General features: G+C 38.8%; 5 protein-coding genes across 16 annotated transcripts in view; 2 read left to right on the forward strand and 3 right to left on the reverse strand.

Annotated features, from left to right (window-relative positions):
* The first annotated feature begins 2,655 nt into the window (after positions 1–2,655).
* Positions 2,656–133,103, forward strand: R3HDM1 (R3H domain containing 1). 9 transcript variants are annotated; one of them, XM_036079097.2, is made up of 26 exons: positions 2,656–2,795; positions 4,199–4,409; positions 19,337–19,378; positions 19,845–19,934; positions 24,102–24,216; positions 25,295–25,373; positions 34,098–34,157; positions 34,241–34,381; positions 38,060–38,168; positions 38,258–38,353; positions 40,497–40,534; positions 40,617–40,667; positions 40,777–41,003; positions 43,107–43,361; positions 46,275–46,426; positions 49,822–49,923; positions 52,190–52,486; positions 59,214–59,337; positions 79,944–80,098; positions 83,674–83,825; positions 114,908–115,011; positions 117,231–117,403; positions 124,956–125,100; positions 130,376–130,458; positions 130,930–131,014; positions 131,749–133,103. In XM_036079097.2, exons 2-26 carry the CDS (start codon positions 4,239–4,241, stop codon positions 132,108–132,110), a joined length of 3,408 nt encoding a protein of 1,135 aa, XP_035934990.1. In that variant the 5' UTR covers positions 2,656–2,795; positions 4,199–4,238; the 3' UTR covers positions 132,111–133,103. The 9 variants fall into 9 exon arrangements, with proteins under 9 accessions (XP_035934990.1, XP_035935012.1, XP_077926858.1 ...); XM_036079119.2 differs by having other exon boundaries at positions 52,193–52,486; XM_078070732.1 differs by lacking the exon at positions 49,822–49,923.
* Positions 133,104–145,447: 12,344 nt separating this feature from the next.
* On the forward strand, positions 145,448–203,436 carry UBXN4 (UBX domain protein 4). 3 transcript variants are annotated; one of them, XM_078070734.1, is made up of 13 exons: positions 145,448–145,678; positions 153,309–153,411; positions 156,598–156,626; positions 157,150–157,268; positions 157,901–158,075; positions 175,327–175,420; positions 181,614–181,668; positions 182,412–182,576; positions 185,180–185,307; positions 189,365–189,467; positions 192,112–192,243; positions 193,196–193,395; positions 202,772–203,436. In XM_078070734.1, the coding sequence occupies exons 1-13, from the start codon at positions 145,597–145,599 to the stop codon at positions 202,908–202,910; spliced, it is 1,524 nt and encodes a 507-aa protein (XP_077926860.1). In that variant the 5' UTR covers positions 145,448–145,596; the 3' UTR covers positions 202,911–203,436. The 3 variants fall into 3 exon arrangements, with proteins under 3 accessions (XP_077926860.1, XP_077926863.1, XP_077926862.1); XM_078070737.1 differs by having other exon boundaries at positions 145,448–145,665; XM_078070736.1 differs by lacking the exon at positions 145,448–145,678 and adding an exon at positions 145,704–146,267.
* LOC118527318 (transcription elongation factor A protein-like 1) lies at positions 160,828–172,020 on the reverse strand. Its single transcript, XM_036079089.2, has 2 exons — positions 171,946–172,020; positions 160,828–161,331 (listed from the first exon to the last, which is right to left on the reverse strand). Exons 1-2 carry the CDS (start codon positions 172,018–172,020, stop codon positions 160,828–160,830), a joined length of 579 nt encoding a protein of 192 aa, XP_035934982.2.
* Positions 203,437–207,934: 4,498 nt separating the features above from the next.
* Positions 207,935–256,424, reverse strand: LCT (lactase). The gene is made up of 17 exons (XM_036086144.2): positions 255,785–256,424; positions 247,172–247,251; positions 244,538–244,621; positions 240,801–240,903; positions 238,747–238,825; positions 233,758–234,451; positions 229,653–230,298; positions 224,987–226,537; positions 224,097–224,365; positions 220,096–220,386; positions 218,169–218,367; positions 216,646–216,848; positions 214,538–214,647; positions 212,047–212,181; positions 209,940–210,163; positions 208,918–209,145; positions 207,935–208,278 (listed from the first exon to the last, which is right to left on the reverse strand). Exons 1-17 carry the CDS (start codon positions 256,422–256,424, stop codon positions 208,064–208,066), a joined length of 5,751 nt encoding a protein of 1,916 aa, XP_035942037.1. The 3' UTR covers positions 207,935–208,063.
* Positions 256,425–262,443: 6,019 nt separating this feature from the next.
* Positions 262,444–288,358, reverse strand: part of MCM6 (minichromosome maintenance complex component 6) — a 32,327-nt gene continuing 6,412 nt past the window's right edge. The window contains exons 4-17 of one of the 2 annotated variants that reach the window (XM_036086143.2): positions 287,389–287,638; positions 286,807–286,972; positions 286,381–286,526; positions 285,274–285,424; positions 282,891–283,032; positions 277,454–277,595; positions 276,641–276,748; positions 275,459–275,614; positions 273,202–273,330; positions 271,503–271,664; positions 269,729–269,864; positions 268,609–268,764; positions 266,246–266,385; positions 262,444–262,912 (exon numbers count right to left, since the gene is read on the reverse strand). In XM_036086143.2, coding sequence (XP_035942036.1) covers positions 262,796–262,912; positions 266,246–266,385; positions 268,609–268,764; positions 269,729–269,864; positions 271,503–271,664; positions 273,202–273,330; positions 275,459–275,614; positions 276,641–276,748; positions 277,454–277,595; positions 282,891–283,032; positions 285,274–285,424; positions 286,381–286,526; positions 286,807–286,972; positions 287,389–287,638 — 2,101 coding nt within the window. In that variant the 3' untranslated portion in view covers positions 262,444–262,795. The remainder of the gene's footprint in view (positions 262,913–266,245; positions 266,386–268,608; positions 268,765–269,728; positions 269,865–271,502; positions 271,665–273,201; positions 273,331–275,458; positions 275,615–276,640; positions 276,749–277,453; positions 277,596–282,890; positions 283,033–285,273; positions 285,425–286,380; positions 286,527–286,806; positions 286,973–287,388; positions 287,639–288,358) is intronic. The other variant, XM_078070738.1, reaches the window with a different exon arrangement.

The following is a 288,358-nucleotide window of genomic DNA, read 5'->3' on the forward strand; positions in this document are numbered from 1 at the left end:
TTTGTTGGCTACCTGGTAGCACAGAAATTGCATATAATCAAATCTCTGACTTGTTCCTAATAAATAACATGTTAGCAGTTGCAAGAATGTTTATTCAAATTTGAATATGAATTTTGAGCACATATATCCATCTCTTTTAGGTTGAAACAGATTGAGACAATTTTTAAATACCAGTAACAGGTACTCACATGTATGCACTTAACAAATACCAACATTTTGCTAACTTTCTCTAAGTTGCCTTTCTGTTGTAGAAACTTACCAAATTTATATACGTTTTTAAATTGCTTTCACTTACTGTATAACAATTTATTACATTAGAGTGACTCCTAATTGTTATGGCAGAGACACCATATGCCATCCCGATCTTGTAGCTTCCTATACTTGACCCCCACATGCCCATACAGCCTTGAGTAACTCCAGAAGTGTAGGCATTATGCCAAGATAAAAAGGTTTTTGTTTTAGTGAGTACCAAAAAGCTGTATTATCTCTTTTATTTGAAGATGTGGAGAGGAAAAACATTTTTATTTAAAACATTCAGTCTTGGGGTGCTTGGGTGTCTCATTCGGTTAAGCGTCGGACTGTTGGTTTCGGCTCAGGTCATGATCTCATGGATCAGAGGATCGAGCCCTGCATAGGGCATCTTGCTCAGCAGAGTCTGCTTGAAGATTCTCTCCCTCTGCCCTACCGCCACTCACTCACTCTCCCTCTCAAATGAATAAATAAATCATAAAAAAAAACCAAACATTCAGTCTTCCCAATAAGTTTATGAGTGAAATGTTCCTTTTCCTACTTTACAGCTCAGAAAATTGTGGCTCAGAAAGATTAAGTGATTTCCAAAGTCATAACTGGCAGAGCTGGGTTTTAAACTCTGGTATAATGCTAATGCACTTGATCATTATCTCTTTCCCAGGAAATAATAACTGGTCATTTTGGTTCAAAATCATTTATTTATTTAGTTTGTCAAGTGTGGAATATTGACAAGTATTGGTTATCACATTGGTTGTGTGATTTGGGACAGGTCATTTGACTTCTGGGTGCTAATAGCTTGCATGGTAAATTATTAGATTCAACTAGGTGGTTCCTAAGGTTCATTGGGGTTCCTCAGAACTGAGTGTTTACCTCTTTATATTGTGCCTCGTCCTCCTTACCCCTTGCAGCTATTGCCTTTTTTAGTTCTTTTTTTTTTTAAGATTTATTTATTTTAGTGAGAGAGAGAGCACGTGCAGGGGGAGGGGCATAGGGAGAGGGAGAGAGAGAATCTCAAGCAGGCTCCATTCTCAGCGTGGAGCCTGACATGGGGCTCGATCTCACAAGCCGGAGGTCATGACCCCAGCCAAAACCAAGAGTCAGACACTTAACTGACTGAGCCATCTAGGAGCACCCCCCCCCCTTTTTTCTTATATGGATTATAGCCTTGCTTTGCAATTTCAAACTTAAAGGATTCATGATTGAATCACAAGTCCTTTACTAAAAAAAACCACACACATAATAATTTGGGTGCTTAGTGGGTGCTGCCATCTTGTGTCTACCATTCTATGAGACAAAAAGTTAAAAATCAGAAAAATTAAATCGAAGTATTTTTTGTTCTTGTTTTTTGTGAAAATTAAACAAAACAGTTATTTGATTTAGTGGCTTAGCAGCCTCGATGAAATAGAGAGGATGGTGTCAGAAAACAACTTGGACATTTGTTGATCCCTCCTGTTATCTCTTAGTGAAATTGAGATGTGAAAACTAATGTGAATCTATATCAGGTTTCTAAATTATTATATTTCAAATTAGTTTTTGAAGAGCTAGTATAAGATGTGAATGGTTCTGTGATGCATGGTTGGCAATATTATCTCTTGGTGCTTACACCATTCTATATTCAGTTGTTTCACCTTAAAACTGTACTGATCAGTTTATTGACAACAGCACTGTCAAAGGAAAATGGAAAAGCTATGTAGGATTTTTAGAGCTGTGTATTTACTATAATATATTCATTTGCACCAGAGAAACATAAAATGAAACTGACTTTAAAAACAGATGACACTGAAAGAATTTTGGCATTTCAGATGTCTTTGAAAATAGTCATTCTACCCTTCATAGACATTTGCTTTTAACAGACCAATGTGGGTTTCTTTGAAGATGTTAAATGACTTATTACAGCCTTTTGTTCTTTTGTACTCTTAAAAATCTAGAGTATGATCATTATTCACAACTTCAGTCTTCCCTTAAGTCCATAGAGTTGTAGCTCTGGAAGAAAACTCTTCTTGTAGTTAAGCATTCTCGGTCACAATCTTAGGCAAATCTTTTTTTCCTTTATCTATAAAATAAACAGTTATCTCCCTTACAACACTGACCACATACTGAATTCTTATTATATGTTAGTTCCCTTTTTTCTTCTCCCCTCTGCTTTTACTGATAAATTCTCGGTGTGCCCTGAGTGACTTCAGGCTCACAAAATACATGTCATAACTAAGCATTCTGACTTGTTTAGGACAAGAAAATAATAAATTCACCAACAGTAGCATTTTTAATTTCTGAATACTATATAGTGTTCCATTTCTCTTGGCTATTTTGTTAAAACATTTCCTTTTGTTTTAATTTTAGGCCACTGAAAGGTATGATATATTTGATCCACAACAGTCCTCAGCCCAGGAACTTACAGTGGTGACAAGGACATGGGACTCCTCCTGCCAGATTCCAGATGGTTCAATACACTTGACATCCTGGCTGACAACTGCGGAAAAGAACCTTGGATTACTTTATTTTATTTTTGTGGGACACCACGATCCCAGTTCCATAGGATACGTCAGGTAACCTGTCTGAACACTTGAGAAAAACACATCCCTTTTTCTTTCAAAATCTTACGAATAACAAGGAACCAGAGTATTTTAAGAAATGCCGTATCTCTTAATAACCTTATTGTTTTGAGAATGAGCCAATTAACTCTGGTATGGAATATAATTAAGGAAGACTTTTAAATTCAGTTTAGTCTACCTGTGACTTTAGAATCTATTTCTCCCTCTTTTTTTTTGTTTTTTAACCTTTTCAGATTGTTTATGGACTTCTGAAATTTGTGTTTAGATATTTTTTGTTCGTCTGTTTAGATATTGTTATTATGTTAAGCGATATATTGTGGCAGTCATTTCACAGTATATGCGAGTATCAAATCATTATGTCATGTACCTTGAACTTACACATTGTTATATGTCAGTTATATCTCAAGCTAGAAAAAAATATAAGTTGTTGACATCAAGTTCTCCTCTTCAACATCACATTTCTCACAGGATCTAAATTGATACCTGTCCCCCATACATTCCTATCTGATACCCAGTATAAAGTCCCCAGTGTTTTCTTAACCTCACTAAAGATATGAAATATATTAGCATCCTATGGATTTGATTTCCTCAGTGTCTGGTAATACATGTTGTTAGGCACTGAATCACATTAGTCAGGAGAGTTTTCAATGCTTGATTCCTAATGCAGACTGTTAATGCACATTCCCAACTGTATTTTGTATATAATGTTGCTGTTTTTTTTTTTTTAATTATTTCCTTTTGGAATTGAAAGAAAATTTAAGAATTTTAGAACTTTAGGAATAAGTGAAGATTATAATATGAATACATTTTTCTTACAGGATGATACTCCTGAAATCCTTTTAGAAAAAAAAGATTTCTCATGTCATCTAAATATGTATTTTTTATAACTCTGCAACCATTATCTTTTGCTTTGATATGGCTCACTCCTTAATGTTTCTTAAGACCCTTTAAAAGTGAAATGTACGGGTACCTGGGTGGCTCAGTCGGCTAAGTGTCTGCCTTTGGCTCAGGTCATAATGGGATCGAGCCCCGCATCGGGCTCCCTGCTCAGTGGGGGGTCTGCTGCTTCTTCTCCCTCTCCCTCTGCCTACTGCTACCCCTGCTTGTGCTCGCTGTCTGTCAAATAAATAAAAATCTTAAAAAAAAAAAAAAGTGATATGTAAATCAGAATTACCTGGTATCCTTATTATAGCTCGTATCTCGTTGTATTATGGTTTTTTTAATTTGTATATGTCTGCCACTAAGCTCTGTACTCTTTGAAAGCAGGAATTTTGCTTCTACCTGTGTAAACTCAACATTATTCCTGGACCATAGAAGGCACTTAGTCAATATTGTACAGTACCCGAATTTAAGAAATGTTTCAAACTGAACTTAATTTTTTTTCCTTTCTTGCTAAGGCTTCAAGTTCCCTGTAGAATTCTAAAATAACCTTTGCTGATGAGGATGTCTGATACTGTTACTGTAAAAAATGAAACTGAAACAATGAAGGATTTGGAGGCAGAAGTGAAAGATACAACCAGAGTTGAAAATCTTATCAAATCAGAAAACTATGGGAAGATTTTGGCAGAGAAGAATGAACGTTGTATTGACAACAATATTGATTTGCAGGTAAACAGGATTTTCTCTCTGGCTACAAATACTAAATACTCAAGATAGAGTTATACTCTTTATACCAAACTCACTTTCAGAATTCTAAAAGGTTAAGTTGACCCTTTGGGACATGCTGACCGGCTGGTTTTTTAGCGGTCTGGATTAGCTTGTTGAGTGTAGCTCTTTGAATTGCTTATATCTTTGATTTGCTTTGTATTTACTTGTAATTGCTTTTATTTGTATGTGGCCAATATGTTTTTTATTGGCATTCTACTTTTTCATACCATTCTGCACCTGTTAGTGTCGTGAGAGTTCAGAGTCTAACCTAAGAGCCCTTAAAAGAGAGCAGAATAAGCATTGAAAACTATAGTTCTCTTGGCAAAAACAACCCTCCAGGGAAGCAATCATCCATGACTAAGAAAAGTGGTTGGTGGGGAAAAAAGAAGTCACTTGAGGCTTTTGTCACTACACATATATGATGACAGAATTAACCGTGGAGAAGGCTTTTAATTCCAGGCATAGATGGAAATTGATGAGTTGGTCAACAGATTCAAGATAGGTAAAAAATTATTTCAGGTAGTACATACATTCACTTCTAAGTGTTCCAGTTATCTTCTTGCTATAAAAGACATTACTGCAAAACAAAGGGTTACTAATTTTTAAACACCATTTTATTTTTTAATATTACATGATTTATGAGTCCGAAAGAATAAGGGCTTGGCTTACTGAACTTTCTATTGCACAAGGCATCAAAAGTGGTTTTTGCTGGTATTTAACTGACAGATGGGCTGGCGTGGAAGGTCCAAACTGTTTCACCCACATATCTGGCACCTTGGTAGGAACGGCAGAAATGTAGTCTCAGCTGGAACTGGGAGCGCCTACCTATGGCCCCTCCAACATGGGAGGCCCAGGGTAGTTAGACTTACCGTGTGACAACTCAGGGCGTCACAGAAACAGTGTTCCAAAAGCCAAGCACAGCTGCAAGCGTTCTTTTGACCTAGGCTCAGAAGTCCCAGAATGTCTCTTCCACTGTTGTCTTTTTTTTTTTTTTTTAATTTTATTGTTATGTTAATCCCCATACATTACATCATTAGTTTTAGATATAGTGTTCCATGATTCATTGTTTGTGCATAACACCCAGTGCTCCATGCAGAACGTGCCCTCCTCAATACCCATCACCAGGCTAACCCATCCTCCCACCCCCCCCCCCAGAACCCTCAGTTTGTTTTTCAGAGTCCATCGTCTCTCATGGTTCTTCTAGTAGGAAAGACCTTTAATCTGCCACAAAAAACTTACCTTAAAATACTATTTTTAACTCATTTGTTTTAGTTTAGCCCTATGGATAAAGAATTCTGCTTTTGGAGAAAATATTTTATCATTACTCTATCATTCTTAATACATCCTGGAGATCTTGAGGGCTACATGAGGGCTACTTTGTTTTTATTTGTTTTGTAAGTAAAGAAGATTCTTTTGAAGGTTATTTCATACCTTCGTTCAGTCAAAAACTTTGTTTATTCCCCAGTATATGCCAGAAATGTGTTAGAAAATGAAAGCAACTCACACAGCTATAAAAAAGCATTTAGGCCCCACTTATTAAGTATAGTCAAGTGGTAATTACCTAAGAAATGGGGAGAAATCACGTACTTTTCCTAGGCATTTTTAGTAATAGCACTTTTTAAAACAAAAAATTGCCAAGCCTGCAATCACTATACTTGGTGATGGCAGTATGCCAGTATCCTGATTGAATCAGAGAAAATCTGCTAAAATTCTATTTTATTCATGATTGAAATAGTAGATTTCATTTTAGTCCCTTTTTTACACCTAATGTTCACTCTTCTAGGTCATGCTTATAAACAAGCGATTAATTTGGATTACTGCATTTCCAACTGTGTCTATTGTGTTGCCCTTGGCAATAAGCACAAGAGCATTCTGATGATGACTATCGAATCATGGCCCAATTGTTGATATTATAGGAGAATTTCATGCATTACCCAAACGCTTATTGAAGGCCTATTCTATGTCAAGGAAATACTATAGTAAGCAAAAATGGCATGGTCTCTGATATCATATTCCATATAGCATCATGACTGTAAAGGTTGGGAAGAGGAACAAAGAGAACATGAGAATTCATTTAATCCATTGAATGCTATATTCACAGTTTATTCAAACGTTTATTAAGAATTTACTATGTGTGAGAATATTAACTCTGCTTGGAACAACTGTGTTAAGAGAATAGAATCTTGTTAACAAGAATCTGGCTAATACAAAGTTACCTTTTAACTTAATACGGAATTACTCTTTATGAAATGCCTTTCTTCTAACATACGAGTAGACAGTTCATCTTTCTTTGGTACCTCTAAGATACTGCCTAAAGATTTAATTTTAGTAGCAACTATTATTAGGGGCACCTGGGTGGCTCATTCGGTTAAGTGTGCAACTCCTGATCTCAGCTCAGGTCTTGCGTTCGAGCCCCACGTTCATGGGCTCGAAAATAGCAACTGTTATTTTTACTCAAATTTAGATGTATGTGCGAACTAACATAGGTTTCCCATTAAGAATTTTGAATAAACCAATATATTCTCTACTTTCTTCTATATCATTTTGAAAGTGAACTACCATGAATAAACTTATGTCCAATTGTCTTGCTTCAGCACAGTAATACTTGAAGTGACCTAGGAAAATGAAAATGTTTTCCTCAACAATCATACATTTTATCCATTTCCAAGTCTTAATTTCCTGGCCATCCCCTTAGTATTTTATTTAGAAAAAGTCATTTTTTTAAAAGATATTATTTATTTATTTATTTGAGAGAGAGAGAGAAAGCAAGAGACAGCACAAGTGGAGAGGAAGGGGCGGAGGGAGAGGAAGAAGCAGACTCCTCGCTGAGCAGGGAGCCCAATGCAGGGCTCCATCCCAGGACCCTGGGATCATGACTTGAGTCGAAGGCAGACATTTATCCTACTGAGCCACCTAGGCGCCCCTAGAAAAAGTCATTTTTAAATGAAGGGATATATTAACTTCTTTAATACTATGAAGAAATCTTACGATTTTCTACTATCTGTTAAAGATAGCATTTACATGAAAAATTTCATCCAACTAGGGAGAAGCCAGCAAACGTTGGACATCGCGGTGGATCGTTACAAGTAGAGACTCTCTCATAGAGCTCCTTAACCTTTGCTTTTATAAATAATTCTACTTGCGTGACTCTCTACTTTTAAAAAATTTTAGTTGTGTTTTTTATTCCAAGTTTTGCTTCAGGTTATAATCTTTTACAGAATTTTAAGGATTACTTCCTTAAGAATACTTTAGTGCTAATTCAAGCAATCTGTGTGCATTAATATCAAGAAGTTAACTTACCCATGTAATTGCTGTGGAGTTGTTCTGAACTATTGATTATGGTCCCAAATAATTGTGCATAGTTTTTGCTTAGTAACTTTTCTACTGCCACACGCTAGTCCTATTGCAAATCTTAAGTTGCATATTGGACTTTCTATGATTATGAAGTATTTAGAAGATAGAGGTGATGAGGAGCCAAGTTTCTAAATTTTGTTTGATTACAACTAATATGTAATGTGGGGTGAATGGTGGGGGCAGGGGAGGAAGTGTTTGCTTTGGTTTTCTTTGTATAACTAATTTATGTGACGTCTGGTGTTTGGTTTTTCTCAGCCATAGAATTTTCAGATTAAATTTAGGGTAAATTAATTGTGTTGATTTTTTGCAATAATTTATTTGAAATGTAAAATTAGGAATCTTGTACTCTGCTTACTTACTAATGGGTCATACTCAACTTTCCCATTCTTATACAGTTGTATCTTTTTACTTGACAAATGTTTTGCCTAGGTGTGTTCATCCGTGTACATGTGTATGTAAACACGATCCAAAACATATTTTAGAGCAATTTAAACAATGGTCTCTCGACAAACTATTTATTGAACAATAGGATGGCCAATTCAGTCTGTGTTGGTTACCTTTGTTTTGGAGGAAATAACCGATTTTTGTTAACAACTAGGCCTTTATGTGCCAAAGTGCATGAACAGCTTCTGATATATATGAGTGAATTTTCCAGACACAGAATCAGTTGAAGTGGGTGTTTAGTATATTCTCAGTTTCTGTAGCAGGCCCTTTGATAATCAAGATGATACTCTTACATTTTGTATCACCTAGTTAGTTCCAGTGCATATCTTTAAAAAGGGGAAGATGGGGCATGTAAGAGACAAGAAAGCAATGGCAATCTAATAAGGTTATCAGAAAAATTCAAGGTATAGGTACACTTCAACAGATGAATGGGCATTAAATTCCTTAACTGATGAAACATGCAAAGAAGTTTTTATTTGATGGGTTGAATAAAAGTCTGTTTATACAAAATCATACATAGCTTCACCGTTTTCCTATTTGTCTAACAAAGATATAAAGGATGTATATAACATACCTGATACACAGTGAGAGCCTGGCAAATGGTAGATTCTCTTAACCGTATCATATTTATAATCATTAGCATGTTATTAATTATTTAATAGCAATAGTACAACTGTATGGCTCCTCACATTGGTCCCTTTATTGTCACACAACATCCTTTTTTTAGTGATAAAATAAAAAAACTTACTTTTTGATATAAGCTCCCCAAAATTTCAGTGCAGTTTTTTTTCCTTTGCATTAAGTTCTAGATCTTTATACTGTACTTTTATTGTCTTTTATTAATATTTAATGAGTTCAACTTTTAAAACTAAAATTCACTTCCCATAGTGCACTTTAATTTTTAAATTATTTCAAGGACTTGATACTCTTTCTATTGAACCTCTTATATGCACATAAGATAGCTAGCACTTATAAACACATTTGCTTTTCACAGTGCTTCATTATTACATGTATATAGAAGTTCACTTCTTACAGATGTAGAAATCTTTTTACATAATATTTTACTTCCTCCAATAAATTCCAATAGGATGCTGAGATCCTTAATCTTTAATATAAGGGGTAACTAAACCAGATAAGTCTGTGAGTTTCTCCATGGACTTTTCCTTAGAGTCTAAGATTTAGGGCTTTGGATATTTAACCCTGTGTTCTTTTGCCCAAAGTGTAAAATGATATAAACCCGTTAGTGATTGGTGTTGGTTTGTCGGTTTATTGATTTAAAAGTCCTGTCTTCCAACTCAGAAAACTTTGATGTTTTCTATAATTCCAGTGGAAATGATCAGCCCGACTCCATGGTTTTTATTGCTGCTGACCTTAAGCTAGACATTTAACACTTCAATTCATTATCTCCTCCTACATAATTACCATTAATCCTTACTATTAACTTAAAAAGTACTGAGAATTAGTAAACTCTTCAAGGTGTATTAGGAGTCTTAGTTGAAGCATTTCAACCATTATAATTTATTTTGTTCATAGTAATTACGTATGAAAAATGATCCCCTTTTTGAAATAGATTTCCTCTTAATTGAGGGTCTTTAATTGGTGGCTGTTTTTATGCTAACACATAGTATAACTCATAAAGATTATTCTTTCTTAGCAGTACCTAATTGTCATTGTTCATCATTCCACGTTTTGTTTTTTGTGTTTTTTTCACTTTTCTTTTATAATAAAGAGCCTTCAAACAGATCTAAACTATTCTTAGTAGTACAGGGAAAGGTAAGAAAACTACTGAAACTATTAGACCAAAAGAGACATTTATGGTAAGGAAAAAGGAAAAAAAAAAACACCTATGTACCATTTCTTTATATTAAGTTGACTACATAGATTTAAGTTTCTGTTTCTTTTGTTGTTAGTTGTAAAACTGTCTGGTTTGGCTTAGCAGTTAAGGTACAAGTAATGTTTTGAGAATCCTTCCACGTTCATATTCTGAAACAAATTCTAGATCTGTTTAAAGTTCCTTTATTGTAAACAAAAGACCAAAGTACTGAAATCATCAATGATGTTTGTTTTTATTTGCCCTCAAAATTGATCTACAGGGTAGTTAATTTAAGAATAGTTTACATTTATTGTGCTATTACACCTTAACCACTTATTCCTAAACCTCAGTTTTTCTCCAGGATAGTAGCTTGTAGTTCTGACCCGTTTCAAACTGAAGTTCTTTAAGCATATTTCATATTCTGCATGCATTTATTGGCCTAATACATGTTTTGTATCAAACAATGTTAATTATAAATTGGGGACCTTGTCCCTTAGCATCTTTCTAGAGATGTTAAGTTCTGTTAAACAACCTGCTAAATTTTTACTGTGACAATAAAATTCTGGTAAAAATGAAAAGCAAAACAATAGAGAAAATCAATGAAACCAGGAGTTGGTTCTTCAAAAAAATCAACCAAATTGGCAAAACTTTAGCTAGATGGACTAAGAAAAAACAAGACTCAAATTACTAAAATCAGAAATGAAAGTGGGGACATTACTACCAATTCTACAAAATAAAAAGATTATAAACGACTGTGGTAGTCTAAATGACTGTGCACCAACAAACTGGATAGTGTAGAGGAAATGAACAAATTGCTAGAAACATAAAACCTAAGAAGACAAAATCATGAAGACACGAAATCTGAAAAGACCTGTAGCTAGTAAGGAGATTGAATCAGTAATCAAAAATCTTCCAGCAGAGAAAGGCCCTGGACCTGATGACTTTACTGGTGAATTTTACCAAACATTTAAAAAAGTAATACCAGGGGCTCCTGGGTGGCTCAGTTGGTTAAGTGTCCGACTCTTGATTTTGGTTCAGGTTGTGATCTCAGGGTCATGGGATCAAGCCCCACATTGGGTTCTGTGCTCAATGGGAGTCTGCTTGAGATTCTGTCTCTCTCCCTCTCCTTCTGCCCCTCCCCCTGCTCTCTCTTTCTCTCTCTAAGATAAATAAATTAATATTTAAAAAGTAATACCAATCCTTCTCCAACTTTTCCAAAAAATTACAGAGAAGGAAACTCGTCCGAACTCATTCTGTGTTTCCAGCATTACTGTGATACCAAAGCCAGACAAAGATACTACAAAAAACTAAAGACCAATGTCCTTTATGAACATTGATGCAAAAATCTTTAGCAGAATACTAGTAAATTGAATTCAGCAGCATATGAAAAGATTATATGCCCTGACCAAGTGGGATTTAATCCTGAAATTCAAGGATGGTTCAACATATAAAAATCCATCAGTTAAACACAGTATGTTAACAGAATGAAAGGAATAAAACATTCGACCATCTCAATTGATGCAGAAAAGGCATTTCACAAATTCAACACCCTTTTTTGATAAAACATTCAAAAAAACTTGTAATGGAAGGAAACTGCATCAACATAATAAAAGCCATATATGAAGAACCAACATTGTTCATACTCAGTAGCAAAAGACTTAAAGCTTTTCCTCTAAAATCAGGAACAGGGCAAAGATGCCTGCTTTCACCACTTCTATTCAACATAGTACTAGTAAATTCTAGCCAGAGCAATTAGACAAGAAAAAGAAATAAAAGGCATCTAAATTGGAAAGGAAGAAATAAAATTTCTGCAGATGATATGATCTTATATATAGAAAACTGTAAAGATTCCCTAAAAAGCCGTTAAAACTAATAAATGAATTTAGTAAAGTAGCAGAACACAAAATCACACACACACACACACAATTGGGTTGCACTTCCATACAGTAACAACAAACAGTCTGAAAAGGAAATTGTAAAAGCAATTCAATTTACAATAGCATCAAAAGAATAAAATACTGGGGCATCTGGGTGGCTCAGTTGGTTAAGTGTCCAACTCTTGGTTTTTCCTGAGGTCATGATCTCAGGATGGTGAGATGGAGCCCCACATCAGGCTCTACACTGGACATGGAGCCTGCTTAAGATTCTTTCTCTTGCTCTCCCTCTGCTCCCCCTTAAAAAAAATCCAAAAGAATAAAGTACGTAGGAATTAACTTAAGGAAGTAAAAAACTTGTACAATGAAAACTGTATAATGTTGCTTAAAATGACATAACTAGATGGAAACACATCCCATGTTTATGAACAGATTTGATATTGTTAAAATGTCAGTACTACCCAAAATGATCTACAGATTTAATGCAATCCCTATCAAAATCCAAATGACATTTTTTGCTGAAATAGAAAAACCCATTCTAAAATTCATAGGGAATCTGATGGGACCCAGAATAGAATTAAGAAAATAATTTTTCTTGATTGAGGATTATTTGACATACAGTATATTAGCTTCAAGTATACAACAGTGATGCAGCCTTTGTATACACTGTGAAATGTATACCTCAATAAATCTAGTTACCATCTCAGCATACAAAATTAATATAATATATTATAATATAATATTATTGACTATATTCCCCATGCTGTGCATAACATCCCCTGTAACTTACTTTGTAACTGGACGTTTGTACTCCTTGATTCCCTTTACTCATTTTGCTCCACCCTACACCCACCAAAACGATCTTGAAAAAGAACAAAATTAGAGGACTCACACATCCCATTTTCAAAACTTATATCAAAGCTACGGTAATCAAAACTGTTGTACTGACAAAAAGACTTATAGACCAATGTAAGAAAATAGCCCAGAAATAGACTCTTGCATTGCATATATGGTCAAATGATTTTTGAGAAGGTGCCAACACCATGGAGAAAGGACAGTCTTTTTAACAAATGGTGACTGGGACAGCTGGATATCCACATGCAAAAGAAGGAGGTTGGAGCTTTACCTAATGCTGTATATAAAAATTAACACAAAATGAATGAAAGACCTAAACATAAGAGCTAAAATATGAAACTCTTAGAAGAAACAGGGGGAAAGCATCATGACATTGGATTTGGCAATGATTTCTTAAATATGACACCAAAGGGGCCAGCCAAGAGGGCTTTTTCAGTCCCTAACTGACCGTACCTCCAAGACACCCCAGTCCCCAGGGATACCTGCTACAATCTGCATATCTGAGAGAGAACAGGCCATGGAGCTGGGGCTGCCAGACCTGTTAAAAGTTGACAACTTTAAGGAGGTCAAAGGGTAAATACTACAAAACCACAAAACATACTGAAGAAGGTGTGGGTTGATATCCCCAAGATTCTGCATCCCAACAACCTCCCAGCTGATGCCAGCATTGGCTGTTGACAGGCTAATGGGCTGTACTTTGAACAGTGAGGATGTTAGATGCCTAAGAGAAAAGCAACAACACTAATAAAGGAAAACAACCATTAAGCTATGGAAGCTATGCCAACCAAATGATTAGTCACAGCAGACTCCTTGACCCTTGGGTGTTTCCAGCAAAAACCCACACAGCCCAGAGCAGTGATACGCTGGTCATGGCCCCACAGACAACAGGAGGAAAGCCACTAGGCTGGTTCAGTATTACTAAAGAGGGAATGTGGCATTCTCAAGAAAAGAGTCGATGCTGAGATCTGAGACAAGACTATATTAATCTTCTGGTGCCAGACCCAATGCCTGGGAACTTGAGAGTATGTGTTTGGGTTCAGAGTGGATGGGTTTCCTTTTGAAAACCATGGACCTCCTGAAAACCTTAAGAACTTGGGGAAGAAATCCTTGGAGGAGAGGTGCCCTCTGTTAATCCCATTGACATTTCTTCCCAAAAAAGATCCTGAGTTGGAAAGAGAAGCTCAAAGTAATGACCCACCATTTTGGAGTTAAATTCATTAAACTCAAAGATTCAGAGCTGAAGTTTCCAAAGTTCAACTGAGCACTCCTTCCATTTTCCAGATACCTACGCTGATGGAAATGAATTACACAGGGTCACCTGGGGAGCCAGTGGCATAATTGAGACTCGCCTCTAGCCTTCTACCTCCATTTGTTTTTTCCAGAGCAGTGATACCTCATTTTTGCCCAACTACCCTAAAAGCAGCATCTGTGTTTCAGTGCATTTTCCAGCGAACTCAAGCTCTTTTTGCCGAGTCTTGTAGATGTTACAACATTGCAAAAATGAGGACACTCCAGGGGGCATCCCTGTCCGAGGCTTTGACTTGCTTCCTAATTTGTGAGACTTGTCTGATGAGAGTCAGATAAGATAGGGTGTTCTCAAGATGGATGGGTTTTAGAAAGGGAAAATAAAATGCTAAACTCACATGCATACATGCCACAGATTGGCTCAGGAAAGGTATTCAGCATCTCTATCAGGCTGATGAGGGGAGACTAGGGACAGATGAATCTTGCTTTAACATGATTCTTGCCATAAGTAGGTTTTCTCAGCTGAAAACTACCATGGAGGCTTATTCCAGGATGGCTAATCAAGATTTGTTAGGCAGTGTTGGCCTTGAGTTAGAAGTGGTTTGAAGACCATCTTGCTGTGTGCCCTGAACCACCTTGCTTTCTTTACTGAGAGGCTCTACTAGTCCATGAAAGTTGCCAACACAGATGACTCCACCCTAATCAGGATCATGGTCACTGAAGATTGATCTTGTACAAATAAAACAGATGTTCAGTCAGGTGTATCAGAAGACTGTAGGCACAGTGATTGCAAGTGACACTAGTGGAGATTACTAAAGGTTCCCTCTGGCCTTTGTGGGCCAGTAGGAGGTATTTTTTAAATGAATGAAGCCATTCAAAGATTATTCTTCAAAGCAGTGACTGACCCCATGCAGCAAGATCAATTATCACGTAACCAAAAGAGCTTGTTACTAAGGGCTGTGTCAGAGTAATGTGCTTGGTTTGCACCTTTAGTTATTGCCTTAATTCCAATGTTAATTTTTCTCCATATACAATCAATGTAAAGTCATATCTCATGGTATTTATAAAGCATAATTCTCACTGGTCTTACTCTAATCAGAGTATCAAAGGGAATATAAATCAAATCTCTAAAAGGGGGAGGGGAATTAACTTGGGACAAAACATTGGATTTAGCAATGACTTCTTGGATATGACACCAAAGGCCCAGGTAACAAAAGAAAAAAAGACAAATTGGACTTCATGAAGATTCTTTTAAATTGTGCATTAAAAGCCATTGTCAACAGAGTAAAAAGGCAGTGGCAACCCGTAGGAGGAAACATCTGTAAGTCGTGTATCTGACAAGTGATTAATAACCAGAATATATAAAGAATTCCTAAAAACACAACTATGAAACAACTGTATTCAAAAATGGGCAAAGGACTTGAATAGACATTTCTCTAAAGAAGATCTGTGAATAGCCAATAAGTACATGAAAAGAGACAAATCATCATTAATCATTAGGGAAAAGCAAATCAAAACTACAGTGAGATACTACCTCACACACCCATTAGGATGGATATCAAAAACCAAAAACAAGTGTTGGCAGAGATGTGGAGGAATTGAAACCTTGTACACTCTTGGTGGGAATTTAAAATGGGACAGCCACTATGGAAAACAGTATAGCAGTTCTTCAAAAAATTAAAAATAGCATTACCATATAGTCCAGCAATTCTACTTTTAAGTATATAACCCCAAAAAAACTGAAAGCAGAATTTTGAATATATATTTGTATGCCCTTGTTCTTAGCAACATTACTCACGATAGTTGAAACATTGAATCAACCCAAATGCGTCCATCAACATAGGAACGGATGAGCACACTTTGGTGTATACATACAATATAATATTACTCAGCCTTAGAAAGGAAGGAAATTCTGCAGTATGCTATAACATGGATAAATCTTGAGGTCATTATGCTAAATGAAATAACCCAATCACAAAAGGCAAATACTGTATGATTCTACTTACATGAAGTACTTCAAATAGAACATTAAGACGAAGAATGGTGGTTGCCAGGGACTGTGGGGAGAGGAGAATGGGAATTATATTTAATTAGGTATAGAGTTTCAGTTTTACAAGATGAAAAAAATTATGGATGTGGATGGTAGTGATGGTTGTACAACATTATAAATGTATTTAATACTACTGAACTGTATACTTAATTGTTAAGATGGTAAATTTTGTGTGTATTTTTCTGGTTAAAAAAATGGGAAAAAGTTAAAGCATGCTTTAAGTAATAAGATACATTTTTTAAGAAATTGTATTCCTATTACAGCCAAATCTGGCAGCCAAATTGATACCAAAATATAAAACAAAGGCTATTTACTTTAATAAACAGAACTTGTTTTCTCTGCTTTGTTCTTGTGTATATATTATGTAATTTCAGTTCTTTGCTATTTGAAGTGAAATTATAACTGATTTTTATTGAGTAATGCCACTTTGGCAGGTTATAATCTACTTATGTAGTAGTGTATTAGTTTTCTGTTGCAGCATAGCATATACTATAAACTTAGATGCTTAAAAGAACATCCCCTTGTCAACTCACAGTTCCGTAGATTGGAAGCTAAGTTGGGCTCAGCCAAGTTCTTTGTCTAGGGTTTCACAACGCCAAAATCCAAGGTGTTGGCCAGGCTGGGCCCTCATCTGAAAACTTGGGAGAAGAATTTGCTTCCAAGCTCATTCCAGTTGCTGGCATAACTTAGTTCCTCACAGCTAGCTGTAAGCCTGAGATCCATGTTTCCTGACTGACTTCTCAGCCAAGGGCCACTCTGCTCCTAGAGCCTGCCTACAGTCCTCCCACGGCCTCTCCATCTTGGCAGCCAGCAATGGTGTGTCATTTCCTTCTCACCCTTTATTTCTGACTTGCCTTTCTGCTCCCAACTAAAGTAAACTTTCAACTTTTAAAGGGCTCTCCTGATTGGATCAGACCCAGCTGAGTTATCTCTGTATCTTAACATGAATTTATTTGGGATTTTAATTGTATCTATAAAACCCCCTTCCACAGCCTTACTTATACTTAGATTGGAGTTTGATTAAATAATCAGAGGATGGGAGTTTGGGGAAGCCATCTTTAGTGTTCTGTCTGCCACAGAGAGTATTTGATCCACAAGAAGGTTTTTTATAGGTCTGATGTAAAGTGTACTAGACTGAGGTTCTGAAGGTCTTGAGTTCTGTTTGACTGTTTAGTAATTCTGAACTTGGACTATGAGATTCTTGAGACCAGAACTGTCTTACTTATCTCTGTAGCCCCAGTGCCTGGCAGTGTCTTGTATATAAGAGGAACTCAGAACATGTTAATTAAATGAAGTCACACTGAGATAATTTTACCTCTCTATTTTCTTTTCATCTTCATCATCATCAGAGGTTCCTACAGAATTAAAACTGAGCTGGTGAATGCATGTATAAGTCTATGAAAACTATAAATCATTACTATAGGAGTAACATACAGTATCCTCACTTAATTTTTTTTTTTTAAGTTAAATCTTACGGCTAGTGAGCAGAAGTAGGACATTGGTCTTCTGACAGGCTAGATTCCTAACCTTTAATAACCTATTACATATATATAGTGCTTTAGGTTTTACAAAACCCCTTTTTTAAATCTGCCTTTTAATGAACCTATTCAAGAGCCTTGAAAACTAGTACAAATAGTATGAGCTTTTATACAGATGAGAATAAACTGAAAAATTTGACCAGGATCACCTACTTATAAGCAAAGCTAGAGATTTAAATTCAGTCCTCCTGCATAGGAAATACAGCTTGTATTTGCCAATTCCTCATCTCTTTTATTTTAAAATTTTTTAATAGAAAGTTTTATACCCCTGATATTTAGAATTATAAGGGATGACCGAGGATGGGAGTAAGTTACAAATTCTTTTTTCTTCTAATGCCTTGGAACTCATTTACTTTTGTGCATTTTCTAGTATTCATCTCTTGATTTTCTCCCACTTTTTTGCCTGTAAGCCCTCACTCCATGATGTAGCATAACTTTTTAAGTTGTGTGTTTTAGACTGTTAGAAATCCTCTTGACCAAATTAAAGAAAGTAAATGGGAACAGAGGACAGTCCTGACATGTAGAAGCTCTCGTAGGGAGCACTGATGTGTGCATCTGCATGCACTTACGTGCTGCTTCCTTCTCTGTAAGACATGGAAAGTCATTTTTCTTTATTTTTTCTATTTTCCTTTTGTTGTCACTGCTAAATTTGTAGTATGCATAGTCCAGGGACAAAATCCCCAAAATACAGTGCTGCTTATCTTTCAAGAACTTTGGGCACAAAATGGGGGACAGGACACACTGTTACTGCAGATTCTCATTTCTGTTGGTTTTACAGAAGGCTTTCTTGGATGTTAGAATGAAATGGTGGCTTTTTTTCATAGGTCAAGCATGCTAATCTAGATATTAAGGACTTTTTTTTTAATGTTTCATGTTTGGTACCAAACTAGCTTCTTGCTTTTAATATGTATGAATGATAGATACCTGTCTGGTATTGGGGTTAGAGAGGTAGATTGGAGGTGGTAAAGTGTGTTTAAAACCTATCTGGCTCTATTTCACAGACACTTCAGCTGCTTTCCCAAACCAAAGCCTGGTATCACAAACTACAGCTGGTTGCCCCAGCAGGTGTCCCAGTCATGTGATTGACAATCTTACAGTCATGCTGAATGAACATGCACATTGTAACTCTGCCCTCTTTTCTTCATTTCTGCTTCATTGTCTTACCCTAGACCAGGCAAATAGGATTCCATCACTAACAAACTGGTGGTGAACTTCTTACAGTGTTGAAAAGACGCCGTAGATAGATGGTTGTACTCTGACTTGATGTGCATTTGAAACATTCTTCTTAATAAGTTTGGAATTTTTCTAAGTGTAGCTACTTAAAATGCCTCAGGGTTTTGTGTGTGTGTGTGTGTGTGTATGTGTGTGTGTGTGTTCCTAATCTTAAAGTATCATGTGTTATAAAATAACTTAAGTGTATTTTATTTTGGTACTACCTAAGAAGTTACCTTACAAGTTCCATTTAGCTCAGTTAACATGAGAATTGTGGCCATTTGCTGACTTAAAGAAAATACCAACCCACAGAATGGTTTTAGAGAATCTTCCACAAGTGTACTTCTGGGAGGAATCAATACTTTTTTACTTAAAACCAACTTTGATTTCCTCATTTCCAATACTTTGTGCAGGTAGTTTCTCTGTGGTTTAGGATTATGAATTAAGCAACAAACTCTCTGTTTCGGTATGATATTTAATACAAATCTTTCTTGTGTGTTCAGCGGCCATTGCAGTCATTTGGACAGACAGGAAAAAGGTCTAAGGTATAGTAAATATTTTGTGCTGGCATGCCAAGGGCCTTCCTTCATGCTTGATGAATCCTTGTTTTCATACAGCGCTGCATTCAGTTTAGTTTTGTCATATTTTGTTTGGGGCAGAAAGCTTATTTTGTTTTATTTGGGGTTTTTGTCTTGCCTAGTCGCTTTTGTGCATTGCTTTTATATCTTTAATGGTTCTCTATAGAGAAAATGGCTTTCTTACCATTCTTTGGGTTTTGAAATTAGAATTAGTCCCATTCTTGCTATTGCTACAGTTTTCGAAACTGCAGTTATTTGTTTTCACTCTTAACAAAGGGTTTTGTGATATTTAATGATATATTTAACTTGTACATTTCACCTACTTTTATACATGGCAGAAACTATAAAGAAACTTTCTAAGAAACTCTAGGGGGCTTTTGGATATGCCCTAGATTTGTGAAATGTAGTGTTAATTTTAAATACTTTTCTTTAGTCAAGCTCAAAGTTAAAGCTAGTTCGGAGCCTTGCAGTGTGTGAAGAATCTCCACCACCCCCTACAGCAGAGATATCACAGGAGAACCAGGTAAAAAAAAAACAAACAAAAACAAAAACAAAACAAAACAAAATTGTTATTTAAAGACATGGTGCAGTAACCTGCTTCCTGGAGAATACTTTTTCATAAGGTTAAATAAAAGTTGTATATGCATGTGTGTGCATTATGTATGTGTTTTCATTCGTTTGTTTTATTTTTAATGAGTGAAACTGATTTCATAATACTTGCTACTGAAGATACACATGAAAAGGTGGAAAAACCTTATTACTTCAATCTAAGGCTTAGTGCAGTAGCTTCTCTCTGGAAAAATGTAGGGATTATATACTTAACTGGGAATATGACTTTAAGGGATTATAAATTATTATTGAAAAGTTATAAAATACTAAAGTAGTACTTAGACTGAATGTAATTGTGGTGAAATTTGCCCTTTTGATTTTGGCTTTTATAAATTTGTTAAACACTTACTGCTTGTGTGTGAAGAGGAGAGACTACCCAAGACTTTGGCTTGATGTATTATTTTACTTATTAACCTGAATGCATGGTGAAGCCAGTTTTCTAGTTAGGTTGGCTGTAATAGTTTAATACTTCTAATTTCTCTTCTGTCTGTGCTTATAAAATATTGAACAACTGAGGTTCAAGCAAATGGTTCAGTTTGCCTTTTGTATTCTTTCTAATGCTATGGCTTTACTTTTCTAATAATCTCAGCTATGCATTGATCTTTGTCTCATGTTACCTTTGGACATTTATACATAAATATTTTAGGACCCTCTACCAATGTTTTTATCAAGTGTGATAATTTTGCCTGTTTGTGCTTTGTTCTACTTCTTAAGGATATATCATGTCTGATATCCCCTTACATCCCATTAATCCATTTTCAAAGAACTAAAGCAACTTCATGGTTATTTAAGAAACTATGACTAAAAAGAGGAAGGAAAAAAATGACCATGCAGGTTGTACATCTTTTTTTTTTTTAAATAAATGCCAATTGTACATTTATTAATTCAAAAAAAGACTGTTGTGCTTTACCTTGATTTAGAAGCTTATACCCTCAAAACCCTCCTGTAGATACTGAAGATAGTTGTCACATATTTAGAACGTGTTGGGTTCTTTAAAAATACTTCACTTCTTTGTTTCCAAAATACAAGAAAAGGAAGGTTTTGAAAATAAATTATTTATTGTCAATGAATATATACAAATTCGTTTCCTTTGAAATTTGTTCAAGTGTCAGGAACATGGGGTTCAAAATTTGTGATTTTTATTTAAAATTTAACTACATGGTTAGAAGATAACTGTATATTCTATAAAGTTGATACACTTTAGTAATAAAATAATGGACTTTCTAGCAAGAAGCTGAAATATAATCAAAATATTTTATTAAGAATTTTTGCCTGGAGAACATTTTTAAATGTTAACCTTTGGCTTTTACATGGTTGTTGACAAGGCTGAAGAGTTATGGCACACTTTGGAAGAAATGAATGAAATTTTTTTTAAATAGCAATTTTAAAAGTTATATTGTACAAGTCAGAGTAAACAGTACACCTGTACAAGGTGGAGCAGTGGATATTGTAACGTTTTTTGAAAATTCATTTCTTCATTCCGCTATCCAAAATGTTGCATCATCTTAGCCTCATGCAATTAATCCAAGGATATTGAGAAAATGAGAAGGGTCAGGCATTCATAAGACTGTTAATACGGAAAAAGTACATACTTTTTTGAGAAAAAGTGTAATGTGATCTTAGGTCTTATTCAGTACATTTTAACCTGATCTGAAAAATATTAGAGGGAAAATTCTTACAGTGCTACATAAATATGCCTAGTGAAAATTCATATGAGAAAAAATATCAAGATTGTATGTTGTATATTAATACATATATTATTGATCAGAGATAATAATTTTTGTGTTTATATAAAGTTCAAAAAGCTGAGTTTATAGCATGTGAAAAATGAATAAGGTATTTATGCCAGAGTTCAGTATTCCACTTACTAGGTTCTTTCTCAGTTTCTCTTGGATACAATAAATTTTTTCTTTTCAGATAGTAACCCATTATTATTCTCTCTGAGCAAAAGATATTCCTTTTAGTAAAAAGTTGTCTTCTTCCAAGCCTTGAGTTAACTAAATTGCACCTGAACGGGAATTAGAAAATGAACTATTTCTCATGAAATGTGGTAGTATCTAATTCTTGGCAGTAGAGACACTTTCCAACTAATAATGCCTGCTTCAGAATGTGATTTTTGAGGAATTAATTTGGAATAAAACTCATTATTCAAAAGATTGAGAGGCAATTAAAAGAGAAATGTCACTTGTGTCTGATGAGAGCTTATGAGAGGGAAGTGACCTCAATAACAGATTTCAATGACAGAGTGAAGAGTAAAGGAGTTACAGCTTCCTATGGAGATGTTGCTATCCTTCCAGTTATTTATAGTTAGAAGAGTTCATTTAAAAGGACTACTGAGTTTAAAATATGTCTCATTTATTTGCTACTAAAAACAAGGCCTCAGTACCAACTGAAAGCAAGGCCTCAATGTATGAAGCCTACTGGATTTTTAAATACATTTCATCTTGATAAAATAATTTAGTATCTGTAATTAAAATGTAGGGCTTTGGGAAGGGAATTTAGCAATGAAATTTGATAATGGAAGTTCCTTTTAGTGAAGGTCTGAATGTGAAATCTTTCCTTCCAACCTGGATTCCATAGATTATTCTTGAGTAGGAGTAGAATTTATAAGTCAGGAAAACTTCTGTAATATTCTACTTCTGAAACATAGTTCTGGGATTCATTTTTAAATATCTGTTTTACATTTAGGAATAGAATAAGGAAAATAGATTAGAAAACGAGTCATAATGAGAAAAACGACTTACCAGTTGATGAATATATGAAGTTGTTTAATATATGAAGTTTAGTAAGCAAGATAAAGGAAGGGCATAAAGCAAGTATTCATCATTCTAATAAAAATTGCCATGCAGAGCTTTTGCCCTGTATTCTAAGCACAAATTTGAACTGAAGTAGAATGGGAAGCAGAAGTAAAAGGAGATAAAAATAGCAGTCACCAACCCTATAGGAAAAAATACATATATATATATATATATATATATATGATTTGAAATTCTGCCAAATATTATTTCAAAAAAATTATGTGGGGGGAAAAAAAGGTTAATAAAATTCTTGTGGTTGCAAGTTCAACTCCTGAAATTTATATCCCCTTTGATGTTGACTTATTAGACCTATTTCCACCACAGCTATCGCCCAGAAAAGTGAAGTAATTATCTGATCAGAGTTTTTCATCACTAAAGAATAGTATCATTTAGTGTACAAATAGATCATACCTCTAGCATTAGTAGAACTGGTCTGGAAGTGATTCTACCTTTATAACTTTGCCTGAATAAACAGAGCAATGTGATTTGATTTTTTTTTTTTTTTTTTTTTTTTTTTTTTGCCTTTTTAGGCTATGTGAATTCATTTCCAACAATTTCTTTGGGTTCTGAAATTATATGTAATGACACTATTTTTGAAATGGAATGTAGAATTCCTTCTCCTTTTCAGTTTTATAGAATGTGATCACTTCACAGTTAAATATTACATATCCAGAAGGAAAACAATCTTGTTTGAAACCTTTCTAAAACTTTGTGGTGATTGAAGGAGGAACAGTAATGTGTAAATCATAAATTAAAAATAATCAGTTGTGTGGATTTGGTTTTGGAAAGTTTTACTTACATTTTTATATGTTAAGAGAATGGAGGAGTATGAGATTATAATGGATACTCAAAAAATTATTTTTTAAGTGTTGACTTGTCACTCGTTCGTATTGTCATAATTGATGATAATTATTTCTTTTGTTTGGCTGTGGCTTCTCCAGTACAAAAATAGGTTAAGAAGACCTTGCTCCTGACTCTCTAGGGGTTTCACAAGTAGATATCTTCAGAGTAATGTGGAAAATACTTACATTCTCTGAAGTAATTTTGAGGATATGTTTCAATTGATATATTCAACTCAAAACATTAATTTTAACATTTTCTGTCTGGACTTAGATAAAAATAAAAATATTAAGTTGTATTCCAGTTTGAAGAATCTAATTGGATAACATAAAAACTGTGTCCCTTTCCTCCTATACAGTTTTGTGTTACTCAAGAAATAAAATGTATGGTATTAACTAAATTGCTTTATATTTTCATTTATAACTGATTTTGCCTTCCAACAGGAGAAAATTCAGATCCAGTTAACGCAATCATTTGAAAAAGAGGAGAAGCCCTCAAAAGATGAAGCAGAAAAAGAAAAAGCCAGTGATAAGTTGCCCAGAAAAATGTTATCAAGAGGTTTGCGATTTATTTCTGTGTTTTCAAACAAAATTTTCATTTTAATATCAATAATTCCATCCTTTACCCCCAGAAAAATTAAAAATAGTATATCTGTAGTAAAAATGCTAACAGAACAGACTGAAGGGATGATAAAATATTTGTTCATCTGGGCAAAATGGCAACACAAATCTGAACATCAGTAAGATGCTTCAGCCAAAAAACTGCAACATACGCCAGAATCACTGAGGCAGGTAACTGTCTTGACCTCTTATTGGTCTCTCATAATGGAATACTGGAATCACTATAATTTGAATACTTGATTCCGCTAAAAATACTACTACTCTTTAATTCTTTGTGATACAACGATCTGATGCCAAAATATTCAGTATCCAGTAAGAATATTCTTGGAAACCCAGAATGTTTATCTTTCATAATCAGTTTCAAGGAACTCCACCATCATCTAGCATTGCAAGTCAATAAAAATGCTTCTTTGATTTATAAACCCAGTTACATTGGCCAGTATTATAAACAGCGAAAGTATATTACATTTAGGGGGAAGAACTTAAATATGCAAAACTATGCATGAGTAGTCTGAAAAACTATTTTGAAAGCAAGCCTTTGGTGATAGACTTGATCAAATCTAATTAAATACTCTTTCAGAACTAGAATTCCTACCTAACTCCAAATTATTGCCTCTACATATATTCATAACTGAACTAAGCTGTCTTAATTTGCACTAATTGTAGATGATTTAACTCATTCTAATTTTTCACTCAAGGAGGCATTTTTAATCATGAGAATTGTCGTGTGTATATAAAAGGGTCTTTAAAGAATTTAGAGTAAATTAAACTGGCACATGTGAGAAAAAATTTTAAGAACATGAATGTACATGCAGTTATATAAATCAATGTCATGTTTATTATATGGGAATAGAAAGCTTGTGGTCATCTGAGTTCATCATAAATTCCCTTTTCCTAATTTGTCAGTTTTTTTCCCATGTGGGGCATCTCATTTAAGATTATGCATCATGTGTGAAAGGGAAAGGGATTTGTTTTCAAACAGCTTTATACTGGGTTTTTGTGTTGTTGTTTTTTAGATTCCAGTCAAGAATACACTGATTCAACTGGCATAGATCTACATGAATTTTTAGTAAATACATTAAAAAACAATCCCAGGTAAAAATTAAATTTATAAGGTTTACATTGCTTAGAGTACCATAATTTTGCTATGTTTGTTTTCATTACTGAGTTAGAATATTAGAATAAGATTGCAGTGTTTGAAGAACACCAGAAACATTTTAGTTTCTTAGGGCTAAGATGTTGTTGGTCTACTATATGAACATGTATAAATAGTTCTTTGCATTATTCATGTCCCATGATATAAAAATAACTGATCCTTTTTGTAGGAATTTTTGGAAATACAGAATCACCAAGATATTTTGGCTCTTAATTGAGGTAGAGAGGTAATCATGAATCATGGAAAAGAAAAAGAAAAAACTTCCCTCGTAATAATACTCTCAACCACATAAGAACTTGGTGTATTCATTTATATGAGTTTTTGAACTTAGCTAAATGCAGAATTTTTGTTCCTTCTCAGGTATTAACCTTCAACCCATAGATTTTTAAGGTCCTTATGTGGGTCACTGTGAAACCCTTTGTATTGCCAGGGTACTAATGAATAGACTCTAACTTTCTGGTAGGTCATTGACCCCTTTGTGGCATTCTCCCCACAAAAAGGCTTATCTACAAAATACACGTCCATGGGGTAGAAGACTCCAAGGTTGAGAATCCCTCTTCTAGATGTTAGCTTCCCAGAGTGATAGTTTTTTAACATACACTAAAATGAAAGTAAAACAGTTTCTTTGGGTATATGCACATGGAAGAAAACAGGAATAATTCTCTTTAGTCTCACTGAGGCTTATGTCATGCTTCAAGATAATCTTTTTTTCATTCAGGATTTATTGTAGTCAGTATCATCTGGGTTTTCTATTTTACATTTAACATAAACGCCAAAAAGAGAACCACCAAAATGAAAAGTGGTCTCCTTGTAAAAAGGGCTGAAGGAGTATACAGTATGGAGTGAGGAAGAAGATAAGACAAGTCTACATAACTTTTTCAGTTCAAGTTTATTCCTCAGTGGTCCCAAAAGAACAATTAATTCATTAGTTCATTGAACAAGCATTTACTGAGCACCTGTCATGTTCCAAGCATTGTGCTAAAAAATAGTAGATATAAAGATAAAGAAGATATAATCTCTACCCTAAAGTATTCACCATTTCTGAGCTAGAAAAAAAGACATGATATATAATTGAAATAGAATTGAGGTGTGGGGAGCCTGGTTCTGCCGCTCTGACTGCTTGTGTACTCTCTCTCTGTCAAATAAATACAGAAAATTTTTTTAAAAAACAAAATAGAATTGATGTTGTTCAAGAAGTTTTTGGAGTTCTATAAAAATCCAGGGAGGAGGCCTCAACCTCGTTTTGAAAGGATATGGGAAGACTTCACTGAAAATATATGCCTGAGCTGAGCCTTGAATTCACAGTGCTTTAAGTAGAAGCTCTCCGTATAGAGAAGCATGAGAAAAGCATTCTAGATAGATACACACGCATTGACAAGATACAGTAGTGTGTGAGTAGTATACTTCCTTTCTTACACACTACTGTGCGGGACTGTACATTCTGGCTCCAGCAGGGAGGCGTATGGCAGGTGATTCTAGAAAGTGATGGGGAAGGTGTTGGTGAGGTATGAAGACAGCCCATTTCCATTTGTCCTTGACCTAAGATTGTACCAACATTATGGGGTGGTGAGTCCAGAAGTGTACCATTTAAGTACTGAGTTTGACATGCTAAGTTGAAGAATAATTAATGGATTTTGTATAGGGTAATGCCGTATAATCAGATGTGCATTTTAGAAAGATTACTTTGGCAGTGAGGGACCAATACCACAAACAAGGAGTGTGGCTAGGAGACCATAGGGAAGAATAGAGAAAGATACTTAGGAAGTACCATGGTAGTGGTGTGATATGGTAGAACAGAATAGCTACTAGGTTTCTGGCTAGGCTGACAGCCCCATTAACTGCGAAAGTGGGTAAGGAGCAGGCCTGAATGGAATAGGGCATGTTCTGTTATAAATAAGTATAGTTTGAGGTGCCTGATGAAAAATCAGGAGATGAGATCTGTCCAAAATTAAAAAGCTCTGGTTTTCAAGTAAATGGGCCTGACTCAAGTAATAGATTCGGGAGTCACTAGTAGAGATGGAGCTTGAGGAGGATGTGTTTGCCCTGAGAGATGGATTAAATGAGAAGGATAAAATTCTGTGGAAAGACAGCATAAACAAGGTAGATGAGAAAGGAAGAGACTTAAGTCTTAAAAGCAGAACAATCATGAGAACATTTGTCTTAGTTAGCTGGGGCAGGGAGTGGCGGCCTGGGTGACTCAGTCAGTTAAGCATCTGACTCTTGATTTCTGTTCAGGTCATGATCTCAAGGTCATGAGGTCGAGCCCCTCGTCAGACTCCACCCTGGTTTTGAAGCCTGCTTGAGATTCTATCTCTTTCTCCCTCTCCTGCTGTCGTTCCCCGCTCCCCCCACCCACCCCACCCTCTTTTTCTGTCTCAAGAAAAATGAAGTCAGCCAGGGGGTCAGAAGCCAGGAGCTGTTTCATGAAAGATAAAATAACACAGGGACTTGAAAATAGAAGTACCAAAATCAGCCTACTAGGTTGAGAAATTAGGAAATTGCTGGCTATTTTAATAAATTGTTCCATTTGGGGTGGGATGGTGGAAACCAGAACTCAGTGGGTTGAGGAATAAGGGGGAAGGTAGAAAACGCGTAGCTAATTTCCATGAAACAAAATAGGATGCTAGAAAGGCAGAATTTTTCTTTGCTCTGAACCTGTAGGAGAGACCTTGGTAAGGACAACAATTAGAAGTCTATTTTTATACATCCCAAAATATCTTTCTATTGTAAGTTCTCTGTTTTCTTCTACAAATGCAAAATTTATAAAGTTATCTGCATATATATTTTTAAGTGTACAATTTAATGGTTTTATTATACCCACAGATATATGTAGCCATCACTACAGTCAATTTTAGAATTTTTTCATCATTCCAAAAACAAACCCTGTATTCTTTAGCTATCATCTTCCTATGCTCTGAGCTCTAATCTACTTTATATCTCTATAGATTTTCCTGTTTGGGATATCTCATAGGAATGAAATCATGTGTATGTGGTCTTTTGTGGACTGGCTTCATTCACGTAGCATAATATTTTCAGGTTTCCTCCATGTTGTAGCATGTATCAGTACTTTATTTTTTTTCTGTGTATGCATTTATATTTGGATAAACATAAGTGAATAATTCATGTAATGGCTAGTGTATAAGTTATTACTAATGTCAGTGTGGTTTAGAAAGTTGTAGCAAATGTTAAATTTTTGTGAGAAATAAAATTTGCTTAATTAATGACTCAGTGTTCCCTCAATGAAACACACAATTAATTGCCAGATATACATGGTACAAAAGTAGTAGTAAGTATGACAGGTTTCCAGTAAAACTTTCAAGATTCAGTATTGCTCAGAGAGTTCTGCTAGATTTTAAGCAGATTTATTTTTAGTAATATAAAAATTCAATGTTTCATTTCAAAATTTTTCTTCTGATCATAAAATTTTTATCTTATTCTTAGCCAAATAAATAAACTTAGCTCCAAATGTAAAATAATTTATCAGTAATTCTTACTGCAAAAAGTATTTGCAGAGGCTATGTTAACTAGTCATTGCTGAATTAGAACCTAAGAACCTAAAATTGACTTTGATAGAAATTATACTCAGTGACATGATCTTCTACCTATTTTTGTATTGATTTTATACCATTTTGTGTAAATTCCATGTGTAGTAAAGAAATATGGATAATACAGGCAACTGTGTTACATAACTAATGGAGGGGAGAAACTTTTGGATTAATCCTGAGAATGGGTATTTTAAAAGTAATTTGGTTTGCTCTGGGGAATGTCATATAATAGTTCTGTTTTAATTTCTAAAATTGCTTTTATTGGAAGTAATGTTTATTTTATTTATTTGCTGTAAATGTTTGGCCAGGCTCATATGGAATATTGGGAAAGGGGGTGGTCAGATAGAGGCATTATTGTTTTCTGGGTTTTTTTTATTTGCCACTGATATTACCAGCTGTGTACAGTTTCTCTAAAGTTATTTCTGGTATAATGGCTAGAACACTGATAACTAAAAGATTTTTGCCCCTTCATTTTAACTTTAGGTAATAGCTTATTGATTGGTTTGATTGAGATCCCTGTTCTTCTTATTTTTAAAATAATAGCATACAGGGGCGCCTGGGTGGCTGTCATTAAGCGTCTGCCTTCGGCTCAGGTCATGATCCCAGGGTCCTGGGATCGAGCCCTGCATCGGGCTCCCTGCTCCGCGGGAAGTCTCTTTCTCTCTCTCCCTCTCCCCCTGCTTGTGATCCTGCTCTCACTGTGTCTCTCTCTGTCAAATAAATAAAATCTTTAAAAAAATAAAATAAAATAAAATAATAGACAGCATACATTGGTTCCCTTTAAAAGAGTGTACAATAATTTCAATAAGTATGCCCACTTTTAGGTTCATGTGCTAAAAACCTTATGCCTTGGGAAAAGTAATTTGTGCACCTGTTAGTTTGAGTCCTGTATGCAGTGCTTCTCTAAAGGGTTATTAATTTTTTAACTTACAGTCATTACCAAAATATCTAACCTTTATTACATATTACAGGAAGCATATACTAAGCTGTAGTGGATAAAAGGCAGGAAGTGTAAATCTTAAGAATTTAGGAAGATTACCGGCCTTATTTTTCTAATAAGTTATACTTCTTAGTAACTAAGAGTTTAGTAAACTAAGCAGGGAGGCTTAGTTTAAATAGTATGTGGTCCAGATAATGATAAAAAATCCTCTGCAAGACATCCAAACGGCCAACAGACATTTGAAAAAGTGCTCAACATCACTCAGCATCAGGGAAATACAACTCAAAACCTCAGTGAGATACCACCTCACACCAGTCAGAATGGCTAAAATGAACAAGTCAGGAAACAGCAGTTGTTGGCGAGGATGTGGAGAAAGGGGGACCCTCCTGCAGTGTTGGTGGGAATGCAAGCTGGTGCAGCCACTCTGGAAAACAGTATGGAGGTTCCTCAAAAAGTTGAAAATAGAGCTACCCTATGACCCAGCAATTGCACTACTGGGTATTTACCCCAAAGATACAAATGTAGTGATCCGAAGGGGCACATGCACCCCAATGTTTGTAGAAGCAATGTCCACAATAGCCAAACTATGGAAAGAGCCTAGATGTCCATCAACAGATGAATGGATAAATAAGATGTGGTATATATAGACACACACACACACACACACACACACACAATGGAATATTATGCAGCCATCAAAAAAATGAAATCTTGCCATTTGCAACGACATGGTTGGAACTAGAGGGTATTATGCTAAGCGAAATAAGTCAATCAGAGAGAGAAGTTTCATATGATCTCACTAATAGGAGGAATTTGAGAAACAAGACAGAGGATGATAGGGGAAGGGAGGGAAAAATGAAACAAGACGAAACCAGAGAGGGAGACAAACCATAAGAGACTCTTAATCTCAGGAAAAACTGAGGGTTGCTGGAGTGGAGGGGGGTGGGAGAGATGGGGTGGCTGGGTGATGGACACTGGGGAGGGTATGTACTATGGTGTGCGCTATGAATTATGTAAGACTGATGAATCACAGACCTGTACCCCTGAAACAAATAATACGTTACATGTTAATAAAAAAAAAAATCCTCTGCAATCCATAGATCTACATGTGAAAGAAAAAAAGAAGCCTGAATTTTTATCAGTAGCTAGTAGAATTGTTAGAATTTTTTCTTTCATGGAGACAACAGAAATTTCTTTTCAGTAGCAATATATTCACTGAAGAACATTTCACAGATCTTTTGCCCGCTGTTCAAAAACAGAAAACAATTTTTTTTCTATCTTGTATGATACAAGTATTCCTAACCTGGCTTCCCTCCACCACTCCCATTTGCATGGTAAATGTTTTTCCATCCCTTCACTTTCAATCTGCATGTGTCTCTAGGTCTGAAATTTGTAGATAGCATATAGATGGATCATCTTTTTTTAATCCATTCATTCACCCTATATCTTTTGATTGAAGCATTTAGTCCATTTAAAGTAATTATTGGTAAGTGTGTACTTATAGCCATTTTGTTACTTGTTTTCTGGTTGTTTTATAGTTCTCTGTTCTTTTCTTACTTCTCTTGGCTCTCTTCCCTTGTGGTCTGATGAGTTTCTTCAGTGTTATGCTTGGATTCCTTTCTCTTTTTATGTGTGCATCTATTGCAGGTTTTTGATTTGTGGTTACTGTTATGTTCGTATATAACATACATATAGCAGTCTATATGAAGTTGATGGTTGCTTAAGTTTTAACTACGTTAAAAGCACAAAATTTTTACTTCCCTCCCCCATGTTTTATATATATATGATATCACATTTTACATCCTTTTATTTTGTGTACCCCTTGCCTGATTTTTATAGATATAATTTATTTTACCACTTGTGTGTTTTAACCTCCATATTGGCTTTATTAGTGATTAATCTATTACCTTTATTATAGGTTTGCACTTACCTGTGAAACAGAAGACCAACTTGAAAGTACTATTTCATGAATGCTTAATGAATTGCCTGCCTCAGATTCCTTTTTTTTTTTTTTAACAATAAGTATATAAAATACATCAGGAAAGTTAGAATTATTTCATCTCAATACACATTGTATTCAAAAGGTTAAATGAAAAGAGGGTCTTATAGTTACATAAATTAGTCCTTTTGTTGGGGGGAGCCATCTGAAGTAAACCTTCCCAACCGCCCCAAAAAACTTCGGGGAAAAAATATTAAAAGACTTTATGAGTGAAATAATTTGATTAATAGATTCCGTGCGGATACATTTGTTGAGCTCCTCTATATAGTCCAAATAAGTATACAATGACAATTGTGATAAATGCTTTTAAAGAAAAGTGTGAAAGAGATTCTAAGAAAGAATATAGAAAGTTGTTCTAGGCAAAGGAAACAGCATGTTCAAGTAACCAGAGACAGGAAGAAGCTTGGCAAGTACAGAGATAAGCCAAAATGGTAAGAGTTTTGTGATTAAGGGGCAGAAGATGAGGCTGAAGAGGTAGATAAATGTAGGCCCCATTACAGCTACTTATTTTTAACCTAAGAGCAGTGGGAAGCCTATGATAAATATTTAACCAAGGCAATAACATGTGGTCACATGTGTGTTTTTAGAAGATCGTTATGGATGTTCCAGGTAGAATAGATAAGGAGGGAACAAGGGAAGACACAGAGAAACAATAGACGACGGTTTTAGTAGTCAAGCCAGAGATCCTGCTTGCTTGGATCCAGGGTAGCAGCAGTGAGAAAAAGAAGAAAAATAGAAGGCAGATAAAATTTGCAGTAGTAATTAACTGCATAGGAGGATTAGAAAAAGGATTATAGCAGGCCACAGATGCTTCTAGTACAGTATGCTGGGTGAAAGAAAGTGCCACTTACTGAGACGAGGAATACTAAAGGTGAACCAGGCTTGGGGCAGAATTGAATGTTGCTAGAATTTGTGTTAAAGTGTAATCTGGTTTTCAGCTTTGGGTTTAAAGTCACCAGGTAGGCATGTTTTTCTCTTGAGTTTTCAACTAATGTATGAATATATATATGTGTATATATATATATCAAATATTACTCGGTTTTTATGAGACTTCTTTGCAACTAGAGGGAGGGTCAAACTCAGGGCTGATGTATAGTATAGACTTTCAGGTAGCTTAAGCAGGAGCACCACATCCTCTGTCCTATTAGAGTTAGAGGATTCTACTCTGTATTGTTTATTTGAGAGGGAAACATTAAACTTCGGCCTAGTTTTCTTGATCTCTAAAAATTCAGGGACAGAACTGAATGATCTCTAAAGCTACTTCTAGTTTGAAGATTCTCAGAGCGTTTGTTTGTTTCACATGCACATGAAATTCCCAGTGAGCACAAAAACACTCATTTGAGCCATGTCCTTGGTATGTGAGCAAGGTGGTCCTTTGGGGAGTAGTGATACCGTTAATATTCGTTAGAGCATATGTGCGTTAAATAGGACCCTAGTGGTCTAAAGGAGCACATGCAGGTTCTCCCTAGAGTCCTTATTTATTTTTCATATTGGAAGCCTTGAGTTCATTTTTATTTTTATGGCAAAAATTTCCAAAGTCTTAAAAATGTATGATGCAAGTTTACAGAATGATTTGAAAAGGCTTCTCCTTCTGAGTTAGAATTAGTAATGTAATTCATACTTCTCTGCTATAATTCCATCTGTATACTAGAATTAGATTCCCACAGGAGTATTCCTGTTATTACTGGCCTTGCATGTTCTTTAGAGTACTGTTTCTATAGAGTTCAGGATAACAAAGTCATGAGCCTAACTAAAGATGTCTGTTCCTGCTATTTCTCAGCTTTATTAAGGAAGTAAAGACTAATATGCTCTTATTATCCATGTATCTACAGAACAGACTCCAACATAGTGATACTTAGCAGATCAAAATATATCTGTTTTAAGAATGGCCACATGTTGGTAATTGTTGAAGTTGGGTAAAGGCTACATTAAAATTCATTACACGGTTCTCCGTACATTTGTGTATGTGTGAAATTTTCCATAATAAAAAATTTAAAAAAGTAATCTCTTATTTTTTTCTAAACATTACTTTTTTAGAAATCATGTATATATTCTGGCATCAAGTTTGTGATATTCCTCAAAAATGCAGTTTTTAGGGAAAAATTTAGCCATAATAATTCAGTATTTATGATTATTTCAGTGTTAAGTTTTATATATGAGTCTTCATATTTTGTTTCAGGGACAGAATGATGCTGTTGAAATTGGAACAAGAAATTTTAGATTTCATTGGTAATAATGAGTAAGTCCTGACATTTAACAAGAAAACAAATTGTCATCATAGTTCTCCTTGACTTACTAAATTAGTTTTTCTTCTACTTCTAGGTCTCCACGTAAAAAATTTCCCCCAATGACATCTTACCATAGGATGCTATTACACAGAGTAGCTGCTTACTTTGGATTAGACCACAATGTTGATCAGAGTGGGAAGTCTGTCATAGTAAACAAAACTAGTAATACAAGAATGTAAGTATCAACAAATGTAGGCATTTGTTAAGTACGTATGTGACCATACTTTATCTTTCTACAGCACCTTTCATCCGAGGTTTTCCACGTTTTAGCAGCCTAATTAAGCGTTATGACAACCTTATGTAATAGGGCCAAAAAATACATAAAATGTATTTTAGCACACTAGATACAAAATGAACCAGTCTAGACTAAAATAAGGCAAATCGATAAGGACTGGTTTAAAAGCGCAAAAACAAAAAAACTTGAGAAGTCCTATCAGTTATGTTTGAAAACCATTCACTTGGATTTTTTAGTTAATGTAATTTAGATAGCTGTGGCCAACTTTAAGCAAATTTGGGGTTTTTTGCTTGGTTTTTTAATTCAAGTTAATACAGTGTAAAAAAATTTTTTTTAAGGCAGATTTTGACACCCTCACATTGAATTAATCTCCCATCATTTTACCATCCTTTCAACCTCTAGTTTTGCTTCTTTATCCCACAAATCTCAAGAAGGTGGGAATGTTGATTAATACAGTATTATCCATAATGTTGTATCCCCCTTCTGAGCTATATATAATTGACTGACGTAAAGTTTTTAAGGAGTTAAGAGGAGCCATTTGCTTTAAAAAGTGATAGCCTTATAGTGTTGCTGAATTATATCATCAGTGTTGGTATTTGGAAGCAAAAGGCCCAATGCAGAGGTACCTAAAATTTTAACATGTACACAGCACCTCTTCTGCCTATTTGTAAAACTAATCCTAAAACACCTAGTTGATTTCAGCTAATATTTATACTTTGGTGGTAATCTGCTTATCGGGAGCATTTTCTATATCAATTTCATATGTGGCAGCAGTGGGTCTGTGGTAATGAGCAGCAGTCAGCTTCAGACGACATAGATAATGCTAAAATTAATTATTTTTCTGCTTTTCTTGAAGCTACGTTTCTCTTAGGGTCTTATCTATGAACTATTCAATTTGCATGGTTGTATTTAATTCACTTACATCCCTTCTGTTATAATGGCCTTTACTCTTACAGCTGCCATATTGTTTACTGCAACAAAGTTGGTTTTCTTCCATTTCATATGGTGTTTTGTCAACTAAATATATAACAGTGGTGGAACCTAGTATTTTTAAATTTTTGTTCCTACAATTAAAATTAGTGAAGATAGATGTCTTTGAAAAGTATCTTGTCTTTCTTTAGAGATTATATTTTACCTACTGCAAATGTGAATCTGATTTAATATTCCTCTACTTGTCCCTTACTCTTAAAAATATCCTCATCAATTAGTCTTTGCCCAATTCGTTATATCATAGCTCAAGTAACCATAAGATTTGAGCTGAACTGAAGGTGAATAGAACTCTAATTCATTTAGCCAATACCTTTCAACATTACTCAGAGCTGCTGGATACCCAACCACATGTACATTAGCAGGCATTTTGTCTAACATTTCGACTGATGACTCTAAGGTTTTCGATACAGTGTAACCTCAGTTATTTGAATGCTATGAATGGTGTCAGAAAGCTTTAGGATTCTCTTTATCAAAGTCATCAAAAGTTGAGCTAAACACAGATGTTCATGATGTACTTAAAGAAGAATGGATCAGTAGTGTAATTATAACTAGACATTCAGATCATTGAAGTTACACTGTATTCTTATTTTATATCTTCTGAAATATGAAGAAGGTTGTAAATCAGAAAACCTTAGAGATCTGCTCCACATTGAATAAATGCAAACTTACCTTTTCCTCATAGGCAAATTACCCGCTCCAGCCTTGAACCAGTGGTGTTGTGGATGTCAACAACCCGGTGTCCACTGGGGTGTCTCAATGGAGCGGGAAGTTGGCGATTGCAGGGCAGTAATATCAGGCATCTATAAAAGAAAGAGGTAAGACAGTCTTAAGGTTAGCTGAAATGCCTGCCAATGCTATTTGGTGTGGGAATCCAGCTGCTTTAGAAAAGTTACCAGGCCTTAGGTCAAACATTATAGTTGACTTTGGAATAAGAATCTCTCACCCAAGTATAGACTCCTTCAAGAAGAAAATATGACTTTGAACAGCTACAAAAATAGTTGATAAAAGTAAGCTGGGTAATCATGTGACAGAAATAACATACTGCCATCTTCAGAACTAAATAGATAATCTTTCAAACTCCTACTAAAGAAAGCAGTCTTTTCTTCCTCATTTTGGTCATGAAATTGTTTTTACTCTTTTTATTGTTCTTCCTAGTTATGTACATAGCTCTGTGTGGAGATCTGCTCTTGTTTCGCTTATCTGAGTATATTTTAAAGTAGAGATTTCTTCAGCTTACTTAGATTATTCTTATTTTTAAATCTCCTTTTGCATAATTTGACAGGATGTAGAAACAGTACTTTAAAAATTCACTAGGTTAAAACAAATATTCAGAAGAGTTACTTGAATATTATATATACTATATATATATATATATATGGTCATGTTTGCTGAAGATATCATTACTTAGGTTTATTTGGTTTAGGAATTTACTTGGAATATTCACAATACATTATGTCCCTATATAATACATATTTAAACTATATGTAAAAATCTACTCGGGTTCGGTTAGACTTCCTTTGTGCCTCTAAATATATTTTTATGTATCATGTATTTCAAAAGAATAATTCCAATTTTATAATAAGATGTTATTAAGTCACAAGAGTATTAAATAAATTAATTTGTTGAAGCTAACAATATATTTTAGAAAGTGAAGTTTTACATAATTTTAGTTTTCCACAGAACATAACCTTATGTCTGTCTTCTGGATCTCATTAGAACTTGAAACATTTCTGTAGAGGAAAGACCATTCAGCCATTGTTACGATTTCATAATTATTCCTTAAGGTCCAAAACTTTAATGAAGTTTTAACCTCCAAAAAAAGAACTATTTTTTAACCTGTTCCAAGTAATATAAAACAAAGATGTACCCTGCTGTAATTAAGAATTCTTGGTAACTTGGTAGCATTTTGAATGAGCCTCCTAGGTTTTAGGTAATTCAAACACAAAATATTTTATTACTTTAAATTACGTCACACCAAACCAGGTACTGTAAGAATGTAACATAAGATGAAGTATTATATACTTTTTTCTTTCTCCTGGAATTTTTTCTTAGATTTAGAGGAGGAAATGCAAAAAGGATAAATAGACTTTGAATCTGACGTACCAGCAGTCCAACTTAGCCATGCGCTTGCCCTTGACCCTGAACAGTTGCTTAAGCCATTTGACCCTTAGGTTTTTTTAGTATTATTTATAATAATAACAAACTTCTGTTGAGTATTTCCTGTTTTAAGTGCTGTTCATCTATTAATTCATTTCCTTTTCAGAGCAAGCCTATGAAGTGAGTATACTATAATTCAGTTTATAAATGAGGAAACTAGGGAACAGAAAGGTTAAGTAGCTTGTGCACATCCTGAAGCAACTAAAGTGGTAAAGCTGAATATTTGAACCCAAGCAGTCTGATTCCAGAGCCCACAGTGTATTTTTCATAATGGCCTTTCAATCGTAACATAAGGTGGTTAATATTTTCTCATAAGATTATTATCAAGAGTGAATGAGATAACACAAGTATTAATTATTAGTGGCACTAGCGAGTGGGAATTTTTTATTGCTTTGATTACATAAAATATTATATTTAACTTTACTGTAAATAATGTGTACTATCTCTTCTTTTCCCGTGGGGTTTTTTTAGACCTGATCAGAAATTCAATGAACATATTAAGGATGATAAAGGTGAAGATTTTCAGAAACGATATATCCTCAAGAGAGATAACTCCAGCTTTGACAAAGATGATAATCAGGTAATCTGTGACAGTTGCAGCTTTTTTCTAGGTCAGGACTTATACCAGTAGATCATTTTCCCAAGAATTAATTGTCCTTGTTTCTTTAGATGAGAATACGTTTGAAAGACGACAGAAGAAGCAAATCTATAGAAGAAAGGGAAGAAGAGTACCAGAGAGCTAGAGACCGAATATTTTCCCAAGATGTATGTACTGACTTAGATTTAGATCTCACTGTTAGGATATATACTAATTGCATTATAGGAATTCATTCCTTCTATCATCTATTGATCATTTATTTGTAACCATATTTGTTATGTATAAAGTCACTTATTAGAAATATTGAGATCTCTCTTGTTCATATTAATAATTTAATAGCTTATAAAATGCTACATTGCAGCAGTTAGATAAATATTTCAAATGTTGCGTGCAGATAGACTACAGGAGCAGTATATCAGACTGAGTATATAGTTTGTGTAATTTTTTTTTCTTCCAGACCTCTCACAGACTTGAGATCTTAAGAGCATTGGTCATAGTCTACAAAATCATGTACTCTAAATTCTTCTCGGTAGTAGACTTTTCTCGATAAGTAACTTGTTTCTTCTTTTAAAATAAAACTAATTAGGGGCAACTGGGTAGCTTCGTCAGTTAAGAGTCAGTCTCTTGATCTAGGCTCAGGTCTTGATCTCAGGGTTGTGAGTTCAAGCCCCGCGTTGGCTCTACACTGGGTGTGGCACCTACTTTTAAAAAAACAATTAAATAAATAAAACTAATTAATTTTTAGATTATATTTGTTTTCTACTTTTAAGTGATTATATGAAAAATCTTTCAAGTGGCTAATTATTTTATACATGTATTTGAGAAGAGATTCAGTTTGGTTTTACCTGTGTCTATTAAGTACCCATTCTGTACAGTACTAGGTATTATTCAAGGACATAGGAATGCATGTAATTTGCGTTAACACTGCCAGAGATAAAAATTTCCTCAATATTAAAAAAAAAAAGAGTAACATTAAAATCTATCAGTTAATATTCATACAAACCTTATTGAGCACCAATAGTATGTGGTGTGCGTACTCAACAAATCTCAACGACAAAGTTGAGATTTTAGCCCAGGTCTGCTGCACTCAGAGCCTAAACTAGATGTATTTCTCTCTCTAGTTTATAAAGTCTCTACGCCAGTAAATAGCCAGGTAATGACAATATGGTGTATGATTTGTGCAGAGACATGACGGTAAAATAAAGGACACAGCTGAGAAGCACCACAAACCAGAACTGAGGCGTGAGGGGGAGAGTTAGCTTCCAAGAGGAGACCTAAAGGAACCCTCTAAGTAGAGGGTCAGTATTTGCAGAGGCCCAGAGATAAAGGAGAACTTGACAGATAAGGAATTAAAAGATTCAGAGAAGCTGGACTATAGCCTAGGTGACAGAGGAAGTGAGGAAAGTTTAGATTAGAGAAATAAGCAGGAAGCAGATGACTTGACCATGAAAGCTGGTTAAGGTGGTTGGGCTTTTAGTTAGAGCAGGAGTCAGCAAACTTTTTCTGTAAAGGGCCAGATAATTAGTATTTTAGGCTTTTAGAGCCATGCAGTCTTTATTGCAATAACTCACATCTGCATTTTTAATGTGAAAGCAGACCTAGAAAATACATAAATGAATGGGCATGGCTGTGTGCCAGTAAAACTTTTATTTGCAAAAACAGGTGGCTGACCAGTTTGCTGACCCCTGTGCTAGAACATGAGGGAGCTATTAAGGAGGGAAGAGGCGTGATCAGATTAACATTTTAGAGAGACTGCTGTGCCTTCTGTTGTTTAAACTGGATGAAAGGGGCAAAAACTGGTAGCGGAAAACTAGTTAGAAGACTGTCGTAATAATAGAAGGAAAAATGGTGGTTGCCTGAGCTAGGTTACTAGCATTAGAAGAGTGGCTCTGATCTGCATTGAGGTAGAGCTGCTTGTTCATTGGTACAGCCGCGGCCGAAGCACAGGTGATCAAACTACTTGTTGAGTGAATGAGGTAGAATCTACAGATTGGTGTATACCTTCCATATATAATCATGAAAATGAGTTCACTTGTTTGGAAGAGAATATTTGAATTTCAAATTAATCTGTACCACAAAAATGAATGGCTTCAAGATGTGTATCTGTTAAAAGAATGCATGTGTCTCTAAGCCAGAAATAATTTCATTATTATTTATTTTGCATCCTAATCACCATTTTGGATTTTGTGGGCAGGGTGGGTGATACTTTTTAAATATTATTACATATGATTTTGATTGTCATCATTGGTTTACAGATGCATGATGTATTTGACAAAAGCTCAACTTTTTATATCTATTCTTTCTTTCTAGTCCCTGTGTTCCCAAGAGAATTATATTATTGACAAAAGGTGAGGGAATTTATAACGTTCGTTTGTTAACTATCTGACTGATGCTAATAAAAATTAAAATGTCTTATTAAAATGCCAACAGAATCCAAGACGAGGATGCTAATAGTACCCAGCAGAGGCGTCAGATATTTAGGTATTGGAAGCATGTTTTCATGCTATATTGAAAAATCAAAGCATTTTCTTCTCTATTCTTTCCCCTTTTGTTCCTATTAGCTTCTTAAAGTTGTATTTCTAAATTACAGAGTTAATAAAGATGCTTCAGGGAGGTCAACAAATAGCCATCAAAGCAGCACCGAGAATGAGCTGAAGTATTCTGAACCACGACCCTGGAGCAGCACGGATTCTGACAGTTCTCTCCGAAACTTCAAGCCTGCTGTAACTAAAGCCAGCAGCTTCAGTGGAATCTCAGTCCTGACAAGAGGTGATAGTTCTGGGAGCAGCAAAAGCATAGGCAGGCTTTCAAAAACAGGTATAAATATTTGTCTACAGCTGTGCAATCAACTGTTGTCTTACCCATTAATCATGTGGCTTTTGCAGTTATCCTAACATATAAAATTCTTACCAGCAGTGCATTGAGCACCTCCACAGTACTTAAGAGGTAATATATGTATCAACATTAAGATTCATTCTCTGTTGGAGAGAGATTTACAAACATCAATTAAAGTAAAAATTCTCTATTGTGACATAAACTTAATCAAGTTAGTTCAGTAAAATGTTGTCTCTTATTTGAGTCCCCAGAGGTGGTTGGAAATTTTTCATTGCTTATTTATAATTGGAAGGCCTCATTTCTCACCCGGGATTATTTAACATTGATTGCATTTTCAGCTAATACTATCAATTATTGATTGCATTTTTCATGATAAAGTCCTTCATTTGCTATTCAAAACATCAATAAAATTGTCGAGAAGTTTCTCAGGAATTTTAAAACTAAGGAAAAATAATGTGCTGTAATTATTGTGAGTGAGTAAAAATTTTAGTAACATCCTCATTTTCCTAGTTTCTTTGCTTTTACAGTGCCTGACATTTAGGCTCATACATTTTCTCTTCACCTTCACCAACTGGGTTCAGTACTAGAGAAGCTCACGTCTTTCTTAGAATCCTTATAGATCTTTATTTTTATCCCAAAATAAGCATTGAAAGTTAGCAGAAATGGCTATCTTTAGCTTATTTGGGTTAGCCTAGACATATGGTATTATACAGGTAACAATCAAAGGGAGAGATTTGAAGGTAGCCGAGTATTTTTTTTTTAAACCTTATCTATTAGTCAGTGCTTTAAATTGTTAAGGCTTATGAATTGCACTTGTCACCTTTTCAGCTTATAATATGGATATTAAAAATGTCTTAGTGTATATGATAGAATATTGCTAGAGATAGGTAAATTTTATTAATATAAAAAATATGCATGTGTACAAAATATGCATTTATTTGGAAAATGGCCACTCAGTCATCACAACAGAAAAAAATTATTTATGAGAATGTTACTTAGGCGCATACTGCTGAATAAAAACATTTAAGATCATCTACTGTTTTTAATTTGTATTATCTTCAGAGATGAAAAGAAACATTGCCTCTTTTAATAGGGAAAAATTATTTTTGATGGAGTTTTTATCAGTAGTCATTTGGCACAATTTAAAATAGAAGTTATCCTTCAGAAGGCAAATCTGTATAGTGTATCATATTTGTTGATTTCATTCATTAAAGATTAATTCTCCATCCCAGAGTCAACTCTTATTCAAAACCTAATTAGCTATATACATTTTCCAAATCTTTTCCTTTCTTTGATTGTCTTATTATCCACTTTCAGCTATTATCCTGAAAGTCAGTGACATTTTCAGTCTCTGGGTAATAGAAAAGGAAATAAGATTGCAGGAATGAAAACAGCTAAAAATAAATTATCAAATTTACTAAGTTTAGTGAAAATAAATTTTAAACTGATGCTAATCTAATATAAGTACTTAGATTATTTTTCATGCTGTCTTTGTCCCTTGATATGATAAAAAAATGCAAAGTTGACTTTATAGGAAGATGCTATGATTATGAGCTTAAAATGGAATTCTGCGGTGAAACTTCACAGTTGTTTCTCTTGATAGAGAATTTATCATTTTTGTTATCTCCTACACTATTCTTAATCTTTCTGTGTTCTTATAGATAAGGGGTTTCTGATATAAGAGGTTTTGGGCATTTGGCTGTGCTATGTTCTTTTTCCTGGGGGAAAATTATAATCTGTATATTCCTAAGTATTAATCTAAAAAGGTAAAATGTACATAACCTTGTGCTTTGGGGAATGTGGGTAATGTGCTTTTTGTGGCTGTCTGTGGCTGGTGGTATTATAAACTTGCTTAAGTTGCATGCTTTGGCTATGAGATCTCTGATAACTTATGTGATCCGTTTGCTGTATTAAACTTGTTCATGATGGGGAGGGGAAGCAAAATTACACAGTAAATCAAAAATACCCAATGCTTTTATGTGGTAACCGCATGTTATGCAATGTGAATTTTATTGTTACGTATTTAAAACCTGCGTTTTTATATGAGGTTTAAAAAATCCATATTTTTCATTACTCCTCCCCTAGGTTCTGAGTCTTCTGGTAGTGTAGGGTCATCTACGGGCTCTCTTTCTCACATCCAGCAGCCTCTTCCAGGTACAGCTCTCAGCCAGTCTTCTCATGGCGCACCTGTCGTCTATCCAACTGTCAGCACTCATAGCTCTCTTTCCTTTGATGGTGGCCTAAATGGGCAAGTCGCATCTCCTAGCACTAGCTTCTTTTTGCTTCCCTTGGAAGCGGCAGGCATACCACCTGGCAGTATTCTGATCAACCCACAAACAGGTTGGTATCCAGAAAAAGGTGTTTATTTCAGTTGAGATAGCAGGAGTTATTGAAAATTAAAGAATGTACTAAATGTATTATTTGTATATGTGTTGTCAGCTTTTTATTTTTCATGAGTAATTAGCATTTTCCCTAGAACTTTAATAAAACATTTCTGCTAGAAAATGTTCCAAGACATATATTTATATCAGAAAGTATTTTTCTCTTTGTAACATCCAGATGTCATCTTTTAGGCCAAATAATGGCCTAACCATAATTGAAAAAAACAGTTCATTTCCTAGAAATAAGACAAACACCACTGAAAGAACTTTATTTGATTTAAAAAAATAAAAATTATCCTGGGGAAAATAGTATGTGTTTCATGAAGAGGGAGAGAGTAAGCAGCTCTTATTCATTATAGAATGAAGTAGAAAGAACCTATAAGTAATTGTTCTCCTGAATATGGTAATTGTTTTCTCCTGAGGAAAAGGTAAGGGACTTATTCTTATTCTTATTATTAGAAAAAGGAACTAGGTAGTCTTTATGAATTAATATTGAAGACACATATTCTTTCAGTTAGGTAATAATTCTCATTTATTCAGCATTTACTATGTGTCATATAATGTGCTAGGTGCTTTAAATACATTATTTATAATCATTGTAACAACCCTATTAGGTAGGTGAAATCCTCATTTACAGATAAGGAAACTGAACCTCAGAGACTCAGAAACTGTAGTCATAATATGTTTCATTATGCATGCAGTATGAGCAAATATGGAAAACAGGATCTTTTGAAAGATCACTTGAAGTCTTTGGTCTCTATTCACAGTATTATAGTCCAATAATTTTGTGAGATAATGAGAACAATCTTATAAATCATTTGATAACCTTCCTTAGAAATTCTCACACTTAGCTGATGTGGTCACATCAGTATGGTAGTAGCTGGGCAAGGTAGGTACAGGTGAGAGTATCAGGGTCTCTGTGTGCTCCTGAACCTTTCCTTTTGTTCGTTGTAGAGAAGACCATGGCTTGGAACTCGTTACCTTCAGATTTCTTTGCATCTCTTTTTTAAGATAAAGTGTTCAGACTATTGTTTCTATTATAAGAATTGAATAACTGACTATTCAGAAATTCAGTTTTTGCTTAATAACCATTGTCTTCCTATCCTTCAGATTTATTATATTACTAAACTTCTTGTTTTCCTGAAGCAGGATATAAGATGACTTAATTTACTGTTTACTATTATTTTTCATTCAAAACATCTTAGTTAATGAGTTTTTGATAATATGAAAGGTTTAACTGAATAGGAAATGATAGAGTGAGCAACTGATCAACCTGAAATTGAATTGTAGTCTTAATGTGTCCAAAAGTGATCTCTTTGCTTTTTGAGAACAGCATGACAACACATCCAACTTTTTTCAGACAATCCTTAAGTTACTTTTAAAACATGCTTCCACCCAAATCTTCTCCACCATTTTTTTTCATAATTATTTAACCATCAATAAATACCCAGTATGACTTGAATTTGAAGGAATTTTTCCTCTTGGTATCATTGGAGCAGTATATTCTTCTCTCCCCACAATTATTTTATTTTATTCTATGTCATAAGTTCCAAAAAAAAATGGCACGGGGATTTATCATGGAAGAAAGGATATTATGAAAACAATTTTAAGAACTATTATTCAGTCAGATTTCTCTTTCTTCTGTATTCCTTCCATTCTAAATGGATATATCATAGTGTATTTCACATAGTCCTTTTTGTTTGTTTGTTTGTTTGTTTTGTTTTGTTTTTAAGATTTTATTTATTTATTTGACAGAGACAGACAGCGAGAGAGGGAACACAAGCAGGGGGATTAAGAGAGGGAGAAGTAGGCTTTCCACTGAGCAGGGAGCCCAATGCAGGACTCGATCCCAGGACCCTGGGATCATGACCTAAGCCAAAGGCAGATGCTTAATGACTGAGCCACCCAGGCACCCTGTTTTCTTTTTTTTTTTTTAAATAATATACTATATAGGATAAGGAAAAATACTAATTTTTGTGAATTTATTTACATATGCATTGAAAAAAAAGTCTGGAAGAAGGTATCTAAATTGTTAACTATAAGATTATTTTCTTTTGATCTCTATTTTTTGGTTATTTTCCCACAATAAAAATATTACTTTCTATAATAAAAAAAAAGTTGTTTAGAATGTATGTATAGAAAAGAGAATAGAATTTATTTACTTGAGCACTTAAGATAACCCCCGTAATTAGTAAGCAATAACAACAAGCCACAGAATCAATACAAAAGTTTTCTCTCTTACCTATGAATCAAGCTCACTGGAATTAAAAAGAAATTATTTTAGAAGAAGTTATAAAATAAGGACTCTGCCATCGAGTCCATGATTTGAAATTTGAAGCTATCAACCATTTTTAATTTTCATCCAGTGTTAATTTCACTACTCAAGTATACACAGTGTGGTCTATAAATTAGCTCTTTCTCACCACCTAATACAGGCTAATTAATTAGTAATATTCCAGTTATCCCAAAGTCAAGAATTTTTTCTTAAAACTGAATTGTGTTACAACACTACAGGACCACAATCCTATACCTGAGTCCCTGGAGCAAGATATGTTTCAGGATTCAGAGGTTTTCGAAAAACACTACATATTATTAAATAACTTCAGTAGGTTTTGGAGCAGCACCCCCATAGTAAAATGCTGCAGCACAGTTTTCAAATATTTACACTAAGTGAGAAAAAGAGTATTAAAATAACCTCTTGCAAGGTCAGACTTTGTTTCCCCTGCTGAGTAAATCTTTTGGTTTTCAGAAACTTGGGTCTTTAGGATTGTGAATAAGGATTATAGACATGTGTTGTAAATTATTCATAAAATGAACTATGTTCGATCTCTATTGTTAAAGTATTTTTTTCCCTCCTCTTTTAATTTTTCAGGTCAGCCCTTCATAAACCCAGATGGAAGTCCAGTTGTGTATAATCCTCCTATGACTCAACAACCAGTTAGAACCCAAGTGCCTGGACCTCCACAGCCACCTTTGCCACCTCCACCACCTCAACAACAAGCAGCTAATCACATTTTCTCACAGGTGCACATATCCATGATTACATAATGCTAAGTTCATCTGCTTTTGCATATTTGGGGCTAAACTCACTAATTATATTTGGGTAGCCCAAGTATTTCTTAGAACTTTAATATTCTGTACCAGTGATGTCCCATTCCCTGCTTGTAGGAAGAAAGGTTAATTTCACAGGATTTTCAGCTAATAAATATAGAATGTATATTGGAAAGAAGGAAATTTTGTGTCTTATGAGCCTATGTGGTGAGTATGTTCTCCCTATTCTACAACAGCAAGAAATGGAGAAAAGGAGTAAAAAAAAAAAAAAACAACTAAGACTATCCCACTGAGCAAAGTAAGTTCCTCTAAGGTTCAACAGATCAAGAAGATAGAAGAAACTGAGTTGAGTTGCTCAAGTTCTGCAGGTTACCCTCCATCCCACCTACCCTATGAAAGAGAGAGGCAAAAACATTCTGAATTAGAATTCACAGAAGCACTCTTAGCAGTGTCTTGAATTTGTATAAATGTTTAGAGTTTACACATACACTTTCACCTTTTTCCCCTATAGATGTGTTACTCATCTTTGGGGAACCTGATTATACCAGTGTAAATTCTTTTATTTTATTCTATCTTTTAAAGGTTGTGTAACATCTCAAAGACAGTTTGTACAGTTAGTTACACCTCTTTTTCCCCATAAGACTATCTAAATATTCTACTGGTGAGAACTTGCAGAATACTTTCTGATGATGTATGAAAGAAGTATGATGAGAAACTTGAACTGGAGAAATTTCATTAGTTTTGCTCACAAGTTATATCGTTTGTATTGCAAGGGTGAAGAACATATGAGCAGTTTGATAAGATTATCAAATATTTTGAAAGTTTTGTAGGTAATTGTACCTCTGGCAATTAAAACTCCTAATAGGCAAGGCAGCTTATATAAAGTAGAAGGGTTTCTAGGTTTCTGCTGTGCTTCTAAGACAGTACAAATACATGTAGAGGAAGTTGCCTAAACCTGTTTCCAAAGACTGCCGTATCTGCTTCGCAGCCCCATTTAATTACAAACTCTCAGGTACACGTTAGACTACGTAAAACTCCCTCCCTGGCCTTCTGTGCCTTGCCTTCATTCGGTTTGGTCCTGAAGTGTTTTTCCTTCATCGTGCTGTCACGTAATTGTCTTTGTAGTGCTATGTATTTCACCAGGAGCTTTATAGGCCTGATTTTCATTTCATTCAATGGAAATAATGTTTGTCTGGCAGCTTCAAAAAAGTCTAAAGGGTTTATCTGTGGTTATATATTTCAGATTATTATCTCTTAGAAATAATTTTGTCTGATTCACAGATGAGACAATCCTAAATGAAGGTGTAGACAGCTTACTTTAGAAATAGAGCCTTAATGGACTGTAATTTGAAATCTTGCAATATGCATCAAACTTCATGGCTGATTTTCCTGGTATTGCCTCAGGTGTTTCAGGTAATTCACCATCAGATACCAGGAGAAAGAATTGACAAACAAATGATACTCAGTAACCATTTTTTGCACTGAGATAATCCATCCATGAAGTTTCAAATAACCAAACAAAATAATACTGTGATTTCCAAAGCCTTCAGATGGGCTACATGTCTTAAAATCAATCACTTCAAGTGGTTGTTGTTTTGCAGCCAGTTGCAATTTAAGTAGGGAAAGGAAGTGCTAAGGCTTTTTCTTTTCTAAGTGGTATCAGAATTTCACTTTGATCAACCAGTGTTCTCACCCACATTTGACTCATTACAACTTGACACTCTGGGAGACGTTAATTCATACCATTGGTGCTTGTAGGACTCCCCTTTCTTTTATCCCCCAGCAGTCTAAAGCTTTTGTTTCATCTGACACTTACATAGTAGGTCAAGATGTCTGGAAGAAAGTTATGTCTTAATGGTTGTCTGACTTAATAACAGATCGAATAGCCTGTACTTTGGAAATTCTAGAGCTACTGTACCTCATTTAAAGGTATGTGGTATGTGCTGCCATCCATTAGGAAGCTTGCTAACTGCTGACCAAGAGGTTAGTGAGGGACCAGTGGCTCTATAGATCTTTCAGCTTTTACCTTTTGTAGTACTTTTACTTTAATTTTAGATTTTTTGTGGGATTCTGATCTAAGACTTTCACTTTTTAGAAACTCTTGCATTGATTTTGTGGTAGAAGTGCAACTCATCATTACTCATCTTAGTTGTCAGAACAATTTCTCTGTATTTAGATTATTTCCTGGGCAGTCTTATTCAGTTCATTTATTTTGCATTTGTAAAGTATTCTTCTAGAAAATACTGCCCAGAGGGAGATTCATGTATGTACATTTTAACCAAAAGTAAGAGTTTTCACTGGATAAAATTACCTGGGTTCCTCCGGTGTTTGCTTTACATGACTGTCTACATACAGGTCACTTAACTTATCTTAGCCTGATTGCCACCTGTAATGTGGATGACCAGAGTCTTTAAGCTGTATGCCTATTACCCCTTAGGAATAAACTAGATAATATAAATGCAAGACTGGGAAACTAAATCAGATGCCAGTGTTAGCCTGCGGATGACCAGCTGTACTCCTTAAGGTTTAGAAATGATTAAATCTTTTTTCATTTTTTTATAACACCTGTTTTTGATTGTCCCTGGGAAACATAAAACTTATTTTATTTTCCTGAAATGCAGGAGTATTTCATTACCAAAAAAAATTTCAAGTAACTAATTTTTTAGCTCCTGGCATCTACTCTCTCGATAAAAATTTTTAGTTGCAAGAAAAATGTGTTTATCTTCCTTGTGTAAAAGAGATATGTTTGTGCGTGTTCCTTGTGTGTGTGTGTGTGTGTGTGTGTGTGTGTGTGTGGTTCTTTAGGTTGTTATTCTTAATGGTACCCACAGTATATTTTTCTTTAAAAATTGCAAAAACTTCAGGCCCTTTGGTCCCCAAAGAGTATTTAATCATGCCTTATCAAATAGAGAGGGTAATTGGCATACATATTGTATAAGTTTTCATTGTCTGATAATGAGTGAAGTTCTCTTTTATTATCTAGTGTCATAATGCTAAACAGAGCAACTCCTCCATCAAACGAGGAAGTAAGAATGAGTGGTTTTGCTTTTACTGACTTAACCTGGGGACTTTGGTTAGATAATAGGATTTGAAATGTCTAAATTACCTGTTTCTGTGAATCTAATAGAGAAATATTTTTATGAAAAAATTATCTAATTGTATATTAAAGCATAGGTATTCTTAAAAAATTTTTACTATGCAGTTTCTTCATTTAGCATCATTTTTGTTGTTTCCTATATCATTGTATAAGATGACTTTATAAATGTAGTTATAAGCTATTGCCAAAAAAGTGTAACTTTCCATTTTATGCAACTCTTGTAACATTTTATTCTGACATTAACATTGTTTGCCAACCTGTTATTCCTTAGCCTGTTCGTCCTCTGCAGTCCTCTTCACAGCCTGTTCAGTACTCTACAGCCCCTTACCCATCCCCGCTCCTGCCAGTCTCACCCACCCAGCAATATTCCGTGGTACTATATCTCTATTCACCTCCTGCATTGTTTCTGTGGGCTGATGTGTGATGGATGCTCATGAACGTGATTAATGTGATACGAACTTCTGTGATTATTTAAAGTCTTGGACACATATATACTGAAAAAGTGTTTCTGACCTGTATTAGAAATAATTTAATCTCTACTGTATAATATTTGTTATATTTGCATATTACCGTGGTTATATAAGTCCAAATCTTTTCCTGCCTTTTCATAATGAAATGATTTTCAGGTTGAGTATTCTAGTCCTAAGATAGTTTAGCTACTTTTCTCACTTGAGGTCAGTGCTATCTTTGCAATCCTGGAGTGGCAGCTTTCATCTGGGTTTAAGGCTTTCTGTTCTTTCCCCAATAACCTAATAATAGGTCCATTAAACTACATACCAGTTATTAGGGTGAATTGGACCTTACAGCTACATAAGACATTATGTATATTTCCAAAGAAGATCCCTAGATATTTAATCTGTGACTGTAAAGAAGTGATAACCACCTTCAATCCAAAGTATGCCCCAAATTATACTTCTCAGTAAGAGCTTAGAAGCACCAGTGCTGTGTATTCTCTGTGTAACCTTCTCTAGTTACTAGTGACTTCTCTAATAACCATGTAAAGTACTTCCTGCCTAGTGCCTAACATGAAATTAGTATTCGATAAGTTGTTACTTTCCTTCCCTTGAAATGAGTCTCAGCCTAACACACTTTTCCCAGTGATGCTGTTATTTTGCCAGACTATATGGCATCACGTTTTGACATTACTTTTCAAGTTAAAATGTAAACTATATCTTAAAGTCACTTGACACTTTTTAGAAGCGTTTTCTTTTATTGGGAGTGTTTTTGTTTTGAGCTGGCGGCAACCTTATTTAACAGCATCGGCTCTGAATGATTTTCAAAAATGACTTCCAGTCTGAAAAAATAAAATTTTGCCGGCATTGAGAAGATTGAAAGCATCATTAAGAATAGCATAATAGCCTCAAAAATGTTTTGAAAAATGGTGGATAATTGGAATAAGAAAATGACTTTTTTTTTTTTTTGAGATGACTCTGATGGTGGTGTATAGTTAAAATATTTGGCCAGATTACTATGTAATTACAGCTAATAAGTATATTTTGGTACATTTTTCCCTTTTGAAAGTATTCATTGAATTAGGCTAATAGTGCTAGAGTATGTCAGAGCAGCATTGGAAGAGTAAAACCACATATTTTCAGTCATTGAATCAGGTTCCCCTTTGCGATCCCTTGTCTTCTCTGTAGCCATAATGTACTTTGCAAAAAACCAGCAGACTGTAGAAATTGCAGACATGTCAACTTTGACAACTCAATTGCCACAATTTTTTAAGTAACTTTTTCCAAAATTCTCCTCTTAACAAATTGTGATATATATTGTTGCCAATCTATGTCTCTTTGGGAGAAAGGGGATGCCATTTTAACCCCATTTTTATCATTTCAGTGATATTGTCTAGACCAGTCAGAACTGGTCCTTACGCTGTTGAGTCAGAGAAAACATTTGTCAGATGGCATGTAAATCATCACCCTCTCGTGGCCGGACATCATTGCCTGCTCACCAAGTAGCAAAAGCAGTAGGAAACTGTCATTTGGATTAAATTTGTGTTAACATCTGACTTTAAGAAGAGACTGAAAAACACTAGGGAAGAATAGAATTTATGGCCAAATGATTTTTGAGAGATTAGAAGACTGGGGTGGATAGATTTTATATATTTTATTTCATTTCTACTAGTATATTCAACAGGTATGCTAAGATATACAGAGGTCATAGAAGCAGAATCTTGCCTTTTAGGAAGAGAGGTAAAGAGTGTAAATTAGTGCCATGCCTTGCTAGTTACCTGGTCCTTGAGGTCTCTTCAGAAAATGTTAACTGTATAATATAAATATGTCCAGTTTCACTTCCACATCCTAATGTGCCTTTAATCGTCATTTAGTGTCTTTTCATTTTTATTGTGAAATGTTGTTACACCCTACTCTTCTGCATGCTATGCACTCTACTAGATACACTTTATAAGTAATTTGTAATGACAGCATTGTAATATTCCTACTTTCCTGCCTTAGAGTTCTAATTTTATTGACACTGTTCTATTAAGTCATATCTGTTGTAGATGTATGATATCCATAATGCATACTACTGCAAATCATCTTAAAATATATGAAGTGGGGGTTTTTCGATAAGCTTGGTTGATAAGATTTTGGTAAGTATGTATGGAAGGCTTACTGATTTCTGACTTTTCCCTTTTTTAGCAGGACAACCTTGGGTCTCAGTTTAGCCACATGAGTCTTGCCCGCCAGCCATCTGCAGATGGTTCTGACCCTCATGCCACCATGTTCCAGTCCACTGTTGTTCTTCAGTCCCCACAGCAGTCTGGTTATATCATGACGGCAGCCCCTCCACCACCACCGCCGCCGCCGCCACCACCTCCCCCGCCTCCCCTGCCACCCGGGCAGCCAGTCCCTACTGCTGGCTATTCTGCCTCTGGCCATCCTGTCAGCCAGCCTGTGCTGCAGCAGCAGGGATACATTCAGCAGCCCTCACCACAGGTACGGCGCTTTTTCATCTTTTCTCTCCCATGGAAACCTCTTCATTTAAGATCAGTTTAACCCTAACTAGAGAGCTTACTTTTAATTTCATGTGGAGAGAATTTGTGACAATGTATAAACAAAGCTGGTCATCATCTTCCCTTCTCTGGAGATTCTCAAATATATGCTAGACAACCACATGACTGGTAGACCCTTCAGTTGGCTGGATGGTTAAAAATAGGCGACCTTTGGGTTTCCTCTTGACTGATTTGTTTTAATTGGCTTAAGAGAAACACAATAAGGTAAATACACTGTAAAAATAAAATGATGCATTTCAGGAAGAAGTAGGTTAATTTAGGGAGAATTAATAACATCGTAATACTAATAAAGCTTTATTGTTATTTCTCTACATTTACTTAGATATTCCTTAATTTTTCTCAACAATATTTTGTAGTTTTCATTATATAAATATTGCATATATTTTATTAAATATATCTCTAAGTATGTAATGTTTTTAAATGCTTCGTGGGGCGCCTGAGTACTCAGTCGGTTAAGCGTCTGCCTTTAGCTCAGGTCATGATCTCAGGGTCCTGGGATTGAGCCCTGTATCAGGATCCCTGCTCAGCAAAGAATCTGCTTCTCCCTCTCTCTCTCTGACCCTTCTCCCCTCCCCCGCACTTGCACATGCGCTCGCTTTCTCTCAAATAAATAAAATCCTTAAAAAAAAAAAATGCTTAATATTCTAAAGGAGATTATTTTAAAATTTCATTTTCTATTCATTTGCTCATATGTAGAAATAAGGTTGATTTTTGTGTATTGATCTTGTATCCTGTAGACTTTCTAAATTTAATTATTCTAGTACTTTTTTCATAGACTGCTTAGGATTTTCCAATACATATGCCTTTTATTCCTTTTTCTTGCCTTATTGAATTACCTATGAGTGCTAATGTTGAATATACACACAACACAACAGGGAGAAGTAAAATCCCTAGAATTCATTTATTAACTTAAAGCCAAATTTTGAAAGTACATATTCTTCCTTGTTTCCAGTCTTAGGAAAAGCATTTGGTCTTTCATCATTAACTATGATACTATCTGTGAGTTTTTTGCCCTCTATCATGCCCTCTATCAGGTTGAGAAAATTCTCTTAGTTTGGTGAGAGTCTTTACCATGACTTGAGTATTAAATCTTATGAAATCTCCTTTTCTGCATCTATTGAGATGATCATGTGATTTTTCCCTTTTATTCTATTTATACAGTGAATTACTGTGACTTTTGAATGTTAAGTTAATCCTTTCATTTTGAGAGCACACTCCCACTTAGTCATGATAGAATATCTTTTTATATATTGCTGGATTCATCTTGCTTATATTTTCTTATGGATTTTTGCATGCATGTTCATAATGGTTATTGGTCTGTAGTTTGTGTATAATGTCTTTTTCAGGTTGTAGTATCAAGATGGCAGTGATACTGGCTTCAAATGAATGGGATATTGTTGCCTCCTTCATTTCCTAAAACAGTTGGTGTAGGATTCTTCTTAACATCCTTCTTAAATATTTGCTAGAATTCACTAATGCATCTGGACTTGGAGTTTTCTGTGGTGAAGACTTTAAAATTACAGAGTCAATTTTTTAGTGGATATAGAGCTAATCCAATTTCCTATTCCTTTTTGGATTGAATTTTGTAGTTTGTATCAATTTAATTGTCAAATTTATTGGCAAAAGGTCAGTCATGATATCCCCTTATTATAATTTTAGTATCTTAAGGATCTATAGTGGTGTGGCGCCTGGGTGGCTCAGTCGTTAAGCGTCTGCCTTCGGCTCAGGTCATGATCCCAGGGTTCTGGGATCGAGCCCGGCGTCGGGCTCCCTGCTCGGCGGGAAGCCTGCTTCTCCCTCTCCCACTCCCCCTGCTTGTGTTCCCTCTCTCGCTGTGTCTCTCTCTGTCAAATAAATAAACAAAACCTTTAAAAAAAAAAAAAGATCTATAGTGGTATCACCTCTGTAATTCTTAATGTTGGTAGTTTCACTCCTCTCTTCTTTTTGCTTTATTTACTCAAGAGATTTATCAATTCCATTGATGTTTTTTAAAAACCAACTTAGGATTTCATTAATTTTATTATTCATTTTCTATTTGAACGATTTCTACTTTTACCATTGTTTTCTTCTTTTCTGCTTATTTTGGGTTTCATTTGCTCCTTTGTGTCTGGCTTCTTAAGGTGGAAGCATAGATCATTGATTTTTAGATTGTTCTTCCTTTCTAACATAAATTTTTTAATGCTATAAATTTCCCTCTAATTACCATTTTAGCTGCAACACACAAAACTGGATGTGTTGTTTTTGTTATCATTTTGTTCAGAATGTTTTGTCTCTTTTTTGTATGTGTATGACTTTTTTGACAGATGATTTATTTAGAAGTGTGTTATTTAATTTCCACATACTTGGGGCTTTCTAAATACCTTATTATTACTGATTTCTATTTTAATTTCATGTGGTCAGAGAATCTAAGATTTCATTGTTTTGGAATCTCTTGTTATTTTATGTACCAGTATGTAGTCTTTTGGGGGAAGATCATGTGCACTTGAAAAGAATTTGTATTCTAGGGGCGCCTGGGTGGCTCAGTCGTTAAGCGTCTGCCTTCGGCTCAGGTCGTGATCCCAGGGTCCTGGGATCAAGCCCTGCATCGGGCTCCCTGCTCAGCGGGAAGCCTGCTTCTCCCTCTCCTGCTCCCCCTGCTTGTGTTCCCTCTCTCGCTGTCTCTCTCTGTCATATAAATAAATAACACCTTTAAAAAAAAAAAAAAAGAATTTGTATTCTAGGGACGCCTGGGTGGCTGAGTCGGTTAAGCGTCTGCCATCGGCTCAGGTCATGATCCCAGGGTCCGGGGATTGAACCCCGCATCGGGCTCCCTGCTCAGCGAGAGCCTGCTTCTCCCTCTCCCTCTGCCTGCCGCTCTGCCTGCTTGTGCTCTTTCTGTCTCTCTGTCAAATAAATAAATTAAATCTTAAAAAAAAAGAAAAGAACTTGTATTCTATCATTTTAGTGTTTTGTGATTTCTTTTGGTTTTGTTTTGAGATAAAGTTCACATAACATAAAATTAACCATTTCAAAGTGAGCAATTCAGTGACATTTAGTACATACACAGTGTTTTCCAACAATCACCTCTCTCTAGTTCCAAAACATTTTATTTTTATCACCCCAAAAGAAAACTCTACTCATTAAGCATTTACTACCTAATTGCCCCAGCCCCCAGCTCCTGGCAACCACCAGTCTGCATTCTGTCTCCAAGGATTTGCCTATTTTGGATACTTCCTATTAATGGACTCATGCAATATTGTTACCCTCTGTGTTTGGCTTCTTTAGCTTAACATGTTTGATGGTTAATCCACGTTGTAGCATGTATCAGTACCTCATTCCTTCTCCTTCTTTTGTCTGAATAATATACCATTGTATGAATATACCACCATTTGTTCATTCCACCTTTTGCCCATTGTAAACAGTGCTGTTATGAACATGTAGGTACATGTTTTTATTCAGATATCCACTTTCATTTATTTGGGTATATACATAGGAATAAAATTGCTGAATTATATGGTATATCTATGTTTAACTTTTTGAGAAATCGCCAGCCTGTTTTCCACAGTGTCATTTTATATTCCCGTCTGCAATGTATAGAGGTTCCAGTTTCTCCACATTTTGACAAAGTAACACTTACTATTTACCTTTTTTAAAAGTTGTTATTATTATCTCAGCTATCCTGGTGATGTGAAGTGGGTATTTCATTGTGGTTTTGACTTGTATTTCCCTAATGATTGGTGGTGTTGATCATCTGTTCATGTACTTGTTGGCTGTTGTCTGTCTTTGGAGAAATGTCTCTTTTAAGTCCTTTGCCAATTTTTTCAGGAGATTGTCTTTTTGTTGTTCAGTTGTAAGAGTTCTTTATATATACTATATACTAGACCCTCATCAGGTGTGTGATTTGCAAATATGTTCACCTGTTCTATTGATTGTCTTTTGACTTTTTGATAATGTCCCTAATGTATAAAAATTTAACTTTGATGAAATCCATTTTATCTCTTTTCATTTTACTGCTCATTGCTTTTCTAGTCATATCTAAGAATCCATTGCCAAATCCAAAGTCATGAAGATTTTATCCTTATGTTCTCTTTTAAGAGTTTTGTGGTCTTTAGCTCCAATAATTAGATCTTTTATCCATTTTGAGTTGATTTTTGCATATGATAATGAGGCATAAGCGTCCAACGTCATTCTTTTGCATGTATGTATCTATCTGTTCTGGCATCATTTGTTGAAGCATTCTTTTCCCACTGAATGATTTTGGTACCTTTGTCAAATATCAGTTAACCATAAATGTAAGAGTTTATTTCTGGGCTCTCAGTTTATGCTATTCTCTATGTTTCCACTTTTATGCCAGTACTACACTATTATATTACTATATCTTTGTGGTAAGTTTCAAAATCAGGGATTGTGAGTCTTCCAACTGTTCTTTTTCAAGATTGCTTTGACTATTTGCTGATATAGCTTGCGATTCCATGTAAATTTGATGGTTGGCTTTTCCATTTCTGCAAAAGAGGCCATTAAAATTTTGATAGAGATTGCATTGAATCTGTGGATTGCTTTGGATATTACTGCATCTTAATATTAAATCTTCCAGTCTTAATGAACATGCGATGTCTTTCCATTTACTTAGGTCGTCTTTAATTTCTTTCATATTTTACTGTTCCTTGCATTTAGTATTCTCTAAGTATTAGTTGAGCCAATGTGGTTGATTTGTGTCTTTCAGATCTTTTATCCAGTTCTACCAATAAGTGATAGTGGATTTGTCTATTTCTCCCTTAAATTCTGCCAGTTTTTTTAATAATATTGAAACCTATATTAAGCGATTTATATTTATCATTTCTACCTAATATATTGACTCCTACCATTATGAAATGTTTTTCTCTCTCTAGTACTGTTTCTTGTCTTAAAACCTATTTTATCTGACTTTAATATAGTGACTTCAGCATTCTTTTGATGAGCATTTAAGTGGTATGCCTTTTCCATCCTCTAATTTGTGACCTTAATATTTAAAGTCTGTCTTTTGCATATAGTTATATAGTTCATCTTTGCTGTTCTATCTAGTCTCATTGGAATGTCTAGTCCTCTTAGCTTTAATAGGTCTATTGACATGGTTAGAGGTAGGTATGCCACATTGCTATTTGTTTTCCATTTGTTCTATCTCTGTTTTATTCCTATATGCCTCCTATCCTACCTTTTGTATTATTTGAACTCCTTTAGTGTTCTAATTTATTTTTTCTTTGGCCTTTTTACTACAGTCCTTTAAATCTCATGTTTGTATAGTTTCTTTAGGGATATGATCTGTATCTTTAGGTTATTACTATCTATTTCAAGTTCATATGAAACTGCAAGTAAAATATAGTAGTCATATTGACAGTATAATTTTATTTACCTTCCATTGTTTGTGCTGTTGTCATATACATTGCATGTGTATACATTATAAATAAAATATATCATGGTTACGATTTTTGCCTTAAACAATGATGTCTTTTTTTTAATTAAGTGGGAGAACAGTGTATACTCTTATTTATACACATACTGAAGAGTATAATAATAGATTAAGATCTGAAATTAGGACATACCTATTGCTTGCTGATACCTCCAGGAACAATTAAGGGATCACAAATGTATTGCATCTAATGGTTCAAAAACAGAAGAATGTTAACAGTAAATTTAGGAAATTCTTGGCTTATAACTGATCTAGAAATTCTGTATTCAACTGGTTTCCAGATGAAATAGGCACTCTTTAAGATGTCTACAGATGTCTCTTCTTTTAGAAGTAACCCGATTGGAAGACAGAACCTGAAAGAGCTTATGAAGCTAATAAAGTTAATTTACCACAAACTTCTACATCACTGAATTGATTGTTTATTCCTTATTCCAAACTAGGTCAGATTACTTTAAGAGAAATGCACAACTGATATAAATAGCTCCGGAAGGAAATAGAATTAAGCTAGTCTTACTGGGTTTTTCCCCAGCTTTATTAAGATATAATTGACAAATAAGATTTGTATTGGCATTTTAATTTACATTAGAAGTATGAGAAAAAGAATGGAACCAGCGCAACTGTGTATTAGCGTGAGAATAGATAAATAGGCTGATTTATACAATGACTGCAGTTCAGCATTCAGATTGAATGAGCATGAGTGTACATGTTTCAACCAAGATAAGTGTCGAAAAAGAATGTTAATTGCAAAATAAGTTGCATAGAGTTTTATGTAGTAGAGCACCATAAATGTAAATTTTTTAAATCCTCAACAATTTTCTTTACGGATAACATATATATAGTAACAGTTTAAAAACATTTATAGGAATCATATATACCAACTATAGGATAATGGTTTTTCTGTTGAACATAGAGCAAAAGAATGTTGGAGTGAGCCCTTAGCTATTTTAATAGTGTTTGGTTTTATAAAAGAGGGAGAAAAATCTGAAACAATTATGCCCCAAAACTTTAAACCTATTAAATCTAATTGATGGGCATATTTGTAGGTGTCTTTTGTTACGTATACTGCATGCTTGAAATTTTTAAAAAATTTTTCAGTTAAAGCTAAGAAAATATTTTTTTAGATGGCATTAAAAAGAAGTATTACTCATTACACTCTGTTGTTCCTCAGAGAAGACATTTCTATTGCAAGTGAAATGGACTTTTTTTCTTTCAATACTTACCCTAGATGCCAGCCTGTTACTGTGCTCCAGGCCACTATCACTCCAGTCAACCTCAGTACCGCCCAGTCCCTTCTGTCCATTACAATTCACATCTAAACCAACCACTGCCACAGCCTGCACAGCAGACAGGTGAGTAATATTTCTGAGGCTATGATCTCTTAGCTACGGATATTGCTTTTTTCATTCTGCTTTATTTCAGTCTTCATTAAGATATTGCCACACTCTGCCTGTCAGGGGTCTCAGATATGATCCATATGAATATACAAACCACTGAGATTGAAAGAGTGGGCAAATCTTAGCACCTGCCAGAAAATAACTCTTGCCAGGTTTATATGGTAAAGTGTTTAGAGCCATAATGAGAAGACTGTACCAGGCCAAGCAGAGTGGTGAGCAGCTGCATGTTGCTCCCTGCCATTGTAGTAAAGCCTCCTTTGGGGACCAATAATCCACCTCTGTTAACAACAAAAGAGAGATGAGGCAAGCTACAATGTCTCCTGAACAGCTAACTAGAAGCAAGGACCCAAGTGACCCAACTTTGAGAATTTAGCCTGGTGAAGATGTTTTGATATTGGTGAAGATATTTGATATTTAAAAGGAATGATGTCCTTAAATATCTTTTTTGTGTTTTGTTTTTCGGTTTGCTGGTTGTATAGTGAAAGGTATTTTTAAACCAAATGCAATCTAATACTAGGCATATCTCATATGTTAAAACTCAAAAGATTCTTTTCCTTTTGCCCCTCTTAAATTTTCTTTAAGCTTTCAGTGAAAACTGCTGTGACCTCAGTGGAAAAAACGATCTTGACTGAATTCCTTTCTGTGCTTCCCACCTAGATTTGTATTTCTGCCCTAGATGTGTAATAAGGTACTTTTCAGCCTTCCATACCTCTAGCGGTTGAAGCGGAATGTTTATTGGTATCTTTGAGGCCTTTTTAGCTGGTTGTCACTGTTGGAGGCTCTCACACTATATCAGCATGACTCACTGAGGCCACAAAACCCTCCACTTAGGTAGTTTCTTGCTCTTGATATTATGTGCAAGTCTTAAGGGGAGCCGCAGTTTTAGGAGAAAGATGCCTGCACCAGGCAATCTGAAGAGAAGTATTCTTGCTTCTCCCCACTTGAGCAGTCTTCGGTGATCATTGTGACTCACCAACTTCTTAAACCAGAGAGGATTCTTACTTATCACCCGTGTAGGGGAACTTTCAGGTTCTTAATCCATTGTTCCTAGGAGTCATCTTACACTTAGTATAAGGTCTTCCCATTTTTGTGGCAAATGTTCTTCCAAAGGATATTGAGTACAAACATTGTTCATTTTAGCCAACTTAGAATTTGTCTTCTTTCTTAATTGTGACTCCCTTTAGTTCAAGTTTTCGTGAAGTTTGATAATACAGTCCGCTTCAAATTAGTACAGGCTCTAATTTTGAAAGTCATCAAAAGTTGTTCTTTATATGAGAATATTCATTGTGACACTGTTCATTCATTAACTTTAAACACATTGTTGTTTTATTCTAATAAAAATTATTTTCTGAGTTTTCCTGGGCCACAGTGACTGATGTTTCATATTGTTTTGTCTTGATTTTTTTTCTTTCAAAATTATAATACAGACTATAGTTAATGTCATGATAACAAAAAAGAAATTTACCTTTACTCTCCCAATTCAAATATCTTCTGTGTGACTAATTAACTTAGTTTATTAGTACAGCCAATTGAGGCAAGCAGAGATCCTTTGCTCTATATTTGTTTGAGCTTATTAGTTTCATTCTTTTCCATCGCTAAACTTTTATTCCTCTGCATTGTCAAACTGCCTACAGAATGAAAACTTTCAGTCACAGGCCGGACCAGTGTGCTTTTACAAATGCATCTCAGCAAAAATATTCCCACGTAATGGAAAACAACTGAATATGCCACTCCTCCCAGTTGAAGGCCAAAATATCTATGTTATAGGTAGTAGGTGTTTTTATCATCAGTGATACTTTAATTGTGGATTTTTTTCTAATGCTAATTATGGTGAGAAGGAAGGAAACGAAAGTAAGTTAGATTGCATCCATATAGAACAGGCACAGAAAAAAGTACATCTGAATAGTTTTTGACATTATGTTTGACTCTTAAAGTCATCATAATATAACTTGTTATATAAAATTTGTCCTTCCAGTTATTTTATGTACTGTCCTCTCAGTTTACAGGCGTAAGTTAGTTGAATATCATTCAGTGTGAAGAAAAAAAAGAGAAATTAATCCTCAAAGCATTCCTTACCTGAAAGGGAAAGGAATGTTATGTTAATAAGTACAATAGCAAATTCCTCTTTAAAGAAAAGTTCATAGTGCCAGTGGCAAGTATTGTGTTGGTAATTTTAACCTTTTAATGGAATTAGTAGTATTTTAACTACTAAAAAAGTTATAATCTAAAAATTTGTAGTTAGCTGATGGTTATTTTTTATCTTAAAGCATATAGAAAAGTGTGCATTTATGTTTGTGTATATCCTAATAGAAAAGTAAAATGCAGTGGGAAATGGACAAGGCAATTTTTTCTAATTTTTTTTTTTTAACAGATTTATAGCAATTTCTCCTTCCATAATTTACATTTTGATATGTACACATCATACTTTCTGGATTTCATTTTTTTATTCTTTTCCTTATATTTCCCTATATACATTCCACCATCCCGGTCTGATTAAAATTAGAAATAATTTGTTAATGTCTCTTACATTTTTGTTTCTTGTCAAACAACATTAAGTGAAGAAACATATTTTCTTTTATTACATAAAAGGGTAAGACTAATTGTTCAACCAAATAATGAAAACAATAAATTTGGAACAGTTCTTCACTGGGGCACAAATAAATAATTTTTAAATGTTTGTATGTGAATTTAAAGAAATTGTCCCCTAACTTAACAAATCCAATCGAATTAAGTGGTTTTTGGGGTTTTGGGGGTTTTGTTTTTTGGGGTTTTTTGTTTGTTTTTACCTATTGAATTAAGTATTCTTAAACCAGGGGATATGGCAAGAGAAATAAAAGATTTTCTGTTATTTTCCCTTTTGGCGGCAGGAAGAAGGTTGGGGAGATATCTCAAGGATAAAATGCTTTGGTCTTCTATCCCACATGCGTGTCAGAGGTCCACAATAGTTATTGATCCCCTTAACAACAAACCTCTCATCTCTTACGGGACTTGAATTGAAAACAGTGCTAACCCTGTTGCTGAGGAATGAATATATATATCTTGTGTTATGAATATGAAACTGTCGTGGTCATTCAAAACAAGGTTAAGTCAACCCCAGTCAACAGAAGCAGAAGAAATTCTGGCTACGTGAGGATTTTCAGACAATGGAATGTATAGTGTGAAAGAAAACAAAATAGGAGTAAAATCCTGACAGCCCTTCTTCATTTTTAACTGGTATTAGATCTATCACTTAAAGCTTCTGGGTTTCAATTTACTTGCTTGCAAAGGGAGGTTTACTGTATTGGCTATTGAAGCCTCTGTGTACTCTAAAATTCCATGATTCTGGTTTCTATCTTATGTGAGACCTTTTTAGTTCAGAAAGGTAGAATATTGGAAGACTGGTTTGCAATAGCTTAGTGACTTACTGTCAATAACTGGAGTCACACAGACAACTATTTCAAAAGATACGGTTATTTGCCATTTACAATAGTAAGGATTTATTATCTTAACCCTTTATCATAAACTTTACAGCTTGAATACTATAAGGTATACTACATGTAAGGAGCTTGATATAAAGAAACCGTTCCTGCACATAGTACTTAGAGCAAAGATTTTGGGTTTATGCGGCCCTGGCTGTTTTCTGTGTAGCTGCTTTCATTCTTATGACTCTTTTTTGAAAGGTTTGCAGCTTTACCATATATGTTTAATATTTTGCAATAATTGGCCTTGTTCCTGAGCTGTTGGATTCGGGGCCGTAGCACTGTCTGAGAGGTTTACATTTCTCACAGTGAACCGGTCTCTTTTTCAGCTGCTTCCTGGCTTCCTTTTACTCAGGTTTCCACTGCTTTTTTTCTTTCTTTTTTTTTTTTTAATGCTGTATTAAGGTATTAATATTTGCTTATATTTTCCATATAATGCCTTTTATTCATGCATCATACTCAGAAATAGGGATTTGAATTTAAATGACAACCTTGTCTTAATATAATTTACCTTTTAAAAATTTGTGAAAGCTATTGCTTTAATTTCTTTTCCAAAGCAGATTTGAATGACAGATTCAGTTTGGTTTATAGCTTTTCTTAAAAATCTAATGGCTTAAGCATGCCAAACTCATTAGCAAAAGTCTATTGCTACATAACTTTTAAGGAATATTAGTGTGCATTAATGCATGCCATCTAATGGACCTAAGACACCTAAAAGCATCTGAAACTACTTTGGCTCTGACTAAGGATATAATTCAATTTTTTTCCCCCAAACTGTGATATTTTATGCATGTGGGAAGCAAAATGACTTTGTAAAATGAAATGTCATTTTAGTTTTGCCGCCAGTTGATAAATGCAAAGAATATCAATGCATTATATCATCAGTATTAGCTTTTCAGGTAACTCAAACTATGTGGTTCCAATTAAGCTTCGTTACCAGCAGACTATAGTAGGTTCCCGATGAACCACACCATAGAAGGAACATTTTAGGATAAACAATCTGTGACATGTGGAGAATATTGGCAGCATTGCAGAACACAAATTTAAAGCTGACTTGGTATAAAAGCAAGGAAGAAATTGATATATTGGATAAGCATCAGAGGGATGATATTAACAGGGGACTTAGCTGTGTTAAATAGGGACTTTGGTACAAAGTTAGTTTCTTTACTGGCATCTTTTGACTCAAGTAAGAGGAATTTTGTAATGATGTTACTTCGTGATGGCCCTGGTTATCCTTGTTTTTTTCATTGATTCTATGAGCTTTTCTGAGTATTGTGTAACCAGCACAGATTCAGACATTGTGTAATACCTACAAATCCACCTATTTCCCTTTTCCCTCTCCATTAACCTGCCGCCACTGAAACTTGGAGCCAAAAGTATCTGGTAAGTACCCACCGATTTCCTTGAGCTGTGCAGACTCTTCCATGGGGTCATCATTTAAATAGCCCTGAGTTATAACCTCTACGTGGCTGTTTTTATTAGATTCGTTTTTTTGTGTTTGTGTTTATGTTTATTTCAGGCACAGAAGTAGTGGAGCAGAAGGTGATACAGGAGAAAGAGTAGTGAAGGTGTGCTGGTGTTTGTGTCTTCTTCTAAGTGCACCAGACACTATCCTTAGTTGGACTTGCCTGCTCACTAAAAATGTGCTGCAGGTGTGTAAGACAGACCAGGATTACAAACTTGAGGTTTTGAGGATTTGGAAACAGTTCATCTAAATTGCACTGTAGATACCTAGTTACATATAAACTTAGAGTTGGCAAAAATGGCTTATCAAAACAAAAACAAATCTCCCCTCACACTGCTTCTGCTATACAAGTTTAGTCTTGAAAAACTTAAATGAAATCACCTTAGATTTAGGGCTGTTCTGACAAAGCAGTTCTTCGGTTCTTTTTATTATCTTTCTTATTATATCTAATTCGTATTACTAAGAATGCTTTCCTTTAACACAGACGCTGTTCAGGTCACCTGCATAAAGTAAAACTAGCCTGTTAAAGCCTGTGCAATACTTTTCTGCTGAGCACTGTGTTTCCTTCTTGCTCTCTTCTCTGTTGAAGTGAAAGAGAGTTAAAAATAGAATATTCTTTGGAGCCCTCCAGGGAAGTGCCTAAGCCATCAATTTATATTGTCCTAGTTCTCTTTGCTTGCAGAATTGATTGTACTCTTCTCTGAAAGTGCTGGAAGAAATGGGGTAATATTGCAGCAGTGCAGTCCTTTAACAAAGGAGAATGACATTGTTAAGTAACACCTATGTTGAGGTCTGGAGGTTTTTACTCTGTTGTTTGGTATCACTTTTATCAGCATTGCTTACTTTACAAAATACAAGTTTTCCCACAATATTGACACAAATTTCTACAGATGATATAGATCCTATTTTCCTCTGACTTCCAGGTTAAACCTAGATAGATCAAAGGAATGATTTGTGGTTTTTTTAATTTCTGATATACTGAAACACTTATTATTAAAGGAAGAATAATTTAGGTGTAGCCAAGTTGGTGATATATTGCGTGTTAGAATACTGGAAATACTCTTAGAATTTTTTTTTTCTTCTTCCAAGTTTTTATTTAAATTCCAGCTAGTTAACATAGAGTGCAATATTAGCTTCAGGAATAGAATTTAGTGATTCATCACTTACATACAACACCTGGTGCTCACCACCACAAGTGCCCTCCTTAATACCCGCCACCTATTTTTTTTTTAAAGTTTATTTATCTAAGTCATCTCTACACCCAACATGGAGCTGGAACTTACAACCTCGAGACCAAGGGTCACATGCTCTTCTGACTGAGGCAGCCAGGTGCCTCTACCCAATCACCTATTTAACCCATCCCCCTGTCCACCTCCCCTCCAGCAACCTAATGGTACTTTTCATTCTCTAGGAATCTACTTCCTCTTTCCAGGTCTTCAGCTTTCTCCCTCTTTTCGAGATCACTATTTTTTTTTTTACTCATACTTGGCAGTCTTCAAACTATACCATCTAAACTATCAGAACTATGTCCCTTCCCTTCCTTTTAGACTGAATAATTAGATAATGAACTTGAACCACAGTGCCACTTCTCTACTGCCACTCTGTAACAGTTGACACTTAGCAGCCTGAGATTCCTTTGCTTAAACACAGGTTCAGAGGAATTTGTGAGTAACTTGAACAGTTCTTTTAAATGTAAATTTTATTTACCAAGTGTGCATAAAGTGAGGCATACTTGTGATTAGATGATCCTTTATATTATGTTGCTAATAAATTATTGATGACTTTGTCTTGCATAGACAGTGGTAAGGTTCTTTAATTTGATTAGTAGAATGATGTGGTGGATTTTTCTGTTTTTAGTGCTTTCGAACTGAATATTTCTAGTTTTCCCTGTGGTTATAGTAACTTTAACCAACATAATTCCCATGGTCTTACGTCACCCAAAAAAGTCGATTAATCTTTTTTCCAACTTTTTTTTATTTTTATTTAAGTAATCTCTACACCCAACATGGGGCTCGAACTCACGACCCCAAGAACAAGAGTCACACATTCTTCTGACTGAGCTAGCCGGGCGCCCCAGTCTTTTTGCAACTTTTAATATCCTGCTCTTTAGAGAATATACTCCAAAATTAGATACTTTTGGGGTGCCTGGGTGGTTTAGTAGGTTAAGCGTCTGCCTTCGGCTCAGGTCATGATCCCAGAGTCCTGGGATCGAGTCCCACATCAGGCTTCCAGCTCAGCAGGGAGTCTCCTTCTCCCTCTCTGCCTGACACTCTCCCTGCTTGTGCGCACTCTCACTCTCTCTCTCTCTGACCAATAAATCAAATCTTTAAAAAAAATTACATACTTTTCAACTAGTTACTAGGTTGTGGGTTTTTTGTTGTCATTATTGGAATGAGTGGTCTGGCATCTCATTGTGACTTCTAGAAAAACGTTTAGGCACCTGTCCAAATTACCCTAGAATTCACCTCCTGAGGTGCTAGTCATACAGAGTATCAAATGTTAAATGATACTTTTTTTCAGCCATAACAGGCTTAGAGTTAAGAGTCCTTAAGCCCTGGCAGCTTCCTGCCCAGTGGGGTTCATACCTGGTGAGTTTTCCTGCCTCAAATATAAACGTGAATGTAAAGCTACTCTGTATAGAAAAAAAAATCATTGCTTCACAAGCACTTAAGACTTAACCCATGATACAGAACATTGCCCTTTGTACACAGGCATCCAGGTTAAAGCTAGCTTTGCCCCACCAGGTAGAGGCTGATTTCTTGGCAAAACAAGTCAACTTTGCAGAGAAGAGATCCAGATAATGAAAATTCTGTTAAATCTTGTGTGGATTCATCTGAGATATAGAAACAGAGTATACATTTTGAGCAAAGTCAGCCTTTGAAGCAAAAAAGCAAAGCTAAACCCCAACAAGAAACATTGAAGATTGGCATGAAAATACTTAGGTTGAGAGACACAGATCAAGGGACATGAACCTGAAACATGTCACCATTTGAGCCTCCTTTTCCTCTTCCAACTGTTTCATGTACATGTGAGATCTAATTATAATAAGGCAAGGAAGTGTAATCTTGAAATACAGGAGGTCACAAACCACGCACCTTGAGAGTAATGGGCAAAACAAGTAAAGAAGAGTCCCTCCCAAGGAGAGGACATTATGGGCTGATCGTTTAAACTCTTTGATGTATGGTCTTTTTTTTTTAGCTCCAAGTTCATATAACTACCATCTGCACCAACTGTTCAGCAACTTTTCACTCTGATTCCTATTTTGGATAACCATATTTATACATACAATCTTAAATTCAAATGAAAAAGGTTCCCTTGTTGTTTGACTATTTGCAATAATTTTTTTCCTATAATTAAATTTATCTTGAGACAAGTATCTTAAACTACAGTAAAAGTCTTCATTAACCAAAATACTAAAAAAATGGAAGGAGACCAAGTATATAGTGTTCCACTTATTTGAGCAGTATTACTCTAATACTCTTTCTACTTCAACATTTGTCCCTGAGAAAAGTAAATTTTAGAATCAGACTACTATGTGAAAATCCCAGCTACAACACTTACCAGGAGGTAACCTTGGGCAATGTGGTGTGAACCTCTCTGTGCTTTTGTTTCTTCATCTCACTTCATATATAAAGTGCTTAGAACAGTGCCCAAAACCTAGTAAATGTCATGTAATGTTAGCTACTAATGTTACTTTGTGTTACCATTAAAAAAAAAAAAGAACATTATGTAGTATCCTAAATGAAAAGGCATAGGAATTTTGGGCTAAATTTGTGTTTGGTCTGAATTCCAGAGTGGCCAGAGGAAACCGACATAGTTTGTTCTAAAATATTTAGTCTTTTTGTCTTGTTAGCTTCTTAACATATGCCCTTTCCTTAAAGTACAACAGAGTCACATCAATTGACTTCTTTTCTCATCCTTGAATTGTTAACTTGAGGTCTAAATATGTTCTAAGAAAATTTACTTAAATAGTTCCTTCCCATTTTTTTTGTTTTGTTTTTGTTTTTATTTAAATTCAATTAACATATAGTGTATTATTAGTTTCAGAGGTAGAGGTCAGTGATGCATCAGGCTTATATAACACCCAGTGCTCATTACATCACATGTCCTCCTTAATGCCCATCACCCAGTTACCCCATCCCCCCAGCCCCCTTCCCTCCAGCAACCCTCAGTTTGTTTCCTATGAATAAGAGTCTCTTATGGTTTGTCTTCCTCTCTGATTTCGTCTTGTTTTATTTTCCCCTCCCTTCCCGTATGATCCTCTGTTTTGTTTCTTAAATTCCACATTTGAGTGAGATCATATGGTAATTGTCTTCCTCTGATTGACTTCCCATCATTTCTAAAAATTTCTGTTAATCTTATCTATCCATAGCTATGGAAACATTACATGGAAAAGGTTTTAAAACAGTATGTGTGCCATTTCTATAAACAGTGTAAGTGGATATTTATATTATATCTGAGCATAGAAATAAGGCTGTCTATATATACATGTAAATTGTGATTATCTATGAGTAATTGTTCTACAAAAATGGATTTTTCTATAGTGGCTTTTTCCTTTTTTGTATTTTCCAAATGTTCTACTATGAAAACCTATAGTATAATCAAGTAAGGCTTTTTTAAGAGATGTTTTAAATGTCCAGACTTATTCAGAAATATTGAAATAAAACCTTTGTTTCAAGCTTTCTGTATTAAATGTAAACTAAAACAGTTTGGTGTTACTCCTTATCAAGTAAACACTTCGAGATTAATGACATGAAATCTGCATTTCAGCTGCAGTGCAGATTCTAAGGAGAGGATTTATGAGTGACCAAGAATTCATTAATTCACTGAGGTGCTTTGTAATCATGCGGTCAAGTTTCATTTTAATGAAAGGGCAATTTAATGTGTTTAACCGTATTTTAAACATGTTACCTTAAAACTTAAGTTCAGCTTTTGCTTACAGAGCCATTTGCTGAACATGAAGAGTGAAAAATGCCATTCTCGGTCTGCCTGTCAGCATGCATAGTAAGCTTCTGGTTTCATGTAGAAGCATATATTATTTTGATTCTCTATTAAGAATATGTTTTTCTCTATTATCTATTCAGTGAGTATAATATTGAATGCCTGCTTACTGGCTTAGCCCTGCAATAGCTGATACGGGTTTCTTTGTTTTTAATGGGGGTGGAGAAGGGGGATGTTAAAGTTTCTAACCTTACTCTTAAAAAGCACACCATTTAATTTTTGGTTTTTTAAGGCATACATCATGAGAGAACAATTAAAGAGATCAATTTTATATTACCTGTAGAGTTTCTTTAAGTATAATTAACATACAATGTCGTTAGTTTCAAGTGTACAATATAATCATTCAACAGTTCTGTACATTACTCAGTGTTCATCAGGATACCTGTACTCCTAATCCCTTCACCTGTTTCACCCATCCTGCCAACCACCTCCCCTTTCATAACAACCTGTTTATTCTTTTTATTTAAGAGTCTGGTTTTTGTTTCAATCTTTCTGTTCCTTCCTTTGTTTTGTTTTCCAAATTCCAAATATGAGTGAAATTATATGGTATCTGTCTTTCTCTAGGTGTATCCATGTTGTAGCAAATAGCAGATTTCATTATTTTTTATGGCTGAGTAATAGTCCATGGTGTACATATATTATACCACATCTTCTTTATCCACTCATCTATCAGTGGACCCTTGGATTGCCTCCATATCTTGGGTATTGTAAGTAATCCTGCAGTAAACATAGGGGTGCATATATCTTTTTGAATTACTGTTTTCATTTTCTTCGGGTAAATACCCACTAGTGGAATTACTGGATCATATGGTAATTCTACTTTTAATTTTTTGAAGAACCTCCATGCTGTTTTCCACCATGGCTGCACTGGTTAATATTCCTCCCAACAGTGCACAAGGGTTCCTTTTTCTCTACATTCTCACCGCTTGTTATTTCCTGTGTTTTTTGATTTTAGCCATTCTGACAGGTATAAGGTGATATCTCATTGGGGTTTTGATTTGCATTTCCCTGATGATGAGTGATGTTGAGCATCTTTTCATGTGTCTGTTGGCCATCTGTATGTCTTCTTTAAAGAAATGTCTGTTCATGTCCTCTGCCATTTTTTAATTGGATTATTTGAAGGTTCTTGTTGTTGACTTGTGTAAGTTCTTTATATATTTTGGATATTAACCGCTTACCGGATATATCATTTGCAAATATCTTTTCCCATTCAGTAGGTTACTTTTTTTGTTTTGTTGATGGTTTATTTTGCTGTGCAGAAGCTTTTTAGTTTGGTATAGTCCCAATTGTTTAATTTTGCTATTTCTCTTACCCAAGGAGACCTATCTAGAGAAATGTTTCTAAGGCAATGTCAAAGAAGAAATTACTGCCTAGGGGGCGCCTGACTCAGTCAGTAGCGCATGTGACTTTTGATCCCAGGGTCGTGAATTCAGGCCCCCTGTTGGCTGTAGAAATTACTTTTAAAAAATGAGTAAGCTGGGGTGCCTGGGTGGCTCAGTTGGTTAAGCAACTGCCCTCAGCACAGGTCATGATTCCAGAGTCCTAGGATTGAGTCCCACATTGGGCTCCCAGCTTAGCGGGGAGCCTGCTTCTCCCTCTGACCCTCTCCCCTCTCATGCTGTTTCTCTCTCTCTCTCTCTCTCTCAAATAAATAAATAAAATCTTAAAAGAAAATAAAAAATGAATAAGTAAACTCTTAAAAAATAAATTACAGCATATGTTTTTTTCCAGGATTTTTATGATTTCAGGTCTCATACTTAACGACTCTAATTCATTTTGAGTTTATTTGTATATGGTGTAAGAAAATGGTCCTGTTTCATTCTTCTGCATGTAGTTGCCCAGTTTTCCCAGGACCATTTGTTGAAGAAACTTTTTCCCATTGTATGTTCTTGTCTCCTTTGTCATAAATTAATTGACCATATAAATATGATTTATTTATGGGCTTTCTATTCTGTTCTGTTGATCCGTGTGTCTCTCTGTGTGCCAGTACCATACTATTTTGATTACTACAGATTTATACTGTAGTTTGAAATCTAGGAATGTGATACCTCCAGCTTTGTTCTTTTTCAAGATTGTTTTGTCTATTCAGGGTCTTCTCTGGTTCCATACAAATTTTCGGATTGTTTGTTCTAGTTCAGTAAAAAATGTTTTAGGTAGTATGGACATTTTAACAATATTGATTCTTCTAATCCATGAGCATGGAATATCTTTCCATTTGTTTGTGTCATCTTTGATTTCTCTTATTAATGTTTGGTAGTTTCAAAGTACCTTCTTGATTAAGTTTACTCCTAGGTATTTTATTCTTGATGCAATTACAAGTGAGATTGTTTTCTTAATTTCTCTTTCTGCTACTTTATTATTAGTGTATAGTAATGCAACAGATTTCTGTATGTTAATTTTGTATCCTGTGTCCTACTAAACTCATTTATCAGTTCTAGTAGTTTTTTGGTGGAATTTTCAGGGTTTTCTATATATAATATTATGTCATCTCCAATAGTGAAATTTTTACTTCATCCTTTCCAATTTGGATGACTTTTATTTCTTGTCTGATTACTGGGGCTAGGGCTTCCAGTACTTTGTTGAATAAGAGTAGTGAGAGTAAACATCCTTGTCTTGTTCCTGCTCTTAGAGGAAAAGCTTTTTCACCACTGAGTATGATATTAGCTGTGGGTTTTTTGTATGTGGGCTTTATTATGTATGTTTGTTCCCTCTAAACCTACTTTGTTGAGGGTTTTTTTTTTTTTTAAGATTTTTATTTATTTATTTGACAGAGCAAAAGAGCACAAGCAGGGGGAGCAGCAGAGGGAGAGGGAGAAGGATGCCCCCCACTGAGCAAGGAGCCTGATGCGGGGCTCCATACCAGGACCCCAGGATCGTGACTGGAGCTGAAGGCAGATGCTTAACCATCTGAGCCCCCAGGCACCCCTGTTGAGGGTTTTTATCATGAATGGATGTTGTCCTTTATCAAATGCTTTTTCTGCATCTACTGAGATGATGATGTGGTTTTATCCTTTCTCTTGTTAATGTGATGTATCACATTGATTGATTCGCAAATATTGAACCACGCTTGCATCCCTGGAATAAATTTCACTCTACACTGGTGAATGATTTTTTTTAATGTATTGTTGGATTTGGTTTACTAATATTTTGTTGAGAATTTTTGCATCTGTGTTCATCAGAGATATTGGCCAGTAGTTTTCCTTTTTTGTAGTGTATCTGGTTTTGGTATCAGAGTAGTTCTGGCCTCATACAATGAACTTAGAAGCTTTCCTTCCTCTTCTCTTTTTTTTGGAATAGTTTGAGAATAGGTATTAACTTTTCTTTAAATGTTTGATAGAGGGCACCTGGGTGGCTCAGTTGGTTAAGCGACTGCCTTCGGCTCAGGTCATGATTCCAGGGTCCTGGGATCGAGCCCTGCATTGTGCTCCCTGCTCAGCCGGAAGCCTGCTTCTCCCTCTTCCACTCACCCCTGTTTGTGTTCCCTCTCTCGCTGTCTCTCTCTCTCTCTCTCTCTGTCAATTAAATAAATAAATAAAATCTTTAAAAAAATAAAAAAAAAAAAAATAAATGTTTGATAGAGGTCGCCCAGGTGGCTCAGTCAGTTAGACTTCTGCCTTCAGCTCAGGTCATGATCCCAGGGGTTCTGGGATTGAGTCCTGCATCGGGCTCCCTCCTCAGCAGGGAGTCTTCTCCCTTTACCCCTCCCCCCTGCTTGTGATCTCTCATACTCTCTTTCTCTCTCTCTCTCAAATAAATAAATAAAAACTTTTAAAATAAATAAAGTTTGATAGAATTCCCCTGTGAAGCCATCTGGTCCTGGACTTCTGTTTTGGGGCAGCTTTTGGATTGCTGATTCAATTTCATTGCTAGTAATTGAGAGATTCAGATTTTCTATTTCTTCCTAATTTCATTTTGGAAGATTATATGTTTCTAGGAATGTATCCATTCTTTCCAGATTGTCCCAATTTGTGGCATATAATTTTTTATAATACTCTTTTATAATCCTTTGTATTTCTGTGGCTGTCAGCTATTTCTCCTCCTTTATTTCTGATTTTATTTAAGTCCTTTCTCTTTGTATCTGTCTCTCTCTTGGTCTTTATGAATCTGGGTAATGGTTTATCTGTTCAGAGAATCAGTTCCTGGTTTCATTGATCTGTTCTGTTGTGTTTTTAGTCTCTATTTCATTTATTTCTGCTCTAAAATTTATTATTTCCTTCCTTCTACTGGCTTTGGGGTTTGTTCTTTTCCTAGCTCCTTTAGGTCTAAGATTAGGTTGTTTATTTGAAAATTTTCTTGCTTCTTGAGGTAGGCTTGTATTGCTGTAAACTTCTCTGTTAGAACAGTTTTTGCTGCATCCCAAGGATTTTGGACCATTGTGTTTTCATTTTCATTTGTCTCCATGTATTTTTTGATTTCCTCTTTGATTTCTTGGTTGAGCCATCCATTGTTTAGTAGCATGTTATTTAGCTTCCATGTATTCGTATTCTTTTCAGATTTTTTCTTGTGATTGATTTCTAGTTTCATACCATGTAGTCAGAAAAGATGCATGATATGTTTTCAGTTTTTTTCAGTTTACTGAAATTTGTTTTGTGGCATAACAAGTGATCTGTTCTGGAGACTGTTTCATGTGCATTTGAATGTATGTTACAGTGTTTTTTGAAAGAATATTCTGAATATATCTGATAGGTCCACCTGATCCCAATGTGTCATTCACAGCCACTGCTTCCTTGTTTTCTGTCTGGATGATCTATCCATTGATTGATGATCTATCCATCATGATCTATCCACTGATTATCCATGTAACATTGGAGTGTTACAGTCCCATACTATTAATTGTATTACTATCAATTTCTTCTTTGATGTCTCTTAATAGTTACTTTATGTTAATTTAAGTATTCCCGTGTTGGGTGCATAAATATTTACAATTGTTATATCCTGTTGTTAGATTGTTCCCTTTATCATTATGTAGTATCCTTCTTTGTCTCTTGTTACAGTCTTTGTTTTAAAGACTATTTTGTCTTATGTAAGTATTGCTTCCCCAGCTTTCTTTTCACTTCCATTTGCATGATAAATGTTTTTGTATCCCTTAACTTTCAACCTGCATGATTATTTAGGTCTGAAGTAAGACTTTTAGACATCACATACATGGGTCTTGCCTTTTTTTTTTTTTTTTTTTTAAGATTTTACTTACTCGTTTGTCAGAGAGAGAGCAAAAGCAGGTAGAGCGGCAGGTTGAGGGAGAAGCAGGCTCCCTGCTAAGCAAGGAGCCTGATGCGGGACTTGATGCCAGGACCCTGGGATCATGACCTGAGCCAAAGGAAGATGCTTAACCAACTGAGCCACCCAGGCATCCCAGGGTCTTGCTTTTTTTATCCATTCGTTCACCGTATGTCTTTTAGTTGGTACATTTAGTCTATTTACATTCAAAGTAGTTATTGTTGGGTATATATTTACTGCTCTTTTGTTAACTTGTTTTATGGTTGTTTTTGTAGTTCTCTTTTCCTTTCTTTTGCTCTCTTCCCTTGTGGTTTGCTGGCTTTCTCCAGTGAAATGCTTAGATTCCTTTCTCTTTATTTTGTGTATCTATTGCAGATTTTTGATTTGTGGTTACCATTAGGTTCATATGTAACATCTTATGCATTAGCCGTTTATATTACATTGATGTCAATTTAACTTTGAACCTGTTGTAAGAGAACTAATTTATAATCTCCTCCAACCCACATTCTATGTATATGATGTCATATTTTACATCCTTTTATTTTGTGGATCCCTTAAACGCTTTTTATAGATATAATTTAATGTACTGCTTTTGTGCTTTAACCTCTGTAATGATTTTATAAATGGTTAATCCACCACTTTTATTGTGTTTGTATTTACATATGAAATTTTATTCTTTCATAATGTTGTTACTCCTGATTATGGCCTTCTTTCCACTCAAAGAGTTCCCTTTAATTTCTCTTGTAAGTCTGGTTTAATTGTGGTGAAGTCTTTTAACTTTTGTTTGCCTAGAAAACTCTCTCTCTTTCTATTCTGAATGATAATCTTGCCAGTCATAGTGTTCTTGTTGGTGGTTTCTTTCCTTTCAGTACTTTGAGGTATATCATATTACTCTGGCTTGCAAAGTTTCTGCTGAAAAATCAGCTTATTGTCTTCTGCGATTTTCCTCCTAAGTAACTGTTTTCTTTTCTGTTGCTGCTTTTTAAATTCTCTCATTATCACTGCTTATAATTACTAAGTATCTTGGTGTGGACCTCCTTGGGTTGATTTTGTTGGAGGCCCTCTGTGCCTTCTGGATTTGGATGTCTGTTTCTTTCGTCAGATTCGGGAATTTTTCAGCTTTTATTTCTTCAAATAAATTTTCTGCCTCTTTTTCTCTCTCATTTCTTTCTGGGATCCCAATAATGGAAATGTTATTACACTTGATGATGTTGCTGAGCTCCCTTAACCCATTCTCATTTTTTATTATTATTTTTTCTTTTTGGTTTTCATTACCCTGCCTTCTAGGTTAGTGGTCTGTTTTTCTGCATCCTCTAATCTGCTGATTCCTTCTAGTATATTTTTCATTTCAGTTACTGAATTCTTCATTCTGACTGGTTTTTTGTTTGTTTGTTTTTTTCTCTTTGTTGAAGTTCTTGTTGAGTTTGTCCATTTTTTTCCCCAAGTCCAGTTAGTATCTTTGTATCATTACAAAGTATCATTACTTTGAATTATTTATCCAGGCATATTGCTGATCTCGGTTTCATTTAGCTCTTTTTTTTGCAATTTTTGTCCTGTTCTTTCATTTGGGACATATTCTTGTCTCCTCATTTTGTCTAACTCTCTGTGTTTGTTTCTGTGTATTAGGAAAGTCAGCTATGTCTACTGATCTTGAAAGTAGTGGCCTTAGGAAGAAGGGTGGTGCCCTGTAGCACAATGTTTCCTGTTGATCTGAACCCGGTTCTTCAGGGTGTCTCCTCCATGGGTTGCGTGTGCGCTGCTGCCGTATCTGAGCCACATTTGCCTTCAGTCCTCTTAGCTGCAGTGGCCCACCTTGCATGCTGTGGGCAGGATTTAGTCCCTGTGCTGTTTAGGGCCACTGTGGGCTTGTAGTTGGGCAGTGTCAGCAGTCAGACCAGATGCCTGCCCTCATCCAATTCACTGGGTCTACAATAGCACTGCCCTGCAGGGTCCCCTGAGAGGCTTTTGTAGGTAGGTGGGGCCAGCAGTCAGACCAGATGCCTACCCCCAATTTGTCTGGCATGGCTGCAGTGATCCCAAACTGCAGGGCTCTCTTCCTGTGCTGCCACTTGAGAGCTTTTTGTTGGTGGATGTGATTGGCAGTCAGATCAGCTGTCTGCCCCCAGTCCATCTGCTGGGGCTGCAGTGGAACTGGTTTGTGTGGTTATCTTGCCCTCTCCCCAGGACAGGAGTCACTTTGGAGTGCCTCCCATCCCTGTCCACGCTGCTTGCAGGATGTGATGCAGCAGGAGCCACATAGGAGGGTTACTTACAGCTTTTAAAACATCTGGAAATAAGGCAGTGAACAAAATTATGTTAATATGAGCTTCTTAGGAAATATATTTTCTTTTAAAGTGCTTGACATTCTTGTTTTTAATAGCTCCACTATTGTTTTAAGAATATGCTACCAGGGGCGCCTGGGTGGCTCAGTCCTTAAGCGTCTGCCTTCGGCTCAAGTCATGATCCCAGGGTCCTGGGATCGAGCCCCGCATCGGGCTTCCTGCTCCGTGGGGAGTCTGCTTCTCCCTCTCCCACTCCCCCTGCTTGTGTTCCCTCTCTCGCTGTCTCTGTCAAATAAATAAAATCTTTAAAAAAAAGAATATGCTACCAGTGTATTTATGCTACTTCTGAATGAAGTACTAACATTTAGTCATTGTTCTATTTTCCAAGTCTTTCAAATCTAGAACTTCGTGTTCTCACAACTCTTCTACTTCTACTTTTCCCCACGGGTATTATTCATTTTATACTTTTTTCTGACTTTTTTTTTTTTCCGTAAATTCAAGCTCAGATGTCTACCGCTGTCAGGATTAATTTCTGCCTCCTGCTTTCATAAGTCCTATTTATACTACTATTCTAATATGGTGTCAGGGCTAAGCATACCTAATTCAAAGACAGGGACCTTATTCATCTTTATATCACCCTCCAGTCATATCCTGGGTTTACAGCCTACTACACTCTGTTACAAATGATGAGGTGCTGGAGTCACATGTTTTAGATTTCGTGTTATGTTGTCACATTTTGAAAATGTGCATGTTTGTGTGGAGATACACTGTGACATGGATATTGATTGGGATTAGGTTGCATTAGGGAATCTAAAATACCATTGGAAACTTACTGATGCAAATTCCATAACGCAGTATTCTGTGACATGGAATCTATAACTATTTATTGAGTTTTCGCTGTCAGATGTTTTTTCCTAAGAGAGAATTTTTAGGCTGGGAGGCTCCAATGTGAATCTCCAAAAATTAGTGAATTTAAATAAAGGAAATCGGAGCCACATCTGTCCATAAATTGGCATTTTTTTTCAAAGTTGTATTTCAAGATAACATAACTTTGAAAGTATTTTGAATAAACTACAAAAGTAGTATGAGAAATAGTTGAAGTTCCTTGGGGGGATGTGACTATATAAGTCAAGGTATTTGAAGTCAGGTTATGTTGCAGCGAATTCTGCCAGGTTTCTACATTTTTCTTGTCAATTGTAGTGGACTATATTCTTACAAGACCATTGTAAGTTACTTTTCCAGTCTATAAAGAGCTGAGCCCAAATTCTGACACTGTGGTCTATGCTTCTGTATGTGTATGTTCTGAGGTAATGTTTCCAACACAAGAAAAGGTTGTATCTTCACTTCCCATTTCCATTCCTGCCCTTTATGTTCCTAGGAGTGGAAATGTGTCAATGTATGCTTTGATGGTGTTTGGAATTTAGAGCATGAATTTGAAGTACATGTGATTTGATAAACTGAAAAGAGGATTGACTGTTAATTGTTAGACTAAAGGGCAAGAAATAAGCTTCCCCTTGTCCTTTATCTGCCTACAAGTTTAAGTATTACAGAAAATTCATTCACAGAAAAGTTGAGAAAATAGCATATTATCAATCACTTCATTACTGACTAGGATTAGAATATAAATTTTTTGTACAAAGTTAGATTACTCAGAAGTCATTTGTAACATGGCCATAAAGCACTATTGCCGTAGAAATAGCATAATTTTACAAAACCTTTCACTTCTAACTAGTTCACTATAACTGGATTTTTACTTTGTTGGTGTTAATATGTTGATTAGTTAACAAATATGCTTTGTATTTCTATATTTAGAGAAGGTTAATGCTAGATTTTATTCAATTACTTAGTCATTGAGCAGAATCATTGAGGCTGAAAGGCAACTGCAGTGATGCTGTTGTCTATAGTCAAATACCTGAGATGCGATCTTTGCCATTTCTGTTGCTTTAGGGATTAATAAGGATAGAAATGAAAACTGCTATTTATAGGATAGTGAAATATATTTATGGTATTACCAGAGAAATCATTTCACTGACATTTAGTTGTGGGAGTTTGTATAGGCAATACTATAGTTTGGTTCATCTTTGTAGAAACTTTTTAAATACCCTGAAGCTGGATGGTTAGTTATTTTTATCTGATTTCTTTTAAAAAAGAAAAAAATGATTTCTGGTAACTTCTAGTAATTTACGTAAGTTTTGAGCTGGTTGGTTTACCTAAAGGAATCCTCTTGGGGTCAAGAAGCAAAATCAATTCCTATTTTCTTTTTTTTTTTTTAATACAATTCTTATTCACTACTCAAAGCTTATCATTGTGGTTATTTAAATAACTGATGAATTCACTTGGTAAAAGTAAATGTATACTCTTAATTTACTACTTAAGTTACTAATAGTGCCTTTAGTTTAGAGAAGAGTTGTCCCTTAGGTGTCTGATTTGTGACTGCAGTCAAATTATTTAATCTCTTTCATGATCTGTTTCTCTGTCAAGTGACCTTAATAATATAATAAGGAAATAATCTAAAAATTTGCTAAGTGACTCCATTTTCCTTGTGCCCTTGACACATTCCTAGTATAAGGATTCCTATTTTAGTATGACAACCATTCTATAAAAGCGATTCTCCTCTCTCCTACTTTTGGTCTTCAGAAGGGCCAGCTTCCTTGGCATGCACCCTCTGATGTAACACAGGGCCCTGTGTTTGGTTTAATGTTCTGCTATTACCAACTCAAAATTCTCAATAATTTTTAACAAGCACCCCTGCATTTTCCTCTTGCCCAGGGACCAGGAATTACGTAACCAGTACTGATCCTCAGACACTAGTTGTCGTAATAGATTGTAATATACACTGAAAAGTAATTGTCTGTAAACCAAGTCTGTGACCATATAAATTGCCTCAACTATAAAGGAAATCTTTGTACACAAATTTTATTTGAATGCATTTTAAGCGGAGAAAAATATAGCTGGGAGTTACCTGTACAGTAAACCCTTTAAATGTCAGCTCTCATAATAGAGGGTTTTTAAGATTTGCTATTTTAACAGAATTTTGTCATTTCAAAACACAAAAGTATTTGCTTAAAACACAGAAACATTCTATTAGATGAAAAAGAATAAATTCAAAGCAGGGTTTAACTCACTGTGCCATTACAGGTTATCAAGTTATACCCAACCACCAGCAAAACTACCAAGGACTAGTTGGAGTTCAGCAACCCCAGAGTCAGAGCCTAGTTGGTGGCCAACCCAACAGCATTGGAAATCAGATCCAAGGAGTAGTCATCCCATATCCTTCAGTGCCATCATACCAGGTATGTGGTCACTATTGCCATCTTTGGATGGAGGAGATTTTGAGTAAATAAAATGTATAGCCACAGTTCATCTCCTCTCTTTTTTTTATATAGGGAAAATGCTTTTGTGATATATAACTTTATAGTCTTAAGAGTTTTATTAGTTATAGCAGCTTTGTTTTATCCTCATTGTATTGCTTTATTCATTCACTTTTTTAATTTTTATAAATAATTAAATGTGAACTACAATGTTAACCACATTGGTAGTAGCAAGTAAATTTTGTTTGGCATTGTCTGTGTTTCCAACGATATAAGTATATAATAAGCAAGTATCTTATTCAATTCTTCAGCTTCTTAGAAAGTCTCTTTTGAGGAAAGAGTGGAATGAGAGGGAAAATAATGGTAGAGGTAGGTACCTAAAAGAGTGAGGTAGAGTACAAACTATAAATCAGTGTTTACGGAATAGAGAAGAATGTTAAGTTCTCCATGCTGGAACTGATCTTTTTCCCCACCTCACTCCCAGAAAAGAATGGCATATCATGTATTTAAAATGTTGTGGATTTTAATTTATAGTTCTAAAGTAGAAGTATCTATTATTTCATAAATAAGTCAAATATATCTAGTATAATACGGCACATTTTCAGAAATTTGTTTTACCCTTCCTTCATCTTTCTGAATAACTTGCAAGTGACTTTATTAGCCTCATGGTTTTCCGTAGCTGAGCCTAATGTTAAAAAATCAAAGACCATTTTCATTCATCTCAACAAGGTAAAGACAATCTAGTTAGGAAGATAAATGTACATATAAACAAGTTGATGATAGTGCACAGACCCATAACTAAAAGGATTATGAAGTAGAGCCATGAACAGATTAGGAACTTAAATGTACAAGTTCTCTGGAAAGATAAAAACCTTTAACTAGCTCTTAAGAGAAAATTATGGGCATAAATTGGTTAAGAAGAAATCCTGGGGATGGGGAAGGATATGAGTAAAGGTGCTAGCATATTTCATATAATTCCAGAAATTTTAAATTGAAATTAAATGTAAACTATGGAATTGTCAAGGACTAGTGAGCACTACGATATATCTAGGAAATATATATATATATATATATATATATATGTCTAGTTTTCTAGCTTCTTGATAATAGAAAGCAACTAAGGAAAAAAGAAAAGATTAATCACAGATCTGTACCTCTGAAACAAATAATGCAATATATGTTAAGAAAAAAAAAAAGAAGAAGAAGAAGATAGCAGGAAGGGAAGAATGAAGGGGGGAAAATCGGAGGGGGAGACGAACCATGAGAGACGATGGACTCTGGAAAACAACCTGAGGGTTCTAGAGGGGAGGGGGGTGGGAAGATGGGTTAGCCTGGTGATGGGTATTAAAGAGGGCACGTTCTGCATGGAGCACTGGGTGTTATGCACAATGAATCATGGAACACTACATCAAAAACTAATGATGTAATGTATGGTGATTAACATAACAATAAAAAATTTTTTAAAAAAAGATTAATCATAGAACTAGGTTTTACATCTTTATTTTCTCTCCCATCCCCGTGCTTCTTCCTTATCCTCTGTGCTTGAGCCCAGCACGTGGGACTGCCCATTCCCTTCTTCTCCATAGATAGACATTAGAGAGAATCAGTACCAGGCCAGGAACTCTCTCCTGTCAAGGACCTTGGTTGTGCTACCTAACCCAGTCCATTGAGCGCCTGTTAGATGTCTAGGCACTGTGCAAATAAGATCTGCCCTTTACCTCTAGGGGCTCACAGTCTAGTGCAAGTAATACAATTTTTAAATAAATTACAGACTTGTTAGTGTAGTTTTGGGGTTTTTTTAAGCTAGATACTGGAAATGTGTCAGAGCTAAGACAGGAATTACAATTTCTATAGCATACTTTTTTATAAGTTATAAATCATTTCTCAAGGTATTTTATATAATCCTCATACTGGGTAAAAGACTATGAGAAGGATAGCCCTGTAGAGCAATTAGAGCCTGCTTTATAATTCCTGCTACCTCTGGTAGAGAGGCTGAGTGGGAATAAAATGCTGTCCAAAAAATAAGTCAGAAAAATCATCTGTCCTCAGTAGACTGTATTTGGTGGCCACATGTCTCAAATACTGTTCCCTCTCTTTTGCTACTTTAATTTTTCTTTACCACTAGTTGTAGGTCTGTTCTATAGTTTAAATCATCTAGATTGAACTGTGTTGTTTTCCCTGGATCTGCTTTGAGTATATATTAACTTAGATACAATCAGAAATAATAATCTTAGAATGTTATACTCCCTTAGTAGGCAAAAACACTGATATATATTATGTTATACAGAGTTGGATAAATCATACCAGTAGCTTTCTCTTTGCAATAATTGAGCCAAATTGAAAGTAATTAAGGGATTACTGTGTATTTTGAAAAGACTAGTTTGCATTTCAGAAGTTAATCACCTTCTAAATCATGGAAGCCAGGTATAGAGAATAATGAAATGGTTAAAGAGCTGAAGCTCTGGAGCCAGAGGGTATAGTATCAAATCTTAACTTCCCTACTTACTGGCTATACACCCTTGGGCAAGATACTTAACCTCAATTTCCCCATCTATAAAACGGGGGTGATAAAAGTACCTTCTTAAGGTTATTAGGAAGACTTAATATTATAACACACATAAAGTCATTAGAACAGAACCTGATGCATGGTGGTAAATAAATACTTAGTAATGTTAATTTGCATTATCATCACTATTACTACTATTATTGCTACTGCTGTTGCTAACATCATCATCATCATAACCGTCTGAAGCTTTTATATTGGCCTTATTTACCAAAATCAGTATATTCCACCTGTAATGTTGTGGCACAAGAACCCATTACAACAGAACAACAACAGAAGAGTCCATTGTGTCTGTGGTTTCTATTTTAGAAACCAGAGACCTGAAAAATCCATTGTGTTCATGTGGGTTCTATGTAGATAGTATAGAAAACAGAACTAAAAGATACACTGTTCACCAGACGTCTACTCTGCTAGATCCTGCAAGTAGAGATTACAGTGGAGATAATGCCTCCCATGAGATGGAGGTAGCATCTCATTTTTTCACATAAGGAGCTGTTGGGCCTCACAATAGTTAAGTCATTTGCCTAATGTCACATAGATAGCTAAAGGATGAAACCAATACCACATCTAGATATCTTAAGCTCCAAAACTCACACTTTCTGATCCAGTTTATCTCACTGGTGCCCTACCTGCGTTTTATTTAGCTCTGTCTGAGATGTACTGTATTATTTACTCTTTCCACGTCAAATGATCATCCTTATTTGGAAACCATTTCTTTTTTAAAACAACTTTTACTTAAGGATGTAAGTCACATTTTATTTTTATAATCTAATGCATCTAGCCTATTGTTTAGTTGATAAATGCTAGCCAAAAACAAAAGCTGGCTGAAAGGGCAGAAATAAAGTGGTAGTACTGTGGCTAACTTATCATGACTATTGGCAGTTTAGCTTATTCCTAAATGTTGATATTGGAAAAGTTTATGGAGGCTGGAGACATTATCATTTGCAAGGTTTTGAAGAACATTTTTCCCTTTAAATTGTCTTTCAAATTCTAGGTTTCACTGCCTCAAAGTTCTCAAGGAATTGCCCATCAGACTTATCAACAGCCTATTATGTTCCCTAATCAGTCTAATCAAGGATCTATGCCCACAACAGGAATGCCAGTTTACTATAGTGTCATTCCGCCTGGCCAACAAAATAATTTAAGGTGAGTACAACCAAGAAACCTAATCCTATAGCTGCTCATTGTTTATCAGGATTATGATCTGTTACTAATTTTAAAGTTGATTAAGGAGCGTGACCTGAAATCATTATCTAATATAGAATAGAAAAAGTAGGATACAGTCTCCTTTTCTCATAGTTTTTCTAACAAAATCAGGATAAGCCAGGCATTTCATATGTAACCTAAAGAAGAGTCAGATCTTCTCTCATTTGCCTAAAAGTAGGCCATTCTCATCTTAGCCAGATGGAATAGTAGTTGGCCATGGACCCTGGAGTTGGAGCATTTACTATTGTAAGATTTTTGTAGGAGTTGGGGGAGAATATAACCTCAGCAACAGAATTTCTTGCTAAAATTTTTCAGGCTCTAGGGAGCTCAATTTTCATCAGTAAGAAGAAGGAGGCATATAGGAGAAGCAAATGATAGTAGCTCTATATAAAAGCAAGTCATGAAGCTACTTCTTTAGCTACTTCAACTTGGAAGAGCAGAAGCTCTTCTGATAAGCCGAATGTGATACAGAGTAATCTTCCTTTGAATTGGGTAACTTTAGTCCATTATTCAGAAAGTATTACAGGGGCTCAGTCCAGTTAAGCATCTGCCTTCAGCTTAGGTCATCATCTCAGGGTCCTGGGATCAAACCCCATGTTGGGCTCTCTGCTCAGCAGGGAGTCTGCTTTTCCCTCTCACTTTCCCTCTGTTCTCTCTCTCTCAAATAAATAAAATCTTTAAAAAAAAGAAAAAGAAAGAAAGAAAACAAAATATTACAGTCTTTCATTATTTCATGACATCCCTGTAAGGTGGCCAGAGGGACTACAGTGCTCTTTTTAAGAAAGAGGACCTATGTTCTAATTGCTGATAAGAGGTTGACACTGGTTATGGTTACAGATAATGGTATTTAGGGGTGAGAAAGTGATTGACAGACTTGCTTCATTGAATCTACTTGGGAGAATGGAAACTTGGCTCTCATTTTATTTGTTATCAAACACACACACACACACACACATAGGAACTCACATATTTCCTCAGCCTTGATTCTCATTTTATTTGTTGTCACACACACACACAGGACTCAACATACTTCCTTGCCCTTTCCGGCTCTGTGGTTTCACAGATTGAAGAGGCCCAGGCTTTTTAAACAGTGAGTTGGTTGTGAATCATAGGCAACTTTGGAGTTTTAAATTCTAATGAGCCCAGCTCTTTAAAGGTAGAGGGACTACACAATGAAAATAGAAATGTGTACTGTGTTAAATTTCCCATTTGTTGTTTAAGTTTAAAATCTCTAAATAAGGGGAAGATACTCCCAGTCTGAACCCCTTTTTCCAATTTAGGTAAATTTGGGGTCTGTAATGCCAGTTCAGGTTCAGAAGTGTCAGAAGCAGAATTCTGTGCTAAAGCAGGTGAAATAGATGGTGTGAAAATGGCTGGGTTATCTGCTTCTTGAACCAAAGTATAACCTTTTATCTGAGAGAAATTTACCAAAGAAATCATTCCAGTGTAGAACAGAGGCTAAGAGAAGTTGGTATTAATTCAGTGACTTGTTCAAGATCAAAAACACCTGTTTTTATAAGTTAACTTATGTAGACCTACATGCTGGGTAGAGGAGCTTTCTTGAAGGAAGATCAAGCCTAAAAGGACCTATATAAAATGACTTAGACTTTAAACTTTCCCGTGTTTGTTATATTTATCAATACCTTAAACAGAAACAATCTTGTCCCCTTGATTTGCAAGAGAACTGACCCCAGGAGTGTGTGTAGAGGTGAGAGCACAGCTTTGTACTGTCCCCCCACATTCAACTTTAAGTATGACAGCAGGATCTAAAAGCTGTCATAACTACACTTTGGAAAGAACCATACCAACTTTTAGTTCCTGGGCCTGCTTCTGCAAGAAAATAAAAATTTGGTGAGCTAGCCTTGGCTGGAGGAATAGCTTGGAAGCCCAGCAATTAAATGGGAAGTGAGATTCCTCTCCAACTTGAATCTTGAGAAAAAGTTTTGGGAATTACTCGCAGGTTAGGGCTATGACCTAAGTGAGTCAAAGAAATTTGAAATAAGCTAGCTGTTACTTGACAGTAGAGATTGTTACTATGTAACAAACTAGCACTGATCTCTTCCAACTACCAATTGCCAGTGTGAGAAATGGAATGAATGAGTTGCACATAAAGCAAGAATGTATATCCTGGGGCGCCTGGGTGGCTCAGTTGGTTAAGTCTGCCTTCGGCTCAGGTCATGGTCCCAGGGTCCTGGGATTGAGTCCCATGTTGGGTTCCTTGCTCAGCGGGGAGCCTGCTTCTCCCTCTCCCTCTGCCCCTCCCCCTGCTCGTGCTCTGTCTGTCTCTGTCTCTCTGACAAACAGATAAAATCTTTGGGGGGAAAAAAAAAGAATGTGTATCCTGTCAGAATTGTATTCTGGTACCTTTTATGCTAGTTATTAGGTAGGAATACAAGTCATACAGAATTAATTAAGGATACCTTTGGGTGAAAACCATTTCTAACTAATGTTATTTTCCAAAATATAACAGCATTTCTTACAGAAAATTTTGTTTCTGATTCTGGGCAATATTTAATAAGCAAATTGCTTAATATTTCAGATTTCCAACTTAAAAATCAACTGTTAGCATTTATTAACCAGATCATTACTATCCAAGGGCCAATACTAGAGAGACCATTCCTTCATAAATCTAGATTTACTAGCTTGTATAAATTATATTTTATCTTACATATTCCACTGTGTTTACATGCAGAGCAGAGGTTTGTCTGAATATTCCAGCATCTAGAACAGGGCCCAGTCCAGGATAGAAGCTTGGTAAATGCATACTGAATGAACACAGTTCCTTAGTGGTAAAGGCCAACTTACACATATGTATTGGTACATATATGTTATTCCTTATTGTTTATGTAGAATTATTGGCCTTAATATTATTATTTTGTTTCTGTAACCTCTATATACTTTTTAAATTTTTCATTTTTTTACTACAAAATAAATTATGCTTGTTGACACAAGTTAAACAATCAATACAAAAATGTGTAAAAACAAAGCTAATCATCATGCCCCACTCTGCCCTCACCTCCAGGTAACCAGTGTTCATATGATAGTATGTGCATTCTGTCACATTAGCCTCCTGACCAAACAAACATATACACATATAAAATACACATATATTGAAATTAGGTGGTAAATTCTAATGAAATAGACATTATCTTGCATTTTTTCTTTAATAGTGTATTGTGAATATCAGATTAGTAAAATTCCGTCTAAGACATTCTCGTTTTATGTGTGGTTTTTTTCCTCATTTCTTCACAAACATAATTTTACATAAATGAAATCATGTCATACAAGCTATCTATCTATCTATCTATCTATCTATCTATTGTTCTAACCTCCTTCTCTCCCCCGACCCTTTCAATGAATCATTCCCCATATACACACATGCTGGGTAACCCATGTTTCTATCCTGGTTTATATCCTTCCTCACTTTCCTCCTTGTACCTAATCACATGCTAACATAAATAGGTATGGAGACATAATTAAGATTAACACAGACCCAAAATGGAATTTATAAATAATTTTAAATATGAAATGTCTACAGCTTGGGTTTTTTTTAATACACAACCATATGATGTTTGAAATATGATGAGAGAATTTAATCTTTCAAATTTAGTATTACAAATGATACAGTAGTTTTTTTCCTGTAGCTTCATTTGTTTATTTTATGACACTGGGCTTGTAACCTCTGCCATTTTCTCAGGAGTCCAAATGTATGCATTATTCCTTGAGGCTCTTCATCTTGGAATCTAATTGATTTGATATCAGGTTATGAAATGGTCTAACTTAGGTACTTTTTTAAATAACTGAATCTTGTGCCTTTAGTCATTAATTGATGGGGGGGCATGATATGGTTAGAAAGAAGATGAGCTTTGGAATCAAACAAAACCTGACTTCAAGCCTTTGTGACTTTAGGCAAGTTACTTAGTCTTTTTGCACTTTGGTTTTCTCATTTGTAAAATAAGAACACCTTTCAGGATTGGTGTGAGGAATTCCATGTGTAGGACTTTGTGTATGAAAATTATTCTAAAATATAGGGTGCCTGGGTGTCTCGGTTGGGCAACTGCCTTCAGCTCGAGTCATGATCCTGGAGTCCTGGGATTGAGTCCCACATCGGACTCCCCGCTCGGCGGGGAGTCTGCTTCTCCCTGTGACCCTCCCCCCTCTCATGCTCTCTCTGTCTCATTCTTTCTCTCTCAAATAAATAGACTCTTTAAATAAATAAATAAATAAAATATATACTTGCCTGTGTTCTTAAGTAGAGGACACTAAAAATAGTTAAACTTTTTATTGCTGATTCAGAGCCATAATCCTGAGCATGTTGGAGATATTTTCATTTACTTTCTAAACTTAGGGTCTTTCTTTGTCAGTTATTGTCAGTGTAAGTGCTCTAAATCTGCAGTGGAGTTACCAGAACTAAGTTTTTAAAAAGAAAGGCTGTGAGTCAGATGCTGGAGGGCTCTACTTTGAAAAAAGGTTGTGATATCTTTGAGGAATTTGTGACTTCTGTTTTAATAGTTCCATGCCTTTACTGCTTACCTGGTTCCGAGCTCTCTTCCCCTTTATTGTGGTGGCTGCACACTTCCCTGAAAAGCAGTAAGAAAGCTGGAAGAAACCATAGAATATCATTAGTCTTTCCTTGAAGCAGAAAGTATTTTTGAGTGTTGTTCCCATGTAGACTAAATATAGTAAAATGTTCATTTGTTTTCCGAATTATTTGTGTTTTCTGTGTGAACAGAATTTACATATTTGTTCTTTTCTGGTAATGCCAAGTCAAGACTTCTTAAAAGACACTCCATTTTGTAGATTTAAAAAAATTTATCTCTACTTCACTGAATTTCAAACCTGTATTTTTGCCAAAACGTTAAACTGAGGAAAGAAAAAATATATTACATTATCTCTTCAGAGTCACTTACATAAAGAGAGATCTGTAAAGTTGATCACATTGTGGATTTGTATTTGCAAATTTGTGTATTCCCTATAATTTATTTGTAATCCCAAAATAGATATTTGCAGGCTTTTTCAGTCATTTGCGGATATGCAGAGAACAGTGAAAAATTTGAGTCACCCGACGAACACATTCTCAGCTGAGGTCAAACAAGTTGACACTCTTCCTCCTTACTTCGGTTCTCATACTGTAAATATTCTTTTCAGCCTGTTTGGTGCCACAGTTTTGGCATTTTTGTGCTATTATTTGGTGATGTTGCTGCTTAAAATGGCCCCCAAGCATAGTACTGAAGTTCTAGTGTTCCTAATCACAAGAAGGCTGTGTGATGTGTCTTATGGAGTAAATATGTATGTTCTGGCATTAATTATATTGTTGCTGGCCATCAGATTAATGTTAAGGAATCAACAATGTGGCATATCCAGAAAAAGGAAAAAGAAATTCACCAGTCTGTAGGTTGAGATCGCTCCAGAAAATGCTAAAGTAACATCTAAAGTGCGTGATCAAGCTATGGAAAGGATGGAAAAGCAGATAAATTTGTGGATTTCTGGGCCAACAAGCAATACAAAAAAAACATAGAGACAACATTGTTCTAAGGCCAAAACCAAAGAGATTTATGGTCAGATTACTCTGGGTCAGGAAAATGTTAAAGCCTTCTCAAGTAACGTTTCATTATAAAGAAATACTGCATATAATTAATTATTGTAAGGAATCTATATTAAATAAAATATCTTTAAACAGAAACACATAAAAACAGGTTATGTATTGAACAGTCGATGAAGATGTTGTGAGCAGAGGCTCTCAGTAACCTAACCCTGTATTTCCTGTGGGGACAATGGCTCGGTATTTGCTAATTCAGTGTTCGTATGACTTTTAGAACATAATTGTCAGGAATAACAAGAACCAACTAAATCTTACGCCTCATACTGTGTTAGGTACCATAAACGCATGCAGAATGCAGTAGTAATATAGAGTTCATATTGTTACTGAGTTTTAATTATTACTACTGCTAAAGCCTACTTAATCTTAGTAAAACATGATGATCAAGTAAAGACTATAAAATTTGACAAATCTGTAGCCTTTATTTTTCAGAACACTAAAGAGTTTGCTTTCCTCTCTAATGCCAAAGACTCAATCCAGCAAGAATTCATATATTTAAATATATTTAGATAAGGAAGAAAGATAGGACATAATCCTTGTCCTTAGAGAGCTATAATTTTTTATGGAAAGCTAAATTTATACATAAGGAACAAGAAGAAAATCATACAAAATGCATATAAGGAAGGGATAATTAGGGGCACTTGGGTGGCTCAGTCAGTTAAGCTTCAGCCTTGGGCTCATGTCAGGATCCCAGAGTCCTGGGATGGAGCCCCACATCAGGCTCCTTGCTCAGCGGGGAGTCTGCTTCTCCCTTTCCCTCTACCCTTCCCTGCTGCTCATGTTCTCTCTCTCTCAAATATATAAATAAAATCTTAAAAAAAGGGGGGGGGAAGGGATAATTTGAGAGTATTAAAATATGTATAGATACTAAGCAAATGGTATATGACCATATTATCATTTGAGCCCTACCTATCTGGTCAACATTTCTTCACCTTCAGTTTCATTCCATCTAAAATGGTGTTTTTATTCCAGAAAGCTTACAAATGCAGATAAAACCTTTCTTCCAAAATTTTTTCTTGTCTAAACATTTTACTTTTCTAGAAGCTTGTCCTCAGAGTGTCCTCTGAAAAGAATAAGAATGTGTGTTTGTTTTTATTTTACATATAGACTATGAAACCCGAAAAGGTTAACCATAGAATTTAACCTAAAGGCCTTAACTCTTCGGCCCTGATTTGTAGCACCCTACCTTGTTAACTATCTACTAGTGATTCCTAATCTTATCAGCATGTTAGAATCACTTATAGGGCTCTGTTAAAAGTACTGGTCATAATCCCTAGTTTTCCACATTCTCCTTTCACTGGCTTGGGCCTGCTCTTAAGCCTGAACATAATTTTTTTTGAAGCCCTCTGGCAACAAGCCTTGAAGCCTTCAGGCAACAAGAGTTAAGACCCATTCACCTGCACCTAACCAGCCCTTCTTATCTTTATCCATAGACGTGAGCTGTGTGTAGCCATAACCCAGTAATATTTTACACATTTGCAAGAAAATTATGTCTGTCACTATTTATTTGCAAACTTTCATCCAAGACCCAATGTTTGAAGATAAAACTGTGTAAATTACCCCATATCAACAAGTATACTCAGTTTTAGATGGGAAGTATATGTTAAACTCTGAGCTTACAAGGTCCTCATCCAAACATTCTTTATGTTTTTACTAAATGGACTGTAATGAGCTTCATTCCGTTACCAGATTATAAGAAGAGAAGATTTCTGTAAGAACAATAAGTGAGACTTTGTTTTAAAAATGTCTTCCTTAGCTTGAGTTGCTTAGCAACTTCTTTTTTTTTTTTCTTTTTTTTTGGGAGAGATTCCTTATGCAGAAAAATAGAATTTGAATTATTATTTTTACTTTCCGCTCAGCCTTCCAGTTATCACTGAGGCTACTTTGTGTTTAGATTAGATTGTGGTGTTGTTATGTGTACTGTGAAGATTTGGCATAGCCTGATATACGTTACATGTCTTGTCACTTTCAGCAAGCCATATAGTGGTCAGAGAAACTAGTTTTACAACTAATCGTAGGATTTCTGTCCGTTTTTGGTATAGAGAGAAAATTAATTCCATTCCTACAGTGTCTTCAAAAGTGGCAAGCTAGTTGGATAAATCTTCAAAATGCCCTCATTTTTGGTGGGTTTTTTCCTCATGTTTTACCTTTCATTTTTTCATTTTTATCTTGAAACTCAAAAGGAGAATATATACCTTTGTTTTTGATCTGTCATCTCAAAGGGTTAGAATACACAGAGAAACTTGAAGAGATTGTAACCTCTATTTTTCAGAACTTGCTATAAAAATGCTTCACAGTATCTTTATGAAATGATGAAAAAGAAAACCTACTTTTAAGTCTTTTCCCTTTTTCCTCCCCACAGTATATTTTTCCCCATTTTTATATTCTGCTATTCCTGTGGTATCCCCTTTGTCCTACTTCTGGAACCTGTCTTGGATTAATTTTATTTCTCCTAAACTTCTGGTTTTGCATTTTAATTTTTTCATTTGCCTCAGCCATCCTTTGAAATAATTGTCAATAACAAAGTGGCAATCTGAGCCATACCTTTTAGTGAAGTTTTGCTTTTGTTGTTATTAACAAGGAAGTTAACACCTAACCGAGAGAAATAAAATGGAGTAAGAAAATGACTTTTGGAGCTAAAACATTGTCTTTCCGTAACATTCATTTTCTCTTCACTGAATATAAAATCTTCTTACTATTTTTGTAAGCATGAATTTATTGCAAATTCATTAGAAAACTAAATTTTACTGCGTAAATGATGTTAAATGGGAAGGAAAGAGGGTGCTATAGCTATTTGATTTTTTTGTGAATTCACCAAAATGACTGATAGTACTAATATTTTAGATTAAAATAATAGTACTTCATAGGTTCTTAAAGAATTGGGAGGAGTGGTAACCTTTCATGCAAAAATCTCTTCATTTTATACATATGTAAACTGACCATACTTGTGGCCCTCCCTCCTTCTCTCAGTGGGTATCTGTCAACAACAGAAAATATTTCTCCTACATCTGTATTTTGTCTTTAAAACAGTCTTTTCTCCATTTCTCATTATATATGATACATAGTCATTGTAGAAAATTTGAAAATATAGAAGAATTACAAAGTGTGAAAAAGGAAATCAACTACAGTCTCATTACCCAGAAATAATTACTGTTAAATTTTGGTGCAGGAGCAGCTGGGTGGCTCATTCGGTTGAGTGTCTGCCTTCGGCTCAGGTCATGATCTCCGGGTCCTGGGATCGAGCCCCACGTCAGGCTCCCTGCTCGGTGGGGAGTCTGCTTCTCCCTCTACCCACCCACCCCCACTTTGTGTGCTCTCTCTCTCTTTCACTCTCTCAAATAAATAAATAAAATCTTAAAAAAATTTTTTTTGGTGCACTTCTCAAGTCATTTCTCAGTGCACACATAATATGTAAACTTTATTAGGAATTAAATGTTTTAAACATTGTATTTTCTGTATTTTTAACTGTATTATTCATCAGCTCTGGTTTAAAAATTAAACCATATAAAAATACAAAGTAAAATTTTAAAATTCTGCCTTACCCATTGCCCTTTGTGCAAAGCAATTACTATTCACCAAAATAATCACCATTTAGACTTTGGTATGTACTTTCTAACACTTTTACTACTTTTAAGTAGACATGTAAAATAGTTGTGGTTTGAAAAGAGAGCATCACCATTTTGTTTTTGAGGTAAAGAGATTAGGAGTGTTTTTGTTTTTACTGTGAATTTTTTTTGCATATGTGGGATTATTTAAATGTTTTATTCTGCAGCTTGTTTTTTTTCATTAAATGTTACTTTTGAACATCTTTCCAGAGAGTATTTGAATTTTTCCTTTTAGGTTAGAATGGAGAGAAACCAGCTTGTAAGAGGTCAGGCTAAGGAATTTGTGTTTTAGACTTTTAATAATAGCAAAAAATGTGGTTTCTGAAGTATGAAATTGATGTGATAATGTGTTTGTTTTTGTTTGTTTGTTTTTTAATTAGTTCATAGCAATTGTTGAGATACATTTGAATTCAGCAGAGACCACAAGCATCAAGTAGCAGGATCCCTGGTTGTGGTGGTCCCAGTAGGAAAGGGATACATTTAGGTGGCCCTTTGAAAGAAGATACAAATATTTGGTGATATTGTAAGTGAGGATTAAAGAAAAAAATTCAGATATCTTGATGGAAAATGTTTCACTAGCAACAATAGAATGCTAGGGTTGGAGATTAGTGTAATTATTATTTGAATATCATTTACTTAAAAATACCTACTAGAGGGGGACCTGGGTGGCTCAGTCGGTTAAGCATCTGCCTTCGGCTCAGGTCATGATCCCAGGGTCCTGGGATCGAGCCCCACATCGGGCTCCCTGTTTGAGGGGAAGCCTGCTTTTCCCTCTCCCATTCCCCCTGCTTGTGTTCCTGCTCTCGCTATCTCTCTCTCTGTCAAATGAATAAATAAAATATTTAAAAAAAAAAAAATACCTACTAGATCTAGGGTCAACAGACTTTTCTGTAACAGGCCAGAAAGGAAATACTTTAGGTTTTAAAGGCAAGAATATAAGAAAATAAATTTCCAGGGGCGCCTGGGTGGCTCAGTCGTTAAGCATCTGCCTTCGGCTCAGGTCATGATCCCAGTGTCCTGTGATCGAGCCCCACATTGGGCTCCCTGCTCAGCGGGAAGCCTGCTTTTCCCTCTCCCACTCCCCCTGCTTGTGTTCCTGCTCTCGCTTTCTCTCTCTCTGTCAAATAAATAAATAAAATCTTTAAAAAAAAGAAAAGAAATTTCCAGGGGCGCCTTGGTGGCTCAGTAGGTTAAGCATCCAACTCTTGATTTTGGCTCAGGTCATGATCTCAAGGTCCTGAGATCGAGCCCCACATCAGGCTCCCCACTTAATAGGGAGTCTGCTTGTCTCCCTCCCCTTGTTCGTGTGCTCGCATGCTCTTTCTCTCAAATAAATAAATATTTTAAATCAATAAATTTCCAAAGAAATTTTATTGACAATTCAAAATATAGCAATAATTGAGCATAGTGTTTTCTTTTTTAATACAGGCCTATTAATGAGAATAGAATTACTTTAGGTAGGGAGATAGCATTTCATTTAATTGGGGCTCAAAGTGAGTGTTCTCTATCATCAAATTGATTGCAAATATTTATCAGTAAACACCATTCTTGGCATGTGGGCTGTTCAGAAGCAGACACTGGGTCATAATTGGCCCAGTGGCCATAGTTCGCCAGTACCTATACTAGATGATTAATAGCCAGTAAAAAAGACCAACAGGAAATGGTCTGAAATGAAGACTGATCATATAGGAAAAGAGGGAAAGAGAAGCCAACATACAAGGAGATTTCAAAGATTAACAGTCAGGTGTTGCTGGGGAGCATGAAAACCATTAAGAGGGAAAGACATTGGATGTAAGAACCTGGAAGGTCTGCAACCTTCCAGAAGGTATGTAGTAGATTAGAGAACTCTGAAAAGGAAATGACAAGTTTAGACAGTTCATGAAGTCTTGTGTATGAAGGGTCCAGAGTATTTATTCAAAAATAGATACTACTTTTTTGAAAGATAGAAAGGAAAGAACTTTTATATAAAGGAAAAATTCAGATTAAAAAGTATATTTTTTAAACATTAGGGGAAAAGAAAATCTGTTAATCTCCCCTGTCTACTTTTTGAATCATTAGATTTTCACTACTTAATTCGCCATGTACATTTTAAGTTTTTCCAAACTGTTTCTAAGTATCCACAGTGACATTCTGCACAGCCCAAGATTTTGAATGGCTTTCCATTTTATTTGGTATTTTTCCAGGCCATAGGTAACCTAGATAACATGCAGTCCCCTGAAATAGGCCAAGTTTAGGAGGCAGAAGAGGTTTGTCTTGGAATGCCCATCTGGCCCCATGTATTTTATATTGCAAATAATTCCGGTGGCTTGGGAGCGTGCTGACTTTGTATTTTACTTACTGCTGTTGGGAACAATATGTGGCAAGTTGATGAAACGATCTTAAAAATCTACATCCTTTGGTCTTCCATTTCTAGCCAAGATGGGGTGTTAGGGACTGAATTTATCCTCCTACCTTAACTTAAAAACCAGAGAAATATATGAAACAAGTTTTCTTTAAACAGGGAAGGACTTATAAACCCTGAGAGAAGAACATAAAATGAGTCATCAGTGCCCCAGCTTGCTACCTTGAGAGAGTTTCCCGGCTACCACACAGGGAGGGGTCCCCAAGAGAGCCTCTCTCTAAATTAAGGAGATGAGGTTAGGAGTGCAAGGAAGCCAAGGTGGCTGGAGTTTACAGGGCAGAGTGCTGAAGAGAAGAGGCTACCAAGAAAAAGCTGTGGAGATCTACAGAGGGACACTTTTGAGTCTAGTTGATTTCTGCCTGGTGCTTGTATGTGCAAAAACCATACAGGGCCAGGAACAGGACAGTCCCTGGAACTCACACAAGGACAGGAATAGTTTATAGTCCTAGCAGCCAGAATGTCAAAACCTCATAGTATATGAGGCATTGAGTAGAGGACCTAAAAGGATGTTATCTCAGTAGTGGGGGAACATTAGCCCTGGATTATAGGCTGCTCTGGTCATGCCTAAAGAAAAGAAGGACTCAAAAGGATTAATTTGTTTCTAGATAACTGTGACCCAGAACAAAGCTCAAAAGTACTGTTAAAAAATACAAGAATACCCAACACTCAACAAGGTTAAATTTGCAATGCCTGCCATCCAACCAGAAATTACCAAGTATGGAAAGAAATAGGAAACTAAGGCCAATCATGAGGAGAAAAAACAGTTAATTAAAACTGATTGTGAAACAATGTAAATATAAAATTCAGAGAGAGAAAAAAGACAGGAGAAAAAATGAATAGAGCAGCAGTGCTTTTCAAGGGGCCTAATACTTGTGTAATTGGCATTCTCAAAAGAGAGAAAAGGAGAGAACAAAAAAAATTTGAATAAGTCATGGATGAAGTTTTTTTAAATTTGATGAAAATTATAAACCACAGTTTCAAAAAGTTCAACCATCTCCAAGCAAAAGAAGCCTGAAGGAAAAAACTTCTAGAAAAATGGTAAAGAGAATATTGTAAAAGCAGCCAGAGAAAAAAAGACATTAGATATAAAGGAACAAAGGTAAGAATGGCAGCACACTTCTTGCTCGAAACAATACAAGCTGGAACACAGTGTCACAACATCTTTATTTGAAGTAGTGAAAGAAAAAATCTGGAATTTTGTACCAGTAAATATGTTTTTCAGAAACAAAGGTGAAATGAAGACTATTTCAAATGTACAAAAACGGAATTAATAATCACCAGCTACTTCCACTGCAAGAAATGTTAAAGGAAGTCTTTCAGATAGAAAGAAAACTGTATCTAGTGGAAACTGGCCCTGTACAAAAGAATAAAAATTAAAAGTCAAGCAGTATACTGCTCAAAAAATCAAATATCTTAGAAAGGACTTGTGGAGAATATATCAAGAGTTCTCAAACCTCGGTCAAAACAAAAACACACCTTGGGAAGCAGTTTGTTTAAAAAGTTAAACTTAAAACTTGCTGTGTGACCCAACTATTCCACTTCTAGGTATTTAACCAAGAGAAATGAAAACTGGGACCAACCCAAATGTCCAGCAACATCTGAATGGATAAACAATTTGTGTTATATTCATCAATGGCATATTATTTAGCAAATAAAAGAATGAACTGTTGATACATACAACAACATGGATGAATCTCATAATTATCCTGAGTGAAGAAAAGCCAGACAAAGGTATATACCATATGATTCCATTTATATAAAACTCTAGAAAATGCACCCTAATATCTTTGGTGACAGAAAGCGGATCAGTGTTTGGCCAGGGAGTGGTTAAGGGGGAGTTGAGGGGGAAGAAAGGAGGGAGGTACTACAATGAGGCATAATGCAATTTTGGGGGTTAGTGAAGGTTTCATGGTATATACATATGTCAGAACTCAAATAATACACATTGTGTGCAGTTTATTTTCTGTTCAGTTAATACCTCCATAAAGCTATAAAAATATGATCTTGGTCTCCTTTTCTAAAAGTTTGAGCAAAGACTAGTTTTATTTAAAACCTACAGTCAGTTCAGTGTCTGTCTAACTCTTGATTTCATCAGCTCAGGTCATGATCTCAGCATTGTGAGATTAAGCCCTGCATTGGGCCCTGGATGGTCTGCTGGAGATTCTCTTTCTCCCCCTCCCTCTGCATCCCCCCCACCCTGTTCACACACTTTCTCTCTCACTCAAATAAATAAATCTTTAACAAAAAATATAAAAAAATAAAATGAAGAGAAAAGCTGCAAAACCAAGAAATCTTTAAAATCGAGTTTTTAAGGAAACGTAAATACTGCAGAGCAGTTAACAGAGGCATAAAAGTAGACTCACAATAATTAATTTTAAAACCTTTTACAGAATCATTTTGAAGATGAATTTTTTTAAAGATATTTATTAGAGAGAGCATGGGGGGTGGGGCAAAGGGAGAGGGTGAAGCAGACTCCCCACTGAGCAGGGAGCCCAATGTGGGCATTTATGCAGAAAACAAACAGAAACTAAACATCTTGTGATGTTGAAGATGTGCATACCTAATTCTGTGGTTTAGCAGTTTTGCTACTAGGTTTATACCTTAAAATAGAAGTCATCAGTATCCCACAAATCAAATATGATGCACAAGCTAAGAATGGTTTTTAAATTTTTTTTATAATTTTTTAATTTAAATTCAGTTAATTAACATATAATGTATTATTGGTTTCAGAGGTAGAGGTCAGTGATTCATCAGTCTTACATAATCCCCAGTGCTCATTACATCATGTGCCCTCATTATCCAGCACCCAGCCACCCCATCCTCCTTGGTTTTTAAATTTTAAAGGATAATTTTAAAAATGAAAGAAGACTAGGCAATGGAGACCATACATATCCCATAGAGCCTAAATATGTATACTAGCTGGTCCTTTACAAAAAAATTTTCCAGCTTCTGCCTTAAAACCTTAACAGATATGTACCAGAGACCTGTACATGAGTGTTTGTAGCAGCAACCCAAATAGAATGGATAAATGTCTTATGGTGTATTCATTCAGAGAACAGCCATACAACAGTTAGAGGTGCATGTTGGGGGAGGTTTGGGGACTACTAAGATATTAGTGATGTTTTGTTTATTTATTTGAATGGCGGTTCAATTTATAATTCTTTGAACTGTATAACGTATTTCTGGCCATTCTTGTCATATATATATATTTCAAACCCCAAAAAAGGTAATAAAAGCACTTGAAGAGAGACTTAACTATGGGGAAAGACTCTAGGAGATAAAAACCAAGTGAATGAGAGGAGAGGAAATAGAGACAACTTTTGAGGAGGATTGTTTTCATAAAAAGGAACATTGAATTTCGATCTTACATGGGAAGGGAAAAGGAGGTCAGGAAAGAATGTCCTTTTCTTAATTGGAAAAAGAAGTGTTACTATGTTGAAGGGAAAGAGAGTAGAAAGATTTGTCACTATAGGAGGAGGGGGGAGTTGTAAGGTCCCCAAAGAGGGGGTGAGCCAACATTCAAATGTAAGTATGTAAGCCTTAGCTAAGAATGCAGAGGATTTACATATGGTAATTGAGGAAAAGCCAAGTACACAAGATATTAGTAGGGGGTAGGTGCAGTAAGGAGTTTATGAAAATTCTTTTCTCATGGCTTTGTTTTTTTCACTGATTTAGGATATGAAGTATATTGTCAAAGAGTAGACGAATACTGTAAAGTGTTTTAATGTAAAGATCCAGTATGGTAACATTAAGACATTTCAAAAGGAAAGCAGCAAGATGTGAGGAAATGTGACAATTATGTCTGATAAAAGTTTATTATATAGGGCGCCTGGGTGGCTCAGTTGGTTAAGCAACTGCCTTCGGCTCAGGTCATGATCCTGGAGTCCCGGGATCGAGTCCCGCATCGGGCTCCCTGCTCAGCGGGGAGTCTGCTTCTCCCTCTGATCCTCCCCCTCTCATGCTCTCTGTCTCCCATTCTCTCTCTCAGATAAATAAATAAAATCTTTAAAAAAAAAAAAAAAAAAAAAAGTTTATTATATAAAATACTTTTGTCACTTCTGTATGTTCTAGAATAAGAACAGTGAGACTCGACAAACAAAAACTAATAGTAAATTATCACATGAGAAAATGTTTACTCTCACCAGCAATCTAAGAAATGAGAATTTAAGGCAACTTTAAACAGTGTTATACATAAAGACAAATATTGCTGGTTGCTAGGCATATGAAAAGCCCACTTTTCTATAAATCAGTCTGATGACATTTAACAGAACACAAAATTGCTATACTTGTTTATTCTGTAATTCTATCTCTAAAAGTTTACCACATATATAATCCACTCATAAAATTAAAATTGCTGCAAGACAAGTTACAACAGTGCTGTTATTAATAAAATCTAACAAAAAAGATGCAAAAGAAATATATGGAGTGGTATTGTCATAACATTGTACGGTGACAGATCTACACTTGTGGTGACGTAGCATAACATACACAGAAGGGGAATCACTGTGTTGTGTATCTGAAACTAACAGAACAGTCTGTCAACTATACTTCAATTTGAAAGGGTTTTTTTTTTAAGTCTAAAAGAAATACGGAATAATTTTTAGTAGTTTATTTTTTTTAAACCTTTTATTTTATTTATTTATTTGAGAGACAGCAAGAGAGCTCAAGTGGGGAGAGGGGCAGAGGGAGAAGCAGACTCCCTGCTGAGCAGGGAGCCTGACCTGGGGCCTCAACCCGGGACTCCTGGACTCTGGGATCATGACCTGAGCCACCCGGGCCCCCTGAATAGTTTATTTTTTTTTAAGATTTATTTATTTATTTTGAGAGAGAGAGAACATGAGTGGGAGGAGCAGAGAGAGAATCTCAAGCAGACTCCACAATGAGCATGGAGCCTGGCACAGGCTCTATCCCAGGACCCTGAGATCATGACTTAAGCCAAAACCAAGAGCCAGACACTCAACCAACTGCACCACACAGGCACCCTGGCTTTTGAATAAACTATCAATTTCCTATTTTTCTGCTAGGCCGATTAAGTTTGGTTTAAATTTATAGGGGCGCACCTGGCTGGTTCAGTCGCTAGAGTGCGCAACTCTTAATCTCAGGGTTATGAGTTTAAGCCCCACGTTGGGCATGAAGCCTACTTTAAAAAAAAAAAAAAAAACTATAATGAAATTTGCTTCGTTGACACACATGGTATGTCAGACATTGGTACCAGTGGGTTTCAAAGTGTTTGTTCTTTGTTAACTGCTTTAAACTTTTTTTTTTTTTCAAGATTTTATTTATTTGTCAGAGGGATAGAGCACAAGCAGGGGGAGCGGCAGGCAAAGGGAGAAGCAGGCTCCCCACTGAGCAAGGAGCCCGATGCAGGACTTGATCCCAGGACCCCGGGATCATGACCTGAGCTGAAAGCAGATGCTTAACAACTGAGCCACCCAGGCATCCCAATGTGATAGAACTTCTTTGTGAATAATTTTATATATATATATATATGTACACACACACACACCATTTTTGTCCGTTCTACCATTTCCTTATTTATCTTTATTTGCAACAGTATTATTGAGATAAAATCACATACTGTATAATTCAGCTACTCAAAATGTAGTTTTTAGTATATTCACAGATATGTACCCATCACCACAGTCAATTTTAGAATCTTTTCGTCTCTTCAAAAAGAAACCCTGAGGTGGGAAAAAAGCAAGTGTCCATCAGCAGATTAGTGAATAAACAAAATGTGGGGTATTCCATACTATGGAATATTTTTCAGCCTTAAAAGGAAGGAAATTCAGACATGCTGCATCATGGATGAATCTTAAAGACATTATGCTATATGAAATAAGCCAGTTACAAAAAGACAAGTATTGTATGATTCCACTTATATGAGGTAACTAGAGTAGTCATATTCACAGAATGGTGGTTCCATGGGCTGGGGAAAGGAGTGGGGAGCTGGTATTTACTGGGTACAGTTTCAGTTTGGCAAGATGAAAAGAGTTCTGGAGATGGATGGTGGTAATGATTGTACAATAATGTGAATATACTTAATGACACTGACCTACACACTTAAAAATGGTAAATTGTAAGTTATGTGTATTTCACCACAATTAAACGTTTTAATGTGAATATACTGATGAAAATAAAAAGGAAATAAACTCTACTCTTTAGCTATCACCGTTTAATACCACCACCACCATCATTTCCCAGCCACTAATCTACTTTCTGCCTCTATAGATTTCCCTGTTATGGACATTTCATATGAATGGAATCATAGGTAGTCTTTTGTGATGAGCTACTTATATTCGGCATAATGTTTTTAAGGTTCTTCTGTGTTAGCATATATCAGTAGTTCGCTACTTTTATAGATGAATAATATTCCATTGTATGGATCTACCACATTGTGCTTATCCATTTGTCAGTTGAAGGACATTAGGGTTGGTTCCACACAGTACTGCCATAAACATTAGTTTGTAAGTTTTTGTGTGGGCATATGTTTTCATGTCTCTCGGGTATATACCTAGGAGTGGAATCACTGGATCATGGTGACTCTGTTTAATCATTTGAGGAACTGCCAGACTTTTCCAAAGCAGCCACACCATTTTAAATTCCCTTAAGCAATGCATGAGTGATTTAATTTCTCCACATCCTTGCCAATACTTGTTAATTATTTGACTTGTTTATTATAGCCCTTCTAGTAATGTCTCATTGTGATTTTGATATTGATTTCCTTGATGACTAAGATATTGAATATCTCTTCATGTGCTCATTAGCCATTTGTATATCTTCCTTGGAATATGTCTGTTCAGATACTTTGCCCAATATAATTGGGTTATATGTCTCTTTATTATTGAATTGTAAGAGTTCTTCCTGTATTCTGATAAAAGTCCCTTAGCAGATGTATGACTTACAAATATTTTCTCCCATTTTGTCGGTTGTCTTTTCACTTTATTCATGTAGTCCTTTCAAATACAAAAGTATTTAACTTTGATGTTCAGTTTATCTATTTTTCTATTGTTGCTCATTCTTTTGGTGTCATATCAAATAATTACTAACTCCCAAGATCACAAAGATTCCTGTCTATATTTTCTTCTAAAAATTTTATAGTCTTAGCTCTGACATTTAAATCTTTGATCCATTTTTAGTTAATTTTTTTATATGGTAAGAGACTAGACCTAACTACAGTCTTTTGCACATGGCTGTCTAGTTGCCCCAGCACCATTTGTTGAAAAGACTATTCTTCTCCCATTGAATGGTCTTGGAACACTTCACAAAAGTCAGATGATTGGGGCGCCTATGTAGCTCAGTCCCTTAAGTGTCTGCCTTCGGCTCAGGTCATGATCTTAGGGTCCTGGGATCAAGCCCAACGTTGGGCTCCCTGCTCAGCAGGGAATCTGCTCGTCCCTCTCCCTCCGCACTTCCCCCATTCTTGTGCTCTCTTGCACAGATGCGCTCTCTCAAATAAGTAAAATCTTTTTTAAAAGATCAGATAATCGTAGATGTCTGGGTTTATTTCTGAATACTCTTCTATTAATCAATATGTCTATCCTGTGCCAGTGCCACACTGTATTGATGAAATTTGAAATTAGGGTATGTGAGTCCTCCCAACTTTGATCTTTATCGAGATTGTTTTGGCTATTCTGGGTCTTTTGCAATTTTATATGAATTTTACAATCAGCTTGTCAGTTTCCACAAAGAAGTCAGCTGGGATTCTGGTGAGAATTGCATTGAATCTGTAGATTAATTTGAAGTATTGACGTCTTAACTATGTTAAGTCTTCCATTCCATGAATATGGGATGTTTTCCAGTTATTTAGATCTTTTATTTGTTTTAACAATGTTCCTGAGTTTTCAGAGTCAATTTTGTTTTTCTTTTCTTAAGCGTATACCTAAGTATTTCATTTTTTTAATGATACTATAATGGAATTGCTTTAATTTTATTTTGCTCATTCATTGGAAATGTATAGAAATACAATTTATTTTTGTATATATTGTATTTTGTATGTATTTTTATTTTGTATTGATCTTGTATCATACAACCTTGTTGAACTGATTGACTAGTTATAATACTCCTTCAGTGGATTTTTTAGGATTTTCCATATATAAGATCATATCATCTGTGAAGATAATAATTTTGCTTCTTCATTTTCAATCTGGATGCCTTTTCTTTTCTTGCCTAATTTCTCTGTCTAGAACCTCAGCACAATGTTCAGTACAATAATGAGAGCAAACATCCTTGTTTATGAATTTAGCAGGAGAGCACCCATTCTTTCACCTTAAGTATGATGTTAGCTGTGGATTTTTTATTGATACTCTATGTCAAGTTGAGATAATTCTCTTCTATTCCTAGTTTGTTGAATATTTTTATTATGGAAGAGTATTAGATTTTGTCAAATACATTTTCTGCACCTACTGAGATCATGTGATTTTTGTTTTTTATTCTGTTGATATGATATATTACATTAATAGATTTTTCAGATACAAAATGGCCCTGGCATTCCTAGGGTAAATCCTATTCAGTCTTAGTATATAATTATTTTCATGTGTTGCTGGGTTCACTTGCTAGTATAGTATATTAAGGATTTTTGCATCTGTATTCACAAGAAATATCAGTCTGTTGTTTTCTTGTGATACTTTTGTCTGATTTTAGTATGGGGTAATACTAGCCCTATAGAAGGAGTTGGAAAGTGTTCTATTTTTTGGAAGATTGTATGAGGAAGTGTTAATTTAAATGTTTGATGGAATTCACTGTTGAAGGCTTCTATGCTGGAACTTTTGTGTTTATAAGTTGCTTTTTGATTACTACTTCAGTTTCTTGATTTGTTTTAGGTCTATTCAGATTATGTCTCCTTGAGTTCATTTTGGTAGTTACATATTTCTAGGAATTTGATCTAATCTGTTGGTATACAGTTTTTCATAGTGTTCCTTTATTATGCTTTTTATTTCTATAGAGTCAGTAGTATCCCCTCTTTGTTTCTGATTCTAATAATTTGGGTTTTCTCTTTTTTTTCTTTGTCAGTCTAACAAAAAGTTTGTCAGTTTTGTTGATATTTTCAATGAACCATATTTGGGATTTGATTTTTTTCCTGTTTTTCTTTTCTGTATTTTATTTCCATTGTAATCTTTATTATTTACTTTCTTCCACTTGCTTTAGGTTTGGTTTGCTCTTTCCCCTTCCCCTCATGTCTTAAGATGGAAATGTAGGTTACTGCTTTGAAATCATTCTTTCTTCAAATAGGCATTTGCATTTCCCTCTAAGCACTGCTTTAGTTCTCTCCTTTAGTATGTTGTATCTTCATTGTCATTCATCTCAAAGTATTTTCTGGTTACCTTTTGATTTCTTCTTTGATCCATTGGTTATTTAGGGTTGCATTGTTTAATTATCACTCATTTGTGTTCCCAGTTTTTTCCTGTTGATTTCTAATCTCATTCCATTGTGGTTGGAGAACATACTTTGTATTGTTTCTATCCTTTAAAATTTTTGAGGTTTGTTTCATTGCCTAGTATATGGTCTGTCCTGCAGAATGTTCTGTGTGCACTTGAAAATTATTGTGTATTCTGTTGTCATTGGATTGAGGGTTCTGTAGATGTCTTCTAGGTCTGGTTGGTTTATAGTTTTATCCAAGTCTTCTATTTCTTTATTAATCTTCTGTGTTATTATTTTATCCATTATTGAAAGTGGACCATTGCATTCTTCACATGTTATTATGGATTGTCTATTTCTCCCTTCATTCCATCAGTGTTTGTTTCATGTATTTTGGTGCTCCTTTATTAGGGGCTGATATGTTTATAACTGTTACATTGTCCAACTTACACTTTTTCATTATGAAATCTTTATTTCTCAAAACGTTTTTTGTTTTAAATTAAGTCCATCTTATATTAATATATAATCACTCCAACTTTCTCACGGTCACTGTTTGCATGATATATCTTTTTCCATCCTTTTATTCCTGTGTGTCTCCTATAGACAGTGTATGATCATTTTTTTAATTCTTATGACAATCTCTGTCTTTTGATTGAATTCTTTAATCCATTCACATTTAATGTTATTGATATAATTGACTTATGTCTACCATTTTGCTTTGGTTTTCTCTTTCTCATGTGTTTTATTTCTCCATTTCTACTTTTCCTGTTTTATTTGCATTAAGTGAATATTTCCTAATGTCATTTCTTCTTTAATGATTTTTTTTTTACTTTTTTAGCATTTTTTAGTGATTTTTCTAGGATTTACCATATACATCTTAACGTATCCAAATCAACTTCTTATTTATACTAGCTTAATTGTAGTGTCACATAGAAAAAAGTACCCGTTCTAATTATCACGTTCCCTCCCATCTGTAGGCATTTCCTTATCCCACTGTAGATTTGCTCCTACCTATTTCCTTTGTGCTTTTATTGACAGATATATTACATTTCTATATGCTATGGGCCCAACATTACATTATATATATACATTCTTTTATACAGTTTTTTTTTTTAAATCAACTAGAAGAAAGGAAGTAAAATATGCATTTCTCCTGTCTTGTACAATCACATAATTTCCTGTACTGGTTGTATCCATCCACTTAGGCTGCCATAACAAAATACCATAGACTACTTGGCCTAAAAACAGAAACATATTTTCTCACTGTTCTGGAGACTGGAAGTCCAAGATTGATTAAAGTACCAACAGGGTTGATGTCTGTCAAGGATTCTCCCCTTGGGCTGTCAGCAGCTGCCTTCTTGCTGTGTGCTCACATAGCCTTTCCTAAGTATGTGCAAGCAGAGAGAGTGAAAAGAAACTCTCTAATGTCTCTTCTTAAAAGAGTACTAACCCCGTTGGACCAGGACCCCACCCACATGACCTCATCTAACTCTAATTACTTCTCAAAGGCCTCACCTCCCAATACCATCACATTGGAGTTAGGGCTTCAACATGTGAATGTGAGGAGGGGCAAACATTCAGTCCATGATCCTGGTACTCTTTATCATTTTATGTATATTCTAATTAGTATTTACTGTAAGGTGTGTCTGGCAGCAACAAATTCTCTCAGTTTTTATTTACTAGGGAAAGTTTTTATTTTGCCTTCATGTTTGAAAGAATAGCTTTGCTGGATATAGGAGTCTTGGTTGACAGTTTTTTCTCTTTGACCACTCTGAATGTTTTATCCTACTGCCTTCTGGCCTCCCTCCCATCTGCTGAAAAGTCAGCTATTAATCTTAATGGGGTTTCATTATAAGTAGCTAGTCATTTTTTTTCCTTGTTATTTGTCTTTGATTTTCAGCATTTTTATTATGATGTCTCTTTGGATCTTTTTGCCTTTATCCTGTTTAGAGTTCATTGAGGTTCCTGATGAGTAAGTCATTGTTTTTCAATAAATTTGGGATATTTCCAGCCATTATTTCTTGGATTTTTTTTTTTTTCTCTTTCTCTCCTCTGATAATCCCATTATACATGTGTTGGTGTACTTGATGATGTCTCACATTTGTTTGAGGCTCTTTTTTCTCTTTGATCTTTCTTCTCTTGGTTCTTCAGCTTGCATGATCTATCTGTTCACTTATTCTTTCTCTTGCCAGTTCACATCTACTGTTGAGCCCTTCTGGTGAATATTTTATTTTAACTGTTTTTCAATGCCATAATTTCCATTTGGTTCTTTTTTATAATTTCTTTGTCTTTATTAATATTCTCTGTTTGTTAATGTGATATTGTCACCATTTTTTCTTCCTTAAACATGGTTTCCTTTGGTTCTATGAACTTGCTTCTAATGATTACTTTATGGTCTTTTTCTGATGAATGTGTGAAAAATCTGTTCTTTTTTGTAGAAACTGTCTGTTTCCTGCTTTTATCTAATGTATAAGTCATACTTTCCTGTTTCTTTGCATGCCCTGTATTTTTTTTCAATAGACATTTTAGATGATATATTTTAGCAACTTTGGGTACTTGATGTTGTTTAATTTTTTTCATCTTTTTTTTTTTCTTTTTTTTTTTTTTAGTCTAAAGTAGGCTCCATGCCCAGCAGAGTCCAGCGCAGGGCTTGAGCTCACAACCCTGAGATGAGATCAAGAGTCGGACATTTAACCAACTGAGCCATCTAGGCACCCCTGTTGTTTACTTTATTTGTTTAGTGACTTACTGGATCATTTTAGTGAAGTCTCTTTTACTTTCTCCCACCCCCGATGTTCAGCCTCTGATCTTCCTCAAGAAGGGAAAGCTTTGGGTATTCTCACTGTCATTCTAGGATGACAATGTTTTTAGGACTGTCTTCCTCTCTCCCTTAGAACACCCAACTGTTAAACTCTACTAACTGCCAGCTCATTGCTCTATTGTTTTTAACAATGCCCTGGTGCATAAATTGCTCTACAAAGTAATCCTATCAAAATCTGGCTCCTTTGAAGGTAAAGTTTCTGGGGTCAGTGTTTGATTTTTATTCTGGTCTCAAGAGGACTCCTTCCAGCTCTTTTTTCACCTGATGCTCTCCTGCAAACTAGCAGACCTACAGTTTAGCCTGAATCTCCCAGTTGTCTTTACCACAACCTGTGCCGTTCTTGACTGCACATGTAGGCTTGAACTTCTTCCCCTTCTGTTGCAATTAAGATAGTTCTTTTGGGAGGAAATTAGGTGCTGTTTTATGGTGTTTACTCCTCAGAATAATCTCTGAGTGAGAGCTCTGGAGCTGGAGATGTGGACAATCATAAGCTTCTTTCAGAATCACACCCTAACTCCCCATGAGCTGAATATTTGGTGGAGAGTGAGGGAACCACAACCTAGGGTCCTCAGCTTACCTCTCCTGGCATGGAATCACCACTTAAGGAGCTGGGGCAAGAGTGATCATGCCAGGGCCCAGTACTTGCTCAACATGTCATACCCACAGTAGACCCTCAGTTCTACAAATGGAGGTTGGGGGAATAGGAGTTTCCACCTCCCTACCTCACTCACACTGGACTTAGCTTCAGCACAGGTATTTGAGGGCAAGATGAGAAAGCTGACATACGACTCCTCCTTGGAAGAAAGCCCTCCATCTGGGTGCTGCAAGGAGAAGGAGCTCTGTGTTCTTGGCTGCAGCTGTCTGGAGTAGTCTCTCACTAAACTGGGGGGACAAGGGGGAGCAGTCTTGGTTCAAATACCAGACTAACCTTTCTTGCCAAATTTTTGTAGATGTTCTTAAGATGTTTCTTATTTACTAGTCATCCTTAGAACCATTTCCAGAGGCCTTAAGTGGTTGCTTTTTTTATAGTTTCACCAGTTCCACTAGGGAGCAGTTTAACAGAATTGCTGTCATGCCAGAAATCAGTTTCTAATAGGTGAAATACTAATTTAAAAAATATGAAATTACACTATTCTGGCATCCCATCTTTTGAAATTATATTTAAAAGATTTGATGAAGCTGTTTGAGGAACAGGATCCATGTTCCTTAGCTTATCCCTATAGGTGTATAACCATCATCCTCAGTGTCAATGGCAGTATTATGGTGTCACTCTAAGAGCAGATTTAATAAGTAGCTAAATTATTTCCAGAAAGAGCAACTTAAGATCAACTATAATAAAGCTAAAATTACTGCTTGGCCTGTGTTTTCTGCCACTTCACTGAGCTACTAAAGTGATGTATCCAACAGGTCCAGTAACACAGCTGCTTAATGATAGCAAGTTCATCCTAGTGAGTTGGTCAGAATATGGTTCTTCTCAAAATCAGTCATTCTCCCAAGAGCACCAGAGATATATTTATGGTTGATTGTGTTTGATAATAGCTGCCCTTACAGTGCTCAAGCCAAAGACATTTTTATGTGAAATATTATAGTGGACTTTTGGCTCTCATGCCAGTAATTGAAAAATTCAAAGTTCATTTGTAAGGAAAATGTTAGCCCTTACTACAGGTACTTTTGCAGCCTACCTGTTTATTTAATGGGAAATAATCCTGTCATAAGGCCAGTTTTCCACCCCAGTCCCTCAGTTTCATAGTAAAATATGAACTGTGTCTCATATCGAAAGACTGGATTCTTCTATAATTAACCACATGCTTTAAATTCATCATAGAATATAGTTATGATATGTCTGTAATCCAGCACCCGCCAGAGGCTTAAATGCTTGCTGCTTTTATCATCCCGGCAGAGTTTTATCCTCTGGGTTCACCGTTTTGTCTTAGCTGCCAAGAAACACAAAGCTAGATTCAGTGCTCAATGAAAGCAACAATTTTATCTCAGGTGGCCTTATCCCATCTTTGTTTTATTTGTCTTTTAAATATTTTCTTTTCTATTGAGTTTTTAGAAATAGTTTACATTTGGGAATAGGTAAGCTGTAAATGAGTATTTGTATAAATATGAACATTTAACCAGAAAGCTAAGGAAAATTGGCCATTCTCATTTAAGGGAAAACCTAAAATATTGTACCGTAAAAATTTTATTTGATATTTATTTTTAATTGAGCATGTAGTTTGGTGAGATTCTAATTAGTTGAGAGTTTTATTTATATTGTCCTAAGTAAGTACCATCATCACAAAAATATATAAGCAAAAAGGTTATAAGGCCAAAAACTAATATTTTCTTCTAGACACAGCAAGCTCAGCTGAGCAGCTGATCCTCAAATGAATTGAAGGTTTATGTTGCAGAGGATCAGTGTTAACTGTCTCCATCCAGATGGCCTCACTCTGACATTTGCTGAGGAGTTCTGAGGAGATTCAGATCAGTCACTGAAATTAAATCCCTAAACAACATTTAAACGTCAAACTTTCTAGGCAGTTTTCATTGGATATTTTTAGTGTTTATTTTTTATACTTATATAATGTATGCATGCCTTTTTGGAAAATACCAAATAGTATAAATTGTCAAGAATCAGCTATATTCCCACAACCCTAAGTTGACTTTTATTGTCACATTCATATTTTTCCTTTGTCTTTTTTCTGTTCATATAGTTTGAAAAGAACATATAGTTTGGGCACCTGGGTGGCTCAGTCCGTTGAGTGTCCGACAATTGATTTTGGCTCAGGTCATGATCTTGGGGTCATGGGATCAAGCCCCTCGTTGGGCTCCGAGCTCACAACAGAGTCTGCTTGTCCTTCTCCCTCCCCATTTGTACCTCCCCCTGCTCACACCCTCCCTCTCTCTCTCTCAAATAAATAAATAAATCTTTAAAAAAAAAAAAAGAACATACAGGTTGTATTCATCTTTTTCACTTTATTGAACCACTTAGTGAGCAATCTGAATTTCTTTCTTGGCATAGAGTCCTTAGAGGGAAATTAGTAAGTTAAAAAGTATGTCTGTTTTTAAGGTCCTTAAGTGCATTTTGACAAAATCTTCCTTTGATTTACAATCCTTGTAGGTACTGACTTGTTTTTGTTGTTTTCATGTTTCGTAAAGACGTATCTCATTTTAATTCGGTTCTTTGATCATTAATGAAGATGTACATTTTTGCATTTGACTATTTGTATTTTGAATTTTTTGGACAAGTCTTTCCTCATATTTGGTAAGGTAAAGATTAATCACACATTTACTGAAGAGAGAGCTGAAGTTCAAAGACATACTACAAATAAATGGAATTTGAACTCAAACCCATGCTGCCCTCTGACACCCAAATCCGTGGTGCTTTCCACTGTATCAAGTATTAAATGTCAAAAGCCATTAAAATAGAGAGCAATGTAATATCACTTGAATTTGCAAGAATATCCAATGAGTATATCTTAATAAGAATTAATTTCCACTCATCGTGTATCAAATAGATTACCATGATCTAATCAAAGAGGCATCAGGAGTACTCCTTAAAAGGACTGTTTAAGCATTCATAAATGGTTATAGGACACTTTTTAAAATTCTTCATACTTTGGTAGACTACAGTAGGTTTCTGATTTTAAAAATACATAATGTGTTTATCATTTTTCCCATTATGGCTTTGATTCCAAAATACAGTAAGAATGCAAAAACAAATGACTAGAGGAAAGAGGAATTTTTACCTATGAATTATCGTGGAACATTGTAGGAATAAGTGCACATTATAGAAAACCCAGAAGAAGAAACTTTTCAGATATTTACATCATTTATCAATCTCTGCTGATCCCATAGACGCAATTTTGCAGCAATTTGACCTGGCTGTACCAAAGAATGGGAAGGGACAGCTCCTAAAAAATAATAGCAAAACAATTGGTATAAGTGGCAAGGCCAATTTTTGTTGCAATGAACTCTAATACCTTTGAAAGTTGATATTATTAGTTTTAATTTACATTCATGGTTTTCAGGAAGCTTGGGACCAAATGGATTCATGGGATTGATGTTTTATTTTCCTGTTCAGTGGTAGTGTCTGAATTTCAAGAACTAGGCGTGGTGTTTTGCTTTAAAGTCCCCTTTCTGGGGCACCTGGCTTGGCTCAGTCGGTTGAGCATTTGCCTTCGGCTCAGGTCATGATCCCAGCATCCTGGATCGAGTCCCATGTCGGGCTCCGTGCTCGACAGAGAATCTGCTACTCCCTCTCCCTCTTCTTGTGCTCTCTCTCTCTCTGTCAAATAAATAAATAAAAATCTTTAAAATAAAATAAAAAATTAAAAGTACCCTTTCTGTTTATACCCTGTCTTCTAAAGGAGAAATTTTTGAAATTACTACAAAACGGTTTTTCCTTTTTGATATATTATTTAAATATTTGTAGTTTTAAAGTGAGAGTGTTATTTAAAAAGCTGACTCTTTTGCTTTTCTTTTTCTTTCTAACCTATTCTAGTTCTGCCTTTGTAAAAGACAAAATAGATGGTAATTGAAAATAGACCATTTAAGAAATTTAAGAGAGAGATTCATTGCCCAGTCTATATCCCTTGAAGTGTCTTCATGTCTTTTGGAGGAGATCAGTTAGTCTTGGAACTCAGTTTTATAATTCATTTACCTAAGGGATAATCTAGGACTACAAAACCAATTTATACTAACTATATAAAACTAAAACCCACTAAACTGGTAAAGTGAATGGCGATTTGTAGTTTAGTAGGTTGGGATATATCACTCATCTCAGTGACCTGAATATTCTTATTCCTATTCTGGGTGGCTTCCTGTCACTCATATGCTTCAGAACTTGGATAAGCCATTAGAAGGTGCTTAGTGAACAAGATCAGGGTGAGGGGTCCTGTATGGCCCAAGGGGGCATGTATCCCAATTAGAACAGAACCTAAAAATCCTTCCATCCTATGGTGAAACTTTCTGTTCTCCTGGTAGCAGCATGTTTACAAACCATGTCTTGGGCTGTGTTATTTCCACAGCTTAGCTAAGACTCATAATGCATCCCAATCATAATTAATATCAATTTCAGGAAGTACTGTTTTTACATTTTGTCATACGGTCCCAAATCACCTTTTGTGAAATCCTCCCTTTACAGCCCTTTCTTTTTCCTTTTTATTGAACCACAATGAGTTACTGCCACTAAAAAATAAAACTTTATGAATTTTTAGTAATTGGAGAATTGTCAGCCTAATTTAGAGAAACATTTTTAACTTTTTATTATAGAAATTCTTCAATGCACATAAATGTAAAGTGCACTGAACCCCCATGTACCCGTAACTTCTACAGTTATTAACTAATGACCCATCTGTTTTCCTCTAAAGCTCTATTTCACCCTCTTCCCATATGATTTTAAATAAATTCAGATATCATGGCATTTCAATCATGAGTATTTCAGTTTAGGAATACCTGAAAGTTGTTTTTTTTTTTTTAACCCACAGAACTACACTTCTGCATGTTAAAAATTGTAATCGTTAACTTCTTAGTTATATCAAATATCTAGTTAGCATTTTTATTTCCAACTACCCTACAAATATTGCTTATGTTTTTACACATTTGTCTTTTTGAGTGTCCCATAGTGTGAATTTTACTGATTGTGTCATGGTGTTGAACACATCTTCCTATAGTCTTTATAATAATTCAGTAGTTGGATCTAACATATTTTTAATGCAAAAAGTTGTTAAAGCTAGATTAAGAAATTACACTATGTAAGGAAAGTTTTTTTAAATGATGAAAAAAGACTGGTAACTAATGGGGTTTTATATATAAATTAAGACTGATTACTTGAGGGGTGCCTGGCTGGCTCAGTCAGTGGAGCATGCAATTCTTGATGTTGGAGTTGTGAGTTCAAGCCCCACATTGGGTGTAGAGATTACTTTAAAAAAAAAAAATATTCTGATTACTTGAGAATTCTCAGAAAGAACTAATAGTATCACTCTCTAATTTGAAACTATTTTCCTCAGGACGCCTGGGTGGCTCAGTAGTTAAGTGTCTGCCTTCGGCTCAGGTCATGATCCCAGGGTCCTGGGATCAAGCCCTGCATCGGGCTCCCTGCTCCGCGGGAAGCCTGCTTCTGCCTCTCCCACTCCCCCTACTTGTGTTCCCTCTCTCGCTGTCAAATAAATAAATATAATCTTAAAAAAAAAAAAAAGGAAAGAAACTATTTTCCTCAAAGAATTTGCTAAACAGAGAAAACTTTAAAGACACATTGTGACAGATTCCATGTTAGTTTGAGTCTCAAAGATTAACTTGAAAAATAAAGAAAAGGGGTGCCTGGGTGACTCAGTCTGTTAAGCATCTGCCTTCAGCTCAGGACATGATCCTGGGGTCCTGGGATCGAGTCCCATGTGGGGCTCCCTGCTCGGCAGGGAGTCTACTTCTCCCTCTGCCTCTCCCCTCTACTCCTGCTCTCTCTCTTTCTCAAATAAAATCTTTTTAAAAAGAAAAATACAGGAAAAACTGAATAGTTTTATACTAGCAGCCTTTAATTTTGTCAGTATTTATGTTAGAATATGTCAGAATTATGTTTTACTATTTCCTTTATTCTTAGTACATATTTTAAGCAATAAAACAGGGGCACCTGGGTGGCTCAGTTGGCTAAGCATCTGCCTTCAGCTCAGGTCATGATCTCAGGATCCTGGGATCAAGGCCCAAGTTGGGCTCCCTGCTGAGCAGAGAGTCTCCTTCTCCATCTCCCTCTGCTGCTCTCCCTGCTTGTGTGCTCTCTCTCTCTCTGTCAAATAAATAAATCTTTTTTTAAAAAAGGCAGTAAAACATTTTTCTCTTGAGTCTCATTGTTGTCAAACTGTGTATCTTTTCTAAAATATAGCTTAGTGAGATCCAAGTAAGTTAATTTTTCATTTTGTAAAGTTAGTGAGTTATTTTTCTTCTTTTTAAAATAATTATTTGAATAATAAAAAAAAGTCTTATTTAGAATTAAGTTGTAAAGGAGTAAGAGCAATGAAATTAGGAGTGGTGTTTCCTGATTTTAAAAAAAATCAGTATTACTGTCATAACATAGATTTTTGTCCAAAAAGTAATTGTTCATAACTCTTAGAGAATAAAGGTAGATTTTATTTTTACTCCTAATCAATTTGAAAAATAATTTCATTTAAATAAATTTGTAGGTTTGTTCTTTCAAAGAATCTTTACAGTCCTCTCCATCTCACTGTGCTGTGTTTTTGTGTTTGTCTGATTTTTCCCCCATAGCTCATCAGTAGGTTACTTGCCACATCCAGGATCAGAACAAGTACAGTTTCCTCGAACTACTTCACCATGCAATTCCCAGCAGCTTCAAAGCCACCAGTGTGCAGGTATGAATATAATTGGAAAATAGGTAATGGTTTGTCCACTTGAGAAATTAAGTTCCTTAGGCATTTCTCAAATGCGGTTTTCAACTTGTTATGTGCTGAGATATAGCCAAGATATTTAGGGTGCTTTGCAAATTCAGAGCTAACAGTTCCCGTCCGCTCCTTCCTTTTCTGCTGTTATTACTCCCACACTGCTATTCTGTTTCTCTTCCTCAGACTCTCCTTCCTTCCCTGCCTCATAAACATTGATGTTCTCTGGGATCATCTCCTTACTCTTCATGCTCTTCCTAGCGGATGCATCTATCTCCAAGGCTTCAACAACTGTTTTTTGCCAGCGCCTCTCAAATCTTCTTTTGGCTGAGAAGAGGCAGATAGCCAACTGCCTACTGGGCATCCCTACCTGGTTGTGCCAGAGGCACTTTAGATTTAATACTCCTCCCTCTTCCTGCATCCCTTACGTCATCTTCTCTCTAGGGACCAAAAAGTTTTCAAAGTCGTAATCACCTCTCTTCTTTCTCTCCTTTCACATTCGTGATGCCACCATTCCTTCAAATATCATGCCTTCTTTCCTTCCCCACTGCCACCGTTCTTGGTCAGTCTTTTCACATCTTATTTGCAGCAATCTCCTGAGTATTTTGCTGGTTTCATGTTTCCCCCACACCCAGCTTCCCACCTCCCCAACACACACACACACACACACACACACACACACACACACACACACACACACTGTTCAAGAAATACTTTCCTGAAACAAAAGTCTCTTTATGTCATTCCTCTGAATCAGGAATGTGCATGGATTCTCTGTCTAAACTCCCTAGCAAGTAAGCCTCCTATTTATATTTACATGTTCAAGTCAAACAGAACTGTGTTTCGAGAAAGTACCATGCTTTTTTATGCCAAAGACACTTTTGTACCTGTTCCTCCCTCTGCCTGAAATGCCCATCCACCATTATTTGCCAAAATCCTGCTCGTGCTTAAGGTTTGACTCAAAAATCACCTCTTCTACAAAGGCTTCCCTAGCACTTAAAATAGAGTTTGTTTCTTCTTTTTTTGGCTTCTGTAGTGTCTTAATCCTTTATCATGATGCCATATTTTATTATAATGATTTATTGACATATGTAAATCTCTGAGAAACAGAGAAACAGTAAATGATTATCAAATAAATGGCTAATAGTGTGCATCCAGCATGGCTGCTGTTGTTGAGGAGAACTTTGAGGTGTCCCTAAGCAGTCAGCCCTCTGTGGTTTGCCTCGCTGGTCAGCCTGGCTCTACTTCTAGGGAACTGGAAACTACCATTTTGGTTACTGCAGTGAGAACTAAGGCCCTCGAGTCATAAGAATCCTACCTTACCTTACGCTGAAGGGGTGGGTGGCAGGAAACATACATGCCTAATACTAGTAGTGCTGCAGTCTAATACACAAGAGAAATAAATCAGATAAGGAGACAGATAAAATAGACTGTTTATCTCTGCTATACACTTAACAAGTGTTTGTGCATGCATGTGATCAGTACAACTTTTTAAAGTTAGCCAAAGAGGGGCGCCTGGGTGGCTCAGTCGTTAAGCGTCTGCCTTCGGCTCAGGTCATGATCCCAGGGTCCTGGGATCGAGCCACGCATCAGGCTCCCCGCTCAGCGGGAAGCCTGCTTCTCCCTCTCACACTCCCGCTGCTCTCTTGCTCTGTCTCTCTCTGTCAAATAAATAAAATCTTTAAAATAAATAAAGTTAGCCAAGGAAGTCTTTGCTGCTGGTCCAGATGAGAACTTGTAATAAAAGAGGTTAAATGATTTTCCCAGAGTCCTAGAACATTTCAGAGTACTAAAATTGTGCTTTCTGATTCCCACATCCCAAACTTTTTCTTCTCTGTGTATTTAATGCCAGTGTTAAAATTAGTTTATTTTTTAAATTAATCACTTTTATAGATAATGTCTCAATTATGCTACTCTCTACTAGGTCCGGTAGTAGGTAATTGGACTTCCCTGAGTAACTGTGGAACTGTGTTATTTTTAGAATAAGATGTTTAGGCCTACAGAGTCCCATTTTAATGCCTTTTTAAACACAAATGCTTGTAGCATGAAGCTCTAGGGCTTAAATCTGGCTCGCATATATGATAGTAAAGTTTTGGTCAGAAGTGTAAAATTATTGCCATTTTCTTAGTGTTTAAAGATACCAGCTAGTTGGTAAAGTATACTGATTGCAGTGTCCCAACTCTAATTTCCAGCTGTGCCACCTCCGCCCCCTGGTGGAGGAATGGTGATGATGCAGCTCAATGTACCAAACAATCCACAATCTCGTGCCCACTCACCCCCACAATGGAAACAAAACAAATATTACTGTGATCACCAGAGAGGGCAGAAGTGTGTGGAATTTAGCAATGTAGACAATATTGTTCAGGTAAGATGCTTCTTTTGTTTATTATAATTTATAACTTTCTACATTTTAGACACATGTGATAGACCTTATAAGGCTTGACTTTGAATTTGAAATCCTCTCAGATTAGTAAAGAAGTTTGAACATTCTCTATATCCACACTATTTCTTTCAATATGTAAATATTATTTTTCAACTTTTGCATATTCAAAATATTTTTAATTTAAAAAAATCAGAAGATATACTAGATCTAAAATTTGATTTAAAAAAATTAAGTCATTTTCCTACCTTTTCCATATGAACTATTAGTGTAACCAGAAGGTTGATGCGAGAACATTCTTTATTGTAGAAGAAATACAGTTAATAAATGTAAAAGCAATGGTGGACTTTTTGGAATTTCACTAAAATAATGGATCAAAGAAAATCATCAGCACACGTCAGGAACATTAGAAAAAGGTTTATGGGGGAATTTAAAATGGATAGATTAGGCAGACAACACATGAAGCAACTGATCAATTATAAGATCACTAAAAAGTGGGTCAACCAAATATTACTTGCCTCCTAATGTAGTGTGGAAGGAAGTACACAGCATCAGTTATAATGTACTCTTATCAAAAACACGGAGCCTGAATCGAACCAAGCCTCTAAATCTAGCTATTAATTTACAGAAAATATAGGAAGGGGGAAAAAAACAACTTATACCATGGAATATTTTACTGGACAAATTGGCCTCATTTCTTTAAAAAAAAAAAATAGCATTTTGAAATGAAGGGTGAGTCTTTCATAGATTAAAAGATACTCAGTTGTTATAATCAGATAAAACATGCACATCTTCCTTGGATTTTGAACACTCAGAAGACATTTTTCAGCATAGAGAGGATATTTAAATATGTTAATTTTGTTAGTATGAGAATCATGTTTTGATTTTTTTTTTAGAAAATAATAGTTCCTGGGGCGCCTGGGTGGCTCATTTGGTTGGGCATCTGACTCTTGATGTCAGCTGAGGTCTTGTTCTCAGAGTCATGAGTTCAAGCCCCACATTGGGCTCCACACTGGATGTGGAGCCTACTTAAAAAAAAGTAGTTCCATTAGATAAAAATATTTATATATTAAAATATTTGCAAGTGAAATGCTGTGATATCTGAGATTTGCTTAAAACTCTTTAGGGGGAACAAAGCAGGGGAAAACACAGTCAAAGTTGGGTGATGGGTCCATGGAAGTTCATTATGTTCATATACATTGGGTGTAGAGATTACTTAAAAAAAACTAAAATAACATCCCGAGAGAAAATATTAATAAATAAATATTTTTTAAAGATGAACTGAATAAGGGGCGCCTGGGTAGCTCAGTCATTAAGCGTCTGCCTTCGGCTCAGGTCATGATCCCAGGGTCCTGGGATCGAGCCCCACATCGGGCTCCCTGCTCTGCGGGGAGCCTGCTTCTCCCTCTCCCCTCCCCCTGCTGGTGTTCCCTCTCTCGCTGGTTTCTCTCTGTCAAATAAATAAATAAAATCTTTTAAAAAAAAGATGAACTGAATAAATATTTCAATGCACATGACAAAATCAGAATAAAAAGGGCAAAGATCAATTTATAGGCTAGCTCACAAAATAAAATGAAAATATAAAAATATTTTTATCTATATTGGGGAAATTTAGGAAGACTAAAATTTGCAGTGTTGGCAGAGATGTCCAGTTACAAACTCTCTTGTACATTCTTGATGATACTACAAATTGATAGAACTCTTCTTGGAGGCAGTTTGATGACATTTTTGAAAATGTAGAAGGCACATAGCAATTCAACACCAAAACCACAAACAATCCAATTAAAAATTGGGCAGAGGACTTCAATAGACATTTTTCCAAAGAAGACATACAGATGGCCAACAGATACATGAAAAGATGTTCAATATCACTCATCAGGGAAATGCAAATCGAAACCACAATGAGATATCACTTTACACCTATCAGAATGGCTAAAATCAAGAAGACAAGAAATAGCAAGTGTTGACAAGGATGTAGAGGAAAAGGAACCCTCATGCACTGTTGGTGGGAATGCAAACTGGTATAGCCACTGTGGAAAACAGTTTGGACTTCCCTCAAAAAATTAAAAATAGAAATACCATGTGATGTAATAATTCTACTGGGTATTTATCCAAAGAAAATGGGAACACTAATTCAAGAAAATTTAAGCAGCCCTGCATTTATTTCAGAATTGTTTACAATAGCCAAGATATGGAAGCAACCTAACTGTACAATGATAGATGAATGGATAAGGAAGGTGTGGTATATATAAACAATGGAGTATTACTCAACCATTAAAAAGGATAAGATCTTGCCATTTGCATCAGCATGGATGGACCTAGAGAGTATTATGCTAAATTAAATAAGTCAGACTGAGAAAGACAAATACCATATGATTTCACTCATATGTGGTATCTAAAAAACAAAACAAATGAATAAACAAAAAGCAGAGTCAGACCTATAAATACATAGAACAAACTGATGGTTGCCAGAGGGATGGGAGGATGGGGAAGTGGACATAATAGATGAAGGGGAGTGGGAGATACAGGCGATACATTCATATGGAATGCATAAGTCATGGGGATGAAACATTCATCATAAGGAATATAGTCAGTGATAATTGTAATAGCATTGTGTGGTGTCAGATGGTAGCTATACTTGTGGTGAGTATAGCATAATATATAGAGAAGTTGAGTCACTGTGTTGTACACTGGAAACTAATGTAACTGTCAACTGTACTCAAATTAAAAAAAAAAATTAATGTAGAAGGTACATAGCCTTTGATCCACAAATTTACTTCTAGAACTTTGTCCAATAAAAACTGTGGAACAAGCATATAAGAATACGTGTACACGGATATTTCTTTCTTACCTGTTGTAACCTTGAAAAGCTAAAAATATCTTGATATTCAACAGTGGATAACCGATTAAATAAATTACTATGCCATTTAGGAAAATATCTTAAGTGTAGGTACTAAGAAGAATGGGATATACCTACTACCCAAATGGTAGTTTCTAAATACCATTCTCCAAACTAAAAGCAACCAGGGCTCCTTAGTGGAATGACTGTTGCCAGGGTTCATTCAGGGAAAAGTACAAGATGATTCTGGAACATGTTGCTGTGCCAGCAGGTAATGAAGTACTTAAAGGATGATGGAGATGTGTCAAGGGACACAGGACCAGGCTTGAATACTTTAGGAATAAAATAAGAAATGAATGATCACCCATAAAATAAAATAGAACCCATGAGTCCTTACTGATATAAATGAATGAATGGGGAAAAAGTGAAGCTCTTCTTTACAGTAAAATGTGAACTGTAAAAAATAGAAAGAATGATAGAATTAGAAAATCACCACCTGCAAACCACCAGGCAAGAATCATCACTGGAGGAGAGAGGATTCTAGGAAAATGGCAGAGTAGAAGCATCAGGAGTCTCTCCCTCCACCTAGAAATAATTGCACTGGTAGAATCTGTCTGATATAACAATTTTGGAGCTCTAGAATCTATTGAAGGCTTGCAACTGCCAGGAAAAGCTTGGGTGATAAATTGTAATTAAATTCAGTCAAATTCGGCTTTTAGCCCAGTAGCAGCTACCTTTCCTTAGCTCCGCCCCCAGACAGGCAACTGTGCACGTTGTTACTAGAGCAGCTTACAGGAGTCAGGGTGGGCAAAAAGGACCGTGTCCTCCAAATACAAAGGATTTGTGTTCTCATCATGGGTCTCTGCTTCTGATCACAGAGGTGTAGACAAAGGGGCAGTAATCACTGTTGGTGCACCTCCCCACATTGTTGCAAATCTCTTCCCCTGACACTTCTAGGGGACTTAAAGGGACAAAACCCTGTTTTTCCTCCCTTCATTGTTCTCTTGGAATCCATTTTGGGAGCCACACAGTAAGCCTAGGACATTCAAAAGCAACTGAATATATAGGGCACATGCCAGGGAAAGGCACAGGCCAAACCCTGAGAAGACCTCAAGGTTATACCTCAGGCCGATCTTTGGCACAGAGACAGGCTGCAACAGTCAATAAACAAAAACCATAACAGCAACAACAAAACACAACAAACCCTGGGAAGGGGGGGAGAATCTGATTTCCAGTTACCACATTGTTAGATCCAAATGTCCAATTTTCAACAAAGAGTCACAAGGCATGCAAAGAAACAGGACAGTATGGCCCATGCAAGGGAAGAAAAAAGAAGTCAACATAAAATTGTCCCTGAAAAAGACCTGATGACACATCTCCTGGACAAAGACCTTAAAACAGCTGTCTTCAGGTTGCTCAAAGAACTACAGAAAGATACGGAAAAAGACAAGAAAACAATATATGAACAAAATTGAAATATCATTAAAGAGATAGAAAACCTAAAAAGAAGCCAAAAAGAAATTCTGGAGCTGAAAATACAATAACTGAAATGAAAAGTTCAGTGAAGGAAGTCAGTGGCAGATATGAGCAGGCTGAAGAGAGAATCAGAGAACTTGAAGACAAGACAGTGGAAATGATCAAGTCCGAGGAACAGACAGAAAAAATAATGAATAAATGTGAACAGAGCCTAAGGGACCTGTGGAACACCATCAAGTTGACCAACATACATGTAGTGGTTGTCCCAAAAGGAGAAGAGAAATATTTGCAGAAATAATGGTTGGAAACATACCAAATTTGATAAAAGACGTGAATATAAACATCAAGCAGCTTGACAAATTCCAGGTAAGAACTGCCAAAATACCCACAGTGAAATACAATATAATCAGTCTCAAAAAATAAAGACAGAATATTAAAAGCAGCAGGAAAGAAACAACTTGACACATTTAAAAGATCCTCAGAAAGATTATCAGCAGATTTCTCATCAGAAACTGGAGGCCAGAGGCAGCAGACCAGTATATTCAAAGTGTTAAAAGAAAAAAAAAAATGTTAACCAAGAATCCCATACCTGGCAAAACTGCCCTTCAAAAGTGAGGTAGAAATTAAAATCCCCAGATAAACAAAAGCTGAGACCTACACTGCAAGAAATTCTCAAAGGAGTCCTGCGGAGTGAAATAGAACACTAGACAGTAAGACAAAGCTATACGAAGAAATACAGTTCTCAATTAAGTTAAACACATGAGCAGTTATAAAAGCTGGTTGTACCAATGGTCCATAACTCTACTTTTTGCTTTCTACATAATTTAAGAGACTAATGCACTTAAAGGAATTACTGGTTTATGTTTTGGGGCACACAATGTATAAAGATGTGGTTTTATGACATCAGCAACCAAAGGGGTGGGAACAGAGCCGTAAAGGAGCAGAGTTTTTGTATATTATTGAAGTTAGACTGGTATAAATTCAAATTAGAGTGTTGTGACTTTAGGATGTTAGGTGTAATACCCAAGGTAAACCACACCCCCCCCCAAAAAAAAAACCTAGGGAATATATACAGAAGGAAATGAGTAAGGAATTTAAACATTTTACTACAAAAAATGGAGTAAACACAGAAGAAGACAGTAATGCAAGAAACGAAGGGTGGGGAGGAAGCTGGAAGGCATATAGAAAACAAAGCAAAATGACAAAGGTAAGTCCTTCTTTATCAGTAGTTCTTTTAACTGTAAAGACAGAGATTGGCAGAGTGGTTAAAAACACCCGATCTAACTATATGCTGTCTACGAGATTCACTTTAGGTCCAAAAACACAAATCAATTGAAAATGAAAGGATGCAAAAAGATATTTCATGAAAATAGTAACCAAAAGAGAATAGGGGTTATTATTGCTAATATTAAACAAAGTAAGTCTCTAGATCCAAAAAATTTTCAAGATACAGAAGTTCAATACAGCAAGAAGATAAAATAGTTATAAACCTGATTATATTAACCTAATAATTACTTACCTGATAACAGACTGTCACATAATAGTTGGAAACTTTAATGCCCTACTCTCAATAAGGGATACCACAACCAGGCAAGAGGTAAGTAAGGAAATGGAAAGCTTAAACACAACAAACCAACTAGATCCAACAGAGGTGTAGAGAACACTCTCCCTGACAACAGCAACATTTATACTCTTCCTGTGTACATGGGACATATTCTTGGATAGACTGTCTATATGTTAGGCCGCAAGTTAAATCTCAGTAGATTTTAAAGGGTACATATCAGCCAACATTGTACTGGCAGTCCTACCTAGAGCAATTAGTCAAGAAAAAGAAATAAAAGGCATCCAAATTGGAAAGGAAGAAGTAAAATTCTCTGTTTACAGAAAATATGATCTCCCCCTAAGACACTTAAAACGAGAAAAGAAAAAATAATAACTTCACAACAAAGAAACCTGGCAGACACCACCTTAACCAAGTGATGGAAGTAAATATCACCAGGACTGTGTTGACACGTGGACCTCAAGTTCCCTCTCCTGATGCATTGAGAAGGACACATCGTCCCTTCTCTAGTAGTCCTTACCCAAATGTGCACTGTGAATTTGGGCATGAGGAAGCAGCAGGCAAACCCAAATTGAGGGACATTCTACAAAATAACTGATCTTCAAAATGACCTTCAAAAATGTCAAAGTCATGAGAGAGAAAAAAGACTAAGTCTGTGTTCCCAATTTAAAAGAAAAAGGAAAAAGGAGGACCTGGGTGGTTCAGTCAATTAAGCATCCAACTCTTGATTTCAGCTCAGGTCTTGATCTCAGGGTTGTGAGTTCAAGCCCCAAGCTACTTAAAAAAAAAAAAAAAGTTGAAAGAGACATAACAACTAAATGCACCATTTGATTCTGGACTAAAAAGGGAGATTTTTTTTTTCTTTTTTTTTTTTGTTATAAAGTATGTTAGTGGGACAATTGGTGAAATTTGAATAAATTCTATAGATTACATAATATTGCTGTGTTGTTAATTGCCTGATTTTGATAATTCTTTGATAATTCTAAGGACTTTTCTTAGAAGCATCTTTATTTCAAGTGTTCTTAAACACTCCACTACATACAGAGTAGAATCACTTTTATTTAGATTTTGATGATCCTACTCTGGTTAATTATATAGGAGAATGTCCTTGTTTTTAGGGAAAAGACACTAAGTTATTTTGGGATGGGGGTATTGTAAGCAACTCATTCTCAAACGAAAAAAGTAACAGTATATACAGAGAGAGATAAAGATTCAAAAGTATGCAGAGAGAGATAAAAAATATAAGAAAATAACATTTGGGAAATCTGAGAATTCTTTGTACCATTTTTGGTAATTGTTCTTTAGGGATGAATTGTTTAAAAACAAAATGTTAAACAGTTACCATGACAAAAAGAATGAGATAAATGGATATTTTTTGTCATGGAAAAGTATCTACAATATTACTGTCCAGGTACAAAAGCAAGATTCAAAAATAGGGTGTATAGTCTACTTCCGTTTTTGTAAAACATAGACATATGGATACATATGCATAGAAACAATCTTCCAGTGTGTATCTTCAGAAGTTGAAAATTATAAATTTCTGTTTTAATTTTTTTAATAAATACATATTTGTAATCAGAAAAAAATAAGAAATTTGTCCAAAAGTTAATTTGCAAAGAGCATGACTAAAATGCTAACCTGCTTTTTTGATGTGATTACAGCACAGCCCTCAACTCAGTAGTCCCATTATTTCACCAGCTCAGTCGCCAGCACCAGCTCAGCTGACCACCCTCAAAACTGTCCGTCCCTCTGGACCACCCCTTTCCATCATACCTCAGTTTTCTAGACCTTTCGTTCCAGGGCAAGGTAAGTGCACGAAACTAGTCACAGCTTCAGAGGATTGTAGGGCATCCCCGCCCCTGGTGTTGAGTGGAATCACTGTATTGTACACCTGAAACTCTTACAACCCTGTATGTTAACTACACTGAAATTAAATTTTTTTAAAAAATTAAAAATTGAAGATAAAAGACATCCCTTCCCAATCACTTTGTGATTCCCCTTGGTACTGTTTTCAGTTCTCCACAGGACTGCATTTCTACCTCCACCCAGGCATATGTGTTTATTACCATATACTGTCCTAACCTTGATGTTTCATCACTAGTTAATAATTACTAGCTTAGTAACTACTTCCATTTAATAATTACTTATGTGATAGAGTTAAAATGACCATAATTTACTATCTTTAGACTCCATTTCTCTATAGTAGTAATAGGCAATGCTATAAATTTGTTTTTTATTTCTAATTTTTATATCAGAGTAGTATATGTCAAGAGGTTATTCAAAAGCGTATTCAGCAGTTACTGAGTCCTCACTGTGCCCTTGACATACAAAGATGAATAAGGTGAAGTCCTCACCCTCACTGACCCTCAGTCTAGTTGGAGGAACAGCAAATGGATGATTCTAAAATAATACGGAAAACATTAATTATATTTTCTGGAATTTATCCTAAGGATAATGCACACAACGATTTATCCACAGAAGAGTTTGGGTCTATAGCAGAAAAATGCAAAACAACCTAAATGTCCATCAGTAAGGATTAGATTTGGTTTATCTGTATAAGGAATACTATGCAGTTATCCACAAATCATTTTTAAAGAATCGTTAGAAGAAATATTCACAGTACAGTGAGTGATTTCAAAAAAACAGGTTACATAAAGAGGAGTGGGAGATACAAACTTCCAGTTATGGAATGAGTAAGTCCCAGGGATGGGGAGCGCAGCATAGGGGAATATACTCAGTTGTATTATAATGGTGACAGATGGTAGCCGCACTTGCGGTGAGCATAGCATAACGCATGAGTTGTGCAGTCACTGTGTTGTACACCTGAAACTAATGTGATATTGTGTGTCAACTATACTGCAATTTAAAAAGGCAGCACTTGGCTGGCTCAGTCTGTAGAGCATGTGACTCTTGATCTTGGGGTCATGAGTTTGAGCCCACATCGGGCATAGAGATTACTTAATTAAAAAAATGTTTTTAATTAAAAATAAAAGTTACGTGGGCATTTCAAAAAAGAAGATATACAAATGTCCAGCAAGCCTTTGAACAGGTGCGCAACATCATTCATTATTCATTAGGGAAAGGAATATTAAAATCCGAATGAGATATCACTTCGCCCCCACTAGAATGGCTATAATCAAAAAGATTAACACAACTGAATGTAGGTGAAGTTACAGAGCAACTAAAATTCTTGCACATTGGTGTAGAGGTGTAAAATTTTAAAACCACTTTAGAAAAAGATTTGAGTTTCTTACAAAGTTAATCACTTACCTTGCAATGCAGCAGTTCCACTCCTAGGTATTTACCCAAGAAATATGAAAACATGTCTATGCAGGCTTGTACCACAGCATATATAACAACCTATTTTATTATAATAGCCCAAACTGGACACGACCTAATGTCCACCAAACGGAGACTATTAGATAAACAAATTGTAATGTATCCTTAAAGTGGAATACTGCTCAACAATTTGAACAAAGCAAACTGACTGCAGTGACATCAATGAATCTCAGAGTCAGGTTAAGCAAAAAACAAGTCAGACACAAAAAAGAAGACCTACTATATGATTCTAATTAATTGAAATCCAGTTATAGGCAAACTAAGCTATGATGTTAGAAATCAGGTAGTAATGTGGATGGGATATTGAATTGACTGTGAAGGCGCTTGAGGGAACTTTTCAGGGGATGGAAACGTTCATTGTCTTTTTTGGGTTGTGATTACATGGACTTTTACAATTGTTAGAATTCATCAGACCCAACACCAAAGATACGCATTTTATTTTACGTAAATTATATCTCAATTTTTTAAAGACTTATAGGGGTGACTGGGTGGCTCAGTTGGTTAAGCATCTGCCTTCGGCTCAGGTTCCTCTGTCCCTCCCCCATCCCACTCATGCTCTCTCTCTCAAATAAATAAATAAAATCTTTAAAAAAAAAAGACTTATAAAATACACACATGTACATATGTGCAAGCACACATATGTAGAACAAAGACTGAAAAGATACATACCAAAATGTTAGAAGTGATAGAATTACCAGACAGGTTTTTATTTCCTCCTTTGTAATTCTGTTTCCAAATTTTCTACAAAGCCACATACCTTAAATTTAAACAGTATATGGCAATATAGTAATATTGGGATGCATGGTCTAGTATGAATGCCCCAAGAGGAGCACATAGCATGGCTTATAAGGAGGGGTCTTTGATTACTGCTGTCTACAGCTCATCTCCATATTTCAAAAGAATACTGCTCCATGATGTAAACTTAACTGACTTTCTTGAAACTGTTTTTTATGCATCTTCATGCTTCTCTGATCTCAACGTTAAGCCACCATGGCATATCTGCCCTTCAGATAGTGCTTGGGAAAGAGCAAGTGTGTCACAGGTGTGTCCTGCCAGGGAGCTGCCCTAGCACCTTCACACTGTTCATCTGAAAAGAGCTCCATGGAGTGGAGAGAAGTCTACACCTTGCTTTTTGTCTGTTAGGAAGCTTTCAGGAGAAGGGACGTATGGTTCCCTGAAGTGCTTTTCTAGCACCTATGCATAATCCCCCTCCAAATACAGAATGTACTGAATTGGGGAACTTATGGTTAAAAATAAAATGAGAAATTTTTTTTTTTAAGATTTTATTTGTTTATTTGACAGAGATAGAGAGCACAAGTAGACAGAGTGGCAGGCAGAGGGAGAGGGAGAAACAGGCTTCCCGCTGAGCAGGGAGCCGGACGTGGGGCTCGATCCCAGGACCCCAGGATTATGACCTGAGCCAAAGGCAGCCGCTTAACCGACTGAGCCATCCAGGCTCCCTGAGAAATTTTTTTTTTAAGATTTATTTATTTTAGAGAGAGAGTGCACATGTGTGAGCAGGGGCGGGAGGAAGAGGGAGACAGAATCCTCAAGCAGACTCCCTGCTGAGCATGGAGCCCGATGTAGGGCTCAATCCCTGGACCCTGAGATCAAGACCTGAGCCCAAATCAAGAGTCAGAAACAAGCAATCGAGCCACCCAGGCGTCCCTAAAATGAGAATATTAACAAATGAAAACATTATTCTCCAGGACAAGGTTTTTACCATCAGCATTTATTAATCCCTTTAAAGAGTGTTCAAGAGCAGACCCAAGACCTAAAGTATAAATATACCCATTGGTTAAGACTATAAAAATCTTTGTAATGGGCATTTGGCTGGCTTAGTTGAAAGAGCTTAACTCTTGACCTCAGGGTCATGAGTCCAAGCCCCACAATGGGTGTAGAGATTATTAAAAAAATAAATAAATAAATGAACTTTTTTTTTCCTTTTTTTTCTTTCTTTTTTTTTGAGAGGGAGACAGAGGTGGTGGGGAGTGACAGAGGGAGAGGGAGAGAGAATTTTTTTCCCCCAATGTCATTATCTTTTTTTTTAACTTTTTTAATTTAAATTTAATTAATTAACATATAATGTATTATTGGTTTCAGAGGTACAGGCCTGTGATTCATCAGTCTTATATAATATGCAGTGCTCATTACATCACGTCCCCTCCTTAATGTTCATCACCCAGTTACCCCATCCCACCACTCCCCTCCCCTCCAGCAACCCTCAGTTTGTTTCCTATGATTAAGATTCTCTTATGGTTTGTCTCCCTCTCTGGTTTTGTCTTGTTTTATTTTTTCCTCTCTTGAGAGAGAGAGAATCTTAAGCATGCGTGTGGAGCCCAATGCCGGGCTTGACCCTGAGATCATGATGTGAGCTGAAATCAAGAGTCGGATGTTTAGGGGCGCCTGGGTGGCTCAGTCGTTAACCGTCTGCCTTCAGCTCAGGTCATGATCCCAGGGTCCTGGGATCGAGCCCCGCTTCGGGCTCCCTGCTCAGAGGGAAGCCTGCTTCCCCCTCTCCCACTCCCCCTGCTTGTGTTCCCTCTCTCGCTGTCTCTCTCTCTGTCAAGTAAATAAATAATCTTAAAAAAAAAAAAAAGAGTCGGATGTTTAACCAACTGAGCCACCCAGGCTCCCCAAAATAAATGAACTTTTAAAAAAATGTTTGTGGGCACCTGGGTGGCTCAGTCGTTAAGCATCTGCCTTTGGCTCAGGTCATGATCCCAGGGTCCTGGGATCGAGTCCTGCATCGGGCTCCCTGCTCAGCGGGAAGCCTGCTTCTCCCTCTCCCACTCCCCCTGCTTGTGTTCCTGCTCTCACTGTCTCTCTCTCTGTCAAATAAATAAAATCTTTAATAAATAAATAAAAATAAATAAAAAATGTAATGAGTGTATATAAACGTATTCATGCATATATTTTTAGTAATTAATAGTGACTTTGGGGAGGGGAACCTGGCTGGCTCAATCAGAACATGCAACTCTTGATGTCGGGGTTGTGGGTTTGAGCCCCACATTGGGTGTAGAGATTACTGAAAAAAAAATTAAGAATACTTTTTTTAAAAAAGCAGTAACTTTGGGGAGATAGAGAGCTTAATGTTTTTCCAGGGTTTTTTCCTTCTCCTGAAATGTAAGTTATATCAATTTTTAATCATCATAGAAAATGTGGATTTTAGCATCTCAAGTGGGTGGAATGGGTATTACAGTTATTTTGAAGGATTTCATATCGAATGTTAAGGTAAATTAGGGAACTTTCTCTCCATCCTATCCCCTTTCCACCCAGTTCCCACCGCTTACCTTCCTTCATAGCCACTGTTAGTCATTATTCCTCTCATAAATTTACCCCAGCTCTTTAAAGGAAAAATGGAAAATTTTAATCCTTTTTTTTTTTTTAAAGATTTTATTTATTTATTTGACAGAGAGAGAAACACAGCAAGAGAGGGAACAAGCAGGGGCAGAGGGAGAGGGAGAAGCAGGCTTCCTGCAGAGCAGGGAGCCCGATGCGGGGCTCGATCCCAGGACACCGGGATCATGACCTGAGCCGAAGGCAGACGCCCAACAACTGAGCCACCCAGGCGCCACTTTTAATCCTTTTTAAAAATACGTCAGTACCTACATTTTTTTTATTCTACGAAATGTGTTTCCCCTAGTCATCTTAACTATTTTGGACAATTTAGAAAACTTTGGAAAGTACTTTGATAAATGAGCAGAGAACAATGTAAAAATGTTTTCTTCCTGACTTTCAGGAGATGCCAGATATCCGTTACTTGGCCAGCCTCTGCAGTACAACCCTCCTGCTGTTCTGCATGGACACATTCCAGCCCAACAGGTGTGAAAGCTAGCTGTCTGACGACCTAGGCTTTGTTGGCAGAACATCATACTTGGGTTGCAGAGAGTGTAGGGGGCCCTGGGCCCGCTCGTTGGCACTGCAAAGGGAGACCTGTGTGCCTCAGCCAGCTGATGTATCAGTGTCATCTGGCTGCATTGAGTGCGGGTCTGGCCCCACTGAGAACAGACAAAGGAGAAGGTGGTGTGCTGTTTGCCTGAGCAGTCATGCACTAGCACTCTCCAAAAGGGGGCAGAGGGTGGCTGGGGCGTCAGGGCACCCTTGCTTAAGAAAGACAAGTGACTGGTCATAGTGAGGGACAGAAATGCCATTGCCACAGGAGCCTCGGATTGGATTTTTTCTGCTGAAGTACAAAACCCAGACTGAGTATGTTTAGGTGTTAAGTGTCTAAATATTACAGTCACATTTTTCAGCACTATGAACCTTATTTCTCATCTGTTTGTGGGGTTTCAGGGTCAATCTGGCAACAGACATGGAAACCGAGGAAGGAAACAAGCTAAAAAAGCTGCATCCACTGACCTTGGTGCAGGAGAAGCAGGTATGTCCCTGAGAGGCAATTGGATGTGGTTCTGCAAACTGTTGGCCAGTTCAACAGTCTTTAAACATAAATGGGCTTTCCGCTTCATGAAGTCTTGCACAACCTTACAAGAAATTATGCCATCTGTAATGTAGGGCTCTTAAAATAGATTCTTTTAATTGTCTCATTTTCAGATTTCAGAGTACAGTAAGGTCAGGTGGATTTAGGAAGGATGAAGGGACCAAAGGAAAAAGTTACGTGTGAAAGGAACAGGTAGAATGACACTCTTTGCCTCCCTATTTTTGGAGAAAGGAAATAGTCCTTACACCCACGCAGAAATAGTCTGATGAACAAATAACTGCCTTTATTTGGCAGTTGGGCGTTCAGGTATGCACTCAACAGCCTTGGGTGGTTACAGCAAGTGCTCTTACGTTTATTTTACAATGGGAACAGGAAATTCAGGAAACAGCCCAAGATAACACACCTAACTTAGAGAATCCACTATACAATGCTGTGTTTTCTATGTACAACTGTCAGTCAAGACTGAGACGGGTAATTTAGTACCATTAGCTCTACACCCCCTGCCTTAGGGGTAAGTAGAAATGATTTAAAAGATGGCCATAATTATAGTTTTGTGGGTTTGAATGGTTTCACAAAAATCCCATTCATTTCTTATGTCGTATTTGGGTCTTCAGTACTTTTTGCCCACCATCTTGGTAACAGGGATTATTAATTCTACACCTTTTCCATTCTAGTTGTTGGGAAAGTCTTGGAAATTACTGAACTACCAGATGGAATAACTCGCATGGAAGCCGAGAAGCTTTTTGGGGAACTCTTTAAAATTGGCGCCAAGATCCGGTGGCTCCGGGACCCTCAATCCCAGCCCCAGCTGCGTCGTCACCCCCTCTGCTGTGGCAGCGGGGACAACACCGTCAACCCTGAACGCTCTAAACCCAGTGACTTGGCCTCCACATATACAGTCTTAGCCACATTCCCCTCCATTTCAGCTGCACAGAATGCATTGAAGAAACAAATTAACTCGGTTAACAAGTTTAAGCTGAGAACGAGCAAGAAGCACTATGACTTTCACATTCTGGAAAGGGCAAGTTCTCAGTAACAGAGCCACCTTGGACCCTTGGCCTTTATGATTCCCCTGTCCTCACCCATCTTTAATTGGCTTGGTATTTGGAGCTTCTGTTAACATGATAGAGACTCCTAGGACGTGTGGTCATGGCGTTATAGCTTTTGAAGACAGGCCAGTGATCCAGCAAAGGGTGAAAATTACACATTTCACCCCAAATGACTGTAGGAATCCACATCGGAATGATACAGAGTTAGCAGCTTTTTCTGAGGAAATGCTGTTCAAATGCCTCCTAACTTTTATAGTTATTTTGTTTTATATTTCTGAATTCTTGTATCAGATCCAAAGCTCTATTGTACAGCAAAGTCTTCTTCAAAATGATTACAACCAGTTGCAGCCTGTGTTTCTTTTTTGCAGCCAGCACAATGTGAGCCAACATAGAATCTGGAGGGAAAAGAATGCAGGAGTGGAATAACCAAGTCAAAGCCATGTACTATCTTTTGGGGGGGCTGGAGGGTACCTAAGGAGAGCCCACAAATGGAAGATTACTCTTCCCCTATATCTCTAAACATAGAAACAATTTTCAGAAAACGCAGAGCTCTCTCATAAGGTGTTTTCCTTATTCATTTAGGTAGTATGAACATTAGGTGTAAAGTAAATTATGTTCTTAACACTTCTTAATCAAACCACTTAGATTCAAAGGGGAATAGGAATCATTTTAGGCAAGAAAATACTTCCACTTTTTTTTTTTTTAAGTGTCCCTCTGATAACTAAATGCCACTTACTTTGCATTCCCCTCCTTGTGGATTTTTTTGTCACCTAAGGAAATGCATTTGATGAGTGCTGGAAACTTCTTAAGTGGTTTATAATTTGTTTTCATTGTTTGCAGCGGATCACTGGACATCAAAGATTCATTGCACTTATGAACAAGGAACTTTTTTTCAATTTCTGTGTAATTTGCAAGGCTGTACAATGTGTGCTGATGCAAGCCTTTTTCAGTTCAAGAGAATAAATGTTTACAAATATAGACCCATTTTGTCTTTTGTAAATTAAAAACACCTTTTTAAATGAGTATCAGTATTGGAGACTTAACCCGTCTTGAAGATTTCAATTTTAAATTTACAAAAGATGATAGACAGTAAAACCACTAGTTTTACGAAAGTCCTACAAAACATCGCTTTCTCGGTGGGAGTGATTGCTGTGGGTATGATTCATGTCATTTTGTTCTATCATAAAGTTAATACCAATTAATTAAAGACGGTTTTGAGTATGAATATACTTAAAGTCAGACAACTGAAAATAGAACATTATGTTTGTTTGGACAAAGAATCCGTGGTTTTAGCTAATATATTGAGCACCCCATTGTCCAGTTTAGCTCAAGTGCTTTATAGAAAGCTTTTTCCATTTGTTAGCCAAGCACAAACTGCTTGTGAAACCCAAAAGGTGGGAGTGTCTGCCATCTGCAACTTGCCTGGAGCCTGGTTTGCTTCCAGCCCAGACTACGGGTTTACTTTGCAACTCAAGATCAACAGGTGTTACCAGACTCTGGCGCAGATGCTCACTCACTCTAAAGCTTTTGCAAAGTCCCACTTGGTCTCAGGGAATCCCAGGCCTCCCCGCAAGCTGGTACATCCTGATGTTGAAGATTTTACTCCTGGGAGAAGTTGGAGCATGCCTCAGATTAAGGAGCCATGCACAGAGGAAGAAGTAAGAAAGTGCCTCACTTCCAAGGCCAGCTGAATTTTTATTAGTTTTGACTGGAGAGAGTCAAAGGAGAGGATACACAGTTAGGGACAGCACTGCAGCAAGAATTATTACTCAGTCATATATGGGGGATGGAGACCAAAAACCACAACCTTTTGGTTTATTTCAATTCTCTGAACATTTAACTCCTGTAATAGGATTCCTGGTAAACCTAAGTGGTTTGTTTTTTTTTTTTCATTGAGATATAATTGACATACAACATTATATGTTTCAGGTATACAACATAATGATTTGATAGTTGTATGTGTTGCAAAATGATCACCACAATGTCTAACTAACATCCATCACTTCATATAGTTACCAATTTTTTTATGTGATGAGAACTTTTTTTGAGAGAGCCCACGCATCTGGTTGGGGGGGGGGTTGCGGCGCAGAGGGAGAAAGAGAATCTTAAGCAGGCTCCACACCCAGAGCAGAGCCCATCACAGGACTAAGTCTCACAACCCTGAGATCATGACCTGAGCCCAAATCAAGAGCTGCTTGACTGACCGAGGCACCCAGATGCCCCTTATGTATGATGAGAACTTTTAAAACATGCTCTCTTTAGCAACTTTCAAATATACAATACAGTATTATTAACTATAGTCACCATGCTATACATTAAAACCTGTTTTTTCTTTCAACACTTGGTATACCCTGCCCAGAGAAAATAGGTCAGAAACCAGAGCAAAGCTATTGTGAAGTCAGGTCTTAGCCACCCCACCACCACCACTGCAGTTCCCTGACAATCACATGGTAATATTGCCAATCCCCCACATACAAAAATATGCATACATTCCCTAGACTATATTCCCCTGTTCTTTTTGATCTTCTAGAATCTGATTTCACCTACAGAAAAAAGGTGGGAGGAAGAAGCACACACAGGAAGCTTTTAAGATGTGATTTGGCCCAGACTTCAAACCTTCTAAAGACAACTTCAGATGTCCCACAGCGTTGGCTGTGGATTCTCCGAGAGCACTGGCTGTATTTAGGGACAGATACTACTTTTGCCAATAAAACAGGCCATTCTTACCTATGCCAATAATAGCAGCTCCATCAGCCCCTTCTTTGGGAACGATAGAGGTCACTTTATAAATTTTGGTCCACTTCTGCTACTTTATGTATTAGAAAGCTGAGGATACAGCTTAATATTTTTGAGCCCTTGGTCCATGAAGAACACGAATATATTGGGGATGTGTTTGTGAATCTAGAGCACAAAGTATTTGCCATGGTGCCAGCAGTAATCAGTAATTAGCTTGTCATCCGAACTGACAGAATAGGTGTCTGAACCCTCAACCAAGCTAGCCATTGTTGTTCTGATCCCACCGGGAGGGACCTGCAGCTTGGGAATAGTATGGAAACACAGGTCTCAGTAGAACCCACACTGCCTGAGTGGCTTGAGAAGAGTCAAAGCCAGCCTCAGGCAGCAGCAAAAGTTGGGTTCTCCACATGTCATCAGCAACAGAAAAAATGCAAGTTTAAGACTTCAGCAGAGGCCAGCCACAGGGCCTTTGTGAAGGCGGCCAGATCCCCTCTCCCAGTATACTACCTGCCCACATAATGAAATACAGTATGTCTAGTCCTCAAAAGCAGAGAGCACAGACTCCCATCTCCTGCTAGGGTCCAGTATGGCAGTAGCATCAAGGGGCTCTATGCATGCTGGTATGATTCAAATCTAGCCCCACGTTGCTTGGAATTCTAGAAGCCTTATGAGTTGATGCTAAAAACCAGAGCTCACATGAACACATGCAGCCTATATGTAGCCCTTCACCAGTCTAGTAACAGGCAGGTATGGTTGCCCTTTAATCTAGCCCATGCCTACATATGCTCAGGCTGCATATTGCATATCAATTCTTTTCCCCTTTAGTGTCTATGCTTGGAATCATTTTGGTTTGATTTCACCAGCATAAGAATATTGGAAATGTATAATGAAAAGACGGTAGGAATTTCTGAATCAGAAAACAGAAGTTGGTTCTTTGCAAAGGGAGGGGGAAGCACTGAAATAGATAAATCATTAGCTACATAATCTTCCCAATACACCTCAAAAAATCCCAGACTGTTTCAGTTATCTCTTGCTGTTTAACAAACCACCCAGAATTGAGTGCTTTAAAGCAACAATCCTATGGGTCAGGAATTGGGGGAGCCTCAAAAAGGGTGGCTTTGCTCCTCTCTACCTGAAATTAGCTGCCCTCAGCTCAGAATGGCCTGGGCTGGAAGTTCCAAAATGGTCTCGTTCACATCTGAGGTCCAGGGGCTGACTCCCCACTATGATGCCTCAGTTTTCTACGTGGACACTCTCTTCTTGAGGTCTTGGAGCCAGCCCACAACAGAGGAAATAAAATCCACCTCTTGATGAGAGAGGGGGCCAAAAGGCGTGTAGGATGAAAGATGTGGCAGCAACCAATTTTGGAAACAATTTACCACAAACACAAATAGACAAAATAGACAAAAAAAGTCCCATTGACTCTGCCTCCCAACCAATTCCTGAAGCTGACCACTTCATTTCCATTACCCCCACCCAATCCAAGCTATCAACATCTGGTGTTTGAACTACTGAAACGACCTTCCTAACCAGTCTCCCAGCTTGCACTCTTGCTCCCATGTCCTCACATCCCCAGAATGACCTAAAATATAATTCCCCTGCCAAAATCCTTCAATGGCTTTCTAGTATTAAATAGCAAATGTTTATCTTGGCTTACAGAACTCTACTACATGATCTAGCCCTGTCTAGTCTCTGATCTTACCTCATACCAGGGTATCTGTACTTGCTGTTCCCTCTACCTGGAATGCTCTTCCCGTGAACTCTGCCGAGCCAACTCCTTTATCTCTCATATAGGTGTTCCCAGCAGAGAGATCTTTATTAGCCAACCATTCACAACCTTCTATATCATTTTATCTCAATTTTCTGCATATTATTTACCACTATTAGGTATTTTCTTTGTTTTCTGTCTACCACTAGAATATAAATTCCATGAGATCAGAGATCTTGCCTGTCTTGCTTGTGGCTTTATTCCCAAGCACCTGTTAGTTGTTCAACAAATATTTGTTGACTGCTTCATGACAAAGAGAGGACCAGAAGAACCCGAGCTTCCAGCCATGGTCATTTTGCTGGTCTTGAGCTCTCCTACTAAGTGATGTCAGGAGATGGCAGGGAGCTGGAGTAGAAGGATGATTCACATACCGTGCTCTGGCTGTCTTGGCACTTAGTTCAGTTCCTTAATGACTGGAGCTACAGCAGTGCTGCTTGGTCACAAGAGAAAGTGGAACAAAATATGCATACAAATCCCCTGGGTAATTTTTCCCCTGGGTAATCTTTTAAATTGCAAATCCTCATTCAGTAGGTCCGGGATAGGGCTTAAGAGTCCCACATTTCTACCAAACTTCAAGTCGATGATGCTGCTGGTACTCAGACCACACCTGGAGTAAGCACTAAGGCATCCCTATTTTCAGAGAAATAACTCCAAGCACATAGCTAGAACTGGGACTTGCCTGGACGTCCTGAGAGGAAGAGGCTATTATTATTCCAGGTGAGGAGAAAATTCCTATGAGTAGTTGAAAATCATGCAGCTCTGACACATCATTAGCGTCATTTACCCCACATGTAAACAGAAGAAACAAGCATCTTCAACTAACATGGATGAGAGCCAATAAAGTATTCATTTTATACTTTGGCCCCCACAGTATCACATCAGTACAAATATCTATGAGTTATTCCTCTTTAATTGTGGTCTACATTATCCTATATTCCACTGTCACCAAAACATCACTCTTGGTGGAGGACATCTGTCAAATTTGGACACCTTTTGAATATCCTTTATATTTCTATATTTGGGGAAATTCCCATATTACAAGTCCTTCTTCCCCAGAAGAGTGGCCAGGATGACTCAATTCCTAGCTTCCCTTTGCTCAGAAGACCAAGGCTGTGATAGGGCTTGTGATCTGAGTCTCCACCAGCCACATTTACATCCAGGAGAATGGGATTAGGAAGAGAACAAAGAGAGGAAGCAGGCATTGCACAGAATTCCTTGTAGTTGTATTGTTTCTGTGTATCTATACTACATACCTGATCTCATTTCATTCTTAAAATAATCCATGGAGGTCAGTATGACTAGCTACATTTTATCGAAGCTTGGAGAGATTAAACAAGCTAATAAGTCTTTTCATCAGTTTTAAGATTTTATTTATTTGAGAGAGAGAGAATGAGAGACAGAGAGCTCCAGAGACTGTGCCCTAAACTCTGTATCCCTTTCTTAATTGTATGTAACACAGTTTATTCTTTTTTTAAAAGATTTTATTTATTTATTAGCAAGAGAGCATGAACAGGGGGATGGGCAGAAGGAGATGGAGAAGCAGACTCCCCTGCTGAGCAGGGAGCCTGATACAGGGCTCGATCCCAGGACCCTGGGATCATGACCTGAGCCGAAGGCAGACACTTAACCGACTGAGCCACCCAGGCACCCCTAACACAGTTTATTCTGTATTATGTGACTTATTTGGTTTTAAATATGTACTGCCGGGCGCCTGGGTGGCTCAGTTGGTTAAGCCACTGCCTTCGGCTCACGTCATGATCCTGGAGTCCAAGGATCGAGTCCCACGTCGGGCTCCCTGCTCAGCGGGGAGTCTGCTTCTCCCTCTGACCCTCCCCCTTCTCATGCTCTATCTCATTCTCTCTCTCAAATAAATAAATAAAATCTTTAAAAATAAATAAATAAATAAATAAGTACTGCCAAGAATTGCTAGTTATCCTCCCATTTTATTCCAATTCCTGAAGCTCTATTATCCAAAATGGTAGCTACTAGATACATGTAGCTAGTAAATGAATTACATTTAAATTAAATTAAATATAAATCCAGTTTCGCAGTTGCACTAGCCAAATTTCAAATGCTCAATAGCCACATGTGGTTAGTGGCTACCGTACTGAATAGAGGAGATATAAAACATTCCCTCCATTGCAGAAAATTCTATCAGACAACACTGTCCTAAAAACTGATAACATCTCATACATCCTTGATGTCTACCTAACATATACAGTAGACATGTTGACTAGACAAAGACTGCAAATACAGTATGGATTATACAGGGGTGCCCGGCTGGCTGAGCCAGTAGAGCATGTGACTCTTGATCTTGGGGTCATGAGTTTGAACCCCATGTTGGGTGTAGAGTTGACTTTAAAAAAAAGTATGGATGGGGCGCCTGGGTGGCTCAGTCGTTAAGCATCTGCCTTCAGCTCTGGTCATGATCCCAGGGTCCTGGGATCAAGCCCCTGCATCCGGCTCCCTGCTCAGCGGGAAGCCTGCTTCTCCCTCTCCCACTCCCCCTGCTTGTGTTCCCTCTCTTGCTGCCTCTGTCAAATAAATAAAATCTTTAAAAAAAGAAGTATGGATTGTATGATTTGAGAGTATAAGCTCAAAAATATGCAGACATGCGGGGTAGAACAGTCAACGTGTCTTCTATCTTTGGTAGCATAGGAGAGCAGTGTAGTGTCTGAAGACCCCTGCCATTTCATACCTGCACAACTGCAATAGGTTCTGAGTGCTCTCTCCTCATTTCCCTCACCATCTACTCTCCACTCTGCAATCGGGGTGAACTTTTCATTTTTTTTTTTATTATTTTTAAAAAAGATTTATTTGTTTATTTATTTGAGAGAGAGCATGAGCAGGAGAAAGGGAGAGGGAGAGAGAATCTCAAGCAGACTCCCTGCTCAGCGCAGAGCCTGACATGGGGCTGAATCCCACAACTCTGAGATCATGATCTGAGCTGAAGCCAAGAGTTGGATGCTTAACTAAATGAGCTACCCAGGTGCCCTGGGGTGAACTTTTTAAAACACAAATCATATCATGTCACTTTCCTGTTTAATACCTTTCAGTGACTTTCCACTGTCCAAAATCCTTAACATTACCTCCTAGGTCTTGCATGCTATGACCCTTGCCTACCAACCTCTCTAGGCTTACCTGGCACTTGCCCTCTCCCTTCCTAGGTTCTGGTCACACTGGACCTCCCTAAGCTTCACAAACATGCCAAATTGTTTTGTCTCCAGAGTTCTGTACAGTGGTAATCTTCTGCCAGAAACGGGTTCTTCCCCATCTATGGCAGAGATCAGTTAGTTTTTCAGCAAATTATGAGGAGGTGGATATGTCTCTCTCTTCTCCAGCACATTGCCAGATTAGGATTTCCTGCCCTCTGCACCTAGATGGCCATGTGACTGAGTTTTAGCCTACAATGTGAGCAGAAGTACATGCCTGGCCCCTAAACCTTCTGAGACATTTCTTTTGTCTTTGTTAATCAGAGTGGGGGCTAGAAGCTAGCTGTTATCAGTATCATCAGAAGGCTTGATAGAAGTGCAAAATCTCTGGTCCAACCTCACACCTACTTGAATCAGAATCTGCATTTTTAACAAAGATTTCCAGGTGATCTGTAGACATTGAAATTTGCTTGTTGGCTGCATGTGGAGGATCTAACGGAGATCTCCAGGGTGTCAAGAAAAGGAGCAGCCACTGGATGGGAAGATTCAAGAGTTCTTGACTATACAGAGCAGAGCCCCATGCACCAACTCCCCTTTATACCTCTGGTTGGCATAGTCTATGAAGTGAATGAGAAATAAGCCTTTCTTGTGTGAAGCCACTGAAATTTGAGGATTTTTTCCCCATGTAACTTACCCTCTGCCCGGAACATTTGTTCTTGCCACCTTACACCAACTTCTGGTTAATCTGTGCTCACACTTCAGATCTTACCTCAAATATCACTTCCTTCAGGTAGCCTGCTCTTCTTTTAGAGCTCCCTATTTCAGTCCTCCAGACTAAGTCATTTCTGCCAGTATTAACCCTAATAATATCCTGTCCTTTCTCTTTGAAGCATTAATCACAATGGTAATTATATGAGTAATTGGTCAATTGGTTGCTTAATGTTTTTCTATCCATCAGCATGTAATTTTCAGAGCAGGAAAAATGACTACTGCTTTTGTTTACTAATACATTCTCAGATCCTACCAGGGCCTTTCTCAACAAATATTTGTCCAGTAATTAAATGAAGAAATGATCTAGCTGAGTCAAATGCTTTGAATCCTGAAAGGCACACATTTATTTTTCTTAAGTATGGTTTTGGCAGGCAGGCAGAAATAATAGCTAGCATGTATAAAGCAGTTAATTACTATGTGCCTAGCACTTGCTCAACACTTACAAAGGTCCCTATTTTATGACAATAGCCCTAAAAGGAGAGTTTCTATTTTTATCCCAGTTTACTAGTGAGGGAACTGAAGTGAGAGAGAGGTGAAGAAATTTCCGAAGGTCACACAGTAACTGTTGGCTGTATAATTGAGCCAGGAAAGCCTGACTCCAGAGTCCATGGGCTTAATTACTTACATTACTGCCTTAAGCCTTGTTAATAGAGTGACTGCCACTTTTATTGGTCTTATTCACCTGGATCTCTATGAGAAGCGGGAAAAGAATGCCATCCCATCTTCACTCATGAAAATTTGATTGTTGTGAGTGAAGTTTGGAATATATTCAAATGTTCCTTCTCTCCTTTTAAATTCATATGCATCTATAAGCCTTATATCGTAACTATTCTCTCACTGGTCTATAGGCAAGTGATTATCCTTTGTATAATCATTTTAATTTCTTTACACTTTTCCCTCTTTCACTCAAGAAAAAACAAAAACAGAGAATATTATTTTCCCTTTACATGTTTTTTATATAAATGGCTTTGCAATATGTAAGTCATATAGCCTCCTCTGGTGGTAAAGAGGTGCAAGCTTCTATGGAATAAAAAAAGGCGGGTGGGGGGAGGTTAAAAAAGCAGGTGTAGGACTTTATATTTCAAGGTGATATTACCAAGCCAGCTTTGACTTCTTTTTCAAGCAATGGTAAAGGGCTGGCACTGAATCATCCACCTTCTTGTGAATATTGGGTATCTTGAAACTTACGAATGGATTTATGTCTAAAGTTATATTTTTCCCCCTCTTCCTGTTAAAATGGAAGGGGTATCTCCTCTGCTTGTGCTCTGGGTCCCATTGCAGCTTGTTTAGAACCGTGGTGTGTACAATAAGCAACATTTGACTTACAGTAACTGTCCTAGTTATTATCTCACAAGACTTGTGTCATCATAGATACCAGTGCTTTCCATATTCCATTTTGTCATTCTCAGAGTGTTGGCAATGTCGTTCCTCATGGCCACAAGATAGCTGCAGCAGTACCAGGCATCATATGCACACAACCACATACAGCAAAGAAGGGTTGTGCTTTCTTCCATGTGTCTCTTTTTATTAGGAAAATTCCTCCTAGAAGTGCCACCCTCCCTTCCCATGAGGCCCTGCAAGGAAGGGGAGGTTGAAAAAATAAGTGTCTGGCAGTTTCCCCTCTCAATGGGGAAACTCTGGCAGCAAGGGATAATGGGGGCGTGGAAAAAGAATGATTGTCAGGTGGGCTCTTAGCAGAATTTGCCATATACCTCATATTCCTTCCGATCTTCACAGAGCCCTCCCTCTTTCCTGTGTTTCCATAGCTCTTTTCTATCAGTACTGAATTGTGTACATATTTCTTCAATCATTTAAAAAGGCTGTTCTTTACCATTCCAAATCCCTGTACCCCTTTCTTCCTTCCGTTCACACTTACTGACATCCCTTCCTTACTTCCCCCTTCTCTCTTCAACCCATTGCCATCTAACTTACACAGAGAATCCAAAGCCCCCCTTGCTAAGTTGATAATCACTTCTATGTTGCTAAAAACTATGGACATTTAAAGATCTTATCTAAATTGACCCAACAGTAGGATTCAACATAGCTGCTTCTCACTCCCTTCTCAAAACTCTCTCTACCCTTGGTTTCTTTGGTATCACATTCTCCCATTTTCCTCCACACAGTCCCTCCCTCCAACCCCACCATTTTTCCTGGGTTTCCTTTATTGGTTTATACTTTTCTATACAACCCTGTAGATGTTAGAGGTTGAGACTTCAGTCATATACCCTTGTCTTCCCTGACTTTGCATACTCCATAAGTGATATCATCCTCCAGAGCCTCAATTGTCCCCTGTATGTAGAAAATCCCTACCTCAAGGTTTAAGAACTGTTTTCTGAGCTCCAAACCTAGTATCTGCCTACTTAATATCTCCACTTTGTGTCTCCAGCACTCCAAAAACATGTCTAATTTTGAACTCACGTCTTCATACACTCCTCCCCCTCAACCTGCTCTTCCTTCAATGTTCTCCCTCTCAGTAGACCTTCTATACAATTTCTCAAGACAGGAACCCAAGATTTTTTCTTGACTGCTCCTTCCTCAAATTCTGTATCTAATAAATCAACAACACTGTTGGGTCTGCTTCCAAAACATCCAAAGTATCCACCTCTCCATTTCCCTTACACATGGACAGTAGCCTCTTAAACCAGTCTCTTCACATTCACCCATCCCACTTCCAGTCCAGTCCATTTAAACTGTAGCATAGTTAAATGTTAAAAACACAAGTCTTATATGTAACTCCTCTGTTTAAAATTCTTCAATGGCTTTCTGCAACTTTTAGAAAAATGTCTGCAATCTTTAACAGGATTTCCAAGGCCTTGTATGATCTAATTCTTGCCTTTCTTTCCAGCCTCATCTGCACCGCACTCCCCTTTCTATGTTTTAGCCACACTGGACATTTTAGTTCAAGTGTACTGTTCTCACTGGCTTCAGAGCATTCACATTACTGCTTCCTCTACTTTGATTAGTCTTTTCCTTCACCTGGTTAGATTTTCCCTGACATGTCATTTCCTCAGGAAGGGCTTTCCTTACCCCTGCTATCCATGTTTGGTCATCACACATTTTTGGTCATCATCACACATTTCTGAAGCACTTAGAATTTCCCCTTTGTGACATTCATCCTCACTTACAATCACTTGTTCAGTGTCTGCCTTCCTCTTTAGATTGTGCAGTCACAAAGGCAGGGCCCTGTCTGATTGCCTCACTGTATCCATGCCTAGTATGTATGTCTGGCTCATAGTAGATGAGCAATAAACATTTGATAAATGAATTAAAGGCTATGAATGATTCTTACATTAGAAATAAAGACATCACTCTACTGAAAGAATTTACAGGTCAATTGAATTTTTTTTAAGACTTTATTTATATATTTGACAGAGACACAGCGAGAGAGGGAACACAAGCAGGGGGAGTGGGAGAGGGGGAAGCAGGCTTCCCGCGGAGCAGGGTGCCCCATGTGTGGCTCGATCTGAGGACCCTGGGATCATGACCTGAGTCGAAGGCAGCGCTTAACGACTGAGCCACCCAGGCGCCCCTAGGTTAACTGAATTTTAAGAAATCCATTTAAAGTTGATATTGAAGAACAACTCTTAATTCTTCTTGAGAAATGATGTCCTATAGAAGCAGCATTATGTTTCCATGTATAAGAACACTATATAAGAGGCCTGATTGGAAAAAAGTAAATACAAATCAGAGTGGAATCTGTTAACTATTTTTAGGTAAAATATTTATAGGAAAGAGGTGTTTTCAGATGTAGTATCTTAATCCTGCAAAGACTGTCAAATGGTTGTACTGCTGAGGGGGCAATTCAATTGATGTAGAATGTATAATATAATAACATATGCAACTTTAAAAAAGCCATATAAGCCTTAGCTAATAGTTATTAGAGACTGTGTAATTCCAGAAAGTATTAAGTATAGACCAGTTTTCATGTTATTAAAATTATTTTTAAAGATTTCATTTTTAAGTAATCTCTACACACAAGGTGGGGCTGGAACTCAGGACCCTAAGATCAAGAGTCACATGCTCCACCCACTGAGCCGGCCAGGAGCCACGGGATGGCAACCGAGCACAAAAGGCCATATCTTGATTATAGAACATTCACATATAAAATTGTAAACGAAAGCATTATCTGTCCTCCTCCTTTGGATTACCATGGAGAGTGAATGATTATTCTCTGCTTTTAAGTCACTTTAGAAAGCAGCTGTGGCACTAGCAGAGCCAGTGTTCTGAGGTTTTGGAAACGCCTAGGAGACTGCTGGAAGCTTGCATTCTACCAACACCTCCCCTCAGGTACACGGGCTGTATGGTATTACACAGGTTGACGTTGCGGTTTTTACCCTTTCTCTTCAGGGTTGGGCTGCTAAGTTCAGCAGAAGTCGAAGCGCACTTAGTTCCATACAGAGAAACACCTACCCTCTCACACAATGGCCACTACTCATAATAAAGAATTACATCGTCCACAATTAGGGTTTCACCCGGGGCGGGGACGACTTCCTCCATACTTAATGTCTCAGGGAGGCGGCGCAGAGCACCTCCTCGACAGTGAGCCCTGCGTCCTCTCCTCCCCTTTACAGATTGGAAAAAGGCTTTCTCATTGCTGCCCCCTTCAGCTGTGCCCCGGAAACCACAGTTACGTTTTCCACATAGGAGAAAAGAAGCCTAAGAAGACTACAATTCCCGTCATGCCTCATGAAGGCGTCGCCGACGCGCCGGAGCGGTTAGTCAGCTTTCCCACTGGCTCTTTCCACTTCCGGAACTGCAGGGTCTGAGGCCTAGAGGCCGCGCGCACACACCAACTTGCCAACGAGACAAGGCACTGGGGCGCGGTGTCAACGGCGACGTGTGGCGTCACGGGACGCAGGGCGCGCCTGGTTCGCGCGCTTGCGCGCGTCCTAGGGGACTGCTGACGGGATTGCGTGCTTGCGCCGAGGCGGGGGGCAGACCAGCTGGGGCTGCGGGGGCCGCGGGGCCAGACGAAGGAGAGGGCGGGGCCAGCTTCGGGACAGCGGCGACAACACTCCGAGCGAGCGCCTGGGCCCGAGGAGAGCGATGTTGTGGTTCCAGGGCGCCATTCCGGCCGCCATCGCGTCGGCCAAGAGGAGCGGCGCGGTCTTCGTGGTATTCGTGGCAGGTGAAGGGGGCGGGGGCCCGAGTTGTGGCCGAACACCCCTCCGGCCTACCTCCAATCCTAGGATCCACCAGCCTTTCCTCCGTGCTCCGACAGGCCCAGGCTGCCGTCCCTGGCTTCTCAGCGCTTCCCCCTTCCGTTTGGGGCATGCCGAGCCTGCCTAGGCCCCCAGCTCCCGCTTCTCCCAGCACCCCGGCGGGAGGCACGGTCCCCGCCTCGCCGCCAAAGCTTGCTGAGCCCCGCTTACAGCTCTGGCGGGGCACGGGGCAGCGTCCGGCAGGCCCTCGCCGCCCACCCCCGCTGAGCCCCCTAAGGAGTTGGCGCACTTAGACCCCAACAGCCCCCTCTCGGGGACCTCAGTAGATCTCTCTGTCCCCTAGGACCCACCTCGGGATGCTTAACGTTCGTGTAGCGTAAGTGTTTAGGTGGGGATAGAGACAGGCCATTCGACAGGGAGTTGGGTTCGTAATTAGTTGTGGACTGTCAGGAAGAAAGCTGTGTCATCGGTAAGCAACAAAGAGAAGCCACCTGATGTTCACGGCTACTGGCGGTCGTTACGTTCCTGAAACGCAAACTTTTGAGCTTTATATAGGTTGGATTTTTTTTTTTTCAATTGTAATAGGGGGAGAGAGTCTAATGTGGAATATTTGCTTTGTTGCAAGTTGTTTTTTGTACCGTTTGTTTAGAAGAAGACGTTCAGTCTTTGGTTCGTTTTGCTGTCTACCTAGTCTAATATCTACAGTTTCGAGAACGTGAGCTAACTCATTTATCCGTGTTACTCTGGTTTATTTTGCTCCGTCTTTTATTACCACCCTATTTTATCACAGAAATCATCTAGATTTATAGTAGATCTAAGCCTCTATGGTTTTGCTGTTCTCATTACATGAGCCAAATTAGTGTTTGTGACTTCTATTAATTTGAGGTGTATTATTTCAGCAATTTGTGCTTAATAACGGTGTACTCATTCACTTATGACTCTTGGGAGAGTAGATAACAGCTCTATAACTTTATGCACTGCAGTGAAGAAATGCTAAAATATGAGTTTCACTTAACATAAAATTTGAAATTTATAATTGTTTTAAGTTATGCCAAATTTTTAGTTCAGTGTTGTTAATTAGAAAAGCAGTTTGATCCTCTTATGCTGCTTTAGAGTTGTATTTTACATACATAACTGCTATAATCCTGTAAGGAAAAAAAAGTGGGATAAAAAAGGGATTACAAAGGAAAGGAGAATTAAATGATACTTAACTATGCTCATTAAGAGTATATTAATAGTTTTATGACATTTTAAGTTGTTTTTCACATAAAATCTTGGTTGATTCTTTGATAAGTAGAACAGGTATTATTATACCCATTTGTAGATGAGGAAATTTATGTCCACAGTGGTTAAGTGACCTGCACCAGCATCACAAAAAGTATTTCCATCTTGTCTTGACAAATTTTTTTTTTAGCAGCTTCAGGTGTGTTTTTTTGTTTTGGTTTTGTTTTGTTTGTTTGTTTCTTAAGAAAAACCAAGAACTGTAGACTTCATGTATTAATGAAATTGGTGTAGCAGTCAGGAAATCTAGGATTATGGTAGTCATTTAAAAAAAAATTATTTATTTTAGGGGGGAAGGGCAGAGGGAGAGGGAGGGAATCCTCAGGTAGACTCCCAGCTGAGTGGGGAGCCCAGTGCTGGGCTTGATCCCAGGACCCTGAGATCCTGATCTGAGCCGAAATCAAGAGTCGGACACTTAACTGATTGAACCATCCAGGCTCCCTGATGGTAGTCATTTTTTAAACAAAAAACACAACTGATGGTGTCTAAATGATCCTAGAAGATCTTTTTGGGCTAAATAGTTAATTTGAAATAAGAAATTCTAGAATGAACATAGGAAACAGTAGTGGTAGTTATTACTATAGCAAAATAAAGTTAGAGGTCTTTGGGACTGTGTGTGTGTGTGTATACATTCTTCAGTTAACTTTTTACTGATGAGCACATATTATGTTTGTAGAATATCAATGAATGTTTGTTGAATGTTTGTAGGAACACCGTTAGCAATCTGTCAAAGGAGTTTGTCCCTTGACCTGTTCAAAATACTGTTGGCTTTCCTAGAGTTTTTAGGAATCTCCAACACTAGGTAGGATTAGTTTCACTCCAGGAATATGTAGATATTGGGGTCTTGAAACTGCAACACTTACATATTGCTTAGACCTTTGTTCATAGCCAGAACTTACGATTTTCTTAGATGGGATACCTTTACAATAATAAACCAACTCAGTAGAAAATTAAAAAGATATCTTAAAGGCTGGAAGAAGTGGTCTTAAGGGTATACTTTGTTTCATATAACCCCTCATTTGGGAAGCACTTCACGCAAGTTGATTTCATGGATGAATTAAAGAAAATTGTAGAATTAAAACTGGAGAGATTACTACTAGTTCAGAGAAGAACTTAGCAAGTATTTTCAAGGTATTATGTCTTTGTAAATTGAAAGAAATAAAACTGAAGATTTTGATTCTGTTCTTGGGAAGGTAGAATATTCTGACAAGGATCCGGAAGCAAAGGTGTCAGTTCACAGACTAGTGTTGCTAGTGGGCTAAACTTCTCATGACAGACACTATTTACTGCCCTTTTAGGTTCAAAAAGACCACAAAAGCTTTTAGATTTTGACTAGTTGACGTTTTCTGGATTGGAATTCCTGGCTGTACTAAGATCTGCAACTCTTTGTTTCTGAGTTTGTATTGTTCTTTTGTTTGTTTGTTTTTAAGATTTTATTTTTTTAAAAATCTCTACACCCCATGTGAGGCTCGAACTCACAACCCTGAGATCAAGAGTCACATGCTCTACCTACTGAGCTAGCCAGGTGTCCTTGTATTGTTCTTTTTAAGTGTCTTTACTTTGGGTACTGCTGATACTACCAAAGATACAACATTTTCTACTAAAATTTTAGGCTGACCTAACTCCATAGCATAGTTCATATACCGATTAATAAGAAACTAAAGATACTGAAGTCGGCAGTTAATAATCTTACTCCGTAGAGTTAATGTAGGTCACAGTGAGTTAAGTAATTCCATTCAACCTTACGTCTCTGTTAGTCAAGCAGGTGTTGCTGCCACTAGGCTGAGCTATGGACAGACACTGCTAACGGGGATGTGATATTTGGGACCCTCCCCAGATGGTACAACATAGTAAGAAGTACTAACCTCAGAAATAGGAGATCCATACTTCTAGCTACCCACTCGTCATCCCCACTTAGATGCCTCATAGGATTCTCAAGTATAAAAGTATGTTTACTGCCTGAACTTGTGTTTCTCCCCATCAGTGTTGTACATTTAGTAAATGGCACGACTTTTACATTCAGGTGGATAAACCATAGTGTGGGAGTCATCTTTGAATCTCAACTCTTTAGTCTCCTCTTGTCTCGTGTTCCGTGTTGTTTATGACATTCCCAGTCACACAGGCCTTTTCCTACACGTAAAATCCTGCTTAGTGAACTGTTCAGACTCTTGGCCCAGCTCAGCCTTTTCATCCTTTATGTCTTCCCTTAAATGCCACCCCAGAGAAGGCTTCCCTGACTGATCTAAAAAGGTCTTGTTATTTTCTTAGATCTGTTCTTTTTTTCACCGTATTTATTACTATAATTATTTGTAATTGTTTACTAAACAAGTACATTTCTTGTACCTTTAGATTTTTAAACTCCACGGAGGGCAGGCAGTGTCTCATTTGTTTCACATTTAGCTTATAGTTTTCCTCATTTGCTTCCTCAACATCTGGGAGTCTGCTAATGGGCATTCTTTTTGGTCCTGGTCTGTGGATGCGTTCTACTCCCTATTTACTTTTCCATGGCCAGATTTGTCAAGCTCCTATTCCTGGATCATCTCACATAGAATATACTCAAATATGCAGCATTAGGGGTGCCTGGGTGCCTCAGTCGTTAAGCGTCTGCCTTCGGCTCAGGTCATGATCCCAGGGTCCTGGGATCGAGCCCTGCATCGGGCTCCCTGCTCCGCGGGAAGCCTGCTTCTCCCTCTCCCACTCCCCCTGCTTGTGTTCCCTCTCTCGTTGTGTCTCTGTCAAATAAATAAATAAAATCTTTAAAAAATATGTATATATATGCAGCATTAGTCAATTATTGTAGGTATGCCAAGATACTTACTATACCAGAAATTTAGCTGTTCATTCCACAAAATACTTATTGAGGGCTTGCTATATGCCAGGTACTTACCATATGCCAGCTTGTATTGTAGGCATTTGAGTTATATTAGTAAATAAAGAAAACAGTCCTTGCTTTCATGGAGCCTGCTTTCTAGTTGAGGGAGACAGTAAATATAGTAATAAAACACATGGTTTATTAGAAGATCCTAAGTATTACAGGGGGAAAAAAAGACCAGGAGATTAGGGAACTTTGGGGATGTCTGAAGGCTGTCATTTTGTTTTTTATTTGTATATATTTGTATATATGGGACTTGTGGGACTTGAGCTCATGACCCTGAGATCAAGAGTCGCATGCTCTACTGACTGAGCCAGCTAGCTGCCCCTAAAGGCTGTCATTTTAAAGTAGTGTGTAGTAGGGAAGGCTTTATTGAGAAGGTAATATTTGACCAAGAACTTAAAGGAGTTGAGTGTTAACCATCTAAATATCTGAGGAAAGAACATTCCAGGCAGAGGAAACAACTAGTACAAAGACCTTAAAGTAAGAGTGTTTTTGTATTAGCTGAATAGGAATAAGGTAAAGAGAAATGAGGTCAGAGGTAACTGGAGGTATGAGACCATTTGTAGGGAGTTTGACTTTTAATGTGAGGGAAATTGGGAGCCATTGTAGGATTTTGAGCAGAGGACTGATGTGGTAAGACTCTAATGAAAGTTGCCATGTTAAGAACAGACTGAGAAGCTTTGCCACATCTACTGCAGCCAGCAGTCAGACTGTTGGCGTTCCAGAAAATGTCGACATCACTGTGAAGGGATGCATAGTTATTGTGAAAGGCCCCAGAGGAACCCTGTGAAGGGACTTCAGTCACATCAGTGTAGAACTCCATCTCCTTGGAAGGAGAAAGAAGAGCCTCTGAGTTGACAAATGGTGGGGAAATAGAAAAGAACTGGCTACTATTCCCATTACCTGTAGTCCTGTACAGTATATGATCTGGGGGAGGGGGTGCTCCTGACTGGCTCAGTCGGTAGAGCATGTGATTCTTAACGTGGGGTCGTGAGTTTGAGCCCCATGATGGATGTAGAGATTACTTTTTTTTTTAAGATTTTATTTATTTATTTGACAGAGAGAGACACAGTGAGAAGGAACACAAGCAGGGGGAGTGGGAGAGGGAGAAGCAGGCTTCCTGCGGAGCAGGGAGCCCGATGTGGGGCTCAATCCCAGGACCCTGGGATCATGACCTGAGCCGAAGGCAGACGCTTAACAACTGAGCCAACCAGGCTCCCCTGGTATATAGATTACTTTAAAAAAAAAAGAAAAAAGAACGTGATCAAGGGGGCTACACTGGGCTTCCCTTACAAGATGAGGTCTTTGTATGGTCACTTCCCCATAAATATTGTTATTCAGTAGAATGGTTCTCTTGTTGAAATCTGGAATTTCTTGGTTGAAAAACACATCTGTGGGGTTTGGATGAGGCCAAGTATTGTTTGTTCAGTGTCTCAAGTCCAGAAAGATGAGTTAATTTTGAAGGAAATGACATTGGACTTGTATCAAACTCAGCTGCTTTGATTTAGCAAGCCACAACAGTTAAAAACAAGGATATCAGTAAATTTTTGGACGGTATCTATGTTTCTGAAAAAGGCAGAGTTCAGCAGGCTAATGAATAAGATCTAAGTTGTCCAGCTACAGCAACAGCAAGATGCTAGATGACTTTTCAGACTTATTTGTGGTATTTTAAAAGATGCAGTAAAAGCTATATTGATTGGCGTGGGGTGGGGGAGCTAGATTGGGAAGGGAGACCAGTTAGGAGGCTATTGTAATCATCTAGGTGACATGTGGTAGATTAAATCAGGGTGGTAGCAGTGAAAGTGGTAAGAAATAGTTACATTCTGGATATATTTTGGAGATAGAGTCAGCTGAAGTCAAGGATAATTAGTTTTTAGCCTAAAAACTGAAAGGATGGAGTTACCTTAAACAGGTAACTGAGATGAGGAAGGCTGAGGGTGGATTAAATAGGGGAAAGGGGCTACACATGAGAAGAAAACAGCTTATGGAAGAATAGATACAGAATTATCTCATTTTTGGTAAACAAAAATGTGACCTGAGAACTTTTTTAATCTTTAAATTGGCAGAGGTTGTTCACTTTTGAGAAAGCACTTAGCTCTGCTAAACATCAGAAGTATTTTTCATTGACTTACTTGGGTAAGTTTCCTTCTGCCCACCAGTAAGTGGTTATGTCAAAGTCTAGACATTACAAGTCTAAAAAGGAAGTAATATCTGATAGATAGAACTTTTAAAACATTTTGTTATTGAAGTATGACATACAGTATATTAAGTGAAATATATTAAGTGAGCAGCTCAGTGAATTTTTATATATTAACACACTCGTGTAACTCTCATCCAGATAAGATATAAATATTTCCAGCACCCCCAGAAGGCTCCTTCATGCTCTTTCCCAGTCAGTAGCACCTCCACCCAGGTAACTGCTATGCTGAACTCTATCACCATAGATAACTTCTGGATCAGCATAACTTTTTTGTTTTTAATAAAGATTTTATTTATTTATTTGACAGAGAGAGCGCACAAGCAGGCAGAGAGGCAGGCAGAGGGAGAGGGAGAAGCAGGCTCTCCGCTGAGCAGGGAGCCTGATGCGGGGCTCGAACCCAGGACCCTGGGATCACAACCTGAGTCGAAGGCAGCTGCTTAACCGACTGAGCCACCCAGGCGCTCCAGCATAACTTTTGTTTTTTTTTAGATTTATTTATTTTAGAGAGAGAGCATGTGTGCATGCATGTGAGCAGGGGGAGGGACAGAGGGAAAGGAAGAGAGAAGCAGACTCCTGCTGAGTGTGGAGCCCATCTCAGGTCTCGATCTCAAGACCCTGAGATCATGACCCGAGCCGAAATCAAGAGTGGACATTTAACCACCTGAGCCACCCAGGTGCCCCTGGATCAGCATATCTTTTAAAATTAGCATACCTATAATAAAAGGCAAGTCCAAAACTGCAATCAGAATTGCACCTGCTTCTGTCTACCTTGGAGGAATTCTGGGGAGTGATGCTGTGGTGTGGGAACATTGAGCTCGACAGAAAAGTGCTACATAAAGGAAGAGTATTGTGCATTTATTTTCTAAAATTACATGCACAAAAGCCAAAATAGCTGCTGTACATTTCTACTATGCCTTCCAATTATTGTGATACCATTTGCTTCATAATTTGGATGTCTTTTTTTAGAAAATACTTTGTAAAGTCGAGATACCTTCATTCTTTTTCATTACATCGTCATTTATTTTTTTTTAGCTGTCTAAGCTGTTTTTCATTACTTTTTATAATGTTAACAGTGTATATAATCATGCTTTTCATTTTATGCGAAAATTTTAGTTTTCAAACTTGGTAGAAAATACCAATTGTAGTATTTGTGGAATTATATTTTATTTGAAATTCCATATTCTAAGGGAAAAGAATCTGCAGATATTGGGCTTATAAGTATCCTTGAAATGTTTTACAGGTGATGATGAGCAGTCTACACAGATGGCTGCAAGTTGGGAAGATGAGAAAGTGACAGAAGCATCTTCAGACAGTTTTGTTGCTATTAAAATCGATACCAAAAGGTTTGCTTATATATGTTAATTTTTTAAAGATTATAACCATTGTCTTTTGTTGAGATTTATGGTGATACTCTTACATTATAAGAATGTTGATTTTTCTCTAGGGCATGTTGGGGACTTAAATTCTGATTGCCATTTTCCAAATACATCATGATATCTTGCTGAAAAACTTTTAAGTTCTGCTGGTCCACCAAGCAGCAATGTGACATGTACCAGGAATTCAAAAGAATGTGATCCTTAGCTTCTAAGAACTTGGAAGTAACTGTAAATTATAAATTATATATTGATTATCTCTGGAAGGTTGACCACTCTTTTGGATCCTATTTTTGGAATGAAGCTGTTTAATTCAGTAGGAGTAAGGACTTTTTTAGGTCCTCACAGTACTTGATATCCACAAGTCTCTTTTATTTGTTAATCCATTCCTTCTCCTCCCCCCTTAAAAATGTTTTTTTATTGTAGAAAATTTCAAACATATACACAAGTAAGTGAAAGTGTAATGAACTCCCATGTACTTGTCAACTACTTTGGTAATTATCAACTTATAGTCAGTCTTGTTTGAGCTATACCCCGACCCATTTCCACTCATCCCATATACTTTTGTGGCAAATCTCAGTCATCATGTCACTTCATCAATGAATGTTTTAGTATGTCTCTAAAAAATATATTTTTTAACATTAATTAACCTAAATTTAATATGTGAAAAACTAAATTTTTAACATAACTGTAATACTTCAAAAACAAATTAATAAAAGTTTCTTAATAGCAAATACCCAGCTACTGTTCATATTTTCAGTTGTCTTATTTATGTCATAGTTGTATTCTTAATTTATTATAATTTGTTTGGTTGAGGATCCATCATGGTCCACACACTGTGATGTGTTGATCTCTCTCAAGTCTCCTTTAGTCTGTAGACCCCCCCCCCTTTTTTTTCTTTGCAGTTAATATTTTGGAGAAACTAGGTCATTCGTTCTTTAGTTTCCTACGGTATGGATTTTGTTGACTGCATCCCTGTTAGTGTTATCTAATATGTTCCTCTGTCCTCTATTTCCTGTAAATTGACAGTTGGATTCAGGTTAGATTTTTTTTTCCATCAAGACTACCTCATAAGTAGTGGTAATGTCTTCCATTCTTCCATTAGAAGGCACATAATGACCTGTTGTCTTATCTTTATGATGTTAGCAGCAGGCATCAATGATCAGTCCTAGAAGCATTAATTCATTAGCAACTATAAAATGGCATTTTTGTCCTTTTGATACTGATAATATCAGAATGAGTGGTGGTTGAAAATTACTGTCAAGATTAAAATATTTAGCAATTTACCTGGTAAGTTTGTACGTTTGTTTTTTTTTTTAATTTTATTTATTTAAGTAATGTCTACACCCAACGTGGGGCTCAAACTCATGACCCTGAGATCAAGAGTCACATGCTCTTCTGACTGAGCCATCCAGGTGCCCCAGTTTGAAAATTTTTTACTAAAAATTTTTCAATATTAAAAATGTCATAAAACACATCATAGTGGTTTGCCTCACAGCAGGAGTTATTGAACTATATATTTATTGAGCTATAATCCTTAAAAAAAAAAGAATCTTACCATTTTAATGTATATCCTATCATTTATATTGTCCATTATTTCCAGAAGTACCAGTAATGGCAGGAGGAGTGTAGGAGTATATTGGAAATGGGGAAGAGATGAGAATATCAGAATTCTTGAGGTTATACACAGACTGATGTATCTAGCAGTTTTTTTTTTATTGAGAAAGAGAGAGGGGGGAGAGGGGGAGGGGCAGAGGGAGCGGGAGAGAGAGAATCTTAAGTAGGCTTCATGCCCAGTGAGGAGCCCACTGCAGGGCTTGATTTCACATCCCTGAGATCATGACCTGAGCCAAAATCAAGAGTTGGACGCTTAACCAACTGAGTCACCCAGGAGCCCTGTATCTAGCATTTTTCAAAACAAATTTTATTTTATTTTTTTAAAAACAAATTTCTAAAAGCAGTTGCAGGGATACCTGTGTATAGGATGGTTGCTATTTGTTTCATTATGGACTGCCTGCTAATAGAATCTAATGTGTCTTAACTGATGAAAGTAAATTTTATATATTATATAATAATTATGAAATTATCTAATGTTTTAGTAACATTCTAGTGTGCATTTATTTATAGAGATAGCCTGTGTTGAAAATAGACTGGTAGGAAATACATCAGAAATTTACATTGGTGGGGCGCCTGCCTCCTGGCTCAGTGGGTTAAGGGTCCCACTCTTGATTTCCGCTCAGATCATAATCTCAGGGTCCTGGGATAGAGCCCTGTGTTGGGCTCTGTGCTCAGCAGGGAGTCTACTTGAAGATTCTCTCTCTCCTCTCCTGTTGCCCCTCCCCCCCCAAATAAATAAATCTTTAAAAAAAGTTTACTTTGGTTAGTTTTGGGAAGGTAGGACTCTTCGTAATTTTTTTCTTTATACTTTCCCATTCTATTTTCAGATGTTTTTATGATCATGGTTTATATTCAGAAAATGAAACAAATTTCTAATTCTTGGAAATATTAATTTGATTCTTGGTATTATTGACCCACAGTGATTAGTATCTCTTACTTGTATCATAATGTAAAGTCCCACCTATCCCTGTCCCTAACCACCCAGTTCCCTTCTCTGCAGTAACCAAATCTATTTTCCTCCCCTTTCTTACATTCTCGTTTATTTTCCTCCCCTTTTTTTACAAAAGTGGTAGCATTTTGATACACTTTTTTGTATCTTTTTAATGATTGCTTAGTTTTTACTGGTGGATATTTAGGTTGTTTTGAATCATTACTTATTACAAAGTACTGTATTATCATTTGCACAAGTAAGTTATAAGCATTAATAGCCTCTTGTTACAAGTTAAGATATTGTATTGAGGTATACTTGCTGCTGAGGAAGCAACATGGCAGATACCTGCTTGATTTTTAGTCCCCAGATCCAGCCACCAGTTTGTGGGTTGCAAGAGCAAGTAGCTCTTTAATCCGAAAATTATAAAACAAACCAGAAAAGGTCTGTAAAATAAGAATTGCACTTTTCTCCTCCCACCTGATGACTGTGAAAGGAACTAGTACTTTCAGAAAAATCATTTTAATTGGTTCAGTAAATTTTTATAAAAACAACTGAGTATTTGGAAAACGCATGCATCTAGTGATTTTCTGTTTGATTTTGTTTTACAGTGAAGCCTGCCTACAATTTTCACAAATCTGTATCCTTTCAATAAAGAATTGGTTTGATATATATTTTGCTTGAGGATTTGCCTTTCTTTTAGTTAATTCATGACATTTTGAAATTATTCATTTTTATTTAGGAACTCTTGCATTCTTGTTTATTGAAAATTTATGTTGCTAAGTGTCCTTTGAGATAATACATTGTAACAAAGGGGATCATAGAGAGTTTTTTTATTGTCAATATCTGGAAAGCAGTATGGAGCAGTTTGGTTGGAATGTTAGAAGAAGCTGTTAAGGGGCAAGATAGATGTAAAAGTGACAATAGAGGGGAATGTAGTGGATGTTCTCCACTCAGTTATACAATACAAATAAAACATATATCAGTTTATCTATCACATGCATGATAAGCATAATGATAAGGTAGTTGAAATTATTTGGTAAACATGTTAGCGGATAACATTGTGAAATTCACAAAGATTTGTTTTGCTTTTTTATCAGTAATATTTCATAAAATTATCCCCTTGTTTTTCATGAATTGTTAGACTTAATTAAATTGTACAGATCCCGTAGTGTGTGTTCCATCCAGTTTCTTTATTGGAGACAGTGGAATTCCCTTGGAAGTAATAGCAGGAAGTGTTTCTGCAGATGAACTTGTTACCAGAATTCACAAAGTCCGGCAGGTGAGAAGGAACAGAATTTCTTTATTATAAACATGGGAAAATGGTATGTCAGAAACTTGACATTGGAATATTTTTGGAGCTGCTCTGTATAATCAGGAACCTGCCATGCCATTAAACTTTTAAAAGGTAGTAAATATTATTTTCCTGGATTGGTTTTGAAAATAGCATTGTGAAGTTGTAAGTACCTGAACCTAATGAGTGACTTCTTACTCTCCCTTCTTTCCTCCCTCACCTAACTACTAATACACATCACTATTCCTTTGTTGCAAGAGAGAGGTTGCACATTAAGTTCCCAAACTGTATTGCTTGACACATTTTAAGGAATTTAGTCAATTTCTCATTAGTGTCCTCTTTGGGCAAATGGCTAAGATAGCTTCAAACTTTTTTCCTAGAATTCTAATTTGAAGGAAAATCATTGTGCTTTGAAAATCTTTTTATGTTCTTGTCACATTATAGTTGAATTCCATAGTGTGATTATACCATGTGTAGGATTACACAGTTTAGATTCATGTACTTAGAAGGTTTAGTACTTTTCCCTCCTGTAGAGACAATTGACTTATATTTTGGCCTCATCTGCCAGGTAGATTTAGATACTTACCTGTTCATTAAATTCCAATGTGTTTTCTCCCTAGATGCACTCATTAAAAGGTGAAACATCGGTGGCAAATGGCAGCCAGTCAGAAAGTTCAGTCTCTACTCCACCCACCTCATGTGAACCTAACAACACTTCTGAAAACTCTCAGTCCAGAAATGTGGAGCTTTGTGAGACACCACCCACTTCTGATAGAAAGTCAGATTCTGCAACAGGTAATTTTTAGTGTACCCTTTTGGGTATAGGTAGAAGTACTCCATCACTTTGTTTTAAAGGCCAGGGATTAATATCCTTAAAAATAGCATGTTTCTCAAACTCTGTCATACTCATTTAACTTAAAATTTAAAGGTTGTCTTAAATACAGGTGTTGGTCATACAGTGGCAGAAGAGAATAAAGTCAGTGAATATGCTTTTCAAATCCAAATAGGCAACAGTCCAGAATAGTTGATTTGTAATTTCTTTTACTGTGCTGTAGTTCAGGGACTGTCATTATGACACTTAACAATTTTATAAATATCTTTCCAGCCAGAGGATCTTGAAAGGTCCAAATGAACTAATGTATTTGGAATTGTTTTTATAACCTATAAGATACCATACACATTTAAAAAATAGTATTTGCATTTTTAGAAATTAGAATTAAAAGATAAAATTGTGGAAATAAAAGATGTGACTGCAGAGGGGTTGATAGAAAAGGCAAAAGAGAAAATTTATACTATATATTAGGGATTGTGTTCAGAGTTGCTTGGTGTAATATATCTTTGTATTGGGCAACATAGAGTTAGATAAATCAAGAAGTTAGTAGATTAGTATCCTAAAAGATAATCCTACTCTAGCATCCCAGATAGATAATTATCAAACCTCTATTTACTGACAGGAAGCTCATTACCTTGCAAGAAAGCCTACTGTCAAAGTCCTAGTTTTTAGAAAAATTCTTCTTTATATTGAGATGAAATTTGATGCCCTGTAATTTCTCATTAACTTTAGTGCAACTTAAGAAGTTACACATAACAGGTTTTGAATATTTGAAGAATAGCTGCCATGTCCCCTCTCAGTAGTCTCATTTTGAGGTTTACATCTGCAGATCATTCAAATTCTGGATGCATACAGAACGAGGGGATGCTATAGTGAATGTAGCCCATTTAACTGTACAGCAGGATACTTAATCTTTTACGTTTATCTGGATATTTATCATTGCCAAATTCTTCATTCCCTTTCGAGTATGTTTTCCTCTGGTATCATTTTCTTTCAGCCTGAAAATTTTCCCTTAGCATTTCTTTTCTTTCTTTCTTTTTTTTTAAGATTTATTTATGTATTTGAGAGAGAGAGGGCATGCGCAAGGGGAGGGGGGGGGAGAATTTTCAAGCAGACTCCCTGCTGAGCAAGGAGCCCAGTGCAGGGCTGTATCTCATGACCCATGAGAATATGACCTGAGGTGAAACCAAGAGTTGGACATGTAACTGACTTAGCCACCCAGGTGCCCCTTGCTTAGCATTTCTGACTATACAGGTCTTTTGGTAAAATACTTCTCTTTGTCTCTGAAAAATGATTTTATCTTCATTCTAGAGGGGTATTTTTACTGGATACAAAATTTGGGGTTTACAGTTATTTTTTTCAACCCTTTAAGGATCTTCTGGTCTCCATAGTTTTCTGATGAGAACTTTCTGTTGGTAGCAGTGTTTCCCCATATATGGAATATATTGCTTTGGTTTTCAGCAGTTTGACCATATTATGCCTAGATGGGCTTTTCTTTGTGTTTATTCCGCTTGGGGTTTGCTGAGCTTCTTAAATCTGAAAATGTATGACTTTTACTAAATTTGGGGAATTTGGAGCCATTATTTATTTAACTATTTTTCTCTTAGCTTGCTAGAAATAATTACATGTATGCTAGGCTTCTTTGATATTATCCCACAGGTTCACTTTTTTCTTTTTTTCCTCTTTAGATTGGATAATCTTGTTGATCTATAAGTTCACTGATTTTTCTTTATCATCTCTTTCTGCTCTGCTCTTAAGCCCATCTAGTGAATTGTTATTTTATTTTTATTCTAAGATTTTTTTTTTTTTAAGATTTTATTTATTTATTTGACAGAGAGAGACACAGCAAAAGAAGGAACACAAGCGGGGAGCGGGAGAGGGAGAAGCAGGCTTTCCGCTGAGCAGGGAGCCTGATGCGGGGCTCGATCCCAGGACCCTGGGATCATGACCTAAAGCTGAAGGCAGACGCTTAATGACTGAGCCACCCAGGCACCCCTGAGATTTTTATTTTTAAGTAATCTCTTTGTCCAGTGTGGGACTCAGACTTAAAACCCTGAGATCAAGAGTCATATTCTCTACTAACTGAGTTAGCCAGGTGCCCCTAGTGGATTTTTATTTTAGATAAAATTTGGTAACATATTTATACTTTTTTTAAGTTGACCTTTTCTTAATAGGCTTTTTTTTTTTTACTTTTAAGTTCTGAGAAGTATTTATTAAGTGCCACATTGTCTTTATAAGCTGATTGACAGCTTTTAAAGTTTTTCCATTATATATTTTTGCAACAAAAGTAAAATGTTTGTCTTGACAAATGAGAAGTTCCGATGAAGCAAAAATGAAAAACCAGAATACCTGTTACCTCAGATAGCCACTGTTAAGCCATTTAAGTATATACTTTAAGTTTTTTCTTTGCATATTAATATAAAATATACATTTTTTACAAAAATGGGATACAACATATACTTTTTGAAAATTTTCTTTCACTTAACGATATATAATGTACATCTTTTCATGGAAATGGGTGAGACCCATGATTGAAAAAGGGAAACTTCCAGCTTGTTGGTGGGGAAAACCCAATTTTATGCCAGTTACAAGTGAAGCACCTAGAATAAAGCCATGCGAAAAGTTATGATTGAGATGGGGAAAGGTAATTGAGAAGATACAACCTTCAGGTGGCAATACTTACATCAGGCAAAGCAGAATTGAAGGCCGAACACATTAAATAGGATGAGGACGATTCCATCTCGCCTTCCAGTGCATAACCATCAATTTGTTGTGTACTCTTTTCATTTCTTCCATCTCCTCTGCTACCTTTATCATCTCCTCATTGCTTAAATTTCTGCTGTGTGTGTCCCCTCTAAATTGCAGGCGAGAGCGAGCCAGCCTCTCTTTAAAGCTTCCTTCTTCTAGCTTATGTTTTCCCACTCCACAAGGAGGCTGCTCCATGGGAGGGGGATCTTCAAAAAGGTCCCTTCCAGAAAGGTGCTCCTGAGGAGGGTGCTCCTCGGATACCAGCATCTCGGGAAGGAGCTCCTGGGGAAAGAACTCCTCCTCCGAGGACTGCTCCTTGGAAGATGGTTCCTCTGGAGACTGCTTTTCGGGAGAGTGCTCCACAGGAGGCTGCTCCTCATCCATCTTGGGTGCGCTCTGTGGCTGTTCTTCATTTTCTTTGCAGGATTTTTCCGTGTTCAGGACGGTCTGGACCTCTCCTGGCGGTTTGCTCTAGGAGTCCTCTCCTCGAGGCGCACTGCTGTGACCTGCAGATCTGCAGACTTCCTTCTCCTCTTCCCCTCGACCAAAGGGCAGGAGGCAGACGGTGTCTGGACAGGCAAAAAGGACCAGGAGAGAGGGACTCGGGCAGACATAGGCTCCTGGTCACGTGAGGGCTGCCCGTCACCGCCGAGCTCAGATCCCGTTACCTTCTTAATAGAGTTTTAAAATATTTTTTATTTTTATTTTTATTAGAGAGAGAACTCGTACAAGTGGGGGAGGAGAAGAAGGAGAGAGAGAATATTAAGCAGGCTCCATGCTCAGTGCAGAGCCCAATGTGGGGCTCGATCTCATGACCCTGAGATCATGACCTGAGCTGAAATCAAGAATCGGTCACTGAACCGACTGAGCCACCCTATAGACTTTTTTTTAGAGCAGTTCTAGGTTTACAACAAAATTAAGAGGAAGGTACAGATTTCCTATATACCTTCTGCCCCACAATCTACATCCTTCACGGAAGTGGTACATTTGTTACAACTAATGAATCCACATTTGACACCATTGTAATCAGGCAAAGTCCATAGTTTACATTAGAGTTTTCTCTTGGTGTTCTACATTCTATGAGTTTGGACAAATGTATAATATAGAACAAAGTATTTTTACTGCCCTAAAGGTCCTCTGTGCTCTGCCTGTTCATCCTTACTGATCTTTAGTTTTGCCTTTTCCAAAATGTCATATAGTAGTGTTTTCAAATTGGCTTCTTTCACTTAGTAATATGCATTTAAGCTTCCCTCATGTCTTTTCATCACTTGATAGCTCATTTCTTTTTAGAGCTGAATAATATTCCATTGTCTAGATGTAGCACAGTTTATTAATCCATTCACCTACTGAAGGGACATCTTGGTTTCTTCCAAGTTTTAGCAATTATGAATAAAGCCGCTGTAAGCATCTGTGTGCAGGTTTCTGTGTGAATATAAGTTTTTTTACTTTCCTTGGGTAAATACCAAGGTCATGATTGCTGGATTGTGTGCTAAGAATATGTTTAGTTTTGTAAGAAGCCATCAAGCTGTCTTCCAAAGTGGCTGTACCATTTTGCAGGTAAAATGATTCTAGATTTTCTTATTCTTCCTTCCATCTCCTCCTCCTCTTTTAACTTTTTATTTTGAAATAGTTTGACTCACAGAAAGTTACAGTAGTTATACTTGGTCCCTGAGTACCATTTACCAACATTTTATTCAATTTATCTTTTAATTCATTTCATTTTTCTTTACCTCATTGAGTTATAATGGCTCTAGCTCATCTCAGGATTGCCGTTTTTTTTGTCTTTTCCCCTAATAATGAGTCACATTTTCCTTTTGGATCTTGTGTCAAGAAATTTTGGATTGTATCTTGTACATTGTTATAGACACTCTGGATTCTGTTATATTCCTACAAACCGTGTTGATGCTTTTGTTTCAGTAGGCACTTAACTTTAACTCAAACTCTGCCTTACCTGAAGTGTGAGTAGAAGCTCTAATCTCAGTTCTTTATAGCTTTTTTTTTCTTACTTCGTTATGGAAAATTTCAGACTTCTAGAAAAGTAGAGAAAACAGTGTAAGAAATCCCATGAACTCACTGCCTGTCTTCAACTCCTGCCTACTCATGGCTGGTATTGTTTCATTGGAGCTCCCTACTCCTCTTCTCCTTCTCACTTATTATTTAGAACAAATCTCAGGCATTATATCATTTCATTTTTAAAATATTAGTATGTAAAAGATGAGAACTTTGTCTGTCTGTCTGTCTATCTATCTATCTGTCTATCTATCTATCATCTATAGTAGGCTCCATGCCCAGTGTGAAGCCCAGCTTGGGGCTTGAACTCATGACCCTGAGATCAAGACCTGAGCTGAGATCAAGAGTCAGTTACTTAACTGACTGAGCCACGCAGGCGCCCCTAAAAGATGAGAACTTTAAAAAAATAACCACAGGGCACCTGGGTGGCTCAGTCGTTAAGCGTCTGCCTTTGGCTCAGGTCATGATCCCAGGGTTCTGAGATCGAGCCCCACATCGGGCTCCCTGCTCTGCGGGAGGCCTGCTTCTCCCTCTCCCTCTCCACCTGCTTGTGTTCCCTCTCTTGCTGTGGCTCTTTCTGTCAAATAAATAAAATATTAAAAATAAATAAATAAATAACCACAAATTGGTATCCCTTATGAAACATAGAAAATTGAACAGTAATTCCTTTTTATCATTAATTATCTAGGCAGTATTTATATTACACTAAATTTTTGTTTGTTTGGAGTCAGTCCAGTATATTGTTATTGCTTGATGAGTCTTCCTTTTTCTTTTTTTTTTTTTGTCTTATTTTTCATTTCATAAACAGTTTCCCATTCTCACTGTTTTTTTTCTGTAACTGCCCGCAGTCTGGATTTTGCTGCATTCTTTTTTTTTTTTTTTTAAGTTTTTATTTTAATCACCCGGTGCTCATCACAAGTGCACTCCTTAATCCCTGTCACCTATTTCATCCATCCCCCCACCTGTCCACCTCCCCTATGGTAACCATCAGTTCTCTGTAGTTAAGAGTCTGTTTCTTGGTTTGTGTCTCTTTTTTCTCACTTTGCTCATTTGTTTTGTTTCTTAAATTCCCCATATGAGTGAAATCATTGGTATTTGTCTTTCTCTGACTGACTTATTGCTCTTAGCATTATACTCTGTAGCTCTATCCATGCAGTTGCAAATAGCAAGATTCCATTCTTTTTTATGGCTGAATAATATTCCTCTGTGTGTGTGTGTCTGTGTGTGTGTGTGTGTGTGTGTGTGTGTACCACATCTTCTTTATCTGTTCATCAGTCAGTGGACTTTGGGCTACTTCCATAATTTGGCTATTGTAAATAATGCTGCTATAAATACAGGGTTGCATGTATGACTTTGAATTAGTGTTTTTATGTTCTTTGAGTAAATACGTAGTGGTGCAATTGCTGGGTCATAGGGTAGTTCTATTTTTAACTATTTGAAAAACCTCTACACTGTTTTCCAGAGTGGCTGCACCAGTTTGCATTCCCATCAATAGTACAAGAGGGTTTCCTTTCTCCACATTCTCTTCAACACTTCTTTTTGATTTTAACCATTCTGATAGGTGTGAGGTGATATCACACTGTAGTTTTGATTTACATTTCCCTGATAGGTGATGATGAGCATCTTTTCATGTATGTGTTGACCATTTGGATGTCTTCTTTGGAGAAATGTCTGTTCATATCTTTGCCCATTTTTAAGTTGGATTATTTATTTTCGGGGTGTTGAGGTTTAGTTTTAGATTTTTTTTTTTTTTTAAGATTTCTATATATTTTAGAGAGTGCACATGTGAGTGGGGTGAGGGGCGGAGGGGGGAGGGAGAGGGACAAGCAGACTCCCTGCTGAGCACAGAGCCTGATGCAGGGCTGAACCCCATGACCCTGAGACCATGACCCAAGCTGAAATCAAGAGTTGGATGCCCAACCAACTGAGCCACCCAGGCACCCCTAAGGTTTTATTTTTAAGTAATCTCCGTAACCAGTGTAGGGCACAAACTCACAACCCCAGGATTAAGAGTAGCGTGCTCCATTGAATGAGCCAGCCAGTTGCCCCATGGGTGTTGAATTTTTGTTAAGTTCTTTATATATTTTGGTTACTAACCCTTTATCAGATACGTCATTTGCAAGTATCTTCTTCCATTCCAGAGATTGCCTTTTAGTTTTGTTGATTGTTTACTTTGCTATACAGAGTAGTCCCAATAGTTTTTGCTTTTGTTTCCCTTGCCTCAGGACATATATCTAGAAAGATGTTGTTACAGTTGATATCAGAGAAACTACTGCCTGTGTTCTCTTCTAGGATTTTTATGGTTTCAGGTCTCACATTTGGGTCTTTAATCCATTTTGAGTTTATTTTTGTGTGTATGGTGTAAGAAAGTGGGCCAGTTTCATTCTTTTGCATGTAGCTGTCCAGTTTTCCCAGCACCTTTTGTTGAAGATTCTTTTTCCCATTGCATATTCTTTCCTGCTTTGTCGAAGATTAATTGACCATATAAGTTGTGGCTTTATTTTCGGTTTTCTGTTTTGTGCCAGTACTATACTGTTTTGATTACTACTGCTTTGTGATATAACTTGAAGTTCATAATTGTGATGCCTCCAGCTTTGCTTTTCAAGATTGCTTTGGCTATTTTGGGCTTTTTTGTGGTTCCATACAAATTTTAGGATTGTCTGTTCTAGTTCTTTGAAAAATGCTGTTGGTATTTTGATAGAGACTGTATTAAATGTGTAGATTACTTCAGGTAGTATAGACATTTTAACAATATTTGTTCTTCCAGTCCATGGGCATAGCATCTTTCCATTTCTTTGTGTCCTCTTCACTTTCTTTCATCAGTGTTTTATAGTTTTTAGAGTACTGGTCTTTCACCTCTTTGGGTAGGTTTATTCCTAGATATCTCATTATTTTTGGTCTAGTTGTAAATGGGATTATGTTCCTAATTTCTCTTTCTGCTGCTTCATTGGTGCATAGAAATGTAACATTTCTGTGCAATGATTTTGTTATCTGCAACTTTACTGAACTCATTTATCAGTTCTAGCTGTTTTTTGGTGGCGTCTTTTTGGGTTTTCTCTGTATGATATCATGTCATCTGTAAATAGTGAAAGTTTTACTTCTTCCTTGCCAATTTGGATGCCTTTTATTTCTTTTTGTTGTCTCATTGCTGTGGCTAGGACTTCCAATACTGTGTTGAATAAAAGTGGTGAGAGTGGCCATCCTTGTTTTGTTCCTGACCTTAGGGGAAAAGCTTTTTCCCCATTGAGGAGGATGTTAGCTGTGGATTTTGTGTATGTGTGGCCTTTATTATGTTGAGATCTGTTCTCTCTAGACCTACTTTGTTGAGGGTTTTTGTCATGAATGGATGTTGTACTTTGTCATATCCATTTTTTCTGTCTATTGAAATGATCATGTGATTCTTATCCTTTCTCTGTATTGATGTGGCGTATCACGTTGATCGATACATAAATATTGAGCCACCCTTGGAACCTGTGAATAAATCCCATTTGATTGTGGCAAATGATTGCTTTTTATTTTTAATTTTTTTTAACTAAACTCTACCCCCATGTGGAGTTTGAACTCGACCCTGAGATCAAGAGTCACATGCTCTGCTAGCTGAGCCAGCCAGGCACCCCATGGTGATTTTTTTTTTTAATGTATTGTTGGATTTAGTTTGCTGGTATTTTGTTGAGGATATTTGCATATGTATTCATCAGAGATACTGACCTGTAGTTTTCTTTTTGTGTGTTGTCTGTTTGGTTTTGGTATCAGGGTAATGCTAGCCTCATGGAATATATTTGGAAGTTTTCCTTCCTTTTCTAGTTTTTTGAATCTTTGAGAAGAATAGGTATTAACTCTTCCTTATTTGATAGAATTTGCCTGTTAAGCCATCTGGTCCTGGACTTTTGGTTCTTGGGAGTGTTTTGATTACTGATTCAGTTTCTTTGCTAGTAATTGGTCTGTTCAAATTTTCTGTTTTCTTCCAGTTTCTCTTTCAGTAGTTTATATGTTTCTAGGTATTTATCCATTTCTCCTGGGTTGTTCAGTTTGTTGGCATATATTTTATTACAATATTCTCTTACAGTTGTTTGTATTTCTGTGGTGTTGGTTGTTATTTCTCTTCTCTTACTTTGTTGATTCTATGTATTTGAGTCTTGTCTCTTTTTTTCTTGCTAAGTTTCGCTAGAGGTTAATCAATTTTATTGATGTTTTTTCAAAGAACCAGCTCCTGATTTCATTGATCTGTTCGAATGTTTTTTAGTTTCTATTTCACTTCTTTCTTTCTTTTTTTTTTTTTTTTAAAGATTTTATTTATTTGACAGAGAGACAGCGAGAGAGGGAACACGAGCAGGGGTAGTGGGAGAGGGAGAAGCAGGCCTCCCGCGGAGCAGGGAGCCTGATGCGGGGCTCGATCCCAGGACCCTGGGATCATGACCTGAGCCGAAGGCAAACGCTTAATGACTGAGCCACCCAGGCGCCCCTCTATTTCACTTATTTCTGCTCTATATTATTTCCTTCCTTCTGCTGGTTTTAGGTTTGTTGGTTGTTCTTTTTCTAGCTCTTTGATGTATAAGGTTAGGTTGTTTGAGATTTTTCTTGCTTCTCCGGTTAGGCTTGTATTGCTATAAATTTCTCTCTTAATACTGCTTTTGCTGCATCCTAAATGTTTTGAACTATTGTGTTTTCATTTTCATTTGTTTCTCTGTGCTTTTTATTTCTTCTTTTATTTCCTGGTTTGACCCATTCATTGTTCAGTAGCATATTATTTAACTTCCATGTATTTGTGGTCTCTCCAGATTTTCCTTGTGGTTGACTTCTGGTTTCATAGTGTTGTGGTCAGACAAGATGCACGGTATGACTTAAGTGTTTTTGAATTTGTTGAGGCTTGTTTTGTGGCCTAATATGTGATCTCTTCTGGAGAATGTTTTAAAAGAATGTGTATCCTGTTGCTTTAGGATGGAATGTTCTTGATATATCTGTTAAATCCATTTGGTTCATTAGGTGTGTGTGCCCCTTTGAGTCACTGTTTTTGTATTCTTTGGATAAATACCTGGTAGTGCAATTGCTGGGTCGTAGGGTAGTTCTATTTTTGATTTTCTGAGGAACCTCCACATAGCAGCTATATCCACAATAGCCAAAATATGGGAAGAGCCCAAATGTCCATTGATGGATGAATGGATAAAGAAGATGTGGCATGTGCGTGTGCATGCGCGCACACACACATACAGGAGTATTATTCAGGCATCAGAAAGAACGTAATCTTGCCATTTGCAATGACAGGGATGGAACTAGAGCATACTATGCTAAGTGAAGTAAGTCAGTCAGAGAAAGACAAATACCATACGATTTCACTCAGTGGAATTTAAGAAACAAAACAGATGAACTTAGGGGAAGGGAAGGAAAAATAAAATAAAAAGAGAGAGGGAGGTAAACCATAAGAGACTCTTAACTATAGAGAACAAACTGAGGGGTGCTGGAGGGGAGGTGGGGGGGGATGGGTTAAATGGGCGATGGGCACTTGTTGTAATGAGCACTGGATATTATATGCAGGTGATGAATCACTAAATTCTACCCCTGAAACTAATACTACACCATATGTTAACTAACTTGAATTTAAATAAAAATCTTGAAAGGAAAAAAAAAATCCATCTGGTTCAGTGTGTCATTCAAAGCCATTGTTTCCTTGTTGATGTTCTGTTTAGGTGATCTGTCCATTGATATAAGTGGGGTGTTCAAGTCCCCTACTATTATTGTATTATTATTGATTAGTTCCTTTATGTTTATTATTAACTGTTTTATGTATTTGGGTGCTTCTGTGTTGGGTACATGAATATTTACAATTATTATATTTTCTTGTTGGATTGTCCCCTTTATTATTATATAGTATCCTTCTTTGTGTCATTATAGTCTTTGTTTTAAAGTCTATTTTGTCCGATATAAGTATTGCTCCTCTAGCTTTCTTTTGACATCCATTTGCATGATAAATGTTTCTTCATCCCCTCACTTTTTTTTTCTTTTTTAAGATTTTATTTATTTATTTGAAACAGAGAGAGAACATGAGTGGGGGGGGGGCAGAGGAGAGTGAGAAGCAGACTCCTTGTTGAGCAGAGAGCCCCACTCAGGGCTTGATCCCAGGACTCTGGGATCATGACCTGAGCTGAAGGCAGATGCTTAACTGACTGAGCCACTCAGGCACCCCATCCCCTCACTTTCAGTGCAGATGTATTTAGGTCTAAATTGAGTCTCTTGTAGGCAGCATATAGATGGGTCTTGTTTTCTTATCCATTCTGTCACCCTGTCTTTCGATTGGGGTTTTAGTCCATTTACATTCAAAGTAATTATTGATAGATACGTATTTATTGCCATTTTATTATTCGTTTTGTGTTTGTTTCTGAAGATTCTCTCTGATCCTTTCTTATCTTTCTCTCTTTCATGGTTTGCTGATTTTCTTCAGTGATATATTTGGATTTCTTTTTTTTTATTCTTTGCATATTTATTAGTGGTTTTGATTGGTGGTTTCCATTAGATTTGTATATAACATCTTCTGTATGTAGCAGTCTGTTTTAAATTGATGGTTGTTTAAGTTTGAACCAATTTTCCTCCCCATGTTTTAGGTATATGGTGTCATATTTTACATCATTTTATTTTGAGAGCTCCTTGACTGATTTTTTATATAAATATTCATTTTTACTGTTTTTATGTTTCCTACCTTCATACTGTCATTTTTGGTCTTTCCTTTCCTTTCCATTCCCCTTTAATGTTACTTGCAGGACTGGTGTGGTAGTCGTGAGCTCCTTTAGGTTTTGTTTGTCTGAGAAACTCTTTACCTCTCCTTCTATTCTGAATGATAGCCTTGCTGGATAGAGTATTCCTGGCTGCAGGTTTTTCCCTTTCAGCACTTGGTATATATCATGCAACTCCTTTCTGGCTTGGAAAGTTTCTGGTGAAAAATCCTCTGATTGCCATATGGTGTTTCCTTTTTATGTAACTGTCGTCTTTTATTTCACTGCTTAGTATTTTTTCTTTTTTCTTTTTCCTTTTTTTTTTAAAGATTTTATTTTTGAGTAGTCTCTACACCCAATGTGGGGCTCAAACCTACAACCCTGAGATTGAGTCACACACTCCACTGATTGAGCCAGACAGGCACCCCTTAAAATTTTTTCTCTCTTACTATATTTTGGCATTTTAATTGCAATATGTCTTGGTGTGGATCTGCTTTTATTGATTTTGTTGGGGGTTCTCTGTGCATCCTGGATCTGGATATCTGTTTCCTTCCCCAGATTTGGGAAGTTTTCAGCTATTATTTCTTCACATAAATTCTCTGTCCCCTTTTCTCTCTCCCCTTCTTCTTCTGGGACCCCTGTAATACAAATTTTATGTTTGATGTTTTCACTGAGTTCCCTAAGTCTGTTCTCGTTTTGCATAATTCTTTTTTCTTGCTTTTGTTCAGTTTGATTACTTTCCATTACTCTTGTCTCCTAGGTCATTAATTCATTCCTCTGCTTCTTCCAGCATGCTATTCCTTCCTTCAAGTGTGTTTCTCATTTAGTTTATTGAGCCATTTATCTCTGTTATGTTCTTTCTTTTTTTTTTTAAGATTTTATTAATTTTTTTTTTTTTTTTAAAGATTTTATTTATTTGACAGAGAGAGAGACAGCGAGAGAGGGAACACAAGCAGGGGGAGTGGGAGAGGGAGAAGCAGGCTTCCCGCTGAGCAGGGAGCCCGATGCGGGGCTCGATCCCAGGACCCTGGGATCATGACCTGAGCCGAAGGCAGACGCTTAACGACTGAGCCACCCAGGCGCCCCAAGATTTTATTAATTTGAGAGAGAGCATGCCTGTGCACATGAACGGGGGGAAGGGGCAGAGGGAGAAGCAGACTCCCTGCTGTGCAGGGAGCCTGATGCGGGTCTCGATCACAGGACTCTGAGATCATGACCTGAGCTGAAGGCAGCTGCCTAACTGACTGAGCCACCCAGGCACCCCTCTGCTATCTTATTTCTTATCTCTGTGTTAATGGTCATTGATGTCTTCTACTCTTTTCTCAAGTCCAGTGAGTATCCTTATGATCATTGCTTTAAATTCTCCATCAGGCATATTACTTATATCTGTTTTGCTTAGATCTCCAGCCATGGCCTTGTTTTGTTCTTTAATTTGGGACAAATTCCTCTGTCCTCACATTTTGTCTAAGTCTCTGTGCCTGTTTCTGTGTGTTAGGAAAGTCTGCTACGTCTCCTGTTCTTGAGGGTAATGATTTAATGAAGAAGAGGTCCTGTAGTGCCCTGCAGTGTAGCATCCTCTGTTCCCCAGGGCCTGCGCTTCTGGGAGTGTGTCCAACGTGTGCTTCATGCACTCTGCTGTTGTGTCCTGGCTGCTTTATGCTTCAGGCCAGTTGTCTGCAGATGCTCTCTTTGTCTTTTTGTCTTTTGTGGACAGTGTTTGGTTCCTGGCCTGAAAGTGGTGTGCCCTGGTCTGCTTGCGAAATGACACCTGTCACCACCGCCACCAGAATTGAGGCCCCACTATACTCCAGGGTTGGGAGATGTGTTGTGAGCAGGGATTTGGGCTGGTCTTTCAGGGAAGGGGGCCCACCATGCCAGGACTGAGGCAGTATGACTGGGAAGGGTAGTTTTTCCAGAGTGTGAGGGGGCAGGGCTTGTTCTAAGCAAGTTAGGTAGCCAGTGTGGGTGCTGTGCTGTTTCCCGCTTGTGGCTGTGTTTATGCTGAGGGGTGAGGGAGGGAAATGGTGCTGGCCAGTTCCTTTGTTTCTGGAGGGGTCTCTCTGTCAGTGCTGCTTCTCTGGGACACAGTCTGAGATGAGCAACTAACTTCCCCATTATGTGCTCCAGGTACTCTTTAGATCACTGTTTTCCATGCTGCATGTCTGTGGGCTGTTTGCCCTGCCTTTTCTCCAAGAGCAGCCCCAGTGTCCTCTGAGCTCTCCCAGAGCCAAGCACACTGACCTTTAAAACTCCAGGCTTTAAGCCCCGCTGGTTAGAAGAACTTATGAAATTTGGGCCCTCTTGCTTTCCAAGCCAGTTGCTCTGGGGGTTTGTCTTCCCTGTGCACTCCCCTGTCTTATCTGTTTCTCACCCTTCTCCATAACCACAGTCCTCTCTCCGCCTCAACATCCATGATTCGTTTCTCTTCCAAATTGCGTCTCTGCATTTCCTACCTTCTTTGATGTGACTTCTTTTCTACTTTTAGTTGTGGAGTATGTTCTGCCAGTCTTCAGGTATATTTAGGATAATTTGATAGTTATCTATTTGTATCTGTGGGATGAGACCAGCCTAGGGTCCTCCTACTTCACCTCCATCTTCCCCTCACTGTGGACCTTGCTGCATTCTTATGGTATTATGTAAATATTCTTCTAAGTTGTTAGTTAAAATTACAGGCTTGATCAGATTTAGGTTCATTATGTATTCTTTTTTGGCAAGACTGCTTTGTAAGTGGGAGATACATTATGCCTAATTATCCAGTTATGTTTTTAAACCTTCAATTAGAACTTTTAATAAATTTTCATTATGTTTGGATGTTTATCAGTTGTTTTAGTTTAACGTTTTTTTGAAAATCTGGAACTTTTCATTCATTAATTACCTGTTAAATATGAGCTAATATAAGCTTTTCATGCATATAAGCTGTTTCATGCATAAAGTTATAAATGTATATTCTGTACTTTCAAGTCACTCTGCCATGCCATTGGAAATGTTACTGTATATAACATCTGTCCATTTTTCTTTGTGTTTAGTCATAGATCCATCTAACTGTATTGTTCACCTTTTTTTTCAACTGTCTACAAGTTATTTTCCACAGTTCTGTTAATTTTTTTGCTGTATTAAGATATGAGTGTCCTTGGCATTCATTTTATTTATTAAAGAAATTGATTTATTTCCTATTGAACACACACCAGATGTTAGTGGTTACCACTCCTTATTCAAGGGTTGCATTTAGTGATGTGCCAGTAAATATTTAAGAAGAGGCTCTGGCGGGGGTGGGGTGAGGGCCCTTATTGGCAGTATTTGCTAATTTCCAAGGTGTAAACACTCCTGCTGTGGCTGATTTCAGATTATCTAGGTGATGCCACTGAATGCAGAGGTAGGAATAGATGTGCATCATCAGCTCTACTTAGTAATTCTCCTATTCCACCACCACTGTGATAGCTGAAGCACTTACTTTGTGCTATCTTAGTAAAAGTGTAAGTGGGGGCACCTGGGTGGCTCAGTCGTTAAGCGTCTGCCTTTGGCTCAGGTCATGATCCCAGGGTCCTGGGATCAAGCCCCGCATCGGGCTCCCTGCTCCGCAGGAAGCCTGCTTCTCCCTCTCCCACTCCCCCTGCTTGTGTTCCCTCTCTCACTGTGTCTCTCTCTGTCATATAAATAAATAAATAAATCTTTAAAAAAAATTAAATTAAAAAAAAGTAAAAGTGTAAGCATTTTATTTGAATTAACATAACTCTATGAGGTTACTCTTCCCATTTTATAGATAAGACCCAGATTAAGTAATTTACTAAAGTCATAGAACAGGATTTGAATCCAGATTTTGTTTCTTCATAGTCCTTGCTCTTTTTTTTTTTTTTAAAAATTTATTTATTTGACACAGAGAGAGAGAGAGAGAGCACAAGCAGGGGGAGTGGCAGGGAGAGGGAGAAGCAGCCTCCCCGCTGAGCAGGGAGTCCAATGCGGGGCTCGATCCCAGGGCCCTGGGATCATGACCTGAGCCGAAAGCAGATGCTTAACGAACTGAGCCACCCAGGCACCCCAGTCCTTGCTCTTTCAAAGATCAAAAATGTAAAGAATCAAGTTAGTCACAGTGGTAAGGAAAAAAATGGCAGAGGTTCTAAAGAGAAGTACCAGAACGTAGTTATTCTCTACAAGCCAAGGAGAAAATTCTGGCCTTCAGGAAACTTTTTTTTAAGATTTTATTTTATTTACTTATTTTTTTTTTTGAGAGAGAGAGAGTGCAAGCTGGGGAGGAGCAGAGGGAGAGGGACAAGCAGTCTTTGCGCTGAGTGCAGAGCCCGACACAGGACTCGATCTCATGACCTGGAGATCATGACCTGAGCCGAAATCAAGAGTCAGATGCTTAGCTGACTGAGCCACCCAGATGCCCCAGGAAATTTTTTAAAATATACAGATCTTCCTTGATTTATGATGCGGTTACAGCCTGATACACCCATTCTAAGTTGAAAATATTGTAAGTCAGAAATGAATTTAATACACCTAAACTATTGAACATCATAGCTTAGTCTAGCCTACCTTAAACATGCTCAGAACACTTAAACAGTAGCTTACAGTTGGGCGAAGTCATCTAACACAAAGCCTATTTTATAATGAAGGGTTGACTCTCTGATGTAATTTATGGACTACTGTAGTGAAAGTGCGAACAGAATGGTTGTATGGGTACAGAATGATATAAGTGTGTTAGTTGTTTGTCCTTGTGATTTTGTGGTTGACTGAGAGCTGCCACTGTCCATTATCACAAGACAGTATCTTAGTGCATTATCTGTAGCCCAGGAAAAGATCAAAATTGGAAGTATGGTTTCTAGAATGTGTATTACTTGTGCACCATCATGAAGTTGAAAAACTGTAAGGCAAACCATAGTTAAGTTGGAGGCCATCTAGTACTAGTGTAGATAAAAATAGCTTCTTTAAGGAATTACTCTGGTTTGCAAAAGCCGATCACTTGGGCCAGTATAAGTCTAGAGTGATACCCAGGATCAGACTTTGCCTCTAGAACTTTACGTGTGACTGTGACTACTGTATTGGACAGCATAGATACTGGACAGTGATGCTCTAGAGTGAAGCCTACCCATGGTCAGTCATGCTTACTCTTTTTGTTATGTTCCCGAACTTCTGCCAGGATAATACTTCTTCATATTTTCCCTTTGACCCTGACTTTGGTGGCCCTCAGCCAGGGTAACTACCTTATTTTCCACTTATATACTGTTGTATCCAGATCCAAATGCCAAAATTAGTAATTGCTCATTTCTTTCTTTCTCTCTCTCTCTCTCTTTTTTTTTTTTTTAAGTAAACTCTACGTCCAGTGTGGGGCTCAAACTCACAAACCTGAATTGCATGCTCTAGTGACTGAGCCCAGCCAGGTGCCCCAGTAATCACTCATTTCTTATCTTCTTCATTATTAGGAAAAATTTGTAATGTTTAAGAAGATTAACAAATGGGGGCGCCTGGGTGGCTCAGTCGTTAAGTGTCTGCCTTCCGCTCAGGTCATGATCCCAGGGTCCTGGGATCGAGCCCCGCATCGGGCTCCCTGCTCAGCAGGAAGCCTGCTTCTCCCTCTCCCACTCCCCCTGCTTATGTTCCCTCTCTCGCTGTCTCTCTCTCTCTCTCTCTGTCAAATAAACAAAAATCTTAAAAAAAAAAAAAAAAGATTAACAAATGTAACCTAAAACATTTATACATTTTAAAATTTGGCATTAAATACAATATTCTTATTTCTTTTTATTAAATAATTAAGGAGGAGAAAGTTCAGGCCATGCCAGTCCATCTCAGGAGCCTGGTGGATGTTCAAATCAGAGACCTCCGGAGGACCTCACTGTCAGAGTGGAAAGGTTTGCTCTTATTTTTGCAAATAGTATTTTTAAAAGAGAGTGGTTTTCAGTTACTTAATTAATTTGAATAAAAGTTAAAATTACACAAATGAAGTTTCAGAATCTTGGGTTGAAATTTTTTATTACCTGGCCAACTTATTTGTATCCATAAAAACTATATTCTACAAATAAAGTTGGGTATCTGAAGTCATCAGTCACCTTTAGGTCTGATCAGCCTAAGAATCTCTTTCACTGGTTTTTGGTACATGTGTGTTTGTCTCCATCACTTCTGCTTTTAACTCTCTATGCCATAGGATAGTAAGTTCCAGGTGGGAAGAACTTCAGCTACTTTTATGACTGTACTGAGCCTTGGTTTTGCATAAGTGGGTGTCTGTTAAATGTCATGTGTTATTAGTTGGTGTAATAATCAGATACAGATTTCTGACTTTTTGTGGTTTGTAGTTTAGTATTTTTAATAATACAGAAATTACCAAATTAGAGTCCTTTATAGTATGATTCTTTTTTTTTTTTTTTTTAAAGATTTTATTTGACACAGACATAGCAAGAGAGGGAATACAAGCAGAAGGAGTGGGAGAGGGAGAAGCAGGGAGCCCGATGTAGGGCTCGATCCCAGGACTCTGGGATCATGACCCGAGCTGAAGGCAGATGCTTAAGGACTGAGCCACCCAGGCGCCCCTATAGTATGATTCTTAAGTTACATGAATTGTGAATGGATAAAGCAGGAATATTTTTTAATCCTGACCTAAAACAACTTAGTGTTATATGGAAGTTAAAATTCCTTAGACTTGAGTTTCTTGTCCACACAGATGCTATGGGGAAACAAGTTTCAAAATGACTACTGACATTGGGCATTTGGGTTTGCTCATGACTGAGAATCAGCTTTATTTCAGCAAAACCTAGATTCTGATGGTTCTTTGTAGGAGTCAGGGCAGGGCCAAGATCTTGAGCTAAAAAGGATAGATTTGCTCACGGTGGTGAGAAGAGGTAGAAGGCTCAAAGAATATTAGCAGGGAACCAAAGTTCACCCAGTGGTTCATCCTCTTTGTTTCATTCTGTTTTGCTAACACCAAGTCCATCACTGGACATCTTTATTTGTACCACCTTGGGGGGAAGTGACAATAAAAGGTCAGAAAAGGATTTGGAGACTTGGGGGGAATGAGAGGACACACAGCAGATATCCCTTCATTGTAAGGTGGGCTTATGTGCTATTTAATTGCAGTGTGAAAGGGGAGTTTCTCTTGTTTCATAATAGCTTCCAGCCAGGCGCCCCTTCCATTCTTAAGTAAGAGCGTGTCTGCCCCTGTCTGCCTATATGGTGCTATAAACAAATATACCATCTTTAATTAAAAGAAACTACGCTGGTGTATATGTGTTACGTATAGTATATTGAGTCAGATAAAGACAGTTTAAGACATAGAAGAAAACATTTATATTAATATCTATGAAAGGGAAATTAAGGGATTTTTTTCTTTGCTTTCTTCTGAGGTTGCCAAACTGTCTTCATTGAGCATTGTTACTTTTATAATCGCATATCAGGATAGAGTGGGTCTACAAGTTGTTTGAGATCCTTAAACTGAAAAAAACTTCAAAGCACTCTTGGAGATACATACATGTATATTTTTTTAAACCATATACTGTTAGAACCCGTTACATGAAATGTATGTGGGCTAGGGCCTTTTAAAAAAGGACACTAGTGTTAAAATTGGATGAAATGTTGGCATACTTACAAATGGAACAGTTTTCATTGGGAAGTAACTGTTCTCTGTTTAAACAACTTTTGAAAAATCCAGGTCATATAATTAAACCATAAAAGCATTTCAGATTGTTGTTGAGATTAGTTTATCAGACTCAGCTAACCAGTAAAGCCTAGGTACTAATACAGATTATTTCCTACACTGTGGTCCTGTATTTTATTCATCTGAGTTGTAACCTCTTAGGAGTTTTGTTTCTTTTATGGAATTGGATTCACTGACAATGACAACTAAAAACAATAGCCTGTATAATATTCCTATCCCAAATGGCATCTTAGCTCATCATTTTACCCTTCAGGTGGCCTTCATCTCCATCATCCCTTGTCATAGACTCTGTAGTGCTTTTATGCCGTTGACTTACCCATCTTCTGCAGGTTATTCGGCTCTGAAACCCTAATGTACTGCTAGTTTCCCTGGCCCATAGAACTGAGCTGCAGTGCTTTTTCGCAGCCCAGATAAATGTGACACATCAAATACCTATGGTGTAATCTGATATTTATAGAATTTTGTAATACTAAGCTCTGTGAAGCAAAATACATACATTTTTCTCTAACTTTGAATATATTTTAAAATTTCTGTCATACAGATTAAAAACTCAGCCTTGGGCGCCTAGGTGGCTCAGTCGTTAAGCGTCTGCCTTCAGCTCAGGTCATGATCCCGGGGTCCTGGGATCGAGCCCCGCATCGGGCTCCCTGCTTGGAGGGAAGCCTGCTTCTCCCTCTCCCACTCCCCTTGCTTGTGTTCCTCTCTCGCTGTGTCTCTCTCTGTCAAATAAATAAAATCTTTAAAAATGATAATAATAAAAAAACTCAGCCTTAAAATTTGGCAGGTTGGATTATTAAATATAGGATTCTCATCATCCTCTCAAGCTATAACATCTGTTTCCAGAGACCAAGTTTTGGAAAACTAAGTACTTCCCACTAGATCTTAGGCTTTTTTCTCATCTGGCTTCAAGGAGATGGAGTTTTGTTAGGTGAAAAGGTGACTAAATCAAATTGATGTCAGCTCAGAAACTCATTCTATCCCATACATATTAAGAAAAAAAATCTGGGGCGCCTGGGTGGCTCAGTTGGTTGAGCGTCTGCCTTTGGCTTGGGTCGTGATCTCAGGATCCTGGCATCAAGCCCTGCATCAGGCTCCCTGCTCAGCGGAGAGCTTGCTTCTCTCTCTCCCTCTGCTGCTCCCCTTGCTTGTGCCCTCTCTCTGTCAAATAGTCTTAAAAAAAAAGAAAAAAAACTGTCTTAAAGGGAAGTAAACTTGATTTTTTAAGAAACAGATTGATGATTTGTAATTGTGAGATATCAGTTTTTCTTCTTAATATTAATTAAAACATATACAATTTTATTTTCAAAGCTAAAAGATGTGAAACTTGAATCTTTTTTTTTTTTTTTTTTAATAATCTCTGTGCCCAACGTGGGGCTCGAACTCACGACCCTGAGATCAAGAGTTGTATGCTCTACCAACTGATCTGGTCAGGTGGCCCTGAAATTTGAATCTTTTAGCGACTCACATGAAAAGATAAATCTTTAGTTAAATTTTGCTTATGTTTTTATGTCATTATGTTTAAAAATTGGCAGAATTCTCTGGGAAAGATAATAGATATATTATCAATTAATTGTACCATCAATTCCAACCTTTTTTTGGGGAAAGGTTTCAAGCCTGAAAAAGTTGAAAGAATAGTATAATGACCTTTTTTTTTTGCCAATTTATTTGAAAGTTGCAGACATCATTTTCATTTTACCCTAAATACTTCAGTGTGTATCTCCTAAGAATAAAAACATTGGCTGAGATTTTATGGGCTCGGAGCAGGGGCTACAGCCTAGGAAGGGGCCTGGGAGTCTCTGCCTACTGATTCATGCCCTACCCCATTCCTCAGGCCAATGAACACAATTTAGCAGTAGATTCCTGGATGCGGGAGTGATGAAACAGTCAATAGTTATGTCATTGAGTAAGATGCAATGGGCTTTTCAACTAGATTAGAACAAAATAGCATCTGTTTTTCTCAGAAGAGAATTCTGCAAGTGGCATGTAATTAAAGACATTTTCAGATATTAGTATAATCCCATTGTCACACTCAGATTATAAATATATGATACAGTAAAATATCTGATAAGCAGTCATTCAGATTTGCCCAGTTATTTCAGTAATGTCCTTTATAACTTTTTTTTCCCTGATACAGGATCCATTCAAGGATCATTCATTGAATTTAGTTTAGTCTCTTTTAATTCAAAACATTTCCTTTGTTTTGTTTGTTTTTGTTTTTATGTTTCATGACTTGGACATTCTTTAAGTGTCTAGGCTAATTGTTTCTAGAATGTCTTTTTTTTTTTAAGATTTTATTTGTCAGAGAGAGAGTGCGGGAGCGGCAGGCAGAGGGAGAAGCAGGCTCCCCACTGAGCAGGGAGCCCGATGCCTGGGATCATGACCTGAGCTGAAGGCAGATGCTTAACCCACTGAGCCACCCAGGCGTCCCGGTTTCTGGAATGTCCTTTGATTTGGTTCCTGTTTTATCATTCTAGGTTCAGGTTAAAGTATGAGAACATTACGTAGGTAATGTTTGTCTTTCTCATTACTCACATGAGGAGGCACCTGATATCAGATGTTTGCATTATTGGTGATGTTAAGTTTAATTATTAATTAAGATGGTGTCTGTTGGATTTCTTGATTATAAATATGCCCTTTTCCCTAATTAATAAGTATCTATAGGGTGATTCTTTGAAACAGTGAATATGCTGTTCCTCAAAAGCTTTTACCCGGTGGTTCTGGCATCTATTATTTTTGCTTGGATCAGTTATTTCATTGGTAGTTGAAAATGGTGATTTTTTTTTTTCTAGTTTTGTACCTTCTAATTTCATACCTTATACATTTTTTAGCTAGCATTCTTCTGTAGAGAACTGCTTTGATCCACCTCTTCCTACTTTCTTTCCCCTACCTTTTTTTCAGTAAACTTACTAGACACCAGCACCCAGATCAAGAAATAGAAAATTACTAGTGTACTCCATACACTAGGGGTCTGAGAACCCCTTCACAATGAGTACTTTCCTCCCCAAAATAACCACTGTCCTGCATCTAACACCATAGCTGAGTTTTGCCTGCTCATAAACAAACTTCATAATGGAATCACCACATGTTCTCTCTCTGCTCTCCTTTGCTTCAGCTCTTTTGTGCTGCTGCTTGTGGCAATAATTGGTATACTCTTGTTGCTGTATAGTATTCTTTTATTTGACTGATTCATTCTTTTTTTTTTTTTTTTTTAAGATTTTATTTATTTGACAGAGAGAGATAGTGAGAGAGGGAACACAAGCAGGGGGAGAGGGAGAGGGAGAAGCAGGCTTCTCGCTGAGCAGGGAACCCGACGCGGGGCTTGATCCCAGGATACTGGGATCATGACCTGAGCGGAAGGCAGATGCTTAACGACTGAGCCACCCAGGCGCCCTTGACTAATTCATTCTGTTGATGGATTTTGTTTTCATTTTGGGGGCTATTATGAACAGGGCTGCTGTATGAGCATTCTTTTACATGTCTTGGTGGACATATCTTTTGGGTGTATTTGCAGGAGCAGAAAAGGGTCATTAAACACTTGCCAAACAGTTTTCCAGAGTGGTTGTACCAGTTTATAACTCCCCTCAGCAGTAAGACATTTTATGGATCCTTTTTTTCCTCTGCATTACAGTTCACTTCTCTTATCATTCTTTTTGGTGCACACCTTACCATTGATTTGACTAGTGACATCCTCTTCATTCTTGCTCTTCTGTTCTTTGATGTATGTCCCCATCATTCTTTGAGCACTCCCTTGATTTCTGGTTCAGGTTGTTTAACTGAGCTTTAGCAAACACTTACACTGTGTAACTGAAATCCCTCTGAGAAAGTACCATTAATTTTTAAAAAATTGAAGTAATTAGATATCACAAAACTCATAGTGGGTTTTAATGTATTCACTAGGTTTTGCAACCATTACTACTGTTTGCTTTCATAATTGTTTTTAATTGATGAACTTCTTAAGAGTTGGGAATCAGTTTTGGTATTGGTTTTTATAAATGCTAGCCTTCAGTTTTTTGCTTTTACTTTTAACAATTTGTGCTATATTGCTGTTTACTTCTGTGTGGCGGTAGCATTTGTAACTCATTAATTTATGTACTTATTTGAAGATGTGTATGTATGTTTTAAAATCAGTATCAGATATATCGGTGGGGGAAAGGAAAACTAATGGTTAATAAGTAGGAGGTGGAACTAGGCTTCTAAAAGGCTCCCACTGACTGATTATGGATTTCTCTTGGGGCCGGAGGCCAGGCAGATGAGTTGCTCCTTTGCCTGCAGGAGCTTTTTTTGTTTGTTACTTCATTTCCCAGTTGTTTTTAGTGAAAGGAATCTCCCATTTGTTTATTATATTAATAAGATGTGTCTCCATTAATGTATTTTTTTTTTAAACTTTTTATATACAGACTCACTAAAAAACTCGAAGAAAGAAGAGAAGAGAAAAGGAAAGAGGAGGAACAGGTAAAGTTCACGTACATCATCATTTCACTCTTCCAGTAAGTGAGGGAATGTTTGATTCCTGCTCAATTTGGCAGACCTTGGATGGCTTTCTGGTTACAGTTGAGTGTTGAAGCACAGTGAAGGGAATTACCTGGCTTCCTTAGTAGGATCATAGTGTATACTTTTTTGTAAATTGCTAGGAATAAGTTTGATCATCTTTTTTCCCCCTGCAGTGAGTCTTTTACATTAAGAATAAAGGGAATTGAATTAAAATTGTATTATTTTGATGCAGATGAAATTCTTAGTTCCTTTTTATGCAAAAGAAATTTGTAGACATTTTGCTGAATTTTCCCTCTGGTGTTGCCACATTGTGGTACACCATTCATTTTTCTCATCGTGTGCCCCTAAACTACATCATCTCTTTGAGGTTGTAGTATCAGAAAGTTATCAATTCTTTATGCCAAATAAATGACTACCTTGTCCTTAGAGGGTAACATTTACTTTACAAACCAAAGACCTAGAATTCTTTTTTCAAATCACATCACAAATTATATCATAAGCTTAATAGAAATGCTAAGATATGTAGGTTGATAGACACTTGACCTTTAACTCATACTGTTAATAAATTCTCTAGACCCTTATATTTTACAAAGTTATTTTATTCCTTTAGCTGTGCCCTGCAACCAGCTCATATAAAATAATACCTAAGGTGGATTATTAAGTTGTCTTTTGGGCTCATAAGACTTACCCTCTCTTTAATTTAGAGAGAAATTAAGAAGGAAATTGAGAGGAGAAAAACTGGAAAAGAAATGTTGGATTATAAAAGAAAACAAGAAGAAGAATTAACAAAAAGAATGTTAGAGGAAAGAAACAGAGAAAAGGCAGAAGATAGGGCAGCTCGAGAGCGTATAAAACAGCAGATTGCGTTGGTGAGTAGTCGTTTATTTTTAGTGCTTGACTCTTGTGCAATTGTTTTTCCATGCACAGTGGTTTTGGTTTACTACCAGCCCATGAACACAAAAATAGTAGATTTTAGTGACTCAAAGAGTACCAATTTTCAGCTTCCTTTTAGTAGAAATTGTATATTGGATAGCTATCGGCCAACTCTTGATTTTGGCTCAGGTTGTGATCTCACTGTTGTGAGATTAAGCCCTGTGTCGGGCTCTGAGCTGGGCGTGGAGTCTGCTTAAGATTCCCCCTCTCCCTTTGCCCCTCTCCCCCTCCAAAAAACCATAAAATATAGTTAAAATTGGGGGGCATGCCCGGGTGGCTCAGTCCGTTAAGCGGCTGACTCTTAATTTTGGCTCAGGTCATGATCTCAGGGTTGTGAGATCGAGCTACACGTTGGGCTCCATGCTGGGCTTGGAGCCTGCTTAAGACTCTCTCTGTCCCTTTCCCTCTGCCCTCACCCCCTGTAACAAAAAAAAAAAAATTAAAAATTGGGATTGGATGAAGTTGTAGTATATATATATACACAATGGAATATTATTCAGCCATAAAATGAATGAAATCTTGCCATTTGCAACAACTTGGATGGAGGTAGAGAGTATTATGCTAAGTGAAATAAGTCAATCAGAAAAAGACAAATACCATATGGATTTCACTCATATGTGGAATTTAAGAAACAAAACAAATGAGCAAAGGAAAAAGAGAGAAACCGAGAAACAGACTCTTAACTCTAGAGAACAAACTGCTGGTTACCAGAGGGAAGGTGGTCGGGGGGATGGGTGAAATAGGTGATGGGGATTAAGGAGTGCACTTGTCGGATGAGCACCAGGTGATGTATGGGGTTGTTGAGTCACTATACTGAACACCTGAAACCAATATAACAATGTATGTTAATTATATTGAAATTAAAACAAAAACTTGATAAAAGATTAAAATTGAGATGATTTTTTTCAAAGTAATTTTTCTCTATGTTATGAATTTTATCAGTAGTCAAATGTAGTTTTCAAAAATTCCCTAGGGATGTGAGGGCGATCTGGCTGCTACATCTGTCATGCTATTGATTGCCAGGGTTGATTCAGATAATCTGGCTGGCTAGGTGTGTGTCCCCTTCCTCCCTCACTGCTCCATGTGTGTCCTTTCTGAAGCTGCGCTCCCCTGCTAGAACCTCCAAACAAGCTCTCAAGGTCCATTTGTAGAAGAACGTAGTTAGGCTTCCAAGACTCAGACACATCCAAATGAGGTGCTGCACGTGGCAGTCTGCCTTTCTTTAAAAAAAAAAAAATCCCTAGAAAAGAAGCTTAGAACTGGTTATGTAGCATTCTCCTGTAGTCACAACTGTTCTTTTCTGGGACATTCAGAAGATATAGACACATCAAGTAGGAGGTTAAGATGGTTTTGCAACAACTGCTTTTATTTATTTATTTTTAAAGATTTTTTAAATTTATTTGACTGAGAGATAGCACAGAGAGGCAGAGTGGCAGGCAGAGGGAGAAGCAGGCTCTCCGCTGAGCAGAGAGCCCGATGCGGGGCTCGATCCCAGGGCCCTGGGATCATGAGCTGAGCTGAAGGCAGGTGCCCAACCGACTGAGCCACCCAGGCGCCCCGCAACAACTGCTTTTAGAATTAAGCAGTTATAATACATATGAAAGCCATGTCTACCTTAATAATATTGTTCATTTGTTTATGCAACAAATATTTGTTGATTACCTACTGTGTGTCAGATCTTTTTCTAGGCTCTGGCGATACAGTAGTGACCAAAATCAAGTCCTTGTTTGTTTAATAAACAACTTCGCTGGTCTCTGATAGTTCATAAAACTAAAAAATAGCGGATCCAGAGTGATAAAGTTTACAGATGGCTTTAAGAAATCTCATATGCTAGAGCTACCCTATGACCCAGCAATTGCACTACTGGGTATTTACCCCAAAAACACAGATGTAGTGAAAAGAAGGGCCATATGCACCCCAATGTTCATAGCAGCAATGTCCGCAATAGCCAAACTGTGGGAAGAGCCGAGATGCCCTTCAACAGACGAATGGATAAAGAAGATGTGGTCCATATATACAATGGAATATTACTCAGCCACCAGAAAGGATGAATACCCAACTTTTACATCAACATGGATGGGACTGCAGGAGATTATGCTAAGTGAAATAAGTCAAGCAGAGAAAGTCAATTATCATATGGTTTCACTTATTTGTGGAACATAAGGAATAGCATGGAGAACATTAGGAGAAGGAAGGGAAAAACGAAGGGGGGAAATCAGAGGGAGAGATGAACCATGAGAGACTATGGACTCTGAGAAACAATCTGAGGGTTTTAGGGGGGGGTGGGGGGATGGGTTAGCCCGGTGATGGGTATTAAGGAGGGCACATACTGCATGGAGCACTGGGTGTTATACGAAAACAGTGAATCGTGGATCACTACATCAAAAACTAGTGCTGTATTATATGATGACTAACATAACAAAATAAAATTTAAAAAAAAAACCTCGTATACATTTGTGTTTGTTCCTTGTGTTTAGAAATACGTGAATAGATCATTCTAGCAGTGAAAGATAATTAGTGTCTAATACCTGTTTTAAAGGACCGTGCAGAGAGAGCTGCTCGTTTTGCAAAGACAAAAGAAGAAGTAGAAGCTGCTAAAGCTGCTGCTTTGCTGGCCAAACAGGCAGAAATGGAAGTCAAAAGGGAGTCTTCTGCAAGAGAAAGAAGGTACTTTATTTCCTGCTAAGTTATCTGTGCGTACATAGCCGCTGAGGAGAACAGCAGTTGTGAGCTGCTTTTTAACACTATTGTGTGCTGTGGCTATAGTAAGTAGTTCCAGGAGGATGTAATGACCAGTGTGGCAGTTGCCAGTGGTATTTGTCATTGAATGTGAGTGTACAGTGTAACAGTACAAAATAAGTCACTTCTAAAAGAAGGCTCAAGAAATCTATTTTCAAAAGACAGAAAACACATACATTGAAATGATTATAGTGGTTATCTTACATGTATTAGGATTCTTTAGTTGTGAGAATCTCAGATCAAATAAGATTAAGCAAAAGAGGGAATCCATTGGCTTTGCAGTTGGGATTTCCATTGATGGATTTGATTAGGTATAGCTAGATACAGGGATTTAAAAGATAACATTTTCTCTCTCTCTTTTTAATCTCTTGGGGTTTTTTTTTTGTTTTAGCTTCATTCTCAAAGAAACTTTTATGATGATGGTGAACCCAGGGCTTCTTGGCACATTCAGGATCTTGAGCTCCTGATCCCAGAGAGGAAAAACTCTTTCTCAAATCCTATATCATTAAGTAGGGAGAATTCTGATTGGCCTTATTTGGCTGATGCGGCCACCTTCAGCTCAATCCCTGTGTCTGCTTAAATTGGCTCCCTGCTTGGGGGAGTTCACATGCTCACTTCTGTGGTGAGGAGGTCAGGGAAATGTTACCGATAATCATAACAGAATGAATGACAGGTGGCAGGGATAAGACAGTTCCCAAAACAAAAATATGTTGTAAAGAGAAAAATACAGATTTCCAGTACATCCTAGTTGGATTATGGTTAATATTTTCTTTTCTGTACTTTTCTGTCTTTTTTTTTTTTTTTAAGATTTTATTTATTTGAAAGAGAAAGAGCACGAGCATACACACATGAGGGGGGCGGGTAGGGGCAGAGGGAGAGGGAGAAGCAGACTCCCCACTGAGCAGGGAGCCCAGTGTAGGGCTCGAGCCCAGGACCCTGAGATCATGACCTGAGCCAAAGACAGATGCTTAACCAACTGAGCCACCCAGGCATTCCTGTACTTTTCTGTATTTTCTGTATTGGAAAATTAATGAGCATTCCTTTTGTAATCAGAAAAAGTACCTTTTTTTTTTTTTTAAAGATTTTATTTTTAAGTAATCTCCATGCCCATTTTGGCGCTCAAACTCACAAGCCCAAGATCAGGAGTTGCATGCTTCACCAACTGAGCCAGCCAGACACCCCAGAAAAACTACTTTTTATTTTGTTTTTTCAATTTTTACCACGTTTATTTTATAATCATGATTTCTGAGTCCTTATTAAGTTGATACAGTTTGAGGAAATAAATACTTCCTTCCCTTTTTGTTGCATAGGTACTAGTGGAGGAAGGGGAACAGAATATGAGAATAAGCAAAGGATGTAGGGAGCAGAAAGATGAAGTCAAAGAGAGACAGTGTTTATATGAACCCTCTGGAAGCAGTACCAACCAACAAAGTACAGAGCTTACAACATGAGTAAAAACTACTTTTTAAAAACTATTATCCAAAAGTAATAAAATACTTAATATATTTAATGAAAGTGTAAGTCTCGCATACTGAGAACTAGAAAACATTTTTTAAAGAATTAAAGCAGACATAAACACATGGAAAGACATTCTGTGTTCATAGATCAGAGGACTTAATATTCTTAAGATGGCAGTACAAAAGGGGCTTGAGAGATGAAAAGAAAAAGGGGCAAAAAATGGCTGTACTCCCCAAACTGATCTGTAGATTCAACAAAATCCCTATTAAAATCCCAGGTGATTTTTTTTTTGCCAAAATTTTTGCATAAAAATTCATATGGAAATGCAAGGGACCCAGAATAGTCAAAATTATCTGGAAAAAGAACAAAGTTGGGACACTCAGATTTTTTTAATTTTAAATTAAAAGCTACAGTAACCCGGACAGTGTGGTATTGGCATAAGGATGAATGTATGGATCACTGTAATAGAATTGAGTCTCCAGAAATAAACGCATGCATTTCCCCAATGTTTATAGCAGCAATGTCCACAGTAGCCAAACTATGGAAGGAGCCCAGATGTCCATCAACAGGAGAATGGATAAAGAAAATGTGGTGTCTGTATGCAATGGAATATTACTCAGCCATCAAAAAGAATGAAATCTTGCCATTTGCAACAACATGGATGGAACTAGAGAGTATTATGCTAAGCGAAATCAGTCAGAGAAAGACAAATACCATATGATTTCACTCATATGTGGAATTTAAGAAACAAAGCAGATAAACATAGGGGAAGGAAAGGAAAAATAAAAAGAGGAAAGCAAAACCATAAGAGACTCTTAACTATAGGGAGCAAACTGAGGGTTGCTGGAGGGGCGGTGGATGGGGGGATGGGGTAATTGGGTGATGGATTAAGGAGGTCACTTGATGTAATGAGCACTGGGTGTTTTATGCAACTGATGAATCACTAAATTCTACCCCTGAAACTAATAATATACTATATGTTAACTAAATTGAATTTAAATAAAAAATTAAAATAATAAAATCTTTAGAAAAAAAGGAAAGAAACTCATGCATTTATGATCGATTGATTTTTGAAAATGGTACCAGGGTCATTCAATGGGGGAAAGAAAGGGCTCTTTCACAAATGGTGCTTGGACACATCCGAAAGAATGAATTTGAACCCTTTCTTCAAGTATAAACTCTTAGGAAAAAAATGAGAAAATCTTGTGTTCTCGGAAAAGGCAGTGATTCTTAGACATGACACCAAAAGCACGAGGAACAAAAGAAAACAATAGATAAATTGGACTTCATCAAAATTAAAAATTTTGTGTTTCAAGGGACATCATCAATAAAGTGAAAAGATAGCCCCCAGAATTGGAGAAAATATTTGCAAACCATATAGCTGATGAGAGACTTGTATCTAGAATACAAAAAGGAGTTTTTAATAACTTAACAGTAAAAAGCAAACAACCCAGTTTTTAAATATGGGAAAAGGATTTAAATAGACATTTCTCCAGAGAAGATCTACAAATGGTCAGTAAGCCATATAAAAAGATACTCAACATTATTAGTCATTAGGAAAATTAAATCAAAACCACAATGAGATACTGTTTAATGCCCTTCAGCATGCCTAAGCTTAAAAAAGCAACAACAAATCTTGGCAAGGATGTGGACACTTTGAAACTCTCCTACACTGCTGATGGGATTATAAATATTATTCAGTAATTAAAAGGAATGAAGTCCTGACACATGCTACAACATGGATGAACTTTGAGAACATAATGTTACATGAAAGCCAGTTACCAAAAAGTCACACATTCTACTATTCCATATAATGGAATTTGTCTGAAATGGGCAAATTCTCAGAGGCAGAAAGTAGATAAGTGCTTGCCAAAGGGCTAGATGAGGGAGGAGTAGGGAGCAATTGCTGATGGGTTCAGGGTTTCTTTTTGGGGTGATGAGAATGTTTTGTTGGAATTAAATAGTGGGGATGGTTGCACAACTATGACTATAATAAAAACCACTAAATTAATTGTATGCTTTATTTTTTTTAGAAGATTTTAGTTATTTGAGAGAGAGGGAGACAGTGGGAGAGAGCATGACTGAGGAGGAGAGGGAGAAGCAGGGCCCCTGCTAAGTAGGTAGCCCAGTGTGGGGCTCGAGCCAGGATCCCAGGATCATGACCTGAGCCAAAGGAAGACGCCTAACCAACTAAGCCACCCAGGCGCCCCTAATTGTATGCTTTAAAAGGGTGAATTAAAATTCAGTTGGTGGAGCATGCAACTCTTGATCTCGGGGTTGTGAGTTCGAGCCCCAACTCAGATGTAGAGATTACTTAAAAATCTTTAAAAAATAAATAAAAGGGTGAATTTTATGTTACGTAAATTATATCTCAATAAAGCTGTTACTAAAAAATAATAAGAGGGCTCACATTGTGGGAAAAAACCCATTTTTATTTTGCACATTTTCACTTCATTTTCTCTTTTAATGATATTGTTTGAGAATATGTAGAGGTAAAGATGCTGATGTTAATCTTCTTTTTTCATAGCACTGTTGCAAGAATTCAGTTTCGTCTTCCTGATGGTTCGTCCTTTACAAATCAGTTCCCTTCTGATGCTCCTCTAGAAGAAGCAAGACAGTTTGCTGCACAGGTAAATTTATGTCTTGTCTTGAGTTGTAGTAAAGGTAGATGAATAGGTTATTAAAATGTAGGAGGAGAAAATTTCCAAGCCTGATTTGTAGAGTGTAAGTCATGACTTATCCCCAGGAGGGAAGCACCAGACACCTCTGGGGTGTTGTGGAGCTTCCAGCATGTATTAGTGCCACATAAGGAAAGCACATCTGTTTCTTGTGCAGAAATAGGGATTTCCTGATACTGTAAAATAGGCTTTGGAAACTTTTCTCACTGCTTTTGCAAATGATTATCCAAAGGTCTAATCTGAGGGAGTTGTCACCTGTAAAAGGATGCAGTTTTTCTTCCTCTCTCTTCACATTTTCTGCAGGTCACCTTGGGGCTGGCCATTTTTCCACCATCTGCCAGGTGGCCAGGCCTAAAGATCAGTAATCTTTATTTGGTAACAGGTATCTTCTTCCAGAATATGGCCTTACTCAAAATCTCAGTTGGTGTGAAATTTTGTATCTTAGAAAATAAGATACGAGTAATTTCCAATTACAGTTGACCCTTGAACAGTGTGGGTATTAAGGGTTGCCAAACTCCTGCACAGTTGAAAATCCATGTATAATTTTCGATTCTGCAAAAACTGAACTGCTACTAGCCTACTGTTGACCAGAACCCTTACCAGTAACAGTCGATTAACACATATTTTGTATATTATATGTATCATATATATTGTATTCTTACAATAAAGTTAGCTAGAGGAAAGAGAATGTTAAGAAAATCATAAGGAAGAGAACATACATTTATAATGCTGTACTATAAAAAATCCGTGTCTAGGTGGGCCCACACAGTTCACACCCATGTTGTTCAAGGATCAGCTGTAGTTTTTATTCTCTGAATGAGTCCTTTTTCAAAAAGGATTCTAGGCATTCGATGTCCTTTAGGATCTGGGCTCATGATATGCCCCACTCTTGGTCTCATGTAGCTTTTCAAGGTCTTTCCCCTAGACCTCATCTCCCCATTTAGTCTGCTTTCTCACTTGTGGATCCCAAGAGAGTACCTAAAAAGCTGTCTGCCTTCCTCCACTGGTGAGCTGGGCTTTGCAATGTAAAAACATTTTTAAGAACTCTTTTTCCCTAAGCTTACAGTGGAACCAACCCCCAGTAGCTCTTTTATTCTTCTTTTGCCCTGGAGCCCCACTTGGGGCCTCCCAAAAGGGAATACTTACTCCTGGCCTGAGTCGTACCACTGCTACCATAGGTAAGTGAAGGAGGAAGCCACATGAGAAAAAAAATCTTTGCATCAGTCCTATTAGAACTTTATTTCAGTACAGTAACCTAATTTTGTATTTTTGTATTTCTTCATGTTAGAGTAAGAACAGTGAAAGGTATGTATATGACCTCCAGTTAAAAAAAATACAAAGAACAAAGGTGTTGGTCTGTTTCTTTGGAATCTTCTAGGGAGAGAGAAACGCTTATCTAAGATTTTACAGGTATAGGTGACTTAAAATTATGAAGGTGATCGTGATGCTGCCCAGTGTAGGTTCCTGGATCTGGGAGTGTGTGTGGCAGGGATTAGACTATGGGCCATTTATTTTTTTGAGACAAGGAAGACGTGAAACTCCTGATGTTATATATATGAGGAAAGTTCTGGACTATTCCAGATTTTTAATAGGGAATGCCTGTAATCCAGATGTATATCGGAGAGATAGTAATACAAGTTTACCAAAGTATAGTGAAAACTAATGGCAAACTGTAGGAATATTCAAAAGAGACAACTGTTCATTTTTACTCAATTTATTTAGATGGTTTTAGGAACTGTAATCTTGCGATTTTGTGATCATTTTTGGCTTGTAAAAGCTTTTAGGTACTATTTGGATTTGGTAGCTTTGAGCTACTTTTTGAAGCACAAAGTTTTTATAAAGGTTTTGTGAGTTTACCTTTGAATGAACTTCTTCAAAATTTATTTCATTTTTTTTTAAGATTTTTAAAATTTATTTGTCAGAGCACAAGCAGGGGGAGAGGCAGACAGGGAGAAGCAGGCTCCTCGCTGAGCAAGGAGCCCGATGTGGGACTGGAGCCCTATGCAGGACTCAATCCCAGGATCCTGAGATTATAACCTGCGCTAAAGGCAGCCACTTAACCGACTGAGCCGCCCAGGCGTCCCAAATTTTTTTTTTTTTTTAAGATTTTATTTATTTATTTGACAGAGCGAGTGAGCACAAACAGGCAGAGTGGCAGGCAGAGGGAGAGGGAGAAGCAGACTCCCTGCTGAGCAGGGAGCCCAATGCGGGGCTCGATCCCAGGAACCTGGGATCATGACCTGAGCGGAAGGCAGATGCTTAACCCACTAAGCCACCCAGGCGCGCCCCCCCACCCTTTTTTTTTAAGATTTTATTTTTTGAGAGAGAGAGTACGTGCAGGGTGGGGCACAGGGGGGAGGGAGAGGGAGAGAGAATCTGGAGCAGACTCTGTGCTGAGCAGGGCCTGAACTCACAAACCTGAGATCATGACTTGACCCAAAACCAAGAGTCGGACACTTAACTGACTTAGCCCCTGAATGAACTTTAAAATTAAGGTAGTTTGAATTAAAGCAGTTGTTTTGGATGCATTTGGGTATGTAATATCTTACTTTAAAAAGGCACCTTTGTAAGGTTTTAAACTTACATTATGTTACAGACTGTTGGCAACACTTACGGTAATTTTTCACTAGCAACCATGTTTCCCCGGAGGGAATTTACCAAAGAAGATTATAAAAAGAAATTGTTGGATTTGGAACTTGCCCCAAGTGCTTCAGTGGTACTATTGCCGGTATGTATATATGTATTTTTTTTTTTTCTATCTTTACAATCCTATTTGTTCTACTCCTGATCATTTCTTAAAATCAGTGGAAGGGAAGGTGAAACATGTACTGTGTGTAATTAAATTCACATTGTCCAAAAATATTAGATTAATTTATTGTTCCATTGTCCTGTGTGTTTTATATTTCTATTGCTAATGAGGCATTAAATAAATATTTTAATTTTCACCTTTTTTCCTCACCTATTTTCATGTACAAAAATGACCAGTAAGAGAAGAAAATAAGAAATGCACAGTATTGGTATAATGTATGGTTTTAGTGTCTTTTATTTATGTATGACCCTACTGTTTATGAAGTTTTTAAAAAAAAGATTTTAACATAAAAGTAACATTGATTTTTAAATATATTGATCACATTTGATCCTCACAACAGTATTTTAATCTCTGATGAAGAGGCTCAGAAACTTTAAATGACTTGGCCAAGGCATCCCCTAAGTGCTAGAGATGGAGAGCCTGGTCTTCTGTATTTTGATTAGGATAGTTTTCCTGGTTCTGAACTAGAGCCCCACACCTGAAACAATTAGTCTTAATCAGGATTAATTTGTATTCACTGAGGTTTTGAAACCTTTCCCTTGTTTTTAATAAGCAAGGAAGACTTTTCTTACCAAAGTTGTTGATTTCATTACAAACAGAAGGTTAGTTCTCTTAAAAATAATTGGTTCATTTCACCAAGAACTACTTTCAGTGTTGTGATTACTCCTTTAAAAAACAGAGCTCCTGGAGTTCCCAGAAGTTTATATAAAATATACATTTGAAAAACAGCAGAAGATGGTAATGGTACCTTCTTGCAGTAAACTAAAGTCAATAGGACTTTGTTTTCCAGATAAAAGATTCATCTAGAACCTTGAGTGTGATGTGATTGGGCTCATGGAGCCTTTATTGAGGTTTATTTCTTAATTTTTAGGCAGGAAGAACAACCACATCCATGGTACATTCTTCCAGTGGAGACTTTTGGACATTGTTGGGGACAGTCCTTTACCCATTCCTGGCCATCTGGAGATTGATTAGCAACTTCCTATTTAGTAACCCTCCTGCACAGACCTCTGTGAGAGCAGCATCATCGGAGTCCTCAAACCTTGCATCATCTAGCAACTCAGAAAAAAGGTATTTGTTTGTGTTTACCCATTTCAGAATGTGTTAGTAATGTTCAAATTCAAAATGAACATTTTTGTTATGGGTACTTTGCCATCTTTCTACATAAGGGAAAAAATTTAAATGTTCTGAAGTTTTACTCTATCATCTCTCCTGGGATGCTCACTACCTGAGTTTTCTCAACCATCTTTCTAGAACCTGCTCCACAAAAATCAGCATCACGTCCGCTGATTTTATTTATTGACTTCTCCTTATCCTGTAACTGTAAAGGCAGATTTTTTTTTTCCAGGCCTAAATAGTAGTATCTTTCTTGCTAACCATGTTTTGTCCAACAAGATATTTCATTTAATTAATTTCTCACAGTAATCTTGCATACATTTTTTTGGAGGTGTCACTGTGCTTTAGATAATTTTAATCCCTGGTAGCTTCTTGATCTGCTTCCTGTCTTCTTCCTGTCTTCATTCAGAGAAAGACCAAACTGAGAAAACTGGATATTCACTTGAAAATGGAGCCTTCTTCAGAGTGTTATTTTACACTAGTCCCTTAAACAAGAGGCCTTCTTTTTATTGCACATGGCCAAGGTTAGAATGGTAATTCTAAACAACACCAATGATTTTAGCTCATACCTCTGTTAAGATTCTGCATATTTGAAACAGGTTAATGGAAGTATTTTCCTGGAAGGTGGGATTGTAGCTTTTTCTAATTAAATAATAGCACGATTTATTATAATATATACCTCTTGCTGTTAAACACTGTTCAGCCATTAATACGCATTATAGCACATACACCAATCTTCTGTGATAAGTAATGAAAATCCTTGCTTCGGTCTGCCATCAGCAAATAAAGTCCTTGGTCTTATATCCTATTGACTCTCTAGATGAAGATTTAGTGAATATTGTGATTGGGCTGATTTGGCCTTTATCTTGGTTTCTTTTGTAGCTATTAGGAAGACCAATCATATCCTTAGTACATTACTTAAGTGGGGATACAGGGAAATTCTTCTCTAGACTGGGAACGGCATTCAAACTAGGTCTTTTTTTTTTTTTTAAGATTTTTATTTGACAGAGAGAGATAGCGAGAGCAGGAACACAAGCAGGGGGAGTGGGAGAGGGAGAAGCAGGCTTCCCGCGGAGCAGGGAGCCCGATGTGGGACTTGATCCCAGGACCCTGGGATCATGACCTGAGCCGAAGGCAGACGCTTAACGACTAAACCACCCAGGCGCCCCCAAACTAGGTCTTGTTAGTGCTGAATTTTAGAACTCTTACCGAGCATTGGGTAGATGCATTTAATTCTGAATTACTGTTACATAGCATAGCTTGCTATGTGGGTTTGTTTTTCTTTTTTTTTACTATTATTTTTTTTATTAAGTAAACTACACCCAGTGTGGGGCTCAAGCTCATGAACCTGAGACCAAGAGACACAAGCTCTTCTGACTAAGCCAGCCAGGTGCCCTGCTGTGTGGTCTTTTAAAACTTTTTTCAAATAAGGGAAGAGATACTAGGTTGGGGCAAAGGATGGATGAATGTATATCTTGAGAGCAAAGCTTTGTGTTCCACTGTTGGTCCCCCTCCTTCACCCCACTGACCATTGGAGAATGTATTAGCTTAAATTTCACCCATTTTCCTTTCCATTTTCAGATGCTGAAAGCCTGTTTGTTCTTTTTTTTTTTTTTAGTGTCATTTATGAAATACATTTATTCATTGGACAGTAAAACATATTTTCCTACAAACCTTTTCCTTTCTATTCTCAATCTATTCATTTAGTCACTCAAGAAATAAAATTCATAGTCAACTTCTTTTCTCCCTTTTTCCTTACCCTTCTATATCTAATCTGTCAAAGTTTCACAGATTTAATCTCCTAAATATATTTTGTTTCATTCCTTTCCACTGCCTTAGTCAAAGATCTCATAATTTCTCACCAGAATCATTGGAATAATCCAGTTGATCTTCCTGCCACTAGATTTACATCTGTCCCTTGTTTTAACCAGATTATTGCGTGAGTTAACTTATTTTTTTTTTTTGATTATTAACATATATTATATTATTTGTTTCAGGGGTACAGGTCTGTGATTCATCAGTCTTACACAATACACAGCACTCACCACAACACATACCCTACCCAATGTCCATCACCCAGCCACCCCATTCCCTCACCCCCCCAGCAACCCTCAGTTTGTTTCCTGAGATAAGAGTCTCTCATGGTTTGTCTCCCTCTCCAGTTTCATCTTGTTTCATTTTTTCCTCTCTTCCCCTATCCTCTGCCTTGTTTCTTAAATTCCACATATCAGTGAGATCATATGATAATTGTCTTTCTCTGATTGACTTACTTCACTTAGCATAATACCCTGTAGTTCCATCCACATTGTTGCAAATGGCAAGATTTCATTTTTGATGGCTGTGTAATATCCGTTGTATATCCATTGTGTGTGTGTGTTTGTGTGTGTGTACACACCACATCTTTGTCCATTCATCTGTCGATGGATATCTGGGCTCTTTCCATAGTTTGGCTATTGTGGACATTGCTGCTATAAACGTTGGGGTATATGTGCCTCTTCGGATCACTACATTTGTATCTTTGGGGTAAATACCCAGTAATGCAATTGCTGGGTCATTGGGTAGCTCTATTTTTCAACTTTTTGAGGAACTGCCATATTGTTTTCCAGAGTGGTGCACCAGCTTGCATTCCCACCAACAGTGTAGAAGGGTTCCCCTTTCTCTGCATCCTCACCAACATCTGTCATTTCCTGACTTGTTAATTTTAGCCATTCTGACTGGTGTGAAATGGTATCTCATTGTGGTATCTCATCCCTGATGCTGAGTGATGCTGAGCACTTATTTATGTGTCTGTTGGCCACTTGGATGTCTTCTTTGCAGAAGACCTGTCTGTTCATGTCTTTTGCCCATTTCTTGATTGGATTATTTGTTGTGTGTTGAGTTTGATAAGTTCTTTATAGATTTTGGATACTAGCCCTTTATCTGATATGTCATTTGCAAATATCTTCTCCCATTTTGTCGGTTGTCTTTTGGTTTTGTTGATTGTTTCCTTTGCTGTGCAAAAGCTTTTTATCTTGATGAAATCCCAATAGTTCATTTTTGCCTTTGTTTCTCTTGCCTTTGGCAACATGTCTAGCAAGAGGCTGCTGCAGCCAAAGTCGAAGAGGTTGCTTTCTGTGTTCTTCTCAAGGATTTTGATGGATTCCTGTGTCACATTTAGGTCTTTCATACATTTTGAGTCTATTTTTGTGTATGGTGTAAGGAAATGGTCCAGGTTCATTCTTCTGCATGTGGCTCTCCAACTTTCCCAACACCATTTGTTGAAGAGACTGTCTTTTTTCCATTGGATATTCTTTCCTGCTTTGTTGAAGATTAGTTGGCCATAGGGTTGAGGGTCCATTTCCGAGTTCTCTGTTCTGTTCCATTGATCTATGTGTCTGTTTTTGTCCCAGTACCCTACTGTCTTGATGATTACAGCTTTGTAATAGAGCTTTGAAGTCTGGAATTGTGATGCCACCAGCTTTGGTTTTCTTTTTCAACACTCCTCTGGCTGTTCGGGGTCTTTTCTGGTTCCATGCACATTTTAGGATTATTTGTTCAAGTTCTGTGAAAAAAGTTGATGGTATTTTGATAGGGATTGCATTGAATGTGTAGATTGCTCTAGATAGCGTAGACATTTTAACAATATTTGTTCTTCTAATCCATGAGCATGGAACATTTTCCATTTCTTTGTGTCTTCCTGGATTTATTTCATGAGTGTTTTATAGTTTTCTGAGTACAGATTCTTTGCCTCTTTGGTTAGATTTATTCTTAGGTATCTTATGGTTTGGGGTGTAGTTTTAAATGGGATCGACTCCTTAATTGCTCTTTCTTCTGTGTCGTTGGTATATAGAAATGCATCTGATTTCTGTACATTAATTTTATATCCTGCCACTTTACTGAATTCCTGTATGAGTTCTAGCAGTTTTGGGGTGGAGTCTTCTGGGTTTTCCACATAAAGTATCAAATCATGTGCAGAGAGTGAGAGTTTGACTTCTTCTTTGCCAATTTGGATGCCTTTGATTTCTTTTTGTTGTCTGATTGCTGAGGCTGGACTTCTAGTAGTATGTTGAACAGCAGTGGTGATAGTGGACTTCCTGCTGTGTTCCTGACGTTAGGGGAAAAGCTCTCAGTTTTTCCCCATTGAGAATGATATTCGCTGTGGGTTTTTTTTTTTTTAAAGAATTTTTTTTTTTTTTTTATTCATTTGAGACAGAGAGATACAGAGAGAGAGAGAGAGAGAGAGTAGGAGCAGTGGGGAAAGGTGGAGGGAGAGGGAGAAGCAGACTCCCCACTGAGCAGGGAGCCTGATGTGGGGCTCGATCCCAGGACCTGGAGATCATGACCTGAGCCGAAGGCAGACGCTTAACGACTGAGCCACCCAGGCGCCCCTCGCTGTGGGTTTTTCATAGATGGCTTTTATGATATTGAGGTATGTACCCTCTATCCCTACACTCTGAAGAGTTTTGATCAAGAAAGGATGCTGTACTTTGTCAAATGCTTTTTCTGCATCTATTGAGAGCATCATATGGTTCTTGTCCTTTCTTTTAATAATGTAGCGTATCACATTGATGATTTGTGGATGTTGAACCACCCTTGCAGCCCAGGAATAAATCCCACGTGGTCGTGCTGAATAACCCTTTAATATACTGTTGGATCCTATTGGCTAGTATTTTGGTGAGAATTTTTACATCCATGTTCATCAGGGATATTGGTCTGTAATTTTCCTTTTTGGTAGGGTCTTTGTCTGCTTTGGGGATCAAGGTAATGCTGGCCTCATAAAAAGAGTTTGAAAGTTTTCCTTCCATTCCTATTTTTTGGAACAGTTTCAGAAGAATGGGTATTAATTCCTCTTCAGATGTTTGGTAGAATTCCCCTGGGAAGCCATCTGGCCCTGGGCTCTTGTTTGTTGGGAGATTTTTGATTAATGCTACAATTTCCCTGCTAGTTATGGGTCTGTTCAGGTTTTCTATTTCTTCCTGGTTCAGTTTTGATAGTTTATACGTCTCTAGGAATGCATCCATTTCTTCCATGTTGTCTAATTTGTTGGCATATAGTTGCTAATAATATGTTCTCATAATTGTATTTCTTCGGTGTTGGTTGTGATCTCTCCTCTTTCATTCGTGATTTTATTTGTGTCCTTTCTCTTTTCTTTTTGATAAGTCTAGCCAGGGGTTTATCAATCTTTTTTTTTTTTTTTTTAATGTTTATTTATTCATGAAAGTTAGAGAGAGGCAGAGGCAGAGGGAGAAGCAGGCTCCCCGCCTAGCAGGGAGCCCGATGCGGGCTCGATCCCAGGACCCTGGGATCATGACCTGAGCCGAAGGCAAACGCTTAACCATCTGAGCCACCCAGGCACCCCCAGGGGTTTATCAATCTTATTAATACTTTCAGAGAACCAGCTCCTAGTTTCATTGATCTGTTCTACTGTTCTTTTGGTTTCTATTTCAGTGATTTCTGCTCTAATCTTTATTATTTCTCTTCTGCTGGGTTTAGGCTTTATTTGCTGTTCTTTCTCCAGCTCCTTTAGGTATAGGGTTAGGCTGTGTATTTGAGACCTTTCATGTTTCTTGAGAAAGTCTTGTAGTACTATATACTTCCCTCTTAGGACCACCTTTGCTGCCTCCCAAAGATTTTGAACAGTTGTGTTTTCATTTTCATTTGTTTCCATGAGTTTTTAAAATTCTTACTTAATTTCCTGGTTGACCCACACATTTTTTAGTAGGATGCTCTTTAGCCTCCATGTATTTGAGTTCTTTCCAACTTTCCTCTTGTGATTGAGTTCCAGTTTCAAAGCATGGTGGTCCAAAAATATGCAGGGAATGATCCCAGTCTTTTGGTACTGGTTGAGACCTGATTTGTAACCCAGGATGTGATCTATTCTGGAGAATGTTCCATGGGCACTAGAGAAGAATGTGTATTCTGTTGCTTTGGGATGGAATGTTCTGAATGTATCTGTGAAGTCCATCTGGTCCCGTGTATCATTCAAAGCCCTTATTTCCTTGTTGATCTTCTGCTTAGATGATCTGTCCATTGCAGTGAGGGGGTTGTTAAAGTCCCCTAGTATTATTGTAAATGTGTTTCTTTGATTTTGTCATTAACTGGCTTATATAATTGGCTGCTCCCATGTTAGGGGCATAAATATTTACAATTGTTAGATCTTCTTGTTGAATAGACCCTTTAATTATGATATAGTGTCCTTCTTCATCTCTTACTACAGTCTTTGGTTAAAAATCTTATTTGTTTAATATAAGATTGCTACCCCAGCTTTCTTCTGATGTCCCATTAGCATGATAAATGGTTTTCGACCCCCTCACTTTGAAACTGGAGGTGTCTTTGGGTCTAAAATGAGTCTCTTGCAGACAGCATATTGGTGGGTCTTGCTTTTTTATCCAGTTTGATATCCCATGTCTTTTGATTAGGGCAGTTAGCCCATTTACATTCAGGGTAACTATTGAAAGATACGAATTTAGTGCCATTGTATTGCCTGTAAGGTGACTGTTACTTTATATTGTCTGTGTTCCTTTCTGGTCTGTGTTACTTTTAGGCTCTCTCTTTGCTTAGGGCTGGTTTGGTGATCACAAATTCTTTTAGTTTGTTTGTCCTGGAAGCTTTTTATCACTCCTTCTATTTTCAGTGACAGCCAGCTGGATAAAGTATTCTTGGCTGGTATTTTTTCGTTTAGTACCCTGAACATATCATGCCAGTCCTTTCTGGCCTGCCAGGTCTCTGTGGATAGGTCTGCTGCCAATCTAATGTTTCTACAATTGTAGGTTACAGACCTCTTGTCCCAAGCTGCTTACAGGATTTTCTCTTTGTCTTTGAGATTTGTAAGTTTTACTATTGGATGTTGGGGTGTTGACCTATTTTTATTGATTTTGACAGGAGTTCTTTGTGCCTCCTGGATTTTGATGCCTATTTCCTTCTCCAAATTAGGGAAGTTCTCCACTATAATTTGCTCCAGTATACTTTCTGCCCCCCCCTTATTCTTCTTCTGGGAGAATTATTTTATTCTCTAATTATTTTAATATTGTTTCACTTTATGGTATCACTTATCTCTCAGACTCTCCCCTCATAATCCAGTAGTTTATCTCTTTTTCTCAGCTGCTTTATTCTCCATCATTTGGTCTTCTTTATCACTAATTTTTTCTTCTGCTGCCTCACTTATCCTAGCAGTTAGAGCCTCCGTTTTTGATTGCACCTCATTAATAGCATTTTTTATTTCAATTTGGTTAGACTTTAGTTCTTTTATTTCTCCAGGAAGGGATTCTCTAGTGTCTTCTATGCTTTTTTCAAGCCCAGCTAGTATCTTTATAATCATTATTCTGAACTCCAGTTCTGACATCTTACTAATGTCCATATTGATGAAGTCCCTGGCAGTCAGTACTGCCTCTTGTTCTCTTTTTTAAGTTTTTCCATCTTGTCATTCTGTCCAGAGAATAGATGAACGAGAGAACAAAATATTCAAAGGTCAACCATGACCTCAGAGAAATATACACTAAACAAATCAGAAGAGACCCAAAACTGGGGGGAAAAAAGGGAGAGAATGTGATCAGGCTGGTGAATAGAACAGAGCCATACACTAGATTTTGGGTGTATTTTGGTCTGTTAGAAGAAACTGCATCTCAGAAGTTTAAAGAAAGAAAAACATATATATATATATATACACACACACACACACATATATATATACACACACACACAAAAATAAGGTAAAATATAATGAAGGGATAGAATATGGCTGTAAAAATGGAAATTAAAGATTTTAAGAAAGGAATTGATAAGTTGGTTTAAAAAGGAAAGAAGAAAAAAAAAAAATTAAAGTTGAAAGACTAAGAATCCCGGGGGATAAAAAGCTATGAGTTCTATGTGGTATATTCCCCTAGTGCTGGAGTTCTGCCGTTCTCATTGATCAGTAAACTTGGTCTTGGCTGGCTGTTCTTGCTCATCTTCTGGGGGAGGGTCCTGTTGCCGTGGTTCCCAAATGTCTTTGCTGGAGACGGAATTGCCCCACCCTTGCCGGGTCCGGGCTAAGTAATCTGCTCGGGTTTGCTCTCGTAGCTTTTGTTCCCTGCAAGCTTTCCGTACAGCTTTGGAGGACGAGAGTGAAAATGGCGGCCTCCCAGTCTCTGCCCCAGAGGAGCCAAGAACTTGGGGCCCCACTCCTCAGTGCGCCCCCAGAGAAAAGCAGTCAGTCACTCCCGTCTCCCTGGTCTCTGGCCGCACTCCATGCTTACCCGGCCTGTGACCGAACATTTCTATCTCTGGCACCTGGCCCTGTGTGGAGTCTCCAAACCCAGCAGATCCCTGCGGTGCGCTCCCGTGCCGCTCCTCCCGGGGGAGGAAGGGGAGTCTCCCCGGATCTGCCGCTTGTTGGGTTCCTGCTGGAAGAGCAGTGGCCTGACTGTGCCGCGGATCACGGTTTATGGCAACCCTGAGCTGAGAGCCCACTCCTCAGCTCTGTCTCTGCAGCCGGCTTCCCCGCTCTGATACCTGGGAGCTCTGCCGCACTCAGGCACCCCCGGTCTTTCTGTGACCCTGAGGGTCCTGAGACTACATTGTCCCAGCGAGGGTTCCAGCCCCGCTTAGCCACTGGAGCGACGTCCCTCAGCGGAGCCGACTTCTAAAAGTTCCGGTTTTGTGCTCCGCTGCTCTATTACTTGCCGGGAGCGGCTGACGGGGTCTCCCTCCCGCCACGGTCTGTCTTCCCAAATACCGCCTTGGATTCGCTTCTCTGCACCGCCTGCCTTCCAGAAAGTGGTCACTTTTCTGTTCATAGCGTTGCAGCTATTCTTTTCTTCGATCTCCTGTTGAGTTCCTAGGTGTTTAGAATGGTTTGATAAACTATCTAGCTGAGTTCCTGGGACCAGACGAAATTTAGGTCTCCTGCTCCTTCGCCATCTTGGACTCTATCTGCCGGTATAAATCAATCCTTCTTACAGAGTATGAAAGGATTAAAAATTAATAATTGATGATTTCTGTAAATTAGGCTAGAAATGGAGCTTGGATAAGCTCTAGGGTGCCGTGTAAGTTATACACATTTTAGTAGATAAATCAGTTTGAGTAAATAATAAAGATTAGTTAGCAGATGGCCCTATTCTCCTAAAGCTTAGAAAGTCATCAAGAGATCCATGATAATGGAGCAGGGACTGGGCTGGTTTGGCTTGGAGAACAGATGAAGTTAACCTGCCAAAACGTGTATAGTCTTGTGCCGGGTTAGCATATGATTATCTCCCCTGGACTCTCCGTAAAGTACAGCTGCCTGTCCTGATGGAAGTGTAAAGGAAACAGCTTTGTATTACTGCTGTTTTCACTTTTTGTCACTTTCTATTTTCTCCCTCTCTCCTTACATCAGGGACCCAGTCAGGAAAAGAGTGCTGGAGAAACGGGGGGAAGACTTTAAAAAGGAGGGGAAGATCTACAGATTGAGGACTCAAGATGATGGTGAAGATGAAAACAACACCTGGAATGGAAATTCTACTCAACAGATGTAGTGTGACAAGTACAGTATGTGCAATAATCATTGTTTCCCTTATGATTTAATGCAACTAAAATTCTACTGGAGAAGTGGGACTGCTTTTTTGTTTTCCAGCTGGTCTATAACGTGTCCCTTTATTCTTGCTTAGTGGGTTAAAGTTGTTTAACTCCTCGGACAACTCAAGAGATGAAGTAACTGGCCACTAGGTCCTTGCATATGGTAACCAACTGCTAGAAGCCTAAAAGAATCAAAAGTTCTGCCACAGCCCCCCTTTATCAGCTTTCTTACTCAGTATCTCATATACCCGTTAGCCCCATGCTCTCAGATGACACGTTTTGTTTAGAGCTATTTTGCTCTAGAACTCTTAAGTCCACACAAAGTAACTGGTATGTCACTGAGTAATTTGACTCGGAGTCAGAGCATTTTTAACTAGCCAATCAGATGATAATTTATGTTTAACTTTTCTCTTTTTGCTCATCAGCTGCAAGCAAAATCTTGTAGTTTTTAAACACTGAATAAAAAATCTTTTCCAAAAATTGAAATGATCTTAGTTTTGCTTTAAGTTTTGTTATCCTAGCATCTTTTTGTTGCACAGGGCTCTGTTGAGGTCATGTGTTTAATTTTTTTCCCCCCCAGTACTGCCCTGGAGCTATCTCAGGAAAGTGGCTGTGACTACCCTACTTGATATAGGAGGAAGATGTTTTCTGACACACATGGATGCTATGTTACTGTCTGTCCTAAGTCAGTGAGGCATCACTTTGCGTAATGTTATGTATGGTCTTTGTTCTCCTCAGATGCAAAACAGCTGCTGAGTTACAGCTAGTTCTCTCTCGCCTTTATCATGAAGTTTTGCTCTGGACAATCACCTTTCAAAGACCTAAGGTACCTGTAGGTAGGACAGGAAGTATGGAATAAAGATACGCCTTTTGCTCATTTGGTTTATTCTTAAGAATTTTAAAGAGATTGTTAACCTGACTTACACGATACTTCATCCCTTTGTTTTTGGTAATGGAGACCACTAACTCATCATGTTTGAAAAAGAGAGTAAGCTTGACAGTTCCTCTTTTAACCTTCCATTTTTAGATTGGAAGATAGTGCTTTTGAGTGAACTTATAGACTTAATTTTGTAACAGGAGGAAGAAATTTTCTCAGAGCAAACTTTGTTTTTCACTTACGAAATAACGATTTTTAAAAATGCTAAAGGGAAACAAGGCAAGGAAACAGCCAGTCTGTGTTGTTGGTAAGAGTGAAAACTGGTATACTGTTTCTGGAAAACATCAGCAACCTTAAATGGTTCAAACTCCTTGATCATTTTTTCTAAGGAATGATCATAAGTGTAGACAAAGTTTAGGTACAAACATAATCATTAGGTGTTACACCAACCAAATGCCTTCTGCAGAAATTAACTTTTGATGAGGAGAAATGGTACAGTACTAATTTAACAATTCAGTTTAACATACATTCATTGACTACCTGTTATGTGTTGTGGGGGGGGGGAAGCAGAATACAGATTTGTAGGTACAGTATGATCTCAGCTTTATAAACACATTTTATATATAAATAGTACCTGTATTAACATAGTGTGAAGAAAACAACCAAACATTAACAATGGTAAGATGGTTATATGTTCTTTTAATTCTTTTTGCACCCTAATAGGTTTTCCCAATTTTCTGCAATGATCATATTACTTGCATAATTTAAAAAGTGAGTTTGGAAAAGAAAAACTTCCACCAGGCATCCCATTTAAGTCAAGGATTGTAATCTTAAAAAATACAGCAATATGTGATTTTAAAAAAACCCAAAACCTTTCAAATGGGTGTGACCCTGCTAATAACTATTAGAAATATGCTTGCAGAAACTTGGAGTATCTCAAGTCTGTTTGCTTGAAAAAAATTAAATATCAGAGAAACGGACATAAAAGAATGGTTCACAATCTTTGAGTAGGAGGATTCCCTCCTCAGCTTTATAATTTAAAAAGTATGCTTGGTAAAAAAAATTCAAAACTATAATATAGAAGGCTGTAAAATGAAAACGAAGTCTCTTTCCTTGCATCTTACCCCCAGTTCTAGTCCTCAGAGGTAACCTCTAATAACAGTTTCTTTTGTAATCTTCAGAAAAATGTTATGCATATAGAAGCCAATATGTGATATTTTCTAAATATGATCATATATATACTACTCTGCATCTAGTTTTTTACTTACACAGTCTCGAAGATCTTTCCCTGTCAACACATAGCTACCTCATTCTTATTAATGTCTGTGTAACATTTTACTTGATAAATGTACCCCAACTTATCCATTATCTGGTGGCATCTGTTATTGTAGGGTTTTTTGTTTTTGTTTGTTTTTTTTCCCGCTTGTTTTTGTTCTTCCATTAGAAATACTGCTATACTGAGCATCTTTGGGGCAGTATCTTCTTAGCTGTGAAAATACACCAGTAGGATATGTTTGTATAACTGAGTCATGGAGTGTTTGTAGTTTGGATTATAAATGAAGCTGCCAGAGTACCACCTCTAAAGGCTCTATGAATTTACACCTCCGACCAACAGTGTCTGAGAATGTTGATTTCCCCACATTCTTACCAACACTTATATTTTTCATCTTTGTCAGTGGTAGATGAAAAATTGTATGCATTTTATATGCATTGTGTTGATCACGAATGTAGCTGTCTTTTAATATTATTGGTCATTTCAATTTATTTTGAGAACTGCCTGTATTGGCCAGTTTTTGTTTTTCATCTTTACTGATTTATAAGAATTCCATGTACATAAAGAAATTTAGGGGGCGCCTGGGTGGCTCAGTCGTTAAGCGTCTGCCTTCGGCTCAGGTCATGATCCCAGGGTCCTGGGATCAAGCCCCGCATCGGGCTCCCTGCTCAGCTGGGAGCCTGCTTCTCCCTCTCCCACTCCCCCTGCTTGTGTTCCCTCTCTCGCTGTGTCTCTCTCTGCCAAATAAATAAATAAAATCTTTAAAAAAAAAAAAAAAAATTTAGCCCTTTGTCTAAGCATATGCTATATTCTCTCCCTGTTTATCTTTTGATGAGTATGTTGACAGTAATTTTTTTGCCACAGTATTTGTGTGATCAAATTTATCAGTGTTTTTCTTTATGGCCTCTGGGTCCTAAGTCTTATAAATACCTCTCTTTGCAAATTAATTTTAAAAAATTCACCTATCCTAGTATTCTTATGGTTTCAGTTTTTTTACATTTAAATCTAGTATCCTGGGATGGGATCTGGCTCCCTTCCTTGTGGCTTACATCCTCAGGAGCTAACCTCTTGACCCACCACCATTCATGGACTACTCTGTCTGTCCCCCTAATTTGGCATGCCCCCTTTGTCCTGGCCTTTATGCGCATATGTAGTTGTTTATGTGTACAGTCTTGTCTTTTGTTGATCTTTTCTCTCTGCTACCAAGCTATATTTTTTTTATAACTAGCTCTATAATGTTTTAATGTTCTTTTTTTGCCTAGATTGTTCTGCTCTTCCTACAAGTTTATTTAATGCGAAACTATCAATCAGTGTATGCCCCCCTCCTCAAAAAAGTTACATTGAATTTTGAGATTTTAGAGGTAATTGACAATTTAGAATTCTGAGTCTTTCAGTTTTAGAACCACCCTTACCCCCATCTGACAAACTTTTCTTATCTATTGACGGAGGAAAATGTTTCTATACCATAAATTGTCGGTTGGGGCCCCCAGCAGTGAAACATTTGATAGGAATTTTCTACAGATACAACAAATTCAGGTAAGGAATGCCTGCAAGAAACAAAATTTCAAGCATTATCAGTCATTTATTTAATTTTATTTTAAGTAAACTCCACACCACATGTGGGGCTGAAACTCATGACCCCGTGGTCAAGAGTAGCATGCTCCACTGACCAAGCCAGCCAGGCACCCCCATGATCACTCTTTTAAAGCTAGCTGAAAACTACTCTTTATTTATAAATAACATTCAATTCCCTGATACCTATAAAGAATGTATAGACCAAATAAGTTTTTAAGTATTCTGTACTGAGATTGTCTATTATTAGCACATTGTGGGGAATTGATAAAGACCACATCATCTTTCTGTACTTCTACCACTACTTTGGATGTGTTTTGTGAATGAACACACAAAAGGAGCAGGTGTGCTTTCTATGCCGTCTGCAAAATGTGCTTGCTAGGGACAGTGAGACATGGTCCTTTATCCTCAAGAGGCTGATAGAGAAATACACACTTCCAGTATAATATGGACAAGCTGTAATAGGGGATATTTATAAGCAAAGTAGAGGAAGGAATGTTTTGGGGAATTCAGGGGAAGCTATGCAGAGGGAAAAGTGCATTATTTGAGCTGAGATTGAAGGCATTTTCAGAAGAAGGGGCATCCTAGGGGGAAGAATAGTATTTGCAAAGACACAAAGGAAGAGGGGATAGTCAAGGGCTTACACAAGGTTCAGAATTACCACAAATTGAGAGGGAAAGAAGAGAAACAGGCTAAGTGAACCAAGGGCAGATTACATGGGCCTTGAAGGCTATACTTGGGTCCTTAGAAGTCATTCTGGGCAGGGGAAAGGCAGGAAGGACATAAAAGGTGGCTATGAGGGGAATAAAGGTTCATTCAGAGGTCATCTCTCTTTGGATGTTAGGGTATCTCTGCTCAGGGAATATGTAATATAAGCAGAAAGCATGGGTCTGGTGGAAAAGCTTAGAAGCCCCAGAGGGCTTGTGTGACTGTGTAAATTCTGCAGAACTTACCTTCTCAAGGAGAAGCAGCCATAGGATATAGGATATAGCTCACGGTACCATTTTTTTTTTCTGAGCAACACAAGGTCTGAGGCTGAGAGGCAATTTGAAGAGAGGGCAGGAGATGACAGTGCAGTCCATCTACACAGTGGAGATGATGTCTTATAAAAAGGATTGCTATGGTTTTTACTCCTATTTCCACAAGAGCCAAGTGCAGGGTCTTCCAGTGCTCTAATGAATTCCTGATACTGGGACAACATGCATGTATTTCCATTTTAATTGGAGATTGAGAGCCTTCAAGATTCATGTAGTCTCTAACAGTGCAGAAGGCCGTTGTGAAGAAATCTGGCATGGGCAGAGTGGAAGGTCCTAAGGAGTTTTGTGGGCAGTGAAGGTATACAGGCAAACTCGGCTTGTTTCGCAGAACTGGAGCAAGTGGTAACTTGTGGGTCAGAACTTGTGGCTCAATTCCTGTTGGCCTGCTTGTGTTTTCCCTTGCTTGGAGTGCTTACAGTACTTGTATGACAGAAACGTCACACATGAGATGCCGAGAATTGCCAGAGAAAAGAGTACGTACAAAGCTGTCTGGGCTTCTGTCGCACCTAGTGTTAGCCCCAGAAACTGAACTTCCTCCTCTTGCAGGGGGCTGACGGTAGGTCCAGCATCTAGGAGAGGAAGACAGAGGACAGTTTATGCACTCATACAGATGTAGTTACCAAATCAGTGTTAACCAATATTAAGCCCAAGCTAGGTCCTTGGAATAGAGTCACACAGGTATCCAGAGTGAGCTCCTGGCTGAGGTGACAGGATGCATCCCTTTCCTCGAGTTACTGAACCTCTGACGTAGTTGTATTTTTTTAAAAATCTGTCAACAGTTGGAGTAAAGTGGATAATTATCTTTTCTGTAGTAATTAATGCTTTTTCAGTCATTCAAGTATTAGGCCCCTTACATCATGCCAAGCACTGTGTTTGCAGTCATTATATTAGATCATCACATCCACCTGGAGGCATGTGCCTAGTTTCTTGCCTCAGGTTGCACAGTTAGTGGTAGGGCTGGGGTAAGAATCTAGACTTGCTCTTCCCAGACCAGGGTCTAGTTTCTAGATGTAACATTAATCCTCAGTTCCTTTGTTTCATCGTAAGAATGTCTGGAGCATTCAAAGAAAATATTGGTTGAATGAATGAATAAATGAATGAAAATAAATATGAGAAAGGCAGAGAGGAGGGGAATAAACTAGAAGAAAATAGACTGAAAAGGCCCTGCTCACCTTCTGGCTTTAATCCCTCCCAGAGCCACGGCTCACCTTCTGGCTGGAGGCAAGGGTGCGGCCCCGCAGCAGGGTCAGGGAAGCCATTGCACCGGGCTATAGAGGCGAAGAACTTGGCTGATGCTTTTGGGATTCTTGGCAGAGAAGGGTCCGTGTAGTTCACAAAATGCAGACCAAACCTCTCTGCAAAGCCTGTGGCCCACTCAAAGTTGTCCATCACACTCCAAACTGTGTATCCTCGAAGGTCCACCTTATCCTGCACAGCTGCCCAAATGCAGAGGCCACAGCATGAGCTTCCTTTGTCTTATAAGACCCCATTCCGCTGGGCCTACAGGAGCCACGCCTGCCCACAGCTCTCCCACAGTCCCCGCTTAAGAGCCATCAGCATTTTCCTAGAAAGGCTCAGTCCTGAATGGGAATCAGGAACATGGGTAGGCTACATTAATCCTGCTGAGGCACCTGCAATCCTCTGTCTCCACATGTTGGGATACCAGTCTTGGGGAGTGCCTTAGAGTGTTAATGCTTCTTCCTAAAGAAAAGAAGTGGCCCTTGGAAAAGATTTTCACTGGGCTAGGACTTTCTAAGCATTTCTTTCTGCTGCTGCAGCACTCTTTCACTCAGTTACTTACAGGCCCTTGTCCTAATGCCATCCCAGGGGGTTCTGCCGAGCTGAGGGTCTCAGACTTTTGCTTGAGGAACAAAAGACCCTACAGACAGCCCCTGCAGCCTGCTCCTCCTCCTCCTAGCCCCTGCCTTCAGCAGGTCGCTGCTGTTCAGGGACATCAGACATCAGGGATCATCTGGCAGAGCAGATGACTCTGGCCAGGAATTCAGGTCTCACTCTTAGCAGGCAATGGGGTTTGCTTGCTGAGCTTACATCTAGGAAGGAAAAGACTCAGAGTGCAGCCTCAAAGAAAAGCTTAAACCCATCAGGAGTGAGAAGCTGCCTTTTTTTCATGATGGGGTCTCGTGGATGCAGTATTCCCCTAACTGGAGACGTTAGCAGGTGTTTCCAGTGGTGAAAGGTGCACACGGAGGAAGGGATGCGCCTTCCCTACCTTTGAGGGCTTCATTGATGTAACTGCGGAGGTAGTAGATCCTTAGGGTGTCATTGAGGTCTGTTTCTCCCCGTTGGGACACTCCATTCTCTGTTACATAAATTGGGGGGTTGTTGTACTCCTCCTTTAACCAGTTCAGTATCTTCCTGAAGCCAAAAGGTGTTATCTTCAGCCAGAAGGAACCAGAGTCAGGCCAGGAGCGATCTGTAATGGAGGCAACTCCCCTACACAGGTTCAAACACGAGAGATTGGGTCTCAGTTTGTAAATCCCAAGAGGCCCTTTGCACAAAACACGAAGCAGGATTTATACTAGGCAAAGCCTTAGGTTTAGTCTAGACTTGACAGTCATAACTAACCGCAGAAGAGTCAGGTTGCCTCACGTTCTCCTCTTTTCATTAGTTCTAGTCGTACTGCTCATTGCTGGTGTAGCTGTGACAGGCCACCTGAGCTCTCTGTTTGCACCTCTACAGATGAATGGCTTTACTCATGGACTGAACCGTCCAAAGGCTGTGAAAGGCTCTGGGATTCCCTGATCACAGCCTCCAGTAGGATCTGAGTGCTGTGTCAGGAGAGAGAATGGGCTTCCCTGCGTCAGTGACATCTAGTCAACACCACAGGTGTGGCCCCAGGCACCCATGGTTGGGGTCCCCATTTGGTGAGGGCAGGCAGCAGATAGGCTGGGACCTGCTTTAAGTGCCCAAGACCCTGCCTCTCTCCAGTGATGGACCAGGAGAGGGCAACAGCTTGTGCCAAAGCAGCACCTGCTGGGGGAAGCACAAAAACTTGAACGTCTCCAGAATCACACTTTTTTTTTTTTTTTAATTTTGCCTAACCTACAGTGCAATATTGGTTTCCAGAGTAGAATTCAGTGATTTGTCACTTACATAAAATACCCAGTGCTCATCACCACAAGTGCCCTCCTTAAAACCTGTCACTCATGCAGCCCATCCCCACCCACCTCCCTCCACCAACCCTGTTTGTTCTCTATTAAGAGTCTCCTATGGTTTGTTTCCCTCTCTCCTTTCTTCTTCTCCCCTTCCCATATGTTCTCTGTTTTCCTTCTTAAATTTCACATATGAGTGAGATGACATGGTATTTGTCTTTCTCTGCAGAGTCATACATTTCAAATAAGGATGAATTATTTAGATCTTAATGTCCAAATCCTTCAGAAAAAAAAAAATACAGTCTTATCAGTAACTGAATTTATCTTTCTCAGCTGAACTGGACCCAGAACTTTTTGTAAGTTTGAACACAGGTCACGGGGAGACAGTGCAAGGAACCATGAGGCAGCAAGAGTCCAGTGAGTGCTCGGACAGGGACCAGCAGGGGGATGTTCTCAGCCCCCTCAGCGAGTCTGACTCTGGGGTTTGCAGAATGCAGTGTGGGGGAGGGTAGGTGTTTGTTTTAAAAGAACCTAGATGGATTCACAGCTGATGTGGAAACATGCTCATTATAAAAGGAACAAGATAGTACATATATATACATATAATCTTGGTTTTTGGCAATATATTTTTATGTATAAATACATACTACATAAACTGTACTATATATCTTACATAGTTTATATAATGTATGTCTTTACATGTTATATTGATGAAGAGAAGGAGAGGTAGTATACCCCCTACACATACGCATACACTTCTGGAATGACACCCACAAGAATTTCTATTCTTGCTTTCTGATGTTTCCACCATGAGTGCATTTGTGTAATGCAGAAATAATAGTTTCACCTTTACCCCAAAAAGGGGGGGGAGGGGGAGGAAACACCAACCTTACTGTTACTTTGACTGAAATACATCTGATAAGTGAAACAAATTTGACAAAAGAAGAAAACCAAGGGAAGAAAAATACTTGAAGTCTTGAACATGTTTGACAAAAACTTCAAGTATGTCTGTCTCAATGGGAAGCACTTTGGAAATGCTAGCTGGTATTACTAGCAGACTGACAGAGGTTTGATTAGGTGTCTCAGGAGCGGACTCATCTTCAAATCCCAGGAAGTATGGCACCAGGAGGCAGCCTTCCTGAGGCTGTGCAACAAGAGCTGGGCAAAGAGGCAGCTTGCCGTCTTCTCCAGAGATTGTTCCAAACGCCCTGTCGGCCGACTCACCTGTCTGCATCAAAGGAAGAGATCCAAGAGGCGTAGTCCAGGTTGTAGGCCAGGATGGTGGTGTAGTGATTGAACCCAAAAAAGTCATAGGTGCCATTGATCCTCCTTTTCTCACTCTCCGTGAACTCGGGGAGCCTGGATGGAAGGAGCCATGAGAAGTGGGGGGCTTGAGCATCATGCTTTGGGAAGAGAACGTCCCAGGGCAGGGTTGGGAGAGCGCTCTAACTATAGGCCTGGTGGTGATGGGTGGGCAGCTGTCCAGAAGCAAGGAGAGGTCCCTCCAGCTGCTGCTGAAGCACCCGAGGCGAGGCTCCTCCCACCAGACCATAAACTTCCCTGCCCTTTTTTGTGACAAGACCCTCTCTCTTCTTGCGTTGGCCAAATGAAACAAGTGACTTTTATAAACCACCTCTTCAGGGCCATACAGACATTATGTACACACATGTCCATATCCACAGATACATTTTTATTTACTTCAAAAATTGACATGCAACTTCAGAGGTTTACCATCTATGATAGATTTTGAAATCAAGAACATGTCAGAGATATATCCCTTGAGACTAATCCTTCATGGTCACCAGGTTTTAATATCATTTGTATTTCCATAATCTGCCCTTTCTAAGGTACTTTGTTTCTGTTGTGGTTTGTTTAGGCTTGCCTCTTTTCTCCAAAGTCCATCCTTATAATAGGGGAAATATTTTTTAAAATTTATTGAACTTTTGAGATTTGGACTTTTATGCTCATATGATTTTACTACACTTTTTTTTTCTTTTCTTAAACCTCTTGTGGAGCATTTTCCACGTGTAGTCTAAGTGAGGCTTTTCTACTGAACGTGACTGACAGGCACTTGGGGGCAGCACTTACAGGTTCTGCAGCCACATCTGATGGCATGTGTGTCCTGACAGGGAACCCCTGGGGCTGCTAGTTTAGGCTTGCTTAGAGATGACCCTGCTTGGGCAGCTGACACTTTCATTTTGATTGAGATTTTTGCTGCCATTCACCTGGTGGATCAAAGCCTTCCCCCACTGGGGTTTCTGAAATGCTGGGAGAAAACTAAAGCCCAAACCCCTCATGCCCCTCACTCTCTTGCCCAGAAGCTAGCAGTAGCTCCTTAGGGCTTGTGGCATCAAGGCTGAGCCCCTGTGCCTGGCACCCCCACCCCCAAGCCACTGGGCCAGTCCTCCCAACCCTCAATTGCAGGTACCCCGCTCATTCCCACCAGGCCACGCTCACGCCCTTCCCCTCAGTTGGAATGCCCTCTGCTCTCCCACACTTCATTGTCAAGGCCCAGCTTAACTGAAGTCCCACCTTGTCCATGAAGTCTCCTGGTTCTACTCAGCCCACCCTCATCTCATCTTCTGAGTTTTCTTTGTATGGAGAAATTCAGGAGAGAACTTTAGTGGTGAAGTTACTCTCTTCCCAGCTGGCGTGTCGGCAGCTTGAGGAGCCAGACTTGGAAGCCTCCCCTTACGTGGACTTTACTGGATGTGGCCCTGACCTGGGCACACGGAGGTGCTCAGCAGAGTTGTGTCGGTGGACTAGAGTGCCAACTTGCTTGGTGGAGACCGGAGTTGGCAGATCAGACCTTGACGCACAGTCCGTTCCACAGGACTTGCCCCAACCAGGGCAGGAGTGCGTTGTAAGGATGGGGACTGGAGTATTGAACCTGCACAGCTGGGCTACATAAGGGAAAGACTCGCCGGCTATGTTAGGAATTCATACCTTTGGAATTCCTTTTATCCTCGAGGCCCTGCTCATGGAGGGGAGGGTCAGGTCACTCTGTCCCCTTCCGCACACCTCACCGCTTAATCCTAGCCAGATGACTCTTAAACTCAGAGTGTGGGCCCTAGAGTCAGCTTGGTTTCAACTCCCGACTCTGTCACTTCAGTAGCTGGGTAATCTTGCCATAATCTTTGTGCCTCAGTTTATTCCTCCTTAAATAGGACTAAGAGTGCCATTGGAAGATGGATAAATGCTAGGTGTCATTGCTATTACTCCCTTGACAGGAAGAGGAGTGGGCCCTAAGTAGGACTGCTTTGGTGCAACCATCACCTCCTACAGGCCAAATGACAAAAAGCACATGCCTGGCAGTCACCCACTCCTACCCACATTCACTCATAAGGTGGTGATGATAATAGTAAATAGGATGAGCTGGGGAATTTGTCCCTGCTGGAGGTGGTGGGTTACTAAGAAGTGGGTGCCCTTGAGACATATTTCCTGGCTGTTCTACAGAGAATAACCGCATCTACCTTTTGTCAAACACATAGCAAGGCCCTGTCCTCGGCTGAGAGCTTCACATACACAATCATGTTCAGTCTCCCCAGCAAGCAGGGAAGCTCAGAGATACAGTAACTTGCCTAAGACAGGCCTCTCTGACCCCAACGGCCACACTCTTACCACTGAGCTGTCTACCAGGAGCCTCAGTTTGGTATCACAGACCAGACTTCCTCCTGACCTTTCCTTGGCTGAGCACTTGGGCACCAGGACCTACCGAGACTTGCTGAGGCCTGCAGCCAAGCTCCTGTCACGGATCCGTGTCTTCATCACCTCGTTGTAATCGCCATTCTTGAAAATAGGATGTGCAAACCAGCCTCCCATAAACTGCAGGTGGGGTGGGGGTGACAACCTGGGCATTAACAGGGGGTCACACTAGGAGACAGCAGCTTTCCTGCTCACAAGTCACTCAGAACCCACCCCTTCCTCCCAGCACCTCCCTTCCCCACCCCGTCTTAAACTTGCATCTCTGCAGCTGTTTGCATGTTCCAGCTTAAATGCCCACAGGTCTTCCCACATGCTACCATCTCCTTGCGGGGATTCTCAAACCCTGCAGCTCAAAAGGAGGTGAACTGCACTGAGCACTGCCTCAGGACTCAATAGATGCTGCCTGGCTGCCCTTGGCAGGGTCCTGCAGAAGAGCAGGAGAGACTAGAAGCTTCCAGGCCGTGGATTTCCTCTTATCACAGAGCAGGCCCTTCCCCATCATCCTGCCTAAGGATCAACCAGAACGGCTCTGGGGAGGGCTGAGTTGCAAGGGTTTCCTGGCTGCCCAAGGCCAAAAGTTCCCTGGGGAACTTTTCAACCTATTTTCTTGAATGGGGTCTAGACCATCCTTACCCTTACGGGGGATATGTGTGGCACCCAAATGCTATGATGCTGGGGTCCTGAGAGGCTTCTTCGGTCTCTCCCTATCCCCTTACCTGCTGGCTGATGCCTTAAATGTGGGGTGAGGGCAGCCTTCCATTCTCAGAGAGGCGGCTTTGGAACACACACACCCTGGCAAAAGAGGCTTTGGCGCACTCGAGGTAACAAAGTGTTCCTTTCTGTGGAAGCTGATTTTAGGGTATGTATCATGATCCTGGGCCGCAGTATCACAGTTGAACAGGTGGCTCAATCTAATGAGATTAGAGCCTAACATTTCCTGAGGTTTGGGGTTTTGATTTCAGGAAAATTATTGCTCTACTTTACCAGTTCTGTGAGTCTAAAATGAGAGATGCATTATTTTTGTTCCAAGACTTTTTCCCTAGCTGGCTAATAAATGGGAAAATTAAGCTCTTATTTGCATTCATTAATTTGATCGCTGTTACCAAGTTCTCTTGTGAGAAGTCTGGCAAACAAAGACCCAGGTTGTCCCCTCAGAATGCTGCTGTCTTCAGGCTCCTCCACAGAGCCTAACGGGGGGTCAGTGTGGAGAGACCCTTGCCTTTCTTTTCTGATGCTGAAACATGGGAGAGGGTGCTTTCTAACCCCATCAGAGACACGAGCAAGAACCAGGGAAAAGCTGTGCCTTGACAAAGGCCATTCTTTTCTCTCCTGATGTCAGGGGCTCACACTGAAGGAAGGATGGGCTATTTCGTTGGCACCTGCTTACTAGTGACTCTTCTTTCTTTCCTTTTTTTTTTTAAGAAAGATTATTTTAGAGAGAGCGTGAGCAGGGGCAGGGACAGAAGGAAAGGGGGAGAATCTTAAGCAGACTCTGTGCTGAGCACAGAACCCCATACAGGGCTAGATCTCACGACCCTGACGACATGACCTGAGCCAAAAATCAAGAGTCAGACGCTTACCCAACTGAGCCAGCTAGGCACCCCGTGACTACTTTCTAGGAGCAAAATTCCATGACCAAAGGTGCATGTCCTTATGTTAAACTCAAAGAATTGGAAAATTATGGGCACTAATGAATTTCACAAAATTCTTAGGCCGAATACATAAAATTAGATGGTGAAGTGTGACATTGCAGCCCAGCTCTATCAGCTACTATAATCAAACCAGAGATTGAAGAGATGGAATTTCTGTTACCTTCAAGCCAGTGTTGCATGCAGCAAGGACTACATGGACAAATCATTTTTAAGACTTAAAACTCAACCCCAAAGAACTCTGATCGCAGCAAACCTATGATATAGATAGGTAGCCTCTGCTTCACAGATGAGAAAACTAAGGTACAAAAATGTTTAGGTGATTTTCCCAAGCTCACGAAATCAGGTAATAGCAAAACAGGGCCTTGAACCTAAATCTTTGTTTTGCAATCTAATTCCATTTCCATTAGCTGATGACAGGAGGGAAAGACAGGCAAGAGTATTAACAATGCCCAGAGGAAACACAGACCTGAACGTATCTCCTGGCGGCCTCCACATCCTCCTGGTTGGAGGGGTCTCTGGGCTCAGCCCAGTCACTGCTGATGGTGATGGAAATCACGCCACCTTGCCTGGCGCGGTACACATCATTGTACAGATGCCAGGCCTCAGCATGAGCCTTCAGGAGGTTGTGGCCAACGATGTAGGGGGCAGTGCCAGGCCTAAAGGAGATTCCTGGAAACACAGGGATGTCAATGAAGAATGAACATGGCCAAGAATATTGTTCTCTCCCTACAGATAACTTCTATGTTTGGGAAAAAGCGTGTAGATTTTGGTCTTAGGAGGAAGCGAAATCAAATCCTGGCTGTGTAACTTTGGTTTCTAGCTGGCTGTGTAACTTTGGGTAATTCAGTCTTTCAGATTCCTCCTTGGCAAAGTGAGCAATAAGAAAGTTCTTGTGAGAAGGAAATGGGAGTGTGTATGTGAAGCACCTAGCAGCACTGTGTCTGGTGAGAAGATGGTAAATGTTGGTTTCTGTAACGTCCTCCCAAAGAGTGGCTCCTACAGATCGGGCCAGGTACCCAGCAGAGTATGTGCCTTGGGAGTGGACATCCTGGAACTCTGTGGGGACCTACAGTGGAAGTAAGGGTTGGAGAATTCGGCTGATGAAAGCAGCTGATAAGAGATGCCTTGAGAGCAAATGTTGTGAGAAAGGCCACCTCTTACGTGTTGAAGGAAGTTGAAGGAATGGTAAACCAAAGCACCAACCAAGGACCAATGGGAGATAAATTGCCATTCACCTGGTGGATCAAAGCCTTCCCCCACTGGGGTTTCTTGGAGACCCTGACCAAGGACCAATGGGAGATAAATGTGGTAACGACTTAAGCTCAGAACTAGAGAAAAGGTGAATTGGATGGTTCTAAAGGCACAAGAACAGGTCCACAATCCCTTATTCAAAACCCTTCAGGTCTATGTGGTCTGGAAGTACAAGGGTTTTGTGTCTTAGAAAAGTAGTAAGTTGCAGATAACTTTACACAGCACCCCAACCGGACCCAGGAGAGCGCTCTGTAATCAAGGACCCAAATGTGGCTGCAGCAGAAATGCCCACATTAAGTGGGGTAATGTCCGTAAGCAGCCTCGTATTGGTTCAAGTCAGGATGAGCTCAGGTGAGCCGAATCAGTTCTTGGAAACTTGGGTTTTGAAGTTGCAGAAAACACACTGTGGACCTGTACAGTCTGATGGCTTGTCCTTTCCTACATCAATTAGTCCCTGTCTCTGATCTCAGGAAGCTTTCCATCTGAGGCAGGGCAAAAAAAGCACAAAGAAATGAAGCCATTTGGAGGTAATGACCCGTAAAATCCATGTTTAGCAAAAAGTGGTGTCAGAAGGGGAAACCTGCTGTGTCAGGCAGCCTTGAACAAGAGCAGGGATTCAGAGGCAGCACCACTGAGCTTTCTTGGCCTCTTCTTCCAGGGCCACCTGGATTTCAAGTTTTGGTGGGGCTAAGAATGCCATGCTCCAAAGAGCTGGCAAGTTGAGCCTGGGACCCTCACCTGGAGCTGATGTCCCGTAGCCATAGCCCTGGTTAGCGATGACAAAGGGCTCGTTCAGGGTGATCCAAAACTTCACCTTGTCCCCGAGCCTCTGGAAGAGCACCTCTGCATACTCTTTAAACCGCTGCACGATGGTCTCATTCTCCCAGCCTCCAACATCCTGGAGTGCCTGTGGCAGATCCCAGTGGTACATGGTCACCTGTGGAGAAAGCAAGATCAGCAGCTCCATCCAGAGTGCTCCAACCACAGCAGAGAAGGAATGAGAAGACAAAACAGTTCAAAGGTTCTTTGGTGGGATGGGGAGGGCAGCAGTGTTGAAGTGTGAGAGAATCAGCATCTGGGTCGGAGAAGACTGGGTTTGAGTCCCGGCTCTGCCGCCTGCCCGCTGTGTGACCCTGGCTCAGGCACTGAGACCTGCACATCATGGAGTCGTGGTGGGGCCAGGGATCCTCACCACTAGTGCTTCAGAACCTCCCCGCGTAGACCGTGCTGAGCGTCTGAGGCACTGAGGCTCCGGGAGAGTGGAGGTGTTTCCCTGATAAAGGGACACCCCCGAGAACATCATCCAGTGTGTCTGCATGTTCTTCCTGTGCAGCTGGGAACCCTTTGCTGGAGATGGCCCCCCTGGCCATGTCCACGTGGCCTTCCCCTTGATGCCCTCACACACCCCATCTTGGCTAAGCGGGGTCTCCACTGTCCTCGGTCTGCACAGGGCCTGCTAACCATCTTCAGCCCAGACGCAGTCTCTCCCTTTGCCTGGCATGCCTTCCCCTGCCCACGTATCCATCCAGATTCTCCTCTCTATTCAAGCCCCACACCGCCCTAGCGCCTTTGCTTTCCACCATGGCTCGGTGCCCTCAAGGGCTCTACCGTCCTTGGCCCTGAGCTGCCTGCTCTCTGATGGTGTTCGGAATTGTGTGTGATGAAGTTCATTGTCCACTCAGACCCTGGGTCCCACAGGGCAGCCACCTGGCCATGTTTTCTCTCCACATTCATGGTAATAAGTGCTGCATGGCTAGTTAGCTCCTGCCATGGTATCAGTATGGGCAAAGAAGTCCAGATAGCACTTTATTTGGGGCGGGGTGGGGGGGAGTTGTAACCATGGGGATTACAGTCTGGCTGCAGTATGTAATCTCAGCCATACAGCAGAGGAAATGCAGAGCTTCGTAGAAGGTGCCCTCCACCGCTTTACCACACGTGCCCAGGGCAAGAGGCAAAGCGTCCTTAGGCTCCCAAGTAAAACTTTAAAATTTTGGTGAGATCCAAGTAAGCTCACAAGTGAGCTTCTGTATCATTATTCATAATAACTCTGAGCTGAAAACCACATGCCCTTTTGCCCCAGTAATTCTGCTCCTAGGACCACAGCCTACAGATAAATTTACAGCCAGGTGACTCACTGCACTACTGGTTAAAATGGCAAAAGACTGGAAAAGTCACAGGGAAGAGTGTTGATAAAAAGGAAAAGTAGTTCTAGAGGTAAGGAACAAACAGAATTCCACATAACTTAAAAAAAAAAAATCGACAAGGAAACTAGATATGGATATGGAAATATGGGTCAGAAATACTGTTAAAAAAAAGCAAGTACCAAACTGCATGTATGTGAGAGTTATGAAAAAAGAGGGAGAAAGGAGCAGACATGCACACATGTATACATCTCCTGGCTAATCGATGCAAAAGGAGGCCATGAGAACCTAGCCAACTTGACTGCCTTCTTTAAGCCAGGGAACTGGATGGCTGGGGGTCAGAGATTGCAGGCAAATCTTCATTGTGGACTCTTACACCTTTAAAATTCTGTGCCATGTGAATTTATTGACAGTTCAAAACTTGAATCTGAAAAGAGCATTTTGTGTATGGAACAAAGAGCCCCCTGCCCCAGCTGGCTCCCACATGTGGACTGTACCAGATCCTGGCCAGGGCCCGACCTCACCTGGGGCTTGATGGCGGCGGCCAGCAGCGCGTCAATGAGCCGCACGTAGTAGTTGAGACCCGCTTCATTGATGTACTTGGTGGTTCCATCTGGGAGGATGCGCGACCAGGCAACAGAGAAGCGATAGTGGGACACACCCAGGTTCTGCAGGGCGACCACGTCCTCAGCAATCTTGTGGTAACTGTCACAGGCCACATCGCCGGTGTCGTCATTGCCAACCCTCAGTGGTGTGTGAGAAAACGTGTCCCAAATACTGAGTCCTTTGCCATCTGCTCTCCATGCGCCTTCAATCTCAAGGTGACAAGACATGGTCTAGTTAAGTGCTGCAGTCAAGCCCCCCCAAGTTCCTGTCAACAGGGGTGTCGTGAGTCAGGACGCAAGGCAGAGTCACCTCCTCTGGAAAACTTCTCTGGCCACCCTCTGATTTCTGAGCTCCTGCAGCCTTCCGTACATGCTGTCTGTCCACCCCAGCACTGTCACTCTGCGTCACGCAGTTGCGGGAGCGCTGACGGACCTCCCTAGGGGCTTTCGTCTGGGTGTCCCAGCGCTCAACACAGCAGAGTCTGGTGTATGGCAGGTGCTCACTAGAAGTCGGAATGAACAATGCCACATGCCTCCAGTCCCCATCAAGGTCAAACAAATACCAGTGGTGCCACTGTGGAGGCAGAATTTCTAATTTCTAACCCGTGTCATGGTTTCTATGCCTCCTTTCTCTCCTCCCACCTACCTTATAGGGAAAGTGACCATAAGCCACTGGGCAAATGCCTACTTAGAGACTTAGGTAATGGGACAGGTACAAGTTCTGTAATTTACTTTTTTTTTTAATTGATTTATTTTGGAGACAGAGCAAGCATGCACGAGCTGGGGTGGGGGGCAGGGGCAGAAAGAGAGGGAAAGAGAGAATCCCAGGTAGACTCCCCACCAAGCAAGGAGCCTGATGCGGGGCTTGATCCCACAACCCTGCCATCACGACCTGAGCCGAAATCAAGAGTCGGACACTTCACTGACTGAGCCACCCAGGCGCCCCTACTTCACTTTAAAGCACTACAGCACATGTGCTGTGACGTTATGTGACTGGCCGCCGCCAAGGTAGTGCTGGTATCCCAGCCAGGAACACCCGCCCAGGCATGGCCTGCACAGCCCCCATGCGAGCGGTGGGCCCAGGGCCAGCAGGCCCGCACCGGTGCAGGAGATGGCCTTGGGGGCTGGGAGACTGGTGAATGCAGGGAGATGGAGAAAATAAGTGACAAGGTTGAGGCTCTTCGGAGCTAGATTTTTCACCACTGGAGAAAGGAGATACAAATACGGGCAATGGGAAGGCTAGCATTAAGCCTATGGAGTGGGGTTGGAAGAGGAGATATCAGTATGAACTCACTGTTTTTCAATCTACATAGAGATGGGGTGGATGTAGAAATACATACAAGTGCATGTGTTTGTGTGCGTGTACACATGTGTATTTCCTGGCTCTGTCTATGCGGGAGCTGAGGAATGCAGACACCCCAGTGGTGGTGAGCACACCCAGCACCTAGACCTTGGGTTCTAAATGCCCCATCCGGTAAAAGAGGCTGGGGCTCATTAGAGAAATAGATGGTTACAAGGCTGGGGCAGAAAAGGCCCAAGATGAGCCTGGAGCATCTTGTACCAGAAAGAACTAAGAAAGTGCTCAAAGAATGATGGGCCATGTGAAAGGGACACAGGATCAGGCTAAAAGACACCCCCCCCATGGGAAAATGTGAACATCTAAATACATAACACTAGCAAAAGTATAACTCATTGAATAAAATAGGACTCCATGAGACCATACTGCTGATGTATATTTATATAGTATGAGTAAATAGGAGAAAAGTAAAAGCTTGACCCTTCTGTTGAGTGCCACCTAACAAATACAAGAGGAATGATGAAATGAGAAAAATCAGTTTGTCGGCTATCACTATAATAACCGATTCAGGCAAAAATTATTAACGGTTGCTAGAATAGGTAAAATTTGATGAGGAACAGGTTACTTATAGGGTTTCCAAGTAGCTCCCCACAAAATACTTATCATTTATAACTATAAAATACTAATTTTATGGTAGAGAAACCTGGAAAAGACCTTCTCATTCAAGTGATAAAATCAGTTTCATATACATATAATATCTATGTGTATGTATATACACACACAGAACATAAGGCAAATGGTAAAATTTTAACAGTTGAGGAATATGGGAAAAGGGTTTATAGGAGTCCTCTACTATTTCTGCAGCTTTTCTCTACGTTCAAAAAGATTTCCAAATAAGAGGTTTTAATAAGAATGCACGATCAGGGGCGCCGGGGTGGTGCAGTTGGTTGACGCAGTCTGACTCTTGGTTTTGGCTCAGGTCCTGATCTCAGGGTTGTGAGATCGAGCCCCGTGCTGGACTCATGCTCAGCGCGAAGTTTCTTTAAGACTGTCTCTCCCTCTCCTTCTGCCCTTCCCCCATATGCATGAATGCTCTCTCTCAAATAAATAAATCAATCTAAGAAAAAAAAAAAGAATGTACAATCAGGTGATATCTAATCAGGAAGCCCACACTATAAGCACTTCTCATCTATTCTTGATTTGTACATGACACTTTGCTAATTAGATGATCTAAGGTCACAGATGACGAGAATTGTGCCTGCTAACCGCCTGATGAATAGAAGTGGGTGCTTGCTGAAGCCAATTTAATCATTCAAGATGTGGGTTGGCGAAAAGCTTTTTAAGACACTCCTTTCCCTGGCATGGACAGGGCTTAAGAATCCTACAGGGCCTGCAGCCTGTGCCCTCGAATCAATTCCTAACCCTTCCTGTGTCCAGCTGTAAACCTGCGGGGTAGCGGTTCTCCCCCAGGGGCTATTTTGTCCCAGAATAGACATTTAGCAATGTCCAGAAACATTTTTAGTTGTTACAAGTTGGGGAGGAATGTCCTGATGTCTAGTGGCTAAAGACCAGAGAGGCTGCTAAACATCCAGCAGGGCAGAGGAAAGCCCCAAAACAAGGAATCATCCATGCCAATGTCCATCAGGCCGAACTGGGGAAACCCTGGACAGTGGGTTCTGTTGGCCTGAAGTGAGAGTAACAGAATATTGTCTCTGAAATCTTGGCATTTCCTCAAATGATTCTTTCATGCAAGGTGTTGGCCAGAGCACCGAAGAGGACCAAGAACTGGGGTTTCCTCCAGCCCACAGAACAGGATCCATGAACAGTTTTTGTGTTTGTACGTTTACTTAATCATGTCTGGACATGGCAGAATTTGGCCTGAGACTTCGCTGTAACCTGGTAGTGTGGTCATCTGGGAGTAGCGAACCCTCACCTCCCTCCAAAACATTTTCAGCAGCTCTGGTTGTCTAGAACACACCCAAGGGCTGAGCGCATCCTGGGTCAGGTCAGCTCACAGCACTGACCCTGACCAGGTCCCACAGGGAGCACACAGAGCGCCCCTACTCCTGCTTCAAAGGCAATCAGCAGAGGCAGAAGATGTAAAGCAGTGACTCCTCACTAACTGCCTGGGCAAGTCACGCTTTGCTTTTTATCTTTCATTTTTCTGGCGAAAAGCAAAACCCTTATGTTTTCTGTATCAGTGAGCTTCATTTGGCATGAATAAGCTAACACTGAGATGTGGTCAGGACATCAAAACAAGCCCAGGCCCCTGTGACAGCCATTCTGAGCCAACTGCCTGCTCAGAAGAGGCTGGGTGACAAATAGCCCCATTCCAGCAGAGAAGCTTCCTGTTCGCACGTCTCTGCCTAAGTGTCTGTGCCCAGCTTCACTGCTCCGTTTTGCCTGCCAACACCCGTCTCAGCACAGCCCTAGAAGCTGGTCTGCCTGAATATGGGGATGTGAAGAAGCCGGGCTGTTCAGGGAAAGGACCTCCCCGACTCCCTGCATGGTACCTGTACTTCCCTCCCACAGGTCTGTGAGAAGCCCCTGCTCTTAACTGCCCTCCCGGGGGGTGCACAGAAAGTACGCAACACATGTTGCTGAACGGCCCCGGACTTCTCACCTGATAGGCGGCGGAAGCCGCACTCCAGATGAAGCCCTCGGGAAAATGTCCATAGAGAAACTCATCTTCCCTGGGCTGTGGCATGCCGTTGTTGGTGATGACCTCTGTGTAGTACCTGGCCGAGGCTCTGGCTGTGCGAGGCCTGTTTGTGTTATTGAAATCGACATGGTACAGTCCAAACTTGACTGTGTAGCCATTCAGCCACTCAAAGTTGTCCATCAGAGACCATGCAGAATAGCCTCGAAGGTCTACACCATCCAGTCTGTAGGCTGGGAACATCCCAAAGGGAGCAGAGAAGAGCTTTACACCAGGAGGGTGAGGTTCCCCAGGAAGCCTAGCCAAGACTGGCCCCTCATTCAAGACAGTAGTCCTAAACCATTACCTCCTACACACAAGTAATGTATGCCCAGATAGACATATCACCTTGTCTTTTTTGCCAGCACTGATGCCCTCACAGCAATAATTAATGACTGATCTTTGCAAAATCAAATTCTTTTGTTGGGGTAAAGGGACATGCCTCAAATCAAGAGTCTCAGCCCACTTTAGAAGTTAAACATACAAATGTGAATTAGAGAAGAGTTTCTTGTTCTGGGGTGCATGGAACTCACCAGAATATAAGCTCCATGTTATCTTTTTGTTCACTGCACTTAGAATAGAACTTGTCACATAGCAGTTGCTCAGTAAGGAATGGATGGACCCATGAAAATACTCTTTATTTGTGGGAAGATGACCGTAGCTTTTTTTCAGATTTCTGAAGGGATATGTAACCCCAGATAGGAAAAGAATTATGGAGTTAGGGCCTAAGAGAGACTTGTTGATGGTTTGGAATCCACTCTGCCAAACTATGGATGCTGGAAGATTCTGTAGAGGGGACATGAATGCTCACATACCTTTCAAAGCTTCATTGATGTAGGTTTTGTGGTAAAATATCCTATCGGTATCTTCCACTTTCGGATTACTCAGCCCCACTCCGTTTTCAGTGATGTAAATGGGGATGTCCCCATACTCTTCCTTGATCCAGTTGAGCAGTCTTCGCGTCCCCCAGGGCGCAGCTCTGTTCATTGCTGTGGAAGGCCATGAAGAGTCCTCCTCCTCGGTTTTCTCCTGGTCATCTTCATAGGAGGGTGGGTTTAACCTGGGCGTTTTGTGCTGCACGATTCTGGAGTAGTAGGTGTTGAGGCAGAACACGTCGGCTGTAGCCCTGATGTACCTCTTCTCTTCCTCAGTGAAGCTTGGCAGGCGGGAGGTGGCTAAGTGTTGAAGTTCACTCCTATTCCCCACTTTCCACTTCATGGCATCGGGATAGTCTCCATTTCGGAAAATGGGGTGGGCGAACCAGCCCAGTGAGAACTGCAGTGATCGGTCAGCTGCCTCCACGTCCCTCAGGATCTCCGGTGACTTGGGCTCTGCCCAGTGTGTACTGAGGCTCAAAGAGATGACCCCCTTCTGTTCCTGCCTATATTTCTCATCATAAGTGTGATAGACTCTGGCATGAGCTTTGATGATTGCATGGCCAATCCTGTAAGGTGCCCAGCCTGGGTCCTTCACCTGTGGAGGAAACTCCCCTGAGCCATAACCTAACCATGCCTGATATGTGGGCTCATTAAAGGTCATCCAGAACTTGACTCTGTCCCCAAAGGTCTGGAAACAAAAGTCCGCATAGCTGTTAAACAACTCAATCAAGGAAGGATTTTCCCAGCCTCCAATATCCTGGAGGGCCTGGGGCAGGTCCCAGTGGAACAGTGTCACCATGGGTGAGATGTTGCTTGCCACCAAGCCATTGATCAGCCTGTTGTAATAATCAACACCATGTCTGTTGATAGAACTGTTTCTCCCTGTTGGGAAAATCCGAGACCAGGAGAGAGAGAAGCGATAGGCCTTCACCTTCAAAGCTCGAAGCATATTCAGATCGGCATCCAATTGGTTATAGCTGTCACAGGCGATGTCTCCAGTGGCGTTGTCTTTCACACTGCTCCCTGGTGTGTGGGTGAAGTTATCCCAGATGCTAGGGCCTTTGCCATCAGCATCCCAAGCTCCTTCAATCTGATAGGCTGATGAAGACACGCCCCACAGAAAGTCATCCCTGAAAGTGCCATGGTAGAACAGATCTCTTTCAAACTTGGGTTGGTTGGAGAACTTTTCCCAAACTACTTTAGCCTTGGAGGGCACATCAGATGGAAAAGTGAAGGCTCTCATTTTAGGCGGAAAGTTTGCTGTACTGGGTGGTGGCAGTCTCTTTACTACCTTGGGAAGGAAACCGTTCTTTTCAATGATGCTGGTGAAAAAGTAGGCAGACTTCCTGGGAGTCCTTGGCTTGCTGCTATCATTGAAGCTGACGTGGTGCAGCCCAAACCTCTGGCTGTAACCAGAGGGGCCTTCGAAGCCATCCATGAGGGCACGAGCGATGTAAGATCGGACATCCACCAAGTCCTCCTTAACAGCTACAGAAAAAAACAAAACTCAGGATTATTTTAATGTCTCTATTACTGATGTTGCTATTTAAAGGTTTTCCTTTTGATATGCACACTTTGGAGGGGACTTGGGTTACCCCAAAAATGCTAACCCTTTTTCCTTAGAATGAATAAAAGAAAAATTCCTAAGACCCTACAAATCATCAGGCCACATCTATGGTCATAAGTCTCAATCCAGAGGAGCATCCCTGCCTTAAAATGAATATGAGAATGTGTCCCATCTGCTATTATCAGGGCTTCTTGATTTTTTATAGAATGCATAAATATTTACAATGTACTTTTGTTTTTCCTTATGTTTAGCAATACGGACATAAAATGATCACACAGCCCATCTTTAAAAAGAGAAATAAAGCCTACAGTAAGGTATTCCCTGGTACAGTGGGTTGAATAGTGATTCCCAAAAAGATATGTCCAAATCTTAACTTCCCATACCAGTGAATGTAATCTTATTTGGAAAAAGAGTCTTTGTAGATGTAATTAAATTAAGGATCTTAAGATGAGATCATCCTACATTAACTGGGTGAGTCAGAAATCCAATGGCAAGCATCCTTAAAAGAGAAATAGAGAAGGTCCACATGAAGATGGAGGCCGAGATTGGGGTGATACAGTCACTAGCCAGGGAATGCCTGGAGCCACCAGAAGCTGGAAGAGGCAAGGAAAGAGTCTACTCTGAAGACTTTGGAGGGAGAGTGGCCCTACTGACATCTCTATTTTGGACTTCTGGCCTCCAGAAATATGAGAAAATATGAAAGAAAGAAAGAGAGAGGGAGGGAGGGAGGGAGGGAGGGAGGGAGGGAGGGAGGGAAAGAGAGAGAGAGAGAAAGAAAGAAAGAAAGAAAAAGAAAGAAAGAGAAAAAGAAAGAAAGGAAAGAAAGAGAGAGAGAGAGAGAAAGGAAGGAAAAGAAAAAGAAGAAAGTCTAGTGAGTCAACCAAAAACCAGCATCAGAGTAAAGCAATGGCTTTGGGCTCAAACTGGGAACCAGCAAAGTATTAAGCCCTATTTTTAACAGATTACACAGCCTCTCAACAAGCACTAACTGTATAAGAGGCAGGTAATTCATATATTTTGTATAGTTCATTTAATCATTCAATAAATAATTTAGTAAGCACCTACATTGTCCCAGGCTGTAATAGGCTCTGGAAACAAAGAGGAATAGAAGCCTCATAGGTTTGTGGGTATTGCTGAGACAGAAATAGAAAGGCGTACCGTTTCACTCACTGGCTGTTTGGGCACATCATGTAATTTCTCTGAGCATCAGTTTTCACAATTGTTCTATGAGGATATCTGCTTACTGTGCCTGGGTGGCTCAGTCAGTTAACCATCTGCCTTTGGCTCAGGTCATGATCCCAGGGTCCTGGGATTGAGCCCCGCATCGGGCTCCCTGCTCAGTGGGGAGCCTGCTTCTCCCTCTCCCACTGCTGCTCCCCCCTGCTTGTGCTCTCTCGCTCTCCCATTCTCTATCAAATAAATAAATAAAATCTTTTAAAAAATTATTAGGGGCGCCTGGGTGGCTCAGTTGTTAAGCGTCTGCCTTCGGCTCAGGTCATGATCTCAGGGTCCTGGGATCGAGCCCCGTGTCGGGCTCCCTGCTCCGCGGGAAGCCTGCTTCTCCCTCTCCCGCTCCCCCTGCTTGTGTTCCCTCTCTCGCTGTGTCTGTCAAATAAATGAATAAAAGCTTTAAAAAAATTATTAAAAAAATTAAAAATAGAATTACCCTATGATCCAGTAATTCTACTACTGGGTATTTACCCAAAGAATATAAAAACACTAATTCAAAAAGATATATGCACTCTGGGGCGCCTGGGTGGCTCAGTCGTTAAGCGTCTGCCTTCGACTCAGGTCATGATCCCGGGGTCCTGGGATCGAGCCCTGCATCGGGCTCCCTGCTCAGCAGGAAGCCTGCTTCTCCCTCTCCCACTCCCCCTGCTTGTGATCCCTCTCTTGCTGTGTCTCTCTCTGTCAAATAAATAAAATCTTAAAAAAAAAAAAAAAGATATATGCGCCCTGTTCATTGCAGCATTAGTTACAACAGCCAAATTATGGAAGCAGCCCAAATGTCTATCAAAAGATGAATGGATAAAGAAGATGTGGTATTTATATATACAATGCAGTATTACCCAACTGTAGAAAAGAATGAAATCTTACCAATTGCAACAACATGGATGGATAGAGGGTATAACGCCAAGTGAAATAAGTCCATTAGGTAAATACAAATACCATATGATTTCATTCATATGTGGAATTTAAGAAACAAAACAAAGAATACAAGAGACAAACCAAGACTCTTAACCATAGAGAACAAACTGATGGTTACCAAAGGGGAGGGGGTGCGGGGATGGGTGAAATAGGTGAAGGAGATTATGAGTACATTTATCATGAGGAGCACTATGTATAGAATTGTCAGATCACTATATTGTATACCTAAAACCAATATAACACTGTATGTTAACTATACTGGAATTAAAATTCAAAAAAATTTTAAAAGACATACATACAAAAGAATGATTCTGTAGATATGAATTAATTGGATCAAAGTGAATGGTGTGGAATGTAGGTGTTATAGCTGGTTAAAGAAGATGGAGATGAATGTGGCCAGAACAATGAGGGAAGATTTAATGGGTTGGAGTCCCATCTTATAATGCCATTGTCATCCTATATTGTAATTTTCTGTGTTCCTCAGTAGACTCTGAGTGTCCTATGGGAAAAGATGATATTTGTTCACTATTTAACCCCTACAGTCTTGTGCAATGTGTGGCACATAATAGGCACTGAATACGTTTTTATTAAATGAATGCATTAGAAGATGATGAGTCTTGATCAGTGGATAAGACTCAGATGGGCAGAATGTAGAAGGCATTATAGGGAATAAGAACATAGGAACAAAGACTTGAGGCTTCTGGGGGAGACAGGAGGGTAATGTTCAGGATTCATGATATTACTACTACTACTACTTTTTGGCTTCATTTTCTTGGAAGACTGTCTTTGTCTCATTAAACAAAACTCTGAAGACTTGGAGAAATACCAAGTACCAAGTACCAAGAAGTACCAAGAAGTTCCAATCACCAGCATATCCACCATTCTTACCCTTGAGCACCTCGTTGATATATTTTTTGAAGTAGTCTACTCTCAAGGAATCTTCAAAGAGATCTTCGGTCTCCCCTATGGGCATGCCATTCCCAGCCAGGTAGATCGGAACTGTTCCTCTTGTATATTCCAAATATGCAAACTGCAACAGTCTCCTTATACCCCAGGGCACCACATAAATCCAAGGGGATGAGGTCTGGGGCCATGCAGGGTCCACATGTTGGGAGAAGCCTCCAATGGTATCATAGCTGGGGATGCAGGAATCTTCTTGGGCCTTGCTGATAAGGCGGGAGGTATAATGAGACAGACCCAGAAAATCAGCGGAGCCTTTGAGGAGCTGCTTCTCTGCCTCGGTGAACTCAGGGAGCTGGGCCACAGGACTGGGGCACTGTTGGTTCATCTGTTGGATCTGGGCCTTCAGGGCAGCAGGGTAGTCTCCATCCACAAAGATGGGGTGTGCAAACCAGCCCAGCATGAAGTGCAAGAAGCGTTCAGAGGCTCTGAGGTCCTCAGGCCTCTCTGGAGACAGAGGTTCTGCCCAGTCTGAGTTCAACACAATGCCCACACGTCCCTGCTGCCGTGGACGATAGTGGCTATTATAGTGGTGCCAAACTCTGGCATGAGCCTTGAGAACCAAATGAGCCACCTTGTGAGGAAGAAAGAAGGAAATACAGTGCTTAATAACAACCAACAGCAAAGCCAACAACCATAAGCCAAGAGCAAGTCTACAACAACATCAACAAGTTAACACCAATGTCAATGTTACCAATGTTAATGACAACACTAACACTGAAAATGTCCACGTCAATAACAAGAGTAACGTAAACAATATCAGCAAGTCATCAACAAGTTAACGCCAGTGTCAGGGGCGCCTGGGTGGCTCAGTCGTTAAGTGTCTGCCTTCGGCTCAGGTCATGATCCCAGGGTCCTGGGATCGAGCCCCACATCGGGCTCCCTGTTCAGCGGGGAGGCCTGCTTCTCCCTCTGCCCCTCCCCCTGCTTGTGTTCCCTCTCTTGCTGTCTGTAGAATAAATAAATAAAAAATCTTAAAAAAAAAAATTAATGCCAATGTCAACAAGTCAGCAATATCAATAAGAAGTTAAGACGGATGCTAACAATCTCAGTAAATCAACGACATGGACAATGTTGACATGGACAACACCATCAACACCAGTGCCAGCAATATCAACAATGCAGACAACAGAGTCAGTAAGTCAATGACAATGTCAATGAGTCACCACCACTGACAGGTCAACAGCAGCATCATCAATAACCATATTTCGTAGTAAACACTGTTAATGAATTCTCTCATGAATTTCTTACAACCTTATATGGCAAGTATAATTATTATTACCACTGTACAGAGGAGGGAAACAAGATCCAGAGATGTAGAATGCAGGAAGTCTGACTCTAGGCCTGTACTGTCCCAAACAATGCTATTCTGCCTTTGTTCTCAATAATCCTTATTGACTAATTCATCAACAACGAATTTGGGGGGTCATTTCAGTTGACATACAAGGGATGGGACAATTCTTTCTAACCTACCTGTCTTCCTTTCTACTTAATGAAATCTAGGAAGAAAACCATGACCAGGAATCTCTTTGTAGACTTAACTCAAGGTCTTACAAAAGTCAACAGCTTCCTTTGGCAGAGCACCATGGGAAAACGGGCAAAAGCAGGGTGCCTGGAGTATAACAAACCTAGATTTGAATCTTGACTTTGTCACTAACTTGCTGAGTAAACTCAAACAATCTTCTCATTCAGTTTCCTTGTCTGCAAGAAGCGGTAATTACGGATCCATTTAGGACAAAGTAAGATCGTGTATACCAAGCACCAAGCAGGAAGCTGGAGTGCAGGAGGGAGCTTGCTGCAGTCTAGCTTCCTTTCCTTTTTCGTTATCATCATCTGAAGAGGACGACACTTATTTTTGAAGAATTTATTACCAAAATATGCTCTAGGAAGTGAAACTCCTCACTGCTTCTCATGTTCCAAATGTTAGTCCTTAACTGGGTCCTCAACTCCATGGCAAACTGTGCTCCTTTCCAAAAAGCAGGAATGCTTGCCCTCTAAACCAGTCCGCGTCAGGCAGGGGGCTCAGTGGAGGATCAGAGAACTAGCAGCACCAGCTACTTGTAAGAACACGGAAAAGGGTTAATGACATGTCAGGTGAAAAATGCGCACTAGGGTGATTGTGATGTGTCAGTGTAGGGTCATCAACTGTAACAAATGTACCATGCTGGTGGGGAGGGGGTGTTGATGATGGGGGAATCTAGGGGGAGGGGCAGAGGGTATATGGGAAATCTAGGTAACTTCTGTTCAATTTTGATGTGAACTTCAAACTACTGTAAAAAAATAAAGTCTACTCTAAAAATATGCACTAAGTTGAGGGGCGCCTGGGTGGCTCAGTCGTTAAGCGTCTGCCTTTGGCTCAGGTCATGATCCCAGGGTCCTGGGATCGAGCCCCACATTGGGCTCCCTGCTCGGTGGGAAGCCTGCTTCTCCCTCTCCCACTCCCCCTGCTTGTGTTCCCTCTCTCGCTGTGTCTCTCTCTGTCAAATAAATAAATAAAATCTTTAAAAAAAAATAAAAATAAAAATATGCACTAAATTGAGTGCACTCTGAGTACACTGTGAATGCAAGGGAGCCAGGACTGGATGGAAACAAGGGCAGAATTAGGAGGGACACTTTTTCTTTGAAATTTTCCCTTGATGGTATTATACTATTTTAACTAATACATAAAAGCAAGATGTGAAAGAGCAAAGTGAGGTGGACTTTCTAGGAGCCACACTTGTAGGGATAAGAAGCCAAAGGAGAAGCCTAAGGAGAAGAGATTAGGATGAGTTTTACAATGAGGAGACAAATAGAAAGGTTTCAACCTTCCATTTTCCGAAATGTTCTCTCTGTGTATACGGTCACTTTGCTGAACGAGAGCAGAGTGGAAGCCTTGACTTCAGTGTTATAGGGATTTTTGGCATTTCATCAAGTCACTGATTCCGATTTTTCTAGTGCATTCTGACTGTGGACATTTTGGACTGTTCTCTAATTTTCTTATATGTATTTGTATCATCTCCTCCAAAAAGTTTTAAATCTCAAGGACATGGGCCATGCATCCTCCTTAACACCCAGCATGGGGCACAGCAAAGACTCCTATTTCTGAACAGAACCCAAGTGCTGCAGGAGAAAGCCAGACTAAAGGTCCATCCTGGAGAAGGCTGCCAGGGGAAGCGGAGATTCTGAAGAAATATGGAAATGACGGAAAGGACCTGTATTAAGCCATTTAAATTTTTGTCTCCAGTATATACATCCCCTTCTTGTGGGAATGATACGCTGACTAGGCTCTGGAAAGCCAAACCCTTTCTCCCGCCCCACCTCTCAGCCAGTGTGTGAAGGGTAGAGCTGGGATCGGGACCCAGACCAGTGCCGGCATTCCAGTCCCCTAGCCTAGACCCAGTGACCGGTTCAGGGATGGGCACGCCCCCCGTGCAGCAGCCCCGAGGCCCAGGAACGCGTTTGCTGGGAATGCCACAAGAGAGGCAAGCTTTCCTGCTCGTCTTGAAAGAGGGTTTCGCAGGCAGCGCAAGTAGAAAGCCAGTAGGGGGGCAAGAGAGGAAGAGAAATCGAGTACTAGTGGCCGCGTTTTGGGTCTGATCAGGCTCCACTGAGACCAGCTAAAACCCAGACTTTTCCGTTTCCTGAGCAGCCAGATTCCCTCTTTGCTTGGGTCAGCCTAGGTTTGGTTTTCCGTCACCTCCACTAAGAGTCCTGGCTGACGTGGAGAACTTGCTGTGGAGTCAAGCAGACTTGGGCCCGAACTCTGGCTTCAAACGGCTGCCCGCCTACGGATGCCATCATGAAGCAGTTTCTGCTCTCCGGGCCCCCAGTTCCCTCAGCCACCAGCGCCGTGCCACGGATGTAATGACTTTTGCAAGTGCCAGCACGGTGTCTGGACAAAACAAGGTGATTAACAATTTCCCGTGCCTTCCCTCCCCCGCTCTGGCTTTCTTTAAAGGACGGGAAGGAGAGGCCTGCTGAAGAGAAGAGAAAAGGACTTTTCCCCCAGAGAAAGGTCTCCCCCAGTGAGGCGGCCCACGGGGCCGAGAGGTACCTTAAAAGAGGCCACCCCCGGGTCCGAGATGCCCGGCGCGTGTCGGCCAGTGCCATAGCCGGCGTAGCTCATCACCCACGGCTCGTGGAAGGTCACCCACAGCTTCACGCGGTCCCCGAAGGCGGCGAAGCAGAAAGCCGCGTAGTCCAGGAAGGCGTCCACCACGCTGTCGTTCTGCCAGCCGCCGTGCTCCTGCAGCGCCCGGGGCAGGTCCCAGTGGAAGAGCGTGGCCATGGGCTGGATGCGCGCGTCCAGCAAGCCGTCCACGAGCCTGCTGTAGTAGGCGACGCCGCGGTGGCTGGGCTGGCGCCCGCGCCCGCCGGGGAAGATGCGGGACCAGGAGATGGAGAACTTGTACACCTGAGCTCCGAGGCCCCGAAGCAGGGCCACGTCGGTGTCCACCTTGTGGTAACTGTCGCTGGCCACCTCCGGCGTCGCGGCGCCCTGGGCGGCGTTCGGGCGCCCCAGTGGGTCCCAGACGCTCGGCCCTCTTCCGCCCTCGGCCCAGCCGCCTTCCACGTTAAAGGCTCCCGTGGAGACGCCCCAGAGGAAGCCTTCGGGGAAAACATCCCGCAGGAACGCGTCTCTTTCGGCCCCGGACTGGCTGGCAAACGTCCCCCAGACTCTCCGGTAGGCCGAGGCCCGCTGCACCGCCGCCTGAAGGGCCGGGCCGGCGGCCGGCGAGCAGGGCCCGCTGCGGGGTTGGGAAGACAAGGGGACACGGGAATGGCTCTGCGGGTCCTCCGCCCTGTGACGGCAACGTGTGTCATCAGTTAGGGCTCCAGGGACACGGAGTCAAAAGCCATCCGCCCCAGGTTGTGGGCAGGAAGGGACTGAGGGGTGGGAAAATTACTATTATTGCCCCTCCTTAGGTACATCGTTATTGCTCCTGCAGGAGTCAAAACACTGTGCCAAGCCTCCTGTTCCCTGTATTAGCTTGTCCTTGAGTACCGGTTTTGGTTCTGATGCCATGCTTTTTTCTTATTTATTATTTATTAAAAAAAAAAACATAGCTAATTGGGGCCCCTCGGTGGCTCAGTGGGCTAAGCATCAGACTCGATTTCCACTCAGGTTCTGATCTCAGGGTCCTGATATCGAGCCCTGTGTTGGTTTCCTGATTAAGAGTCTCTCTCTCCCTCTGCCCCTACCCACCTCGCTTGCTCGCTCTAATTAAATAAAAACAACATAGTTAATAATAATGATGGCTTTAATTCATTCTGCCTTGATTCTGTGCTGGCCACTGTGATAAGAATGTAGGTCTCATTTAATTTTCACAAATTTATGAGATAAGTACTATAATTATGTATTCTTACCCTGCAGAAAAGGAAACAGAGACTTAGAGAAATAAGTTCTGGGCATCAGGGGACCAGCACCTATAAACCAGCTGGTACAGAAGTAGTTCAATAACTGAGCTACTGGTATAGCTCTACTGATACGCACCAGCTAAATATTAACACTAGCTCTTCCACCGAGACCTGCCCCGGGGCACTGCAGGAGCACCGTGAGTGGCAGTCCTTTCTTCATGCTGCCTGGATTATGGACATAATGGCAGGATCTCAAGCATCCGTCCTGGACCATAAGGTAGAAGCAAGATAGGAGCCTTGATTCCCAATGATTATACCTATTCTAGATTATCCATCTCCAGTCTTTTTTTAAGATTTTATTTATTTATTCGAGAGAGAGAACCAATGTGGGGAGAGGCAGAGGAAGAGGGAGAAGCAGACTCCCCGCTGAGTAGAGAGCCTGACATGGGGCTCGATCCCAGGACCCCAGGATCATGACCTGAGCTGAAGTCAGACGCTTAATTGAGCCATCCAGGTGCCCCCATCTCCAGTCTTTTTAATGTAAATGAACTCCTATCTTCTTTTTTTTTTTTTAAGATTTTATTTATTTGACAGAGAGAGACACAGCAAGAGAGGTAACACAAGCAGGGAGAGTGGGAGAGGGAGAGGGAGAAGCAGGCTTCCTGCCGAGCAGGCAGCCCGATGCGGGGCTCAATGCGGGGCTCGATCCCAGGACCCTGGGATCATGACCTGAGCCGAAGGCAGATGCTTAACGACTGAGCCACCCAGGCTCCCCTCTTATTTTCTTTTAAATGAGAACTTCTCCTTGATCACACAGTTTGCAAATCATTGAGCAGTCTGTGGTATCACTATATTTGTGTGTAGACATTTATATATTTTTAATATTTCATATATATTCAGATAAATATATATGTGAAATAAAACAATGTAAAAATGCTATCCTTCCATGAATGCAGTCTATTTTCTATTTTATTTTTAGTCCATTTCTCTCCTTCTGTCTTTCATTCTTTTATTTTTTTTTAAATAAAACAGTTTTTTCTAACATTTCAAAACAAACCCTAAATTGGTTTCCCAATCTCCAAGTTCTGGCCTGCAGGCTGGAAAGCACAGTTCAATAGCATGGGGCAGTTCCACCAGCAGAGGGCAACCTTGAGGAAGGGTCTGTGCAGGTGGGTGTGTTTGGTCTGGGGAAGAAAATATATGGGGTGGGGGTGGGGGGTGCAAGGAGGTGCAGTACAAGAGCATCTCCTGTCCAAGGGCCATCATGTGGAGAGAGGATGACGTTTGTACTAGGTTGGCCCAGAGCACAGAACTGGTAGAAATGACAGGGACTCTGCAGAGGGACCTCCATCCCATGGAGCAAAACCTGGGTCTTCCAAACCTAAGCACCTTCTGTTTTTTGAAGCATCAACTAACACATTTGCTAAAACAGCAGTAGGGGTGAAATGATCTATAGTTATGGATTATTCATAATATATGCAGGTCTCTGGAGCACAGTCAGGGACACAGGTGACACCCACTCAGTGAAGAGCCTCAGCTGCTCTGACCCAACCCTCCTGACCCTGACTGTCCTCCTGGCTTGGAGAAAATGAGGTCTTGAAGAAATAAACAAACAGCCCCTGTCTAAAATACAATTTGCTCTAAAGGCTTTTTTTTTTTTTAAGTTTAAAAATTATTTATGTAAGGAATCTCTACACCCAACATGGGGCTAGAACTCACAATCCTGAGATCAAGAGTCACGTGTTCTTCTGACTGAGCCAGCAAGGTGCCCCTCAATTTACTCTAAAGGTTTTAATGCTGGGAGTCCTGGGTTTGCCTAACTTGGGAAGAGATTTAGCACACAAAGCCTCAATCCCTATGCCCAGGCCTTCCAGGTAGCCCTCCTTCAGCTGTCCCTCCCCGGCCCCCAGCTGCCTCAGAGCATCCCAGATAACGCTCTTTCTTCCCTGTCTGGGGAGCAGTGCCGTGTTTCCTGCCACGGTCTGGTGTCAGAGTCATTTGTGGGCCTCTCTGTCTCCCCGCTGAGGTCTAAGATCCTCAAAGGGAAAACCATGTTAATCCTGTTGGAAACCCGCTGCCCCCACTTGCTCCTGCCCCCAGTGGGCTCTCCACCAATGTCCACCTGAGTGAGGACCCCTGGCTGTTAGTTTGATGTTAGCCAGCGTTGGACCTTTGCTTCAGGCCAAGGTTTAGAGGGAGAACCTTAGAGCTGGTGTCACATGACGTCTTGTGGTTTTGCAATCACTGAGCTTTCAGGGCAACCCTTCTTTCTTTATGGCCTGTTGAGTTCTATTTTCTGAAAAGACATGGCCCAGCACTCCTCTACTGACTCTAAGTGTGGTAAGGGAGCAGTTCTGACCTGTCTCCTCTTTCCACCGTTCACACTCCTAGGACAAAGCCTTACATGTAGCAGCTGCTTCGGGTTTGTTGATTTGACCTGCTGGCTTGAAGTGAGTTGAGAGGATTGAACAACAGAATGAAATATACAAGTGCTGGAAGAGGAAAAGGACAAAGAGGTGGTAGCAACTGAAGTGTATGACTTTGGACAGAGCTGTCCTAGCAAAGTCTAAGGTGAAGGGCAAGGAGAGCTCTAGCTGAAAGTCTGGGAAGCCCAACGATTCTTTCCGGTCTTTGTCCTTTGTCAAAACATGGTGCATGAAGCTCATGCATGTAACACACCCATGGAAGGCTGAGGGTTCTGGGGAACAACCCATGCTGGTTTCCACACCATCTTGTCTTAATCACTTGAGAAGCACATTAGATTATGAGTGTGTGAGGGTGTCATTATGGGGGTCCTCAAACCTGCTCTAATTTTTTTTTAAATATGCCATTTATAAATGTTGTTACTTCAGTTGTTCAGTAAGAAATTATTTGCAACCCCACCATAGATTAAAACCTTTCAGAGGCCCCTGGGTGGCACAGTCTGTTAAGCATCTGACTCTTGGTTTCGGCTCAGGTTGTGATTTCATGGGTCGTGGGATCAAGCCCTACATCGGGCTCTGTGCTCAGTGTGGAGTCCGCTTGGGTTTCTCTCTCTCCATTTCCCTCTGCTCCTCCTCCCTTGCTCTCTCCCTCTCTCTAAAATAAATAAATCTTAAAAAAAAATTAAATAAAACCTCTCAGAACACCACTGATTTAGGCTTCTGCCCCACTGCAACTGCTGAATCTCCAACCTACACTGTCTCCTTGTGGGAAAGATGTTTCACAGTTCACAGGAGGAAACAGGTGTAGAGAACTCACCTCACTTACTCAGGTCATGACTTCAGTGGGGTGGTCAGATCTATCTTTAACTCAGCCTTCCACAAACTCACACTACCTGCAACAAGATCTTAAACTAGAAGGCAGGGGTTCAAATCCCAGCTCGGCTTGCTGTGCTCACTTGGGCAAAATGCAAGGCTCCCAAGTGCAGAGTGACAAGTGAGATGCAGAAACACGTGGGCCCAGAGTCAGATGCAGTGGGAGCCAGGCTCTCTCACTGCCTTCCCCTCTGAGCCTTCATTTCTCACCATGATAAAAATCACTGGCCAAGAGGCAGTGAGCCAACATCGTGGCTGGAACTAGCCTAAGCTAAGCAAAATAAGTCAGTCAGAGGCAGATGACAACAGTCCCCTGAGAGTACACATGTGAAAGATTAGTCTTCAAATATCAGCTATTTAATAGATTTCAACAGGAAATCTAACATTACCTTGTCTTGGAACTTCGTGAACAGCTTAGGAGCGTATTAAGATCAAACCCAATGGTGAGAACCTGGTGTTCACTTATGGCTGTAAAATAAGAAGTTTAATTAACACTCCCTGAAGCCCAACCAACAATATTCATGACTCTCATCAATTGTTTTCTTATTTATACAACACACCTAAGCTCCAAGCAATCATTCTAAGCCCCCTGGAAAATACCACAGGCCGAAGATGTAAGGAGCTCAGGAGTGATTTCCATGTACCTAGAACAGTGGTTCTCAAACTTCTGTGTGCATCCGAATCACCTGCAGAGCTTGTTAAACACAGCTTGCTGGGCCCACCCCATAGTTTCTGAAGCAGTGCACTGACGTGGGGCTCAAGGATTTGAATATCTACCAAGTTCCCAGGTGATGCTGATGCTGCTAGTCTGAAGACCACACATGGAGAACAACTGATTTAGAAGAACTCAAACATCAGAAAGAGATGGAATTTTTTATAATTGTCGTGAACTACGCATAAACAATAAATTGACCATTTTAGCCATTTAGAAAGGGGTGGGACTTAAGAACAGAAATCATTATGCCATCAAAAGTGAGTTAGGGTGAGGGTTATTAAGTTGTATCTATGGATAAGTGTCATGAGGTCTTTGAAGCTAGCTCAGCACTGGTTACAGGTAGTAGAGAAGGCACTAGTGACTTCTACCATACTCTGCCTTATAGGGCGACTGGAATGAATATCAGGACACCCAGGAACCTGCCCCTCCCTAGTAGCCCTCAGCTCCTGATGCCTTAACACAATCCACCTTTCCCTTGATGTGATTGGACCCGGAGTGATCTCTTGATCCATGGCTCACCAATCAGATTCACTCTCATGAATTTGAACTAAGAGACACAGAGAAGATGGTCCATGAGCTGTGGGTCTTAGACCTGAAGGCTTCAGTGAGGTGCCCACCAGGGCCACGTGTGAGCTGAGGTAATGGGGAAAAGAGCAAGGGTAAGCAGAGCGGGGGCAAAGGTGAGAGATCTTGGAGGGAGCGGTAATGAAAAGGGATACTCAGGCACAGAGCAGTTCCCATGCTTATACCTGAACCTGGAAGCCGGATGGTCTTTATTTCCACAAGACCAAGGCATCTTTGTCATTTTTGTACAGAACCTGTCTTCTTTCTTGAGTCAATGGGAGCTAAGGGACCAATAATACAAAGGCAAGGGACATTAAACCTGTCTGGCGTGGGCTCTCAGACCAGCCCTCTTCTGGTCCCTCCTCTTATTGGAACCCCAGACTTCTAAAACTGCTACTCCCCAAGCCAATGTACCAAATGTCACTGAAAACCTCTCCAGCAAAAGGGGAACCCTCCTACACTGTGGTGGGAAGGCAAGCTGGTGCAGCCACTCTGGAAAACAGTATGGAGGTTCCTCAAAAAGTTAAAGATAAAAATACCCTACAATCTAGCAATTGCACTACTAGGTATTTACTCAAAGGATACAAAAATAGTGACTTGAAGGGGCAGCTGCCCCCTCCATGTTTATAACAGCACTATCAACAACAGCCAAATTATGGACAGAGCCCAAATGTCCATCAACTGATGAATGCATAAAGAAGATGTGGTGTAAATATGCAATGGAATATTACTCAGCCATCAGAAAGAATGAAATCTTGTCATTTTCAACATCATGGCTGGAACTAGCCTAAGCTAAGCAAAATAAGTCAGTCAGAGAAAGACAAATACCATATGATTTCACTCATATGTGGAATTTAAGAAACAAAACTGATGAACATAGGGGAAGGGAAGGAAAAATAAGATAAAAACAGAGAGAGAGGCAAACCATAAGACTCTTAAATATAGAGAACAAACTGAGGTTGCTGGGGGGAGGTGGGGGGGGTGGGCTAGATGGGTGATGGGCATTAAGGAGGGCATTTGTGATGAGCACGGGGTGTTCTTTGTAAGTGATGAATCACTACATTCTCCTCCTGAAACCAATACTAAACTGTATGCCAGCTAACTTGAATTGAAATAAAAACTTGGAAGGACAAAAACAAACCTCTCCAGCAATGGTCCACTCACCCTCGAGAAGGCTGAAGAGCAGCCCGGTTGAGTTCTTTCTGGTGGAAGGGCAGTCCTGGAATCTCAGATTGAAGATGAAAATTTTCACTTTTGGCTCAATAGTCTGAAAAAGATCAAAGCCAGCAAGTGAATGGAAGCTGCCTAGAGTAAGTGTTTTGATAACAGGGACAGATCTTCAAGATGAGAAGCTATAAACACTCTAGTTTGGGAAATGTTCTCTAGCCAGGTCAATTAATAAAGGGAGCAGACTCTAGACCCTGAGGGAAACCAGTCTACACTTTTCAGTAACATTAGCCACCCTCCCCATTGACCCCCAGCAAAGAGACAGGTTCCACATGCTTACAAGGCTCCTCCTAGAACCAGGCACTAAGTGTTGGGACCAGGAACAAGGCCATCCACTCATGTTAGGGGCCTTTGTTACTACAAGAAGCTTAATCAGGTGTCACCATAACAGTATTTATGAATGTCTGGGGTTTGCTTCAAAACAATCTGGCTTGAGGGGCACCTGGGTGGCTCAGTCTGTTAGGTGACCGACTCTTGATCTCAACTCAGGTCTTGATCTCAGGGTCGTGAGTTAAAAACAACAAGAGCAACAACAAAAAAAACCCACTCTGGCTTGAGAAGGGAAAGGTAGGCGATAGATGGAACAAGGTCAGCCATGAGTCAATAGCTTTTGAAGTTGGGGATGGCATCATGATACTTTTCTTTCTACCTTTGGATATATTTGACATTTCCCATGATAAAAAGTTAAAAGGAGTGGTCCTCATTCAAATGGAACAGGTGTGACTTTTCTCCCATTTCTAAACCATGTCACTGTGGAAGGAAACATTTGTAGGTTGACCTGTCATTTGACTTCACCTTAAATTACCTTTTTTGGGGAGGCTGGGTTTGGTCATTTTCCCCACACCAAGTTTTTCCTCCTCTGAGGGGCTAAAGGCCACTGAGAGATACCAATACCACCACTGCCAAAGAAGGCAGGCACATTATTTTCTGAGTCACCTGCAACAGTGTCCCTTCTTTACAGATAAGGTGCCTTCAGCTTTGAGAAGCTAAGTGGCCCAGGACCACAATTAGTAGAGTTGCAGCTCACACACAGCCCTTGTCCTTTCCCCGTGCTGGGTCAGTGTGGGAAAGCCCAACTATTAAGAACACAGAGGGTTTTCTCTTTCCTGCAAGGTCAATACACAGTGGGGGCAGCCTGTGATATCACAGGATGGGAGAGCTGGAGGAGCCTTCTGCTGGGTGGAGAATTCCCTGGGTGAGCAGGGCCTTTCCTGCTAAGACGATGTGGGAGGCTGCTCATGGACCTCCTGCAGAATTCAGAAGTGCTGTGGCTCTTTATCGAGGTGCTGGGCCTGAGGATGCCCTCCAGCCCTAAAACACTGGTGTGCTGGTGGGAGGTGCAGCAGCTGAGGGTCCCTGAGGCTCAGAGAGGGACAGGCAAGTGCTCTGGGGAGGGTGAAGGGAAACGGGAAAGGAGTGGGCACCTGCTCCTCGCTGCCCTGCCTTATCTTCCCTGCAGCCCCAGGAGGACGCAGGGAGGCTGGGCTGAGGAGGGACGGTAGGTATGCTGGGAAGGAAGCTGTGGGTGGTGTGATTCGGGTTCCCGGGGAGAACTCAGCTGTTCTTCCTGTCCTGGGGGTGCTAACTGTGTGGGAATGCCACAGGCTCATAACCGACGACCGCAGAGAGGGACAGTCTCCTCTCCAGCTCGGTTCTCTCCTCATAGCTGGTGATCGGGGTGGTCATCCTGAATCTCTGGGGCTGCCTCTGAGCTGTCAAGTGCAACATCTGGAATTTAATTCCTACCTAAGGAAATAAAAGGAACAAAGAATCGCAGCAGGGCATAATCAATGGCTGCCAAGTTTGTCCAGGGAAGGTTTTACTGTTTGGCTGGCCAGCTATTGACTGAGGGTTCACAGCTGTATCTGGGCACTGGTGGGAGCAAGTCTTCTTGAAAATGTTTTGATATAAAAAAGGAAACCTGGTAAACCACATCCTCAAGCAGAAATTAAGCCCCAGCTCTGTTGACGGGCTCTCCGAAGCGTGCTGCGTCTGCATAACCCAGACAGTTTTAAAATGTCAGCTTTGTCTGAACCCATTAACTGAGCAACAAGCTCTGGTTGACTTCCTTAAGGATGATAAAAGACAGATTTAGTTATCACAGGCATCGGAAGGTCTTGAAGACACTACTTAAGTGCCGCTGAAGGACCAGAAATCTGGCTAGCAAGCCCACCAGGGCAGGCTCTGGGTCAAGGCAATCTGGTTTCAGGTAAGAAGATATTTACTAAAAAAAAAAAAAAAAAAAAAAAAAAAAATTATATATATATTTACAAAAACTAAAATTATATGTGATTTTCAAAAACGCCACTCTCATTATAATGTCCCCAACACCTTGGAATTACTTTTGTTTTGGAGAGGCAGTGTGGTGTCACAAGAAAGCCTGCTTCCAATCCCAACTCTGCTCCCCACCTAGTGTCTGACCTTGGTTATGTTTCTTACGTGCTGGGGTCTGCTGTGAGGGGAGAAATATTGTGAGGATAAAGTGCCCCACGTGGTGCTGGGCACAGAGCAGCCATGAAAATCACAGCGGCTATCACTCAAACGTCTTGCGACTGCATCTGCTGGCTTTATGAGATCCTATTACTTGTAGATAATAAAAGTGGTGGTGCCTACAAGGGGCAGCAGGAAACCCACAGACCCCGGGGGTGGGACTGATGCTAATTTGTCCGTTTCCAGCTTCCAGCCTCAGGTCGAATGGAGATTCCACCTAGCTGCAGCCCTGAGGGTTTGACACTGAGGAGCTTGGCCTTTCAACAGATAATTCCTCTAACAATCCATCCGGCTTGGTGGTGGGGATGCTGGGATTCCAAACCAGGAGGCACAGGGCAGAAAGAAGAGGGGAGCGGCTTTGTGCCCACCCCTGCAAGAGCAACAGGAAGGCACGGGTGAATGCTGGTGGCCGGGCATCCCCAGAGAGGCCTGTGAGAAGGTAGCTCTTCAGGGGTAAGTATGGAAATGCTGCTAGGATTCGGAAGGTACAATCCGTTCTACCCTGTCAGGAGGTGGGGGGAATAGTCAGGACTCCGGGGAATTTGGAGTTTGTCGTCCTCAAGGAAGTAGCTCAGCAGTGACCAAGCACAGGGGAGAAAGCTAACAGGTAGGTAGGTGGCAACCAACATACTTTCTCTAACTAGTCACAATCATTACCCTCGAGGAAAACAATACTGGGAACAGGACGAAAGGGCCTAAGGTTACAGCAAGGTTCCCAGAGCTGGCCTCTGATTTAGCAGACCTGGGTGTGAAATGTCTTTTTTTTTTCCCAGTTGTGGGGAAATACACATACAATTTACCACCGTAACCATTTTCACGTGTATAGTTCAGTGGCATTAAGTCCATTCACGCTGTTGTATAACCATGACCACTGTCCATGAAATTCCTTCTTAAATCTTAGAAAGAACACTGAAATTTCAATTCTCAGATTTCTACACAAGAGATCACGTAAATATTTAACATGATAACCCTGTGATCTCTGCCAGGGAAGACTGCCTGACCACCACCCCCGGCCCGATGTTCTCCAGCCATGCATTCAAGGGCGATCTCCCCCAGTGCAACTCTATATCTCTGCCAACTGTGGGGGCAAGCTCAGTTTACTCATCAGCCAGGCCATTAAATGTCTACCATGCTGTTGGGAACCTTCTCCATTCATCACCAATATAGGAAATGGCTCAAATTACCTGCAATTTACTCAGCTTCTGTGGCAAACTTGCTTCACTTTGGCATTCATATGACAAATCAAGAGAGAGGAAATCGACAGTGCCCTAGAAATAAATAAATAGGGTTGTTAGAACGTAAGCAATTTCAAGGCAAACTACTGTTCGGAAATAGCCTTTTTTCTTTCTCCTCCTATTCCTAAACTGATACTCTGAAGTGAGATTTTCCAAGGGAAAAGCAGGCAGAGGACAAGCTGGGACAGCATGAGAATGTGTGTGTGGGATGTTCTGTTGGGAATACATCACCAGAGACTTAGCAAAGTGCTTGGCATACAGTAAGTGCTTGATCAATGTATATGATTAAATGAGTGAATGAATGAAGTACTGTATGCCAGAAATTGTGGGCTCCCACCAAACAGGTGAGCACTAAGGGAGTCAGAGGCCAGAGCTGCCCTGGTCAGCAGTCCTCCCATTTTGCCGGGATGGAGAGAGTGGAGCCCTCAGACACCCACAGGACCCTCAGGGATCTCTCTAGACCCTACTGGGATTTTGGGGATCTTTTTAATTGTAGGCTATAGTCACTGGCTACTGTCAGGCCACAGTTTAAAGTCTGCCCTAGTGGACCCTAGCTTGGCCCATAGTATCGGAGAACACAGCTCTCACGGTCCTGGACATACCACCCTGCATACATTCTAAGAACTTCAGATTCGCAGAGTAAACCCATAAAGATCCACTGGGATTCCCTCTCTGCCTTTCTCAGAAGTCATTCTATCCTTATCAGGACTAGATCATCACCTGTCATCTCTCCTCCACAGATGATCTGTTCTTTCAGGACAAAGACCCTGGATAACGGCATCCGATGACAACCAAGGGCCCTGTGGACCTTCGATAACTGACTCACCAGTGGTTCCCTCTGGCTTTCCTAATCAAGTCGTCATCAGTGTTTACCAAATAGTCCACACCTTGCTCCACTTTCCTGAGTATCACTCCAGCCCTTCTCCCCTCACCCTCTCAGCTCTTACTTTGGTCTGTTGATTCTGTACAACACATATAGTCGTTGAGTTCCTACCCTTAAAATCACTGTGCTCAGTGCAGCAGATGAGGATTCGCATTTAAAGAGTAAGAACCACAGAAGCTTACCAATTAATAGAGTGTTAGCAAATGCGCCAATGACATGAAAAAACACGGAGAGTTAGAAATGTGATAAGCAAAGTCCACACCAGTGGTCTTCAAACTCACCTGGGAACTGGGGAAGCCTATGAAGACCCAGGACGGTCCCTCCCCATTAAGCCGTGGCCCTTATGTGCCTTACTAGCTCTCCAGGTGGTTCTGATTCACAAGGCTTGGGAAGTGCTGGTCTAAATAAAGGGCTAAGTGTTCCAAGTGGAGAGAGAGCACATCAGGTTGAGCAAGGGAGTATTATTAAATGAGGCCTCCTGATGGAGAGCATATGCGCATGTATGTTGTAAATGGGTAGAATTTTGTTGGAAGAGATTTGAGCAAGGCTAGGATAGGAAACTCACATGAGTGCCCATGCAAGTGAGCAGGAAGAAAGCATAGCATACACACTGGGAAAAACAGGAGGGGCGACCCGAGAGAGAGCAAGACAGCCCAAGTGAGCCACACTCTGGAAGGCCCTGAGGAATTTGCACCAATTCTTGCAATCTGTGGCAAAATACACATTATATAAAATTTAGCAAGTTCAGTGTCATTAGGTGCATTCACATTATTGAGCCACCATCACCACCATCCATGCAATGCATTTTAAAGTCTCAGAGCGAGCACTGAGTGTAGCTTCCCAGTAGGGAACTGATAAAGACTGTGCTCTTGGAAAATCCAGAAGCCCTGGGTGGCATGGACTGGGGCAAAGAGACCAGTTCAAAGGCTATTGCTCAACAAGCACTTTTGTGATCAGCACTTTGGTCTTCTGGGTTCATGACCGATAGCGGTTATTACCCCTTGTAAATTAATTTAGATGGCATTCTGGCCAAACAATCAGCCTCGGAGCTGGTTATTCAGAACCTTATCTCATCTGCATTTTAAGTTCCTGAGCTGGTAAATCTGAGGGCCGGACCCTGACCCACGGAGCCTCCATGGACATGGAGACACCCGTGTCTGTCATCCAGCACCATGCTATCTATAAGGCACCCTGTCGAATGCCACAGAACTACAGAAATCAGCTATTTTGTCTGATGACTTTCCACACTGCCCAGCAGCCAAGCTTACAGAGGCCAAAGCTGTTTAATTCTCAGATTTTTATTTAAACTTTTCTTATTAAAATTGTAGTTAAAAAGTTATGTTTAGAGGAGGCAGGAACCAAGATGGTACTCCAGGGAGCACATTACTTAAAAAACAAAACCCTTTACTCTTCCTTGTATCTGTTTTGCTACAAACTGGCCTCTCCTCTAATAAGCTATTTTGGACTCGGACTAAAAAATCAGAGCACACAGAGGTGTTGGACTTTTTTGCATAGACAAAAGCTGGGGCTGCAACAAATGAGATTTTGTTTGTAAACATGAATCTAGAGAATGGACCGCACTCAGAAGAGGCACTTACAAAAATGTCAAGCTGACAGATGAAAACTTCTCTTGTGCTCTAAAATTAAAATCACAACTTTCCTCAGATGTTACAAATACTACTTGGGGCGACTGTCATCACCTTGGCAAGCAAAGATGCGGATGGTTCCAGCAGGAGCTCCGGGACGGCGTCAGCTCGCAGGACCACAGAGAGCTTTCCACCTAAAACCAACCAGAGGAACCAGCTGCAGGTGAGCGAGGTAGGACTGGGACCACGGAAGCTGCGTGGGGACTCTTTTCCTGTTCTGTGTTCATCGACTTTAAAAAAAGATTTCTTTTTTAAAGCCACCTGGGTGGCTCAGTTAAGCGACTGCCTTCTGTTCAGGTCATGATCTCAGGGTCCTGGGATCGAGTCCCGCAACGGGCTCCCTGCTCAGCTGGGAGTTTTCTTCTCCCTCTGCCCCTCTCATGCTTGTGCTCTCTCTCTCTCTCTCAAATAAAGTAAAGCCTTTAAAAAAGGGTGGGGGAGGATTTCTGAAGAAATCACTTACATCCCTTTACCCCAGCTGGAAGATTTTGGATAACAAGGTGGCTTTAAAAACATCACTTACATCACTTTACCCCAGCTGAAAGATTTTGGATAACAAGGTGGCTTTAAAAACAAAAAAGTCCCTTTACAGAATGTTCCATTTAAAGCAGGACCCTGAAATACAGGACACCTGTAAGTCTTTTAGAAGAATAAAAGCAATTACCATGCCCTGCCCCTCCACAGTGTAGAAGGCGGTGTGGGGATAACTGCTTCCTCACCTGCTTAAAGGCAGGGTGCTCTCGGGAAGCTGCTGTTCCCAGGTCCTCGCTCACTGGAGGAACAGCTGTTCAGACCCTACTGCGCATGCACAGAGGGGAACCGAAGGCACTGTGAACACCTGCCGCGTGGACCCACTTGCTTTGATCTTGGATTACCCAAAGTGGTGCTGGTACTTGTGTGCCTCGGAATCCCCCGCGTGCTTGTCCGCGGACTGGGCTGAGCCCACAACAAGTGCACTTTAAGGAGCCTCCCAGGTGCTCTTGACCACCCTTTGAGAACACTGCGGTGGGGGAGGGCTTCTTCAGCTGTTTGCATTGTGCTCTAGGATTCTTTCTTGCGCTTGAGTGTTTCTCTCCCCCTGGATTGTGTGCTTGCTGAGGAGCAAAATTTAAAACATCTCCTTAATCCCTCCAGATATCAACTTCAATACTGGATGCATAGGAGACCTGGGGTTTGGAAACACTAAACAAAAACTGAAAAAAACCGGAGTTTGAGAGTTAAACTGTAAGGCTGTATGCCTGACTTCACTTTCACCCAAATTCTCTCAGGAGAAGATCTCCTGAGACAATGAAACCACCACTGAGAACTACAAGAGTGCTTGGCTTTGTTTGCCTTTGTTTTAGTAATCTCTATGCCCAACGTGGGATTCGAACTCAGAACCCCCAAGATCAAGAGTCACTCGCTCTTCAAACTGAGCCAGCCAGGTGCCCCCAAAGGGGCTTTATTTTGATAAACATGATAGAACTTTGAAATCTTCTGAGTAAGGAATATCACTTAGAGACATTCAGTCCTCGTTCTGATAAGATAGCGCCATTATCTAGTTACTCAGTGATTGTGCCGGATGGTTCCGTTTCGCCTTTCACAGATTTCCGTGCTTTGGTCCATCATCATGTCAGCACACATGGAACATACAGCTTGTGCTTAACAGTTTAAGATGTACAATTTAGCGTCATCTCTAGACTAATGAAACAAGACTACAGTTAATCCCTAAGCAGAATGAACTCACAAAGCATTTCTATTTGACTCTGCAAGCTGCTTTTAGAATTAGAGTGAACAAATGTACTTGAAGTTCCAGAAATTCTTACACAAAATAATCAAACTTCCCCACCATGGTTGCCAAACTTTTCCCAGTGCAAGCATAAACTATCCTTCTTAAAATGCTGCAAAAGGCAGATTACTCAAAACTATCCCTTACAGGGATGTCATGAAATAAATGAAAGACTTATATTTTGTTTTCTTTCTTTCTTTTTTTTTTTTAAGATTTTATTTATTTGAGAGAGAGAGAACAGAGGGAAAGTGAGAGGGAGAAGCAGACTCCCTGCTGAGTAGAGAGCCTGACATGGGGCTCGATCCCAGGACCCCAGGATCATGACCTGAGCCGAAGACAGATGCTTAATCACTGAGCCACCCAGGCACCTCAGAATATAATTTTTTAAAAATTTTGGTAAAATATATATAACATAAAATTTACCATTAAATTTTTATTTTTACTTACTTATTCTTTTGAGAGAGAGAAAGAAAGGAAAGGATGGGGTCTGGGGAAGGGGAGAGGGAGAGGGAGAGAGAATCTCAAGCAGACTCCCTGCTGAGTGCAGAGCCCAATGTAGGGCTTGATCTCACGACCCTGAGATCATGACCTGAGCTGAAATCAAGAGTCGGATGCTTAACCGACTGAGCCACCCAGGCACCCCTACCATTATATATATATATATTTTTAAGATTTTACTTATTTGAGAGAGAAAGTGAGAGCTCAAGCATGGGGAGGAGCAGAGGGATAGGGACAAGCCGACTCCGTGCTGAGTGTGCAGCGTGACAAAATGCTCGATCCCACGACCCCGAGATCACAACCTGAGCTGAAATCAAGTCAGAAGCTCAACCGACTGAGCCACCCAGGTGTCCCACCATTAAATTTTTTAAGTGTACATTTCAGTGGCATTAAGTACATTCACTTTGTTGTGCAACCATCACCACCATCCATCTTCAAAACTTTTCCAACATCTCAAACTAAAACTCTGTATTCATTGAACAGGTAACTCCCCATTTCCTTGTCCCTGGTAACCACTATTCTACTTCCTGTCTCTGTGAATTTGATTATTGTAGGTCCTTTGTGTATGTGGAATCCTACAATAATTGGCCTTCTGTTACTGGCTTATTTCACTTAGCATAATGTCTTCAAGGTTCATCCATGTTATGGTACGTGTCAGAATTTCATTCCTTTTTAAGATCGAATAATATTCCATTGTATGTAAATAGCACATTTTGTTTATCCACTCATCCATCCATGGGCATTTGGGTTATTTCAAACTTTCAGCTATGTAAATAACACTGCTATGAAGATAGGTGTATAAATACCTGTTTAAGTCCCTGCTTTCAGTTCTTTTGTGTCTGTTCCCACAGGTGCTAGATGATATGGTAATTTTATGTTTAATTTCTTGAGGAACTGCCATACTCTTTTTCCATACTGGCTACATCATTTCACACTCCTGTCAGCAATGCATAAAGATTATAATTTCTCTATATCTTCACCAACACCTGTGATTTTCTGCTTTCTAAAATAATAGCTATTCTTATGGATGTGAAGATCTGGATAGCACATTGTGGTTTTGATTTGCTTTCCATAATGGCTGAGCATTCTTAATGATTGAGGTGATTTTTGTATATAGTGCAAGGTTAGGGTCCAACTTTGTTCCTTTGTATGTGGATGTTCAGTTTTCCCAGGAACACTTGTTGAAAAGACTCTCTTTTCCCCACTGAAAGTTCAGTCTTTGCACTTTTGTAGAAAATCATTTGACCATATAGGCAAGGGTTTATTTGTGGACTTTCTGTTTTATTCCATTGGTATATATGTATGTCCTTACACTAGTACCACACTATTTTGATTATTGTAGCTTTGTAGTAAGTTTTTAAATCAGGAAATGTGAGTCTTCCAACTTTGTTCTTTTTCTTTTCTTTTTTAAAAAGATTTTATTTATTTGAGAGAGAGAATGAGAGAGAGAGAGAGCATGAGAGGGGGGAGGGTCAGAGGGAGAAGCAGACTCCCTACTGAGCAGGGAGCCCGACGTGGGACTCGATCCCGGGACTCTAGGATCATGACCTGAGCCGAAGGCAGTTGCTTAACCAACTGAGCCACCCAGGCGCCCCTACCTTGTTCTTTTTCAAGATTGTTTTGGCTATTTGGGGTCCTTTAAGATTCCATACATATTTAAGGATGGATTTTTCTATTTTTGCAAAAACTGTCACTAGGATTTTGATAGGGATTTTATTGAATCTGTAGATTGCTTTGGGTAGTACTGAAATCTCAACAATATTAAGTCTTCCAATCCATGAACAAAGGATGTCTTTCCATTTATTTTTGTTTTCTTCACCTTCTTTCAGCAATGTTTTAAAGTTTTCAGTGTACAAGTCTTTTGCCTCCTTGGTTAAGTTTTAAAAATAACTGTTTTAAAAAAGATTTTATTTATTTGGAAGAGAGAGAGAAAGAGAGAGATGAGTGGGGGCAGAGGGAGAGGGATAAGCAGACTCCCTGCTGAGCAAGGAGCCTGATGCAGGGCTCGGTCCCAGGACTCCGGGATCATGACCTGAGCTGAAGGCAGACGCTTTACTGACTGAGCCACCCAGGTACCCCTAGAAAATAACTTTAAAAAACTACTTGTTAGAGGGAGCATAACTTGGGGCATCTGGCTGGCTCAGTCAGTAGAGCATCCAACTCTTTTATTTTAAACTCTTTTTTTTAAAGATTTTATTTATTCATTTGAGGGAGAGAGCACAAGCAGGAGAGGCAGAGGGAAATGGAGAAGCAGAGGGAGAAGCAGAGGGAGAGGGAGAAGCAAACTCCCCGCTGAGTTGGGAGCCCAAAGTGGGGCTCAATCCCAGGACCCTGAGATCATGACCTGAGCCGAAGGCAGATGCTTAACCATCTGAGCCACCCAGGCACCGAGAGCATCCAACTCTTAATCTCAGAGTTGTGAATTTAAGCCCCACATTGGGCATGGAGCTTACTTAAAAAAAAAAAAAAAAATGAGGGAGCATAACTCCCCAGTCATTAAGTGTAAGCTGTGTATGGTGACTTCTTTCCAAAGAGTGCAGGTTGGAAAGGAGGAAAAAAGAGTAACTTTACCCTAGAGATACCTGACAAATACAATCTCAATTAGGTGATCAGGGTCAACTTCAACAGTATAAATCATGTTGATGGTATGTGCCCTTGATATGATATGATGAAAATAGCACTTTATTCTGTAATCTTCCTTCCTAAAACTCATAATCTCAGCCTATCCATGAGAGAAATATCCAACAAATCCCAATAGAGGTAGTCACAAAAGACCACATATTATATTATTCCATTCATATGAAATGTTCAGAACAGGGAAATCTATAGAGACAGGAAGCTAATTAGTGGTTGTTTAGGGCTGAGGTGAGAGAGGGGAACGGGGGTAGTAGGATGATAGTTGGAGCCCCATGTTGGGTACAGAGACTACTCAAAAATGAAATCTTTAAAGTATACAGTTCAGTGGTTTTTAGTATAGTCACAAAGCTATGCAATCATATCCACTAATTCTAAAACAGTTTCATCACCAAAACCAAAATTTCTTATCCATTAGCAGTCACTTCCCGTTCTCTCTTCTAGCCCTAGACATTGCTAATCTACTGTAGTGTCTCTATGCCTATTCTGGAGATTTAATATAAATGAAATCATATAATATGTGGTCTTTTCTGACGAGCTGCTTTCACTTAGCTTAATGTCTTCAAGGTGCACCTGTTTTGTGGCATGTATCATTCCTTTTTGGGTAATTAATATTCCATTTTATGTATACACCACATGTTGTTTATCCATCAGTTGAGGGACATTAGGGTTGTTCCCACTTTGGGTTATTATGAAAAATGCTGTTATGAATGTTTGTGATAAGTTTTCGCCCGGACATTTATTTTCATTGCTCTTGGAGATATACCTAAGAGACGAATTGTTGAGTCATAGGGTAACTCTAAAGTTTATCTGTTTGACAAACTGCCAGACTGTTTTCCAAAACAGCTGCACCATCATTCATTCCCACCAGTGGTGTGGTTTCCAAATTCCCTACATCATCACCAACACTTGCTTTTGTATATTTTGTTTTTATTACAGCCATCCTAGTTGATCTGAGGTGGTATTCTATTTTAATTGTTGGATTGAGAAGTCACTCACTGGGTATTTATTATAGTATTTTGCTTTTTTTTTTTTTTAAAAAAAAGCAGTTCAGTAATTTTTTATAGTATTTTGCTTTTAACCAATATATTTTATACAACTTTTTTGTGTATATTAGGTGATATATTTTAAAAAGAACAAAAGGCTATGGGATTGGACTAAAGGAGAGGAGAATAAGAGAGAGAAAGAAGAAAACCACCTTTGGGAATAGGAAGGAGACTGGAAAAAGAATTTATTTTGTGTCCTGCATTATATTGGGGTAGAAAATCTAATGATATTGATGAAACACAAAATGAAGGATAGGAGGAATGAGCAGCAGAAGAAAAGGAAAATATGAGCTTAAAAAGCAGCCTTTAGTAACCTGATGAAGATTAAAAATGGAATCTGTAAACATTTTGATAAACATGTTTATACAGTTTTATAATCAAAATAAGTCTATGGAGTCTGTCTTCAAAACAAGACAGATTTTCCTTTGTTTGAGATGAACCAAGTTCAGTCTTGCCTTCTTTCAAAGTTCATTTACCCAGTGCTTCTTCAGTAGAATTATAGCCAACAAACATTTACTTGCTCACCCTCTCCAAGGAGGGTTCTTCTTTCCAAAGAATCCAGTTTCAAATTCAACCTCCCCTCATCTCCCACCCTCTACTCCCAGCTCACTAAAATGACTGCTGGGCTTGTCGCTGTCCCCCTGCAGGGGCTCTTCTCTCCACCTGGAATCCTCTTCTCCAATCCATTTGCTAGCTCCCTCCCTTGCTGTCCTTTCTGAGGACAATCTTCCCGACACCCCCGTCTGAAATGGCCCTGTCCACACTCACACTTTCTTCCCTTGCCCTGCTTTCATTTTTAACATAGAAAAAATATTTGATCTCTTTATAATCAAATACATGCAAATGAAGCATATAAGAAGATAATAGTTTTCAGCTGTCAAATTACCAATAACAAAGATGATTACATCATTGAAGACAGGCTGAGTCGGGTCAGAGCAGTTTTAAAACTGTTGGTATACACTGGGGCGCCTAGGTGGCTCAGTTGGTCGGGCAACTGCCTTGGGCTCAGGTCATGATCCCAGAGTCCTGGGATCGGGTACCACTGTCGAGTCCCATGTCAAGTCCCATGTCAGGCTCCCCACGTCGGGCTCCCAGCTCGGCGGGGAGCCTGCTTCTTCCTCTTAACCCTCTCCCCTCTCATGCTGTTTTTTTCTCTCTCTCTCAAATAAATAAATAAATAAATAAATAAAATCTTTTTAAAAAAACTGTTGGTATACACTATTAAAACTTTTCTGGAAGATAATTTAGCAACATGCTTTAAAGTCTTAAAGAGTGCATGTTTTTTGACCTAGTAATTTCAATTCCAAGAATCAGAAAGAATTCATCAGAAAGTAGGCAAAGGTTTATATATAGGAACATTCATTGCAGTGTAATTCATAATGGTGAAAATTAAATAAACTTATGTATAAAATAATATATATGGGGCACCTGGGTGGCTCATTTGGTTAAGCCTCTGTCTTCGGCTCAGGTCATGATCCTGGAGTCCTGGGATGGAGCTCCGCATTGGGCTCCCCGTGAGCAGAGAGTCTGCTTCTCCCTCTGACCTTCCCCCCTCTCATTCTCTCTCAAATAAATAAAATCTTTAAATAAATAAATATTTCTCTCATTTATATATATATTATTTTATTTATATTTTAAAGGATTTTATTTATTTATTTGAGAGCAAGAGATAGAGATAGCCAGAGAGAGCACAAGCAGAGAGGAGAGGGAGAAGCAGGCTCCCTGATGAGCAGGGAGGCCGACTCGGGGCTCGATCCCAGGACTCTGGGATCATGACCTGAGCTTAACCAACTGAGCTACCCCGGCACCCCATGAAAGAAATATTTAAAACTCTGATCACTTTATATGATGAGAATCTGTAAGACCATTGAAAATCATGCTCTTGGAACACCTGGGTGGCTCAGCTGGTTAAGCGTCTGTCTTCAGCTCAGGTCATGATCCCAGGGTCCTGGGATGGAGTCCCACATCGGGCTCCCTGCTCAGCGGGGAGTCTGCTTCTCCCTCTCCCTCTGCCTCTCCCCATCTGCTTGTGCTCTCTCACTCTGACAAATAAATAAATAAAATCTTTAAAAAAAATCATGCTCTCTTTCAATGAATTTTTAATAAAATGAGAATATACTTATAAAATATCTTAAGTTTAAACAGTAGGATTTACAAGTATGGCATATATGTTACATACTATGTATACAAATATACATACTGCCCAAACCTACTGAATCAGAACCTGAATCAAAATTAGCTTTGAAGCAGGAATATGGACAATTGCAATTACGCTCTTCTCACTACCTATCAGTATATCCCTATTTTATCTGTCTTCTTTGCTGGAATGAAAACTTCAGCTAGAATGCATAACTTGCTTTGCAGGAGAGAAAGGGGAGACTGAGGGAGGACGGGCAATCCTGAAGCCTTGGAGAGTCGGAGGCAGGACTGGAGAAGGAAGGGCAGAAAGATACTCCGTGGTGGCACAGACTCAAGATTGGGGAAGGAGTGCTGAAAAGAGATTTTCAAAGGAAATGCTGGGCACTCTGCAATATGAGCCACTTGTGCCCCTCTCCATGGGGAAGTTTTCAGTACAATGTTATTTTCTCACTAATGAATACACATGACAAGATTATTGAAGGGGAGTGGGAAGAAATGCGAAGTCCTGCTGTAAGGAGGGTAGGGGAGGGTGGGTGATGAAGATGGCCAGTGGGTCAGCCATCGGGGTGAGTGTGCACTTACCTTGAGAAGCATATTTTTCATGGTAAATCTCATAGGCTTTTCTGTGGGCATCAGTGAGGGTCTGGAGACGTGAAGATCTTGATTCCTGTTGGGGAAGCTCTTTTATCACCTCCTCCAAGTCACTAAACGTGAACCAGATCTCAACCAGGTCCCCAAAGGAGTGGAAGGCGAATGTGGCATAGTCTGCAAAGAGATCAGCAAAGACTGCACTTCTCCGGATGGTGCTGGCAGGGAGGGTCCGGTGATGCAGAACGACCAGGGGCTGAAGCTGCGCTGTCTTGAGGGTCTCGAGGAATCGCCGGTAGCACTGCACTGTCTTGCTGTCTGGGTTCTCGGAGCTTCCTGCTGGGAGAAGTTGTGCCCACGGCAGAAATACTTTATAATGGCTGATCTCACTGGCACGAACACGCCTGAAGTACTCCGGCAGGGAAGAGGGCAGTGGTTGTTGACAAACATAAACGCTTTTGTCCTCTGCTGCAAAGTTAGAACCTTGGGTTCCCAGTGGACCACCCAGGTTGTACAGCAAGTCATTGGTGAGAGGACCAGCAGCTGAAATGAAGTTTCTATCAGATTCCCAATCTAACCCCCAGCATGAAAAGCTTAGGAGGACAATAAACACTGAATTCCAAGCCAGCTCCATTTTCAAGGACCTGTTAGGAAGTATGTGGAATCCTTACTTTTATAACAATAGCGAGGTTGTAAAATGCTAAGTGATTATTAACACTTAATATTTAACTGGGTTATCTATGGTAATGAAATCAGTGCACGGCTTACCAGCATAATATCAAAAATTTAAAGACCATAGAGATAACACGAAAACCTCAAACATCTCACATAATTTAAGCAGATGAGCCTGGAAAATGTATGAAGGGGAAAAGTAGTCCACATTTTTCCCTGAATTATGAATTATTTTAAAATTCGTTTACATAATAGAACAAAGGTGAGTCCTTGTCAAGCCTTTCTCCCCCCTTAAAAAATGTAAGTAGGGGCGCCTGGGTGGCTCAGTTGGTTAAATGTTGGACTCTTGGTTTTAGCTCAGGTCATGATCTCGGGGTCCTGGGATCAAGCCCTCCATCGGGCTCTGCACTCATCACGGAGTCTGCTTGAGATTCTCTCCCTCTCCCTCTGCCCTTCCCCCTGCTCTCTCTCTCTAAAATAAATAAAGAAAATCTTTTTAAAAATCATAAAATGTAAAGAAATATATATAAGTAAATGATGAACATTGTGTAAAAGATTCAAATATAGAAACATATATGAAAAACCTGTAAATTCCCCTTCCCCAGCCCCCCTTGCCTTCCTCAGGTAAGCACTCTCAACACTGTGCTTCCTTCCAGTTTTCTTTCTTTCTGTAGTTCAATGATTATTCAGGAGTCAGAATGCTTGGGTTTAAATCTTATCTGGTGAAAGTTACTTAATTTCTCCATGCCTGTTTCCTCATTGGTAAAAATAGTGAATAGATAAGTTGTGAGAATGAAATGAGATCATTCTTTAGCATGTTTAGAACAATGCAACTCAATGAAAACTATTACTAAATATATACAAATGCAAACATATGTAAGTATATAACATTTTAAACATATAATTTAACGTATATGGGATTATGCCTTATGTATTGTTCCTCAGGTTTCTTTTTTTCCACTTAACAGCTCCTGGAACTCTGTCTATATCAGAATATATAGAACCACTTATTTTTAACAGATGCATAGCATTCCACATAAGGATGTACCCTAATTGAAGCTCTAGTATATAGAACACTGGTTAATTCCTAATTTTAATGTGTTGCAAATGAATATCTATATCTATACATCTTTGTCTAGATGTATGACCATGTCTTTAAGACAGAGTCTTAGAAATTAAGTTCTGGACTCAATGTTATACACATTAGAATTTTGATTGAAATCCAAATAGTCTTCCAAAACAGGCTTCTTCAAATTTAAATCCTACCTAATGTTAGAAGGATGCCTAAATCTCTACTTTGCTAACACCTGTTATAAAACTTCACATTTTTCACACTTTGAAAGATGAAAATATTATCTTCTTGTTGATTTCTCATTTTTCTGCTTAAAGGGGATAGCTAGCTGTTCGTGTTATACCATATATGTGTGGGGTTATTTCTGGGCTATTTTGTTCCCTTCACCTATGTGTCTGTTTTTAGGCCAATACCATACTATTTTGATTACTATAGCTTTGTAATATAGTTTGAAATCAGGGAATGTGATGCCTCCAGCTTTGTTTTTCTTTCTCAAGATTGCTTTGGCTTGTCAGGGCCTTTTGTGGTTCCATATACATTTTAGAATTGTTTGTTCTATTTCTATGAAAAATGCCAGTGGAATTTTGTTAGGGATTACATTAAATCCATAGATTGGGTTGTATGGACATTTTAACAATGTTAATTCTTCCAATTCATGAGCATGGAATATCTTCCCATTTATTTGTATCTTCTTCAATTTACTTCATCAATGTCTTATGGTTTTCAGTGTACAGGTCTTTCACATCTTTGGTTAAATCTACTCCTAGGTATTTTATTCTTGATGCAATTGTGAGATTGTTTTCTTAAATTCTCTTTCCAATAGTTCATTGTTAGTGTATAGAAATTCAACACATTTTTGCATATTGATTTTGTATGTTACAACTTTACTGAATTTATTGATTCCAACAATTTTTTTTGGTGGATTCTCTAGAGTTTTCTATATGTAATATCATATCATCTGCAAATAGTGACAGTTTACATCTTCCTTTCTGATTTGGATTCCTTTCATTTCATTTTCTTGCCTAATTGCTCTGGCTTAGACTTCCAATACTAGATTAATAAAAGTAGTGAGAGTGGGCATTCTTGTCTCCTTCCTGACCTTAGGTGAATAGTTTTCAGCTTTTTGCTATTTGAGTATGATGTTAGCTGTGGGCTTGTTGTATATGGCCTTTATTATGTTGAGGTACATTCCCTCTACACCCACTTTGTTGAGTTTTTATCATAAATGGATGTTGAATTTTGTCAAGTGCTTTTTTCTTCATCTACTGAGGTGGTCATATTTTTGTCCTTCATTTTGTTAATGTGGTGTATCACACTGATTTTCAGATGTTGAACCATCCTTACATCCCTGGAACAAATCCCACTTGATCATGGTGTATGATCCTTTTAATATATTTTTTAATTTGGTGTACTAATATTATGTAAGGACTTTTGCATCAATGTTCATCAGAGACATTGCCTGTAATTTTTTCATTTGGTGACCTTGTCTGATTTTGGTATTAGGGTAATGCTGGCCTTGTAAAATAAGTTTATGTGTTCCCTCCTCTTCTATTTTTTGGAAGAGTTGGAGGACTGGCATTAATTTTCTTTAAATGTGTGGTAGAATTCACTATTGAATTCATATAATCCTGTACTTTTGTTTGTTGGGAGGTTTTTGATTATTGATTCAAACTCCTTACTAGTAATTGGTCTGTTCAGATTTTCTATTTCTTTATGACTCAGTCTTGGTAGGTTGTATATTTCTAGGAATTTATTTCTCCTAGGTTGTTCTATTTGTGTACAATTGCTCACAGTAGTCTCTTACCATCCTTTGTATTTCTGTGCTATCAGTTTTAATGTCTCCTCTTCTTTTGGATTTTGAGTCTTCTCTTTTTTTCTTGGTGAGTCTAGTTAAAGGTTTGTCTTTTTTCTTTTCAAAAACCAGCTGTTTCATTGAGCTTTTCTATTGTCTAATTTTAGTCTTTATTTTCTGTTATTTCCTTCCTTCTACTAACATTTGTTCTTTTCTAGTTCTTTGAGATGTTAAGTTAGGTTGTTTATTTGAGATCTTTATTTCTTTTTTTTTTTTTTTATAAGATTTTATTTATTTATTTGAGACAGAGAGAATGAGAGAGAGAGAGCACATGAGAGGGGGGAGGGTCAGAGGGAGAAGCAGGCTCCCTGCTGAGCAGGGAGCCCGATGCGGGACTCGATCCAGGGACTCCAGGATCATGACCTGAGCCGAAGGCAGTCGCTTAACCAACTGAGCCACCCAGGCGCCCATTGAGATCTTTGTTTCTTGATGTAGCTATTTATCCCTGTAAAGTTCCCTCTTAGGGGCACCTGGCTGGCTCAGTTGGAAGAGTGTGTGAGTCTTGATCTAGGGGTCATGAATTTGAGCCCCATGTTAGGTTTAGAGATTACTTAAATCAATAAAACAACAAAAAAAATAAGTTCCCTCTTTGAACTGCTTTTGCTGCATTCCATAAATTTTTGTATGTTGTATTTCCATTTTCATTTGTCTCAGGTATTTTAGAATTTTTTATTTCTTCTTTGAAATTGGTTGTTTGGTAGCATGTTTCATCTCCACATACTTGTTGATTTCCTAGTTTTTTTGTTTGCTTGTTTTAAGGTTTTACTTATTTGAGAGAGAGAGATATTGAGAGAGCAAGTGGGAGGAGGGGCAGAGGGAGAAGCAGATTCCCTGTGGAGCAGGGAGCCCGACACGGGACTCAATCCCAGGACCCTGGGATCACAACCTGAGCCGAAGGCAGATGCTTAACAGACTGAGCCACCCAGGTGCCCCCGTTTTCTTCTGTAATTGATTTCTAGTTTCACACTAGATTATGGTCAGAAAAGATGCTTAATGATTTCAATCTTCTTCAATTTATTGACTTATTTTGTTGCATAACATGATCTACCCTGGAGAATGTTCCCTGTGTGCTTAAGAACGTGTGTTGTTACTTTTGGATGGACTATCCTATATATGCCTGTTAAGTCCATCTGGTCTAATAGGTCATTTAAATCAATGTTTCCTTATTAGTATTTTGTCTGGATTATCTATTCATTGGTCAAAGTGGGTACTGAAGTCTTCTACTATTATTGTATTGCTACCTATTTCTCCCTTTAGGTGTGTTAATACTTGCTTTATGTATTTAGGTACTCCTATGGCTATATTTGCATTTTTTTCCATGTGTCCTGGAGGTAATTTCCATTTCAAACATGTAGGTTTACTCCATTTTTGTTTGTATATCCTACAGTACAGTTATACCACAATTTATGTAGTCATTTCTTTATTGATGGATACCTGTGGGGATTTTGTGGGAAATACATTATAGCTCAATTAACTTAAAACATTCAAGTCTTCCCATTCAGAAACATGTTACATCTATCCATTTACTAAACATGTGTCTAATTTCTCCATAAGGATCTTATACATGCTCCATCATCCATTAGCCACTTCACCTCCTTGACAAGTAACTTGTACAGAAGGGTGTGTGGAAATATAAGCACACTTATTCAGACATGCAAAAACTGGGGCTTTATTTATAGTAATGACCTCACCTTGCTCTGGAAGCCCCCACTCAAATGGCAAAATTGGGAAGAGGAGGATTCACCAAAAAACTCATCTTTCCTATGCTTCAAATTTCCCTTTAGGTAAGTACTTATCAAATTAAAGTTCAAATTTGTCAGGGTGTTTCTTTCAGGACCTCCCCATCTCATTTCATCATGTCGGAAGTCAGTGCAGAGAGGGGCTCTTTCTTGCTGTCCCGAGTTTTCACTAGCCTGTTAACTGAATGTCCTGCCTGTTATTTGTGCCTTATGCTAGCATCTCCTAACTGCCTCAACAGGAAGCTTGGTATCCTAAACCCTGAGGTTTCCTCTTCCCAACAGCTTCTACCTTCATTAGTTAGGAACATACTTTTGACAAGAGGAGTTTATAGTCTGTATCTGCTAACTGCACAATTTCTCTATCCATTCCCAGTCCTCCTCACCCTACTGTTTTCAAGCCATTGGAGAATGAACTCACATAAAACATATAAACATTCCCTAACTGGTCCTGCAGGGCCCCAAATGCCATCTGTTGTTAAAGGGTGCAACAGTGTGAACTGCTACATCATGAACATACTAATGATGAAAAAGTATAATAAACGTTTCATTTTTATAAACTGTCTGAAAAAATAAAACACAGAACTGGAATAAACCTTGGAAAGTAATCTCCAAAGCCCCTTATCCGTCATACTAATTCTAAGGACGACTCCTCACAGGAACCTAATCCTAGAGGCTTATAATGCTATAAACTTCCACCCACCTACCCATTAAACAAAAAGGGAAAGACTCATGTTTGTGAGTACAGCTGCCCCCCACCACCCTGAATAATTGAAGTTTGAACTGTGTGGCTCCATTTATACATGGATTTTTTTCAATAAATATATTGGAAAATTTTTTAGAGATCTGCAACAATTTGAAAAAACTTGTAGACAAGACTTACAGCCTGGAAATACTGAAAAAATTAAGAAAAAGTATTACTTTAAGAATACAATATGGGCGCCTGGGTGGCTCAGTCGTTAAGCGTCTGCCTTTAGCTCAGGTCATGATCTCAGGGTCCTGGGATTGAGCCCCCTGCTCAGTGGGGAGCCTGCTTCTCCCTTTCCCACTACCCCTGTTTGTGTTCCTCTCTCACTGTCTCTATCTCTGTCAAATAAATAAAATCTTAAAAAAAATACAATATATGTGTTAATCAACTCTTTATATTATCAGTAAGGCTTCCAGTCAACAGTAGGCCATTAGTTAAGTTTTTGGGAAGTCAAAATTAATACACAGATTTTTGACTGGACGATCTGGTGCCCCTGACCTCCATGTTATTCAAGGGTCAACTGCAGATGAAAGCAGTAATTAGAGAAGGGAGGAAATAAATCTAATAGACAACTGAAGAACATATTATTTTATTTTGATGAAGAAAAGCAGTCATTGGCAATTATAAAGTTATTCACATACCATAAAAGTACTGCACCTTTTCCTATATATGTGAAAACAAGGTCTTGGTTACAGAGACCAAACACTGGGTTCCAACTTCATTTAGACAATAAACACAGCTTATGTTAATACAAAAGCGTATTACAGGAATGTGACATACAGGACACCAACTAGGTTCTTACTCCTCAAAATAAATTTTACTGAAGCCTTGCTCGCAGAAACGTTTCTCTTGCTAGTAGAGCTACATCTGTACTCCAGGCCAGGACGTAGGGGCCACAGTCTCTCAGTTAGTTACTTTCAGTATCTCAATCTTCCAGCGAGTAATTAGGGTTAACTACCAAGTAGGGATCTTCTTCATAGCTCTCACTTCCTTCTGTGGAGCCTTTCAATCCAGCTTGGGTGAGCTCAATTAGAACATGATCCTGTGAACACAAACATTTGTCCTCATGTCTCCAGCGGTATTGTAAAAGTGCCCCCATCCATAGAACTTGATCCTTCTGAGTGTTTGCTATTAGCGTTTTCTTCCATTTCCCCTTCAGAAGGACTTAGAAAAAGGACTACCCCTTAAAATCTTTACCAAGGTTCTGTTAAACTCCTTTCCCACTAGGATACAGACCCTTTCATACCATAAACCTCTTGAAAAATTACAAAATACATAGATGAGCTCAACAACATTGTGATTTCAGTAAGGTTTCCTGGCATACTACAGCCTATAAATATAATTTCAAAAAAGATAAGATGGGGTGCCTGGGTGGTTCAATCAGTTAAGTGTCTGCCTTCGGCTCAGGTCATGATCCCAGGGTCCGGGGATAGGGCCCCACATCGGGCTCCTTGCTCAGTGGGAAGCCTGCTTCTCCCTCTCCCTCTGCTGCTCCCCCTGCTTGTGCTCTCTCTCAAATAAATAAACAAAATCTTAAAAAAAAAAAAAAAAGGTAAGATAACAATGCATGAATTTTAAGATTATGCAACTGTGTAAAATCGAATGATAAATATGCTTATCATTCTGTTTATCACTCTGATAAAAGTGTTTTAATTTCACTTATGTTAATTTCTAATTACTGGCCACTGAACTCTTTCATATACCATCCATTCATAATTCAGTTAGAAGCAGAATCTAAAGATAATCAACATGGAAAAATTTTCACTCTGAGCTATGAGCTAATAAAAAAAGGTAGAACATGCCACATGTACCTGTGATTCATTCTAAAATAACCAAACAAATGAAGGGCACCTGGGTGGTTCAGTTGCTTCGGCATCCGACTCTTAATTTCAGCTTAGGTCATGATGTCAGAGTTGTGACATCAAACCCCCGCATCAGGCGTGGAGCCTGTTTAAGATTCTCTCCTTCTCCCTTTGCCCCTCCCCCCGGCCCCCCAGGGCATGTGTGTTCTCTAAAAAAACAAGACTAACCCACAAAGGAGAGGGACTTCCGGCCAAGCCCATAGAGAACTCAGGAAACAGTGATTTGATCCAAAGAAGGCAGAAATGTCCCATAGTATGAGCACTATTGTCACTAAGAGGGACTGAACACTTTCAAGAGATCACTTTATGTACTAACACACTCTCACAGGGAGAACACCTTATCAGCACAGTATAATTTCTCTAGTATTCTGTAGTGAGCTAGCTCAGGTGGTGTAAAGTTAAAAAGGTAGCCCCAGTTCAGATCAGCTAATTTCACCAGGTGTCCCAATGTGGATTTCTTGTGTGGGTCATTTTATCTTACACTGATCCCAGGAGACACTAGGGAGGGAAGGGCTTGGCCTGGTGCAAACACTGCCCAGCACTAGAAAGACCTCTGAATGCACACCACCCCAATTCAGCTTTATCTTCATAAATATTATTTATTAAATTCTGATCTGAGTAATTGTTCTCAACACCCCGCTCCAAAAGACACCACCTGTAATCATACACTCACATCTACTCCCACAAGTAAATAACTTTTCAGATGACACAACACTGATATGTGACACCCATAATATTCATATAGTGGACACTGTAAAGTGAACTGCAGGATGGCTGAATCTGCCGTTTAAACAGAAATATTCAATCATTCAACAAATATTTGACCTCTTTATGTGCCAGGCACCACTACAGATCTTGGGGATATAGTAGTTAACAAAACAAAGTTCCTGCCCTCTTGGTGCTTGCATTCTAATGAGACAAACTGAACAGACAATGATAAGCACTATGAAATAACGTGAAGCAGGTTAGGGAGTGATACCAAGGAGGCTCTTATTCTGACAGGCCAGGCAAGAACCACCTCTTTGAGAAGGTAACATCTGAGCAGACATCAGAATGTTAGAGGGGATTTGGGTAAAGAGACAAAGGAGGAAGACAAGTGAAAGGTCTTCATGTTTGGTGTGTCTAAGAATAGTGACAAGGCCAGCACCACTGAGTAGCAACAGGAAGAGTCCTACGCAATGAGGTGAACAAGGGATTTGATTGTGTAAGTTTTGCAGGCTACGGTATGGAGACGAGATTTTACTGCAAACATGAGGGAAGGACTGGAAGGTAGGGCACTAAACATTCTGATTTGTTAGAAGCTCTGTCGGCTGCTGGACACAGAGCCAGTACAGAGGAGGACAGTTAGGAGGCTCCTGTGAAAGTCCACGCATGGGAGCTTAAGATGTGAAGGTGGGGAGAACAGAACACAGAATACACATACTGAAGGCAGGGCTCATGGGGTTTGCTGCTAAAAGGAGAAGCTATGAGGGAAAATTGGAATCATGGATGATTCTAAGGTAGAAGGCTTAGAACAAGTAAGTACATGGGCATGGGGGAAGAACTGTTTTGAACACACTGAGTGTGAGATGCCTATAGTTCACATGTAGGCAGCTGGCTAGACATGCGGAGTTGAGAGGTGAGAGCTAAATCTGGGAGTCATCAATAGATGGGTTTAAACTCATAGAACCCAATGAGATCACTCAGGTAATCAATGTAAATAGAAAAGATGTCTGAGGACTGAGGACAGCACTCCATTTAAAAAGTTACAAGACTTGAGAAAAGAGACTAAGACGAAATAATCAGAGAGATAGGAGAAGAGCCAGGAAAATATGGTGACTTAGAAGGAGCAATCAACGTGACAAATGCTAATGACAGGCTGAATACAGAGAATGACCAACTGATGTAGGTAGGGAGGAATATGCCTGTAATGGTCCGTAAGAGAGTGGGAGAAGTCACAGCACTGCACAGCGTCATTGTGAGGTTGGTAAGACGCAGTAAAGAATGATCCGCTTGAGATTAGTGGTCATGAATTTAAAGTAGGACATGGCCCGTGGTGGTATGCCTTTCTCCAGATACTTTTAACTGCTTGGATGCAGAATAGTTAAAGAATTATATTTAACCAAGGCTGGGGTTTCACCAATCAAGTAAAACAGAGAGATTACAGCTTAAAGTTTGAGAAAAGAGTGATCATTGGGACAGAACATATGTAGGCTGGGTGATGTGGGAAGTGAGGATATGGGGAAGAGGAAACACAGAAAACAGGAGATAGGGGTCAGAATGCTTGCAGGTTTATGGTTATGGGAGTAGAAAACAAAGGTTAAAAACACTCAGACAGTAAGACCCTAAATCCACCTTCCCAGATTTAACTTAGGTTCTGCTTGTTTCAGCAGAGGAAAGAAGTCAATTAACTGCTGTAAATTCTTTTTTACAATTCATAATTCTAAGTAGATCCCAAGAATTCAAAATAAATGAACATGAGGCATGGACTCCCTCCCCCATTAATAATCATGCAGGAGTAGTTCTGTACGTACATAGTGGGTGAGTCGATGAATGACTTTCTCTATGATTCTTTTTTTATTTATAAGTTCCTCTTCGGAATCTATTTCTGATTCGATTTCCTTCAAGTACCAGTTAACAAGCTCACTCCTCTTTAATGCCGACTCATCCTCTTCTGCAACAAAAAATACATTTCAAAAGGATTAAATTTTCCTTCTAGCAAATTGTATTGCCAATCCTTGGGGTTTGCATACACAACAAGATAATGTGCAGATTAGATAACCATCAACCTGTCAGAAAGTGTATCTGCTGAAGTAAGATTTGCAATGTTCCAGCGTAAGCCTGAAATAACCTGTCATATTACTTGTATTAAAGTATGCTTCACTTTATCCTGAGGAAAAAAAATCTAATAAATAGAGATTATAAGAAACAAGTTTCTTAAAGCTATTAAGATTTCAAAGTATGAAGGTGTTTCCTCCACCTTCTATGCTTCATTACCCATGGGAACGTTTGCCAATAGCAACTGAAAGCATAAATTAGCAACAGCAAACAAAACTTCTTAAACATAACTTTTCCTCTTTGGAACACGGAAGATTTCATGCAGCTGAGATCAACCAAGAAGTGAACCATGGGCTTTCACTCAAAATAAAAAATTACCAATTTATTTCAGTAAGGTCTATCTATACTGAATGACTTTCTACTTCTTAAGACTCCAAAGCAGAACTCTAAAGTCACAAGAAAAGTTGGAACTTGGATAATACAACTACTACAGAAAGTATAATAAAAGAAAACTACTCAGTCTTGACTCTAGCTATTGCTAATAAAATACAAAATCAAAAACAAGAAAATTCTAGCTTTACTGACAATGCCTTTGAAAAGTTTTATTATGGGTGTACTGAAACTTCATTATCTAAACGTTCTTGGTAAGTGACCTTCTTGGTTTAAAGTTGTGCTCCCTGTGGGGGGAGCCTAGGTAGGTCATGATCCCAGAGTCCTGGGATGGATCCCACATCGGGCTTCCTGTTCACCCTCTGCCCCACCCCCCAGCTTGTGCTTGTGCTTTCTCTCTCTCGCAAAAATAAGTAAAATCTTAAAAAAAAAAAAAAAGTTGTGGGGCGCGTGGGTGGCTCAATCGGTTAAGCATTTGCCTTCGGCTCAGGTCATGATCCCAGGGTCCTGGGATCGAGCCCCGCATCGGGCTCTCTGCTCAGCGGAGAGCTTGCTTCTCCCTCTCCCTCCTGCTCTGCCTACTTGTGCTCTCTGTCAAATAAATAAATAAAATCTTTAAAAAAAAAAAAAAAAGGTTGTGCTTCCTGCGCTAGACTAGAGAACAGCTGTCTACCTGAAGACTGAGAATTCACAACTTACTTGACTGGGTGAATAGTATTTTTTTTTTTTGAAGGAAGACCTAGCAGAATTTGTCTGTGGAATGCAGATAGTGTCTGGGTGCTAACCATACCTCTATTCCATTAATGGTTTGCCATGTTTAAAATTCAGTTGCATGATAAAGAGAAAAATGAAATACAATGTGAACACACGAACATGTAAGCTCCCCAATGTTTTTATGTGAGAAGAGGGTGGGGCTAAAACCTGTCTGTCCTAGTGGCCTCTTTACTGCCTTCTCTCCTTCCCGCGCCTGGCCTACAGTTCCAAGGAAACAGGGGAAAAACTACAGGGCTGAAATCTTTAGTAAGCTAAGACAATCTCTGCTGTTCTCTTCTTCCATCACAGACAGCACACTGTGATGAGAGAATATGTATGGAAGCCAGCATTTGGGGATTTTTAAGTAAGAACTACCTGATGGCTAACCACCTAATGAAAGTTTAAGTTCGACCCCTTGATTTCATCATTTTTCCTTCTGCCTTGTGGTTAACTATAGGCATGTTAGAATAGCACAGTAAATCAGTCAAGGTAGAAGTGTACTAATGTCCAGGTATCACACTTTACCTATGGAGAAATGAGGATTTTACTTCATTTCTAGTACAGAATAACCTGGGCTAATATGGTCCTTTCAGTTCAATTACTTGGCTACGAGATATAAACAACCTAGACTCCATCCATTTGAAGTAAAGCTATTCTAAGGAACAGTGATTTTGCATCTGCATAAACATTTGCTAAGTGCTTCTTTACATATTATCAGATCCCAACTTCTGCTTCTCAAAAACATTACAATAGGCCAAGGACATTAAACAAATGACCTTTGTCTGACAATGAACTTACAGGTAAATGTCCAGACTGTCAGCTATACTGATATCCCAAAGACTTTCTTTGCCAAAGCGAGCTTGTGTAACATTTATTATCTCTTCTGACAAAACAGAATCTTTAGCAACAGAAGTGGGTTATGCAAATACAACCTACATAATGACTGAGCATGTGTGCACACTAGGTACAGCCTTACCTTCCTCCATCTTTCTGAGGTGAAGTACAATAAGGTTGGAGATTCGGCAGTACTCGGGGAAGCTCAGCCTTAAGGAGGCTTTAGGAACCAAATCTTGGTTTATGTCTTCACTGTGGCCATTGATTCCATTCACAGGAGCAGGGCTGTCAACATGACCTAAGTAAAATATCAACCATATGAATCTTGTTTTTGTGCCTCCAACACTCCCCTATCAAATGTTTGTAAGTATACTACTTCTATTTTATTTATTTTTTTTAAAGATTTTATTTATTTATTTGACAGAGACAGTGAGAGCAGGAACACAAGCAGGGGCAGTGGGAGAGAGAGAAGCAGGCTTCCCGCCGAGCAGGGAGCCCGATGTGGGACTCGATCCCAGGACTCTGGGATCATGACCTGAGCCGAAGGCAGACGCTTAACGACTGAGCCACCCAGGTGCCCTACTACTTCTATTTTAATACTAACTTCTAAATAAGCATTTAGTTATACTCAGTATTTAGTAATTTTACAAATAAATTAGAAGCAAATTTGTAAATGCTACTAGTGAAGACAAAAACTAATTTGAAAGCAGGTGCTTGGGTGGCTCAGTTGGTTAAACGTCTGATTCTTGATTTTGGCTCAGGTCAGGACCTCAGGGTTGTGAGATGGAGCCCCACGAAGGACTCCATGTGTGGAGCCTCCTTAAGATTCTCTCTGCCCCTCGTCCCTCCTTGTGTGAGTGCACTCTCTCTCTCTCAAAACAAAAAACAACCCAAAAAAAAACTAAAGTGGAAGGAATGGGAAGGATGGCAGATACAAAGCTTTCATGACCTAAAAGTTCATTTGCAATATTATACACAAAATTTAAAAATCTGGTATTTGTCTGGAACATGTGTTTAATTCAAAAGCAAAATAATGATAAATAAGGCCGGGGAATTAGGTCCACTCTTACCATTTTGGTATATTTTCTTTCAGTCTTTCAAGCATATATATTTTATATTAACTATTTAATTGTATTTTACTTTGTAAATAGTACAATATCCATTTTTTCCCTTTTGCTATATAGACTTCAAAACTATCAACAAGTATACATCTCAGAGAACATTTTGGTCCCTAACTCCAGAACAGTAAACAAGTGTCTCACCATTGATGCCATCTGGGCCCTCATCTACCTCCATCTGGGCCTCTTCTTCTTGATCTAGATTAACATCAGGTGTTTCTACACGGATGATTGACTTATTCAGTAGCCTGAAAGCTTCCTTCACATGTTTAGGCTGGACCTAAACCAATCAAGATGAAGTAAATCAGAAAGTCAGTGTTCTTGATACACCACACAGATTTTCTCCATACCAAATCACAGTGGCATTTTAGTTTTCTCACACACACATAGAATATGAGTTAACACCATAAATTCACCAGAATGGCTTATAAGGACCAATAATATATAGTACTGGAAAGAATGTAGAACAACTTTCATTCACTGCTGGTGGGAATATAAATTGATACAACCACTATGGAAAAGCATTTTGGCAGTCTTAACTGAACACACCTACAACTTATGACAACAATTCCACTTCTAGGTGTATACCCAACAGAAATGTACACACACATATATAGACCAAAAGACATGTATATCCCATGAGAACCCAAATTGGAAACTATCCAAATATCCATTAACAGAACAGGTGAATCACTGTGATGTATTGACAGAATATTACAAAGCAATGAAAACAGGCAAACTATTGCTACACAAAGCCTGGATGGTATCTTATAGTGTTAATGCTGTATAAAAGAAACCAGACACAAGGGGGACATATTCTATGATCGCGCTTATATAGAGTAATGGTTATCCTTAAATCCTCACATATATGGTCAAAATTATTTTTGACAAGGGTGTCAAGACCACTCCTTGGGGAAAGCATAGTCTCTTCAACAAATGGTACTGTGGAAACTGGGTATCTTATATAAAAGAATGAAGTTAGACCCCTGCCTTACATCACATACAAAATTAACTTAAAATAGATTGAAGACCTAAAACTATAAAACTTTTGTAAGAAAACACAGGAAAAAAGCCTCAGGACATTGGATTTGATAATGGTGTCAAAAGCATAGGCAACAAAAGAGAAAAATGACAAATGAAACAGTATAAAATTCCAAAAACTTCTGAGCATCAAGGTAATCAACAGAGTAAAAAAGGCAACCTACAGAATGGGATAAAGTATCTGCATGTTATATATCTAATAAGGGATTAATATCCAAAACATATAAATACCCATGTTCATCACAGCATTATTCACAACAGCCAAGAGGTGGAAGTGACCCAAATGTCCACTGATGGATCAATGGGTAAATAAAATGTGGTACACAGTATCTCCCCTTATTCTCAGGGATTATGTTCCAAGAGCCCCAGTGGATGCCTAAACTGCAGATAGTACTTAACCTTAGATAAACTGTTTTTTCCTATTCATACATACCTATGATAAAGTTTATCAACTAGGTACAGTAAGAGCTTAACAATAACTAATAATAAAATGGAACAATTACAATAATATACTGTAATGAAAGTTATGTGAATGTGGTCTCTCTCTCTCAAAATAACTTATTACATTGTACTCACCCTTCTTGTGATGTGATGATGTAGCTTTAGGCTACTACTGACTTTCTCACAATACTTCAGGAGGATCATCTACCTCTTAATGGTAACTCACCTCTATATGTACTCTATAATCTATGACATGATTATTTCATCATATTAATCTAACTATATTTAATAAATGTTTACCAGCAACCTTCAAGGGACAAATCCTAGCATCGTGTATCCTATGAGCACTCAACTGTCATACCAAAGATAAAAACATGCTTATAAACCAACAAATCAATTGCTCTTTCCTCCTGTTATGTTAAGGTGACTTTGATACCTCGTCACAGCAGTGCATCCGAGCCATTGCTTCAGAGAGACGGATCATGCTCTCGAGCTGTCGCACTGTAATCCTCCATGAAGACTTGGTTACCCCAGAGCCATCCCTCTGGCGGAGACGTTTATACTGTTCCACAATGAAGTCCTCTGACTCTTTAGAAATCTGTTTCAGAACATCACCGAAGTCAGAGCTTTTCTACTTGATAGGAGCTGCATTAAACATAAGTTTAAGAGCCTTCCAGGTAGAGACACTCTGGGGAACTGTGAGGGTCAAAACTCTGTAGTCAACAAAGAATTATCACCGAAATGCATTTCAAAAGAAATTAAACTGGGGTGCCTGGGTGGCTCAGTTGGTTAAGGGACTGCCTTCGGCTTAGGTCATGTTCCTAGGGTCCTGGGATGGAGCCCCACATCAGGCTCCCTGCTCAGCGGGGGGCCTGCTTCTCCCTCTCCTTCTGCTGCTCCCCCTGCCTGTGCTCTCCTGCTCTCTCTCTGTCAAATAAATAAAATCTTAAAAAACAAACAAACAAACAAAAAACACTAAACTAAGGATGCCTGTGAATTTCATATACTAATTTTGTCAACAGGAATACAGCAGGGTATTTAAGCAAATGCCATTTCTAAAAGACACAGAACAAGCTAAAGCAGTGGAATAGGATGTAATGCCTTTTAAACCCAAGATGCCAAAGCTCATTAAAAAAATTAATGCTCAAACTATTCTTGAAACTCAGTTAATTAACTTATGCTGTCTTTGAGAAAAAGAGAGGTCTACACACACACACACACACACACACACACACACACACACACTCCAGCTATTTCAGTAAACCTTATTATTTGTTGAATAATAACAACAAAGTGAGAATACTAAAAAGAATACTCAGTTTTTCAGAGCGAGGAACTCAGCCCATTAAGGAAGCCTGCCAAGGTCATAGGACCGGTACACAGTCATAGAGAACAAAAGCCTCCTTAAACATATGTGACCAATAACCCTTAGTTTTAAATGCCTCATTAAGCTTCTTTCAGGACAATGAGAATCAATCTCAATATTATGGATAATCAGTGAAGGTGATAGATAATTAAAATCTAAGGGCAACTCCCCAAAGTTGAGCCAGACAATAGTGTAAAAACCTCACCCAGAATCAAATTTTTTTTTTTTTTGGTATTCTATTTTAGGAAAATGTTAAACAAAACAAATGGATTACAAAGTTTACTTTAAAAATAAATGTCCTGGATCCAGTACAGATTCAATTAAATGAACTACATCAATTACTGTAAAATATTAAGCCATGTTCATCACAATGACCTAAAGGAATCCAAATTTTTCCTTAAAGATTCCAGAACATTCAGTAGACTACTGATTTGAGCTCATATAATTTTAAGATTCTTAGGAATAATGGCTGAAATAAAAGTATGTCCGACTTTATTTGGTTATCCAAAATTCTTCACCCATAAAAATCTTATTAGCACCTAACAAGTAAAAGAAAATTATTCACATTTTTAGAAAATTTCCTCTTCCCAATTTTCTGAAGAAACATTGTTCTCAAAACAGAAAAACCTCAAAAAGAAAACAAAAACAAACAAAAAAACCCCCCCAAAACAAAAAAAAACCCCAAACAAGTACAGGTTCAGTTAATTTCCACAGAACCCTTTTTAATGCCCTCTTCAATGCCCTATGCCAGTACAAAAGGGCAAGTTACCTTGGGTTTAAACTGTCTTGCAAAGAGAAGATACCTCCTGATATCATCAAGGGAATAGACACGATCAATGGAATCCTCAATTCTTGAATGCAAGTCTACTATACGTCTGGCAATAGCATAATCTGTAACCTAATTCAAAAGAAGATCACTTTGGTCAGTCACAATAATATCCACTCCAGATTATCCCTGGCATTACAAAATTATTTATAGCTAAAAACAAGCTCTAATATGCCAATGAAAGCTGTATCAATGGGTACCAAGTCTCTGAGCAAAGTTTGGTACCAGTTTCATTTAAAATCAAAAGTTCTTTTTTTTTTTCCAAAGATTTTTATTTATTTATTTGACAGAGAGAGACACAGCGAGAGAGGGAACACAAGCGGGGGAGTGGGAGAAGGAGAAGCAGGCTTCCCGCTGAGCAGGGAGCCCGATGTGGGGCTCGATCCCAGGATCCTGGGATCATGACCTGAGCCGAAGGCAGACGCTTTACGACTGAGCCACCCAGGCACCCCTAAAATTAATAGTTTAATGCATACCTTTGCCCCACGCTAAGAATATTCCTGAAGGAATTAATGGACTTTAATAACAACACCAGAATTAAGATTTCTAGGGTGCTCCGTATATACCAGGCAGTTGCCTTAAGTGTGTCTAGAAGCATTTAACTCATGCAACCCTCACAAAAATCTTATTAGGTAGGTAATATTATCCCTATTTTACAGATAAGTAAATTGAGGCCCAGAGAGGTAAAGTAGCTTTTCTGACATCACAATACATAATGGAGCCAGGATTTGAACAGTCTAGCTTCAGAGTCCATGCTCTTAGCCACAATATTATATTGCCACTTGTGAATATATGAAGATAATCAAAGAATTGTTATTCACATTGAAAAAAAAAGACGCCTAGGTGGCTCAGTCGGTTAAGTGGCTGCCTGCCGCTCCTCCCTGCATGTGCTCTCTCTCTCTTTCTGACAAATAAATGAATAAAATCTTAAAAAAAATCACACTAAAAATAAGCAATTTTCTCTCCTATAGTACAAAAAAACCATAGATATATAGAGAAATGTTAATATGTGAATAAAGGGTACATGGGTGCTACATGCACTATTCTATTTCTTGCAACTTTTGTGTAAGTTTGAAATTATTTCCAAATAAAAAGTTTAAAAACTAAATTAAAGAATCACACACAGGGGTGCCTGGGTGGCTCAGTCGGTTAAGCGGCTGCCTTCGGCTCAGGTCATGATCCCATGGTCCTGGGATCAAGCCCCACATAGGACTCTCTGCTCAGCAGGGAGCTTGCTTCTCCCTCTCCCTCTGCCTACCACTCTGCCTATTTGTGCTCTCTCTGTCAAATAAATAAAATCTTTAAAGAATCACACACAAACACAAATATATGAAAATCAGACAACTCCCAGCTATGAGGGTGGAGATAGGGAAGGGGGAGGACTGGGTTAAATATTTATATGGATTTGTGAAGGGAAAAAACAAAACATAAAAAACTAAAAATCCCCAAACATTCACATAATGGAAGGCAGCTTTTATTTAGATAATAAAGTTTCGCTATAAGCAAGAGGTAATCGTTTTGTCTAATGTAATGTAGGGACTTTTCATGCTTAGCAATTAACTGTATAGCCTAGAATGTTAGCTTCCATATAATGTCATTTTGTACTTCTGTGCACATCTGAGCTGTGCAATGTGGCTGAATATTTAAGTCTAGGTATAAATAACTTTAATAACTAACATGTTAGAATCCAAGTAAATCTACAAGTTTACAGTTAACCTTAAAACTGTTACATAATTAGGAGAAAAGTGTGATATACATTCAACAACTGGGTGGGAAGATATAGGAAGATAAATGACTTATGATTTGGTGGAAAAAAACTAATTTTTTCCAAGCTTACTAAAAAACAAACAAACAAAAAACAACACCCAACAAAAAAAAAGTCCTGTAAAAATCTTTAAGAGTATGGCTGGGAGTTAACCATAATGTTTCCTTTTATCTCTTCAGAATTAAAAAAAAGTAACAAAAACAACAAAAAACTCAATATTCCTCAGCACAATTAAGTGGAGCCAGCAATTAAAGTGACTTTATTTTGATTTTCTTAATAAACCTTTTGCCCAATCTTATGCCATTCTGAGAGAAATGAAAGTCAGTGCGAACACATGCACCAGCCGTTCAAGAGTACATCCTACAGTCTTGTCTCCTTCAGTTACTCAAACTGGAAATAACAAAGGAACCCAAGAGCGACAGTTCACACAGTTACCTCATTACATTCATCCACAAGTATAAAGAAGAGATCAAATCGGGACATAATGGGAGCTGACAAATTTATATTTTGTTTCAAAGATTTTGATCTGTCATAGTGTCCACTGATTGGGTTTGCTGCTGCCAAAATGGACGTCCTGGCATTCAGAGTAGCCTGACCATAAAAGAAATCATTGTTATAGGTTTAAAAAGACATCTGGAATGGTCAATAAACATAGGACAAAATGCTCAATCTTACTCATAATTAACTAAATGCAAACCAAAATATTAAGGCATCATTTTTCACCTACTGAATCATCAAAATTAAAGTCTGGTAACGTATAGCTAACAGGCAGTCCCATATTAATGGTGGGGTTATGACACACACATTTTTTAAGCCAGCAATTTGTTAGGAATTTATCTTGCAGCTAGGTACAGGAAGATGCATGTTCAAGGATGTTTACTACAATATGGCTTGTAATCAAAAGGCTGAAAATGACCAAATGTCACTCTATGGGAGTCTAATGAGCCAAACTGGGGGACACAAGACTTGAAAACCATGTAGTAAAATAAATACTAAAATGGATCTAATATGTGCTGGTATAGAAAGATTGCCAAAACAAAATTATGAAGTTAAATGAGCAAAGAACTAACTTATATGTATTATGCTTACTTATATATGAAAAATTTCTGAAAGGGCCATAACTTCTGAACATTTATTGGTGATAGGAGTTGCAGGGGAAGATTTCACCTTTTAATTTATATTTTATTCTACTGCTTAAATTTTCCTTACCTATTTGAATGCATTACTTTTATTTAAAAAGTTTGGTTTCTCTCTAATATTGGTTACAGTACTGTTCTTATTATTTTCATTTAAATAATCTGTTGACTCTGATTATTTTTTGTTACAACTGGAAGCACACATTACCAAAGAATATAGAAGCTTGGTGGAAATTCTGAGAAGTGAAATGCTAAAAATTTTACCAATGCTTTCTCTATTTTCTGTCATAGCAATACATTTTCTAAGTACCCTAAAAAGCGCCTATAATTTGGATTAATAATGCTCAGGACTATGTTTCCCACTTCAAGGATCAGCATTTCATGTTGAAATAATGCATTTTATCCAAGTGAACGTTTCTAGAGCTACACTAATCTTTAAGGCTAAGGCATGATGCAGCAGAACAGAAGTGAACATACATACCTTCACTCCTGCTTTAGTGATAGAGATGGTCTGCTGTTCCATAGCCTCGTGAATAGCAACTTGATCCCGCACATCCATCTTATCAAATTCATCAATACAACATACACCCTCGTAACCAAACAAATTAGCATAAGAAATTGCCTTTGAGATGTCAAATGCCAAGTATACACTCAAGTTTGCTACTACAGAGATCTTTTCATTCTCTAAGTAACTCTAAGGTAGGTAACTAAGCAATCTTAATTTCCCCTACTAGATAGAGTAGGATAGTTCGACAGATTCCAGAGCTAGAAGGAACCATATATGTGGACTCATTTTAAACCAAGAGCAAGATTAAAAACATACAGTTACTTACTGCATCCTTATTCAACATCAGAACTTTGTGTAAATCTCTAGGTCAAATATTCTGGGTCACCTTAGCACTCATTTTAGGCTGGGGTAGTGAAAGGTAAAGTTGGAACAACATTTATAAACGTATAGCTACAGCTTATATGCTTTCACAGATCTAACAGATCTATGTCAAATACATGTAAAATGCAAGAGACATACTCATAGAGGTGTCATGGTCTGGAAAGGAACAAATGCTGGGAACCACTAGTCACAGCAAACACATGCTCAGGCCAGGCAATACATTCTAGAGAAGCTCAGAAAGCAATTAATGATGACTATCTCAAATTCTAAGTTAATAAAACTATGAATTATTTACTAAAAAATGGTTTTTTTTTTAAAGGCTTTCTCTTTAATAGAAATTTATAGGCCTTTTTGATAGGGTAGGGGCTATTCTGATTTCTTTAGTAAAGTATAAAATGTTCTTACATTATCAGCCAACATCAAAGCTCCAGCTTCAATGACAAATTCATGAGATTCTTCATCTCTTACAACAGCTGCTGTTAAGCCAGCAGCACTGGATGCTTTGCCACTGGTGTAGACAGCTCTGGGGCTGAACTCCTCCACGTGCCTGTTCAACGTTATCATATTCGTTAACACATGACTACAAAAGCATCTTTTCTAGAAATGTCAGCTGACAGGGCTTATGTCAATCAAAAATTGAAATATCTCTTTTTCTTTTTTTTAAAGATTTTATTTATTTATTTGACACAGAGAGAGGAAGATAGAGAGAGCACAAGCGAGGGAGCGGCAGGCAGCCAGAGGGAGAGAGTGAAGCAGGCTCCCTGCTGAGCAAGGAGCCCGATGCGGGACTTGATCCCAGAACCCTGGGATCATGACCTGAGCCGAAGGCAGCCGCTTAACTGACTGAGCCACCCAGGCGCCCCCAAAAATTGAAATTTCTTAAAGAACATCTGAGAGAGGTATTAAACATAAGCAATTCATAAAGACATATGTCACAGACTAAACAGAAAGCCTTATATCTCCTTTGGCCTTTTAAATCAACTTAAATCCATTCCTGTCAAATGGAAGATGAAGTTCATACATGACAAGAACATCATTTTTTTTCTTTTTCTTTTTTTTATTATGTTATGTTAATCACCATACATTACATCATTAGTTTTTGATGTAGTGTTCCATGATCCATTGTTTGTGTATAACACCCAGTGCTCCATTCAATACATGCCCTCTTTAATACCCATCACCAGGCTAACCCATCCTCCCACCCCCCTCCCCTCTAGAACCCTCAATTTGTTTCTCAGAGTCCACAGTCTCTCATGGTCCATCTCCCCCGACAAGAACATCATTTTAAAGAAGTCTTTAATAATTAAGTTTGGCAACAATGATCTATTAGAAGGCCTTGCAGTTAAAAAACAAGACAAAACTGTATCTGAGATTTATTCCAAAATAATAGATTGGTTTAAGATCTAAACATTAATAATATGCCATAGCAACAGAATAAAGGATAAGAACAATCTTGATAGATGCAGAAAAAGCATGTGACAAAATCCAACACCCTTTTATGATAAAAAGTCAACAAACTAGAAATATAAGAATTTCCCACAACTTAATAAGGGCATCTATAAAAACCCACAGCTAACATCATACTTAATGGTAATAGGCTGAATGCTTTCTCCCTAAGTTCAGGAACAAGATACAGATGTTCGCTCTTGTCATTTCTGTGCAACATTATATTGAAAAGTCTAGCCAGGGCAATTGGGGAAGAAAAACAAAAAGGCATATATATTTGAAAGGAAGAACTATCACTATTCCCAGATAACATGACCTTATAGTTAGAAAATCCTATGGAATCCACTAAAACAGAATAAATGAGTGCTTGCAAGATTGCAAGATAAAAGATCAACCATCTATTGTATTTCTATACACCTGCAATGAACAAGTAAAAAATGAAAATAAGAAAACAGTTCTACTTACAATAGCATGAAAAAGAATAAAATACTTATGAACAAATTTAAGAAGCACAAGCTTATACTGTGAAAACTACAAAACACCATTGAAAAAAATTAAAAACCTAAATAAATGCAAAGATATCCCATGTTCATGGATCAGAAGACTTAAAATTGTTAAAAAGATAATATACCTCAAATTGATCTACATATTAATGCAATCTCTATTAGTATCACAACTCGCTTTGTAGAAACTGACAAAGCAGATCCTAAAATTCATGTAGGGGACACCTGGGTGTCTCAGCTGGTTGGGTGTCCGATTCTTGATTTCAGCTTGGATCATGATCTCAGGGTTGTGAGATCGAGCCCCACATTGGGCTCCACTCTGGATGTGAAGCCTGCTTGGGATTCTCTTTCTCCCTCTCCCTCTGCTCCTCCCCCTGCCACTCATGTGCGCTCTCTCTAAAACAAACTAAAAAATAAAAAATTAAAAAAAAAAATAATAAAATTCATGTGAAAACTCAAGGTACCCAGAATAGCCAAAACAATCTGGAAAAAGAAGAGTTGGATGACTCACATTTCTGATTTTAAAACTTACTACAAAACTATAGTAATCAAGATAGTGTGATATTGGCCTAAGGACAGACATCGAGATTATGAAATGTTACTGAGAGGCCAGAAATAAACCCTGACACTTACAGTCAACTGATTTTCAACAAAGGTGCCAAAAACAATTCAACAGGCTAAAAGAATAGTCTTGGTATTCAAATAACTGGATATCCACAGGCAAAAGAATAAAGTTGGACCCCTACCTCATACTATATAAAAAATTAACTCAAAATGGATCAAGGACCTTATTTATTTATTTATTTACTTGAGAGAGAGTGAGACAGAGAGAGAGAGAGAGAACGCTAGTGGGGGGAGGAGCAGAGGGAGAGGGAGAAGCAGACTCCCCACTGAGCACAGAGCCCGATGTGGGGCTGGATCCCAGGACTCCAGGATCATGACCCGAGACGAATGCAGACGCTTAACCAACTGAGCCACCCAGGTGCCCCAAGGACCTAAATTTTAAAAGCTAAAATTAACCCAAAGAATTACAAGCAGAGACTTGAACAGATACTTGCACATCAATGTTCACAGCAGCATTATTCACAATAGCCCAAAGGTGGAAACCCAAATGTCTATCAATGGATGAACAGATAAAACAAAAGGTGGTTAAGTCCATACAATCAATTATTATTCACTCTTTAAAAGAAAGGAATTCTAAGATATTCTACAACAAGGGTGACCCCTCACTATTATGCTAAGTAAAATAAACCAGTCACAAAAGGACAAATACTATATGATTCCATGTATATGAGGGACCTAGAATAATCAAATTTAGAGACAGAAAGTAGGATTGTGGTTGCTAAGGGCTGGGACAGGGGTAAATGTGAAGTTACTGTTTTAATGCAGAGACTTTCAGTTTGGGAGATGAAGGAGTTCTGAAGATGGATGGTGGTGATGACTGCACAATTTGAATGTACTTAATGCCACTGAAATGTACATATAAAAATGTTTAAAATGGTAAATGTGAGGTATATTTTACAATTTAAAAAAAATGGTGAACTTATATGCTAATGTTCATAGCAGCATTGCTTATAAAAGCCAAAGTAAAAACAATCCAAATGCCCATTACTGATAAATAGACAACTAAATGTGGTAAATACGTATGATAGAATATTAGGTAATAAAAGGACATGAAGTACCGGCATGCTCCAACATGGCTGAACCTTGAACACATTATGCTAAATAGAAGAAGCCAGTCAAAATGAATCACATAGTATATGATTCCATTTATAGGAAATGTCCAGATAGAGACTCAAACATAGATTAGTGGTTGCCTATGGCCAGTGGGGAGAATGAAGGCTGCTAGTGGGTATGGGATTTCTTTTTGGGTAATGAAAATGTTGTAAACTTAGTTTGGTGATGGTCATACAACACCGTGAATATACTAAAACCACTGAACTGTATACTTTGAAGAGGTGGATTTTATGATATGGAAATTATACTGCAATAAAGATGCTAAAAGATATAAATAGATATAAAAGGCTATTTCTAAGATAACTGTGTACAATTCTGTTACCAACAGCAACACTGTGGCACATCTTTTTTGTGGTGGTGGAGGGGAGGTGGGAACAGAGGAAATGAAAAGAATCCCCCCCCCCCCCCCGCTTTTTAAAGATTTTATTTGACACAGAGAGAGAGAGAAAGAACACGAACATAAGCAGGGGGAGCGGCAGAGGGAGAGGCAGGCTCCCCGCTGGGCAGGGACCTGGACGCAGGGCTGGGATCCCAGGACCCTGGGATCATGACCTGAGCCGAAGGCAGACACTTAACAGACTGAGCCACCCAGGCACCCCAGATGAATTCCTTTCAACCTAGGACTACTATTTTCAAATCTAAAGCCTAGTCCTTGATATATGTGAAGGAAATAATATTTACTTATAAAATTCCAAACCAACTAAAAATGTTCTCTGTTCTAGAACAGTGCCATTTTGCAAATTTCCCAAACAAATAAAGGAAAAGCAGCTTGATATAGTATGAAGAGCAAAAGCTTTGCAGTCAGATACATCTGAATTCTAATATTCATGGCTCAGCAGTCACTTGTTAGCTATGACAAGTTGGGTAATTTACTAAGTTTCAGAGAAGTTTTGTTTGCCTCCCCCCAAAAAGATGATTATTTTACATGCCTGTCTGGGTGCTGCTAGGACAAGATGCATATACATATACAGCACCAAGAACACAGCAGGTGTTTCAAAACTGGTTGCTTTTATTTTGACCTCCAAGTTTCTTAAAAGTTTGAAAGTAAGCTAGTATTTGCTATAGCTTCTAAAAATAAGCAAAACTGATAAAACAGTACACATACTGATAAGGTTAGCATAATGTGTCTCATCCTTATTGCACTGCTATTGGAAAGCAGTTTCCTAGTTAAAAACCTTAAAAATGGGGGCGCCTGGGTGGCTCATTCATTAAGTGTCTGCCTTCGGCTCAGGTCATGATCCCAGGGTCCTGGGATCGAGTCCTGCATCGGGCTCCCTGCTCCGCGGGAAGCCTGCTTCTCCCTCTCCCACTCCCCCTGCTTGTGTTCCCTCTCTTGCTGTGTCTCTCTCTGTCAAATAAATAAAATCTTAAAAAAAAACACAAAAACCTTAAAAATGTTTTGTATCCTTAGTCTCAGCAATCCCATGCTTAGGGATTTTCCCAAAGGAAACAAAACAAAATAAAATAAAAATTTATACAAATCATGATGTTCACTGTATCGATATCCATAATCATTAAAATAAATGAAGACAGGCTAGGAAAATAATTTTTAAGTTATGGTACACCAATAAAAAATGGTGAAAATAAACATGGAAATTAGGGCAAATTAAAATTAAAAATTGCTATGCTGGGGTGCCTGGGTGGCTCAGTCGTTAAGCGTCTGCCTTCTGCTCAGGTCATGATCCCAGGGTCCTGTCATCAAGCCCTGCATCGGGATCCTTGCTCCACAGGAAGCCTGCTTCTCCCTCTCCCACTCCCCCTGCTTGTGTTCCCTCCCTCGCTGTGTCCCTGTCAAATAAATAAATAAAATCTTAAAAAAAAAAATAGCTATGCTATGATTTATAACCATGAAAATACATATTCATGTATCCAAAGACTTATAAAAAGATTATACGAAGACATTATACAAGGATTAAAAGAATTCTAAATGGGATTGAGATTATAGGCAATTTTTCCCTGTTCTAAAAAATTGTAAAATGTTGTCACATTCTGTTAAACGAATTAAGGTGATTTAATCTAAGCAAGTTATATTTTCAACAGTCATAATCTATACTCCTGCTTTAGTAAAGGCACACTGACTGCATTCTTGACAGCACAGAAAACCTGGAACTATACACACTGTTTTTTCCAATGTACTACCTCAGGCAAACACTTACTTGAGAAACTGGCTCTTAGCTGTACTTGGGTCACCAACAATGCAAACATTTATGTCCCCTCGAAGAGAGGTTCCTTCCCCTGTTGTCTTTGGAACACCACCAAAGAGCATCAGCAAGACACCCCGTTTTACTTCATCATTGCCTAAAAAGAAAACACAAGGTATTTTTCAATATGAGGTTAAACAATTTCACAAGAAACTACAAGACATGTTTACTAATCAAGAGCCAAGAGAGCTGAAGTGAAGTGTAAGACTGAATAAAAACATCTGGCCTCTAATCTCGGTTCTTGCTTTGTGAACTTAAAGCCACCCAACCACTGTCCCAATGTTCTCACCTATACCACAGATGTCACCAATGGTGATGCTCACCATCCTAAGAGTCTTTCCTTCAGGTCCTACTTCCTCATAAAGCCTTTTCTGATGTAGTACTTCTCAAAATAACTCCATAAATAAACTATGTCCAGCACAGCACACTGCACTTACTAGTTCTTTCTAACAGCAGATCTTGCTGTTGTATCCAGAGTTTGAGGAAACAGTCCATGATTTACTTCTTTTGTATCACCAACAGTGAATAGTGCTAAATACAAAAACACTCTAAATGAACTGCTATGGATTAGATAAGATGCTGAATGTGATTTATGGCTGCTTCTACAAGCTTTTTATGAATCCAATATAAGAAGGAAATGTACAGAAAAAAAACTGGATCTTTAAAAATGTGCTGTTAAAAATCCATTTTTTCTGTGCTCATCATTATGACTTTTTGTGAATTCTATCAACTAAGCGCTGGGCACATTTACACAAACCACCCCTTAAAGGCAGAAAAAAGAATCCATTCCACAAACAAAACTTCTCTGACTTATGATCTTTGAAACAAATGTGTTGGGAAGCATCATGGTTTTTAAATAGTATACAAATTCTTTGATGCTTCTCACTTGAAAATGGACCTTAAGTCTCTTCTGTTTAGGAGTGGCTGGCCTTTATATCTTGCTTCTAAAAAATAGCACAGGGTGAAGTGAGGGTGTGTAACTTCTGAGACTAGGTAGGTCCTGAGAAGCATTTTATTTCCTCCCTGCTTTGCTCTCTTGGATGCATGATCTAGAGGAAGCCAGTTGCTGGTTTGTGAGAACACTAAAACAGCCCTATGGAAGAGATTCATGTGGCAAGTAATTGAGCTAACAGCTAGCACTAACAGGTAAGTCCTTCAGCCTAGTCAAGCTTTCAGATGACTGCAGCCCCAGCTGATATCTTAGCTGCATCCTCGTGAAAGACTGAGTAGGAACCATTCAGCCAGAACCACCCAAGCTTCTCTCAAATCCTGACCCATAGACTGTATGAGACACTATTTGTTGTTTGAAGCCACTAAGTTTTGGGGGTAATTTGTTATGCAGCAATAGATTAATTTCTGGGGGGGGGGGAGTAGAGCTAGATCAAAATTGGGACTCCTACTACTCAATTAAGGGAGGACACTCTAAAATCCACAAAAGATTATTAACATAAAGGATTTCAGTTCAATTTCACTGGCCAAATATTTAGATAGAAAAAAAATTACTTTACTTTTAAATAGTTAAAAATATATACCTAAGAGAAATACCCATAACCCCATGAGTTCCTGCCATAACTCCAATTCAGTATGAAAGGATGGAAAAAACAAGGGTAAAGCACGAGGCTTGAAAATTTAGTCACATCCTTCAACACACAAAGGGGATTAAATGATGGTGGGCAACTAGCAACCAACAGCCAAGGAAACATAAAGAAACCACTGAAAGTACAGACATAGTACATATGTCTGATTATAGGTACTCCTTCTTGAAATCTCCTTCTTGAAAAAAAAATCAGTATATTAGTCTAACATATTAGAATATACTTAAGTACAGTTCTACCCTAAAGCCAGAAAAAGAAGCCTAAATGAACTTTTTTCTTTTAAAAAAAAAATCATGTTAAAATATACATAACATAAAATTTACTATAATTTTTAAGTGTACAATTCAGCAGAATTAAATATACTATGTTTTATAACCACCACCCTTATCCGTTCTCCAGAACTTTTCATCATCCTCAACAGAGACTTTATCCATGAAACACTAACTCCCCAGTCCCCCGCTCCCCAGATAACCTCTTTCTATTTTATGTCCCTATGAACTTGCCTATTCTAGGTACCTCATTTTAAGTGGAATCATGTAATATCTGTCTTTTGTAAATGACTCTAACACCCCTTGTAAGTCCACTAAAAAACCTTTTGATCTGATTTATGTGCTGTAAGAAATCACTTATTGCTGTTTTAAAAAAATTTTTAAGTTCCAGTATAGTTAACATAGGTATTCATTGCTATTTCTTAATCATCATTTTGATTTCAAGTTTATGCCACAAATGGAAAAAACTCTTACCATGTATAGTAGGGAACAGGCTGGTACAGAGATTGTGGTACAGATTTTTATCCTGACTCATTTCAAACACTTTCTCCCACTCCTTCACAGTCATTTGGTTCTTAATGCTCTCAGCGGTCTGTTCCTCATCTCGGAGCTCTTTCCCTCCAAACTGAGGGGTGAAGAAAGGAAAATATACTTGCACGGAACAGTCAAAGTAAAGTGAAACAGAGAGAGCTTCATTACAAACAAAAAATAGCCTGGGAAGTCAACTTCAGAATCTCTTGACTACAAAGGTTTTCAAAAAAATCCCCAAACTTGTAAGGCCTAAGTCAATCAAGATACTGAAGAGTTTGTCATTTCTCCAGTGAATTGAAAACAAAAAAGCTCACAGTTTTATATTGCTATCGAAATGAATCTGAACGCTCAAGAGATGAGCCATAATAAAATGTTAATCACTGATACGAACATAGAGTAACATAGTATTATATCCACCCCTCTTCTTCCAATACTGGACTATTTTCCAAACTTTTTCTCACTGCTTTCCCACTAAGGACACAGAATCAAGTTTTACACAACTATTAATACCAGGAATCCATCGCTCACAGAAAGATCAAGTTACTTTACTTCCCAGATTACTAAATTTTTCTATTTGTACTTTCTCCAGGAGCATGATAGAGCAACTGTGTTAATTAAAAAAAAAATAAAATTATACCATGGATAATTTTTATCAATGCTCTTAAGGCATTGAGCTCTTAAACATGAGAACAGGTTTTTCCTCAAGGTCAGAAACACATGAAAAGATTTGAATCAGGGGTGCCTGGGTTGCTCAGTTGGTTAAGCAACTGCCTTTGGCTCAGGTCATGATCTTGGGATCCTGGGATCAAGCCCCGCATCAGGCTCCTTGTTCAGCGGGAGTCCCTCTCCTTCTGCTGCTCGCTTATGCGAGCTCTCACAAATAAAATCTTAAAAAAAAAAAACCAAACAACCAAAAAACACAAAAACTAAAGAACCCTCCCACCCCACCATTAACACTGACTAGATAACTCAGCAGTTTCAGAAGCCTATATTGTTGTGGCAGCCCCAGGGGACGTCTTTCTCAACCTTTTCCATTCTATTAAGACTCACCCTTGGGTTGGTGGGTGCAACACAGCAGGCAAGAAAGACCAGCCTGTATGAAAGATCCCTAACACCAAGAGCCCGGAGTCCTCGAATGCCTTCCGTCTCATATCCATCAACACCACTTACACGGGAATTAGTTTCTGCACGTGCTCCTGAAAGAATGAATGACAGTTTGTTTCACAGCTCAAATATCAAAGGTGCTGAGACTCAAAATTGCTTAAATAAACAAAACCCGTAAATCCAAAGATTTCATTTAGGCCTTGAAATTTTTCAGAACTGTACTTTTTGATGCAAAATCAATTTGTCTCTATTCTTATCATATTTCCTTGGTCACCCTGATGGATAGCCAAAAATAAGGAAGATTCAAGAAGCTGAATGTTCTGTAGTTTCAGGTAATGAGAATTTGTTAGATTTGAGCCAAAGATTACTGACCTGGTATGCTAAGCTTAGAGACATCAGGCACAACAATTAGAGTCCCTGTAAAGTCACACTTGTCACCAGCTTGAGCTGACTCCACAGCTTCAGCTCTCAAGATCACTTCTAAACTTCGGGGGATACTCCCTCGAGGAAGCTCAGCTTGAGTCTCTTGAATACGAACCTGTAACAATGGCCAAGAAGGAGAAGAGATTATCTTTCAAATGCCATATAATCTAAAGTAATGCCACAAATATCAACATATTCCAAATTCTTACCATTTGCAGACTTTTGACATTTGCCAAAATTCACTGTAAAAATTCTCTACCCTAATACTCCTCGCAATTTGGTAAGAGATAACATCTACTTAAAAACTTCACCTTTAGGGGGCACCTGGGTGGCTCAATTAAGTATCTGCCTTCAGCTCAGGTGATGATCCCAGGGTCCTGGGATCGAGTCCCAAGTCAGGCTCCCTGCTCAGCAGGGATCTGCTTTTCCCTCGCCCTGTCCCTCTGTGTGCGCGCTCGCGCTCTCTCTCAAATAGTGCCTAGAGGTGAATTATTAGCATAAACTGAATCTGAACGCAACAGAAGATAATACCTTTTGAAAATCAACAAATCTTGATTTATTTGTATCCAGCAAGAATCTCCTTCTGTTGGCACAAACTGGATTTCGGCAGATGTTCGGCTGTGTGTATTTGAACTGCTGTTCTACATCCTTGATCACTGTCTGACAGTCCAAGCACAGGAATGTTCCACTCACAAGCTCTGGGTGAACGGGATGAGTCCGTACCACCTGCCCACTGATGCGAGTGAGCAAACCAATTCTGGATGATGTGAGTTCTCGAATTCTGTTTAAAGATAGATGTCTCATTAGTAAATATTCATTTCCAAACTAAGAAATGTTTCTTTTTTTTTTTAAAGATTTTATTTATTTATTTGACAAAGAGATAGCACAAGTAGGCAGATCAGCAGGCAGAGGGAGAGGGAGAAGCAGGCCTCCTGCTGAGCAGGGAGCCCAATGTGGGGCTCAATCCCAGGACCCTGGGATCATGACCTGAGCCGAAAGATGCTTAACTGACTGAGCCACCCAAGCGCCCCGAAATGTTTCCATTTTAATGATAGGGTATTCAAGGATAAATTTATGTTAAAACAAACAAACAAAAACAAAACAACAAGAGAAGGAATTCTTTGGACTTCTCCAAGAATGATTTAGTCAATGTGCCCATTCCTAAATTGGACAGTGTATATGCATTCACAGCAAAAAACATCAATATGAAAACTAAAGGACACCAAAGAAATGAAATTACAACTATAAAACAGATGATCCCATTTTATTTTATATGCAAATGTTCTCTGCTTACCTACAATTTCTAAATAATCATGTATTAGTTTCACAATAAAATCATCACAGGAAAAAAATGGTATACTCAGAAGTTCAGAAACACTTCCTTTACCTCACAAACCCATTTTATATTAAATAACTTGTTAATTTTACAAGTAATTTCAGTAGTTTAAGTTTTCAAAATATCACTTCAATTTCTTCCAGTAAATTTATTCTTTAAATAACT

Source organism: Halichoerus grypus, chromosome 4, assembly GCF_964656455.1.
Source record: "Halichoerus grypus chromosome 4, mHalGry1.hap1.1, whole genome shotgun sequence".
Classification (NCBI taxonomy): domain Eukaryota; kingdom Metazoa; phylum Chordata; class Mammalia; order Carnivora; family Phocidae; genus Halichoerus; species Halichoerus grypus.

Excerpts from the sequence above, each read along its gene's own strand:
- R3HDM1 (XM_036079097.2), top strand. The coding sequence starts at position 4,239 with ATGAGGATGTCTGATACTGTTACTGTAAAAAATGAAACTGAAACAATG. Across the intron at positions 115,012-117,230 it reads TCAAAGCCACCAGTGTGCAG|CTGTGCCACCTCCGCCCCCT; the intron begins GTATGAATATAA and ends TCTAATTTCCAG. Across the intron at positions 130,459-130,929 it reads GACACATTCCAGCCCAACAG|GGTCAATCTGGCAACAGACA; the intron begins GTGTGAAAGCTA and ends GTGGGGTTTCAG.
- UBXN4 (XM_078070734.1), top strand. The coding sequence starts at position 145,597 with ATGTTGTGGTTCCAGGGCGCCATTCCGGCCGCCATCGCGTCGGCCAAG. Across the intron at positions 156,627-157,149 it reads CCTACAATTTTCACAAATCT|ATCCCGTAGTGTGTGTTCCA; the intron begins GTATCCTTTCAA and ends TAAATTGTACAG. Across the intron at positions 185,308-189,364 it reads TCTTCTGCAAGAGAAAGAAG|CACTGTTGCAAGAATTCAGT; the intron begins GTACTTTATTTC and ends CTTTTTTCATAG.
- LOC118527318 (XM_036079089.2), bottom strand. The coding sequence starts at position 172,020 with ATGCAGAGACGCAATTTGGAAGAGAAACGAATCATGGATGTTGAGGCG. Across the intron at positions 161,332-171,945 it reads GACTGTGGTTATGGAGAAGG|AGCAAACCGCCAGGAGAGGT; the intron begins GTGAGAAACAGA and ends GAGGACTCCTAG.
- LCT (XM_036086144.2), bottom strand. The coding sequence starts at position 256,424 with ATGGAGCTGGCTTGGAATTCAGTGTTTATTGTCCTCCTAAGCTTTTCA. Across the intron at positions 218,368-220,095 it reads CCGCCGCCATCAAGCCCCAG|GTGACCATGTACCACTGGGA; the intron begins GTGAGGTCGGGC and ends CTTTCTCCACAG. Across the intron at positions 209,146-209,939 it reads CATCAATGAAGCCCTCAAAG|CTGTGCAGGATAAGGTGGAC; the intron begins GTAGGGAAGGCG and ends GCATTTGGGCAG.